Genomic DNA, 288,358 nt, shown 5'->3' on the forward strand with positions numbered 1-288,358 from the left:
AAGAAGGTCAGAGGCAGAGGGAGGAAGAGATGAAGAAATCACTGCAACCACAGACACTTGCCGTACCATATGCAAAATCAAGACAGGTGAGATTTACTAGAAGTGAAAAAGAGGGCAAATAAGCACATGAGATGAAAGAATCGAACGTAGCAAAAAGGTGAAAATGAATAATAGGGCCTACATGTAATGGTACCTACTTGGTGATACAAAAGGCAACACAAAATAAAAGGCATTTAAAACTATTACAAGAAGTAAAGGATTGATATCTCTTCTGAGTGGCATATTGAGAAAATTTGTCCCTTATACCGGGGATTCTCAGGAGATTCTAATGCCAGTATCAATGCTTCTGTACAGCTAGAATTGTTTCTTCCTCTGCAAAAACCCAACTTTCAGCAATCAATATCTTCTTGAATTTATAAATTATATTTAAAAACTATCATTTTAAATAGATAGGAAATAAATTTCTATAAAAATGCACTGAAAATTGTATATTAGTTATTTTTAAAACTTAGCTTGCTTTTTGCATTTTGGGAAGAAATGTAGTGGCGACAGGCTTTAACTTCCACTGTCATAAACCTAAGTCAATAGGAGTTCCATTTGACCCGGGCCTCATTTATGTAATAACACCTCTGCAGGCTAATTTAAGCCATCACTAATGTGCACAGCCCTATGGATTTCAGCCAGTCTGTCCTGATGGGGTTGTTTTGGAAGAAATAAGTAGTGCTGATGCTCAGAATGTAGAACGGACTTTGCAGTTCTGATCTGATGACTGATACACTTAATTCACACAGGGGTTTTGCAGAACCGGGAACTTAACATTACAAGCCCTGTAAGGGCAAGAGAGGTAAAAGCCAGTCAATACTTACTTTTGTCAATAAAAAAATGTTTAGTTTTTCTATTGAGACTGTTGATATAGAATAGAAACATATTTCTTTCTTTACTGAATTTCACTTTACCTGTCTCTTTGGTTTGCCTATCCTTCATGTTCTAATAGTTAAAAAGATAGATACAGTGCACCTTCAGATCTCTTCAGCATACCCAAAATGTGGTCAGAATCATACATACAGCACTACAGAAAAGCCTAGAAAATAATTTTTTAGTTACAACACAAAACAACCTCTAATTGACAGAAGCAAGATTGAGATTGAAAAGGAATTGAATATACAAATCTATCTGGAATGGATGAGTAATTAGATGCTTTTATCTTTTTTTTTAAGGTAGGTTTTTGCAAAAGGCTAGGACTTTCACAAAAATGAGTGCCTATGTCAATAGAGTAATAATGCATGAGAGTCTTAGGTGAGTAACTACAGAAAGATTTTTACTACAAAATCAATGTACTTTTATATGTACATACTAATTCATTTTAGTAGCAAGCTAATTATTGATATTGATACTAAATATTATTGATTAGTAATACTTCATATATAAATGCATACATTTATTCTGCCATACAATTGCTTAGAGTTGAAATATAGGAAACAGCTAAACTAAACAGCAATGTCAAATATTAAGAACTTCCCTCTCAGGAGAACTTTTTTTAAGCAACATCTTGCTCCCCTAGATCTCTGGGGCTTGTTTGATATGTGGGCTGTAGCTGACCTTCTTCATTTTGGTGAGTATCGATACAAAATAAGACTGGAATCTTCTTCGGCATGTAAGTTCTTCAGATTTAACCCTCAAATGAACGTGAATAAGTCTCCTGTAGTATTACTGGCAGTTATAGCCACAGGCCTAATAGCAGACTGTGCAGGACTAAATTGCCTCTCATCTGCTCTCTCCGAGGCACTGGTCTTCCCCTTCCCTAGGGGTTGCACCTTGTCTTTGCTGGGATGGGCTGTGATGTATCGGGTGTTTCAGACTTTTCTGTTCTGAATCTTTGGGGCCTTGCTAACTGTGCTAATGGAAATCAATATCAGTCTGTCTATTGACTTAAGTGATTGCTAGGTGTCAGCATTCCCTGACCTTCACAATGGCAGAGTCCCATCTTACATCAGGGGGTTTGGTTTTTTACATATCCTGGTTGTTTTTCTAAATATCCTGCACGTATATTTTGTAAACCTAATCTTGAAAGACATGTCACCTCCAGATAGCGTTTTGATCCCACTGAATGTAAAATTTTGATTGCTTTTATATTCAAGACTCACTTTAATGAATAAAAACAAAAGATGTAATAAACTTTTATTCCAAATAAGGAAATACAAAACTGCCAGTGCAGAATTACAATTGCCTAGCCTCTAACATAAAATGAGGTAATTATCAAAGAAACTAAATTTCTGAATTGCAAAACATTTAATATTAACTTCTTAGTGAGCCAAAAGGTGCAATAAATTGTCTGTAAAACAGACTGGGGACCATATTATTCACCTGATGAGATCTGTTACTGCGCAGGCAATCTTAATAAAACCCCGCCTACCGCAAAGGTCTATCTCGCGATAGCAGCAGAGGTGAGGGCAGAAGTCTTTGGGGTCTGTGCAGTGTCTGCCCCCTGCCTCTGCCCCCTCCCAGGGTGCTGCCACACCAGACTTGGGCTGATAAAACGCTTCCTCTGCTTTAGGGTTCCCGCCCCGATGAAGTTTGACTGTGTCCGTAGGGACACACGGTGAAGACGAACTTCCACAGGAGTAATGGAAGCAGCATAGTTTTAATTGGCCAGAAATTAAGCTAATTTTCCCCAATTCAAGTCTGGTCTGCCCATGAAGGTATTTGGTAAGTGATTTCCCTGTCTTCATCTCTACCCACGAGCTTTCTCATTCCTGTTCTTCCCATCTTCTCGTCTTCTCCCCCGCCCTGTCCCATTGCAGGGGGAGTGAGTGGCCGGGAGAGAGTTTGGCTGTTAGCCAAGGCTCCACACACTCCTTTACACCAACCGTCAAGAAATAAAGGCATTCCTTCAAGAAAAAAAAAAAATAATGTCAGGGAAGTAATTGAAATTATAAGGAATATTAGCAAGTAATAGAGCAGCCAAAAATTATCACTAATTTTTAAACTTCTAAAATGGTAATAAATCTGAAGGGGATTTCCCAAAGCTTTGAATTAATCTGACAGGATCTTCTCTGTCTCATAGGAGTTTATGCTAATGCTGGTTTGTAGTTGGATTAAACAGGAACTAGCTTTAAGAGAAAAGTCGATTTCATGAAATTCAATCACAGCTTTCCTTCATAACTCTTGAGCTAAAAAATCCTGATTTAATATAAATGAAGAAACCTTTTGTGATATTCTTTTAAAAAAACCCCAAAACTAGAAAATATTTAGAAAATAATTGAAAGAGTAACTCTTCATGCAGCTCTTAATAACTTGTTTTTCACCAAACTTAGAAATGCTTCTTTTATGCCATCTCCAAAATTCTATATTTTTGCTTTGAAATAATAAGCCAAATTCTGGGGGGTTTGTCTGCATGTAAAACCTCATGGAAATCAAGGAAAGTTTTGCAGAGCTACAAAGGAAGCAGCAATTCAAAGACCATGTCCTTGTTTCAGACTTACAGATAACTCAGTGCATTGAAGAAGAAATTTTTTGGTTTTTTGTTCAGATATAGGATAATCTGGGGCTAGGATCTATGTTTAAAAGTGCTTCTTGTTCATACTTGTGAATAATTGCGTTTTCTTCATCCATGTGAGAGGAACAAATTCTACATTTTTTTTTTTTTTTCCTGATGTTGTCTCAAGAACAAGAAGGCATATGTAATTCTGTAGAAGTTTTTACTTTCTCCAGCAAGAATTCCAGCTCTATAAATGCAGTCCAGCTCCCCTGACCGGAAGCACAGAAATCCAGCGGACTTTGCTAGGAGATGAGCTCTGTCCTAACTGTCTAAGGTTCGAATTTAATAAGAGGGTCTCTGCTTCGTGTTGTAAATATACGGAAGCTTATTGACTATTATTATGAACCAATGCTCTTGGCTGTGGGGGCACAGGGAAAGGCTGTATGATTTTATTGAATGTAAAAGAAAATCAAAATATATTTCTTTGCAGTTTTATTACAGCTTTTTAGGTTTGTGTTAGTCCCAGGAAACTGATATTAAGCAAAGGAGAAATTCCTGAGTACCCTTCCTATTGAAACCTTTATGTTCCTTTCAGCTATAATACTGAAAATGTTCTTTCAACGTCACAAAGGGAGATGAAAGAATATTTTAATAAAATGATGACCCTCTCAGTAAAAATATCTATTTACCCCATGTGCAGCACGTAACACCTGCTGTATCCCTATAAAACAAATGATTGATTCTGAATCACTTTGTAGGGGAGAGTTACCTTGGGAACAAGATCTTGTACCAGCTGTGTCACAGCCATCACTCAACAATTAGCTGAACTGGTCCTCAAGCAGAAACAACATCACTTTATCTCACAGGTCAGAGATTTTAGGTCAAAAGAACATAGCTCTGGATTTAATTTTGTAATTCTAAATCAGTCCACAAAAAGCTGCAAAGGGACTTCTGGCAGAAATGAAGAGGAACTCTTGTTTTGTGGCATACATATTTAATAAACTGAAACTGACAAATATTAAATACTGTCCTTGTTCACTGAAAAGCATATTTTACTTTCAATACTAATGAAACAGACCTTCCTATAAAATGTTACCCAGCTACTAGATGGATCATGTAATAAAGCACAGTTTTATTCTTAAAACATAATAAGATAAAGGCAAGATGCTTGCTTAGGTCTTGAGTATTCTGTATTTTGAAAAATATATTTTAATTAATTAAAATGCTAATTAAATTAATTTGGGATCTTTTCTTAGTGAAACTAGACAGCTCAAGTGGTGACTTTCAACGTGGCATTTGCTGTATTGACCTCAAACTTGTGAAAGCACTGAGGTTTTGCTAATTTACTCATTAAAAGAGACAGAATGGTGAGACCCCAGTTCACTAGTAGGGACTTTTCTGAAGACCTATAGATCTAGAGTAATTCTTTGAAATTACACCTTCCTTTATGAACCTTGATGCCCTGGCATGTCTACGAAATAGGGGTGCAGGGGGTGCAGTTGCAATGACTTTTTTCCAACCCTACCCATTAGTTCTCACTCTTTCACACAACAGGACAGGAGTCATGGGAGCAACCACTTGAAATTTTCAAGATTGAAAAAAAAAAAGCAGCATCATGACAGCCCTAATGGTAATATCACCCATCCAATTATGAGTAACGAATTGCAGCAAGTTCAGTCTGGAGTCCTGGCCTGAGTTTATACTTTGAAATAGTATTCTACACTTTCATGACATTGTAGGAAGAGTTATGCTAGAAGGGACCTCAGGAAGTCTCATACAGTCTCCTGATCCAAGCAGACCTCAGTTTCTAGCTCTCATTCTTAACCACTTTTGTAACATATGCCCCCCACTGCTACTTTTCTTTTTTCAAATGACAAAATGGATCAATAAAGATGATGCAGAGCAAAGGGGAGATGGGTACAGACATAGGAGTGTGAATAAGAAAATAGGTAGCAGGCAAGTTTTGCTCATTCAACAACTCCAGTGATAGAAGAATGAAATGTATGAAAACCTCCTAATTTGTTGGCCTTACAGCAATCTTCTGACAGATACATGACATGGGGAGCAGGACTTTCTTTCCTCTCTAGTTGCAGTTTTCTATGATTTTTTATGAAATTGTAGATTATCTCAAATGAGGAAACTAGTCGCCTTAGATATTTTATACTACTCTATAGTTCTGGAGGGGTAGGAAATATCAAGAGACTTTTCCAGGTGGAAAATAAGCAATCATTTGTTGTTCCTTTAAAATGAGGGTACTATGAAAAAGGTGATAATTTTTTAAATTGTGACCTACAAAGCAGAACTGCAGTGATCTTTATCAGATCTAATTGTTAATACTATCCTTTGTCTTCCTATATATCTCTCGATTTGTATGTTTGGGTGCTTAAGAAACATTCACACGTAAGATGATATCACAGTCTGTTGATTGATAGAAAATATTGCATATTATTTATAGTGAATGAAGCAAATAATATATTACTAGAGAGATAATTTGCTACTAAAAAGCTACAACAAAGCTAAGGAGTAGTCAAGGCTATAAGGGATGGGCTAGTTACTGTGTGACTCACAGTGGCAAATAGAGTGACGTATTCCTCTTAATGAAGGCTTTTTCTGTTTTTCCTGCAAAGGAAAAGACTCCAATTAAGATAAAGACACGATTTGTGTGTTATTCTACCCTGAAAGAGTTAATAATGCTTTAAAAATCCTGGACATTTTGAAATATCTGACAGAGATGAAAGAAGTAACACATAGAGGTAAATTTTTATCTTTGATGACCTGTCATGAAGTGTGTTGAGTACCAGCTGCTGTGAATTTAATTTCAAAGTTGTTTTTGACAGCATGTTCCAATTATATCCTTATTGAAAGGCTAGATTTTTGGTAGATTGACAAGTTTCCTTTTTATTTTTACCTTCTAATGAGCAAAACAATCTGTTACAGTATATTGATCCAGCTTATTTATTTCTGGATATTTAAAATATGGTCTCCTGTCCTTCTCTTCAGATACTTTTACCACCTGCAATACAGCAATAAATATACTTGCATTTGCAAGAACAGGGGGGAAAGGTTGCTTTTAAGGAACTACTGTTTTTTCTGTGAAAGTATTTTATATAAGAGCTATGGGCTTATTTTAGTTAGAGGGAGGATTATTGTGTTTGAGTATGTGTTGACCAGACACTTTACCTAGGCACACTAAGGGTCATCAACACCGTCAGGAAAGACAATAGACTGCATAGTCTACTTAAATGTCATGGACTATGACTAATATTTAGATACCGGCCTGGTTCTGAGCAGCGCACGAGGACCTGATTCAGAATATTACTATTGACGAGTCATCCTACAACAGTGATCATAACATATGCAGAGTGTGGGAGCAACAAAGAAATCCACTGAATCCATTCAGTTTCAAGAGGAATGCCGTCAACAGAAGAGAACTTTTCAGAGTGCAGCAAAAGGGCGGGAGACAACAGCACAGGTAGTAGCGGGGGAAATTTTGATTGGACATGGGGAGAGAAGCCTTCACAAAAAGCAGATTTAAGCACTGCCCGGAGAAGTGGTAGAATCATCATCCTTGAAGCTTTTAAAACTGTCCAGGACATGGCCTTGGCCAACCTGATTTAATTTTGTAGTTAGCTCTGCTTGGAGCAGGTTACTCTACAAGAGGAGCTTCCAACCTAAATCCTTCTCTGAGTCTATGATTTAAAAAAAAAAGGCTAATAATGAAATAAGCTACCCTCCCGGGCAGCATGGAGAGCATTCTGAATATCACATTGGAAATCCAGAATGCATGCCACTTACTTGGAAGAACTTCAGAAAGGCCAGAAAGGAGCTAGCATGGCTGAACAGTGTAAAAGAGACAGGTAAAAGCAAGGAGCAGTATGATCCTTCTGAAATGAGGAAAATACAAAGGATGATCAATACTGGTAGATTAAATCTAAGACTGTGCACACAGTGTATGAGTATTAATTTTTAAAAGGCACCAAAACTAACAATAAATCTTTTTGGAATGCTTCAGGAGATGAAAGGCAGAGAGAGAATAAGCAGAAGCAAAAACTGATGAGGATACAGAAGACGCAGACTAAAAATAACACAACTGTAGAAAAACTACTTATCACCAATTTATTATTTCTGTGCCATTTCCATCTTAGCACAGGGAGTATCAAGAAATTGTAACATGAATCCAACTCAAGGATATAAAGTTATTCTAAAATTTAAGATAGGGAACCAGCAGAAAAATTTCAGAGTAAAAATTCATGAGATTAAAAAGATGTAGTCCTGAGATAACAAAATAAAAATGTGCCAGACTGTGATTAATGGTTATAGTCGGTGGAGTACAGCTGATCTGGATAATTCAGCAATGGGGGTTGGGTCTCAACTGTGTTTATGTTAATTACGTTATATTTTCATTTAGCTTGCTTTTTGTGTTAATTTAATAGTGGCACAGGATATTAATGCTATTACAGCTAAAGCAGTATCCTAATCAGCTGAATTAGATTATGACCATAATATGAATTTCCACTCATGTGAGCATTTGAACTTCCATTCTGTGAAACACTCAAAAGCAAATTTCAAAAATACACCAGTGGCTTTTCGTATCAGACATGAATACATGCACATGCACACCGAACATTATTAATACCCCAAGTCTGCATTACTTAACATTCGTGTCAGGAAATGTTTCTACACTAATTGTGTCCTTCCTTGCTTATATTTTAGTCTGTATATTAAAAAGGGAATCACTCAACCTTTTTTTCTTGTAAACTTGTTAATAGAATATTTACTTCACTTTTTCAAAGATCCAAAGATGGACATAATAATGCAATCACTCTGTTAAGGTAGCAAGACTCTCAGGGAGCCAGGAAGACTAAAACCTTTGAAAAAAAATAAGAAACAAATTCTGTATGTGTTGTAAAAACACTCTTGTTTATTCCAATGGGATATTATTACCAGTTAATATCAGAGTAGGATAATGAGGAAAAATACCTAAATCTTAAAACACCTTCCCCCCACCCCTCCCTTCCTCCAGGCTCAACTTCACTCCTGATTCTCTACCTCCTCCCCCAAAACAGCACAGGAGGTTGGGAAATGGGGATTGCAGTCAGTTCATCACACGATGTCTCTGCTGCTCCTTGCTCCTCAGGGGGAGGACTTCTCACACTCTTCCCCTGCCCCAGCGTGGTGTTCTTCTCATGGGAGACAGTCCTCCATGAACTTCTCCAACATTAGCTCTTCCCACAGGCTTCAGTTCTTCATGAACTGCTCCAGTGTGGGTACCCCACGAGGTCACAAGTCCTGTCAGCAAACCTGCCCCAGTGTGGGCTCCTCTCTCCATGGGTCCACAGGTCCTGCCAGGAGCCTGCTCCAGCATGGGCTTCTCCTGGAGTCACAGACTTCTCCGGGCATCCACCTGCTCTGGTGTGGGGTCCTCCACGGGCTGCAGGTGGATTGCTGCTCCATTGTGGACCTTCATGGGCTGCAGGGAGACATCCTGCCTCACCATGGTCTTTACCATGGGCTGCAGGGGAATCTCTGCTCTGGCACCTGGAACACCTCCTCCCCCTCCTTCTTCACTGGCCTTGGGGTCTGCAGAGTTGCTGCTCTCACATCTTCTCACTCCTCTCTTCGGCTGTTGCCATGCTTTATTCCCCCCCCCGCCCCCAACACCTTCTTAAATACATTATCCCAGAGGTGCCACCACCGTCGCTGATGGGCTTGGCCTTGGCCAGCGACGGTCCCTGTTGGAGCTGGCTGGCATTGGCTCTGTTGGATACGGGGGAAGCTTCTAGCAGCTTCTCACAGCAGCCATCCCTTTAGCCCCCACACTACCAAAACCTTGCCACACAAACCCAATACACATTATTATATTATAAATGTCTTTATTTTGCTTTTTGAGAAAAAAAAAATTATTAGTGTTATTAAGCTCAGGCATTTTTTTTCCCTAAAAATTAATTCTGTTATTTTTGAAGAAGCAGAAGAGTGCACACAGACCTCTACAAAAGGAGATGGTATATTGAGTATTATGCAATTCATTGCTTGAATGGAGCACACTAAAAATTAATTTGACTAACTGAATCTAATGCTGTAGAGTAGTTAAATGATTCTAGGCCTCTTCCAACAAAAAAGCAGCTTTACTTATATACTTATTCAAATTCTGCCAGAGTTAAAGCAAAATATGTCAGCCAATACTATATCTCATTGCTAGAAAGCTTTCCTGCACTGTAATCTAAATTTCTCTTCTTTTATTTTAATTACATCTACTTTATCTGTATTAATACTTCTCTTTTTTGGTGTTGATGTGTTTCATCTACTTGCATAATAAAGTCATGGCTTTTAAATAAGGTGTATGGGCTGTTCTTGAATTATTTTGTCATGTATCTTTTCAGAAGTGAGATCATTTTAACTTCTCCACTTCCAAATCTCTCCAGGATGTCAATACTTGGTAACAAGAACAGCCAAACGAAATAGCACATAGAGTATTGTGTTGCTTAAGAATCATTTAAACAGTGCCTATTCTTTTCCTGGTATGCAATGTAATTCCTCTTCATGTGCCACACAACACTTGGTACATCACACTGTACGCTTTCCAATTTGTTATCATTCCCTAGTCTCTTTCAGACTTTGTATTGCTGAAAGGAGAGGGTACCTGTGCAAATTCAATTTAACCCTCTCTTCTTGTTGTATTGAATAATGTTGCACAGGATTGCACAAAAGTTTGGATGGGAAGGGATCTTCAAGCAAGGCTAACTTCAAAGTTAAATTGGGTTGTTCAGCTTGTGCTGGTGAGTTTGGAACATATCCAAGGATGAAGATAGTATCACCTTTACGGACAATCTCATCCCAGGCTGTGCTGGACTCCCTCTGAAGATTTTCTTCCTTACATCCAACCAAAATGGTCCCTGTTGCAATTTGTGATTGAAGGCCTTTCTGTGGGGACTCAGAAGAGCCTAGCTCCATACTCCATGCCACCCTCTTAGGTAGGGGAAGACTTTACAAAGGCTCCCGCCTTCAGGTCTTCAGTTTAGAATAACTTTGCAATCATGTAAATGATAAAACAGTTTTTCCCTTTCAGACTGTTAGAAGAGCACTCTGGTAGCTGCCAACACAGAGGCACACAATGAGAAACAAAATGTAGGAATGCAAGATGTAATTCAAATGTATTTTTCATTATTTTTTTTTATATTTGGGAAAGTATATAAATAGTTGTCATTTGCATTTATTTATGATATATTCACTATTAGAATCAGCACATTTATGTAAGATTCAAGAGACTACCACTTCAACAGCTTTACTTATTGTATTATTACTATGCATTGCAAACCACCGTTGCTGCACTGCTGTGAAAGCTTCCTGTCCCTTTTCTTTAGTTCTCACCACTTTTCCACTCTACCAACCCCTCCTCTGTTTCATGAATATTTGGATATATGCCTTAAAATAACATAGCTGAGCAGGTCTTTATCCTATGAATAAAGTAATGCCCAGTGAAATACTTTTTTAGAAAAAAATTTCTAGAAAAAACTTGTTCTAAAGCCCAGTACTATCCTGAGACCGGACTGTAGTAGCTCTGATTGATTACCTTCTTTTTCCATGAGAAAAAGTGTTAGTGTTCTCCACTCGTGGGAGTAGGAAATCTCTGCTAAATCAGGGCTGACCTTTGTGAAAGACTGATTTTTTCCACACAAAACTAGTATTAGCACCAGCCAAAAATCATGGGACCCTGAGAGGACTACAGGAGCTGGCAGTATTTCAGCTTTCCTTTTATACTTTGCGTCGCTCTGTTTTATGAACACCTTGAAACAGACTTTGTTTATAGCTCGCCCATACGACCAAGCAAAGATCCTGCTAGAGATCTTATACGCTACAGGATGTCAGTGGCACTCTTGATGGTATATACCAAACGTTTATATTGCTATACACCAGTTTAAAAATGAAAGTTCAGGTGACCAGACCCTATTACTGTCAGCATTTCGTGCCAATGAAAATGTATCCTTAAGTATATATAGTACACCAGACCAGAAATTGCTTGTAGTGACAAGATTGGTAAGAGCAATTTATAGGGTAAAGCAGTTCATGAGGCTGTATTTCAACTCACACTGTAGCAGAAGAGAGGCAGAATAGCCAAAACAATTCAGTTTTCTTTAATACGCTTCTCTCCTCTGTGTATTTCTGGCATAGCTCAGGAGAAAATAACTATCTGCAAGGGCAACTTGGAAAGGACTCCTGGGGTACCAAAACGTGAATAGCAGTTGTTTGTGACCAGTCACAGCGCCTCTATATAATTTTTGTTCACCACTCAGTTAGTCAGGTAGCATGCTTTAGAAGATTTTTTTAAATAGACAACTCTCATTTGAGGACAGAGTATGACTATTCTTTAAGCATCTACTATCTGCCACTGTCCTTACTGGCTCTTTCCCTTATTTGTAACACCAAGTAGCATCCTCCTCTAGTCTTCCAAAAGGGAAAATATGCAAAGGAAAAAGAGCCTAAGAAGAAAAAACCAACAAACTAGCATAGGTGATAGAAAATGAAAGCCAAAATAAGGAAGAGAGTCAAAAAAGTAAAGCTGGAGAAAGGGCAGGGGAGTGGAACACCCTTTCCTAAAAATCATGCATTCTCTAGAGTTGGCTTTAATATTATTTATTGAGCTTGCCATCTGTTCATAGATACCGATGAGTGATTCTGCCAGTTCTAGGGCAACACTACTAAAGATGTTTCTTCCTTGTTCCCGCTAAATTTTAATATTAATGGATCAAAGATAAGTTGTCGACTTCACAGATTCAAAGCACTGCACAAACTAGTTAATACATTTTCAAAACATCCATATGAATCACGTACTCGTTAACTGTACCAGCTTCTGAAATGAGATGTGCTGATATTTTTCTAGGTCGCAGGTAAAGCGAGAAGAGGCAGAGAGTCCGTTGTTCCTGATAGGTGTTTTACTTGTCCAGAGTAAAACTCTGCATGGGTGCTCACTGTGGGGTCAGTCCCCATTCATTATCTCGCTTTCAGTGGTGCCGGTGTCTTGCCCACGCAGCCATTCTTCTAGCCCTCTCAATCTCTTCTGAATTGCCCCATTCTCTTTAATGTTGATTTGTTGCAACAACTTTGGGGATGGATAGTAGGTACAGCAATGGAGAGTAGGGAGATTAACTGTTCTGATTCACTGAGCTGCCACAGCAGGAGATAAGCATTTACCTAGTTCTGCCGTGCTACAGATAGGAACATGTTTCACGCAAGTGATTTCAGTAATTAAATTGAACTTCTTATCTCTCTGAAAACAATACCCAAAGGGTTTCCCTATGAAAAACCTAATAATGGTTTTACTATTTTCCTTCTGGCAGCAGCTCGCTGTGTGTCAGTAATTCCCTTTTGTGGCAATATATTGCAAGACAGAAGACTTCACCAAATGCACCGGAACAATGCACAGTGGTGTCCCATAGACATGAAGAGTGCGTTGGTCCTTGGCAGTGCTATGGACAACTAAGGAGTGCATTCTGCTGAGCACTGACATAGTGTTACTTTGGGGAGAATCTACGTCTGCATCCAGAGATCTCATTTTTCCTAATATAGAATAACTCTGTGGACCTGTCAAGTGCAAGAATTTAATTACACTGAGACAAACTGCAATTATGAAGTTCTCTATTGGGGAGCAGACACCAAATCCTGTCTGATTCAGGTAAATCTATGCATCACTGTAGAAGGCAGAGTCTGAAGTTACTTGTTTGCCCGTCTTTTCTGCTAACACCTTCTAAAATAGACTAAGGTATTCCCCTCCTTGACACTAGCAATATTGAATTTGTTTAGGTATGTGATCAAGTTTTATTAAAATTTTTAAATTACTGTTTGTCTGATCCTTTTCACTAAAGCTTCTATGGCAGACAATGGATTTTTCATCAAGACAAAAAACATTCATGGAAAATACCCAGTGGACAATGATAAACCTTGTTGTTTTAGCTGGTTTATGTTGTAATGTGCTGTTGATTTTGTAATAGGAAAGCCCGAGAAATGTTGAGGAGAGAGCTTCATTCTCCAACATAAAACATTTTATTCATAAAGTTAGGGCTTTTCTCTCTGATGGGAAATAACAAAATTTTTCCGCTTCCCATCTGTATTTGGTTTATCTATTGGATAGTGCTCCTCAACTTCCAAATTTTTTCATAGTTCAAGGAAAGGAGATATGCAATAAAGGTCCATTTCAATGGTAATAAAAATAGCATCTAATATGGAACAACATATTACAAGTCAAGACATCTGTTCACATTATTATGAGAGTCTCAGTCCAATTACATTCACTATAAATTATGGAAGAACAATTGCAATAAAAATGTGCACATTATTGTTTCTGAGCTCGAGGCTAAATCGAAGATTAGGTTTCTGTGCATTCTGAATTCTGAAAGAATTTTCTGAGATATCACAATCCAGACTTACTGCAATAACATGCATAAGAAATTACATTCAAAAGCAGATTAAACACAACTTTGCCAATATATTTAAACCTTGGTTCACCAAATAAACCCAGTAAATACATATAGGGTTTAAATATTATCTTTAAACAAGGAACTGTGACCCAGCACACCATCCTAGACAGATATTTTTCCAGCATAATATTTATCCACTTATAAAATTGGTACGTGATGTGCATAGAATTCAGGAACATTCAATGCAATCCCGTTCTTTTATGCAGCTGTATCACCAGAGAATTTAACCGACTGCTTTAAAAAAAATTGATTTCTAAATAGTCTGTCCTCATTATGGTGAGGAAGTATTTTATTTTTTCTGCAGGCATCAGCTAGCAGGGCCATAGAATTATAGACTTTCATAGGTTGGAAGGGACCCGTGAGGATCATCTGCTCCAAACTCCACCTCAAAGCAGGGCCAACTTAGATCACATTATTCAGGGCCTCGATCAGTTGTGTTTTAAATATTTCCGAAGATTGCACTTCAGTGAAGTCTCTCAGCAGTCTCATTAATTGCAATTTTTTTTCCCTAAAAATTAATTACAATTTCACATGTTGCAACTTTTGGCCATTGCCTCTCATCCTATCATTTTTACCCTTAAGAAGCGTCTGTCTCCATCTTTTCTAAACCTTCCCTCTAAGTAGTTGAAAAAAAGCAACAAGATCCTTCTTTTATCCTTGCCTTCTGAGGGCAGCACAAGTAGTTGGCTCAGCTGTTCCTTGCATCACTCTCTGATCCAGTGTATGTTGAATCATGACTGTCTAGATAATCCCAAATATTTTCTGGGAACATCTGTCCAGTCAAATAACTTAAGGGTTTGCTCCATGCTAATTCCCTGACCATTCAAAATGCATACACACATATAGACTCATTTTTTTCTAAGCACTGTCTCAGAGTAAGCCCAACTAGTTTTCTCTGAGAAAAACATACTAATTACTAATGGTAAAGTGTTTCCTCCTTCTTTAAACGTTTTCATTCTTGCTTCCTCTTTTTTACACTTTAAACATGGCTTGAAAAATGCAAGATGTGTATATACTTTCAGGCTGCACCTACACTGGTTTCAAAGGCAAGTTCTGAATGTGCATGCCTGTTCCTGGGCAAATAGCATGTCATAATCCTGTCCGGAAAGCAAAGCACCCAGCTCTCCTTGAGGCTCACGATTACAGAGAAAACATTTGCTTGAGAGGTGGGCCTGTGCAAACCTCCTGAAATTCAACAAGGTTGTGCAAGTTCCTGCACCTGAGCGACAGCAATCCCAGCCACAAATACAGGTTGGGCGGAGAATGGCTGGAGAGCAGCCCTGAGGAGAAGAACTTGGAGGTGTTGGTGGATGAGAAGCTCAACATGAGCCAGCAATGTGCGCTGGCAGCCCAGAAAGCCAACCGCATCCTGGGCTGCATCAAAAGAAGTGTGGCCAGCAGGTCAAGGGAGGTGATTCTGTCCCTCACTCTGCTCTGGTGAGACCCCACCTGGAATACTGTGTCCAGCTCTGGAGGCCCCAACATAAGAAGGACATGGACCTGTTGGAGTGAGGATGATCAGAGGGCTGGAGCACCTCTCCTATGAGGACAGGCTGAGAGAGTTGGGGTTGTTCAGCCTGGAGAAGGCTCCTGGGAGACCTTATAGCAACCTTCCAGTACCTGAAGGGGGCCTTTAAGCAATGCCCCTTCTGCAGCCTGCTTTAGTCATTGAACATTCCTAACAAGTTCTAGGTACCATAAGGAAGAGTATTTTTCATATAAGGGCTGTAAACAGCATGTGATGTGGACATTTTCACAGCAACACTTCTCAAGAAGATATTTTATCTGACAGCTAAATTTATTTTACATTTTCAGCTCTTAATGGTAGCAGTTGTAAATTGGTATATTATCCATTTTTGTAGCATACAAAGCAGTCAACATATCAATTTGGCAAAAGCAGTCTCATATGCAGAATATGCATATACTTTGGTGATTATTACTAAGGAAGCCCCCTGCTCATGAACAGGTTTTTTTCTTATTATCATTATTATTGTAATGGTAAAATTAATTTGTGCAGAACTCTATTTTACTGTTGCATTTCTCTTGAGTACTCCTAATGATACAATCAGATGTGTGAAGTTCAGCCACTGAATTTTTTTATGTGACACTTGTTACAATGAGAAGTAGAATCATGACAAATTTTTGGAGATTAATTGCTATCCTCATTGAAAAAGTTGTGGAATGAATGCAAGAAAAGACTAGTTCACACAGGGGCAGCTTGACCTGCAGAGCTTTCCATGCACATTCCATTCCTGAGTTACAGAAACTAATTTAACAGTGTATTAGCACACAAGAGAAAAATGCAGTCTGTTTAAGCTAGTTAGAGCTTTCTGCACTAATCTGGGCAACGGATGCTTAAAAGTAGACTCAAATGGCTTTGTCCTTTTTCGGTGTGTTTGCAGCATTTCCAGGAAATACTTATGTATCCACGTTAGCTGTAAGTAAGCTACAAAGTCAAGCCAGATAGCTGGATAAATTAGTGCAAGAGAACTCCTGAAATTGGTGGAGGGACCTGCTGCTGACATCTGATTCAGCGGGTTTGCGTTCCCACTTGGTCTGAGTGCAGACAAGTGCCGGGGGAAGGGGAGGCATGTTTATATTGGGTTACAAACATTTGGACAGATTCGACATGGTTCTGACTCAACGCATCCTAATATAGAAAAAGTCATATTTTTTACTCTTGTCCTGAGATCAAAAACCTGTGTTGCACCCTGTTCAGAGAGGTAGCTTCAGGACAGACAACCCCCTACGTGTCACACGTCTGCGTGGGGCTCAGCTCTTTTTTGGTTTTTGCTGAACTCTATCTATTGTTCCTTTAAAATCTTCATGTTCATTATTTTATTTCTCCAAGTTATCATAAGTCTCCTAAGTTCTTTTCCCTGCCTAAGGGATAGTGTAGATTTGCTTTGGCACTTGCTAGTGTTGGTATAGTCTTCAGGTTTCATTTTGACTTTATTACTAAATAGTAGTCTGATCCCACCAACAGATCAGTTTATGAGAATGACTGTAGCAGCTAGCAGTTCTTTCTGCTCTCAAGATTAGTGAGACATTTCCATACAGAAAACATCTTTTCAGCTGCTGATATTAAAATAATAGGGTTTTTTTTTGGTTTTGGTTTAACGTGCTGTGCTTCTCTGTAAATGTACCAGGGTCCCTTCTGTGAAAATAAACCAAGAAAAAAATCCTGGAAGACTATACAAAAATGTTATACAGTATCAGCCTTAGCTGAATTATTATAGGTATGCTATAAATCCTTGAAATCACACAGATTATAATGAAGATGCTGTCTCATCCCCAGCAATATGGACAGCAGTGCAATATTGTGTCCTTTTCTGACTTTTATCTGGTACAGTGATGCCCTTTATTTCACACATGTTGATCAAAATCTAGCACACAGAGATCCTTCATTTCACTTTGTTGTTCCAGGATACCTGTCTTCAACTGCATCCTTATGCAAAATAATGTATGAAAAAAAAATAAATGGATTGTGATCTAAATATTGCTTCAAGTCGCAAAATCTATGTTATTCTCTTTGTCTGAAGAAACTCACTGTGTATTGGGTGGTTACCTTTTTCCTTATGCTTTAGTTGACTGCTTAATTAAGGTGCTGTTTTACAATACTGAATAATGCATATTGATTAATAGCTTTCACAAAAACTGCAAGAGTAAGATTGGCATCTGGTGGACTTGACAGATGCACAAGCCACTCACAATGCTTTTCTGTCAAGCAATTCAGTCCCCAAAAAAGGAGACTGCATGACTAATGAGTTTTGCACCTCCTCTTCATGTGCTCATCTGCCTTCCCATTGATGTAATTTATTAGGCACTTATGTGAGTCATGGTTAGCACACTGAAGTGGGAGTGGTTGGTGGCAGCTATTACAATAAACGTAAAGCAAATAAAACAGAAATCAGGAAAACAGGAAATGATGTCTAAGAAGCAGAGAACACCTGCTTTCCCTTTGTGCCTGCAATAAATTTTTTCAATAAATTAAAAAGTTACAATCAGAGTTTGATAATGTATTTACACTCACAACTATTTTTACAAACCAGCATTCTTGCATAATTGCTGGACTTCTGAAGAGCAAGGTTAGTGCATCTCTACTAAATGAAAACCTTCATAACACTTCACTCTGATGAACTGATTAGTTTATGTGACAACTTCATTTTCATAAAGCTTTTGACACTCACACAACCATCTGATAAACAGAACAGAGAAAATATTTCTAGGTTGTCATAGGGAGTCACTTCTGTGGCCTCTACATATACATATAACCAAGTAGCAGATGGGGCTCAAAATAAACTTAATGTGTTTGAAATGTAGTTGAGCCACAAAGAAACACTTTGAATGGAGGACAGAAAGTCTTTGGGAACCATCAGAAAACCAGTGCTGTCCACAGGGGTCAATAGAAAGCTGTTTAGTTGGTTCTTTGGAAGTGTATCAGTACAGGTGCAGTACATCACAGTTTTTTCTGCTTAGTCCATTGGTATTTGAGATGAACAGAACATTGTGTTTCATGTGAATAAAATAGACTAGGGAAGAGACGCTTCAGTGAGGAACACAGATTTGCACTAGCTCAAGGCAAATAGTAGTGATGCAATTGTACATAGGATTTATTCTGACAGAATACAGAAGTAAGGATCTCTGGGGTTTTTTAGGTGCGAGCCAATAGGACAAGTCATGACTTTCTATTAGCATCCCAAAAACCCAGAAAGCCAAAGAATGCTTGTATGCGTGTTATAAAAGAGGGCATAATAAAGTGAATGTGTTCAGCCAGTTGTTAGATATTTTTATGAAAGGAGATTTTTGCTGACTGTGACAAATGTCTAGCAGTTCAACACTGCACTAATCATTAGGGAGTACAGAAACATGAACTTCTATAAGGAGAAGTGCAAAATGCTGAGTCAGCATTGAAACTGACTGCATGAGCAGCAGTCCTGCTGAAAATGACCTGGAGGCAACAGGGAATGGCAGGTTGAATAGAAGGCAACAGTGCGGTCTCATTGGAAATAAGACAGGTTATGTGCTGTGCCACATTAAGATCATGGTGAGGAGACTGAGGGAAGTTATTAGCTTCTTCTACTTGGCATTATTGATGAATCTCCATCTCTGTGCAGACATGAGTCCCTAAAGGCCATGGAGAAACTGGACATGGTCCAGCAGGGAACAGCTAAGACAGTCTGGGACCCAGAGCATAAGTGAGAAGCTGGGCTTCATTGGTCTTGTTAAGAGGTGATCTAACGTCAGCCTACAGATATATACATGGTAGTTAAAAGCTGATGGGCCACACTCTTCTTTGCAGAAGAGCGGGATGGACTTGAGGTGTAGCTTGGGAGGCTCAAGGTGAACATTAGAAAAATATATATTCTCCAGGAGGGTAGTGCAGCACTGAAACAGGTTATTCATAAAGTGTCTGGAACCTCTGGTTTCGGAGGCTTTCAATACTTCATTACACAAAACCACAGCTGACCTAATCTGGCACAGCCACAGTCCTGCTTCAAGCAGGAGGTTGGAGTAGAGACCCCAAGAGATCCCTTCTAAACAACATTTTTACAGTTTTTGGATGGTTTTCCTACCCAGGCTGCCCCATGTTATCTGGCTGGAAGCATTCTGACAGCAGGTGGGAAGACTGAAGCTGTATCAGAAGCACACAAAAGGCTGTCTTAGAACTGGAGTCAAGGATTTGTAGAGGCTGCTTGCAAAGGCATCAAATAAGAGCATAGAAGATAATTTAAAGCTCTGAGGCAAGGCAATCTGACACCAACTGAGCACAAGCTGAAAAGAAGTGTTGAGAGATAAGGACACTCTAAGGTGCTTTTTGAAGGTTAAGAAAGTGAGCTGGTGTATAGCAGTACTAAAGTAAAAAGTTACATTTCTAACACCATTTGCACAGAGGCATCACTACAGTATGAGGATAAACAATGGCACTTAGAAGAAACAAAGATCCTGCAGAAGAAAAGTAGCTTTCTTTCTCTTCCTCAAAGACCTATAAAGCGCCAAGCCTTTCCCTGCTTGTGAAAGTCTGGCAAAGAAAGATGAGATGAAAGACTTGAGTTATTGGAGAGACTCACTTCAACAATCAGAAGCTCAACAAGGCAGACCGCATTGTTTCTCCTACAACCTGTGGTGAAGTGCTTTCCACTTGTTGAAGGTAAAAAATTAGAAGTAGAGGAATGGCATATAATTCATCAATTTTCTAAAGGTAAATTTGGTGTTTATAAAGTCAATGTAGCCATCGATTCGAAAGCAGTTTTGCTTGAAAGTTGTTTCAGTACGTTATGCCTACGTTATGTGTGCAGAAACTGTGTGTAGACCATCATGCCGATAGTACGTGTGCCGAAACTAATCGTTTCTTGGAGATCAGTGCTTAAATCCTATACCTAGCATGATTTCAGAAGTGGAGGAAAGTGACAGTAGCACAGCTGATATAAATCAACCAGGACACTGAGCCTAGGTACTGAAAGAAATCTATCTGCAGTTATCCAAGACAAGACTGACACAACGCAGTCTCTGTGGTTCACTGGTTGAGTGAAATGTTTGCTGCATTTGTATGGTGTTTGATTAACTGAAACCACTGATTTCTTGATTATATTTAATTTTTTTTCCCTGAATTCAGTTATTGTGCTTATTAATGCATTGCCATTTTAGTAAAATCATAGTAACTTCGTTTAATGTATGCTCAGTTAAGTAAATACTGATATGTTCGATATAGGTGAGTTGCATGGAATAAACATTGAGACCTTAAGTAACCTTAGACAAGAAACTTGCAAGTCAGTTGTCTCTCTGCAGGTTCATTTCCTCTCAGCAGCAATTCAAAAAGAATTAATCCACTGTAGAATAAGCTCTTTACAGAAATGCAAATCTTCTTCAGCGGAAGAGCATTATTGTACAGAATAAGCAGTTTTATTGGTCAGGCAATCAAGGGTGACCTCTTCTTGGAAGAGCTTACAGAATTTTTAAAGTATAAAAGTTATAGCAACTTGCAACCACAGTACAGAAAGAGATGCAAGAAAACAGGAACCTGAACTGTATGGGAAGAAGCCAATTTTATACTTTATGATTTCTATCATCATGATTTTAGGTATAACCTTCTCAGCTGCTGCCTCTGTTCCACTTCTGTTATTACAGTTTGAAGCTGGTAATATTCTTTGCATTTACATTTTCTCCATACTTCTGAATCATTACATTCTCTTGAAATACAAGGTTAAAGATGATGTTTTATAGCCCAATACCCTGCTCTGTTGCAGACAATCTTGTGGCATAATCTTTTGAAAACTTAGTTAAAACCCCTTTAAAAAAAAGTTGTTTTCTTGCCTTGCAAAGTAGTAAAACATAAATTGTAAAGACAAGGACTTTTCTGATGCAGCAGCAAAACAGCTTCTTCAGCAGCTATATATATACCACAAAAAAACCACTAACCTGATTTTAACAAAGGCATATATAGATTTGTTCCATTCACCTCCTTCAAGATTAGAGAGCAAATTCAGTTAGAAGCTGAATTATTGTGGGGGTGGGACAGGGGGAGGAAGGAATAGGGAAATAGGAAAAGGAAGAGAAATCACTACAGTAGCATGATGCGACCTTTTTCTAGTTGCTAGACAAGAATTACCTGAATTTTACAGGCCAAAGAGTGATTCCCTGATTGTCTAGTCTGCTATTCAAAACATAACTGTAACATTTGAGTTCCTCACAGCCTTGAATATTTTCATGCAATGAGTCTTCCCAAAGAGTGCACAATTACTGTCAGTCTGCTTTCAGAAAACAAAGGCATGGATAAATTCCCTGAAGTAGTTGTGCAAGTCTAATAAAAGTATCTCATTTCTAATGTGGAGCCCAGGAGCATGTTTTGAGTTGTCTGGGCAGAGAACATGCAGGGAGTGAAGGTGCATCCAAATGGGACTCTGAACAGCTAGCTCAGACAAAGAACCTGTTGCGAATATTTCCTTCAAACTAACATGAATCAATCTCTCCATTGGTTAGAAATGGAACCTGAAGTGGTTAGCTCAGTTGTAAATATGTATGTTGTAAACAACTTCTTTTAATCAAATTAATCCTACACGGAATAGCTAAAGTCTTCCTAGAGTGAGCTTACAGAGAATATTTAGTACACATATGACTCTTGTCTGAGTCTTCTCAGATATTTCTCTTGGGGCTTCAAGGGGAGATCTCCACCTACATAAGATCCTCATGATGGATTGTTGAAGATGATCCTAAATCCTCCCTTTAAAAAACACAGAGTTCATTCAAAAAAAAAAAAAAACAAAAAAAAAAAAACAAAAAAAAAAAAAAAACAAACCAAAACCAAAACCAAAAGCCACTGAAAGGTGTTCCATCATTCCTCTGGAACAGTGGGTAGAAAATTTCCCTCGTAATTCAGCACTCAGGCTCATTCCTTCTTCTGCCTAAAGGTATAAGAATCAGGACTGCAGCTTCTTGTCTCTTCAAAGAGTTTCCTAATCATTATGCCACAGGCTGCTTCGGACAAAGCAGCTAGGAGACAGGGACAAGGAGGAAAGGTTTGGACTAGAAGTGCCACCTCCCATCTTTGCCTTTTGGAAATGTGTGCTGTTTAAAGTGGAATTGCAGGTGGCTTGGAAGGCAGCTGGAAGAGAGCATGCCGACATGTGCTCTGGTTGTTGCACCATGGACACAGGTGCCCCTGTGACCCATGGCCATACCCCAGCTGCTGCACGCAGACCCCCATGAACACACACACACACACAGAGAACAGGGAGCCTTGCACCTGGGAAAAGGCTTACGAAATGGAGTTTAATGAGAAGACAGGACAGACTGCACTGGTCAGGCACCAGGCATGGCTTTAGCACAGAACCTAACACACTGTAAACATTGATTTTTATCTGAGGTCTCTTGCAAAAATAGTAATTATAATGCTATACACTGCATCTGTAGATTGCCAGTGTACAGCCATTAACAGAACTGGATGTGGCTGCTGCTCATGGGGCATGACCGCATCAGCCCCGTTTCCTCAATAAAAAAACATTGTGGGGAAAGGACTGTTCTGGGGTTTGTACACTTTGTTTTCACTATCAGGCATTAATTACGTTTAAGGGCCATAAATCTGTTCTTGTGGTTTTAAAAATAATAAAACACGCTGTATAAGCTCTGTGGCATTTTGTTGTTGTTGTTGTTCATGTGGTACAACAAAATGGGAAGATAAGACTTACGTAACAAGCAGGGAAATTTCAAGAACAAATCTACTTGCCATAAGTTTCTATCATGTTTATCCAGATTCAAAAAATTTTCTTGCAAGACTTATTCATGCCCATTCATTAAAGTCTTCCTGACTTACTCATTTAGAGAAGAGCACAAATGTGTGAAAAGCCCCTAAACCCATGTATGACCCATAAAACAAATACAGTAGTCCCCAAATATTTAATTGTGGAAAATTTATTATGCAGTTAGTTTATAACAATTAAGTTAGAAGCAAGTAAACAATAAAAATAATCCCCAAACTTCACAATCTGATTTTAATGCAAAAGTACAGTTGCAAGAGCAACCAGATTCAAAGCATGCTATGCAGTGTCTTTAGTATTTCTGGTTTACCAGCCTTTAAGGTGATTCCTTGCACTCTGACAAGCATTCAGAGCCTTCTTACTACATGAGAGAACAAACCGTCAGGTTTAGACCCTGTATTGTCCAGAATAATCTTTTTCCTACTCCACAATTCTAATGCTGGAGACAGCAAAACATTCAGCTATTAAAGGATTTGCATGTATTTTTGGAAACTATAGGCTGACTTTCCTGTCATTATTTGACTGAAGAATCAAGACTGGCCACAAAGTAGCTGTGTAGCATAAATGCATGAGTTTATTCTTTGCAATATGAAACATCAAAGGGAAAGACAATTAAGAAAGAATCTTTACTGAATTATATTTAATTGACTCGCTTAACCTGACTTCTGGCACACAGAAGATGGCTCCTCTCCACCTGCAGATCTACAATTGCAGAACAAGTTCAGTGCCCTAGTAGCATGTGAGAAGCAGAGCGTCATACCTCAGGAAGCATCAGAGTTGTCCAAGCATAAACTACATATTAGTGACAGGAGGAAATGGCAAGGGATAGTAGTGGTAGCTTTCCACTTGTGGAGGACAGAAGTCCCCATCTGCCTACTTGGCTTGCTATCTAGAATGATGTGTTGCTTGCCAGGGGCTCAGATCCAAGATGTTGTGGATCAGCAACTGGCTAGATGGCCACCCAAGGGGCTGCGGTCAACGGTTCAATGTCCAAGTGGATGCCAGCGACGAGTGGTGTTCCTCAGGGGTCAGTACTGGGACCAGTGCTGTTCAACATCTTTGTTGATGACATTGAGTTTGCAAGGGCTCAGGACTGAGGCTTGTCAGGTCTGCTCTGTCTTAATTTCTTTTGATCTGCCTGCACCTGTATTTTACTTGGTTTGGGTGTGTCAGCAGTTTTTCTAACTACCCAGGTATAGATATCTGATTTGTTGTGTTTATCTTTGTGTGATAAAACCACAGTTTGCTATAAGTGGCAGCAGCAAGCAGCTGTTCCAGGTAGACTGAGACTTTTACAACTCTAATACAACGATATTGAGTAGAGGAAGTACAGGTAGCAGAGACTTACATGTGGAGACAGAAGATGTGGCACAGAGGATTACAGGTATGGGATGAGAAGAGATGGGGCACATGGTTGGCACTGGAGACCTCATGCTATGAACAATTCAATAATGGTCAATTAAACTGCAGACTTGGATACAACTGGGTTTAGGGCTCAGGAGAAGAGCAAAGAAATAGTATATAACATACAGAAATCCAAACTTAGTATATATGGTGCTATGTAACCTGGAGCTGCAGACCAAAGAAGAAATAGAAAGGTGTACAGGCATGTTAGCAAACATGCAACATATATATATATACACTATTATGTATATTATACACACACATATAGATGTGTGTATTAAAACAAAAAAAAAAAACGAACAAAAAAAAACCAAAACAAAACAACAAAAAACCAACAAAAAAACTAAGAAAGGATAGGAGAAAGAAGAAAAAAGGAACAAAAAAACCTGTCAACATGAACATCATGTTTCTCCTGGTAAAGGACTCCAAATGTTCACTTGTTGTAATATTCCCTCCCCTGCCAATACCAGCACGAAACCACTGACCTTCAGACCCAGAAGAGCAGTGGAAGGGTGAGGATAACACCAGGAAAAAGGCAGAAACTAAAATGTGTGTGCTTTAGAATTAAAGTTGTGTTACTGCTATTACTATGGCTTTTTATCTGTACATAAGTATTTTACCTGCATTATTATTCTTTTTTCTGTACTCACTAGAGCTAGACTAATGGTGATTTCTGAATCAGACTGTTAAGATTTCAGCTTTACTAACAATAACTTCTTGGTCTTTATATACAAGGTGTGCTGCTTCTTTGCACATAGACGAGATCTTGATTGTAACATCTCATGAGGGGGTCTAAGTCCTCCTGCCTGCACTGCACCATCTCTCCTTGAAAAGCCCTGCACAGGATGCTTATTTATCCCTTCTCATTGGTTTAGAAAAGAAAAATTCTGAGCAATTCTGCTCCTGGCATTCAAGGTAACCATACAGCTTGAAGATGAAATTGTCCTCCTTGCTACCAAAAGTATTAGGGAGACATCAGAAAGCAAGAGGACTTCTACAAGAGAAGTTTTCTTTTAGTTTAGGAGACACTCCTTTAGGACTGAGCAAGAGAGCAGCCTCTAGCATATCTGTGACTATATGGGGCACAGGATTAGATCCTATTTGAGAGGGCTATCACAATATGATGGCTTCTGGACGTGTTTTCAGGGAGGAAATTCCTACCTTGGGGACTACCAGAGTTTACATCTATTGAGGGAGGTGGGTAAGCCCAAGGGATAAAGTCCTCTCAAGGCATTTCTAGAGCTAACAGACAGGAAGCTCTCTCCCTCCCTCTTAGCCTTTCCTCTATGAAGACCAACACCAGGCACACTGCAGATGAAACCGAAGCTTACCAGCCCTAAACAGCAGGAACCCTTTTTCCCTATGCTCATGAAGAGATGGACAAGGCAGACCTTAAAACTCTCTCCATGATGGTCTTCACTTGGAGGCCTCCATGGTGTCCCTCTCTCTTCCTGGGACCCAGTGTGTAGGTGGTATCCTAAGCCTTAAATCCCCCATTTAAATCTGATTTCTCCTGGTCAAGGTGTGTTAGGAAGGTGCAGACTAGGCTAGTGATAACCAGCTGGCCATATTCCAGATGTTACAGTCTTAGAGTTTACCCAGACCAGATAATAAAACTCTTAATCCATTCCGTTAAACAGGGAAACTGCTTACACAGTCTGTGTAAGCAAAGATGAGGATCTCCATAGACAGCTTTTGATCTGGGATCTCTACTCAGTTTCCAGTAGAATTTTTGATATTTGTCCGTGTTTTTGCATGTTTACTTTCTTGTTTGTGTATTTGCTTGTCTGTAGGTAATATTACTTGCTTGGATTGTTCTACTGTTTCTGTACACATTGAATTAAATTGCTTATGACTGTAATCCATACTTGGTTTCTATCACAAAGCAGAGACATGCTCCCAGTAAAATTATTCTTTACAACAAAACTAGTGACTGTTGCAAGGTGAGTTAGGGATTCATAAAATTATAAATATTTAGTAGTGGAATAAGTTACTGTTTTCCATTCATTGATTTCTATAGCTACAGCCTCCAGTGCTCCCTTTGCATGTTTACTTACACAGTGAAAGTATAATGAAATAGCTAACCATTGGAACCAGAGTTGCTGTTTAAACTTCTTTCTGTTCAAGTAAAAGTAAAAATGAGTTATTCTATTAAAAGGAGGAAATTAAACAGTTTCCATCTGTATTCTGAATTACAGGGTTAGTAGTACTGCATTTGTTAAGCATGAATGTATGTATATATCACCTTGTTGATCTCTTCTTGTTTCTTAAGTGAAAAATAGTCTGGGAATAACCAGATGACCACCTGAGAAGGTCAACGTACAGGAAGAAAGAAGCGGTATAGATAGTTTTAGTAGGGCAAGATTTACAAGAGTTATGCATTTAAGTGTTGCCCAATCATCCCTGGTGCCTAGGTTGAAATTTAAGATTCTCAGAACTCCTATTTACTTGATGCCTAAGTCCTAAAAATTTTGGCTAAAAGGGCCAGCATTTATATGTTAGCACTTCACATCTGTAAATACCTGTAGAAGATGGTCTCATCTAGTACATAGACTGGAGCTGAGCAGGCAGAACACACTGGAGAAAGCACTCCATCACTTTTATAGAAGAACCCTGAGGTTGACATCAGTGACAGTGCTGCAGTGATGGTGTTTCTCTGCCTGTGGAAATCTGGATCTAAAATGCTTTTTGAACATTGTCACCATCAAACTATATGCCAGATTCTCAAGTGGCAGCTCGTGAGTTAATTTGGACTGCAAGCAACCAGCTAGTATCCTGCTGATAGTAGAAGACTTTCTCTGCACCAAGCACTTCACAGGACACAATAAATGCATGTGAACGAGGGAAGGATCACAGATAATTTTAAACTTTTGCAGCAATAGTAGAAATAGAACTGGAGTACCAATGCTCATTCCTTGCTCCCTCAGTCCAACTCTTTGCACGTGCATATTCACCTTCCTTTAGTTTGCCAGATCTCATGCCCACTAAAACAGTTTTGACTGCACAAGGTACTCTGGGGTGAAAAGCCCATAGCTTCTCAACCTGTCTTAATTTGTGTGAAATAATTACTGGTTCTTGAGTCAGAGACTTACAGCAACTATAGCTTAATTTTTAGAGCACTCGCCTAGAAGCTGCTGAATACCTAATGTGACAGTGATATATTCACAAAACAAGGACTGAAACCATTTCACATTAAGGTAATGAAAATCAATACAAGACCTCACGAGAAGGGAAGGTGATATTTATTTTAAACAAAATTTACTCTCCACTCTTGCAATCATTCTTTCCTCAGTTTTACTCATATAAACATAAAGACGTGTGTATTAGTAGTTTGGGATGGGTCACTTGTGCACAACATGAAGAACAAGAGGTGCCAGCTCTTGAGTCCTCACTAAGTCTTCTGAATTTCTTTGCTAGTGACAATTAACTGCTTTCAGGCAGTTATTTTGTACCCTTCAGGAGTCACCAGTAATTGAAGCATAATCTTTTGCTTAGGACCTTGCTTACAATAGCCTCCAAAAAATATTAGGCAAGGTGGCTGCCCATTTTCCTTTATTTCCTCATTTTAGGTGTCTTGTGGCTGCAGTCTGTCTTCCTGTTGGAACACCAGGATGAGGAAAGACACAATCCGCATGCTGTAACTGTGCTGCCATCCTCCTGCTGTCAGAGTGCAGGTCTTTTGCGGATGAGTCAATTGTACCCCTGTCTTGGGGCAAGCAGCACCTCCCTTAGCTGCTAAGGATTTTATTGCTGTTATTTATGTCACTGGCTATTGATGTGTGCCATTCTTCCAACCTGTGCTCTAGCGCTTCTTGCAGTGCTTTCACATATATCTGTTTCTGTTCATGCCATCATCTCAATGTGTATATTTCTGCTACAAACCATTGTGTCCCTTTTACCACAGGAGAGTGCTTTAACTGCAACACTGGCCAAACTCGGTGTCTTTCTCAACTGATGAATGTTCAGTTCAGCAGTTCATCAGCTTCTACTTCAGTGTGTAGTGGAGCACTGCTGTCAGAAGGGGCTGTAAACTAACTTTCCCCTGCTCTCAGAGTAGCTGGTATCCTGATAGTATGGCAGGGTGTTCAGATTTTCCCAAGAAGACATGGGAAGCTAGGGTAGGTCTTATGCACCCTGGAGGTAGTCTCATATTTCCTAAGCAAAACTGTCCAGAAGTGAGTCAAAGTTATGAATCTTAACTGCACGTTAGATATTATTCTCCAACCTGAGTGAAGTTGTAACAGACTTTATGGGAGAAGGGCTTAAAGCACATGCTTCTCCCCAACATTTGTTATGAGCTGGAGAGGCTCTTAAGGTACTGGGCTTTCTGCACTCTTATCTGTAGGGAGCAGAAGGCATGCAGGGAGCAAGGGGGCCTGTGGTTTTATGAAGCCATGCTAGGTCCAGTCTCCAAAATAAGCATATTCCTGTTAACCCTTTTGGAGGTGCTAATTCAAACAAGAACAGTAGTCTGCACATGCAGATATATTCTTCCCAGCTGTAGAACCAGACCAGAGTTGTCAAGCGTAGATATGCTCCTCCTGGAAGAGTTCCCTGCAGAAAGAAGAATCAAAGTGTTATTAATTTACCACTGCCTTCCCTTTTTTGCTCAGCTGCTTAAACCTTACTGAAATACAATAGAATAAAATATAATATCATGGTAGTATGCAGACACGTTTCCTGTTCTCCAAGCTTCATTTCAAAACCTCAAATATAGACAGACAGCCCTTGGTCTCAAGTCTTGTGCTTTTTGAACTTTTCTTTTTCTCTTGAAAGGCAATACAGTTTGCAGATCTGAGGTTCAGAATTCCTAAATTCAATCTCTTTATTTTTAAAGCTTAATAAATGTTCACAGTGATATAGAATGGCATGTGTGGGAATAACAGTAGTACCTCTTGGTATCTGTGCTATGCTTATCTCCATGGTAGCTAAGCAATTTAGAGAAGAATAAGCAAACAATTTATTGCTGCATAATTCTTTCCCTCAGCCCTTTTCCTGGTTTTCTGTTGTTTGCTAGCAATACGTACTATGATGTCTGGATCAGAAAATGTCAAGGCTGAAAGAGTCACGTTGTCTAACAGCGCTAAACACTTCATCTCCAGCCCTTGGAAGTCCTGCTGCAGGTAGTTTATTCAGCCTGATTCTGTCTGATCTCGAATGAGGATGGACAAATGAGTGAGAATTGGAACTCCCAGGTATGACGTATTAGCTGAACAGCTTGTCCCAGAAGCAGGTCTGCCAGGTCTTCCACTTCACACTTGCAGCCCCAGCCCTAGTCTTGTTTCCCTCATCACAGACCTAGTGACTCCTGTTTGCCCGTGTAGGGGTGGGCTTCCCTCCAAAACCTGGGACTCCCTCATGCTGGATGAGCCAACTGAGCCAAAAAGCAGCTATGTCAAGGAGATGGGCTCCATCAGAGGTGGAAGGTGCGTGCCTCTCTAGAGCCACAGCCCTGAACACCAGCCTCACTTTTACCTTAATTTATGGGTATTACCTGACCCAAAATAGGGACTTCTAAGGGAGTTTGTTATGGTTTGAGGAACCCACAACAATTTATTGTCATTCAGACAATTATTCTATCACCTGATGAGCCCTCTCCACCAGGGAACGGGAATCAGGAGGAAAAACAAGGAAACCCAGGAGCTGAAATATAAACAGATTTTATAGAATAAGGCTAGAAAATTAACATTAATAACACCACAGAACCAATATTGATCCCAATACCAATAGAAAATATACAAGGATTATACTCAGCCAATTATACCAGCAGGAAGCTGTGCATCCCAGCAGTGGACAGCAAACATCAGACACTGCAAGTGCTACGGCTTCAGGAGGAAAGGAAGGGCTCAGGGCTCCAGCACTGGGGCAAGAAGTAACCTCCCTAAATGTTTTAAACATGAGTTTAGATGCATATGTATAGTTAGGAGTGGTGAATGAATCATTATTAACCAATCAGCTGTATCTCATTGTTAGAAATATTGGGCAGTTTGAAACATGAGGTGTGCTGGCTGTTATTAAATGCCTAGCACCTGATTCTGCAGAACTGAAAAAAAGACAAATATCTCGACTCAGTGTGTTGACTGGCGCTCACAGACCAGGTGAAGACCCCTTGTTTAGCGACAACACTGTCAGTCTCTAGGCTCAGAAGCACAGCACATTCAGAAATCCTGCAGATGTAAGGGATTTACCTTTCCCAGTCATTGGCTCAGGCCTTATGTCTTTCTATAGGTGGGTTGTCTCCTTGTCAGCTAGTCCCCCTTGAATCAAATTACACATACATTAGGTACACGCATATACACACAGGGCTGAAATTAGCTCGACAGCATCTGTGTGCCACGCTGGCCAGCTGTTGGCACTATGGGCCCTTTTGACCCACTGCCCCTTCTCCAGTTGCTGGCAATTAGACCTCTCCACACAAGCACGGGCTGCAGAGTGAGATCACACAAGAAACAAATAGTTAGGAATAGGATTTAGTAAGAACATAAGAGAGACTGCAGTTGGTGCAGGGCTCGATCAGACAACTGTATTGACCAGCAGCTTGCTTATACTTGGCCGTCCTCCTTTATCCCCACTTCTCTCCATTTTCCCATGCTTACAGTTCCTCCCACCCACCTTGATCACTCACTTTTTCCACCTGTGTCTTCTCCCAAATTAACAACCCACTCTAGTTACTTTCCCCCCATTGCTCCCGGTTGTGTCATATCCGTAACCACATTTGATGTTTCTGATACTGTTACCTGTAACATCTAGGCCTTGCAGGGTGTTATTGATATGGTAACCTGGACACTGTTTTCCTTCCAAGATTGCACTCACCAAAAGGTCCTCAGTATTCCCTTCCAGTTACCTGTAGAGCTTGTCCTTCTCTCACATAGTTCCCCATGACAAACTCTGAAATCCAGCCATTTCTCACGGTATTACAACGTAACGTTTGTCAGCTGCTTGCTCTGCTGTTTGTTATGTTCAGCACTTTCTCTTGTTATGTCCAGTGTTTTCTTGTGGTCTCTTCGGTTATCCAAGCCTTGGGATGGGGCCTAGTCATCTCCCTACATATTTCAGTGGGGAACGTAACCCATACTGTGTCCCAGTGCAGGAATCACAGAAAAATACAAATAATGTGTCCCTTGCACGAAATCACAAAAAACCTGGCTGGAAAGGACTTCTGGAGGTCATCCAGATGAGTCTTGAGAATTGCCAAGGAAAGAAACTCACTATTTCTTTGGGCAACCTGTTTCAGTGCTTAACTACTCTCAGCATGGAAGAATTGCTTCCTTACATGTCACTGGCATTTCTCTTGTTGCACTTTGTTGCTGGTAAAATTTCCTCTTGGCATTTCACTGCACACATCCAATCAGTGCAATGTTCTCTATAACACAGTTTTAGTTACTCTAAGACAGCAGTTGGAATCCTTCTTAGCCTTTTCTCCTTCAGGATAAGCCAGACCCATCCCTCTGGCCAGCCCCAGCCATATGACCATCTCAGTGGCCCTCCACCAGGCTCACTCCAGGTGGCTTCAATGTCTTCCTGGAACACAACATGAAAGGAAAGTTTGCTCCTGTAACATATGAAGTCCTCTTTCCCTCTCCCATTCAAAACAGCAATGTGTCTGGTTCAGAACAGAGGCCAGGTAAAAAAGTCAATGAAAATGAACCAAATTAATTAATAAAAACAGGATTCAGCTGCATTTCCCCATAAACAGTTCTAAGAGACTATAGAGACATAGAGGTATATCAAATACATGAGAGCTTTCAATTCTATGGAATCACTTCCCCTAAATCAAGTCTATTTCTTGTGCAGGGAAACGAAAGGGGACAGTCTTGGATTTAAAGCATAAGAGGCAGGGAAGCTATTACAGAGCTTTAAACGAATGGAAAGATACTGTCAGAAATTCAGAAAAGGAACTCGGTAACACCTGGCCAAGGATGTTAGTATTGTCTGAGTTGCTAAGCAACTATATAATAGTTGCTCATTTCAAGATAAAGTAAATTTTGTCATTTAAAGAATCAATTACAGTCTACTCCGTATTATTTAGAGGAAACCAAAATTTACTTTGTAGTGATATAGTAATTCTCACTCCTTTTTTGCTTTACAGTAGCCTGACACTAACACTTTCCTACACTGATTAAGAAATATAAAGTCCTTAATCCAAATTTGTATGGTCAGATAGAAGCAGATTGCTTTCTTCAGTTTTTCCCCTCTCCTTGAGTTGTAATGTCACCAAACCTGAAGCTGATTTCTATCACTCCAGTCCTCCTTCTTTTGTATCTGCATCTTTGTCAGTATATGACAGAAAGATATATTACAGTAATCAGTGCTCTGCTGAAGGCACAGCATCTTGTTTGATGCTTATGAGATTTATGAGCTAAAATAAGTCCTGGTCAGCATAGATGTTAACTGTTTCAAAAAATGCTGTTGGAACCATCCCAGAACACTATTTTAAATGATGACATATTAAAATCATACAATTCCCAGTTTGTAGCGCTGGAATAGATGACAAAGTGTGTTCAGATATTTTGCAGTTTGTTCTACCACCTCAAGATACACAAAAGAATTTAGTGACACGAAGAAAGATGTCATCGAGAAAGCCACACAAGGTAAGAGGGGAAACTATTTAAAAGATCAACAGCTTAATACACTTTTAGATGTATCTATTTATGTCCTTTTGCAATTTATATCGTATAATATGTCTGTACCACATACTTAATAGTAATACATAAACAATTACATAACTTCTCATCAGCTAAAATCATTTTGCTTTTGATTGTACCATCAGCACAGTGGGCCAAATGATAATTGTTAACTAGTAAAGGCTGGAGAGGTTTTACAGATCTCAACAGACTGATTTACACTGGTCAAGCACCTAATCAGTTTTTCTTTGTACAGCAATCTCCTCACTTGGCACTTCCCAATTGCTATTTGAGGAAGGAAGGTGATTTAACATTGGCAGTCTACCCGAGGATTTGTTTATTTTTTACTATGAAAAAGTTTCTTCTGGGTGTTATTTGAGGGTGAGCAATCACCCTAGAACTTACCCAAAGAAAGAGCGGCTCTGAAGCACACAGTTGCATCATGAATATTTATCCGGCCGCATGCAAAAGCTCTGAGCATCTTGGCGATGCTTTTCTCCTTCTGCAAGATATCCTCCTTTGTTGGGAGAGCGCTGCCATGGCAACCGAGGGCAGCAGAAGGCAAGGGGGCTGACAGGCATGTATATAAAGCAGGTTGGATTTTCAGGCTAATTAAAGGGTTTTGTGTTCTGGGTCACCTTGTAAATGAGATAGGGTGCTCAGAAAGCTGCGGCCAAAGCTGCTCAGCAGAAAGTGGAGAAAATGCACAAAGGTTCTTCTGGTGTTTACCCTTTCTTGAACACAACCTGTAATTTTCGTGGTAAGCAATTGCAATGGCTCCAGAAAATTGGTTGCTGGGTCATCTTGCTAAATAGACAAAAGTTGTTGTTATGAGCCAGACTGTAAAACCGTTCACTCTGTGTCTGGTGAGTGATTTGTATCAGTGGACTTTTACCCCCAGAATTCTTTTTACACTCTTGCTACAATACATTACAATTAATTTTAACACAGCCTGAATGAAATGGGTTTGAGCAGCTCTGCAAGCTAATGCTACTTCAAAATATTTTGTCATCTTGATCAGTTCAGCACTGTTTCAGCTTAAGATTGGCATGGTTTTTGATTATTTGTGCTGTATACGTAAAGCATTTCTAGGCTACCTGAGGAACAGGTATGGAGGCAGCTGGAGCCTGGTTCCTGCATTTCCTCCACCTGTGGCCTATGAGTATTTTTTTGATTCATTTTATAAATCCGCAACTTAAACCACACTTGCCACAGGAATATTGTGAAAATTAGTATTTGCACTCCTCTTTGGAGATGCTCCACCCTCACTCCTGTTATTCTCTCGACGACAGTGGGGTGGTGGTTTCTTTATGCAGTAGGATTCAGTTTTAAAATGCTGCTTCACATAAATGAGCACCAAGGAGACTTTTACCCTTAAAAAACTGTACAGGGTGTATATCTGGTAGACTCAGACCACACTGGGGCCTCTTCCTGATAGAGGGTAGGGATGTTGTGGGAACACGTACCTGCAGACAGGACCTTAAGAGCACAACGGGACCCCTCAGTGACCGTGCCGCCCTGAAGTACCTGCACACAGCACCTTGCCTTTACATCTGCATATCTGCAAGTAGAATATTTTGCAGATGATAGTGTTTACCCGGGATGTTGACATCAGGATAGACTTCTGTCTCTCTCAGGTTATTCCCAGCATGCCATTGACAAGACTTTTTCTCTTGCGGTTTTGGCTTTGTTCCTGTCTTATTTTAGCAATGTGGATCAGCCGCTTGCAGAGAGAAAATATTGGGTATGGTGAATCACTGCTTTGGTAGCTCAGATCAGGTACGCAACCTGTACAGCTTGTTCATAAATCTGGGAGTCGTAAGCTTTCGTTTTCAAGTTACACCAGAACCACTGGGTCTAACACCGACTTCTGGACTTTGCCTGATTTTTAGTGAAATGTTTTAACCTAGCTCAAGTTTTATAACTTAGTCTGAGACTGCCCGAGTGACACCTTATGGTTTCCAATATTAAGAATTTCACAGGAATATAGTAAGGCTGGTAAGATGATCTAGTCTCTTCTGGCCTTATATATAAGCATTTTTTAAAGGCTTCTTTATCTTCTTTCTAATTCTTTTGATTTAATGTTTGTAGTTACTCTGGTTTTGTTATTTTTTGTCTTAGTTACAATAAAACTAATTGCTGGTGTTGCATAAGAGCTACCACTGTATAAAAAAATCCAATCAATTTGCATATTCTCTCTGCAGTGATGGGGCAGCATCTTCCTTTAAGGCACATTGGTCCTTTGAAATTAGCAAGCAATTTGCTGGTCAGTGCGCCTAAATGAGAAACAGGCAGTAAATCAATGCCTGCACTCAGGTCCCTTGGCTCTACAGTTATTGCAAAAGCTGCAAAATTAAATGAGATTTTTATTCTACTGTACAGAGTCACTTCAGATGGATGGAAGAATGGGAGAATACTGTCAGTTCTTCAGGCAAATCCAAATCCTTCATCCCACCCTTTCTGGTGCTGCCCTGAAATGTTGCAAAGATGACTACTATAAAAATGGATCAGAGCCACCTTTTTCCCTGTCCTTCAAATTAATATCGCCTCTCCCAAAATGCTGCTGCCTGTGCAAAACTTTTTTCTGTAGCTATACTCAGAAGATAAATCAACTCCAGTAATTTGCAGCAATTTATAATTATTGATGAGTCTTGAGGATGCCTTCTTTGAAGGGAATACATATCCAATTAACTATGCACTTGATTATTAGGACTGTCTTCAACCCCCTCTTACTCTACTGATAACTGGACAAAATGGTATGGAAAGTGATCTGCAGTTTTCTAGCTCTTTGTTGTACCAGATCACTTGCAGAAAACGGAGTAGTAAAATTGTTATCATTCACTTCAATTTTTAATAGCTCTGTTGTGCTGTGGCTTTAATCTGCATGCAATTACTAAAGTGCTGAGTAAAGAAAGCAGCTGTTATAGCTAGTGGAGTTACAATATGACCAGAGCTTTCTGATGAATGTGCAGTACTACTCCACAAAGTATATATATTCACTTATAAAAATATAAATTATTATAAAATACAGAATTATAGTTCAAAAGAAGGTTCCTATGTTCTTACATGAGAAAATTTCAGCACAGTATAGTATGTACAGTACGGTATGGTGGTTATTTCATCAAAATCTGAAAGATGTACAGTTTCTGGTTGTGTGCAGCTGGATGATTGCATACCTGTGTATTTAAATACCCTTTTTATATGTGTTTACATATAATTGCTAACATGCATCTGAGGTTTTTCAAATGATTGTTTGCACAACCACATGCCATGACAATTTAAATTTTTACATATTCATTTAAACGTGTCTGTGTTTACATGAACAGCCCCAGAGTGCAGTATAGATAAGAAAAGGAAATGCCAAAGCTGTGAGATAGACATTCCTTTTTCTGTCCTTTTCAAAATGCAATTGATCTAGTTCCCAGGTGGTTTACAGGGGTGAGTTCACATCATAAAAACTTAGTCTATGGATCTGTTTTCAAAGTAAGCTTAATTTTATACCAGTGGTAAGAGGACTTAGACAAAGCAAGGGGAGTTTATGCTGGAGGACTCCTGACAAAGGAGAATGTCTGTATGTCACTCAAGTTTATTATTTACTCTTAAAAAGTACATGTACCTGATGCAGAAAAAAAGAAGAAAACACTCCTTGTTTTCCTCTGACATCACTTACAAAAGACGATTTTAAAACGTTCTATCGATGTTGACAAAAGATAATTTCATCCTCAGAAAAAATATTGGATGATTTTATATATGAACTCTGAACTGGCATATACATTATGCAAATGTTTATTTAAAAGCTGTGTAGGCTGTCTTTTCCTTAAATGGCACAGTTCTGGATAAATAAAGCGTGTCATTTTTGGTCCTGAAATGATAAAGAAGAACTTTTCAATCATCCAGGAATAGCAAAAGCAAGATTACAAATCAGGGAAAGTGCCTATTAGAGAAAAGCTAACATAGCTTTTGGTACAGGGAAGCCTTTACGTATATACAGGAGAAGGCTGATGGAGTTCTCTAAAGGTGTATGTGAGTTTTTGGACATCAAGGATGCACGGATGAACTCTGGTTGGGTTCCCTGATGGCCTTCAACAAGACCCCTTCCTAAAGAGTATTAAGGAATCTCAGGTTTTAAAAAGACAGAAATTAAAATTGTGAACAGTTCAGAGAAGGGTGGCAAGTATGATCTGAGTACAGAACGGCTTCTGTATGAGGAGCAGCTGAACAAAGTAGCCTTCAGTCTGGAAAAAAGATGGTTGGAAGGGGCATATTATAGTAGTCTATATAACCACAGGTGACATGAAGAGGAGAGACAGGAGCTGCCTGCTCCTCATGCCTTCCAGTACAAGAACTAAGAATTAAATTAGTGGATGGCTGATTCAAAACAAATGGAAGCAGATGCTTCTTCACATAATGCAAATAGGAGTTGTGGAACTCCTCAACGTGAGATTTTGTAGATATTAGGGTTTAAAGGGGCTCAAAGGGTAGCCCAACAAATTCATGGAGGGGAAAAAAAAATCCATTGAGACTTACAAAGCTGAGGATGTCCCTGTGTGCAAAATCAGTGGAGACGAGGGGAGCACACAGAGAGTCACGTGTGTAACTGCTACATTGTTCTGAGCCACAATTTCCTCTGCCTGGGAATCCTCTCTTCACACATGCTTATTGTGTTTCTTCAGGCTGCTTGTGTTCCTCAAATAATAATAAAGGCAACAGCAACAGCAATATCCCCATGATAAGCTTTGTAACTGATTGGTTTGTAAAATTTGTAGCCCAATAAACGAGAGAACTAAATGTTTTTACTAATTGCTTCCTTTCTTTTGCTTTCACCATAATCTCAGTGAGTATGTAATCATAACGGTTCTTTCCCCTCCGCTTCATCAAAATAGAGCATCATTGCTGGGCCGCAAATTAGATTTTTCTTGCGATCTTCCTTCTCTGCAACCATGAGTATCAACGTCTAGAGATGACAGAGCTTACACATAATGCTGAGCAACCTCAGGAAGTTCATTTACATAAAAAGCAGAATGTCTGTCCAAGGAAAAAAATGCATCTATGAAGATATGCGTCTTTTGCAATATGTCGTGTATGAGGAGAAATTCCCAATCTGAGTAAAAAGCAATAAAAAAGATGTCATGTAATTTATGCTTCTTGTACTCCGAAAACATGTCTTGATTTGAAAGTTTTTTGAGTTTCTTAATTTGAAAGAAGAAATTGTGTTGATTGTTTTAAACACACTTCTCTTAAATAAGTTTGGAGTATCACTGAATCCTTCTTTCGTTTTATGGAGTACCAGATGCCTATTCAATTATTCATGTAAGTATCATAACCTAATATGTGATGACCAGAAATTATATTAAATAGTCTTAGACCAAGTAACACCTCATGTTTGATGAAAGATTTATTCAAAGCCATTTTTGTCTGCTGAAGCTTCTTGGGTCTTGAGCTTTGACCATATAAGAGAGTCTCTCGAAAATGTATTGGTCAAATGTAATAAAATAATAGATAATAGCCTATTAATTAAAAGGTAATAATACTTTGAAACAAACAATAATCTTGAAGAGGGAATTTCTTATAGCCTCTTACTTCAGCAGTGTGTTTCTAAGATGCCTATGATTAAAACATTTTCCCTACAAAAAGGGCACCTACCAGCGATTTCGGTGACAGACAATTATAAGCTTCTTGTTTACTGATGAGGATTGAAAATTCCCATCACAGTATAGAAGTGGCTTGTTATATATCATTACATCTATATAATCACAGGAATTTTGAATCTTTAGCAACATTCCAAATAAAAGCTTATGAATGTCAGCAATTAACATGAAGAGTAAACACTATTTTTGCAGCAGAAGTGATATAAATATGGCCCAGATTCCCACAAAGTAACTTGCTAAATAATACAGTATTACAATAATTTCAGATCGCCTTTTCCCAGATGATATATATGTAGTTTCATCTTCCTTTGAGGATTATGTGGAGAAGTTTCTTTAATATAATGACCAAATTACAAATACTAAGTAAATTAGATTCAAGACAGATCTTTAGGAATGGGAATATTATGTGCTATTTCTTAGCACATAAAGGGACTTTTCTTTCAGGCGGAGAGAAGGAATTGTTTTGAAAATTTTCTTATTGTGCAGAAAGATGTTTATTTTTTACTGTCTGCATTATGTCTTGTTGAGACTAAATACAATGTAGTTCTCAGTATGAAATACGTCACAATACAGAAAATACAGATTCCTGACTTGAATTAAGAGTATTAAAAGAGCTGTTGCAGAAGTATCTTGCAGTGTGTGCTCCTCCATTATTTTAATTAAGAAAACATACAGAAGGAGCTTAAGCATATGGAAGTAATTGAAGTACATGCAGTAAACACAGCATTCTCAGAGCAGGGCAGATACTCGTGTCACCTTGACTCTGTGCTCTGCGGAGCTGGAAGGACATCTGGCAACTGCCCAGAAATGCTGCAGCTATTAATCATAGTAAAGTATGAAATGACTTTGTGTTGAAACATGATAATCCAGAAATATTCTTGGCAGCGATATTTCTCTTTTATTAACTTGCTGTTAAGCTCACTATTTGGAACACTTGCACATTTTTTAAGTCTCTGTTTATATAATTTACCTTTTAAATACATTGATTTAGAGAGGTTTCAGCAAAACTGCAAGTTTAGTTAGTAGTTTCTAACTGGTCTAGTTAAAATCTCAAAGATCACTCAGGGCAAAAGGAAGTAGATTGGATGGTTTACCTTCTCTATTTCTATGATCCTAGGAGAGTCAAAAATGAGATTATGGAATACCTGGGATAACTTTATTGAAATCATACAATAACCACTTTAAATCATCTGGGAACTGCATTCATCAAATAAAGAAATTTATAAAATAGAATCACAGAATCATAGAATCATTTTGGTTGGAAGAGACCTTTCAGATCATCAAGTCCAACCATTAACCTAGCACTGCCAAGTTACCATCACAACATAAAATATTTGGGAAATATCAAACCATTATCACCACTTAGCATTACTTTATCAACCAACCAAATTAGGTGACTCAATGAAAACCAAACTGCTCTGCCTAGAATGATTTTTTTTTTGCACCAAGAAACTCTTTTCTGAATGAGATGAGTGACAGATTGCTTCAGGTGCACTGGTGCTTCATCTTATTCTGAGAACTGGCTAACAACCAAAGTGCCTTGATCAGCATGAAAAAAACCTAGCCAGAGGTGTGGGTTGGATACCAAACAGCTGGTCAGCTGCTGTGTGCAACTCCTGGAACAGGTATGTCTTTACCTGTCTATCAGCCAGATGCAGGTAATCGTCAACTGCCTACTCAGGGATTCACCCAGCAGTTGTTCAGCAGTTACAATACCCTGGCTCTCACCGACAGCCTCTGACTGTCACTCCCTGTATGGACCAGCAGGACCAGAACCCTGCTCCAGCACCCTGATGATTTATTCACCACTTCAGAGCTGGTTTGGGGGTGCCACAATTGCTCAGCTGTGGCGGAGGCTGCTGTTGGAGCCCCGGCGGTGGCTCAGCTGGCTGCTGACAGGCACCACAGTTTCTGAACCAGGCTGCAGAAACTGCATGGGAAAAAGCCAACCCTTACTGTCCACCAAAGGCTAGGGTTGACCAAGGCCATCAAAGAGGAGGTGGCCAGGGCTGACCTGCCCCAGAGCCAGCCTGTCAGACCTGGGTGTCATTCTGAAGAGACCCCCACCGCGTGCCGCAGAGAACATACCCGTGTGCTTGCAGGAACCCAGCTACATTTTCCTCCATCTCCTTTGTTCACCCTACCCCACAGGAGAGGACCTTGTGGAGGAAGGTCTCCTAACCCATGGAGAAGCCAGAAACAGATATGCTTCGGCAGCTAAAAGCGGTTAAAGATGCACGGGACAAAACAATTTTTTTAAAAGGCCCTCTCATTCATCACAAAATGTGGAAAGGAAAGGGTACTTTACATTGTTTAGGCAAAATTCTTCGTTAATGCCCACTAAATATGTTCAGGTAACAATTCTTATGGGATGGAGAAGAAAAGCGAGACACAAAGGGAAATGCACAAACTGTGGAAAATATTACCCTTTATACCATAAAAATAATTGTTAAATAGTGGAATCCAGAACAGAAAAATCTTTGTTAATTGGAATAACAATAGAGTAAAATTTAAAAATAAAAATTCCTATTGCATTTTTATGAAATAGACCCTAGAGGCTTATGGGATTTTGGTTTTGGAAGTGTGAGAGTTGTTATTTGTTAGAATCCTCTGCCGCTCCTGTTTATTCTGCAAAAAGCAACTTACTCCACTGCTTTAAGAATGCTGCAGCAACAGCACTAAAAACAGCGAGAAGCGAGAGGGCCCGAGGCCTGGCCGGGGCGTCACGTAGCTGGGACAATCGAATTCGTAATGTGGTGCCAGTATCAGCAAAACATGGGCACAATCAAACAACGCTTCACAAACCAACCAAATGCGTAGATTTAGTCCGAGTCCTTGGTACAGCATTTATAGAAGGCTGATGGGGTTGTAACCGTAGCAAAACGAACAGCCTTTTCCAGACGGTACAGGAGACTCCCTAAGGCAAAAGCACGCTGCTCTTCCTGCGGGGCGATGGGAAGGCGGCAGCTGAGACACAAAGGATGCTTACTGGACAATCCAACTCATTTCAGGGGCTTCCCACAGTAAGACCACCAACCCACAGAAAATGCAGAGGTTCTATGAACAGAGTTCCTCTTTCCTCTGCCAAAAAAAACAAAACCAATAAATCTCATCTTGCCCTACCCTGCTGGTGCTCCAAAGAGGTGGGAAGTGGCAGGGTTGCGGGGAAAGGATGCAGCTGCTTAGCAGGCAGAAGGCAGCTACGATGTATTAAAACACACAAACTTGGGGTGGTTTTTTTCTGTTAAGGAAAGAAAATTTTCAGCACATACAAAAATATTTAGTAATCAGAAAGTTAAATTCTGAATTCTGTTCAGTGGTTTTATATTCAAAGAATAAATCCTCTTTCCAGCAAATCTGTAAGAGTATCCCTCTCCTTCTCACGCCTTCTTTCCCTATCAGCAGTAGGAGTAAATCCATACATTATAAACTCGACTAATCCATTATTAGTTTCTATGGAACATATAGCATGGACTATAGATATAGAAAAAACACGTTACAAAATCCATACCATATTAAGCTCATTAGCTCTGAGCTGATCCACAGAGAGCTGGTCAGCATATAAACTGATGGAGACACGTAACGCTAAGCTCCACGTAACACCTAGAAAGTAAATCCTGTGATGGTATTTTCACAGTAACAGCTGACTGTTGTGTGATACTGTTATAAATTAATACACTGGGCCCAAAATTCAGAGTAACCGTACATGTAAAAAGTAATTTGAAAATGAGGAGTACATTTTAGAATATGGTTTTTAAGCCAAAATTTATAAGCTAAATGTTTTTTGAATGCCATCACAGCAAAGGAGTTGAATCAAAGGAACAAGCAGAATGTAAAAACTTTAAGCATTTCATTTTTTAATTAAAGAATCAAAAAGGTAAGGTCTCTCCTGGTTGCAAACCTTACTCTATGTAAAAACATTAACGCCTCTGGCAATCCAGGCAGAGCAAAACACAGATGCGATGCGCTTTTCCTGTATCGCCGTTTCCTGCCCAGTGCAGTAACACTGAGAAGGGAAAAGTGTGATTAGTGTTGGGGCTAATAGAAGGAAAAGCACTTGTGCAGACTAGGGCAGGGCAGGATATTATCAGGCAGCAATCGGATTAATTTAGGCTGCCAGTTAACAAGACTTAAATAACTAATGCAAAGGAACACCTAGTTTTCTGTCATTTTGCTGGTTTTTTTTCCCTTTCGTTATGCCAGAGCTTGGTCAGGCAGTTGCTTGGCGTCATGGATGGGCTTTGCTTCAGGCAGGTACCTGAGATCTGACAGTACTTCAGGTGCGGGAACTACAGCATCAACAACTTGAGCATACCTAAATCCCCATTAAGGTCTTTAATGGACTAGGAGGGTCTGCTATAAAGCACGTGCATACAGTGCTGTTTCGGAGCTCCTGCCCAAACCCACCAAGATTAGCAGCTAAAGGAAAGTTCACAAAATTCTTTTGCTGGTGCAAGAAAAAGGCAAGTTACATGTGGAAGGACAGATGTAGCCACACACGGTTCAAGTTTCACAAATCCCCAAGACTAACAGAGGTCCTCTTGCTTCCCCTGTAAGACCATTCTGCTGCACACACGCTACGGCCCCGGGCAGTGAACCCGGCACGCTGCTGGATGGTGGGATCTCCTTACGTATGAGCAGTCACAGAGTTCACAGGTGAGTTCGCAGCTGATCAGAAATGCTTCAGCTGACAATCACTGATCCCCAAAATATCCTGCCTCAGGTAATAAGAGAAGTTTTCCCCACAAGAAACAAAATACAAAGTTGACGTTATCTTCAGATATAAGCTTTTGACAGCTAAGTTTTGATATATGTTTCATTTCTATTGCTGAGATTGAGGAATATGCTATTTTTCACAGCTTTCAGTTTATTCTCTTTCAAAGAGTAGCACACAATAGAAAACTGTTAGAATTTGTATTTTTGTTTCAAATTTTTATTCAACAACCTGCTTACAGAAAATGAATAGAATTAAACAAAAGCTTATATTAAATACTATACAAAACATTAACATTGTTGAGGAGCTAGTCCCGGAATATGTTCACTTTCTATATCCTCAGCCATCTGCACTGCAGCGCACAGAACAAAACAAGAACATCTGAAGGTTTTCTTGGCTGCAATTCATTATGACACATAAGAACTGCAGCCCTTGACAGGCTCCTGTTCAGTAGAATTTGGCAAGATGAAAGCAGTCAACTGTTTGTATTGTAATACAAAAAAAAAAAAAAAAAAAAAAAGCAGTTTACAAATGAAAAATAGTATAATAAATACATTTGTCTTAAGAACAGATGAGCCTGGAATCATTCCTCAGAAGACAAAACCTGTGATTTTCTCCTCTGGAAATGCACTTTGCAGGAAATGCTATGTATTGATAACCTGTAGGTAATTTTATCTCCAAAACCTTTCAAGAAAGAAGAATGGATTACCACAGGAAGTCTCAATTGCAATCTTTTGAGTAAAAGTCCTCAAGGATTCAGTAGCTTCAGACCAGAACCATCAGCAACCAACAAGCTCCTTTACAGTCCATCACTGCCATTTTTAGTACAGTTCTTATGAAGGCTTGGATTCTCCCTCTCTCCAATCAATGTTTTTATAGAGAAGTGTCAGTTTATGGAATTGACATTTTTAGAGCTGTTGAAGGCCAACTTAAGGAGGAGGATCTTCTCCTCGAATAGCTTTGTATTTTGCCATGTCTTCTGGGAACACCTTTGTCAGTTCTTGAATTAACAGACTTTTAAATTTCTGGAAAGAGAAAAAAAATGTGTATACATCATCTGCATCATTTATTTAGACGTCATCAAGCAATCTTACCTGAGGAACAGAATTGTTCGTCTACAACACAGTTCTACATTTCAGTGACCTACCAGAACAGTGTCCAAAAAACCTCCAAAACAAAACACAACACCCAAAGAAATTTATGTTCACACAATACACAGAATATGCTAAAGTGAAATGTGCTAGGAAAGCACTAGGCAAACTAAAATGCTTTTAATTTCCCATAAATGAACTAGCAATGTCACCTAAGAAATAAAAAAATAGTTGTCTAAGTCTCCAGTAAACTCTGGTGCATCAATAACTGTCTGACCTTATTAAGCAAAGCTAATAAAGGACTCTTGATTTCATATGGAATTCTCTCCAATAAGGAACTCATACCTGGCTTAGAAATACATAAGTCTTCCTACAACTTTTACAAGCACAGAGCATGTCTAAAGTAAGAGAAGCTTAAAACATATGGACACATGTTTACATTCCGTAGCACAAATTGGCATCTTCCACATTGAGTTCAGGCAAAGCACGTTCCTTTCTCACAGTCTCGCAAAGTCCTTTCTCCAATCTCACTAAACTTCCTTTTCTGATTTTATTTTTCAGCAACAATTCCAGCAGTTAAACAGTACAGCAGAATGCTTAGGTTCATACTACATGAAAGTACAAGTTCAGAAAACCCTAAACACTGGCATACATTTTAAGTCATTTTACAAAGATTAATTCATGCTTATATAGCACATTTGACATTTTTAATACTCTAAGATCCATTCAAGCCTGGAAAAATACTTTTTGTTTTACTTATCTCTAAACTTACACACATCACAGTTATGGATCTGTACTGGTGTGAGGCATTCATTAGTATTCAAAACGAAAACAAGTGTAGTGCTACATACACCTTTAGCCAAAATAAAATCATAGCAACACCTGCATCTCCAATCGTGGGGTGAATTACAAGTTTCCTTTCCAGAACAGGCTTTATTAGCATCAGTTAAGATACAGGGATGCAGAGCAATCCCTAATGCAAATCACCTAATACGGGAATTCAATAACTGCACAAGTGAAAAACCCCCACATATTTACAGAAAAGTAAAAACTTATCAAATACATTATTACATTAGTACTTCAATTATTACTGGTTTACCTTCATTGTGTCAATTTTTCCTTTTACTTGCTCATTTTTGGCCAAAGCTCGCTCTAGACATTCTTTAGTGTAAAGCTGAGGATTGCGGCCTTGATCTATGTATCTGAAAATAGAAAATATACTACCTCAATCATCATATTCCAACTAGGATGTTCTCTAAGGTACAAAATTATTCACCTTAATGTCTTTTTGTAACTACTATTATCCGAAACATTCGTTTTAAAAAACACAGTTCAACTCAGCCATCTTCAAAATACAGCTCAAGAAGGACTAGGTCATGGCCAGCAAACAGTTGTCTTGGTACACTGTTTTAAATCTTTGTTTCAAAAAAGCCTGAAGCTTTGAAAAAGGTATTAAAATCAAACAAAAATACAACTATCCAGCTCCTCACAGGCAATAAGCACACATGAATGAAAAAAATTAGTCCTTTTCCAAGCAACTAAAAGAGCACTAACCATAAAGTAGTTTAGTTAGTACACAGCGAGCCATAATCCCATAGGAATCAGGCACCCGGCAATTCAAGGACAAGGAGGGAGTGTACGTACCATAGTAAAGAATAAAAAGTAACTCACTTGTATTGGCAAACATATAAGTGTATTTTTGCTTTGCAATGTAAGTGCCAGACAAAGGGAAATTCTATCAATGAATAACGAAAAAACATTTAAGATTGTAAGCTCAGATTTACGGATAGAGTGAAAGCCCAGCTGAAAAAAAGTCCTGTATAGGCAGTAATACCCTATAGGAAACCAGTGACATTTGGACTTACAAGAAATGCTAGGCAGTTAACTTCTCAGCTATACTGTAAATCATGGAATAATGTAAAAGCTGTCTTGTACAGCTCTCTCTCTCTACATTCACGATTTTGATTGTCATGTTGTAATTCTCTGCCACCAAGAAGGTTGCCAGTACTGAAACTAAACACCCAAGTCCTGGCCTAATTTGTTTTTACCTGAAACTTCACATCCTGATTCTAACCTAGCAGAAAAGTATGTTTCCACAATGAAAGTTTGCTTACTGAATAACTAGATTTGTCAAAATCTGTATTACTGCCTACATATGTGAAGTTAATATAAATTGAAGATAAAAAATAAAGAGATCTGAAAGCAGATGTATAATTTATCACTTCTCTCACCCTTCCTCCTTCTCACAGGCTAAAGGTACTTGTCACCTTCTTCTGCCTGCTCACATTCTCGTGAGGCATTCAGAAGGTGTTTAAGAAACCAGCAGCCCTCCGTGAAAATATCCACCCTGCAAAGACACGCTACCTCCAGTCACACCCACCACAGCACCCTCTCCCCCTGCGACACAGTTACTTACTCAAAAACTTCCAAGGGCACGCTGATATCGTGAAGCTGCTGCCGGCACTTGTCGATATCCTGCAAACCCGTCACCATGAAATTCCTGCAAGGAAAAAGAGAGTCGGTTTTAGCCAAAAAAAGGGGCGTTCCGCGCTAAACCTAACCGCGGCTGCCAGGCAGCGACACGAAACCCAGCGAAGAAGACTTCTTATCTCCCTGCCGCTGCTTCAACGTTTGGCTACGGGGGAAGGGAGACAGATCCGCCGGCCAGGGCCTCCCTGAGGCACCAGGGCTGGGGATAAGAGGGGGGCGGCGGCAAGGGCCCCGCGGCCTGCCCTGGCCTGGCGAGGAAGAGGGGCAGCGAGCGCAGCGGCGAAACCCCTCCTCACAATTTCTGGTTGAGCCCAGCCTGGCTGCTGGGCTGGAAGTCGCTGACGATAATGCCGAGCTGCCGGATGTTCTCCACGAACTTCTCCAGGTGCTCCTCCAGGGAGTCGAACTTCTCCGCCATGGCCATGGCTCCCCGCTTCCTCCCCCACCAACTTCCGGCCAGCCGCGCATGCGCAGGAGCAGGGAGGAGGGACGGCTGGGCTGGGCCCGCGTCATACCACGCCTCCAGCCTTAAGCCACGCCCCTCGACCGCAGACCACGCCCTCCCGTGATGCAAGCCACGCCCCCTCCGCATCCTCCCTCCCGCGGCGGGAGCGGGATCGGTGCGAGGCGGGAGGGCAGCGTGAGTCCGGTGTCTGAGAGCCCTTTTGGAATTCGGGGCAAAAATAAGATCCATGAGCCCTCATCCGCGTGTGCTTTGGGCACGTGATGGCAACTAACGAGGAGTATTTTTCTTACCCTGAAGGAGATCAATGCTAAATTATAATTAGCATCTTTTGTAAAGGCCAGATAATTGGGGTTTGACAATACAGATCATTCAGTAGCCCTCGGCACTGCTTTCCTTTCTTTTGTTGCCATATAACATCTCCAGGAATTTTTCCAGTAGATCCCGGTGGAGCAGGAAGCACACAATGTGATTAATAACACCGTGTTTGAAACGGTGACATTTGAAAACTCACTACTAATTGCTATGGCCTGCCAGATACGGACTGCTGCATCATAAAGTGCCTCTCTGATTGAATTCTCAAAGGTAGCGGCTTTCCTGCCAGTCCACTCCTACAAAACCACTATAATTGACTCTTTTTTTTTTTTTTGTCAATTATCTTTTTCACCATCCTCAACAAATATTGGCACATTGCTTATATTTTTAGACCATCATTTGGAATTTCTCTGCTTTTGAGCGGTTCCCCTTCCTGTGTTGCATAGACGTAAAATCGTTCCTCATTTTCAGACCTGTTCAAAACTTGCGTCTGGCTCCAATTTTCTTACCACCCCCACCCCGGCACCAGGGCTTGAACTCAAGTCCTGATCCATTCGCAGCGCAGGGCCCACTCCCTTCTTGGAAGCTTTTCAAAAATGTGGCTTCATACTTTTTCCCCTGCTGCCCTTTACTGTTAGGTGGAGCTGCGAGTATCCTATCACTTCACTGCATCCCGTCAAATTCCTCATTAAATTACTCGCCTCGCTATCCGCAGCTGCAAGCTGCTGCCTGCTGGTACAGGCTCTGGGTTAGGGATCATCTCTGTGAAGTCCTGAGCACAAAAGGACCTCACTCGTGGGTCAAGGTCACGCATGCAACTGCACAGATCTAAAGAGCAGATATATTTCTGCCTGTCTCGCTCCCTGTGTCTGATCAGTAGATGTGCTCAGCCCATGCCTGATCCCACTCACAAAGGGAGCCCTCAGACTTCCCTTTTATCTGGTAACAAAAATGCACATCCAGAGTTCAGGATACTTGGATTTCAATCTGTCTTTTTCTTATCCACAAGGATTAGAGCCTACAAAAAGCCTTGTCCTCAGAGGCTAAGATATATTTGGCAGTGGGGTCCATTAAGTATTGCCTGAGCAATAGGAAGGCAGGGTTTGGCATACCACACAAAAAGAGATGGAGAAACCAGTGACTGATTATCTGATAAGGGCTCATTCCCACCTGTCTTATATCTGCTAATTATGAGTGTTTTTCTAAACTGTGTAAGAAATAGATGCCATAACACACAGAGGTTCATTTGATAAAAACCACAATAGAATTATCTGGGGAATGACAAAATATGAGTCTATATTAAATAATACGGCTATCATTTTCCCTGTAGGAAGATTATCTGACATGCTTAAATTCCCGTGGCACATCACAATAACTGTATGTTTTATAAATAGCTTATTTCTAGTATGTCTGTTTTCAGCTATATCTGAGAAGATCAGTCCAGTAATGTCAGCAGATAAGAATCTGATGTTTTGATTCAAAATGAAGGATTTGAATGGATGTTTGAAATAAGAACTAAACTAAAATACATGATATTCAAAATATTCAATCAACATATTTAATGTATTTTATGCATTTGTAGCTATAACTTCCGACTGTTTCTGTTCCACAATGAGAACTATCAAAATCAGCAATTCTTAATTTCTTGGATGCATCTTTTTATTAGGGTTTTTTTTTTCCATTTATGATATCAATGACAACAACAAAAATGTAAAAAACTGTCTAATGGTCAGTTCCTGTTCTGGGTTACCATGCTACTTCAGTAGCAGAAAGTTGGATCTTTGCTAAATATAAAGCACTTTTCAGGAGTTTATAAGATTAAGTATGCTAACCCAAAATTACAAAGCAAGTGACTGTAAAAAACACTAATTATTAAGGAAAATATAGTACTGTGCAAATGTGAAATTGTAAAAACAATCCTAGGCTGCAAAACGCTATTAATCAGTTCTAGGTCTTGGCAAGTGTTGTCATCCTATGATAAAATAAATCCATTGTCTACTGATCAGCAGTTGCTGACCAACCTGTTTCCACAGTTGGCAGAACATTCTCTGGACAGTCCCTGGAAGTGCCAGGATGATGAGATTTTAAGACAAGTACTTTGCACTGATCACATGAGAGATGTTGGTGTGAGGAACAGAATAGCTTTTTCTAATATTTGGGAAGGAAGAATGTAGAGCACGGTGCATTTACCAGCTTAGATCTGAATATGAGGAACAGGGCGGTGAATTTTGCAAAAACAGTCTAAATACATGTGATTGTGTCAGACGTGGCTCTGCAGGCACAAGAGGTTGGGATTCGAACAAAAGAGTTACTGTATATCCATCTTTGCTTATGGGAAACACATTCAGCAGAAGTATGGAGGAGAATAACTTGCTTTAAATTCAGGAACAAAAATGGGCTTTGAGGTACTGTTAAAACTTCCTCTCCTTCCGCTTTGTGGGAAAGCCTTTGGCTGTTGGAACTGAGCAAACATGACTTCTAGCTTGCTTGTGATGACTGAAATCTGATAGATGTCCACTACCACATCTAACTCAGGTGAAGTATCTGACAGAAAAAAATAATGGAAGTTGAACATCAAATGTAGAGATATCCAGCTCGTCTTAAATCTATGTTTACTAGGCTGGTTAGGTTAGATTAATGAATTTTGTTAGATAAATGTGTACAGTGCTTTTAAGACTACATTACCAGTTGTAAAATTTTTCTGATGATCACCAACTTGGGCACTGTTTTCCTGCTCAGGGAAAAAAAAAATGCAAAACAGAGAAAATTGTGTTCTAATGAAAGAGAAAGAGAAAAAGAGAAAGAGAAAGAGAGTCTGACAAATAACTCAATCGATCAGTAGGTACATAGAGACAGAAAAATTTAGAAAGAAAATTTCATGGTTCATGATGTAAGTAACCATATTGCACTTCTACCCTGATTTCCATGCAGAGAATGGGCAATTACTGGTTTGTAAGCTGGACATCTGCACTGGGCAATTAAGTAGGGTTTGTAATACAGGATGGAATGAGAGGCCATGTGGATCAATATGACCCATTTTTGAAGAGTAGCACAGATTACGTAAAAGAAAATCCCATTTTGCAAACCTCTAATGAATTTTGCAAGGCGTCAGCAAGCATGTAGAAAAGAGGGATCTAGTTGATACAATCTGCTTGAATTTCCCATCAGCTTTTGGTAAAATCCTGAAATCCTTAACCAAAAGCATTTTAAGGAACTAAAGTGATGGAATAAGGGGAGAAATCCCAGACTGAATAAATAACTGATTGCCAGACAGGAAATGCAAGGCAGGGGCAAATATTTAATTCTTGCAGGGAAAAATCGTTCCCAGAGGAGTTCTACAGGGAACTGGGCTGAAAATTGTGCCCTTCAATATGTTTATAGACGACCCAGAGAAGAGATCAGATGGTGCAATGAGAAAATTGACTTATGAGAAAGTTATTTGGCAGAGTTAAGATGAATATATGTTGTAGGAAAGTGTAGAAGGACCTGAAAAGCTTGGTGGCTGGGCAACAAAGTGTCAGAAGAAATTCAGACAGATAATATGAAGCAATGCACATAGCAAGCAAAAAATTCCTAGTTTTACAGGAAAACTCATGGCCTTATGAGCATTACCATATAAGAGCAAGACTCAAGAATCGCAACAGAAAGTTCCATTAAAACATCAGCTCAGTGCTCAGCAGTGGTCAGAAGTCATATGGAGAGTTTGGAATTGTTAGGAAAGGAATTTGAGAACAAAATAGAAAATGTCACTGTGCTATTGCATAAATCCACCCCAACCTTGAATCCTGTGTGCAGTTCTGGTTCCCCAGAGTAGACCTGGAAAAGAGTCAGATGCCAAGATGACTGTAGATGTGAAACGGCTTCTGTACTACGGAAATATAAATAGGGACTTTTTAGCTTGAGAGAGAGCCCTCTGACGAAACCTACAACTGATACTTTACTGTATCTGCAGAGCCATGAATGGTCTGGAGCCTAGACTGTCTTCCAGCACAAAAACTAGGGGCCATCAAATTAAAGCCAAAACACAGAGACAGCTTCAAAACATGCAAAAAGAGGTGATTTTTGTCATGCAAGGTTTAGCAGGCTTATAAAATTACTTGCCAATGGATGCTATGGACAGCAAAAGCTTAGCTGGGCTGAAGGGGAAATGGGACAGCTGTTTGGTAGAGGGAGTTAGAGAGAGGTAGGTAAACCACACCTGGCTCAGGAAATCCCGTCAACCGAAGGTAGTCCAAGCACAGGAGAGTAGTCAGGAGTGGTCTCATAGACATTTTTCTTGACCTAACCCTTTAGCATTTCCTTCTGGTTACTGCTGAGCACAGAATAATGGCCCAGATGGAGTTTTTATCTGAATCCGTGTGGTTACTGTTTGACATCCTGCCTGCCTGAATTGCCAAAGAATGGCCTGCACCATGTAGGATGTAGACAGATTGTGTAGTGGTTTCTTACCAAGCAGAGCATAAAAGGGTTGATTTGAGACTGTTAAGCTGGCCTTCCGGTCTGAAAAAGCTCAGCTCTTTTTTTATTTGGTGGTATATATACTCTGGATAAATGGCTTTTCCAGTATAATATGACACAATGTGGGGTGTTTAATTACTGAAAGCGCTGGTATAGTCACTTTTTCTTCTCAGGAATATAAGAAGCGACAAATAATTCATCTGTTTGTCCATCTCTGGAACTGTGGTTCTCCTCCCAGCTCCTGTTTTCTGCTGCTGGCCAATAAAGTGGAAGAAGTGAATAAAGAAAACAAAACATACTGAGTTCCAATGATGTATGTTTTCTCTCCTTCTGTATTTTGCACTTTATGTCTTTGACTTTGTTACTGTTTCCTTCTGCGTGATTGTATCTAATGCACCCATCACTTCTTCCTCATTATGCAGACCCAGAAATGGAGGTTGAAATTTCAGGTCATTAACTGGGAGCATCACCTGACTAAGAATTCAATTTTACAAGCCAGCTACCTTTCTTTGTTTTAATTACAACAGGTGATAAGCAAAGAGAAACAGGGAAGGTAGATGTGAGCAGCACAGAAAATAGCATTTACCTGCTCTTGATACATCAGGCTGATAGTGTTTATGTTTAAGATGCTTTTCGACTGACTCAAAAGCATGCTGTGTTTTCACATTTTACTGCATAAATATAATGTGATACAATAAAATAAACAATTTTTTTAAAATTCCATTATTCAGATGAATAAGAGGTATAATCATAGTTTCCATACAGATTTGGTATTTAGCAACTTGCTTTTTAATGACTTGAAATAATACATGTCTTACCACAAATTAGCAGGATGATGCATTTATACATCATGGCTGGATCACAGTCTTACTGAAATCATCCAAATTTATTTATCTAAGAAGCAGCAGGATCAGGATTGTGTTCATACAATAATTTTTGCTCTTCCAAGTCCTGTAGATTTTGAGATGTTCTGGGACCTGATCCAAAGATAGCTGAGCCCCATGAGACTCTTTCTATTGACGGTAAAGGATATTGGATGACAGAGTCTGTTCTCACAACGCTGGCTCCAAGGAGGTCAGCAAGACACAGCAAAGGACTTACATAAATGTTTCAGGACAGGAATATTATTTCCATAGTGTTGTGACAATTGATCTAGATCCGTAACACTGAAAACTTTTGTTTCATAGTTCCCTTAATATCCTATAAAGAATTCATTCTTAATTTCGTTTTTTAAAAATATGCTGAGAAATCAATAGAATTATCTGGTTTTTTCCCCTGGAGTGTTAATCTTATTTATCAGACTCAGTATATATTGCATCCATATTGCTGCCATATGTCATTTAAAGCAAAATTATGATCTATTCTTCTGAAATGCAGAGTTGCTTTCAATATTTATCAAGTACCTTAATGTAATTTTTTTTCCACAGGTATGAGAAATACATATATATATTGTGCTTTTAGAAAAATAATCTTTTCACTATATAATACCAAGAGGTAAGACTATTTTGTCTATTTCTGCCTTTTTTTTTTTTTTTTTGCTTTTATTTTTTGTTCTGTAACTCGGAAGAACTATTGCATTGTATTTAAAGCTGATACTTTTTTCATTACCAGAGATGCAGGAAAGAAGGCATAGGAATACCCCAGGCCATAAGATTTACTGAGACTCCCAGACCACATGTATGCTAGCAAATGAAATGGACCTGGGACCATTCTCCAGCACTGAGTCCAGCTGGCATGGAGCAGCCCTTGTTTGCATTCCAACTCCTGAAATGGACCTAAAAGAATGACGGTGGACCAGACGAAAAGCTGGCTGGGTACCTTTGTAACAGTTTCACGGCGTGGATGCCTGTGTCCCTGCATTTGTGGCCCTTCCCTGGCACTTTTAGTTTTTCTAAGGTAGACAGATTATTCATGGTTGTCACGGTCCTTCAGAAAATCAGAAAAGTTACATAGCATTCACAATTATGCTTTCACAATTATATAGTGAAAAGTGTTTGAACAACCAAGCTGCATGGAGCCATGGTTACAGCCAGTATGGAGCTATTGGCACAGTTACGCTGGGGCTGGGAGTAGTCCTGGGGCTTGTATGGATATCATGCAGGAGAGGCTGGAACTAGCAAGCTCTCCAGGGTTCAGCCTGATCAACGTGAAGGGTCTCATGTTTACTAGAACGGCCTGCAAGCTGCCTCCAGTTCAAACTGGGACTACCAGGTCTTCCAAGCTACTTCTGAACTGCTCAGATTCCAATCTGGCACAGTATATGAGGGCGCGGGCAGCTGTAGGCTGTGGGGGACTTCAGAACACAGCAGGGCAAACCTTCAGAATGCAGCAAGGCAAAAAAGGCTTGAACGTGTTAGTTCCCTTAGTCCATCCTGTCATGTGGACACTTTGGACGCAATTATAGCCAGTGGGCTCTCTAAGATACCTTATCATGGAGGTAGGCATTCCTGCCTGAAAGGCACTATGAAACAGGCAGGCATTGACCTAAAAACTCTCTTTCTACTATTCTTTGGTGGGGTTCAAGTAACTCTTCCATTTTAAACTCATTCTTCACACTATTCTGTGTTCATATCCCACCCTCTTTACAATCTGCCTGCATTGCTGGGAAAGATACCTTACTGTTCATGTCCAGCATCCAGTCTTCAAATAGGTTTTACTTACAGAAGACTCTAATTTATAGCTATCGATTCTTCCCACACCTCTGTCTAACTGATGAAGAAATGCTTTATTGTCCAGTTAGTTTAGTTCTGAAATATCTATTCTGTGCTTTAATCAAATAATTGAATCATCTCTCAGACTTCTATATGATAAATTAAACACACTGAACTTTTTACATCACTTTCTTTAATTACTTTCAGCTTTTTCAGTGTTTCTATTTTTTTCAGTATCATCAGAAAAGGGAAGATGACCTGTACATCGAAATGTGGTATGGGTCTCTGCAGAGGTATTGATCCCTGTTCTCCCACGTCTTGCACTGCTCATGTATCCCTTCCTGTTGATGCATTGCAGGACTGCAACACTCCGCCACAAGATTCAACGGGAATCTTGTGCTGATCCAGTACAGTATGACCCCTAATTTCCTTTAAATTTTACTGCTATAGGGAATATAGTCTCCAGTTACATGAACTTGCATGATTTTCTCCAGGTAAGATGACTTTGCAAATTGCTTTTATTAAAATGCGTTTATTTTACAAACACAACTGTTCAGTTTACTCCCTCCACACTATTTATCACTCCACTGGCCTTTCTGTACACTCTTTCATTTGCAATTTTATATTTACCTCCAGATCATCAATACAAATATTAAATCATGCCAGTAGCAATCCCCCGAGGAATTCTGATGTTAATATTGCCAAATAAAATCTTTCTCAGGAGCAGCCCCTGGAGATGATCATCTAGTCTGCCACACTGCTCCCAAAAGTGATTTCAGAGCGATTGGACCAGCCTGATGTGAGATGAATTCTAGGTAAAGTCTGGCATAAAGGATTGCTCCGGGGTCTTCTTTTTACAAACTATATATGGATGAGGTTGTGTCAGATTTGCCTTTCTCAGCATACTAGTTCAAAACTATCCCAACAGGCCTCATGTCCCTTGTGTCTCCACAAGCCCCGCCTCAGGCCATACCACATACAACCTTATCATCTGCTTATGAAAACATAATTTTCAGGGGAATTCAGCGTCCTTCACTTTCCAAGAGGGCAGCTGTAGTAGCACAGGCTCTCAGAGTGCTTTCTGTACTATGAAGGCTGAAAAGATAGATAGAGCAGGAAATGCCCTCTCTTCTGATGACCATCTGACAGACCACATAGCTTGGCTTCTCTCTGTGTCTACTGCTTCCTTTCTGATCCCCAGCACAGGTCTTTAGACAAAACCTCAGGGCGCTGCCACGTCCACTCCTCTGGGGAATGCCTGGTGGCCCTCCTGCCTCATCATTTCTTCTGTGATGTGGTTTCGGTAAGTTCAAGCAAAACACCTCTGAAGCAAACCATGGTCTAGAGATGGAGGTGTTGGAATGAGTCTCGTGGCAAGATTTGTAAGGATGGGTGCAGGTAGATTAAGACCCAGTTTAAACCACTACCTGTCTCTGGGGCTATGGCTATATGCCATCAAAGTGAAGTAAACATGTTGCACTTGGCAGTCCTCCTCCCCACTAGAAAATGCCTGTACATGTTTGGCAGTGGGTGCGAGGAGACCAAGCTGGGAAGCTGGTAGAGTGGTCCGGCCTTGGAGAAGGAAAGAAGTTATTTTCAGGGTGCAGGCTCTGTCTTCTACTTCCCCTGATCTTCTGTAGTCACAGTGAGAATGACATGAGTTCACCCATGCAGTCACAATGGTGCTGGGCTTGCCATGTTCCTCCCAGCCTGGGCCTCCTTGTGAGCCAAGCCCCACACTAGGCATTAGCTCCCAGATCCTGCTATGTGGGTCAATGGGTGGATGCCTCTCAGAGGCTGGCATGGGAAGCTGAGGCAAAAAGTTGTTTGGCCCAAGGGAAAGCAGGCAAAAGCCAGAAATTACAGTAACAGTTTTCAAGAGACTATCTGTCTTACATAAGAGGGGTACTGGTTTTATGAGGGTTCATGGAAGATTGTGCATCTTGTATGTGATTGGTGTCATAGAGGTACAGAGACAGAGTCTAGGAGTAGAGAAAAGGGAAAGGAAGCCTCTCTTATGCTGGATTATTGCTGCTATGCTGTTGAGCATTGGTTTGGCATCAGATGTGTTCATGTGGCCTCTCTGGCTCTGGCAGCCCAAGAAATGGTAGTACCAGGCTTGGCATTACAAGCGGCAGAAGCACACCTAGCAACAACAACAAAAAAACCCCATCTGAAATGGCCAACCAGCATTTTTGCGTAAGGGGCAATGGAATATAAAGACCACATTGGGGGCTTGCTGGGTGTCACCACCTCATGAATGGCTGGGCAAATGAATGTGCTACAGAGATTGCAGATGTTCAGAGTTCAGTCTACCCATGTATCTGAAAATGGAAGCAACGCCTGGTACAGCATAGATACACTCAGAGATCATGAAGGCTAATGTCAATGGGTGAGAAAAAGAGCTTGGCCTCACTGGAAAAGAAAGACTGAGGCATCATAAATCAGGCAAACTGTGAAGGCAGTAGCATTGCATGTGATTCTGCTGTGATAGCCAGCTATGACTCAGTGGTTGTATTTAGAACAAGCACTATTCATCACCACTGTTGTATTTGTGGTTTAGGTCTACAACAGACCTAATTTAATCTGCTATGAAGGCATGTCTTAAACCCAAGAAGATTCTCTGTTTCTATTTCCCATGTCTTAGTCTGGAAACTAGGATGTCCAGGGTCATCCATCCTGTCTCGGACATCCAGATGAAGCAGAATTCTTTAGAAAACACAGTTACTGATTTCTTCTAATATAGTTAATTGCAACATATTAACTTTTACAGGAACAACCAAGTATGAACCAGCCAGGTGAGATCTGCTGTACAGCTGTCCCAATCCTGGCGAACACCTTCTAAAGAGCACAGCAGCCCAGTGACTGTGGTACTGTTGTCCCAAAGTACCTCCTGGTGCTTCCAGGACTCAGGCACAGGTTTACTCCTACTGTCCTTTTGTAGACGACGTTGCAGGAGAAAGTGCGTGTTGTTGCTAAACCTAATAGAGAGAAGCCTCCATCTTTTGGCTTGCTAACAACAGACCTAGCAGCTGATCTACAGCTACGTACACAGTTTCTGATAATCCAGGATCTCTGGGGGCATCTTCATGTGTACAGAGAGGGTAAGAAAGGACCACTGGCCTGCACTGGTCCCATAGGAGGAGCAAAAGCCCTTCTCTTACAACATCTATGACCGCAGCCACAGAGCGACAGAAGAACCTTCATCAGACCACCAAACCATTTGTTCTCTGCATGGTATGTGACAGCGCTCACTACATTCCTCCTTACATTGGCCCTACAGAAGGAGCAGAGAAGCACGTAAGGAACTGCCATTTCTACTTCTGAAATACAAAGGAGCTGCCACCCCAAAATGTATTTCTGGAACCTAAGTGGTGAAGCACATGAATGTCATCTAAACATAAAAAGGACAGGGTTGTGCGTCTGATGCTATGAATTCAGTATGCTTGCTGTTCTAGCTAGCATTTAGCAAGCCATGCCCATGCTGACTGTGAATGCTGCCATTAATTGGTCCTGTTAACATAATACAGATCTTATCTTTTGTCAAATTCCAAAATGTACTTTGGGCTGGAGCAGTGTATCTGTCACTTTCTGTAGATGTGACCTCCTTCAGGGCCTACTTGTCTTCCTGGGACTTCTTTGAGTAAGCTACGTATTCATCTCTCCAGCCAAGGACCAGTGAACTACCAGCTGGTGGCAGCAGCAGCTTCTCCAAGATCAGGCTGTGAGGACTTGATCACAGTTCCGGGCGACAGTGTATGACAGTGTATGTTAATACACACTCCTCACTTTTAAGGAATTGAGCCATTGCCAGTAATTGTGCAACTAATCTAACTATTTTTAAATATTTTACCTTTTCTACCTTTGTGACCCCCTTTTAACATTTTCCATAGTGGCTTAGGATTTATAATTGGCATTGAGAAACACAAAGCTAAAGCATGTCTCATTTCTCAGGATTACTGACCATATCTTCCATTTGTGTATGAGTGCAAGAATTTTAAAATATCCATGTGTATATGTGATTCTTCTGACACAGAATTCCATGATTCAGAATTCCGGGATGCAAATCTATTTTAGTCAGTAATCAGCAATACATGAAGGTGAATACCATGAACATAAAAAGCCTCTCCTGAACATCTCCAGCGCTGTGCAGGCTTAAAAAGCAGACAACTGTATTCTCCAGGGATATTGTTTACCTCGCTCATTCTCAAAAGCTGTTGCTGTGATATAATGGCTATTGATTTACATCATTTATTCATTTACTCAGGTATCCTTTGCATTTACCTGGGCTTATCATCATCCATGGAGAGCAGGTTACCTCAAGCCTTTTGTTTATCTAACTTGGTGAAAGAGATTAGAAATGCCAGATGGACATCCAATACTGAGAGGAAGGTAACTTTGGAGGATGTGTCAACAGTAACGTAGGGACCGCGCATGCACCTCTACAGGCTTTTACATTCCAGGAGTGAACATTTTTGTGTTTTTCTTCCTCCATGATATTTGCTGATGGAAATGCCTTTCCTCTGAATATCCTTTTAAAAATAAGTGATGCTGTCACTTTGGAGGATGAAAGGAGGCAGGCAAATAATGAATAGTCAAAGGTGCCCAGAGATACTAGTAAGCATTGGGACAACCCAGTCAGATAAAGGAGGGAGAGAGGAATAAATAGCTTGCTTGCTGAAAGTGTCTGTTTGCAGGTTTACAAAGAATTTGCTAATTAAAACTCCATTTGATTCTAGGAGAGAGTCTATGTCCCATGCTATAAAGGAAATCAATGGTGCCTAAAAAGCTGATCTAGATAAATGGCCCTTTTAGAATTCCAGGTCCAGAGGCTGGACACATAAACCCTAAGCTTTCAATGTCACCTATAACAATCTATCTATCTGCAGACCTGCAGAGAAAGGCAAAAAAGACCAGCAGAGGACAAATTATGCATCAAGAGGAATAAAATAAAATCTTCCCTAACTCCAGTGGAAGCCCTGAGGCATGGAATTATTATAAGTATAATGCAAATTGACAGTGATCTAATCTATTTTCTCACACATTTGGGGATACTGACACATCAGATGCCCAGGGACTCATAATATAAGCTTAATTTTCTATCTTCAGGCATTTTCCTGTTCTATTGTGTTGTACAATTATGTCCATAAGCTTCTCAGGCTCCATTCTACAAGACTGAAAGCTACTGCTTCCAGTCCTCAGAAGAGTATTTGAGCCCTTCATTCATCAGATAGTTGGAAGCCTTTAGATTTCCAGTCCAAATGTATTCAGGATTACTCACTGCACAGCCATTTGATCATGTGATGAAGTCAATATCCCTCTCTGACATTTACTTCTCAAATATATTTATACAGTGTTACCACACCCACATTCAGTCTTTGCTGGGCTATACTAAACAGGACAAGATCTTCTAGTTCTCCTTAGAAGATGTGCATTTTGTTCCCCTGATCATCCTAGAAAGGCTCCTTTGCACTTTTTCAATTTAAGCAACGTTTTCTAACATGCTCAGGTCTTAGAATTCTGCTGCACTTAAATGCAAGCAAACAATATGCCTCTGAGCTTTTTGCTGAGCCCCAAGTAACTCCTTTTTTTTGCAAACTCAGTAAAAATGAGAAAATCACCAGCCAATATTATCCTGTTAGGAAAAAAAAAACTCATACCACCTTCCTGGTAGCCCCAAACAACACCAAATTGGTATTGCAACAGGAGTTCAGAGCTGTGAATCTCCAATCTAGGGGCAGGTGCCTCTCTACTGCAGAAGAGTCTGAGATGCCCTTCATCTGCTGCAGTCTGCTCTGTGTGAAGCTGAGGATTGTTGCTGGACCTGAACTTTGAACACTGTCCTGTTCCACTCATCAGTGTGCAATGGCTAAGCCTGAAAGCAGCTCTCCAGCTAAATATGTAGGAGAAATATCTGCCAGAGGTCAGTCTGTTTTTCATACCCAGATGCCCTTTTACCTCCCTGATTCTGGAATCATTGCATCACTCTAAGATGTCTTTACTACTGTAAGCGGATCAACCTGTCCTGCTCCATAGGAGGGCTGTGTCTGGGAAATTGCAGACTAGTTCAGTTTGACTCCTGCACCTGGCAAACTGGTGAGAACATATAATAATGAGTAGAGTTAATAGATAGGTTTCTACTATGTAAGATACTACGGAAGAAGAATTGATGAGGAATCTGTAAAGAGAAATCACGGGCCAAACTTTTCAGCCTTTTTTGTCAGTCAATGAATATGTGGACAAGGACAGTCTAGATGATACAGGAGGAGTCTCCCCTGCAAGCTGTTCTATTCCCTGTTTTGCTTCAAGGCCCTAGACTTGCAGCCATCCACAGTCCATCCTGGACTAACCAACTAATTCCCTTCCTGAGGAAGCCTGGGTATGAAAAAGAGGAGTTCATTACAGCTTTTTAAGCCTGCAGACAGTACAGACACAGACTGTACCAGATTTCACGACTTGCAGCACAACCAGAGCAATCCCCTGTCACAGCAGAACACCATTTGTCCAGGCACACCTATTGCACCTTCCGTGTTACTGAAACAGCTTTCTCATCACTTCCATCTTTAATCTCGTACTGTTTTACAAAACAATGTCACAAAGCCACCAAGGGGCTGCTTGGCTCTGGTCTCCCTTTGCAGAGACCTTGCTCTTTTTTATGGCTCCACCGCTGGGTAGATACCTCAGCAGTTATGTGAGACAGGTAAATAACTTTCATCATGTTAAATTTATGATAGCGGCTGCTGTTACCAACTGTCACAGGAGCACCATGCAGAGACCTTTCAGTTTAAAACATTAATGTAGCCAACACAAAGGTTCAAGTTGCTAATTGGCATTCTAGTTCGGTTCAGCACATGTGCCCCCTCCATCCTATCTTGCACTAGATATTCAACCAGGGACAGCCACCGAACGCCTTGCTCTGCATGACCGCCCGCCAGGACTGAAGCTGCAGGTGAAGTTTCTGTGGAAGCGAGTCGGTTACCCCGTTTTTGATGAAAATACAATGCATCCTGCAGATAGCTTTCAAGAAACCCTACCGGTTTTCTCTGGGGCTGTTTACAGAAGCGCAACAGTCCTTTTCCAGCACAGGCCACTCTTCAAAACCACAGAAGAGAGTGTTTTAGGCCACTGCTGGTGAAAGGGGTGTGTTTGCTTGGGGAAGGTTTTATGGAACATAATGCTGCTATATGCACATGCCACCCATTGCTTTACATCCTCTGCACAACAGATGTGATCATGCTTTGGGTCTTGCCTTCACTACTACCCAATTCAAAGCACTTATTGCATTTATTCTCTTTTCCAGTCTCTGAAGGTAAAAAGGGCTGTGGGGACAGAGATTTGGGAATCAGCTTTTCTTTCCTGTCCCAGGAGGATGGACCTATGGGGTCTGGAGGGGAGCAGGGACAGGACAGATTTATCTGCTGTGCTGAAGAAACAAAGATTGTCACATCATTCACAACACAAAAAATACAGAAATGCACACACGTATACAAATATATGCATATGCATGTACTCATATCTATTTCTCAACCATGTTTACATATCATGTATTTACTCTGAGGGTGGTGAGGCATTGGAACAGGTTGCCCAGAGAAGCTGTGGATGCCCCATCCCTGGAGGTGTTCAAGGCCAGGCTGGATGGGGCTTTGAGCAACCTGCTCTAGTGGGAGGTGTCCCTGCCCATGGCAGGGGGGTTGGAACTCGATGATCTTTAAGGTCCCTTCCAACCTGAACCATTCTATGATTCTATGATCCGGTTTTATAGGTATATGCTTTATACGTGTTTAGGTGGGTAGATGTATGCACAGTGAACACATATACGCAGATGCAGTTAAACGCACTTATGTCCTTACACACGACCATACAGTTTTTATGTACCTGCATCGCACACGTTCTATATACTTGTGCACTAACCTCGAGGTATGACGGTGTATCATTTTCCGGCCGGGCGAGCCATGACACACACACGCACACACACCTGTCCGCGCGCAATCCCGACCCACGCACCCGCGGGTCTTTCCCGGGCTGGAGGCCACCAGCCCCCCCCTCCGAGGTCCGCCCGCTCGCCCCTCCCCGCTGTCGGTCACCGCCCCCGCGCTGCCGCAGCGCGGAGCAGGGCGGAGCGGAGCGGGCCGGCCGGGCGGCGGCGCTGCGGGACGGGACCCCCCCCCCCGCCCCCCAGCCTCGGCCGCCCGCCCGCCCCCGCCGAGGCCCGCAGCGGCGGTGCCGCCGGGCGCGTAGGCAGCGCGGAGCGGTGGGGGCTGCGGCGGGGCTGCCCCGGGCGGCCCCTCTCCCCTCGCCGCAGCCGAACAAAGGGCCGGAGCGCTTCTCCGCCGCCGCTGCGGGAGAACGCGGGGGTAGGGGCTGCCGCTGCCGGCCTCTCCCCCCACACCCCCCCCCCCCGCCTCCCCGGGGGGAGGCGCCCGGCGCGGCGTGGGGACCGGCCCGCCGGGGAGCCGCCGGGGATTGGCTCGGCCGCCTGCGAGCCGAAGGTGCTGGGGGAAGCCATCTGCAGCGCAGGCGATTTCGCCCGCTCTGCGTGGTGGGAAGGGAGAGGGGGGGCTCTCCCTCGCGGGTGTGTTTAGGTTTTGAGGGGTTTTTTCCTTTTTTTTTTTTTTCTCTTTCCCATTTTCACGGGATCATGGCCACGGCAGCGGGGCCGTGATGTCGCCGGGAGCAGCCCCCGTGCTGCAATGCTGCCCGCAGCAGCCCTAGCGAGGGGAGGCGTTTGAGCGGCGGCCGGCGGCCGCACATCCTCCCCGCGGCGCCGCCGCCTTTCTCTTCCCGCCGCCCGCACCGGCGGGAGAGGGGCCTCGCCGAGCGCCCAGCGCCGTCCCCTCCTCCTACCCCCGAACAGCAAACCCGCCGCGCCGGGCTTTAAATTAATAATAATAATTATTATTATTAAAAAAAAAAAAAAACCCAAACAAAAAACAAACAACCCACCGACCCATAAAGGCGAGAGGGAGAGCGGAGCCGCGCACAACATGGCCACTCTGCTGCGGAAAATCGGGCTGATCCGGCTGCACAACCGGGACACGGAGGACCCCAAGCACCACCACCACCACCGCAGCAGCAGCAGCCAGCAGGGCTCCTCGCTCAGGGGCAGGGGCAACCAGAAGAACAGCAGCAACAAGCCGCAGCCGCAGGGCCCCCCCGGGGGCGGCGGCGGCGGCTGCAGCAGCAGCAGCAGCGAGAGCAGCCCCGGGGGCCACAAGAACAAGAAGGCGCCGGAGCTCGCCAAGCAGCCCCCGCAGCCGCGCTCGGGAGGCGGCAGGGAGAAGCCGCGGGAGGCGGCTAGGGAGCCCGCCGCCGGTAAGGAGGCGGCGCAGCGGCCCGGTCCCGGCCCCGGCTCCGGTTGCGGGTCGGGGCCGGCGCCGCTAGTGCCGCTGCCGTCGGGGTCGGGTCCGCTGGCTCCCGCCGGCCGGCAGCAGCACTGCACGCAGGTGCGGACCCGGCGGCTGATGAAGGAGCTGCAGGACATCGCCCGGCTCAGCGACCGCTTCATCTCGGTGGAGCTGGTGGACGAGAGCCTTTTCGACTGGAACGTGAAGCTGCACCAGGTGGACAAGGACTCGGTGCTGTGGCAGGACATGAAGGAGACCAACACGGAGTACATCCTGCTCAACCTCACCTTCCCCGACAACTTCCCCTTCTCGCCACCCTTCATGAGGGTGCTCAGCCCCCGCCTGGAGAACGGCTATGTCCTCGACGGCGGAGCCATCTGCATGGAGCTGCTCACCCCCCGCGGCTGGTCCAGCGCCTACACCGTGGAGGCTGTCATGAGGCAGTTTGCGGCCAGCCTGGTCAAGGGGCAGGTAGGGCGTCCGTGGGCTCTCACTCTGTGTTTGTGTGGCTGGGGGAGGGTGTGTGTTTGGATGGGAACCCTGAAGGGCAGCGGGTCAAGCCCTGCCTGTGGCTGACCTTGGCCAGGCCAGGGTGGCAGGTCTGCCCCAAGGACCTGGTGTTGCTGGTGGGAAGGAGGCAGGGGCACACGTGTTCTGTTCTGGTGTCTCTTCTCGGGCAGGTGCAACGGAGGTACGGGGCAGCTTGGAGGAATAAGGAGCACGTGCATCCATCGTGTCCTCATGCGTGTCTTTTGTCCCTGTGCTTGGCTCTGCTGCATGTGGCACTGTGATGTTGTGCCTGTTGCCTCCGAGGGGCACCTACTGCACCCCAAAACCAAAGGGGCTCTTCAGGCTCCAGTGGGGTTTGGGATTTGAGCCTTCCGCCTCCTGCCCTTCACCTTCACTCGTCGGCCATACTTGCTGGTCTCTGTGTGAAGTGCTGCTGCTGGCGTAGGGCGCGATGCTGGAGCCGCTGCCCCCAGGTCTTTGTCTGGCACTGTCCTGCGTAGCGTCCCTCGGGAGGACAAGAGGCGACCCCAGGTTTGGGGCTTGGCACGCAGGGCAGTGGTGTGGCGTGGGGTCACACCTGGAACTGCTGTCTGAGCTGCCGGCAAAGTTGGGCTGGTTTAAAAATCTCACTGCCTGAGAGGAACACGTAATTTTGGGTACGTACTGCAGTTTTGCAGCAGCTAAAAGGTTGCTGCCAGCTCTCTTCTCCGGAGGAGGTGCCTGGTTCCCCCGGCAGAGGATTTCGTCTGAGCTGAATCAATGCTTTTTTTTTTTTTTTTCCTTTCTCTCTCTCCAGCAGAATATCCTTACAAGTATTTCATAAGCTGTTTTTAATAAATGGTTAAATACTGCTGGTGAAACTCATAGCCACCCCTTTATGGTTATTGTAGTGGGCAATATACACATGGCTGTGACAGGGTGATTTTCATGTTCGCTTCCTGAATGCCCTTGAACCCAGGGGACATGCACAGGTCCACATCTGTCAGTAAATGATGCTAAATAACTTCTCAAATTCATATATTGGCAAAGAGGGGAGGGGAAGAGTAAATAATAACATATTTTTCATTTGCTTAAAAATGAGGTTACTCCTGTTTGCTTCTATGGAACTGCTTGCTTGAGTAGAAGTAAAGGCTTGGTTTCTCTTAAGACTGAAAATTATTTTTGATTATTTAATGGACTCTTGTAAGTGACTTTATTTCTGTTTGATTTAGGCCTGCTGCTCCCTTTTTAATCAGATGTTTTTTTTCTCTGCACTTCATTTGAAGAGGTCAAGTTTCCTAGGTCACCTTGGGATATAAAAAACATCTACCAGAAAAAAACAGAGCCTTAATTTACATTCAGCCTGGGATATGTTGAAGTTTTTTTGCTACTCCTACTTCATCTCACTGTCTGTTAACCCATCTCTTTTTATAGAGATCATAGTTCTCATTTTAAACAAGGATTTAGAAGGACAATGCTGAATTCTCTCAATTTTTTTAATAATTCAGTATCTTTTTTCAGTATTGAATGTTGAATGTAAAAGGGTTAAATTAAGATTTATTTGGATCATAAAATGGCTCAGTGAAGAAAAGCACTAAATTGTTTTATTAGTTAAATATTAAGCTATATAATCTGACAATTTTCTTCCCTAAACCACTTAAGAGATTTCCAGAAAGTAGTAGTGATTTCTGATAACAGAGGTTATTTATGTGTGCATCATTGGTAAACACATTTAAAATGCGGGAGTTTCAGTAACATTCTTCCAGAAGTTTACAAAGTTAATTATAAAAAAAAAAAAAAAAAAAAAGAGAATGCATATGGGATAAAAAAAAAAAAGCAGAAATAAATTGCTGCCAGTAACTTAGTAGTTAAGTAGGTGTAACCTGCACATTTCAATCTCTCGGTTCGTTCATTCCGAGTGGGAAGGTTAATAGGTAATACTGAAAATAAATTTAATGGCTGGGTTGCAGAGGTGCAGCCCGTGATGGGTTGCCAGCCGGTCATCGTAGCCGGGCTCCTCGTCACAGGAGCCACGTTTCTGTCATCGCTCTCCCCTCCTTATGTAACCTCAGCTCCATTGCATAATAGGGCTCAAAATACGACATCCATCCCTCTTTGGTTTTTCATTTTACAGGCAATCTACTTTTCACCCTAGTACTTTTTTTTTCCCAAATGGAAATAGAGCCTCCGAGGCGCTGCGTTTCCCGGCGGTGCGGGGCTGGTTTCGGGTGACTCCTGCCGTGCTGTGGGGTGGCCTCGGTGCCCGCGAGGAGCCATCCTGAACAAATAGCCATGGCTTACACCAGGTTAATTGTGTAATCTTGGTAAGCAGCCTGCACCTTGCAATAGCATGGAATATTCAGCACGCTTGCTGTTACTCAGGGAGGCTGGATGGGTGAGGTCTGTTCTTCACCGCCTCAAAACGAGCCTGTGGGAGCAAATGGCGGCAGCCACGAGGCCGGGCGGGAGATGGGACCTTCCAGAGAAATGTCACCCCTTCTCAGCGCCATCGTTTAGCGTGAAATCCTTGTGAATACTCGAGCCTGTGACGCATCCGAAAGCGCAGCTCGTCGGCGCGGGTGCCGGTGTGAGTAGGCAGGACTGAAATTCCCGCCAGCCTACGTTCCTCCTTTTGGCAATCTGCGTGATAAACCCGAGGTGGCTGATTTCATTCAACGTTTCTCATCAGTCCCGTTTTGCCGAGCTAACTGTAACCCTGCTGTTCTCTGCCGGTTCTTTGGAGAGAACTGCAGCGCTTCTTGGGTCCGCTGTTTGGCAGAGCTACTAGTAACCTATGACATATACCACGTCCTTATTTTTTGATGAAGTGATCAAAAAGTAGACAAAACTAGCACTGAAAATACATCTTGGGCAGTCAAGATTCTTGATAAATTCAGATTATTTTTTTAATTAATTTCACAGACCTTTTAGCAGAGTAAAAGAAAAATCGAGAGAAGTCATTCTGACATCTCACAGGTGAAACATTTCACTCGGGAGTTATGTCCATAAGGAGACAAAAGTGTGCAACACAGAAATTAAGAGATAGCACTTTTCCGCTACTTTTCAGTATTGCCCTTGTATGTGGGGAAACCTGGGTCCAGGTTCCCAAACCTGAGCATGTCTCCCAGGGGCTGGATTTTAAAGTAGGGTGGCTGTTCGTCCATATTGTACCAAGCAGGAACCATACGCCTCAGGTGACCTCGCTTGAGAGATGTTCTGCTTTACGGGATGCATAGCCTTGCTTCCTATCACAAATCTAGTATTGCATTTTTAGATATTTTTTTTCTGGAAAAAAAAAAAAGTTTTAAATGGAAGATAGACATTTTTTGTTTGAATGAAACAATTCAACAGTACTAAACTATGCTTTTTTTTTCTTTCCAGTTTTCAAGGGGAAAAAAAAAAGTTAATTAACAAACAAGTTGGGGTTTGTTTGGTTGGTTGCTTCAGCTATTCAGCTGAGAAAATCAATTATTCACACAGCTCTAGTCAGTATCTTGAGGGGAATTCTCAGTACATCAAAGACATAAGACTGTTTATCTGTCTGGGATCCAGAATCTTATTTTAAAAAACTTGGTGTTGTCCTTAACTCAACTGTAGCCTTGGTTTTAAGGGGATGACTTTGTACTTGCTTCCTGCAGAGTCAGCTGCTCGCTGGCTCCCATTGTCATGGGTGAAAGCTTGGCCCTGCCGAGCGGGTGAAATGGTAGCCCACTGGGGAGCTGGGGTGTCAGCCAAGGAGGTGGAGTCATGCTAACAAAATAATTTAAATACCAGTTGTTTGTTGTCCTTGAGGCAACTGTTCAACATGCCTGTCTAGGCAGAGCCTCCTATGGCTGACTGTCTGTTCAGGCTGTGGAAGTTGCCCATTGAGCGTTATGCCTTCCTAGCAGCACCCTTTAGGATGGTTTATTGATAATTTAAGAGAGATATTTAAAAAACACAGAATCACGGAATGGTAGGGATTGGAAGGGACCTCTAGAGATTTTTTTAGTCCAACCCCCCTGCCAAAGCAGGTTCACTTCGAGCAGGTTGCACAGCGTCATATCCAGGTGGCTTTTGAATATCTCTAGCAAAGGAGAGCCCACAACCTCTCTGGGCAGCCTGTTCCAGTGCTCTGCCACCCTCAAAGTGAAGAAGTTTTTCCTCATGTTCAGATGGAATTTCCTGTGTTCCAGGAGTTTGTGCCTGTTGCCTCTTGTCCTGTCGCTGGGCACCCCTGAGAAGAGCCTGACCCCATCCTCTTGACACCTGCCTTTTAGACATTTAACAGCATTGATGAAGTCCTCTCTCAGTCTTCTCTTCTCCAGGCTAAACAGACCCAGGTCTCTCAGCCTTTCCTCATAAGAGACATGCTCCAGTCCCTTGATCATCTTCACAGCCCTCTGCTGGACTCTCTTCAGTAGTTCCTTGTCTTTCTTGAACTGGGGAGCCCAGAACTGGACACAGTACTCCAGATGTGGCCTCACCAGGGTAGAGTGGAGGGGGAGGATGACCTCCCTCGACCTGCTGGCCACGCTCTTTTTAATGCATTCCAGGAGACCATTGGCCTTCTTGGCCACAAGGACACATTGCTGCCTCATGGTCAACTTGTCCACCAAAAATTGAGACTGTTGCTGTCTGCTTCCTGATAACAGTGCCATTGTCACAATAATATTCATAACTAGAGGAAAGAAGGGGGAACAGTGTTGGTCATAGGAGAGTGGTGCAACAGCAGGAGGTTCACCATGACTCTCCATGAATAACACACAGAGCTGAGGCAGCACCCATGTTTCAGGGAGGAGTCATCTTCTCTCTCATTTGAAAACATGGCGGATGATATGGTCTCAAATGAAAAGGAGCAGACTTTGTCCAAAAGTGGAAGAGGATAACCAGGATGTTTCTCACTGGAAAGGAATGTTTTGATGCTGGTTTGATGGAAGTTTGAGAGAGGACAAAACTATGCATGCCAGTGTCCAAATAATGCATCAGGATTTTTTGTTTGTTTGTTTTAAGAACAAGTAATACAGCTGCACCTGATGCCTTGAAGACTTTGGGCTTAAGCTTGTAGTAGTGCTGACCAGTAGCAGCTTTGTCCTCCTTTTTATGAGCTCCTTGTTCTCTGGAGGCTGGGGACAGGACTGCCAGCCAAAGGCAGCTTTCAGGTAACTAGTGACTCTGCAGATCATGTCTTGGAAAAGTTCTTTGTTTTGAGGAAAATACTCCCTTATTCTTCCAGTGAATAGGAGGAGCATAAAAGTTTTGTCAGGACATACTAAAATAGAAACGGGGAACCTGTAGTTACAAGTACTCTTGCTGTGGTAGACTTCTGTATAATGATTTAAGTCAAAAATGAATATTATTTGTAATTAAGACTTCATTTTCTATAGGAAAATTTCCTGAATTCAAATAAAAGTTGATGGTATATAGTACTTTCATCCCTTGCATTGTAACATTAGAAATACCTCAGTGGAATCCCGTTAGTTTGCTTCAAGAGGTACGTGCCTTGCATGACCATTGGACTGCTGTATCTTTCCATTTTAAAAATACAAGTATCCCAGCTGACTTGAAACAGGAGAAACAGGCTTATTTTATGAAAAACAGATACAGAAGGTGGCAGTTAATCATAGTCTAAATTACTCCCTCTTCATCCTTTCAAGCAAAAGTATGAGTGAGCAGATAGCAGATGGGACTTATATGGTGTCCAGGAGGTCAGCAGGCTCCAGGTCTTTCAAATATGTATAGCATAAATTAATTGCAAATCCATGGATTTTCATACTCCAGATGCTGGGTTTGAGGACTGCAGCCATGAATAAATCAGCTAATCTCAAAGGCTGCAGAAACGTATAGAGAACACAGTGGTCTCTGAATTATTTGGAGCCGTTGTACTCTATTAGGGCCTTACAACATAAAACCAGCTCGCTTTTTGCTTTCGATTAGTTGCCTACGCAAATGATGCCAGTTATCATCAAGGGAAGAAATGTTGCTTTAGGGCCATGGTTGAATAACACATCGACTCATGTACAAAGATTGCAGAGGAGACAAAGAATGTATTACGGGCCTTGTTCCCTGTGAAAAGGTATAAATGCTGGGCCAAAGAGGTAATAAAGAATATTGTTTAGCAACAGAGGAAAATCAGATATATTGGCCTGCTAAGGTTTCTCTTTTATTGCATTTCAGATTTTCAAGCTGGAGTTTAAGTGGGAGCATATATATTTGCTATGTTGAGATGCTGGGACTGATGAATGGGCTGGAAAAAATATTGCTCGTGTGTACTCTGATATATTGCTGTTCTGACTATCCACTATTATTATGCAAATATATTCTACTGAGAGGAATGAAGACACAGGGATTCCAACTCATTGAAGTAGGAGGCTGTTTTAATTCTTTTAAAAAGCAGGGAGAACATAATCCCCATTTTACCCCTTCAAAGCATAAGAAGGAAAATTTTAAAATATTTTCAACTATCATCTTTATTGTTAAAATAGCCATCAAATAAGTTAAATCACTAAATTGAAACAAATCGCTTATTTTAAAACATGCTTTTATGGTAGGTAGAACTAATTCTTCCTGGCAATACTTGGCTGATCTCTTAAATAAGAATTTAAAAATTGCCGCTTTGGACCCTTAAAAAATTGAATTTTCTCAAAAGAGTAAGATTCTTCCTCCCTGAATTGTAAAAAAAGACCTCATTTTCCTCAGTGAAAGTGTTCAAATAGATAGAGAGAACTGTGTAGCATTTGGGTGTTTTGTCAGATACTTTGTTGAAGAATTGTATTTTTTCAAATAACCCATTTTCTATTGTGAGGAAGATTTACTCTTCCTTATACGGGCTAGCCTTGAAAATATGCAGGTGCCCAGGGATTTCCATGCATGACTGGAGACTTCTAGATTGAAGATTTCTAACTCCACAGTAATTCTTGTCCTCGTATTGCGGGAGTCTTATTGCCAGGCGTGATGCGAGGCATGTCCCCCGAGTGGGCGTCTGCTCTCACAAAGTGGGATGTTGGTTAAGTAACGTAATATTGGCTGCGTTTCTTTTTCCCGTCTCAGCTCCCTAAGCTGCTGAGAGTCAGTGAAGATCTCTTCCTTTCCTTGATGTATTCAGTCCTTCACGTGCAGTTTCCAGTTTACAAATTATCTTCTCCTGTTACTGTCAAGAAAGGTAACGTTGACATTAGGCGTGAAAGGAGATGGGAGGATTGCCAGGTGCAATTACTCCATGGCTAAACAGGGAGAACTTCAGGGGCTGTGGTGGTTATGCTGTCTGAATGGCTCAAAATATATGTTAAATTTAATGTGCGTGGTTGTCTCGCTTGTAAATGGAATACCGGGGTTTCTGTTGAATATCATGGTATTTTTGGAAAGCATGTGGCTTGGGGCTGGTCTGAGTCATACTCCACAGAGTCATTTCTCGAGGGTGCTGAGCACTCCGCGGTGTTGGTCTTAATTACCGCTGTTTCCAACCAGAGTTAGAGTCGATCCTGGAAGTTGCAGGACAAGCTGCACGGGAAGGACATGGTACTGTTACCAGTGAAACCAGCACTGTGCTGGAAATGGAAAGGGCATAAGCTAGGGAGAAGCATAGGTGTGCTTTGATGAAAATGAATTTGCAGTCCCTCTTGGTCTGCATGAAACAGGTAAGTGGGCACCACACTTAAGACATTCAGGTGATTCCCCTTCTGAAACAGGATCAGGGTGCCAGTCTGATTCGCCCCATTCCAGTTAAAAGTCAAACTGGGGAGCGGTACATTAAGTGTGCCCATCCTCAGCCATGTGTGGCAGATACATGCCTGCCTTGTGCAGGGTCTGTCCTTGGGAAACGTCTTTTTATCTGCTTCATGATTTCGTGCACGTTGTTAAAATCAATGATCCTCATTGATTTAATCCTCGTCTGCACAGGCTCGCCAAAACCCCTGGAACTTCTGCAGTGACTCCTTGATAGAGTTACAAGTCAGTCACAATCCCAAATCTGCATTCAAAGACAATTTATAAATAAACCTGAGGAAGGAAGACTAAGCCTGCGTTATGAAATGGCCTGGAGCTCAGATGCTTCTCATAGCCAGGCTTTATGAGCTGTGGAATGGCTGGATATTCCTTCTGTTTCTAGGTTTGTGTTGCAAATGGCAACAAACCCCCAGCTGCAGTAAGAAGTTTAACGCTTATTTCCATAATACATGCCCATAAAAGAACCTAAAGCAGAGGAAACTGATGTTAGTACTTTTTCAAATTTTCTGTGAATTTCTGTAAATGTCAAATTTTCTGTACATTTGACAAGATTATTTCTATTAAAATATACTGCGTATTGAAGTGTTTTATAATATTGGGGGGGGAAGGGGGGGCGGGGAGGAGGACAGAGGACATTTCACAGTTAGAGCACTTAGGCTGAGGAAAGATTATCTTATCTGAGTTTGTCTTCCAGGTCTTCAGGTGCAGTAATGGGCAAGTCATATCACTTCACTATGTTCCTCTTTTCCACCTGTGAAGTGCAGATAATCCTCTTTCCAAAGGTCATTTGAGGATACGTACTTGGGACAGTCAGAAGCGGGGGCTCTATGAGTAGATGTCCATGTGCATCAGTATGAAACTTATCATAGCACAGCGATTGACACGTTTGTATAAATAGCAGGGGAAAAGGCACATCGCCTTGTGACTCTAATCTTATCGAATTGTGTCTTAACTCAATTAAACATTCCCAGATATGGTCTACTTTTTACTCCTGTGGTTTTTTTAGCAATTTTGGGAAATGTGGAGATAGACATTGTTGTCTGGGCTGTAGCTCCTTTGTCTTTACAACCTGTCATAAAGGATGCTTTGCTTTGCTTTGGTGGGTTTTATATCTGTGGCAGTCTTTAACTTGGGTAACTTCAGTTTCCTGATGTGGAGGACCTGTGGGCTGATGCAAAGAGGGGCTGTCATGCTCCCAGCCTTTTCACCGGGACTTGCCCTCAGTAACTCTCCTGGTACCCTGATTCCACAGAGAGGTGGTCCAAGGAGCTCACCAACAGAGAAAACAACCCTTTGTCATTTGGACTAGCAGGTGTCCATTTGACAGAAGGGGACAGGGACCGTCTCTTTTGATGGAAGCCCACCATGTGGTGGATGAGAAGCTGAACATAAGCCAGCAATGCGTGCTGGCAGCCCAGAAAGCCAACCACATCCTGGGCTGCATCAAAAGAAGCGTGGCCAGCAGGTCAAGGGAGGTAATTCTGCCTCTCTACTCCGCTCTGGTGAGACCCCACCTGGAGTACTGGATCCAACTCTGGCGTCCTCAACACAGGAAAGACATAGACCTGTTGGAACGAGTCCAGTGGAGGGCCACGAAGATGATCAGAGGGCTGGAGCACCTCTCCTATGAGGACAGGCTGAGAGAGTTGGGGTTGTTCAGCTTCGAGAAGGAAGGCTCCAGGGAGACCTTATAGCAGCCTTCCAGTACCTGAAGGGGGCCCACGAGAGAGATGGGGAAGGGACTCTATCAGGGATTAGGGCGATAGGGCGAGGGGTAGTGGTTATAAACTGAAAGAGGGTAGATTTAGATTAGATATCAGGAAGAAATTTTTCACTATGAGGGTAGTAAGACACTGGCCCAGGTTGCCCAGAGAAGCTGTGGATGCCCCATCCCTGGAGGTGTTCAAGGCCAGGCTGGATGGGGCTTTGAGCAACCTGGTCTAGTGGGAGGCATCCCTGCCCATGGCAGGGGATTGGAACTCGATGATCTTTAAGGTCCTTTCCAACCCGAATCATTCTATGATTCTATATTCATTTTGTAAGATGGCACCTTTGGCCCTGGAAGTGCAAGAGGCACCTTCGAAGAATGTGGTCGGCTGTCAAAATTTTCTCGGTCTTTTGCCAACACAGAGTTTGTCCCACCTATAAAATGCAAGAAGGGAGTTTCTTTCCTTAGGGAAAGGCAAGGAAAAGCAGTGCAGTGCTCTGGAGCTGTCAAACAGGGATGGGGGCTGTAAGTGTTTGTATCGATTAGGAGCTACTTGCACCAGGCTGCACACAGACGAGTGAGTGTTAATAATTACTCAGCTGGAGCTCAGATTTCTTTTTCCTGGACAAAGAACAGTCCCAGACACTCCCAGAAGGAGCAATTTATAGGATGCTTTAAAACTGGAGCTTGCCGAGTCCAAAGCTTACTTCTTTGTATGGATTATTCTTAAAAAGGAGACAAAACAGGTGTGGAAATACTGCTTTGGAAATTACACATTTGCAGGAAAACATCCCATTTTTAATTTACGTTTACTGCAACGTTAACAGAATTTGTCTGCGTCATTTTCTATACTGCTTTATTTTAGCTATGGCTAATAATTATATATAGTGCAATGTAAACTGTGTGCAGTTTTTGAGACATGATTAACTGTGCCTCATCAGTACATGAAGGAAAAAAATTATAAACCATGTAATTGGGAGAAGAGACTGTGTATATTGCACTCCAGTGATGATGTTGTGACACATGGCACTCATTGCACAGAGAGCAAGACAGTAGCTCACTTTAGCATTGCTCCACTTCTGAATGCTTCTCTAAAGCCAGGGGAAATATTTTGCTCTAAAAACTTGTTTAAATATTCTAGAATAGGACTGGTTCAGGCTTAAGCACTGTATTCCTCTGTTACTTATCAGAAAAGATTGGAGTATGTTTGCATAGTTTGAACAGTTGAGGCCCAAAGCCTTCAGTCGCTGGCACGTTAGTGGAACGTGTCACGTACTAGAGGCTCATAGTGTGCTCCAGCTCTTACAAGAATTCCAGGTTTTGTATGATCCGAGGAGAAGCCTGGGACAACAGATTTGGAAAATGAGCATATCCTTGTGGGTCTACTTCCTTGTCCTTGGAGGGATCACCACAGATGCAGTCTGTGGCATGGTGACTACCTGCAGTCACCATGTACCTCTCTAAACCTTTGCTTGTTTTCTGTCTCGACATTTACCTAGAAGTGGGTCACTAGAGCCTGTTATAGAGATCTCTTAGGAGATGAAGGAAGAAAATGAAGCTGTACCCATGCACCCTTATGCTGCTTTAAATGACGGGCCACCTTTAGCCCCATGTGCAGAAGGCAGGTATGGTTTGCCCTCGGAAGACCAACCTTGAGTTCTTTGCATCTCCAGGAATGCAGGGCTGAGGAGTCTGTGTTAAGACCAGCGCTAACGACGTGAAGGCTTGCCTGCTTCTCAGTCTATTAGCTGTGTGCTGTTCGCAATGAATGCAACTTGTTGTTAACCGGTCCAGGAGAGAAAGTCTGGATGGGCCTGAAGGGTTTGCTGTGGCATCTCTGAGACCCCGTAGCACAGGGGCTTGCGCTGTTTCCAGAATAACCTCAGTCCTGTGAGGGCCGGTGACTGCGTACAATAAATCTCTGAAAAGAATGGGACCTATTAACACAGGGACTTGTGTCAGGAGAGGACTGAGCCCAGCCTTGAAGGATTCAGGACCTGGCTACGCAGTGCCACAGCTGACCTGTGTTGGCAGTTCAGCTCCAAGTGTCTAAGTTGAACTTAGAGACCTCCATAGGTCCCTTCCGTCCAGCACTTCAGTGATTATATGATCCTGTGAAAGGCTGGCCACCGTTATGTAGTCCTGTCCTTCCATGTAGTGCCAAAATTGGTATGACATGAAAGCACACCTGATGCTGTGTGCTATGCCAAAACTGATGGGTTTTGGTCTGGGACCTACTATAGCTGATTTGATGAGAGAGAGAAATCCCTTCATTGCTTCCAAAGAAATCCCTCAAGGCCATCCTGATTCGGGAAATACCAGAAGAAATGTCAGGACTGTTTTTCATGATACACAGGCCAGACGTGGGCAGATACATGGTTGTCGTGGGATTACAGGGTTAAAGAGCCTCAGGCTTCATATTTGATATCTCTGTGCAGGACTTAACTCTGTCTTCGGAGCACTTCATGACATGGTGGTGTTAGGGAAGAAAAGATATGGCACATTGCTGATAGTGATACTGAAGGACTTTAAAACGCTATTAGATGTTGAGTTGAATATTTTTGAGGATGTGCTTCAGTGTCACACAGCCTTCTCAAGGGAGGGACATGCTGATGCGTTGATGATTGTGGAAGAACGTGGAAGCCTACTGCAGCATCACTGAGAAGCAGAAAAGCTCCCAGATTTCCCACAGTGGTCTGTAAATGTGGGTGCCAAATCACATGTGAGATAGACACGTGATCTTTTGCTGAAGATGGTGGGAGGAAGATGGTCTTTTGCTGAAGATGGTGGGAGGGAGCGGTCCCTTGGTACGGCCAGGATCCTGAGAAGGCTGCCCACAGCAGACTCTGCTCCAGGAGGTCTTTCTCCTAACAGTTACCAGGGTTATAGACTGGATCCTTACCAGCTGGTTGTTCAAACTCATTAGTTTGGGCCAAGAGTAGATGAATGGCTTGCAATTGCTCACCATGCTATGCAAACCGGCGCAGTAGGAGCACAAGTGGGTGAGGAGGCTGAATGCAGCACATGTGCCCGTGCATTTCAGCATGGCTGGGTAAACCAGTTGGATGCTGTGGCATTACTTTCACCTTTCATATGTTTCTAAGCTTGTTAAAATTATATCTTGATAAGTACATGAAGTCACAGCAGATGGCAAAATCTGAAATGTTCTCTCCAACTCCTTATTTTAATTAGGTTTTCAGTTATCCCTTTATGAAAAGCGCTCTGTGAGTGTCTGAAAGTATTGCAACTATTTAAATAAGCTCCTGGTGCGACTTCTCAGAGCTAAAGTCGACATTAATGTCGTTAAGAAAGGCTTTATTGGGTTTTATCTGTGGTTTTTAGTCTTTTGTGTAATGTTTTGATCTTGGTCAGGTACCAGCTTGATATATTTTCTTGATTTGGTGCTGGACACATGGAAACATTGGCTGTGCAGATGATCTGTATTCCTTACCACGGCAGCAGTGACGTGCGCGGTTTAGAGATTAGTCAAAATGCAGTTGTGTGTGGTTGAGCTGTGGCCAGCGCTGTATTTGCGTACTGTATTTATCATATTTACGGAATGCAGCAGCTCATAGTCTTCTGAGCAGAGTTAAAAAGGCTGCATGTTTAAGTAGCAGTCTGAAAATAAACTGTAGTCAGAGCTGGTAATGGTGCCTGTTAAAATGTTTGTTTGACACTTTCGTTTATAATTGTGTGCAAAATGCCATTTTTAGTTAAACTTGGAAGAGTTTTGTGGGAATAGCAAAAAGCTAAAAATCAAGACAGCAGATACTGCTCAGTATGCATCTGAACTGTTTACTAAAATTCCACCCCTCTTTCTTTTTACCTTAGGTTTACAGGAGGCACCAAAAAGGGAAACTTTCAGTCCACAAGGTTAAATTTTATCCAAATTATAAACACCTGGCAGGATATTTGTTAATAAGAGACAGTGCTAACCATGCCACCCTTAGTTTCTGTATAAACACAGAAATACATGGGCTACAGTCGGGTGGCATTAGCTGGTCTTTGATGATGCAGTTTACATACAACCTGCATATGGCACCAGAATGCGTTTTAGGAGTAGATTTAATGAACCGTTACATTCATAACAAAGAAGTATGAGAATAAACTCATGGAGCGATGTTCATTTTGTCTGCTGCGGCTCCAGCAAAATTTTAGAAGATGTGATGGTATTCACTGCGTTAATGCAACACCAAAGGATTCTTAGTTTCCCTGTTTGAAAGCAGTAAGTAGCTGGCAGTGCATATGAGCGATCACTGATCTCAGTGCAAAGATCCTATTGCTAGGTACAGATTAATATTAATAGTTTGATGAAGCTGGAGAAGACACGGATCATATTGTGCGAGGTGCTGTGCATGCAATTCAGAGAGGTATCAAAGCCTTAAATGATAAAAAATCAGGCGTGCGAGACAAGAGGTGGCAAATGGACCTAATCCAGAAGTTAAGCAGTAGGGTAGGTTTATATTTACTTTCAAAAATATTTAATTGATGAGATTTTAAGGACAGCATTTCCTGTGCTGGTTTCAACTTCTGTTGCACTTTGCTTTATCTTTTCCTATACTTCTCTAAGTATGCTTCCAACAAAAGCTCAGATTAGGAAGAAAATACAAAACATGTTTTGTAACAACAAAAATACTCCTGCAGGATCTGTAAGGCAATTAGTCAATGAGAATATGTTATGTTCCAGCACCCAACTGGCATAGCAATTCTTGAGAGAAGAGCAATATTAGACCTGGCAATCATGAGATTTTAAAAATATGTTACCTGGTTTTATTTAATTATTCCCTTTGTCAGAAGTAAAAAGGAACATTTCCTAAGAAAATTTATTACCAAGGTTAAATTAAGTACTATTGAGATCATCCTTATTTGGGAAATATTAATTGCCAGATTAGTATGGGGATAGAGAAAGTGTCTTGCTGTTTAGTCTATCAAAAGGTATTTAAAGAGGAAATAGGTTGCTAGTCTGGAAATGGCAACTAGGGAGAAAGGCGAGTAAAAGCATCAAAAGATAAAATAGCTATTTTTGTGAAAACCAAATGGGTATAAATTGGCTGTGAATAAATGGAGATGGGAATTAGAGGCTGTTCCTAATCTTTAGTTAAGGTAGGCTCTGAAAGAGAAGTCAAACTGCACAGAAAAATGACTTATTAAAATACAAAACACACTTTTGTGACAGCTTTCTAGAATTAAATTATTTGTCCATGCTACAGAGTAATCTTACTTATTTTAATCTGTAAAAGTAACTTCGATACTCTGAGGACAGAGTTTTTTTCTTCCCCCTCCTTTTTTTTTTCCCTTTTTTTCCCCTCCATATACCGAATTATTTTCTCAGTATTATTTGTTACATGTGATTATGAATTACAGTTTTTTAGGTTAAAATTCCAAATTGATGGTAAGATGTGAGGAAAAAGAGGAAACCTGATGCATCATTTTGAGCAAAGGAATGGAAAAAATTAGAACATACTAACTTGGTTCTTAATAATTGTAACACTGTAAATGGTATCTGCTCATAAATACCACTTATTCTAAAAAGGGTTTCAGTGTAGTCTATCAAACAGTTATAAAAATTACTAAACTTCTGTTTTGTGACAAATCCAATAGGCGTAAATACTTTAAAGGGTATTATTGCTGGAGAGTGGAATAAATCTGCAGCTAGATTTCTTTCTTGTGTCTCAGTTGGTAATTGACATGGACCAATGTGCAAAATAAGGTAAGCTATTAATAACTCAGTAGATGTCTTATGTTGCCAAACAAGGACTTGAAATTATATACTGCTGTGCATGTAGAGGTAATATTTAATTGCAAAGTAATAAGGATGGAGTATGTTTAATTGTCATTTATGATCAAACTTGTCATGAAGGAGTAATAAACAAATTAGAATTTCTTTTTATGTAGGTTGGAAGCAAGTTGGTTTTAATGTGATCCTGCCTTTAAGAAATGCCAGGGCTATTTGTTTCTCACGGGTCAGATGAGAAGAAGAACAGAGTGTGTTTCGTGGGATGGATGTAATTTTTAGTGACGTTCTGCGTTGGCAGCGGGGTGTCAGGGCTGAGATACAGTAGCTCTGAGACATATCGCACAGAAACACTCCACTTTTAGGATGGTTCTTCAGAATCGCCAACTCTGTGATATTCACACCTCGGACTATATTATAAGCGTGGCATCAAAATTGGCTTGAAACCTCTTTCTGTCTCCCCAGCCCCAAGCTGGTCCCTCGGCACTGGTACCAGCAGCCTGTCTCCTCCTCCAGCCATGGCCTCTGGCCCTCGGGGAGACCCTTCCTCTCCTGTGGCTGAAAGAAGGGGGATGCTCCCAAAACCCACCTGCCCCCATGAGCTGGTGGAAAGTGGCACCCTGCCATGCCGAGGTGCCATTTCTGTGGCATCCTTGCGGTCCCTGCCTGCCCAGGGCTGCACCCCTGACCCCACAGGGCAGGCATGAGGGTCTGCCCGCCAAATGCTTTATGGTGGAGGTCCCTTCATTAGCTTGCAGGGGTCCCTGCGCAGCAGAGAGGGAGGCGAGCCCTGCGGCACGGCCACAGCAGCAGCCGCCGCTGGTTGCTGCATGCAAGGCAGCGTGCCAGCACAGGGGCTCACTGGGAAGAAATAGCCTGGCAGATGTCTTTTTTTTTTTTTTTTTTCCCCTTTACTGCATGTAATTTTTAATCATCTCTAATAGTGTATTTGTCTGCCCCAGTTTGGGAACTCTGCTTTCTGGTACCCGTAAGTGAATGTCTTTTGGCTTGACGCATTGAAAAGTTAAGCTGCGGTTCCCAGCTGCGTGTTCACGTGTTTAATGAAGGTTTTCTTTTTTCATTTGGTGCAGGGCCGTATCTGCAGAAAAGCTGGCAAGTCAAAAAAGTCATTCAGTCGAAAGGAAGCTGAAGCAACGTTTAAGAGTTTGGTGAAGACCCATGAAAAATATGGGTGGGTGACCCCGCCTGTCTCTGATGGCTGATGTTACCAACCTGCACTTGACAAAAATGCCGAACATAAGTACTGTGACATCTCCTCAGTGCTGTACACCACCCATCCTTTTCTACTTCAGCTTCAGTTACATACCATGAATGTCAAGGAGACACCTAAGTTATTTATGAACAGATGTGTTTACAGAGGGAGAGGGAAAAAAAAATGCTGTGTAGGATTATATTTCAAGACTGGAGAATGGTCATCATTGAAGTCACCTGAGCGGATGCTGAGATTGCGTCATTTGCCCCCATACAGCCCACATTGTCTTCAGCTTCTTTCCATGACAGCAGCACCAAACAGCAGTACTGGAAAGTCTATCCATTACTGCTCAGTTCATTTAAATGTAAATGAAACAGTTAATATTTAATAGGGAAGCAGTGCATTGCAGGTACATGTTTGCTGTGCTGTTTATCTTTGTCTCCTAGCAGGTCAACATAACTTGAAGATTTGTCTTTATGTGGAACTGTGGTCTGCTGTGACTAAATTTAGACCTCATTTGTGCTCTATATATGACCTTTAATTCATAAATGAAACCGGAATTAAAATGCTGAAAGGTCCTAGTGTTGAAAAATTATTAAGTGGAATCACCCAACCGGTTACAATGTGCTATCTATGCTGATATTGTGATGTGCTGTTCAGAAATAAACCAGTGCAGTTAGCTGAAGGTTAGGTGGTTTTTTTAAACACATCCACACCTGGGCTTGGAGTGGTTGGTGGTAGCAGAACCATTATTACCCTGCCGGTACCTTCTGCAGTAGCATGTGGCCTGTCACTTCTTCAAAATGGCAAAACAAACAAATGGAAATGGACAAAGCAACCTTAAAAAAATACCTGCTTAATTTTAAAATGGTATGCCAGTAACAGAGTAAAAATTTTCAAGGCAAATGGAACAGTTTGTAAGATGATGTGCATGACTGGAATTTTCTTTTTTATTTTCACTCAATAGACATTGTATGTACTTAGAGCCCAGTATCTGAGAAAACCCACTGGTGTATATAAATGTCCTATTATTTAATCATTAAGATTTAAGTTTTCTGGTAAACATTGAAAAAAAAAAACAAACTTTCTAAGGGACTCCATAAAAGCTGAAGGTAATGTTTAGAATGGTATAAGAAAAGCATTAAAGATGTGGACTCCAAATGGAAAATCGTATTGAACACATGCTGAATAAAATCACCAGTATCGTTTCTGTTGCCTCAGGAATTCAATCATTTTGGCCAACTTTTGTTGTTTGTATTCAAAGTAATAGGTTTTCTACTGTGAAATTCTAGGCACTTTGTACATATAGCTGTTGTGGCGATATTTTGATTGAAAGCAGGACAGTATCAATTGTAAAGCTAATTTGAGGGGAGGGGGTGTTTTTGAAAACACTTTCCACTCTGTGGCTAATGCAAGAGCAAATCAAAATGGTTGACCAGTTTCTGTTTGTATTACAGCAACGGTGGACACTGTACAGAGAGTTTGGAGTTTGATTTAAAACTGCACACAGTGGAGGAGAACAAGAGAGGAAGGAAGAGAAGCAGCACAGCAGATACTTGTGCAAAAACTCTGCTCAGTTTATCCGTAGATGTTTTGCCAGTGTAGCTGTTTGTCAGCTAGAGAGGGAGAAAAATAATCAAAGCCTTCACCAAAATGGTTAGGCAGGTCAGAGCCACTCGGTTTTGTGGACATGGCTGGTTTCTTACACTTCTCATCTCCGCCAGCTGCCTCTTCTCTTTCTTCTCTGACCATTTGTGGTACCCACGTGGTGTGTCTTATCTCAGTTATAAATGGAAGTGTTTCATACCACAAATCTGCACAGACCTTACTGTGATTTATCTCACCCTGCTTTATATTTTGAGGCGATGCTGTAATCAATGTGTGTATATACTTTTCCCCTCAAACTGTGTATCAATTCTGTGCTTCCAGCAGCAGAATCTGTCTTTTGAGTGAGGAATAACATTTCGGGTGATTTATTTACTCAGTTTTATAAACATTTTTTTGCTGTCCTTTATGAAAGAGGAAACTAGTATGTTTAGTTAGGCATCAAATAATTGCTGATCCCTAGTGGGACTCCTTGAGAACATATAGGGGGATCTAGCACTGGAAAGCATAAGGTTTTTTATTTCCCTTCAGAAAAGCTCAGAAAAGCACTCATCAGCACAGTAAAATTATGTTAAAAGCCGTATGAAGGTATGGTAAGTCTTTGTGGGGGGATTATTTCTTTCTCTGCTGTTTTTTAACCTGCCTCTTTTTTTTCTGTCAGTGGGTTATTTTAAATCTTCCTGAGAACCGTATCTTTAATATTTAATTAAAGGGTTAGCTAAAAGGAACGTAGTGGGTGGATTGCTACCACTTCCCTCAAACCTACTTATTATGTGTCTTCTTAAGTGTGCTTTAAATAGTTATAGCAAACATCATTGCTAAAAATCACAGTTGCTTTCTGGCTGTAGGAGGTTCTCTGTATCACTCAGAGTCTTGGAGCAGTAGGAGAGGCAAATCAAAAAACCTGGAGTGCTTTGAAGCTGTAGCAGAAGGGGAGCAGAGCGCATGTGATAAGCTGCAGCAACCAATCGTGCAGGGAAGAAAGAAGGAAAAGTACACCGCATGAACTAGGGCAGGATGAAGTTGCTGCCGCACCAAAAATAAGACTGCTGCTATTAAAAAGAGAGTTTATAGCAGGAGCAGCCTGTGCTGGGGGAGATGCAGGAAAAAGGGGACAGCAGGGAGCACAGAAGCATTGTGCTTCTGACCAGGGAGGAAGGGAGATAGCTAGGAATGTAGTTAATTAAGAGAGTTAGAAAGAGGGTTGATTTATTTTAGGGAAAATTAGTTCATGGGGTTTGGCTAGCTGTATGCTAGACAGGTTCTACTTTCTCTGCAGCAAACAAGCCTAAAAAAAGTGAATGAGAAAATTAGGAAAGGAAAGGTGAGTGAGAGGAAGGAAGAGAGCAAGACCTGAGAGAGAAGTATGGGCTGGGGAGGATATAACTGGGCAGCTAAAACACAGGATGAAAAAAGTGAGGGATCAAAGGAGAACAGCACAGCACCAGAAAAAGCAACAAGGAGGGCTGGAGGACAGCAGTTTAGACAGGACCTACTGCAGGAGCTGATTGCAGACCTGCTCCAGGTGCTTTTCTGTTGAAGGAGCTTCAGTGAAAAAGATCCTGTAATGTTCTTTTTGTTTGTATCCTAGAAAGTGGTATGTGCTTCCTCCTTGCTCTGTCCTCCTTCTGGCAGCTGAGATCGATGTTAAGATTTGGAGCTGTGGTGTGGAACTCAAATCAGGCCATCGCCTCACTTCTGTGAGTGAGAACTGTCATTCCCAGATCCTAAACTTGATGAGGCCAAAATCAAAATAGGTTGTGCAGTCATCTGCTTTGTCAAACTTCCTCAATATCAAGTAAGTGGGAGGATTATTTTTTTTTTGCAGACACTAAACATCAATATTGCCCCTATATCCAGTCAAAAATCTCCTTAGGCCTTCTTGTAAAATGTAGCAGTCAGCAGAGGTGCTCCAGCTCTTATTAGACCCATTTTATCAGGAATATTATTTTCCACCTGCTGTCCCCAGAACAGATGATTAATTTGAAACTAACATCTGGGGAGGTGTGAAGTTGTATTAGGAAGTTACTTCCTGGCTTTTTTAGAATGTGTCCTTTTGGAGGACCTGCTTTGAGTCTGAAAAAGCTGCTTGACTGAATACAGGCATTGAACGAAGAAGGCTGTCTCTGAATACCTATACACTGAAAGATCTCCGCAAATAACAGAGATGATTATTTCTATGGGAATGTATTTCTGTGTCATAGAAATTAGTCCTAAAAGTTCAACAATCAGAAACTCAGCAAAGACCTCTTGAACTTGCCTTATTTTCTCTCCCAAAGGCAGCCTAAACTTCAGTCCCAAGTGCAAAGATAATAGGTAGGCTCGGTTTATTTGGTGCTATGACACTGTATTCTATAAAAAACGACTCTATTCTCCTTGTCCCAAGCAACACATAAGATCCTAAAATGGAGCTTCTTGCATAAATAGCAGGGCTGGGACAAAGCCTTTCTATTATAACAAATACATGTGATATGACTGTGTAATATATATACTTTTAGAAGACTCACTTAGAAAGAGATTCAGAGTTAGAGCTGCCAAGCAGTGATTGCTGCGATGGCCAGTGCTCTGATGTCTATGTATTTGCCATTCCACAGGAACTTGCAATAGAAAGAAATCTATTCTTGATAGACTGACTGTACAAAGAAAATACAGAGAACTAGCTGGCATTTGGGATTTAAGTCTCAGGGTTTTCTTTGCCACATTTTACTCTTTCGTTTGGTTTTTTTTTTTTTTTTTTCCCTAGATTTTCAGGCACAGACATGGAGCCACAGTGTCTTCGTTTTACACTAGCATTATGGCCAGTGTGGTTATTTACATGATTCCAATGAAGTAGTCTATTGTGAACACACTTCTTGTTGATGAATTTTTCTGGCAGTTTTTAGAACTGTCTTCCAGCTGAATGCCTGGGTGTGTAGCTCGGCTGATGTACTGAGGATTTACTTTTTAGGATTACATGGGCAGATGCGATACATTCTTAGGCATCTGAAAGCTTAGCTGAAATTATGTGGGGAGGCATATGCATAGAGTCAGTGTGAAAGATTGGTCTCTTCCATGCAGTAGGTAACTTCTGGTGAAGAAGTTTCCTGAAAGGAACTGTACTACAACCTGTACAAACAGAATTAAGCAGGCCAACCTGCTGCTACAATATAATTTTCCAGTTACACATCCCCTCCCTGACAAGCACCAACCAATATTAAATAGCCCACTACAGCTGTCACCTTTTGGAAGATGACAGTCAGTAGAGATGCCGAAGAAAAACTTCTGGGTATGTATCTCCTCCAGCCTTCCTGGGGCATTCCTGAGGGGAAGATGGAGCCCTGATTGAAGTGAAGGAGAGAGACTGAGAGGGCTGTGCACGTGTACTAACAGCACACATTGCCCTGAAAAATGCCAGCTGTAGGAAGCTGGGGGCAACAAGCCTCTGAGCCTACCTTGGCAATGTGTATCCTGTCTTGTATTCGTATAACGATCTCGCAAATACTTTAAAAACGCCCAGATTACTTGGATTGAGTGAAAGTGTTCAGTCCAGCTCCGACCCAAGTTGAGATTTGTGGAGCAGATGGGTTACTAAATACACACTGGAGGTTTTCCTGTTAAGTTAGTGACACATTTAAAGTTTTGCTTTGCTCGCTCTGAAGAATAAATTGTCTGCCAAACTAGGTCTGAAGACAAATAGGTTGAAAGTGAGTCACCTGCTATTATCAGCACAGCTGCACTGGAGAGGTGGTTTTATTTGTCTACATCAAAAGGTAGAGGTGAGGTACTGCAGCGAGAGCCACCAGTAGGACATTGTAAGAAGCTATAAAGACAGAGAGTTTGCCTCTCTGTTCCCCCAACCCTGTATTATCAACTACTTAATTGCATCCTCTTAAATGGACATTGTTCTGCTTTGTAAATTTTACCCTCCCTTTACATCCCTTCAAATTTTTACTCATATGCCAAGAAACCTTAAAACAAGACATGTAAACGTACATGCATTTCAATCTAGAAGCATGGAAATGCCATGCTGACACCTGTCAAATTTCACCACCGTCTTCCTCACATGAGTAAGTCTTGGACAAATCAGCGATGACGGTAGTTAACACAGAAATAGAAACTGTGTAATTTGGATGTTTGACTTAGTCCCTGATTGCTTTGTCTTTCAGTTTGATTGACTTCAGATGAGAACATCAAGCTAACAGCAGTGAAACTGTCATACTGTTGTTTATTTATAACAGTTCCTTTTGTTCATGCTGCTAAATAAGGTGGCAATAAATATTCATTTGCAGTTGTGTTTCACCAAGTGGGAATTCAGAGATAACTCCTCACACTCTGAAAACTTTGCATTTTGTACTTAGTGTTTGCCACCACACTTAGCATTCATTATCTTTTGCTGTCAAATATTCTTGTGTTTTCTTATTCAGTGACCTCACGCATTTTAAATTATTTGCGGTTTGCTATCAGAAGTATTGGAAGTATGTTACAGGTTCTCTTGGCAAAACTAGTGAAATGTAACTAAACCAAATCTAATTGTCTGTGTGATTTAGAGTAGTTCTTCACTTGCCATTTGCATTAACAAGATCCATACACTTTTACTAAAGATTTCCCTTCTGCAGTTGCTGAACAAAACCAAGACTTCAAATTCAGCACAAAAATCCATGCTGACATGGATTAGCATCAAACCATTTCTTCATTTATGCCAGCATTGTTTAGTTCTGAGAGTGTATGATAACGCTACAAACACAGGTAATGCCTTATACTAGATGAGATTGCTTTTATTATTTAATTATTACATAAATATAATTTTATAATGTATTAATAGAATTTATGATAATCCCACTAAATTGGGAGGGGCGAGATATCCTTGCAGGCAGGGCTCAGATTCAGAGGGGCTTGGACAAGCTGAAGGAATAGGCCAACGGGAACTTCGTGCAGTTTGACAATGACAGATGCTAAGCCCTCTGCTTTGAATGGAGCCACCCCATTCACCCGTGCAGGCTGGGGCTGTCTGGCCAGCTCACAGCTCTGCAGAAAAGAATTTGGAGGCCCAAGCGGACAGCAGATTTACAAAGGATCAACAGCGTGCCCTTGCCTTAATGAAGACTAGCCACATACTGGGCTGCAGTGGCAAAAGCATATCCAACTGGTGAAGGAAAGTGATTCTTTTCCTCTATTCACCACTTGTGAGTTGACATCTGGAGTACTGTGTCCAGTTTTGGCCCCCAAGAACACAGCACTTTTTGACAAATTGGAGGGAATCCAGCAGAGGGGCACCAAGATGGTTAGGGGTATGGAGCCTGTGTTGTGTGGGAAGAGGCTGAGAGAGCAGGTTCTCCTCAGCCTGGAAAAAGAAGGCTGAGATTCAGATGACTCCAGTCTTCCACTACCTAGAAAGGGATTACAGAGAAGATGGAGCCATACTTTTCTCTGAGATGAAGAGCCAAAGAGCAAGAGGCAGCAGACGCAAGTTGCAGCAAGCAAGGTCCCAGCTGGATGGGGGGGAAGAACCTCTTTACCACACAAGCAGGCGAGCACTAGAGTAAGTTTCCCAGAAATAATGGAATCTCCCTCATGGGAGATTTTTGGGACTCAACTTGGTAACGCCCCGAGTAACCTGATCCAGCTTTGAAGTTAGCCTTGTTTCAAACAGGAGTTTGGACTAGAGATCTCCATAGGTCTCTTCCAAAATAAATGTTTCTATGGTTCTATTATATTATTTATATTATAAATTTTGTTATTCAGAATTACAGGGGAAACCAACTTCATAGACAAAAATATGCCTGTAAAGCTCAACCTGATTCATAAAGCTGCCAACCTCCAGGAAGGGCCAGCTGGTCATGACTCCATACTTAGTGTAAAGTACCCCATTGAAAGCACCCTATGCTCTAACTTAACTGCATGGATGTAGGTGTATAAAGTTGTGCAAACACCTGTTGAAGGTTTCACTAATTAGCATATCCACACTAAAATTTTTGCATACATACACCAGCTACCAGTCCACTGTTATAAATATTTTCCATGTAAATAGCTGTTTTGAGAGAACTTTTAATTCTGTTTTCCCTGAAGAATTTTAAGCTTAACAGCTTTTTCATGTTGTCTGTTTCCCTGCAATGCAAGATTGAAAAATACTTCCCGCAGTAGAGAGAATAGGAAGGAAACCAGGAAAGCAAGCCTGGAGCTTACAGATGGGATCTTCTGCACGAAAAGTCTCTAAATTCTGGAAAGCACATTACTGTAGTTGACATTGTCTCACATTGCAAAGCTTTCATGATTGCAAAGGTAAGCTATTCTTGAATTCCTAGGGCCAGAGCCCCTGTTCTCAGTCTTGCCCTGGTTTTACCTGCATCCTCTAAACATTCTGCAAATTAATATCCGAGTTGAAAAGGATTTTGGTGGCATTTCTGACAAGGACTTTCATCTGGAATATATCACAGTATAGCTCATCTGCTTGTGTTTGATGTCCCCATTCTGCTGCACAACAGATCCCAGTCTGGTCAATGCACATATTTTCCCTGTCCACCATGTAGAGTCAAAGGACAGTGTGAAGACCTGGATTTGTCTTCCCTTCCCTGCTTCCTGGTATGCTTTACATCACTTTTCCTGCCTAGGAAAGCCTTCTCTGATTGCACTTATTTTGACCCTATTTCTGAGAGAAAGTTGTGTTTGTCGAGTACCCCTCCCTCACAAGCACAGTCAGAGCACTTGGAAAAACAAAGGGATGGAACAAAGGACTAATGTGTTCAAAGTGACTAGCCCTAGAGCCCAGCTGTTAACGTTGCAGCAGTGAACAGTGGTGTGATTCAGCTCGTTTATCCTCTGCACGTCGCAAAATGGAGTAATACTGGAAGTGCCGTTGGTTTGAATGTTAAGCATCGCAAGAGCAGTTTTGCTGCTTTCACTGAGCACAAGTGGTGCCCAGCCTTGACGGGGTCTCTTGCAAACAAGGTGTATCTGTTTTGAGTTGTTTGTCATCTCTCTTCCATCACCAAGCAGAAAAGAATCTGACTCTTGGCCTGACCTTCTGGACAGTTATTCTACGGGAACTCAATTATTCTTGATGTACTTTTTATTTTTATATGTATTTTTATTTTATATGTACATATATATGGGGGAAACTTGGACCCAAACCAAGACCAAAGCTGAAACAGACTGTTCTGGTATTCTTTCCACCATAACACCCAAAAGGCTTTCAAACCTGGAGCATAACTACATCTTCTGCAGCACTTGCAGTATAAATGACAACTTTATCTCAAGGCCATTTCTGCTTGTTCTTTCTGTACCAGCAGTAATAAATTCAAAGGTTCCTGCCCATCGGAAGTGACCTGAAGGGAGAATGTATTTCTTGACATGAATTTCACTGACAGATGACATGATCCACTTGCTAGTTGGAGCTAGCTACTCTAAAATTCATGCACCGGCTCTCAGAGACAGGTAGCTGAATGTTGCCCTTAATATCCATGGTAAATTATTTGTAAGAAAAACATAAATGTAACTAGGTGAACTGAGAGGATCCACCATGGTGAAGGTGGCAAAGGAGGAGTCAGAAACAATCTCCATCAGTACACCTGCTGACCATATATTATTGTAGGTAACTGTGTTCCTGGAAGAACTGACAAATTCTTTGGAAGGAAAAGAAGCAGAAGTTATTGCAACCTCCTGAAGGAGAAGCTTCAGTTTATGTTGTTGATTTCTCTTGAAATCTTTTGACAGAGAAGAACGTAAATTCCTCTTGGTAAAGAAAGCCAAACTGGGAAGGATGAGAAGTCAGAGGGTGCCTAGAAATTTCAAAGACTACCAGAAAATTCTTCTTTATACCTCTTTCTCCTACATTACTTCACATGCCTGGAGCAGCCATTCAGTTAAATATACCTTTCCACCTTCCCAGTGTTTTCCCAACATGTGGATGACATCCAAGGGGCCTTGTCACTGACACCATTGCTGGCCAAGGTGAAGCACTAACAGGAGGGGAAACACAAATATTTGGCTATTCCCTCCATCCTCAGCTAGCAGGCATCTGTAACTTGTATGACTCATACCTGCTTTGCAGAGCTATATCTGATTTGATATGTTTTTAGGTAAATTTTTTGCAACGTACCAGCTGGGAAGAAAGTGGGAAGCTGCCAGTGCAACAAGAAAATTGAAGCGTGTGCGTAGCTTAATGAGCACAAATAAACATTGCTGCTGCCTTTGTGTGGTTAAAGTTATGATCTGCTGGATCAGGGCAATAGTGACCGCTCTCTCCTGTTAGAGCTAATGTATGAATCCAAGAGTAGCTGGCCTTGGTTTATAACATGGTTATGCTATCTCTGTCATTCAAATTAATTTCAAGAAATAAATTCCCTCTTCAGGACACTTTTTCAAGTAATCTTAGATTTTGCCACATGACATATATACACGAATACTGTGTCCAGCTTTGGAGTCCTCAACACAGGAAGGACACGGACCTGTTGGAGCAAGTCCAGAGGAGGGCCATGAAGATGATCAGAGGGCTGGAGCACCTCTGCTATGAAGACAGGCTGAGAGAGCTGGGGTTGTTCAGCCTGGAGAAGAGAAGGCTCTGGGGAGACCTCATAGCAGCCTTCCAGTATCTGAAGGGAGCCTACAGGAGAACCAGAGAGGGACTCTTTGTCAGGAGATGTAGTGACAGGACAAGGGGTAATGGTTTTAAATTGGAAGAGGGGAGATTTAGATTAGATATTAGGAGGAAATTCTTTACTGTGAGGGTAGTGAAGCACTGGAACAGGTTGCCCAGGGAAGTTGTGGATGCCCCATCTGTGGAAGTGTTTAAGGCCAGGCTGGATGGGGCTTTGAGCAACCTGCTCTAGTGAAGGTGTCCCTGCCCGTGGCAGGGGGGTTGGAACTCAATGATCTTTAAGGTCCCTTCCAACTCTAACCATTCTATGATTCTATGGCATGTAACAATAGGTCTAATGTAATAGAAAAATTGAAGCAGCATTTTATATCCCAATGCCTACATCCCTTTGTCCTCTAATACTGATGCTGTAAAACAAATGATGAAATCTTACATATACTCATGAAGTTAAATGGCTGGCATATCCAGCTGCAACTGAGCAGGGCAAAGCAACAAAGGTTTTTTAAACATTCAGCCAGATTTTACTCTGTATAAGAAAAAGCTAGTAAAAAGGTAGGACCTCCATGTTTCCAATTGAAAAATGTCTTCAAAGGATCCTTAGGAACGTCCTTAACTTCTTACAGAGGCTAGGTTTACACTAAGGGCAAATTGTCTTTATTTAACAGAAGACCCTGCCGCTATGCATTGCTTCCAGCTCTCACAAACTTATCCTGCCCCTTGTTCCCTGACAGGCTCAGCCAAACCAGGAATACCATTGCTCAGTGGATGACAACACTGGTAAAGTTTAGTCAACGTCAGTAACATAAGAGATCATACTCTTTGATTCAAGCAACTAGTCAAAATGTAATCCCTTGTAGATGTTATTTTAATTAAACTAATTTTTTTCAATCTCAAAGAGAAGATTTTAGGTATCTTTGATGGAATCCACCCACTTGTAAGAAAATACAAAGTCTTACCTTTTTGACCTCAGGAAGGAATAAGCAATAGGAGACTTCTTTTTATTTCACAGCTCCTTGACCAAAGAGATCTTTGTCTACAGCCTACATATTGAAAAGACTGATTTTTTTTCTTCCCAGTTTTTCCCTTAACTTCTCCAACTGAATCATCTGTTGCTGCCTAATGGAAAAACCTATGGGATTCCTTGTAGTGGGGTAGAAATGGAGGGAGAAGAGGAGGGCAGGGTAAGGGGAGAGGAGAGGAAAGCAAAGTTAATACCGAGCAACCAGCAAAGGTGTTACCAATCTAGCCAAAGGGAGCAAATTCAGAAGATCAGCTGACAAGAAAATGAACTCAGCTGAGACAGACAACCACCTTCATGTCACTCCTTCTGCACTCACACTGTTTGCCACTATCTCTCAGTGAGGCAAAAATCCATAAAAGGGACTCACACAGTCTTGGCTCATAGGAAGCACCTCACCCTGCCTTCATACATCGGCCTCTTCCTTCTTGAGCAATGTAACACTTTGGATTGAACCCGAGAAATTGTTTAAAAGCAAGCTTCACCTTGTCGTCCATTTTCAGAGACAAAAGTAAAATAAAATAAATAAATAAATAAACAAACAGCAAAAAGCAGCACTTGTCAGAAGCATGCTTGTTACTGAAACAAAACCAACCTTTTACTTAGTGTAAAGGGACCCAACTATTTCAGAAAGTGGCCTTGTGGAAGAATTAACTTCAATATGCTCAAAGCTGATCAAAAAGGAACCTTAGTTTTCATATTGTTATGTGTGGGCAGCTTTGGCTAGTCTGTAACTTTATTGCCAGGGCATTTGAAGACTCTGAACATGTTGCACAAACTTACAGGCTTTTCCTAAAGAATGCCTGACCATATTTATATATTATATCTCATAATCTTTCAATATTACTTGCAAATTCCATTCTGTGTACATGATGAACAATAAAAACAACTGGCTTATCTTGTGCTAGGCAAGATTTGAAACAGGCATCTGGTTTTTATTTTTGATATAATATAGAAATGTGGAGATCAGTACCAATGAATTGTCCAGCTGCATAAGACAGTCATCTAATTCTGTATCCTGATGGCTCAGGTGGGAGCATTAGACTCTTGCCCTGGGCATCAGAATGATTCAGGCTGGAATGGAGATGATCTCATTCAAGCCCTTGCTCCAAGAAAGGCCAACCTTGAGGTTAGGTCAGATTGCTTAGTGCACTGTCTGTCTGAGCCCTGGATATCTCATGAGGTGGACATCCTAATACCTCTCGGCATCCTGTTCCAGTTCTTAGCCACCCTCTGGGTGATTCAACTTTTCCTCCTGTCCAACTAGTATCATGGCTGTTGGCTCTTTTCTTCTTTCATGACCATGTCTCAGAGCAGCCTGCTTTTGGGAGAAGTGAATAAAACCAGTTCAAAAGGACACAACAGAATTGTTACATTTTCCCTGTTTGTGTCGCAATGTGACATCTCGGTGTTTTATCCACCCGGAATTACCCATCAAGCAGAGGTCTCCCCTGAGCTGCATACAGTGGCACCCAGGTCTTGCAACCATGTTGGTGTTCACCATCTAAAATTTTAAAAAGTATTTGCAGAGGTTTATCTTTTCCCTCCAGCCCTCTTTCCTTTGGAGCATCGTAACAGTGTCCTCCATTTACTTGCCCTTCATTAGGTTCTTCTTCAGTTGAGTCACCTTGTAATATTCTCAGGTTTTAACTAAAACAAATGCCCTCCACAGATTTTGCTAATTCACTGTTCATATCCTCTTTCCAAATTTCCAAGTATTTAATGTTATGCAGATCAACTGTTGAAGCTTAATGTTTTTAAACATTTTGACATTTCTAATCTTTTGCCATCCTGAAAATTGATCTCTTAGTCCTACTTGGCTTTCTGTATCATGGCCAGATTTGTAGCCATAAGAAGATTCTGCATTTTTATAGCTGTTAAGGAAGGACTTCCTCTAAGGTTTTTGAATTATTAATTACATTATGTTGTCCTTTTTATCTGTTCTTTCTTGAATTTTAAACCTATTTGCCAGCTACAGGCACAAGGTTTACTGGCTATTGATTCTCTGGATCACCCAGAAAACTTATTTTTTTAGTCTGAAAAAAAAAAAAAAACAGAACAAAACAAACACTCAGAATTTTGCATATCTTTAACCCTCTAGCACAAAATTAGGTTTCAGTGAGAAATTAAGTTTTTTTAACATGTAATATATATTATTTTATACATTATGTTATACGTATTTATATAGATAGAATGTATAATGCAATATATGTAAATGTGTCTAGGTAAACTGTTTACATTATATTATATAATATATAAAACATAGTAATATTTAATAATGTATTATGTCACTATGTAATTTAATAGTATATAATCTATTAATAGATAATTATATTAACATATGCATATATTATATGCTATGCGTTATATAAATATATAATAATATACATATAGAGTATGTAATATTATTTATAATACATATATTTTATACATAATTATATAAGTAACATATTAAAATAATAGATTTAATGTATGAAAGAAACAAAAACATTTAATAGACATTCAAATTGACAAAATTAATTTTAGTATATCTATTTAATAAACATTGAATATAGAGTATGCATTAATATTTATGATGTGTTATATACTATAATGTAAGTTCATTTGCAGCTCTTCAGTGTCAGGCTTATGTCCTATCCAAGCTCTTGAATGCACCCCAACTGGGCCTATTGGAACAGCTGCTCTTTTATGTGCCATTTTGGTTTGGTACCCGTTATTTTGTTCACCAGTCTGTTCTGGTACTTCCCGTCCTCATAACACTTCATCATTACTCCCAAGCCCAGAACTGGCTCGTCTTCAACATTGTCTGCGGAGACAGTTGCCATTAGGAAATCATGTAGCTTGCTAGCAATGCCCTTAATTGCTCCCTTTAAGCACCCAAGAGATCAGCTCTTGCCTGGACACATTTCCCCCAGGAGCTGGAACCAGTAAGTGCATCAGCGCTTAAATGTGTTGTTCACTCCTGGAAACCCACTGTTCTAGCACTATCCATACACACAATGCCCCAGGTGCATCTTTTCCTTTTAACATTGGACATTTGATCTTCAAAATGTGTCTAACATTCCTCTCATCCACAGCCAGCTGCAATTTCTTCATTTGCTTATTATTCCAAATGTTACAGGATTCCTTGTTCTCCCAGCAATCTTCCCCAGCTTCCCATGTTTCTCCTAGTGCTTATCCTTTGCCCTCCCACCTGCCATCCAGTTCATGACTTCTCCCCGAAGCTTTCTCTCCCTCACAGCCTCCCTGGGGACTCGCAGCTCATTTCACTTTCCGGCTAGGAAGCAAAGAGTGGTTTTTGAATGGAAACATCCACATGAGAAGAAGCACGCACAGCATTTAAAAGCATATTTATCGTCCGGCCAAACAAGCTTTTATCCTAAGCTAGGAGAGCTCTGCAGGAGTGCCTGTCAGAGGAAAGGGCTTTTATTCGCTGTTCGCAATGGTTCTGCTCGCCCACCTCTGAGGAAGCATCGCTCATACACACTGCTCCACTCTGCAGTGCTTCTTCAGCACCCTGGGATCCTGCAGACCCATCCTATGTCCTTCAGGGGTGCAGGGAGACAGTGGCTTTGAACAGTTTGTTGAACAAGGTCACCCCCCCCCCCGAAGAACATTTATATAATGCGAGTGTGTGGAGCTGTTATCACAGGCTGAATATGCTTCAGCTTCTTTTGACAGGTTGTTTCTGGGTCGTCTCTTACATGTGCCATATGTGAGAGCAATTTGTTGCTGCTAGCACACATCTTCCACACATAAGGAGGTTCGCGGCTCTAGAGCTAGAGCCAACGTTTCTATCTGTGACCTTAGAGCTCAGTCAGGGGTCTGGAGACAATTGCTTTGAAACAACCGTTGACATCTTTGCTTGGTGCTACCAGCCATAAATTCAAGTGTTGTCCTTACCAGCTATTTGAGACTTTTAACTTCTTTTTATGATTAGCATCTGTTGTTCGTTTTTGCACAGTAAGGCCTCTCCATTGGCAGTTTTAGCAGTTAGCCTGACAAAAGGTACCATTCATATAAATCTCTCTACATTCTCCCTGTAAATCAGCGGTAATTTGTTGGTAACCACTCATTCCCTACCGAGACCTCTTTGTTCTCCCATGTTCTGTCTGGGATTTTTTGGTGTTAAACACGTATACTGTATTTCAGGAAAATACAGTATTTCAATACAGCTGCGTAAGGGACCAGCTGGCTTGTGTTTAGCTAGATTTTGCTGAATGCCTTCCCTGTAGATGTGGGTAAGCACTGGAGCAGTTGCCCAGAGAGGTGATGGACCATCTGCCGTGGGACATTCCCAAGACCCACCTGGAGCCTGAGCAACCAGCTCCAGCCTTGAAGCTGGCCCTTTGTGGTGCAGGGGGCTGCACTGCACAGCTACACCACTCTAAATCCCTTCCAACCTAACTTGTTCTATTGTTTCCATGATCCTGTGTTCTCTGTTCTCTGTGGACAGAGTCGATTTGAAACACAGCCCTGTTTGACTCAGAACATAGCCTGGAAATTAATCTAGAGATGGAAAATTACATCAGCTTTTCGTAGACAGTTGGCATGCTACAAAGAATATATCAGGGAAAATACCCTGTTTCATGATGTTTACCTTTTCAGATCAAATCTGATTTAATGTGCTTTTCTATGAACTTCAGGAAAGAATTGGGCTGAGTTTGGCTCTCCTTTCAATGTAGTTCACAGAGGTCAACAGCATTACCCTGTTATTGCAGCGCTCTACCAAGACAGACTGGAGTACAAAATGTTAATGTTCTGCCCTGTGCTCAGAGTCCTCAGAAAAATATATTTTTCACCATTAGTGTTACATTATCCCTCCTATGTCTCCTCAGAGGGAATAGCACAATCTCTGTAATAGCATGATCAGAGATTTCATATTATTTTAACCCTGCTAACCCTTTTGTATGACATCAATTCTTAATAAAGCATGTCACTTACATGACCTGTTGCAATTTGTCAAAGGAAACATTAAAGAGTTAGTTCTTATTTGAGGGGTTTGAGTGAGGTATTATGAGAGTTTTCCTGAACACTGGATGTGGATTCAAATCCTATTTGGATGTGAAAAGCAGAAAAAACAGATTCTCCATAGGAAGCAAATAAATTGTCAGTTGTGATGACTGCTTTTGTTATTTGACATGCTTTTTTCTACGATTTTCTTTAGCTTACCATTTTTTTCCAGTGCAAGGCATACCAGCTTTGCTTGAAAAGGTTTTGCTAAAAAAAACACCAAACGATCTTTTTTTTAGAAAGAAAACCTAGATTAACTGAATTGCTTCTGATATTAGCCAAACACTGAAGTTCCACCCACAGGGAAGTAATGTTCAGTTGCCTTAACGTCATCTCTGACTGTCTTTAAGATGTTCTATAATGTCGTCTCTGACTGTCTTTAAGATGTTCTAGAGCATCAGAAACATCCCCACAGGACTGGCTGACATCACATGGGACCTCCTGGAGGCCCATCAGCACACTCATCTATTACTTTCTCCACCGACCATTTTTGAGATGGTCTCACGAGCCATCTGGAACAAAGCAAATTGCTCAGATCTGCCCTTTCTATCTTAAATTCATAGTCATCATGTACAACTCATCCTTTGCCTCTAGAGACAATGTAACATTTACAGTGGAATATATGACTTAATAAAAACAGGAACAATTCAGATCTGTAGATGCCTCACATTACTCATGTACCGCAGCCTCCTTCAACTAGGAATGCAGCATTTTGAAACACAGGACACAATTCACCAGCTTTGTACCTTCTATAGGGTTATTGAAGTAATGGTATGGTGCATTGGGACAAAAAGCCAAAGTGGAGGCTCGTTCCTACGAGAGCAATCTAACATTAACAATTTCATCAACAGTTTCAACTCAGTCCTCTTTTATCCTCTGATTTATGATATAGTTGAACTAACAATAAAGTTATTCCCACTCCATTTTGGCAGATTCCACTGAATGAACTTGAATTACAGTAAATGAAAAGCACTGGCAATACTAAGCTACTGCACATAGTCACTAGAGGATCCAGTGACTGTGTTGTTAAACCATTGCACTCTGGTTTAACTTGAGTTAAACATGTGCACATGCTTTCCTAATCTCTAAATGTAATACTTTGATGTCTGAATAGCCAGAGGGTGTCTGAAGGTGTATCGAGCAGAAGAGTCTCAGAGGGCTGTGATTGTCCATACATTCGCCCGGGGAGCGATCCTAGAATCAGAAAAAGACTAAGGTTTGAATCAGGTCTGGAGGTTAGCTGGTCCAACCCCCTGCTCAAAGCAGGACTAGCTTTCCGGCTAGATCCTGCTCAGGGACAAGTTTTGAAGATCTCCAAGGACAGAGATCCACCACCTCTCTGGACAACCTGTCCCAGTGCTCGACTCCTCTTGCGGGGAATCATTTTTTCCTCATGTCTAACTGGAGTCTCCCTTGCTGCATCTTGTATCCTTTGTTGTGAGTCCCGTCACTTTGCCTTGAGAAGTGGCTTTGTTTTTTCTGTAGCCACCTGTTATTTACTGGAAGACAGCAATTAGATCTCACCTATTATTTCTTCTCCAGGCTGAACAAACCCATTTCTCCCAACCTCTCCTCACAGCATGGGCTCCAGTCTCCTAACCACATTGGTGGTCCTTCACCGGTGGACTTCTAAGCAGAAAAAGGACTCATTAAAAGAGTGGAAACTTTTTCTGTTTGCTAAAGTGAATGTAAAAGAATGCATGCATATAAGGAAGAAATATGTGCAAAATGAAATTCAATTTAGCCAGAGAATTACAGGATAACAAGAAACCATTCTCTGCGGTTTGTTCTCACCTTAGTGAATGGCCCAAAGAAAACACTGATAAATACATTCAAGGGAAAGGAATCAGCAGATGATTTCAAGCTGGATTGCCTATTACTTCTTTTGAATCTGTCCTCTCAAAATAGTAATTAATTTATCTAAAAAGATAAACTAACCCTTTAAAAAGATGAGGCTGTTCATACACATAATATCACTGAAAAGCTCTTGAGGACCAGAGAAAGAACAAGATAGAGAATAATGAAATAAGTTAGACCTAATGAAATAAATTAGATATCTTCAAATTAGACAAGCCTGATAAACATCATCTAAGGATACCTAGAGAAGTGGCTCTCACTGTCTCAGAAGCCTTAGCAGTCATCTGAAAAACTGAGTTATGGGAGATTAGAGAAGAGCAGTTGTCTTTGAAAAACTGAACGAGGGGAGCTGGGAAATAATGGAACAATCAGCTTAATTTTTAGGCTGTCAATATGGCACCTCTCACAAGCTCTAAATTACTTTTACCATAACAATAAAAAATATAAATCCAGATAACCTAAACTGATTTCGCAACAATGGATTTAAACTTTGCCCTCCCTCACCCATGAAAATGTATTACTAAGGTGTAAAAGAACACACATTTCTAAGCTGTAGACCACTTCAGACCAACTGAGTGCACTTATCCCCCTACACTTTAAAAGCTAGGAAATTATAGGATATAGAAACATATATAAAAAAATCAGTTTGTTATAACCACCATAAGGTCTGTGCCTATGCAAAGGACCGGTTTAAAAATGGAGAACAGACTGACTGAGACTGCAAAACTAGAGGTGGTGTTAAAATGTCCGTAGGAGCAATTAAATTTGCACAAGAGAAGCAGCAATATTCAACCATGTTGGAAAGTGGGGGGTTGCTTTCTCTTTCTCCTTGTAAATAGCCATTCAGGAAGAAGGTGTCAACTCATCATTTCTGTGGATTCATGCTTAAGACCCTATAGGCACTAAGAAATTACATTACAGAAGACAGAGGGAGGTTTCTTCAGAAAAGATGGGTATCTGATTATGGGCCACCAACACCCAGCCCCGCCTGCAATCTGTGGGAGAAGCTAAAAGCTCAAAGAAGTCAGATCTCCTCTTTCTCCGCAGTTTAGAGAGTTTTTTTGTCAGTGTGACAGGTAACTTGTTGCAAACAGAGGGGCCTGTTATCATTGTGAGGGCCTTACACCAAACGGTGCACATACTCTGCCACCCTGGCTATCAAGAGGCCTCTTAGCAACAGACCAAACCTAACAAAACACATTATCTTCCATCCATCCTTCTATCATAGCTATCCTTTCAGTTAATTTTTTTTTTCTAAGAGAGAGAAGTTGGTTGGATTCAACCCTCCTTGGGATCAGAAACTCACCTAAAATCCTAACCTTCAGGTTTAAGAGGATTTCAAGCGAAGGCAGAGAGACCCCCTCAGAAATCCAGATAGGACCTCAGAGGAGGGGACGAGCAGCAGTTTGCATTGCTGTTTCACTAGTACAGTCAGATCGTCCCCAAGACCTGTTACACATCGACCCAGACAGCAAGACTCAGAGCACTGAAACACTCTTTGCCTGTAGGACATATGTGCGTAGGCAGTGGATGAAGCTGGGAGCTTCTGGCTGTTCCTTTTTTTTTTACCGTGATGTAGTCATGCCCTTTGGCTCCATTCTGTACCGCAGGCAGAGCTGAGAAACATATTTTCTGCCTCCATAGCCTATATTTCTACAACAATTTATTGGTCCACTGAGTGGAGATCATGAGGCATTCCCACAAGTTCCAGCCCCTTTCTGCATTGAGGTATGTATTTTGAATCAAAAAAGAAGGTATGTATCTTTGCATTAAAGATGATCCACACATTAAATATGACATTTTTTTAAATCATCATTCAAAATAATTTACATTATTTATCATCATGAGTTTGTCACCACATAAAAAGCCCTTAAGCAATGACTACTGAAGAATCTTTGCATTTCATTTTATTTTCTTTTTGTATTGAAGAGAACTTTGCACAAAGCTAGTTATATCTCCTTGTTGTTCAGTAAATTGGCAGATTTTTGCACAGATTTTTTCTGTCATCAAAAGTAATTTGAAAAATCAGAATATGAAAATGAAGTTACAAGGCACGGAAACCCACCAAGAATATTCTAGAATAATTGCAGCATCATAAACTTCTTGAAATTTAAAACAGTCATGAAGTGGCCAGAGGTTTAAGGGTAGTGATTATTCCCCTCTTGTTTGTGAGGCTGTATCTACAGTACTGCGTCCAGCATATGTCCCCCATTAGGAGATTTTCCAACATACTGGAGAGGCCCACCAAGATGGTTAAGAGGCTCCCTGGCCAGGGAGACATTCAGACCTACAAAGGCAAGAAATCCCGGTAACACAATGTTCAAGGTATCACCTTGTTGCACAGTAAGTTAGTTGGTGAATTTGAAGCCTAAGAAGCCACAGGAAACGGGAGTTTAGAGGGTGGTTCTCAAGAGCCTTCCAGATAGATTTCTAGATTGAGGAGAACTGGAAAAGATTCTGGGGAGGCTCACAGAAGTCTTACTGCTGTGCTCCTAAGGACAATTATTTTCCTCCATTAAGCTGGTATTTTCCAGAAGAAAAGCATTCAGTGAGAGAATTTTGTGGACGGATTTTTTAAATTTTTTTAAAAATATTAGAAAGAAAATACTATACTCTCTCTTTGGTGCTCGATCATCCTGCTTATCAGCATTTTGATGTGAAATTCCTCTTCTGTGATCTTGTTGTAATGAAACAGCTAGCTCAGGATCCCTTCAGAGCTGCCAAGGATCTGCAGACTTACACAAAAAGACTTGGATACAATTCAATCAGGAGCTATTGGTTTAGGTCCAGCTACAAAGAATTGCGGCAGGACCTTACAAGACTGAGTAACTAGGTGATAAAACAGCAAATGAAACTTAATATAGATAAAAGTGATTTATATGGGGAAAAACAATGCTAACATCACATGTAAAACAACAGGTTGTCAATTGCTGCTCAGAACATAATAATGAGGTTGTGATAGACAATTCCACTGAAACATCAGCTTGATATTTAGCAGCGTTAAAAAACACCAACTAGACAACTGGAGAACAGGGTAGAGAGCACACTTGCACAAACGCCACATCCTAAGCATCATGTGCAGTTCTAGTTCCCCCACCTGGAAAAGGACATAAAAAACTGAAAAAAGTTCAGAAACGTTTGATAAAGATGATGAAAGTTCTGGAGTAGTCTCCATACAGGGAACAAACAAGTGAGCTACGACTCTTCAGCTTGGAAAAAAGACCACTGATAAGAGATTATGACAAGAAGACAATAAAATCACAAGTGTCCTGAAGAAACTAGTCAGTGACTGTTTGCGTGTTGTCTCTTCCAATACAAGAAGTGGGGATCATTGAATAAAATTATTAGGACCCAAAATAACCAAAAGGAGGTAATGCTTCACGCAACAGGTAGGATCTGAGGACTCCCTGCCGCAGGACGTTATGAGCACTTTAAGTTCACATGGCCTCAGGCAACAATTGACAAATTAATGGAGGAGAAATACACAAAGCACCATTAAACCCAAAGACAACACCTCTGGTCCAAGAAATCCCTGGATTCTGGGAGAATACTCTGGCCAAGGATGATTGTATGCTTGCCCTGTTCTTAAAAAAAATGTAAGAATTGTTTTGGCCACTGTTCATATTGGTTTCCCCTTTAGGAACAGGCAAATGTCCATTGCTAACACACCTGAAAGCCTTTGAGCTATACAAAAAGAAGACTGGGGAGGAGTCAATAACTTCAAGGGATGACAAACAGAAAATGGGATTGAAAGATGCAAAGCATCAGAAATACAAAGAGGTACACAGGAGTGTACGGGCACGTTCCCGAGGGATGGTTTGGTGACAGAGTGCCTGGAGTTACCCATCCTGCCAGAGCCACGTGTGGGTCACTCATTTAAAGAAAAAAGCAGGTTTATAGGCAGATACATATGTAGCCAACAGCCTGCTTAAGTGTAACTGTGTAGGAATACCAAGTGCAGAATTGAGAAACTTAATTTAAATTTGTAACACAAGCAGCCTCACTATAAGAAGTAAACCAGGTTTTATTCAAAAAACAATGCTCAAGGTTTATTTAAGAAACGCAGAGCAACAAACTCAATAATTAAATATAACCGTGTGTTTGGTATGAGGATCAGTGGGAGGTGTGGAAAATCCATCTGCAGTGACAGAGGTGCGGGCACCCCACGGGCCACACCGCACCTTGAAGGTCGGGGCAGCCCTTGGTCCCTCTGTTACGTGCCCTTGCCGGTGCCCGGCGCGGTGCCTCACACCCCTCTAGGGGATACAGGTCCCCCTACAATTTTCCCCAATGCCAGCTGCAAAAGCTGAGCGGTAAAAACCATGTGGCACCACCAGCCCACCAGCTGACTTTACGGGGACGTTTGTTGGGAATAACAGAAATGCTGTTGTAGCCGCTCCGCTTTGCCGGGGGTTGTTTACAAGGTTTGTCCTGGAGAGGCGGCAGGGCAAGACGGCGTGCCCAGCTCAGCTCTGGCACCAACGCGGCACGAGCACACCGCCCCTTGTATTCCAGGCTGGAATTTTTCCCACTGGAAGACAGACACGCACAGATTGCCCTTTTCTGCAGCCTCAGATAGGGGTTGTTACAGGAGCTAAATGGCTTTCTTTTACTCCCGAGACTAAATTTGAAGTTTATAGGCAGGAATTTTTGAAGGAGGGTCCGTATACTTTGAGAAGTCTCATTGACTTTTAAGAGGATTCAGAGATTTAAGAAAAAAATTAATCACCCTGGTGGCTCTAGATTATGGTATATTCATTCTGCAGCAATCTAAAGTATGAAAATTCTAATGAAGTTCCAAAGTAATGACTAACATTAGGTAAATACTGAAGAAAAATCTACAAAGGAGCATCCCATGTGGTATTTTCCCTCTTTTTCTTTCTAGGTTTTTCAATCAACAGACTATTTTCTGAAGGCTCCAGCAGCTTCTCCAGAGGGCATCTCTACGCAGAATATAAACAGACTATTCATCTAGATGCAGGAAATCTTTGTTTCCCCAGCATATAAACCTCCCTGCCATCAGTGCAAACAACTACAGTCCTGTTTCTAAGTAACAGCAACGTTAACTAGAGAAATCTCACATTTAATAGGGATTGCTTACAAGGATGGACCTTAATTTGTGAACTTCAAACCTAGTGATTTTTAAGACACATTTTCAAACTCCACGCGATCGCCTAGAGCTTCTCTTTCACCTTCCTTTTAAGTTATTTGTGGCAACCCACGATTCAAAACCACCCAAGCCACCTGACCACCAGAGCCGCAGCGGCACATAGCTCAGTAGAGACAGACAAACAGAACGCATCCTGTCCCATCGGGCTCCCAGACTGGGAAGCCAGGACAGCGTCTTCAGCCACTACCTAGGGTTTTGGGCATCTTCCCAGAGTAACTGGGACAGAGCAACTGGTGCAAGCAAACTCACAGTATTTTAAAAAATAAATCAGCAGTCTCTGAGGGTTTTTTTTTTTTTGAGATACGGAATAAAACTGCTGATCAGCACAAGAAAATTAGACTCCCAGTTTCTTGGCTGAAATCTCCCATTTGCACTTGACAGGAAAAAAAGAACTCAAAAAAGCCAAGAGCAAAGCAAAATTTCATAGATAATGCAGGAAAATGGAACTACTCAAAGGATTTAAAATGATGCAGATGTGAGCTTATTCTATTACAAGTCTAAGTTATACCCAATTTCAGTCAGTTTATGATCCAAGAACCTACTTTTCTTTAGCTCCCAGATAAAAGCTTTCTACTCTGTTTTTAGTCTGCCAGTGGTGAGCTCAGTCAAAAAAAAAAAAATCTGGACCATTCATTTTCTATTCAGTTAGCTTTTCACTGATTTAATTGTCTGGATTGTCTGTACCAACAAGTATTCATATCAGCTTAACTTGTCATAAAATTGTATCCTTAGCAGAGCCACTGACTGAATAGAAGCTTAAACTGCTGCTCAGGGACATCAGCAGATACATTAACAGCAGGCATAATTCAAAACAAATTCTGGTTTCTTCACATAAGTTTTAACACTTGACCTTCTGATAATTTATGGAGATCATTAGAGCATAAAAAGATGAGAAGGATTAAAATCAGTCATCCTCAGGGTTGAGTATTTCAGACTGTGATGGTGATGAGGCCTTAAAAACGACACTGGTCTTCCACCTTTTTCCATTTCAAATGCTCAATATCTCAGAAAAATAGAAAGATATGAAAATCAATTCTCAGTTTCATGCTTGAAGTTTCAAGTTGCTGTAATTTTTTCCTCATATGCTTTAAGAATTAAAAATTATACTTTGCATACACCTCCAATTCAAAAGAAAATTCTGCTATGCTGCTCTTCAGCCTAAGGAGCTGCCAAAAAGAACCTGTCCAATTGCAGCTCCTGATTCAAAGAACAAATTCAAACCTTAGCAAAATACAAGGGCAAGAACTGATTTTTTATTAACCTATTTTACAGACTCTCAAGAGGAAAATGAGTCCTGTCAATGGTTCTTCACTGCATGAGACTAATTTCTTATCAGAGGACATGGCATTATTTCACTTTTACTTCTCTCCCTCAAGAATACTCCCTTTGATGAAGTAGTTCAAGGGCAGGCATCAGAAAGTCCGTTGTAGCAAGGTAGAGCAAATGGGTCCAAGCTCCATTAGGACTCCATCAGTAAAAATATACATGGTAAAATTTAGTTTCACAAGAAACGCAAATATTTGCATCATGGTCCTACGGAGGACAATACCTTGTACCGCTGGTCAGTCTCCTTTCAGGTCAACTTGATACAAGTACAAAGAGTATTGCTGAAACAGCCACAAAAGATGGAATTGACAAGTTTCTGAGGTAGCCAACGAATTCATTTTTTTTTAAGTCAGATTAAGTAAATTACTTTTTTGGACCTATATAACCTCTTTTAAAGATCTACTATACAACAATATACATACCACCAGACTTTTTTTTAATGATTATTTCAGCTATAAGCAAGCATCTTGCAAAAATCAGAGAGGACTCCCACTTGAAGAAATGACAGAGAAACAGATGACTGCAGTAGATTTGAGGGACAATCACAGACTCTTAAACAGGGACATTTCAAGATAAAAGCTCGAGGCATGCTCAACATACCTGAAGATCTAGTTAAGGGCATTTATTAGCTGTGCCTGTCAAGCAAGTCACCACTCCGGAGAAGAGTCTCAGACGTCAGTCTCTGGCAAAATGCGTTCTGTATTTTTTTTTTTTTTCAGGATGCTGTGCATGGTTTTCTTTGGAATAAATATTAATCAGGTTGCTAGTTAGATAACCTATATGTGCATTTGTATGCATACTCATACTGATTCCCTTATCCATTAAAGGACCTGCATAAGTAGTAATCAGATTGAGTGGGAGGTGTGGTACGCAATCTTAAGAGAAAAATATTTTCAAGAACTCGCGTGCTTTGAATGAAACCCCATTTTTTTCTTCTGAAGGAATTCTTAACCAGTTACACAGGCAGCTCATTTGTACATGTCATCATTCCGTTTCAAATACGAGTTTTAGATTTTACTGGTGCGTGGTCCATTGCCAGCAACAGACACACAAACTCACCAGTAGTATGGTACAAAGAAGACACACGTGAAGAGAAATCTCTTTATAGCTTTCATTTAAAAAATAAAACAGACGAAACTTTAAAACAGGAATATCCTATTCCAACTGAAATTTTAAAATACACTTCCATGCTAAAAGCAAAAATCTGGATGTGAGCCTCATGGAAGCTGCCAAGTAATAAGAGAAAGAAACTTAATCTTTCACATTACTTGTATCCGTGTCTTTGCTTTCCTGGCTTACATGACTGTTGGCATTTTTACTAGATTGATCTAAATCCTCAATTTTATTTTCTACTTTCATAGCGCTGCCTTCCACAGGACTGCGGGAAGATTCTTCACCTATTTCTGCTTCCATTTTTGTGACTAAATCATGTTCTTTGTCTTCCACATCCATTCCTTCCTCTGTTTGCGCCAGCCTATGTTGAACTTCTTCCTCCGTTTTACTTTCCGATTCCTCCTCTTTCCTCTTTGCTTTAAACACTTCAACTCCCATCATCCTCAGGTAATGCAGTCTCTCATTCTTGGGCACAAAGGCACGGAGCGATGTCTTTCCTTGCCAACCACATAGCACGATAGGGCACTGAAGATCATCAGGTTTTCTACAAACAAGAAGTTACATTCAGTCATCTTTGAGAAAGGCAATCTTCAAAACTTAATTTTATAGCCATACCCTGGTAAATAAGAGCACAATCTTTAACACTAAATGCATTTTATAACTATTTGTAGAAGATGCAAGTACACTGGTCTTAGCTTCAGTATGTAAACAGGTAACGGTACCTGCCATCTAAAAGCAAGCAAGAAAAAAAAAAAAAAAAAAGCTCAATGCTATTAAATTTCTGCAACAGGCAAACTAATTTTCTGGCTCTGCTTTCAAAACTAATATAAGCAACAGTAAGATGAAAGTTTAGATTTAAAAAGTTCTCAAGAACTTCTGATACTACCTAATCAACAAAAATGAACAATGAAAAAGTTAAACTTTTTCTATTTCAAATGCTGGACTTCGCAGGGAAACAAATCACGTGTAGTGATACTGTGGACCCCTGGCAGAACTACCACCTCTCCTTTATAAAGCTAAATCCTACAATTGTTTTAAGAACACACAGGCAAGATAGGTTCTTTCCCCATTATATTCTTTGTATGCTGCCAGGCTTTACCGTTGACTTCACTGCATCTCTATGCCTCCACTTCTGTTTCTGCTGAGTGAAAATAAAATTCTTATTCAAGTTTTAAAACAGTGTAAATGGAAAGCAACACATCTACTTACTCAGGGTCTGGGTCGTACTTCAGAACTATACTTCCCATCGCTGCAGGGAAGGGAAGTGGGGGGAACAAAAAAAAAACCCAAAAGAGATGTGTTACTTGATAAAGTGCTAAAATGATTGTAATTTGAAAACGTTCAAGAAAACAAGTTTTTAGACAGCCATACAACATGAGCTGGTTAGCAGTTATCTACATCAGTACTGTAAACTATAGACAATACCAGATTTTATTCCTTTTTTTTTTTTTCAGACTGAACTACCTATATAGTTACAAAAGTAACTGCCAATCCTGCCTCCTCCCAAATGCCAAATAAACAAATTAAAATACAAAACCACTTAGTGGATTAATTTACTCAGTGAATCTATCCAGGAACTTTTACTTAAGTAAAATGAACATCAGAGTATGCCAGTCCAAACTTTAGAAAAATTGTTCTTCCCATTTTGTCTCAAACACTGAAGTACAAGAAAATAAAACAACATAAACAAAAGACGGAAAAGCAGTCTTCATTTCTTCAAGCACCCAGCGTAGCAGGAATAAAAATTTAATATGAGTAGACATTGTTCCCCATATTTAAGAAAATCAAATCTGAATAACTGTATTTGATACATAAAATCATGACCAACAATTGCAGATGACAAACAGCTTCAGCTGGAGCACTAACAGGTGTAAAGATCAGTAGTATATATGAAATTCTTATTCATGAGACATTTTAAATGCTGCCTCACAGCACCGCTTCACAGAAGTCACAAGTTTGGTTACTCTTCTGTTCTCTGGAGTTCATAAACCTTAAAGGCTGTGATCAGAAAAGACTACAGTTTCTAGTAGCACACTGGGTTTCAGTAATGCTTACTTACCTAATTAACAAGTATATTTAAGATAAATTTAGTCAAAATTTTTAGCAAACAGTTTATGTGATAGTATTTTGATCATCTGCCATGTACTGTACAATAATAATTTTGTCATAGTACAAATTAGAAGGCTTACTCATGTCTTTGACCTTCTTCTGTGTTTCACTGCTGAATTTACTTAAGAATGGATTTTCCTGGGTTAGCAGAATTTTAACATCTTCTATGCAGACATTTATAATCCTTGCATGAATGAATGGGTACAGAGTATAAATTCCCTGTTTAATAAATAAAAATAATTATTTCAAAATGCAATCTCTGTTTTCTGAAGGAAAAATGTTAAAAACAGTATGTCCTTTAGCTAATATCAGAAAAAAAATTCACATTTTAAAACCATACTGGAAATGCAAATTGTCATTAATCTGACAAAGTTAATGCCAGCTGTGCTATAGGCTCTAGAGGAAATCAAAGTTATCTCCTTCAAAAAATACAATGCTATGTAATTACCTCTTGTGCTAATCGGAATGCACATCCAAACTGTTCACCATCACTGTTGCGAGACCAGACTTTTATCCCTGTGTTAATAACCTGCAAACGGCAAAGCCCATAAGCATCATTCAGCAGTATAAATTCTAAATAACCACTCTGAATTTTGCTTTTCCTCAACTGTTTGACTAAAAGGAGGAAGAAAGGATAATTCTGCCATAAAGTTTGTTCATTTGTGCTGGACACTGAATTAAATTCATGTGAAAATTCATTCAAGGGAAAAAGGAATTCCCACGATCAAAACATAGCTCTCTTTCTCAATATAAACACCTTTTACTCCTTCCATGTTGAAAACTGAACACTGTGAGGAAGCGTTAGTCTTAAAATAAGGGCAATGAACTATTAAGACCTGATTTTAATTTTAGTTTCAGTAGGAATTTTCTGGGTGCTTCTGGGAAAGTCAACCAAGGACGGGATTTTAAAAATGCACAAGTGTTTAATATGCTTTGTGGTATTCAAAGTGTCATTGCCTAATATAAGGCACCAGTTTCTTAAAATTTTGTCAATTATGTAGTCATTTCCTGCATGTGGGATAAAAGGATAATTATTTATCCATCTCAAAGATCTGTTGCAAAGGTGTAATGAATATCCTTGGAAATTTTCACCATTTGAGTGGGTGAGGCCCCCGAACCATATCTGATGTAGCTTTCAAGTTAGCCCTACTTGGGGCAGGAAGGAAGCTGGAATAGATGACCTTATTCTAACTTAAATTATTCAAAAACTTTCAAGCAAAATCTTTAGCATTTGCAAGGCATTTTCCATGGGGAGTCGTATAAAACAAATTATCATTTTTCCCTCTAATTCACAAAACCAATTCTTATCCCATTATTATTCAGCTTAACAACTTCTCAAAATATTCAGATGTTGAAATTACTTTGAAACAATGTCCCCATGTAACACAGACAGCTAATAATGCAGCTGAAGTTACCTGTTATTTTTGGTAGGCTTTCAAAGCTCTTAATTTCATAATTAAGGGGCTCATAAACACAATAGCGTCAATGCAAACTTGTGAAGGTACCTGAAGACCAGATAACAGTGCTGGTACACACACAGCAGTTACATAGCCCCTTCCTCTACTTTTAAGTTCCCTCACATCTGACAAAAAACAAAATTATTTTAATCTTGGAAACTTATTTACCTCTCAGAGACAACTCTTCATTTCTTTAACAGAAGAGGGTTGGAGAGGAAAACGTTCATTCAGACCAAAAAAAAAAAAAAGACCTATCAGATGGCTAATTTTCTATATAACCAATAAGCTTGGCAATGAGTTCAAGGAGACATCCACTGATGCTTATGATCTCTGTTGTGAAAACCTTAAGAGATGAACCATACCTTCATCTTCTCACTGTTGTTCAGAAGCACGTTCCTTAGCTCCTTAGAAACCATGTACAGCTGTCTCTTCTTCCCTTCTTGAGTTCGAGTTAGTAAATTCATCTTGGGAAATGATGGGTCCAATGCATAAAACTTCCTGTGGCCACAATACTTGTTTTGATTAACTGAACGATGAAATTATATACTCAAAATGCATGGGTTAGCCCATTTCCTCAAGCTATCTCTGCAAACACTTAACACTTTGGCTACAGAACACAAAGATTAGACTTTCTAAGATGCAACTCTATCTGAAAACACAAGCTGTCACAGACACTAAGATATACTCAAAAATTTCCAGTGCAAACTACAGTGGTCTATTTTCATTTAAGAACAGTTTAAGTATTGAGGAGAGCGGGATCTGGTGCAAAGTTAGGGAAAAAGTTTTATGTAAGACCAACTAGACCCATCTTCTGTGATGAACCAAAACACTAATATTCCTAAACTACTAGAAATCTTACTGCCAAAACAGAAACTTTTTTCTTACTGTATAGGAAGGAACAATGGATCATCTTCAGGGAGAAACACAAAAGGGTCTTCTTTAAAACCAAACAACTTCATTTTCTTAGATGGTGGTGGTCTAAAAAAGAAAATACCATTGCATTGCCAATTTTAGTAAAAGTACGTGGTTTAAAATCAGTATATTCAGTTCACTTAGTCAACACTTGCCTTATGGTAACGACAGTATGCCAGACAGAACACTGACATTTTCCCATGCTTCACTAAGAGAACACTACCCACAATTTAACTTCTTAAAATGAGGAAGTGAAAGCAGTGCTTGAAAACAGAAACCACAAAAACAAGTAAACAGAGATTTCTGAGGCAGTAATTCTGGAGACAGTAAAGATCTTCCAAAGGTTAACTTCTAAAAGTATGGTTTTTTTTAACAGAGGAGAAAGGACTATCAGACTTTGCAAATGCTAATAAGAAAAGTTATTTTCCTAACTTGCCAATATACAAGACAGAAAATGTGGTAATGTAGGACAACTGAGCAAGTTCATTAATTCTTCTTGATTGACTTCTAAATGAGTCCAGTAACAAAAGAACTACAGAGTGCTCAGCAATTACAAAGCTGTCACAGGACAAATACTTAGAAATGGTCTCTTACCCACAGACTCCTTCCTTTTTGCTTTGTTCAGTGTCTGAATTCTGCGGTTCTTGCATTTTCTTCGACTCTTCATTTTCAGCAAGTGTTGGTTCTTCAGCAATAGATTCAGAACCATTATCTGCATTAGCTGCTGTCACTTCAGTATCTCCTGTTCTTTGTGGTAATTTCTGATGAACCTATTTCAAATTATAGTATTTTCAACAAAGCAGAAAGCAGTATCTAACTTGTAACAAAATGTACCTATGTTGTCTCTGCACGTGCTTGATTCTTATCAATTGTATGTGGTTAAACTGATCAATTTAGGGAGCTAATCTGATTACTAAATCAAGATACCACTGTAAATTGCATTTACCTCTAGTACTGATCTGGACAATTTCTTACCAACTGTCCAAGAAAGCTATTTTTTATACTATTTACAAATTCACGTTCAAGCACTCAAAGAGAAGACTATTTTAAGTCAGGATCTGCTGCTTTCCTTCTGGCACTCAAAGTGACACACACATCCTGCTGCTGCACACTTTCTGTAAGAGTGCCACAACAATAAACTTAGAATAGCATCAACTATTTGGATGGTGCTTGCTTCTGAATAAATGCTCTTTCCTTACTGCCACATACATTTTACCCATAAGGTGTTCTAATGAAGCTAATCAAATAAATAGAAACAGCTAAAAGGGATTCACACAGTAAGTTTCTCTCAAATATATGAACAGTCTAAGAGATCAAATAAATCATGTCAACCTAAAATCCGGTTGACAGGATTTTAAAGACAATTGACAACAAATGGATTAAAGTCAGATGGCTGAAGCTGCTGCCGCTGCTCCTAACAGTTTTACATCCATTCCCTCTGCTGCTGATCTGTTCGACTAATCTGCTAGTGAATCACTCCTGAGCAACCAGCCACAGAGTAAGATAAACTGGAATCAGAATTAGCTTACAACACAGCAGAAAAAGCCTTCGGCAGAGGGACCACACACAGCTGAAGAAAGTGACAACTTTAGCGCCCCAATCTAATCTGCTTCTGTAATTCTTTCAAAGCCTTAATTTTAGGTTCAAATTTTATCTTACTATTTTACTATGATTACAAAATTTCCTCCCTCTTTTTCTTTTTTCCTATTTTAAGAAATTAACTTCAAAAAAGATGTAAGTCCTTAAGGGATTTAGGAGTTTATTTTTAATTGATACACTGAACTATAACTGAAGGGCAGAGATAAACCAGTTATAGTATGTTTTCTATTACATAAGCTTTCAAAAAATGCCAGAAACATTATTAAAAGTTAACATTTTAGCTCTTTTAAAAGAAGTTACCTTAGGCTGGCGTTTATTCCATGGCATTGGAGATTTTTTTATTAACACAGCCACAAAGAAACCTCCCGTGTTCTGGTGATGTGGCAATATCCTAAGACTAGGGAAAAAAAAAAAATGTTGTTATGTATTCATCACCAGTATTCAGGCTCTCACAAAGTACTAGAAAGGTCACATTATATTTACTTTCAGGGTAGACTAAGTATTCCTAGTAGGACTGTGCAGATTTAATTTACCAGGCTAGAAACAGGATCTAAAATAGAGCATTCTGGCAAAATAACTTGCATCAGTGCAACGCATTTGTTTCACCATTCACATCTAAGCTTTAATGACTCATTTCTAAACACTATTTTTAGAATAGCTATGAAAAGTCTTTCATAGAAAATAAGTCACACTGTTAAAATGTTAAAGTTTCACATACTTTTCCAGTACTTTTGGCTAGGCATCTCTATTGGATGCAAAGAATTTGACCTGTTTGTGTGAGTATTTATTCCTTGTAAGAAACTTTCAATAATTAGTCTCAGTTCACTGGAATTTAAGTATTGTGTACTGCCATTACACATGAAGCAATCAAAATATACTCAGACCTATACAAGCAAAGGTCTACATTACAACACATTCCTAATCTGACTGAATTATAATTTGCCCACCACCATTCAAGGTAACCACCAAAAAAACTCAAAAAATCTATTCTTGGGAAACTTACCAACGGTCTAGATTCATTGCCTTTAGCTTCTCTTCATCTTTAATTGGAAACATGGTGGGACGTATTTGTGTTTGTCTATTTGAAGGCACATCTTTCCACTCTTCAAACCACTGTCCATCTTTCAGCATTACCTTCAAAGGAGTAAATATAAATACTGTGAAGAATATGGGTCACCATTTTACAAGTTTTAATTAAAATACTTTCAAACCAAGGCTCAGGTGCCAAAAAGAGAAGTTACTTTCTGGTATAGTAAATTAAGTTCTTTAAAGTGTATTGTTCCTATGTACATTTTATGTGTGCATTTATGCACACGAGATGCTTTTCAGCTGTACCTCCTTTCTCCAGTTTCTATGCTTCAAAAAGTGTGCAGTAAAGTAAAGACTGGTGGAGAATCAACTGCAGTGATCTCTGTTAACCTTTCAGAACATATAGAACACCAAAATCCAAAGGAAGGACAGTGGTAGAATACACAAGATTATCATCAGATTTAGGATACATTACTTCTTTTTCTCTGGCTTTGAGACACTCTGCTATAGGCAGCTTCCCAGCAGTATACAAAGGAAAAGGGCTACTGCAGCCTAGTAGAAATTAGAAACGAGGAATCCCAATTTCATTACGTAAGAAAGATGCAAGAGCACAACACAACAGCTTGGTAAGCACACAGCCCCATGACACAACCCTACACAGGTCACAGAAAGAGATGTTTTCAAGGAAAGTTACTGACAAACCATGTCCCTATGAATTTTCTAATGCCTGTATCTTTATCCAGGACTCAGAACACACCTATGAATCCACTCTAAGGTACTGTGTGGGCATAACATCACCTCATTCCATCTAAAGGTCAAAGCTTTTGAAGGACTCTTAAGATACAAGCAGAAGGTTAGAGCCACAACTCTTGTAGCAAGGCATTTTGAATGCTCTTTAAGCAAGAATACCAAACTGGAAAGAAAAACAGGGAAAATTTGACTTCAGAACTCTAGACACCTGATTCTGTACTGGACTCTAGGGCTGTAAGAAAGGTCACATTCAGGAATGTGTGGGCAAATGTAAAAAATTAATGACTGAAATGAAGGCTCATTTTTGTTGTTAAGGCAACAAAATAGATAAGTAACAGTGATGGTGACTTCAGGAAAGAAAATTACGATGAACTGTTTTCATACACATTGCTGTGATTGACTTGGAGGTTTAATTAAGTGTTCTACTGGAAACTGAAATGTTAGATTTATCTAGATTAGAATTTCACTATGAACGTCAGAACACAGACTTCAGTGTCATGAAGTCTGGCATTTCTCAGCCACTGATCAGATCACACCTAAAGTATTGTGCCTTTGCATGTTCCTGAAATAGAAATGACTGTACTTGCAGAATTATTATTTCAAGTCCAAATATGCTACATGTCATACTGCTACATGGAGACGAAGACAGACTGTGATTCTGAACTACCTTTCCTTGGAAGTCATGAGTGCAGCTTGAGAGAAACAACCAGTGGGACTGATAAATAACTGAAGTGCAAACAAGTCTACAACTATTTTGGATGTGCTAGAATAACTAGCCCTGCTCTGTCCAGTGTTGGTTTGCCAGCCTAACCACAGACTGTAACTGGTAGGATGACAAAGCATCAAAGAGAATCACAGAATCATCTAGGTTGGAAAAGACCCTTGGGATCATCGAGTCCAACCATCTACCCTACTCTACAAAGTTCTTCCCTACACCATATCCCCCAACACCACATCTAAGTGACTCTTAAACTCATCCAAGGATGGTGACTCAACCACCTCCCTGGGCAGCCCGTTCCAGTGTCTGATCAAGAGCATGCTGAACTCTTCTCTATTGCATATTTCACTAGCCTCTTGTTAGGGTAGAATGAAGATTCAAAGTGTTGCAGAAGTAGGTTATCAGATCTGGAGTTAAAAAGGTGTTTTCCTTCAACTCTCGAGTTCACTCATCATCTGGCTTAAGGAGAGAGTACTGAATGCTATTTTCAAGCAGTTAAGTGTCCGTTGAACAAAACCTTATTTTTAATTTGCTGGTTCCAGAGATTTACAGTCAACTGATGTTCAGGAATATTCAACGTAATCACTAAGTCACGGAGCTCCCACTGAACAGACGTTTCACCAAGAAACAAAAGACAAAACCAAGTAAAAACAGCACCAAAACAAGCAAATACATTCACTGACAAGCTAGCCAATGAGGCTTTAAAAAATGCAGTCACAGCAAGTAAAGGCTGAAGAAAGTCTTGCGAACTTTCAACACATTTTATTAGCCGACTTTTTAAAATACCCATCAGGGAGGTTTATATTCAAACTGCAAACACAGTAATAAATGTTACAGGGAATATAATATGCTCTTAGTGATCTTTCTATATATGTTTTGTAGCTTTGTACAGTAAAAAAAAAAAAAAAGTAAAATTAACATTACAGAGTTATGCATTTTACATTTATCCTTCAGGTACAAGCAAGCCATTTAAATTTTTGGAGCGGTAAGAAGAAAGAAATCAGCTAGTTTCTAAGCTCTATTTCCAATGGCAGAACATAAGCAAATCTTTATTCCATGCATCTTGTTCATTAGCCTAGATACAGGCATAAACCTGCAGACTGCCATTGCAAGAGACCAGAGAAATGGTGAGAGAACAACCAATGGTGTTGCAAAGGCACACACTCATTATTAAAATTTTATCAGAGCTTCTTTCCCTACTACCAGGACGGCCTTCAGCTCTTCTTGATTATACTCTTAACAAGAAGCTGAAGAAGCTTTGGGTTTTTTTGCCTGTCCCTACTAGTCTGTTTCCAGAAATGAAATCACATAAGGCCTGGAACAAAATACAGAATTCTATTAATATTCTAGGATTACTGACATCACTGCAGGTTTTATAGCTTATTTCCTGAAAGGGTTTAACGGCTTTTACTTCCAAATGATTCAAGTGGACCAGCTCAAGAACTGTAGTATCTAACGCTCACAGACTGCAAAGACGGAGAAGGAGGAATAACTTTAAAAGTGGCTGAAATTATGTTGCCATCTACAGGCCACATGCATACAACGGAAAAGGGAATTATAGTAAGAAAATATAGGAGACAGAGCAAAGAAAGCTGGAGGAAAATAGGAGAACAGATGAGGCAAGAACTTACCATTAGAAAGATTTTTAGCCTTCTCCCCTACAATGCTATCTTGTCTAAAACTCTAAACAGCAAATCACTACCAATACTTAAGCTTAATCTGTTTTGAAATATTACACTTCAAAATTTCCCTAATTTAACACTCTACCACAGACCACGAACTTCACAGAAATGTCAGGTAAGTACCTTCCATTTTGTAATTCCTGGCATCCTCTTCAAACCTGGTAACTCAGAAGAGACATCAGCAAGTTCTAAGGCACCTGAAATCCCAAGAATATAAACATTCTTGAAAACAGAATTTGAGAGTTGTGTTCTTAACTAAGGTTCATAAAAATAGTTTTTCTTCAAATTTTAAGACCATTACTTTTTAAGCATTTCAAGGAATAAGAAGTTATACAATTACCACCATGTAAATTAACAAGAAAGATGGTAAGAATGGCTAACTACAGAACTTTGCAACCTGTAAGTTAACCAAAATACAATAGTTAAGTACTTTTTGTAGCAGCTGCATAGAGTAATACTCTACAACCTGTATCATTAAACATCAGTGTTCCAGGCAATACAGTCACAGAAGTTTTTATTCTCACTTACTTTGTATTTGGTTTTACTACACTGATTAAGTATTTTCCGGAGAAGTACTCTTTTGGGGATGACTGAGCCTTTTAAAATGTTTGATATATTCTCATTTTATGAACTTACAATCTTAATATATTCCAGTGTAAGAGGAAAAAGAATTTATTATTTTTTAAATGGAAAATTCAAAACTGTTTAACTGTAAGGTAAGTGCTATCAACTTAACAGGACAAAAGGCTATGTGCCTAAAATATGTCAGATTACTAAAAGAAACATCAACAGAGTGTAATTTTTTGAATTTATTATTGAATAAAAACTTTAAGCTGCCCCAAATCCAGAAAGAATTATATGAAAACTTACTGTTTAAATAGCTGATCTCTCTAGAGAAGAGTAACCTTAAAACTTCTTTTTCTGATTCTGAAGAGTTAGTTATTTAACAATTAGGTAGGCTTTTCCTCATGTTGTACACAATTTATCAACCTGTTCTACATGACTAACCGTTTACTCTTACAGTAACATTTTAAGCAAGTCTTTTAAATAAATGAAAAAGTGACATATGAATTCATAGACAAATTCCAAAATGACATTTCAAATCTGATTAAACTTGATGGTTGCATCTGTCCTTTGAATATTCCTGCCTACCCACAGCATGACTTCAACCGATGCCTCAAGACTACATCAGACTGATCAGGCACTAAATAGTCTGTCAGAAGTACAATTCCCAGCAGAGAAACATGGTACAAAAGTGCTTTTTCCTTACTCCTGCTGCCCCAAGGGGAAAGCACCCTGATCTGCTCCACAAGTAGCAGTGTAACACAGTGGTAGGAATTACGTTAACACCGAGGAACCACCAAATCTTCTGGACTGACCTGAGCAAATCCTTGAGATCCAATGCCCGATGCAGATCACTGCACTACCTCATCCTTCTTTAGCTACACCTATGCTCAGGCCCCAAGGATAATGTTTGCATGCTGGGACACATCATAGCCTCCAAATAAGCCTCAAAATACCTCCACTGGGCAGAGACAAGATCCAAATGCCACAGCCAGTCAAGATCCTTACTTCCAAGTACTGAATTTGCCCCAGATGCTGCAATTGTTGGCTTCTGTTAACATCCATACAGCTTTGTGCTCCTGTCTAAACTAGTCCTTACTGCTTTCCAATCCTGTCATTGTTAAACTTATCTCTGGTGTACTCCAACCTTCAATAAGCCAAGCATACTATAATTTAATGGAAACATGTCTATGTTGTTCTTTCACTCAGTCTGCCAAAGAAACTAGCTCTAAATAAAAATGTCCTTTGAATGGAAATTAAATAGTCAATTCCTAATTATTTGGAGGCATTTTAGCTAAACTGCTGTTTCAGGGACAATGAAATTTCACATATAATTTGAGGCCAGAATAATGACTGGCACAAAGAAAACATTACACAAAACAGGCTACTCCCAGAACCAGCTCAGCTCCAGGAGCAATAGAGCTGCTTCTGCTCTGTACAAGGCTCACTTTAACAAAGTCTGTGGAACTTTGCATGCAAAATCCAATTAAATGTCTCCAAACTTCAGGTTACTGACTCAGAACAAAACAGTGTCCATCAGCTCAAGACCAGAAATTTGGTCTACTAAGCCCTACTATCACAAACCGATGCACTACAGCTTCCCAGCTCATCTCAATTTTTCCATCTCTTGTTACTTCAGATGATGGAGATCAACCAAGCCTTCATGGGCAAGTTGAAAGTGTAAAAAAATCCAGGAGCTTAAAGACATTGGAATTCCAAGCATGTCAAAATGCACATCAAAGGATGCTAAAGGTATCAGTGATTCCCACCTACTGGTGCACAGTAACATTCCTCTAACTGCTTAAGGACACTCTGGGCTTTTTACTCCTACAGCATACAGCAGGGAAGATCCATGCCCTGTTTTCCAAAGGAAATACGAATGTCAGACATGAACTCCAACCAGTGGAATCAGTTAGCAGAAGCCAGATAACACAGACTGAATTCTACTGGTCAGTAGAAGTCTTTTATGTATCATTAACACACTCCTTCAGGTTTTATATTTGCACTCCATTTAGGCTTATTTAAGAAAACTGCTCATATTGACACCAATGAAATCCTACCAGTATAAAAAAAATAGCTGCAGTTTTGCATACTAGGAGCATGTTACCTACACTAAGCTTATTAAAAGTACTATCATACACATACCCTTTTTTGGGCTGAGAAAAAAGATCTTCCCACTCCGTCCAAGCTCGCGTTCTCACCTTGACTCTTTTCCAGCAGAGATGCGATCACAGCTTCATTTTCGATAGGATTCAACGAACATGTAGAATATACCATTCTCCCGCCTTCTGCCAGCTGTTCAACACCACGGGTTGCTATTCTTAACTGCAATCTAACAGAACACTCTTGGTCTAGCCAGGTATCATTTAGGAACCAGAAAGATTTGCCATCAAATTTCTTACAGGTGAAGTTATATTGCAGACATGTAACTCTCCATGGACTACACCAGCACTTACTGAGTTCCACAGCTGCCACCAGCACACAAATTAAAGTCAGTTTTAAACTAAGTCAGCTTAATGCAGTCTATGCTGCAGAAACACCCAAATTACACCTATTAAAACAGCAATTAAGTCAAACATTAACACTACTGCATGATAACTTTTAACATAACATTCTGTATTTTGTTCTTTCTAGTGCCCTATCAAGTTTATAATAAAGTACTCAACACTACAAAAATAACCCCTCAAAACCTAACTCTTCTTCTCAGAAATCTAGAGTTAAAATGAGGAACAATCTGATTATTATAAATATTACGGACAACACAGCTTAACTAGCAGTGGCCTTCTGAGAAAAGTATCACTGAGCTGGATCACAAGCTTATACCTTACCTGCATACTTACAACTAAAATAAAACCTGTAATTATGAATGAGTTGTCAAGCTGTAACAAGTCATCATAGGTCAGCAGAGTCACAGTAACTGACAGCATTCCCAGCTTGTTATAAACGCACAGTAAAATGTTCAAAGCTTTTTCATCTGTGTTTATGTTACTGCTTTTTACCACGTGCCTGCACTAGGCTAAGTACTCACTCAGCAACAGTTAACATAAATCAGTCCCAGGTAACTAAAACTGTTTATGTATGATCTCTAATATTCTAAATACTTTAAAACATTACTATTAAATTTTCCAAGTTTCTGCACTTTCCAACAGTATTTTACCTGCCTAAATGCTAAGAATGCCAACCAAATGATTAGTTCCCTGTTTTATTAGCTACCTTGTCTAAATCATTTCAATGAGAATTAATATGTCAGATATTCATAAGAATACAAGCAACTTAAAATTCACACACTCCACTCCTCACATCTGAAATACTGCACTTTCTGTGAATACCACAATAAGCTCTTGATTTGCGAGAAAAACAACTCTTCATAGTCTCTGCTTTGTCATATATTAACATGTGAATGCATGCAGATGTTAAAGATATGGGAAAAGGAGGAGACAGAAATGAAAGAAGTGCAAATGTGTAATAAGCATTTTTACCCATGGAGCTGCAAACTGTTTTGTGTTGTCCACTTCTTCCATACATCAATGTTTTTCCTCATGGTTCCATCTCCACTATAACAGAGGTTGAATTGATTTGTATTATTCGTGGGTAAAACTCATTTCATATCCAAGTCATTTACAGCAGCAAAAAATTAACAGTCCTTCTCCCATGTTAACTAGTTCTCCTATGCTGTACTGTTTGTTTCCACACTATCTTTGTATTTCAGTATCCTGAGTGTAAGTTTGAAATTTGAGGCACTTCAACTGACCAAATTTAAGTACCACTTGGAATCAAAAAAGTTCACCTTGATTTGGTATCCCCTTACCCAAGGCAGTTTAAGGCATTCACCTGTTCTGGAAATTACTATAAATCATAACTCCCATAGCAACTCAACAAGCGTAACTTAATAACACAAAAATTCTAGCACTGCAGTTAGTATAAAAAAATCTGTGTACTGAAGATTACATGCAAGATACCTGCAAGGGACATCACATAAAATCCTGTCGTAGAAAAGGACCTCTTTTCTTCCATCAACATCTATTTGTAGATTAGGAATGCTGGAGGCATCATGATTTACCACCATGATGCACGGACTGTTTAATCTCTTAGCCTGATGAACCAGCAAATAGCAGCGCTTGTTGTCGACATCATTAGCAATTACAAAACCCTCTGGGAACATAAAATAGTGGGAAGATGCTTTACTATTCAACAGCTAAATACTTTTACTTAGTTTAGTGCCTTACCGTCAAAGTTGTGTAAACCTTTCACTAGAGATTTTTACTTAAAAGACTGCTTAGGAATAGAGGACCCCTTACTGAACATAAAATAAAGTATGCATCAAATACAGTCTCTAGAGTTCTAGCTTCCATGCAGTGACAATAAGACACAACAAAAGGCCCTTCAACTTTTCACTCTAAAGTAACAGAGAAAACCTCCACTGCCACCAAAGACAATCTCTGTACATCAGCAGATTTTCAGCAGAACACAGAAAGAATCCACTCCCCCAACTTCACCATTTCTATAGACAGTATTTTCTGTGAGCATCTAAACAGAAAGATTCTGAAGCTTAAAAAAAAAAGATAAATATCATGACCATTTTGAAGCTAAAGCAGCTTAATCCAGTTTTTGCAGCATACCACTAAAACACAGGGGCTCATGGGCCACATCTACTAAGTAAACCTGATTTATATACAAAGATTAAGCTCTAATTACATCTACTGTAGTCTGAACATGGAAGATATATATATCTGTCGCATCCATCTCTCTCATTAAAGCCAAGGAAGCCCACAAAGTTTCAAGGAAAAGGTACTTCCCATCTCATATCACTCAATCACTTTGGGAATTCAATACGTAGTTAAATGCAGCTACTTATCTATGATATTAAAAATACTCTTCTACAAGAAAAAGCGAAAGTTCAAAGTCACAAAAGCTATTGGTAGTTTTTCCACACTTACTGGGAAAAGGAACATTCATGTCCGCGTGCAACATTTCAATGAGTTGTGCAGTCTTAGATCCAGGTGCAGCACACATATCTAGAATCTACAAATACCAGAAAGTTAAAAAAGAAGTCCTGGCTTGTATTTTTAAGTACTTGAGAAATTTACTATATGTTCTTGTTTAAATTAAATATTTTTGCATACAACTCCATATATTTTGCAAACAAATGTTAGTGTATGAAAACTTTACTAAGGTTAGAACAGGAATTTTGCAACCAGATATCCCCATTCCTACAATCTGCCATTCAGCAATATCACGGGCATTCCTTAAGCACCTCAGTTAACATTTGTAATCTATACTCTTTAGCTACCGTCAACAGCATGTTTCAGCTCACCCAAATTATTTTGCCTAACAGACTTATAGAGCAGAAGTTTGCAACTTCTACAAAAGGCAGAGAGGGGTGAAAATACCTGGTAAAGAACATTATCATTCAGATCTGGAAAAGTTCTCGGTGTGACGGGTAGCAGGACGTTAAAAACAGTCATCTTACTTTAAAAGGGGCTTGAAACATGAATATGTACTTAGATGCAGCTAAATACATTTACACATTATATATGTTGGTATGGAACTACTTTAAAACAGGTTTTTTCCAGGGTATTACATAAAGGTGAAAAAGCAGATATTCCCCTGGCCGTCTATTTGTAATCTGAACACTAGCTGATGCTGTGGTTTACATGCAGAAAGCATAAAACATACCAACACAAAACATGATTTTGTGCATCAGCATTGATACTGCTGTTGTAATTTGTAATCAGACTAACTTCCAGGAAAAAACTCTAATAGATAGTATATTCTAGAGTTACCTTATGATGAGGGTTTACATTAAGCAGCAGAGGTGGGATCATACTAACAGCCTCCTGACGACTGATATTTCCCTGGAAAGGAAAAAACAAAATCAAAACAAACTCCATTTTATTCAATTCCAAATGAATGCATTTCTTTTGCAAAAAAAAAATAAAATTTAAATGTCTATGTAGCAAAGCAATAAAGTAAACAAAAGCACACTATCATAAACTTAGGATTAAATTTTGTTCATGTTTAACAAACAAAATCACAGTATTTCACCCAATTGAAATTTCTGAAAATGGCAGATTTACTCCAATTTTATTCATTCCACACATGTAGTTTCTGCTCAAGAGATGAGAAACTGGCTTCAATTAAGTGAGAAACATCCATCATTAAAAGTAAGTCTCGGTATGTATACATGTGCACTTCTTACGAGACTTAAACATCTGTTTTCTAACAGCACCTAATTATTTTACAGGGACCCATTTTCATGTTCTCAAAGAAATAAAAAAAAAATGCAATTAGTTTAGGAGAAATATTTGTAACTGCGGTTATGTGCCAGCGTCATGGGATGAATCACTGTCAACAGCGACATACAATCCAGATACTTCTGAGCTACTCAATTTCTAAGAGAAAAGGTACAGTCTCAATTTCTCATAAGACATTTAAATAAACCACTGCTCAGGATGCGAGAGAAAAAAAAAAAAAGTCAAGATCTATTTAAAACTTACGCATTCTGTCTCGCTAACCAGGAACTGATGAAACTTTTCCAGCTGGGGTGATTTGCGTAAGATTTTTCTGCTCAAGTTAGTGTGCCACGCCAACTCTTCTGGATACCTGGGGGGAAAGAAAAGGGGGAAACGGGCAAAAGAATGAAACCAACCGATTCATGGGGCTGGATGTCAGGAACGCACAGGGTTCCTTACTTCACTTCCCCCCTCGCTTACCAGCTCAGCGACTGTGGCACCTCGACTTTTTGGCCGTCGACCTCCAGGTCCTGCAGCTCTCTGAAGTACTTTTCCTTCAGGCAGTGGAGGATCTCTTTGGCGTGGCTGCAAGGGAGAAGAGACCCCCCAGAAGAAGACCGTGTGGAGGCACACACACAGCCCTGCTCCAGACGTCGGGCCTCCTCCGCGGCAATTACGGCGGCTACTTGCCAGCCGGGCCACTGCTCGCCCCCCGGGGCCCCGCGACGCCCCTGCCCGTCCTCCAGGTCCCCCTACCTCCGGTAGCCGGTGATGCGCAGGGTGGCGGGCAGCGGCTCCCTCAGCGCCGCCATGAAGTCGTCCCACTCGCCGGCGGGGACGATGCCCAGCTCCCGGTAGTACCGCTCGAACAGCTCGTTCTCCTTCACGATCTCCGGGTAGCCGCCGGCCCAGCCCTGAAACGCGCCACCGACACCGTCAAGCTCGGCGGCCCTGCCGCTTCGCCCCCCCGCCCCGGCCCGGTCTCTCACCGCTTGGTCGCCGCCGCCGCCACTGCCACTGCCGCCCCGCTCCTGCCGCTGCTGCTGCTGCTGCTGCTGCCGGCGGCGGTCGCGCGCCCGGCGGCCCATGGCGGCCAGCCGCCGTCCGAGCCCCACCACCCGTCCCGCCGTCGGTGCAGCCGCTCCCGCCCCAGGGGACCGCGGGACCGCACGGCACCGGTGCCGCGTGCTGCCACCTCGCCACTAACACGCATGCGCGCGCACGCAGACACGCCCACCCTCCTTCCGGGCGGCCGCACGTCGCGCCGCCGCCGCCGCCCCGGCGGAACTTCCGTCCCGGAGCGCCTCTTCCCACCCGCGGCGGCTCCACCAACAGGCGGGCGGAAGCGGGGGACGGAGGCAGGCACGGACCCCGTCGCCGATTGGTCCGCGGCGGCGGTGGGCGTGTCGCCGGCCGGCTAATGAATGGAGGCGGCGGGGCGCGTGTCCGCAGCGCGCGATGGGGGTCGACGGCGTGTGCGCGTTCTGGCGGCGGGTGTCGGGCCCGGAGGAGCAGCGGCTGCTGGAGCTGCTCTCCTGGGGGCTGGTGGCGCTGGGCGTTACCTCCGGCCTGCTCCTCCGCTTCATCCCCATGCCCTATGGCCGGTACTCCTCCCGGCGCTTCGGCTGGCTGCTGCCTGTCCGCCTCGCCTGGGCGCTGCAGGAGCTGCCCTCCCTCCTCGTCCCGATCGGGCTGGCCGCCTGCGGAGGGGCCACCTCCGCCGCCTGGCCCAACCGCCTGCTGCTGGGCTGCTTCGTCCTGCACTACGCGCACAGGTGCGGCCCTTCGTGGGGCTGGGTGGGGGGAAGAGGGCACCGGCGGGGTTCTGGGGTAGGGGCGGGGTGTCCTCCTTTCGGGGCTCCTGCTCCCGAGAGTGGGGGGGGGAGAGGGGTGGTCGATGGCAGGAGAAGCGCGGTTCTGCGGCTGGTCGGGGCCAGTCTTGATAGAAACGCCTTAATATTGTTTTCTGATTGCAGGGATCGATATTCTGCTGTTAATTAACGTGTATTATTTAATATAATAATTACTAAAGCCTTTCCTGCTTCTGTATGTTAAGGTATTCTATGACTTTACGTGAGCTGAGCAAGTAACTGCTGCTTTATTTTGCTGCTGTGTGGTGGAGTGCTACGGTGCCCTTTGGAAATGGTATAAAAACAGAGTGTTTTGTGCTCTCTCAGCACGCGGCATCCCCTGTACCCAACAGCTCTACCTCTTCTAATGCCCACCCTCCAAGCGCTGACTTGGCCGGGTAGCCTTAAGAACACAATGTTCAAACAAGGAAAGATCAGTGCTGATGCTGGTATCAGCAGGATGCTGATATGATATAAATTAAATATTGTGAAACAGTAGCTCTTTGCCAGTTATGTCTTTCAAGTTGAGCTTGATTATCCTTGTGGATCCCTTCCAGCTCGGGATATTCAGCGATCCATTGCAATACTGGCAAAGCTGAGGTGGAGTGTCCCATGCTGCCGTGTAGTCCATGGGTTATCTGGGTATTTGGTGGAACTACTTGGGAGAAGGCAGCTTAGGTGGGGCTCAGATAAGATTTTGCTGTTCTTGTCAAGCCATTGACAATGGTTACCGGTAATACTCCACAAGTCGTTTTGCTACCATGCTAATACAGCAGAGGTAGATTTTCCAGGCTAATTTTAAGTGAAGTGTGTGGCTGATAGATGGCTGTTCTCTAGTGCTTATAGCAAGAGGCTGTTGCTTTTGACCAAAAGTATTGCACATCCTTGCAGTCGAGAGGGATGCAACGTACGGTTGGGCTGGTGGCTGGCTGGCTCTGCAAACCCAGGAGTGTGTCTTTACTTCTACCTTTACCATTCTTGAGAAGATAGAGATGACTATCTTTGGCATGGGATCTTAACTCGTCCTCACTATCTGGGAACAGCTAGAAACACAAGGCAGAAAGGTGAGCTGTACCGCAGTTTCTCTTTTCCCGTTGCTTATTCCTGTTGCCAGGCTGAGGGACTGTTCTGTAGGTGAATATAGACTGGAAGAGACCTCTGTTATCCAATTCCATTTGATGCAATGTGGCAGGCTTTAAATAATCATATTAATCAACTTATTACGCTTTCTGGAAAGCTGTTCTGGTTTTGCTTCCTCTGAAAAGGCTCTTCTGAAGCAGCAGTCCTTGGTCAGCTGGAGAACAAGTGAAGAACGCTCAGGCTTCAGTAATCCTGCTCCTATGTCATTCTAGATTGTCATTAAATCGATAGGTGATTGGGAGTTGGCTAGTTATGAGGCAGGGCACAAAAACATTCACCTGCTGAGCTTGTTTGTTTACTCACATAATCCTCTGGGAGAAGCAATCAAGAAGCCTTTCCCAACTGGGGTGGCAATTGTGGATTTGCCATGTCTTTAACAGGTGTGATAGGACAGACTAAGATGGTAAAGGCAATGCAATTAATGTTTTTAAGTGACTTGTAGGGCAAGGAGGAAACTGAGCTCAATTAGGTTAACTTCAAGGGGATTGACTTTCCCCCTGGAAGTGCTGGTGGATTTAGTGTAGGGATTGTGAGACCTGGCTTGTTCCAGAAAGCTTGATGACACCACTGAGGATTTAGGAACAAAGGAGGAAAAAAAAGCTGCTGTTGCCTTTACTGCTCTTGTCAAACTAATTGTCTTGGATACAAAGTTCAAAATTTCTCTTATAAAGGGTGAGAGGACAGGTCTTGTAATTCCAATCAGGCAACAAAATTAATATTTAGCTGTTAAAGCAAGTAACTAATCTTCTGAACTGGGAGGATCGAAGTCTCCACTAGGAATTTGGAAAGCAAACTTGGACTATGAATTGCAGTTTTGGACCCCAAAAGTGTCTCTTCTATTTGTTAATACAACAATTGTTCTTCCTTTGTTCACTATAGGTCGCTTATATTTCCTCTTCTCATCCGGGCAGGAAAACCAACGCCATTTTTCACTTTTGTGCTAGCACTTCTGTTCTGTGCTTATAATGGATACTTACAAGGCCGAAGCCTAACCAACTATGCAAAATACCCTTCAGGCTGGTTAAAAGATCCACTTTTCATTACAGGTGAGTTAAAACACATTATGAGAACATTAAAAGTAGTCTTATTTTGTCTTCACAGCTTCTAATTTTTTTATTATAACTTTATAGTATCTTCAATCCTGTTTTATAATATTTCTCATAGTTAATTCTCTTGTTTGTTGTAGCTGGAAGCCTTTTAACTTTTATTTTACAACTGTGAACACAATGGCATTTCTCACAATGTCAGTGCTAGGTGAGCTGATGGCCATCTTTATTCTTTAACACCAAAGTGAATATGGGTCATGTATTTTTTTTCAGTATAGGAACTTGAAGCCTTAAATGGAACCAGCAGTGTACAGGTTTAGAACAAAGCAGATTTCTATGTAACATGTACGGCAAACTGAAATCCTTTGTTTCTTGATGTTGTAAGTAGGTTTATTTTATTTGCTAAATGCCAACATACCACTTCTAATGCCAAAAGTCCTTGGTGTTAGGATATTTATACATGCATGAACACACATGCACCTACCCACCTATCTTTGTAATAGGAGTGGGCTTTGTCAAGGAAGGAGGTGAAGGGGTTGTCATTCACTCCTATCAGGAAGTCAGATTATGTTTATACTTGAAGCCATCCGTATGATTGAAAGGCTAAGATGTTTAGTGACATAGTCTTTGCCCTATTTTTTGTTTCCTAGGCATCTACTTTTCCCTACTGTCAAAACCATAGTATCATTTTCCAAGGAAATCTTTACAGAAGGATTTTTTTGATCTGAAGATAAACCAGAATGTTTTGCCTTGTCAGTAAAAGGCAGAATGCTGGGCTGTGTGGATCCTTGATCTGACCCAGTGTTGTTCTTGTTATTCTGAAGCCAGAGCAAGTTAGTGTTTCTCCCAGATTTCTCAAGTCTTTTGTAGCAAGAATAAGAAGACTTTCTTTATTACAGTGTTGTTGTGGATGACAGTAGAGGACCACAGAGCTTAATGCTGTCATGACTATAAAACTGAAGAAATTTAAATCAAAATAGATTCTCTTGCCAAGGTTAGGAGGCAGTACTGCTTGTCCTCTAAAAATGCAGAAGTTGAGGTACAAGGGAGTGACTTCAGTGAGCACTAGGCACTTGAATATACTTGAAATTCTCTTGGTATTCTTGAAATTCCAGTGTCCTTAAACTTGGATCCAACAAGAAAAAAAAAAAAATTGGTTAAAAGATCTGTTGACCAAAACTGTTGAAGTCTCTGATGCAAGGCAGACTTTATTTCCAGTGTCCTACTTTAATACCTCAAACAAAAGATATCTCAATACAGCACTGTAAACAAATCATGAGTTGGGAGCCATAAACCAAAAAAAACAAGGTAGCAAGACTGTTGCTCAGGCTTCCTTTTTGGAAGTTTTTTGACTTTCAAGGGTTTCTGAAAGATGTAAATGTATAAATGGATAATAGTTAAGTTTATCTGCCTTCTGTGTATGGGTGAGTTTGGTTTGGGTTTGGTTTTTGTTTTGAGTTTTTGGTTTTGTGGTTTGTTTTTTTTTTTTTCAAATAATACCAATTTGGAATATATTCTTATATATTTTCATTTCCCTTACTGCCAATCAAATAGCGATAGAACAAGAGGGAATGGCTTCAAGTTGCAACAGGGTAGGTTTGGACTAGACATTAGGAAGAAGTTCTTCACAGTAAGAGTGATCAGACACTGGAACGGGCTGCCCAGGGAGGTGGTTGAGTCACCATCCCTGGATGTGTTTAAGAGACATTTAGATGTGGTGTTGGGGAATATGGTGTAGGGAAGAACTTTGTAGAGTAGGATAGATGGTTGGACTCGATGATCCCAAGGGTCTTTTCCAACCTAGATGATTCTATGATCATCAGCCAAGTGTTGCTTTCATGACTATTGCCAGGCAAAATACTGCTTTAAAAAGTTAGCCTGAAAACTAAGAAAGTGAAGATTCCTGGTATACGTAGCAACCATATTAATATTGTCACTTGCTGGCATTTTTGAGACTGTTATTGCAATAAATCTTTATCTGAAGTTTGGCATGGCTATGAAACAGCCAAACCTGATACTTCTTGTTTCTTTCATTCCTGTAACTAGAATATCTTTTGGGCTTTTTTTGGTTTTGTTTTGTGGTACACATTAACATAATTGGAACATAGGGGATGTTTATAATTCCTACTTGGTATTCATCCCAGCTAGGTACCATTCCAAATATCTGCCATTTGTGTTTGGAGCTTTGGTCAACTCAAATGCAAAAGAGCTGTATTGTACTCTGCATACTCCCTGAACAGCTGGACTATTATGTTCTAGTTCTCAAAAACATCTGGCAGTGTCTTTAAGCCTCTGTTTAAAATGAATTAAAAAAAAAAAATTAGTAGAAGATTAGAAAACAACAATAGCAAGAAAGCATATTTGCTGAGAGCTAACAAAATATTTCTTCAGTTTATATAATAAAATTACATGTGGAAGAGAAATGGGAGTGTGTTTTCTAGTAGCAGCCAAACAAGGTTCAGTAGTTGGAAGCTGAAATGAGATAAATTTGCAGTGAAGACAGGAATTTGGAGAAGTGAGGCTGATTAACCACCATAGCGGGAGGCTTCAAACAACTGATATGTTCTCTGTGGAGCCTTAGCGTACAGATTGACTGTCTGTTTTCAAATGTTTAGGACTTAAATGTGGGAAAGCACTAGCTTTTTATCTACACCAGCAATTGATTTCAAGCAGCAATACAGTTTTGATGTGGTTCCCTCATGGTTTCTCGGGACTGTGTGCTAGTTTAGTTCAGAGCAGTGAACTCATCTGTTTTCAGGGGAAATGGAAATGCTCTGTTGATTAAACCATGAGCTTGCAAACCAATGTGGGGACAAGTTCATAATCTTTCAGCAGGTACCTTATGCATGTGTGCCAATAAAAAGCTTGTGAACTTACCAGGAGTACCCGTGATACCCTGAAGCAGGCAATGCTACAAACAGGGGTAATATGTACCTGCATGTTTCTCCCTTGTGTTCTTTCCTAATTTGCCTGCGCTTCTAGTTGGAAACTCCTTCCTTCCTTTGCTTGCTTTAGCTTCATCGAACCCTTTGCAGTATGTCATACGTCTTTTCTTACTCCTTTAAATCCCCATTCAACTACGTCCTTCTAAAGTTGATGGCTAACCCTTCTGCATATTGAAACACTTTTCTTTGCAGCACCTCTGCAAAACAGAGCAGTACCTATAACTCAAAAGGTGCAGGTGACATAACATCAGCACCTAGTCTGTTGCATGAGGCTTTTTATCTGGCAACCAAGCATACATGCCACCTCTGCTCTTTACACAGAACGGACATGAAGAGAGCATGGACATTGTCCATACTTGGGTGTGGTCTCATGACCCAGGGATGGTGGTTAGTCGGTATGTCTTCTGATATCCATAGGCATCTGGATGCTCCAGATGATCTTGTGCCTTCTTGGAAAGGCTAACCACACAATCTGAGATGAAGCACTGGTTCACCTGAAGTGTTTACTAGGCACTTTGAGTGAAGCTGTAGAAGCTGACCTTCTGCTGTTTCTATATGATATCTTCCGCTCCATATTCTTGAAACCCAGAGTGGGAAGGTGAGCCAGACAGCAGTTACCATACTGTCACTCTGAAATAGCCTGCAGAGCAGGAGTTGGTCTTTTTCCGTGAGAGTCTACGTGGGTGAGGGTGAAGACACTGGCGCAACAGCACACACACACTCTTCTGTTTCACTAGGTGGTTGGGCAATATAGAACTAGTTATTGTCCTTGTGCAAGTATTTTCCCAGTATGAACCCAGCCCTTAACCCCTAGGTTTATCCTGATGAAGGTAAAAAGCCTCTTGACTTTAATAGTCTTATGAGGTCATCTATGTTGCATAGGGCATCCTGTGGGTCTGAGAATCCACTGGAGTATGCTGTGGTTCCCTTCCTGTTTACATATCTGCATTTGCCTTAGGTGGAAGCCAAGCCATGCAGATCGTGGTGCATACCCATGTGCTCTTGACTTTGTAGAGTGCAGTCCTGGGGCTCAGTCATGGTGAGAATCTGAGGGTGAGGACAGTGAAGTACCATTCCCACAGAGGGTAGACACAGGGAATGTGGTTATGCAGTACTTCAGGGGAAAGTGGCCTTTCAGATTGGAGAGGGGTGCTGTGAAAATAGCCTACATTCATTGGCTTCTTGTCATCCACGAAGAGAGACTTGTTTCCTTCTGATGTGGTAGTTTTCAAATAGGAGGGGTAAAAAAAAAAATGCACAGAATCAAACTAGTCTTCTATAGTAATTGGACACTCTTACAAGTTCCAGTCTTTTTGCACTGTCTGACAAGTTCTTAGTAGTTCATATACTAATTTACAGATACCAGTATGGAATAGACAGGTAACATTCTCCAAAATTACTGTGGCATTTCAGAGGAATCAAAGGGTCTCTCATTTCCTCTTCTGAGAAAGTATCAGTTCTAGGAAGAATAGTAAATTTCTAACTTTCGGTATAGGTTTTTCCTCATGCTAATACTGAAGCAAGCTAGCAGAAATAGTTTACATTTAAATGCAGTTAATTTCTGTGCATGTTAAGAAATTTCCTCTCAGTTTATTGTATGGATAGAGATAATGATGTGCTTATTTAGTTGTATGAATAACATCCCTTGTTTTCCAAGGTAGTCTCAATCTTCTGCAGCAATTAGCAAATTGATACATAACTACCAATGCTAAGAGAAGCAAACTATTTTTATTGCTGGATGCAGTTGGAGTTCAATAATGTGTTTGGATAGAGATCTGTTTTGAAGAAAAACATTAAAATGGTTTTCTTGAAAGTAGAATTCAACAGTATTTGAATTATTCACTCTGTTTTCAAATGTTGTCATTATATGAATTACTCTGTAAATTGCTCATCACATCGATCTAATCTGTTTTATGATGGTGTAATTACATTGAATATATAGTTGAAAGAATTATGATTAAAATTTTACTGTAAAAGACACCGTGGATATGGCATCTGCAGATACTGATTGCTAGTGGAAACATACTGCCCTGTGCTGTATGAACAAAAGGTTAAGAAACATGCTTGTTCACAGGACTAAATTTTCCTATGAGTCTTGAATTTTAGGCAAACTGTAACAAGCTATTCAAACAAAATTTTTTATTTAGATAGGTAAATATGGAAAGAGCTTTCACACAAAAACCTCAATTTCTCTGTGGAGTAGTCATTTCCTTCTAATCCATGTGGAAGCAGACAGCTATGTCCTTTAGGTAAATGTAGACCACAAGGGATTGAGGAAAGAAAGATGTCTGTCTAACAACTTGCTTGAGAGTCAAAGTCCACTTAAATCTGTAGCTTCACTTCAAAATAAGCTTAAGTCTTAGTAAACTATACTCTGACAGCCTACTAGTCCTGTAACATGGCCTTATACCTCTCGTTATCCACTTGGTCTCTTTGCTGATGGTCATACTACTGGGCTTCTCTGTATTGAAGAGAATCATCTGAAAGACTCAGGTTATGGGTGCAAAAAGGCAAAGCTTTCTGTATCTGGAGTGTGAAGTGACTTTGTTCTAGAAGCACTTCACTAGCATTTACTTGGTAATTTAAATAAAATGTGATGGCTTTAGATGGTATTGCTTTGAATCCATCTCCACCATCAGACCCCAGCGTTGTCTACTGCTAGCAACAAGGAATGCTGCCTTCAAAGGAAGATAGCATGTAGCCAGAGACTCAAAATTTCAGTCCTGAATTCCTTTTGATTTAACCTACATGGTTATGCCAACAAGGCCAGGTTGGATGGAGCTTTGAGCAACCTGATCTAGTGGAAGTGTCTCTGCCCATGGCAGGGAGTTGGAATTAGATGATTTTTAAGGTCCCTTACAACCTAAACCATTCTATATAGGATCCTACTATATAGTATCCTATACTATAGTATATATATATATCCTATATAGGATACTACTATAATCTCAGTTTCTATAAAAACCTGGTATAAATGGTTAAGCTATCTTGCCAAATGACACAAGAACAGTAAACAGTGCACAATTCCTTCACAATTTTATTATGTCTTTTATTGCAGAGAAATCTGCTGTGGAACTGCTGGTATATTGTCAGTATAAAAGAATAGGGGAGGACAACACCAAGATGTGTCCATTTGATAAATCTGAATAGCTGATTCTTTCAGTGCTTAGAATCTTTATGTATTTGATTTTTCTATATGGAAGTTAAGGAAATACACACATTATATCTGTATATGTGCACATGCATACTTATATAAAAGTCTAGCAACAAAAGAATAAACTTTATACTTAGAGTACTGTTCCTTTCTAGAGACATGTTGATTACTGTGAGCTTTACTGACTGAAGAGCTCAGTGTGGGATTGGAATTGCGCAGGATGCTACTAGAATTGCTTATCCTGTGTACATTATTACTGCTTTGAGATAATATGCCTAATGTGTGATATGACTGTAGTTTGTTTTTTCTGATCAAACACTTCAGTGTATTAAAGATACTAATTTAAATCAAAAATTACTAATTTTAATTTCTCTTCAGGCTTTATCGGGTGGTTAGTTGGCATGGCAATCAATATTCATTCTGATCATATTCTCAGAAATCTGAGAAAACCAGGGGAAACTGGTTACAAGATACCAAGAGGTGAGTAAAAATGTTACAAAACTTGTGTATCAAAAGAAGCATGTCTCATATCAGGAGAGGCTGAGAGAGCTAGGACTCTTCAGCCTGAAGAAAAGGCTCAGAGGGAATCTTATTGATGTATACACCTACCTAATGGGCAGGAATGAAGAAGAGGGAACCAGGCTCTTCTTTGACAGGACCAGAGGCACTGGGCACAAATTAAAACACATGAAGTTCCCTCGGAACATGCTGTCAGAGTGGTCAAACACTGGAACAGGTTGCTCAGATGTTGAGTCTCCATCTGTAGAGATACTCAAAACCTGACTGGTCATGGTCCTGGGCAACCTGCTCTAGCTGACTGCTTGAGCTGGGGGTAGTTGGATTAGATGATTTCAAGAGGTCCTGTCCAACCTCAAATGATTCTGTGTAAAGACAGCCTTCTAAAGCTTGGTGTATTTTAGGGGAAATAGTCATTTATGATAGAGAGGATACTGCAAATAGCCACCTGTCTACCTTAAGAAGTGATTTCATAGTGTGGGAAACTTTTTTTTTTTTCCCCTCTAAGCCAAGTATTCTAAGTGATCTATTTCATCACATATTGTGAGAGTCTTTGAATTTTTGACCAACTTTGATTGTATTTTTTAAAAATGGTAAAAATATAACATGGAATTCCACAACTTCTATGAGAATCAGCATATGGGTGGAGAAGGAAGACTTAAATTATCCCAGTAGGGGGGGCAGGCAGAAAGCACCCAGCTACTTATGCAACTGTGTGTGACTGGCCCATCTTGTGTTCTTCAGTGTATGAAGAGGGAGGTAATCAGGTGATCAGAGAGCAATAACTGCTGTGATAAGAGAGATACAGGGAAGAGAGGACAGAAATCCAAAGGAAGTTAGGCATTATAAGTTCTGGCCTTCATGGGAAAGTGGAGGAAATGAAAGTACTTCTTACATAACACTGAAGTGTTAATACTTATTGACATTTTTGGAAGCATTAGACTCTTCCAGGTACATTAAACTCAGTGAGAGCAGAGGAATAATAGTTACCTCTGAATTCTGCTGTTTCTCTGAGCTTTTTCCTTTAGTTGTTATGCTCTCTTGGATTTTAGTGAGATTTTTTTTAATAAAACCAGGAAAAATAGATATAGAAGACAGTAGATTGTTACTTTTCACCAATAAGATAATTTCATATCTTTAATAGATGTAAATCCAAGTGCCCATATAAAAAATGAATATTAACATACTGTGCCATGTTCAGTATGCAAAAAAGTTCTGAAGGAAATAAGATGTTATTTGCTATACAATTAGGAGTTGGTCTTTTTGATATTGCTTATCCAATTGAAGTGCTAGAATTCTGCCTCTCTTTTGTCATTAAAACAAGGTCAAAACATGTCCTTCATTACACTTGGCAAATATGTGTTTGTTTAGTCCCGCTGGTAAAGCACATACTGAGATGTTATCAATTTGTACACTGACTTTGGAATCAGGGTGAAAGTTCTTCTTTTATAAAATTTCCAGCAGGTGAGTACTGACTGTTTATGCATAATTGGCTGTAAACCACATGTAATGCAGACTGCCAATTACTTATTTCATTGAGTGTCAGGGCTGAAGTAGTAGACCTGATGGGGGACAGGAACAAAAGGGCAACGCGTTATAAAATAGAGGATGAATTTGGAATATTAATCCATAATAATATTTTTCATAATTAACATAGTATCTAAAGTACTTAGCATACAATGTTTAATTTCTTTGATATAACTAACCCTAGGAGTATTTTCTGTGACTCTTAAAGGGGAGCATATTTTCTACTTTTACGTATTTTTAAAAAGGTTTAGTTTATGATCAAAGAACCAGCTTGATGTCATTGTTAATTATTTACAGAGGCATGAAATCACTTCTAATATTGGTAAATCTGCTTTCTTCCATGATTTAAAGAGGAAAAATGGAGCTGGAGAAGGTCTGTCTTAGAATGAGGTCTGAAGTGATCCTTCATAGTAGAGCTTGAACTGAAAAACACTGCCTCTATTGCCTTTAAAATTATATAAATAGAGATTGGTGATACAATTCTTATTGGACTTACACTAAAAGATTGCATTGGACATCTCTTTGGGTTACGGTGCTCTTGAAATAACTCTGTCCTGCTTTTAGGAGGAATGTTTGAGTATGTCAGTGGAGCCAACTTCTTTGGAGAGATCCTGGAATGGTTTGGATTTGCCCTTGCCTGCTGCACCATTGAAAGCCTTGCATTTGCATTGTGTACGCTTTTCATCTTGAGTTCAAGGGCGAAACAGCACCACCAGTAAGTGTTTGTGTCTTATAATTTCTGTTGTCTCTATGCCACACTTCATTTCCAGCTTACAAAATATGCCTCATCCCATAGGGATGTTGCAGAGCAAGTCTTGTGAAAGACTTTGCTACTGCAGTAGAGAATATGATAGAGAATACTTGGAGTAGTGTTAAGCACTGCAGAATTTCAAAGGGATAGTACTAGCTGTAAGGAGCGTAAACACACAGTGTGTACAATGAGATGGTCAAAATAATGGCTTTTAGATTAACATTTCATCCAGAACCCGTAAAGATTATAGACACATCTAGGAAAATTCTTTACTAGATCATATACTATACTTTGCAGCTCAAACTTGTTTCTATAATACTAAAATTTTGAAAATCGCTCTCATGACTTCTGTTACAGGCATCCTTTATAGTTCTGTCTATATCATGTTGTCTATAACCAAATGTGTAGACAATATGAAAACAATTTTGGTAGATGATATTTAATAAAGTCTCTGCTCTGTAATTAAACAGTCTGACTGAATGTACTGTGTTCATAATGTGACTCCTGCTAACAGAGGATCATAGTTTGAGAAGACTTCTTTCTTGAAAGAAATAGCATGTTTAAAAGAATTTGAACACCTTAGTCTTATTTTGGTTATTTTCAGCTTCTTGCTTCGTTTCTCATGCTGAAACTTAGTGGTACAAGAGGAAATAAACTTGAATTTATGGAGGAAATAGGCTGGAAAAAAAAGCCATTGCTAATAGTGTCGGGGCAGCCATAGCTATGTCTACTGGAGTTTTAAAAACCTCCAGAAATAGTGTTTTTCATGCACTTTGTGGGTGGTCAAGTTTTGTATTACTCTCCCAGTGAACAAGTTTTGCCTACTATCCAGCCTCAAACTTCAAGCCTGTTGCCTGTGACCATCTTTCCTTGTTTTACCACTTTCTGTTACTGAGCGGAGTCATAGAATAGCTTAGATTGGGAGAAGCATCTGAAGGATTTCCAATCCAGTCATCTGGTGTGACCTGCTCCCACCAGGACTAACAGCAAGGCTATACCAAGTCGCTCAGGGCCTCATCCAGTTGAACTCTCTTTAGCCTGGAGAAGAGAAGGCTGAGGGGAGACCTTATCAATGCTTATAAGTATCTGAAGGGTGGTTTGAGGGAGGAGGGAGCCAGACTCTTTTCAGTGGTTCCCAGTGACAGGACGAGGGGCAATGGGCACAAGCTGGTACACAGGAAGTTCCATTCAAATATGAGGAAAAACTTCTTTACGGTGAGGGTGACAGCACTGGAACAGGCTGCCCAGGGAGGTCATGGAGTCCCCTACTCTGGAGATTTTCAAGACCCACCTGGATGCAGTCATGAGTAATGTGCTCTAGGCAATCCTGCTTTGGCAGGGGAGTTGGACTAGATGATCTCTAGAAGGTCCCTTCCAACTCCAACAATTCTATGATTCCGTCTCCAAGGGCAGAGCTTTCAGCATGACTCTGGCAAAGCATTGGAACAGGATTTCTCTTACTCTTGTGGGGAAGAGGGTTTTTTCTTACATCCAGTAGGAATTTTCCATGTTGCAACTTTTATCCCCTGTCACTCACTTGTTCACTTGCTGTGCAGCTCCAAGAAGGATATGTCTCTCTTCTCCCCAACGTCACTGTAGGTAGTGGAAGACTGCAATTAGACCTGCCTCTTAACTTTTCCAAGCTGAACAAGCCTAGTACCCTTAACCTTTCCTCTTATATCATACGTTTGAGCTATACAGTCATCTTAATGATCATCTTCTGGATTCTTCTCGAGTTTCTGAACATCTCTATTGCACTGGAAGCTGAAAACTGGAGGCTGTAATGTAGATGTAGGCTCTCAACTGCTGAATAGTGGAGAATAAGTACTTCCCTGGACTTCGTGGCTCTATACTTGTTTAAGCAGGCCGGTATGCAGTTAGCCTTCACCATTGCAGGGATTCATTACTGACTCATGTTCTACTTGTCCACCAGGATGTCCATGTCCTTTAGTGCAGAGCTGCTCTCTAGCCAGTCCATCTCTGGCCTTTTATTTTGTGGGGCCACTGCATTCCAGCTGCAAGAATTTGCATTTCATTCATAGTTTTGCTTTATTGTCTTAATTCCCCTTCCAGTACCTGTAGGCAGCAATAACAGGGCCTCTTAGTCTCTTCCTCACCAGACTAAGCAATGCCAGGTTCCTCAGCCTCTATGTTCTTCAGGCTCAAATTCCATGGTTGGTTTCTGTCTGTCTTAAGCCTTGACAGAACTCTTACAGGGCATTATGAAAAGCAAAGCATTGTTGAAGGAAGTAATTTCCATTAAAGGAAAATCTGTAAAAATGGAAGAGGGGTACAGGAAAAAAAAAAAAAAACTAAACATAGCAAATCCATACAAGTGAAGACATATTTTGGTGTAGCCTGGTTAGTCTGGAAAACCTAGAATAAATGACTGGAAAGGATAAATAGCGTAATGCTGGTAGCCCACAGTTGCAGGTAATCATGCATTGCATGTTTTGTTCTTTGCTTATTCCAGCTTTGATCTTGCAATTAGCTATTGATAATATGAATACTGGCATCTTTGAGGAGCAAAGTTAGTTTCCTCTTTATTTTGGAGAAGCAGAATAAATACTTGACAATGGGAGTAAATTTATTTATTATATAAGGCTGACCAGACAAATAATAACATTTGGTAGCACTATGCATTTAGTCTTTTAAAATTGTCTGGATTTGAAAATAGTGATGGTCTTTGAGAAGGATTAGCAGTAAGGCTAGTGTGATGTTTGTCACACAGTTTGATTATCCACATCCTGACTGGAACTGAAGATGTTCAGGACAGGACTGTCTGTCACTCCAGTATGTGAGGTATCCCTTGCTTCCACATAAAGTCATTATACAATTCAACATGTTAACCCCTAGAATGTTTCTCTCCCCCCCGCACCCCCCCTACTTCTAAAATACAAATACTCAGAATGGATAACAATCTACATCTTAACAACAGGCTGTTGTTTCCCTGGCTGCGCTTGCCACATCTGTTCAGTTTGATTTCCTATGGCTGGAAGCAGTAACTTTGTTTCGTTGTAGTTGATTAGAAGTCATTAGGATGAGTGTGGTAAGTAGCAGTTTTCTATCCAGAGTAGGTTCTTAAGGCATTTTTCTGGTTTGTTGCCAGAAAATACATGGATTAAATTGACTGCAATATAAAATTACTTAATTTCCTGGACAGCATTTTGAAGATTCAGTGCTCATCAGATTTCTGTCTTTGTTTTTCAGATGGTACCTTGAGAAATTTGAGGACTACCCAAAGTGCAGAAAAATTGTGATCCCCTTTTTGTACTGAGCTGTGCTTTTAACACTTTTTGGTGAATGCTTCTTGTAACAGCTAATGCTTTGCAAGTGTTGGCTGGTTAACAACATATTTTGATCATCACTGTGACAAAGCCTTTATATCAGTGCTGCTATTAGTTGCTGCTTTTCCTCTTAATGAAAACCCAGAATCTGATGGACATGGCGAATAGGAACAGAAAGGCTTTTCCAACAGCAGAGCTCCATCACAAATACATTAGGCAATGCATCTGAATTCACATCATGGAAAGTACTGCACAGGACTTCTGATGCTTCCTTGTCTGCCTACATAGGCTTCTGCTGTTTCCACTCTTACATAGATATGGACACTGTATAGATAATACTTAATGCCATTTACATAAACAGCTGTAGTGCTAAATTTCTCAAATCGATTAAGACTGTCATTTATCTTTCAAACTTCATAACAAGCTCAATATTCAATATGCATTTTCTCACTCAACACTGTTTTTAGGCCAGTCTAGCACTGTTAACAATTGTGTAATGTTTTCTAATTTACTTTATAAAAAAACTTAAGATTTTTATAAAATTCCCTTGCTATGCTTTTCAAAAAAAAAATATCAAGGGTCTTCCTTCTCCTGTTGATAGTGGTCTAGATGATTTTATATTCCAAAAATGTGGAATCTTTTAGTGCTGCTTGCTTTATTAATGTCAGTCCTCACCCCCCCTACATTTTTCTCCTGAAGGACTCCAGAAGGGTTTCAAAAACATGGGATCTCAAGCATACTGACTTTAAAAAAAAAAAAAAAACCAAAACAAAACAAAAAAAAAACACAAGAGCCCAAAATGCTGCTCCTAATATACTTTGGAAATTTATGGAAATAAAACTTTTGCTGAGTGTTCTCTGAGCTGTTTACACTGTGTATGTTGAGTTACGTTCTTCAAAACAGATTGGTAATATAATTTTACCAGATGCTGAGTTTTAAAGTATAGTATTGCAGTAAGCTTTGTCTAAAGTTCTAAAATTCTGTCTTTGCTGGTGTGCTACACTGCTGTAGTAATCAAAGTAACATCTGATGGACTTTATATTAAAATTGTATTTATTAGTTTAAAAAAAAAGTACATTCAGGAACACTTGTGATGCTTAACAGTTGTTTCTTCTTCCTTTCCTTCCTGCCATGTTTATTACAGTAATTACTGCACTGAAGTCTTGGCTGTTACTGAGGATTTATTCAGTGGTATAAATAAGTGTTAAAAAAAAAAAATAATCTGCTGTTATTGACTGAAATAGTCAAAGGAAGGAGGGGAGAGAAACTGCTAGTCCTGCTGTGATGATAACTTAGCTGTAGGTAAGCCTTTGGGCTGATAGTCACTCCTCAGAATGTTGACTGGGATGACTGATCCTGCTCTCAGCCAATATCCGAAAAGTCCAGCTTTGGGAGAACATAGGAATACTTATTCCTTTGCCAGTGTTATTACTCTATTCTCAAATTGTTTAATAATTTCCTTAGTGTTTACATCTTTCCTTAGTGTTTTACTTCAGTGGTTTTTATTGTCACATTTGAATTTGACACTTGATCCTAGCAGTCTTGATGAACACTCTGTTATGAAGCTCTCTGGGGAGAAGATGGTGGGGAGAATGATTTATTCCTCAGTGCTAAAGTGGAGTTAGTGGACAATAAAAGTTCAATAGGATCACTTAAAATTGTCTTTAGAATATGCTTTAGAAACCTTGTCTAACATATTTAGATATTTCTATGCCATATCCTATCCCTGTGGCAGTTCTTAAAATCTGGTTGGCTACATCATTGAGCTATCAAAATCTGTTTTAAGGGTGGGGTGAGGGGAAAATACAAGGTTCAGAGAGCACTATCTAGTCTGTGTTTAAATAATGCTTACATAGTTTATGGTGAATTATTATCTTGTATCTTTAGGGATATTTGTTTTAAAAAAAATCACTAGTGGGACAACCAACCAGTAAAAAAGATATGGCTGCAGCACTTGAGCCTCTAATCTGCCAACTTCCGTTATTTGTTTTTGTGGGTTTTTTTTGTCTTCTATGAAAATACAAGGATTCCATTAAATAGTGGGAGAAGCTGCTTAGTGTTCAATGTTTCTCCTTATATTCAAGAGCTGTAGCTCTCTGCTGCAGTCTTTGTCATTGTTTACAGAAAACATACTGATGACTTGGTTTTGCTCTGGTGGTATGCTACTAAATAATTATCTTGACTAAAAGTTTAGCTGGTTTGCTTATGTAACATCAATTCATGGTTTATACAAGGATGGGAATCTGAAAAGTGATGCTCTGACAGCTTATCTGTGTTCTTTCTCCTTTTACAGAAAAGGAAAAGCTAAGGTCTATGGGATGTGAATGTCAGTGTGTTTAGAAATTCTAGTTAATTGGACTATAAAAAAAAGGTTTTGTTCTTTGTGTGTTTATATTTAGGTTGTCATTTTACTGCTGGAACCTTCCTTAAGTGAAGTACAAAATTTATTGGGAGCAGTTCCTTAAAGAATGAGTCTTGTGAGAAGCAGCTGAAGGAACTGGGGTTGTTCAGCCTGGAGAAGAGGAGGCTGAGGGGAGACCTTATCGCTCTCTACAACTACCTAAAAGGAGGCTGTAGCAAGGTGGGGGTCGGTCTGTTCTCCCTAATAACAGGCAATAGGACAAGAGGAAATGGCCTGAAGTTGCGCTGGGGAGGTTTAGACTGGATATTAGGAAAAACTTCTTCACTGGAAGGGTTATTAAGCATTGGAACAGGCTGCCCAGGGAAGGGGTTAAGTCGCCATTCCTGGAGGTATTTAAAAGACGTGCAGATGTGGCACTTTGGAATGTGGTTTAGTGGTGGACTTGGCAGTGTTAGATTAATGGTTGTACTCTATCTCAAGTGTCTTATCCAACCTAAATGATTATATGATTCTTGCATTTCAAACCCAAGGTACATTGGTGAAAAGCATACGATCAACTCGGTCAAATGCTAGAACTGCCTTTTGTTTGAACAATATCCTATCTATTTGTCGTGCTTCACTCTTGCTCCCTTCGCCTTTCAGCAGCTCTGACAGAATTTTTCTGTTAGAAAATATCTGGTACTGAAACATTTTTCTTGAAATTACATAGTGTGAACATGAACTCTGTTCCGCCCATTCCGGAAGAAAACACATATGCTTGCTATTGGGTATAATATCTGTAAGAAATTTGAACAGAGACACTTCTATTCATACTGCCTACATCTGTTTCCAAAAATCTCCTACTAATAAAATGTTTTGCAGTGTCTTGCTTGAATACTTTTTTTTTGTGTTGGTCAACCTCTGCAAGTTATAGCAAGGATTACTAAGGCTTTTGTACCATTAATTTCATTATGCCAAATGAGGTCTTGAGGACTGTAATAGGCTGTTTTAGAGTAGCCTAGATGCCATGTGAGCTAGGCGATGCACTCAAAGTAACTAAAAGTGACAAGATCAACTTGTCTAGTGATACATGCTTAATTATGGAAAACAAAGTACATAGTTGAGATGTTCTACGCTTGGGGTTAGAACAAAGATTAACAGAAGCAGAGGCTACTCATTGGGTTCCTCTTCTGCTGCTAGGTCATGGTGAACTTTTAATTTGGAGCAACTGTAGCACCTGCTGTTTCAACTATTTTAATTGTTGTTCAGCAGCGTATTGTTTTTCTGAGGAATGAAGATAGCGTACAAATGACTTGTCATACAAATTTACATTCTTTCAGCAGGCAAGAAATCCTGAATGCCTACCAGAGTTTTTACGGCTTATTTGGGAAAAACACCTCTAGCAAACACCTGTTTGTTAATTGAAATAAGTTAGTAATTTTAGTGTGAGGATGTCCCAGCCTGTTCTATGCTACTTAGTTTTACCAATAACAGTTGCACTTGTCGGGGCAGCCTTTCACACATACCTCAGTCAGTTTTTGTGAGGAAGACAGGCCTCTGGGTAAAATTGCACCACTCCTTGTGGTGATGCAATGTATCTGTCAGCATGTATGTGCCCACACACATGCTGTGGAAATTCCTCATGCAAGACAACTGAAGGGATAAGCCTAAACCAAAGTTTGCATCTGAGAGTTGCACAACTGCTTAGCTGCTTAAAAAAAAAAAAATAAAATTGTAGATCCATTGCCTGATTTATCATAGAATGCCAGCTGGAGACACCTTGAGGATCATCTGGATCAACTTTCTTGGCAAAAGCATGGTCTAGACAAGATGGCCTAGCACCCTGTCTAGCTGAATCTTAAAAAGTGTCCAATGCTGGGGAATCCACCACTGCCCTGGGGAGATTATTCAAATGGCTGGCTGTTCTCATTGTGAAAAATTTCCCTCCTATGTCCAATCCGACTCTCCCGAGGAGGAACTTGTACTCCTTACCCCTCATCTTTTCCATGTGGGTCCTTGTAAAAAGAGAGTCTCCGTCTTCTTTGTAGCCACCCTTTAAATACTGGCAGATGGGAATAAGGTTTCTCCTAAGCCTTCTTGATTTGCTGTCCTTTAAACTCTTGGTTAAAAGTATCTATTTTTTCCTTTAACCTGTCCAGTCTCTTTGCTATTATGCTGTAAATTCCTCTAATATATAAGCTTTTTATAAAACGTGTCATTCCTATTGCTATCAATTTTTCTCATTGTTATTTGCTCCTGATTAGGCAAATGTTAAGAAAGTTTGTTGTGGGTTGACCTTGGCTGGATGCCAGGTGCCCACCAAAGCCACTCTATCACTCCCCCTCTTCAGCTGGACACAGGGAGGAAAAATACAATGAAGGGCTCATGGGTCGAGATAAGGACAGGGAGATCACTCACCAATTACTGTCATGGGCAAAACAGACTTGACTTGGGGATATTATATTTATTGCTAATCAAAAGTCAGAGTAGGGTAATGAGAAATAAGAACCAATCTTAAAACACCTTCCCCCACCCCTCCCTTCTTCCCGGGCTCAACTTCACTTCCTCCTCACCAGAAGTGGTGCAGGAGGACAGGGAATGGGGGTTGTGGTCAGTTCATCACACGTTATCTCTGCTACTTCTTCCTTCTCAGGGGGAGGACTCCTCACACTCTTCCCCTGCTCCAGTGTGGGGTTCCTCCCACAGGAAACAGTCCTCCATGAACTTCTCCAATGTGAGTCCTTCCCACAGGTTGCAGTTCTTCGTGAACTGCTCCAGCATAGGTCCTTTCCACGGGGTGCAGTCCTTCAGGAACAGACTGCTCCAGTGTGGGTCTCTCATGGGGTCACAAGTCCTGCCTGCAAACCTGCAGGGTGGGCTCTTCTCTCCACGGGGCTGCAGATCCTGCCAGGAGCCTTCTTCACTGTGGGCTTCACACAGGGTCACAGCCTCCTTCAGGCATCCACCTGCTCCAGCATGCAGTTCTCCATGGGCTGCAGGTGGATACCTGCTCCATTGTGGACCTCCATGGTCTGTGGGGGGACAGCCTGTTTCACCATGATCTTCCCCACAAGCTGCAGGGGAATCTCTGCTCCGATGCCTGGAGCACCTCCTCCCTCTCTTTCTTCACTGACCTTGGTGTCTGCAAAGTTGTTTCTTTCACATATTCTCAGTCCTCTCCCTGGTTGCCGTTGTGCAGCAGGTTTTTTTCCCCTTCTTAAATATATTATCACGGAGGTGCTACCACCATCACTGATGGACTCAGCCTTGGCCAGTGGCAGGTCTGTCTTGGAGCTGTCTCGCATTGGCTCTATCACACAAGGGGGAAGTTTTTGCCATCTCTTCACAGAAGCCACCCCTGTAGCCCCCCACCTACTGAAACCTTGCCATGCAAACCCGATGCAAAGTTTTATTTTATAAAATTGCAAAATAAAGCAATTACATGGCACTTGTAGGCAAAAGTCTTTTGTCAATTGCTTTAAGCTCTTTTCTTAAACCGAAACTGTCATGCAATGTTTTGTAAGGTAGACATTTCAAGCCTCAATGGATAATATGCTATAATTGCTACTTTTTAAAGGGTTGTTAACAAAAGTCCATAAAAGTGAAGTAATTGCACTTTGTTTCCTAATCCTTCATACTAGATTAATTGCCACCACAACACTTCTTAATTTCAATTCAAAGTAGACAAAACAGGCAACTCCTTTGCAAATGTGACCCCATCTCCTACTGTGGCTAAATCTCAGGGATTTTCTTGAATATTTCCATTTCTGATACATATCCAAGAAGGTAAATTACAAGTAACATTGCAGATAACAAACCATGCTTTACTTTTCATCAAGTAATAATGTCATCTTCTAGCACTTGTTGTCTGCATTAACACTAGGCTAACTAGAAACATGAAATGATTATTGAACTTACTTTGTTACATGTAAAATCCAGTCAAACGCTGCTCTCAATTGTCTTATTGTGGCACTGCACAGATGTGGGCTTACTGGGTACCTATTGCATCATAGCTTCCAGTCCCCAGTAAGCACTGCCTAGAGCAGAAATCACTAGTCACAATAGCAATTTCAAGAACAGTCACCTCCTCTAGTTCAGGCTATGCTTCTCCCAGATGTGGACCACAGAAGCAGGCAAGAATACACCCACAAACAAGCACCCATATGTCAGCAGAAGTCTTCACTAGTCATCTCTGTCTATGTTGCACGTGTAAAACAACAAGGGGTGCTAACCTTCCTGCTCATGATCCTCTGTCTCCTCCAGCCCCCAGTATGGTAGCCCTCAGTAAGGTGCACCAGACCAGTTCCTTGCCAGCACCTGGGGTATAGACCCTGACCTGCTATCATGGTGCTCAGTCATGCAGGCCAGGAAAGATGGAAACTCACACAGACAATTTTTAAATTCAGCCTTTCGGAAGCTTGCAATTTTTGTTCGAGTTTGGAAGTTTTTTGGTGGTTATTTTGGTTTTGTTTTGGCTGGTTGGTTTGGTTTTGTTTTCTTTTCTTTTCTTTTCTTTTTTTTTTTTTGGGGGGGGGGGGGGAGGTGCAGGGGGAGAGGGAGAATGAGCTGTCCTACCCAGAGGGGACTTCATTTTTTGCCATACTGTGCATGGGACAGAAGTGCTGGGAGCAGAAGATGTGTTTGGCATTTGACATCCAGGTGAACAGGCGTGAAGGCTCACGAGATAGGTAGGAGATGGGGGATCTCTCCAAATGTTGCATGACGTACATACAGTTGGAGCTCTCTAAAAGCACTTAGCTTTGAGGCAATGAGGTTTGATGTGGCTTGCTGATCAGAGATTGCTTTTTGGTGTTGAAGACTTGGCAGAGCAGAGGAAGACTGAGTTTTCCTGGACAGGATTTGGAGGGAGAGAGACTTTTGTCTGCTGCAGCAGGTGAAAATAACGACAGCGTATCAGATGGAGCAAACAAGAAACTAACAAGAATAAAACATGCGCAACCTTATTTCACCCAGTAGTGGGTAAGTCTAGCAACTACCCTGAGGGTTAAGCTTTAGACACTCTGCTGTAGCTGTTGTAACATAAATGTTACAAATATGAGGGACTAAGTTTCTTCCTAAATGTCCACAGGTGTATGGTGAAGTATAAACACAGCAGACTTGTAACTTTTAGGTATTGGGCGCTGCCAAATCCAGCAGCCTGAGAGAGGCGAAGCTCCCACAGCTCCATGACCCCAGGTCCAACCAGCAGTGAGGCTGAGCGTGCATTCCCAGTGGGCGCACATACAAATGCCCACCTACAACACATACATACATATATACATGTCTGGCCACACAGATCAGCACAGGCAGACACACTCAGCACACACACAAACACAACTGGCACCAGCAGCCTCATCCTCTTCCCCTCTCTGGGTGACCAGGATAAAGGTCCGTTGATGGGAAATAGGTCAATACAAATCTAAGAGCTGGATCCTTCCAGCAGCTGGGCTCAGGCATCCAGTCTGCCCAGTAGCTGCCCTTGGACTTCAGTTTCCCCGGTCACTGACACCTAGACATACCAGACCCTGAGGCTGCAGCGCTACTGCAGTTCCCGCTGGAAACCCCGCTTGCTCACAGCCATGCACACACACACACCCACGCGCATGGAGGAGTATGGGTCCACCATTAACTGTGTTTAGACATAGAGGGCATCCACCAAGTGGCCCTGGATCCTCACTCTCCACAGCTGACAGCACCTGGGCATGCAAAGCTCTGAGGCCTGCAGCTCTACCCCAGCTGCTGGTAGGATATATTTAGTCTATTCTCCGCTCAGATTTTCTCTAAACACCTTCAATTTAAAAAAAAAAAAACAAAAACAAACCAGCAACTATTCAATGTTTTATTTCTGTGACATTGTTTTGCACATAGTGAGTTTATGGACTTTCTCATGAACTGATCACAAGAGGGGTTACTTGATACCAGATACTTGAAAATCATTCATTGTGCTTGGTCATTTCTAATGCTCCTTCTGTTTCATGACTAAAAAGATCTAACTTTTATAACACATTTTTGCCCTGAATTAATTTCCTGTCAGCAAAATATTTTTCCCTCAGTGATTTGAATTGGTGATACAAACACAAAATCTACTCTACAACCATTTGCATAAACAGAATTACTGTCTGATGTTCACACAAGGAATTTAACCTCTCTATTCACTTCCCAGAAGTGAAGTACTGATACGTAAAAATAACTATGAGGCAGATTGGTCCTTATATGTGCAGGCTGAGCAGAAGGGCCTTCCAAGCATCAACAGAAAGCCAAGCAAGTGAGACTGTGGCCAGCTAGGAAAAGCAAGCTTCTGTAAGTCACTCACATGACTTTGTATTAGTATGTCATTACTATTCTCATTAGTATGACAGTATTAGTCCCTATTTGGAAAATAACTACAGAAAAAAAGATTGCTTACTGAAGTGAAGTTTCACTCTGTTGTTTTCGTCTTTGTTGTGCTTTTAAAAAAAATAATATCAAGACTTCTTAACATAGAATTGTTTGTGTTTGTGCTGGTGAATTTTAGACGCAGCACTGTTTACAGGAGGAGCAGAAAGGGAAATGCTAGTACTGACCAGAAGCAGAGTTTGGTCCTACATTTGTTAGTGATTTGCAACTTAAATATGTTCTAAAGTACATGACTGTAGCATAAGATGTAGGGGAAAAGTACAAAGTACAAAGCACAGCTCCATTTTTTATAGAGGTTGTTTTCCATAACACCATATTTTTCAGCCTAGGGAACTATGCCTCCACGGGCATTTTGAATGGCAGCCTTTGAATGGGCTTTAATTTTAAGTAAATCAGTTTTCTTAAAGGCTCTCCAGCAAGCATTTGGAATGGATATTAGTGAAGTCTCCAGGCAACTTTGATCTGCGGGAACAAGGTCTCTTACCTCTGTTAACCTCTGTACAGATTTCTCCAGGGAAATGTACTTCCTTTTTCTTCTTTCTGCTCCAAAAGCAAGGCCAGCTGTTTGGCAGCAAGGCTGAGCACTCAGTCAGAGCTCTATTTGATCTAGAAAAGGTTTTATCTTTCCTCATGTATACTGTAAATATTTTGTTCTAGCAGATTTGTTTTGAAACTTTCCTGGGTGATTGATGAGATCTGTCCTGAGACATCACAGACCATTTCTTCTTTCTTGTGGGTAACTACAGATGTAATTTCTGTGAGACCAAAACATTTTGTCCATAATTCTTGCTGGCTTCCATGTGGTCCAAATGAGAGGGTTCAGAATGAACAAGAGAGTTTTAATCAGGCCCAGCAAAGAATTACGCCATTCTTGACAAATGTCAAGAAATGGTTCTCAGCAGCTGTGCAGAAAGCTGAGGCAGAGCTGTCTATATCATAAACAGCACAATCAAGGTCAAGTCACTTCCACCCTATCACCTAGCCCTATGCCAGAGCCATTGCTAGTAACGACAGTTCATTCCCAGGCCAGCACCAAGCAATAGCATCTTTACAGCCAGGCTAAGTAGTGCCTTATGCACCGTGACCTGTCCTTAACGAGAAACATATTACATTCAGGGCAGGGGAAGGATTTCCCTTGTCGCAAGGATGCAGAAAGTAGAAAACAGCAGGAAGAAATACAGGGCAAAAGGTGAAAGAGGCAGCTTCCACATCCTCAGGACAGCAATTATAGACAGGTTCTCGAACATTTTCCTCTCCACTCCTAACAGATACAGTCCAAGGGAAGACTCTGAAGTGGTCTGCACTTCACAGCCAAGAGTCAGCCATAGATTTATGCAATGGTGCTCTTGAAGCATCCCACGGGGTACTATGGGGTATAGACTGGTACTATGTATTGTTCTCATAGGTAAGTTAAGGAAGAAAATGATCAAGAGGGAGTCGCCACCAAAGGTGCAGAGGGACTGGTCAATCTATACAAACAAGGAGCTAGAGGAGGATGACTGTATCATGAAGGAACTGGCTGAGACCCTGACACAGCATCCCACAAGAACACTACTGTCAGAAAGGATCACCTCTGGACAGCATGACCTAGACCATCAACAAGGGAAAGGAATCAACAGAAACATTTAAAAAAAATGGCAACAAAGTTGTCAGAGAAGCACTTTTCAACCAGTAAGTGATATATGTGTGGAGTTGGAAAGGGCAGTAGCCTGGCTTTGTGCTCTGAATCACTTCTATGGAGTTGTCTGCATGGCCAGTATGACTGAATTCCTCCGAACTCATGGTAGATGAACTGAGCAAGTAAGAGGCAGAGACTGCACAAGAGTTGCTCATTCAATTCATTTTGTTCTACAGCTGTCTCCCACTCCGTAAAACTCATTGGCAGCATGGATCTTAACCCTCTGCACTGGTAGCCACATGGTTTATCCAAGTTCTGAGAATTTTGCACAATCCTAAAAAGCTCGAGTTTTACATCATGTTAATGTCTCTCACCTTCTGAGTACATGCTCAAGAGATCATTTCCATCCAACAAAAATAGGTTTCATGAACCACATCTGTCACCACCTCATGAGGAACCACGTGGGATAAACTTCATAGATATCACCAGGCAACTGTGAAGGAAAAAACAGCTACAGCCTGGTGGTGAAAAGAGGCTCTCCAGGTCGCACTAAGCAGCCCTAGAGCCACAAACACATCTGTCTTGTGTCCAAATTAACGTGTTTCCAATGAGGAGGTCCACGCATCCTTGCCACCACACCACAAAGAAAAAGACAGCTGGGCAAGTTTTGTCTTTCTGTGAGCAGAATGAGTGCTCCATCTATCTGCTCCATGGCATCAGTCAATATCACACCATGAGCTCTGCCAAAGACTCTGCAAGACAAGAGTAGCCCATTGCGAGCTTCATCTGGCAGCAACTATGACGAGCAAACAAACAGCTTCTAGTTGGAGTTGTGGTACTGGAGGCCAGACTGTGCAAAGGCAGGTTCCTGGCTGCAGGGCAGCCAGACCTCTCACTCAGCTGGGAAGCACAAGAATCACCAGTGAACTCTCTGGACACCAGGGCTCTGCAGAGAGGCCTGTGAGGCCTCCTTGTGGGTTCACTGTAGGAATCTGGAGCTGTTTCCAGCCTTCTGGATGCTTTAAGCCAATGGTGGTTTTGAGGCATGGGAAAGAAATTAACCTGCCCCTGCAAGAAGTTACATGGGTGCACAGGCACAAGGAGTGGCAGCCTCTCCTTGCTCCGGCCCATGACCTGCCTGGATGGGCAATAGCTATTCTAGCTCAAGCTAAGCACAGTCGCTGCAGGCAAGCAGAAATCCTGATCTATTTCAATGCTGACATTTCACTCCTCCTTCCTCATGTCTTTTCTGCTGTCACAACAGTAAATGAATGGTGTTTCTTTAATGTTACTTACATGTCCATAGAGCACTCAACAGCCCAGGAGCTCAGAAGCATAGACTTACTGTTGAGCCGATGGTGGCTGAGATCGGACACTAATATTGTGAACAGACACGTTAACTCAGTTCTCATGGCTGTAGAGTGGAGACTGCCATTGCAGGTAACTATCATGTTCACCGCTGATACCCACAGACAGGAGATACAGGTATTGCTATCACAAGGGGGATTTCGGATATTCAAGTATGTCCTGTTCATCTACAGTCTTCAAGATCCCAAAGGCACATCTGTTCCACTGCATATGCATAAGGTCCCAAGATGAAATGGTACCGATAAACTGAAGAAGTACTGGAGAAGTCACAGCTGATCTCTGGCCACAATCTGTCTGTGCACTGGAAAGAACTGATGGTGAAGCTGTTTATCATGCCTCAAGGGAGGCAGAGGATTTTGAAAGTGCTATATGGTTCCAGTATTGAGCTCAGGAGGATTTGGTGCAAGAAAGTTGGAGTGCTGATAGAAAGTCTGGGGGAGACGCGTCTGAGTACTGCTCTGCTGGTACCTGGCCTTGACTTTAGCTTGTTCAAAGAGCAAAGGGCAAATGCGTGTGCTGACAGATGGGTCAATACTCTGCCAGTTTTCCTGCCCCCCAGCCAACAACCACATCTGTCCACTCCAGCTCTGTCGTCCTTATTCCTAATCCAGGTATTTCTCTGCATCAGATTAAATGTTCAGCCATGCTCTCTTACTGACTCATCCTTGTTCCTATTCTCGTTCTAAAGGACCTGCTAAACTGTATTATCCTTTCCTATCAGTCTTTATCTAATCTATTCTACTGCTGCTGCACATTAGTAGTAACTAAAATCCTGCCAAAAAATATTGCTCTCCTTTGATCTTCTGTACTCCTCTGCTCACTTTTCCATGGGCCAATGCGAATATGGCTCGGGTCAGCACTTTTATACTGGCATCAAGCTGCTTCTCTTCTGGAAATCTCCTTCCTGAGATGTCCAAGTGATTTAGTTGTGGCCCAAGAACAGTTAAAAATAATAGCTTTGAAGGTGGAGATGCAGGACATAGACATACTTAAGGAGAGGGAGGTGCATTGCAACAGAGTGCAGTTTCTATTTAAAGAGTGAATGCGCACAGGTATGTGCATGTGCTGCTATAGATGAGACCTGTGGGCAGGATGAACCAATGAAATATACTTAGGCAGCTGACCAGGCAAGATAAATTAGCTTCCAGAAATCTGCACAAGATCAAATATGGCTTTGATCTAGCTTGGAAGCTAATAAAAGTGAGCTACATCTTTCACCATGATAGTCTTTGCTGACACCTGGTGTAACTTTTCTTTAATTCTATTCACAGCCATTCTGCTATGCATAAATGATTCTTCCAGGTTTAGTTTAGAAGCTGCTGGTGCTCTATCTGATGCCATGTTAGCATGACAGATGAGGGATTCAGGGTACATCCTCACTAAGCGAATTTTACATTGGCTCTCTCACAGCTTGTCCCGTATATCCTAGCACTCTTTAATCCTGTTGTTGTGGGTTTTTTTTTTTCCAATACTATCTTGCTCTCCTCAGCAGAAAGCTTACATTCAACAGTTCTGAAGGAAAGCATTTTTATTGTAATATTGCTCCTAGGAAGAACAATGCATTACTTACAGATTCTTTTCCTAGCAGAAGGTCTAGCCAGATCTACTTTTTCCTCCATTTTAGAGCATGTGCAACCACACTGTGAGCTGGGATCCATCCCCCTTGCCAGGATTCACAGAGCAGGTTCCTCTACACAATAGCTTGGAGAATGACAAAGATGATCCTGGGACCTCCTAGGTTGCAGACATGAGTAAGGGAGGAATCCTGACCAGTTCATTTCCATGAACTTCCATGAAAGTCTCCTTAATGTGTTCTCTCTACCCATCATTCAAAGGCGATTCTTCTTATAAAAGCATCTCTCCACAGGGTTCTGCATTAACCAGGACAGGAAGACAAACCACTTGATTTCATACAACTCTTCAGATCCCACTTAAAAAATACTTTCAAGAGCTTTATAGATATTTAACATAAACTTCACTTGCTTATGATTTCTCTCACAGATTATTTTCTACACCTAAAATTATTCTTAAAACCCTCTCTGTGCTTGTTATCACAATTCAATTTCCATGTCTAAATAAGCCTTTGAAGAAAGCAAGCCTGTAAAATTTAATTATCTTCAATTAGGAGTTAGTGCTGGCAGCATTTTCTCTCTAGAAAACCGACAAGTCTTAAAGGCATAAATTCCTAATCTCTGAGTTAAAAACCAAACCTTTGAAAATCTATATCCTTCCAAACTTTCTATAGATGAGGAAGAGAAGCAAAATAGAACACAAGACCAATTTAAAATTTTGCATAGACCATCCTTCAAATAGAACAATAATATATTATTTGTTTTATGTCACAGAAAACTGTAAAAAAAAGCTGTGTTAAGTATTTAATTGGTGTGTAATAAACCAAGGTAAATATTCATATTAAAGCAGCATTTTGAAAGTAATCCCTATCAGATCCCCAAATATATCAATGGAAATAGAGCGTGGGTATACCAAGGTGACACATTTCTCTTGCTTCTGTTGTAGTACTGCACAACTACACAGTGACAAAAGGTCTCCAAGACCTGGTTCCCACACAAAGTGTTGACACACATCCAGCAGCGTGAGGCAAGAATGACACCTGGCTGTCCATGCAGCCTCTCTCCCCCAAGCTGCCACCCTGACCGCAAGCGTAATTGCACGGCTTGTGAACCACCTCCCACGCTTTCTCCATTTACCACCCAGCTATTTCATGTAGGCAGCTAGAAGAGGATTTTCATGTGTATGAACATGCCTGCCTGGAAGCTGCAGCTGTTCAGCTGTTGATTTATCATCTGTTCAGTTTCTCCAACACAGGGCTGGCAACCCTTGTAAGAGTAGAAGTGGGAAGAGGAGAGGCTGGTGGTTGACAGCTGTTTCAGCCTCTGCACTTCAATTGGGTCTGAATGCGCCTCAACACCCTAAATTTGGCTGACACTCAGTGTTCATCAGCAGAGGACGTAAAGCCGCAAAGAGAGGAAGGATTGAGCAAAATGGAAGATTTAAGGAGGAAAAGATAACATGATTTTAGCCGGTTCAGGGTTACTCGTGCCAGGCCTTCCTTAACAGGAGATGGAAGCCATTTTGAAGAAGGTAAAAGCCCATGTTTCCAGAGGACAGATTACAAACGTGCCCTAAATCATACCTTGTAAGAATCAGAAGCTCCTGTTCTGCCTTTCCATTTGTCTCCCCCTTGCGATCAGATTTTCTTGAGAAAGGAAAACACTATCTCAGCTCTCCTGTCCAGTACATGCGTTTACTGGACGAAAAAAAAAAGTGACAAAATGCAGCTAAGGAAACTGTCTCCCCTTTAGCTCCTCACCAACATTGTCTTGGTGACTACCATGGTCTGAAAGTCACTTGTTAGAGACACACCCCTTTAGCTGGACAGCCTTTCTCTCATGCCCTCATCCAACTCAAGACAGTGTTTTTTATCTGCCTTCAGCAGATACATGACTGACCAAAAATGCTGCTGAACCCTACTCTCTGTGCTTTCTCCATCCATCCTGTGGGCCACAAAGGCTATGAAGAAGGAGATCAGAGCTGGTGAGGGTGAAGGAGGTTATGTGTCAGAGGCTTCCAGCAAGATTGTGGGTGACCAGAATGAAGGTCATAAAGGACAAAATCCTGGAGATGTCCTGGAGAATGTGAACTGTTGGAGAACCTGTTGGTCGCCTCTCAGCCACTGTGGCGCCCTGGTGGAATCACACCCATGGCAATTCCCAGCTTCAGAGAACAGAACTAAGGTTGCATCATCTGGGTATGTTGTATTTGCATCTCATAATTTCCGGGGGTGTAAACCGAGCCACATTAAAGGTATGACAGACTATCTGCCTTTCCCTGCCTTAATGAGTTCAGAGGGTTTGTTAAAAAAAGAGAAAAGATTAATAGCAAGAATTGGGCAACACTGCCCTGTATATATCCCACTTTGGTATTCAACTCGATTGCCATTATTTACCAAAAGATATGAACTATTCACAGATTTGGAACTGCAGTCATCAGGACATCAAAGTCATCAGCTACCTCAGCTACAAGGTTAGCAAAGACTTCAGTGCTGCCACTATTGCCAAACAAAAAATGTATTTGGCTGAAGCTGAAACTGAAATATAATCTTCATCCAAGAGGGAGCTGTGGGTTGTGTTTTCTGTGACAAGCAGCCAGATTAAAATGCTTTATAACAGATTAATTAAATGACCTCAGAAGTAATGAGACTATATTTTAGTCATTAGTTCACTTCAAAGTTAAATACTACCTCAAAGAAACTGAAGTCACAAAAAAGAGCAGATATAAGGATATTGTGTTACTGGCATAAGACAGGCAATGTTACTATGAAGCATTTTAATAGGACATTAATAATCTGGATCAAGTGTTTGAGTTTCACCACAGAAAACAAGGCATTGTGTCTCCTGAGAGTAGGATCTTGTCAGTATCTGGTCCTCACAAGTTCACCAGCGGGAAGGAAGCTCTTCTGAAAATAAAGCAAATTTTTCTAACAATGAAAATTATATTTGACTTCAAAACTTTCTGAGTTTTAAAGGCACTCACTTGCCTTCAGTGAGTAGTTTCATTCAGGACAACTGAATTAAAATCAACCAGTCATTTTAAAAAATCAATCCTTGCAAAGGAAATTCTCACTTTAAGGAGACAAGATTAGAAACACGCTTTATTCAGATTTCTCAATGGAGATGCTAGAAACAGAGAAGAATAAAAGCCGATGTTAGAAGATGATATTTTTTCTTGTCCTTGTGCCACAACAGGCCATTGGGTGTTATTTCTTCATATTACACACACTTACAAGGGAACATGTAATATCTCCTTTTCTGCAGAGAAATTTCAGTGACTTGCCGCAAGCTTCAAAGAATCATTGTGGGATACATGAGTGAACTGGCATGTTAACAAACCATTGCTTATAGATTTCTCAGAGACTTCTTTCTCCATGTTTTTAAAATGCATGATCCCTGAGTAGGTTTGTGCCCAAAACTTCCATCCCATGCCCACTATTGCACTCACATGGTATTTGCTGCCTCGACCCCATAGGAACTGACAAAGCAGCATTTTAGCTTCAGAAATTCTGTCCACAGGAACACAGTTTAAGTCAGCAAGAGGCAACCCCTTCTGAGAAGACTGTAGCTACTTCAGGAAACAGCCTGGCTCCTTCCAAGACAGTGTTGGGATTGGTGAGAGTCTCAGGAATGCTGCGTCTCCCCTCAATCAAAAGCTGCTTTTGAGTTACTGCCTCTTACAGGGCAACGGTCTCTACCAGCTAGACCTCAAAATGGAGTTGGAGATAATTTTAGCAAAGTGGGCAATCAGGCCCTCTTGACTGACTTTTAAAAGATGGAAGCAGGGCAGGGAAGGTGTCCTGTTTTCAGCTGGAAAAGAGTTAATTTTCTTTCTGGTGATTGCTATGAAAGGAATGTCGATAATACCTGTTGTTTTTAGTTGTTGCTAAGTGATGTTTGTAGTATTCAAGGACTTTTTTCAGTTTCCCATAGAAGCATAGACAGAATGATGGAATGGCCAATGGAATATTCTGTACCATAGATGTCATGCTCAGTATACAAGCGGGGGTTGGCCGAGAGGCAGGAATCCGCGATCACTGCTCTAAACAGTGCCAATTCACCTGGCGGTGAGAGTGACCTGCCATCATTATTGTTATTTTTCATTTTTTGCTATTGTTTCTATTAAACTGCCTTTATCTCAACCCATGAGGGTTTTTTTCCTCCTTTCCTTCCCTCCCCCCAGCTTTTTTTTCCTCCTCCCCCACCCTTCTGGGGGGGTAGAAAGAGGGGGCAAGCGAGCGGACGACAGAAGGAAATAAACAGGTCATGAAATTTCAGAGCTTGGAATTGCCTCCATAAGATCGGTCCTTGTGTCTTGATATTTGTTGTTTTGGTTTTTTTTTACATTTATTTTCAAAACACCGATCAGTACTTCTTTATTTTTAGCTCAGTAGCTTGAAGATGTGATCTTCACCTGTTGTGTGAAAAGTCAGAATGTGGAACTGAAAAGGTTGAGATCTGGGCTCTTATGGCATCCTCAGCACTTCAAAGTGGATCTACAAAGTAACCATCCTAACCACCAGCACACCACACCGGCGAGGCTTGCGGAAACACTGCCGATCCTCACCTCTGCTTGCTGAACCTGGGCCACCATAGAGGCAAGAATGCAAACTATTCAGGGCTAAAAGAGGAAAGAGACAGTATAATTCTGTGGTTTACTTCCTATGGTATGATGTAAGAATAGAGTTGAGGGACCTGTTTATTTGTCTCCATTCAAGTTCAATTAAAAACAAACAAAAAAATATCCAAAATCCTTTGGGAAGGTGAATTGTAAAACCAAAGACTGCTATCAGTAACTCAAGTGGATGAAATCTGTGCTGAAGATCTGTATACCTAGTTGACCACGCAAGTCAGAAGGACACTTTCGTTTCATTGGATGGAAGTTCTGGTGAGCATGTTTTTCTGAGACAAGCTTAATGGCTCTTTTATGTGGTTTGGTTTTGGTTAGTTTATTGTGTACTTTTATGTGTAGTTTGGCTGTTATTCCTGAAAATAATCTGTTTCTTAACAAAAAGAAATGAATGACTCGCTCTTTCTAAATGACTTCCAACAATAAACATTAGGCTGCCACCCTCAAATCAGTTTCTCTCACTCTGAAGTCTAAGGATATAGTTAGAGAATACAGCTGCATCAAATACAACTGCCTTCTGCTAACAAATGACAGTCCTGTTCTCCCATCCTCTCTCCACCCCCTCCTTAGCCCCAGCTCTGACCACAAAATAAGCTCATTTAAAATGAACTGCTGAAAACTATTACTTTTCTTCCTAGTGCAGTTTTCTGCTGAATTAACAAGCTAAATTGGCTCACTGATCAATATCAGGGCTTGCGCAAGAGAGCGCGGAAAGCAAGTAGCAGGACTGTTGAGAGTCAGACCTCTCCTTTTCTCTTCTTCTGTGGCAGTAAGTTGTTAGATCACCTACGATATCCCACACAACTGCATCGGAAGGCTGTTGTAACTAGGATTCCCCTAATAGTATTTGTCATTATGCATGTAAACCTCTCCTCTCTGTTGTTCTCTACCTGACTCGCAGTCAGGAAAGAGCTGTATCCAACTGACTGGTAATTCCTGGACCACTGGAGGTTCTGGGGGTACCCGGGGGAGAGGACACTTGATCCGTGCTCATGCTGAAGCTGGTCAAGGAAAAGGCCAAATCACTGGATTAGAAAGAGAACAGTTATGAACATCATTCTGGAAGGCTGGCTATTAAAGCCTATCCTTAGACCAGAGAATAAACACAGTCTATCTGCATTTGATCCCACTCCAACAGCCATATGCAGTTTAACTAGCAATCACTGCACATGAAACCCATCCATTACAGACACCCACTGAAACAAGCACTGACCCCCTGAGATTCAAGCCCAGTAAAAACCTAAGTATCTAGCGGATATAAGGCACTTCACGGTGCTTTCTTGGTGCCAGAAAGACAAGCAGGAGGGGCTACCCTTGCTTAAGGAACTGTGTGCTTCTGCCTGCGCGCACGGCCTGCCCTGTCCACCCGGGGGTCAGCACGGCCCCACTCAGCCCCCGCCCTCCCGGACATCCAGCCCCTCTCGAAGAAGCTCTGCCTGCACTCGCCTCTCATCTCAATCACTCCTCAAAAACTACCCCTTTTAGTTCTGTAGGAACAGGGCTACACCTTTCCACAGGGTACGAGCCCCGGCACGCGGAGAGAGAGGCGACGCGGGACCTTGGGGACAAACCGACACTGGGCTGCGGCTGCTCCCGCAGTTAATGGCCGCGGCCTGGCACAGGCTGCCGCCAGACGGGGCCGAACCGGCAGCGCCCGCCAGCACCGCTCCATCCCCTCTCTCCCTTACCGCGCGAGGGCCTCTCTGCGCAGGCGCGGCGGACGCTAAACCCCCTTCTCCCACCCGAGCGTTACGGAATCTTTCCGAACTCTTCCGAAGCTTTACGAACCCTTCCGACACCCCCCGACCGCGCATGCGCAAGAGGGTGAGCCCGCCGGAAGAGGGGAAGCCTTGCCAACGTCCTTCTCCCTCCCGCCGGTCCCGGCGGGGCCTAGCCCCGCCTACTCCGGGGGCGACAAGCACGCATGCGCGGTTGCCAGGGCGGCCGTCTTCCCGTGCAGGTTTAAAATCTGCGGCGCATGCGCAGTGCCGGTTCTGGCCCTGGCGAGGGGGACGCCACATTGGAACGGCGAGGGGGAGCGCTTCGGGCAGTCGCCGGGCCGGGTACAGTTTGCGCTGCCTCTGTTCCTCCCGGACCGCGCTCGCCTCGCCTCGCCCGGCCCGGCCCGGCTCGGCTCGGCCTTCCTTCTCTCTCTCCCTCCCTCCCCGCGACACATGCCGCTGCTGCCGGCCCGTGTCTAGCGCCGCTGCCGGGCCCGGCGCGCTGAGGCGAGGGGGTACGCGGCGAGCGGGCGGCGTCGTCGTCGTCGTCGCTCTGGCCGGGCCGTGAGGGTCGGAGGCCGGGCGGGCGGGCGTGGATGGATCCCCGCGTGGCCTGGATCCAGCCCGAGCAGAAAGGCCCCGCGAATGCGCTGTGGATGCAGATCTGGGAGACCTCGCAGGGCGTGGGGGGCCGGGGCGGCGCCAGCTTCCCGCACTACCTCTGCCTTAACTCCCCGGCGCTGGACTCAGCCGCCGCCTCCTCCCCGCCCCGCGGCCACAGCTGCGTGCGGCTCGGGGCGCCCGGCGGCGGCGGCGCCTGCTGCTCCTCTTCCTCGCCTCCTTCGCCTTCGCCTTCCCCTCCGGCCCTGCTGACCGGACTGGTTCCCGCTGCCACCCCCGGCCCTGCGGCGGTGAACGGCGGCGGCGAGGGAGGGCGGCGGCTGCAGAAGTCGCCTTCCGTGTCTTCCTCTTCCTCCTCCTGCTCGTCGGTGGAGTCCGGCACCGAGAGCCCCGGTTTCTCCTCCTCGGGATCGTGCAGCGGCGGCGGAGGCGGCGGCTCCTCCTCTTCCTCCTGCGGCCCCCGGGCGGCGGCGGTGGCTCCTCCCGGGCTGCTGGGCAGCGGGGCCGGACCCGGGGAGTTTTTTAACTTCCACGAGAACAAAGTGAACGGTGTGAACGGGCACCACCAGCCCCCGCACTTGGCGCGCAGCCCCCACCCACCACCACCGGCCTCTCCCCAGCAGCACCAGTACCACCCGGGCCGTAGGAAACGAGAGAATAAAGCCAGCACCTATGGGATGAATTACCTGCTCTCCGGCAGCCGTGGTGTCGCCATCAGCTCCCCTCACCAGCAGCGGCAGCTGCCTCAGCCAGCACTGCAGAGCCCTGGCACACCCTGGAAGACCAGAAAATACAGCCCGGGCGTGCAGGGGTGAGCAGCTGGGGCCCCTTGGGGCTGCTGCAGCCCGAGAGGAAAGGGGGACCTCGGCAGCCTCTCCTGCGGCCTCCTCTGGGCACAGGGGATGGGTGGGTTGGGGTCACACAAATGCCTCTGGAACCAGCTGTGGCAGCGAGGGTAATGATGGGGGATGGTGGGGCACAAAACCATGTTCTTTTGTAACTCACCTTGGACTGTGCTGGCTGGGTGCTGGGTGGCTCCTGGCTGGAGCAGTGAGCTGGGCAGGGCCTGGGAACCCATAGATACAGTGGGTTAGGCCTTGCCTACCTTGTAGGTTGAGAGGTGAAGATGTCAGGCACCTAGAATAGTTAAAGCAAAGATGGGTGGGGGATGGTTGTTGACCTCCTAGGGGTCAATTCAGATTGTAAGGGAGAAGTGGAAGCCTTCAGTTCAGAAGAGCTCAAGTAAGACCCTTGTAATTTTTAAATGCCTTCTTGCTTAGGCTGTAGCAGACTGGTTACTTTGGGGAGTGTCAGGAACATCACTTGAAAGGGAAGTGCCCAATTCTGGCTGAAATAAACATGAAAGTTAATGTGGACTTAGAATATTTTTGAGGGAAATGTTTTATCTCTAGAACAGATTGAGCCAGCCAATATCTGAACTGATATCTTAGCTTTCTAAAGAGAACGCTTTTATGAAGCTTATACTATTTTGTGGCCGTAACTTTCTCATATAAATGGATAGTTAGTAAGGCTGAGTATTCAGTTTGATCTGATCAGCGTGTAGATGGGACTAAACTCGAACAAAGCACCTCTGGGGTACTCCATGAGGTTTCTGTATTTCAGCTGTCAAATTTCAGTCAGTCAAGGGGAAGCGTTGCTTTCTAATGTTAAGGTTATTTTATTCATGGAAAAAGTGCTAGCTGCATTGATTGACCATAGCAGATTTCTGATGTCATTTCAAAAATAGTTTCTTGGCACTCCTAAAATCCAAGACCCTTGGATATCTGTGGGGTAAGGCACTGCATATTTGTAGAGGGAAATAAATAAAGACAGCAGGGTACACTTTCAGAGCTGGAGAAATTTAAGTGAGGTATTTAACTAAAGGACAGTGTCTTCCTTTTCTCTTTTGGGTGGTACTGTCAGGCATTGAGTGTGTTAAAGTTATCCAGAAGTATTAAAAGACATTTTTAAAGTTCTGTTTTTGCAAACCATAGCCTCTCCTGGGGAGGACAAGACTTGTGATTGCTGTGTTTTAATTCCAAACTGACACTGACAAAGAAAATTGCTTACAGGAAGCTAAGATTTGGTTGTTTAAGAGGTGTCATATGCTAGGCGCTTTGGGTCCTGTACTAAGATGTGTGTCTAAAATTCCAAAATTATCTTAAAAATAGTCTGCATTTCTTTGTTTTATTTCCATAAAGATGTGGTAGGACACTGAGTTAATATTTTAGTTTATCTGTGTAAGACAAGTCAGTGTCACTGAGGTGGATCTCCAGGCAGGTGGATGAGGGAGTTGCCTGAGGTCACCCAGGTCCCAGGCAAACCTGGGAATTGAATCCAGGCACTGCAGGTTCTGTCCTTTCGTTGCTAGGCAGCACCACCTATGCCAATCACATTTCCTTATCTTTCACCTTCTGCCCTTTTGTTTTCTGTTTGCTTTCCTTTAATAAAGGTTATGCCACTTTTCAAGTATAAGTTTATAGAGAATCCATACACAAGAAAATTGTTTAGCCAAGCTTCAGTTGCACTATTCAGTTCAATAATACAGGTTATTCCTTTGCTGATGAGTTAATGACAAGTTCTTGGCTAAATATCTTTGAAAGTGGAAGTTGTGTTTCCTGATCTTCTGTCAAGGACCTCTATTACTACAGTGAGACCTGATGCTAGGGGTGGGACACCGGTAACTACAGCATGTGTGATTCCATAGTTCCAGACTGTCTCATGATTAATTTGTCAAATCACTAAGCTTTACAAAACTGTACTAATGTTACAGCTTTCCTTAGAGGAGATAATTAGTGCTGAAGGAGAGCATGGAAGTTAAGAGTGTAGACTTAAATATGAGAAGCAGTTTCTGTCTAAAACTTTGAGTTCTGTTACCCAAGCTGAATCTTGGACAAGTGTGTATTGTAAAACAATTTTGTTTGGTGTTAGAAAAAATTTTATGAAGTGCTCACACAATTGAAATAACAAAAATATTGTCAATGATGGGAGTGGCTTTAGGTGTCTGTCTTCTGCAGTAATTCCTGACTTCTGATGAGTTTAACTTCATTTTCCTGAAGCCAGGTTGTTTTATTATTTGGCTCTTCAAATCAAAATGCACTGAAAAGACTGGGGTGGGAACAGATCCCTACAGAAGTTTCTTCTGGATCCTTTATGTTCCTGATTTGTTGCCTGGTGTTATTTGGAATTGTCAGCCCAGTCCTGAAGCATCACTTCTGTAGCTGTGATAGTCAATTGACAGAGTATCTTCAGTGGTGTCAGACTGGTGTATGCAACTGTCAAAAAATGTGATCCTTACAATCTTCAGTTGCAGTCTGCTTTGGACATAGATTATAGGAAGAAGGACTTGATCATTGGTGCTCTTGTGCTCTTATTATACATGAATGTTAAAGCTTACTCTGCCATGATGTTTTTCTACAACATACTGAAATTTCCAACTGTTATTTAGTTGCTCACAGTGTTACTGTAGTGTCTTTTGGTAACAGACTAAGAAGAGCAATCTCTGTTTGCCCTCTCCCAGGCTGCAGTATTACTTTTGATGAAATGCCTACATGCTTTGAAATAGTACTGTGTTCCCTACACTTTCTCTTTCAGAGCTGGAGGTTGTCTGTGGCAGATCACGTTGAGTGGCTTTGTGATGGTAGGTGTGGTGATGCTTAGGAATTCTTTATGTTGTAAAGGCTGAGTTTTGCTTTCTTTTGTGTACAGCATTCCTTTCTTTCCCAGTGGACTCACACCTATTTCTTTTACTGCCTTCTGATAGTAGCATGCTGATTTTTGTGTTGTAAAGGAAATTTTCTCTGTCATAAGTGAGTAGCCATGCTTGATTAGATTTCATCCTAAAGCTGTGCTTTAAGTTGCCCTAGATTGACCTGTGTCATCTTTTTCCAGATTTTTGGAAGGTTAGGAGTGAGGAGAATGAAGTCATATTTATTCCAATGCTTCAACAGAGTGATTAATCTAGCAACAGTGTAAATTCTTAAATGCCTGGGTTTAGGTCAGGAGTATAGATGACAAAATGATTGGTTTCAGATGTGATGCAGAGAAGTGTCCTTTAATATTATGAGGTTACCTCAAACTGTTATGACTGATGTTCAGAACTACATGTGGTTTCTTGGTACTGTAAAGTATCCTCTTGAGAGGTTTTAAACTACATGTAGTGTCTTAGGGTCTGCCTTCTTTGTACATCAAAGTAATACCTTCTGTTTCTGTAAAGTCAGTATTTTAAAGATATCTGACTAATTTAGACATCCAGAGAGTTTAAAAGTGCATTGCAAAACATGGAATGAAGCTCTTCTGAACTTTTTACTAAGGATTCTACTGCTAGGTTTGCATTGCTTGGGTATGAAGCTAATAGGGCACTTTCTCTTAAGATATAGCTAATAGCTTCTGAGTAGTATAAAATTGTAGCTGATTTAATTCCGCTTCTTAATATGACGTTAACAAAGTAAAGAATTAAGGCATGTTTAACAATATGAGCCTGTTCTGCTTAATACTTTCAACTAAGTTTTCAGACTGTAGATTTTGAATGAGATTAGTGCTGAAATACCTGGCATATCTGCCTGGTACGTTACAGTGCTGTGCAGAAACAACAGAACTTCCTTGTTGAGGATTAGTGTGGATACCAGAAGTGTTATGATACCTTGGAATGCTGCTCTGCCTGGATTCATTAGTGTTGCATAGCATCTGATTTACTTTATTCTTTTTTCCCCGTCCATACCTGTTGTCTTTAACCATCTCTTGATAATGATGCTAAAGTTCTGTTGTAGAGGTCAAGAGTGCAAACACCTTCACATTTGGTTAGGCTGAAGGAGGATTCAGGCCAGCATTGTCTGGTGACCATAGCAAATACCTGGGAGAGTTCTCGTAAGCAAGGTAAGCTTATGACGATGCTTCCCCAGATGACGTGCTTCAGTGTTCACCAGTTTGCAGCTGAAGGATACTGTGTACCAAAAGTGATATCTGGAGACTCATTTCTGTAGCTAATCAGATGTGGTGGTGTTACTATATACACTAAGTTTATTTCTTCACCTGTATGCTGAAGTGTTTCTAATTCTAATTCTTACTGGGTTTTTTGCTTTTATGATATATAGCTGAACTTTGACCAAGATAAATTCAATTACTTGGTTTTGTGCAATGGAACTATTAAAAATGCATTGCATTCAGGACCTTCCATAGCTCTAGTTCCATGTTTGTCAACCCTTGTTTCTTATTATGCTGCTGTCAGAGCTGGACAAAGCAAATAAACATGTAGGGATGCCATGTTGTTAGCCCCTTTTGCAAATTTTATTTTCTTGTACTTTGAGTTGAAAAAATGATCTGCAGTGTTAGGTGGATACCTGTAGTGAAGGTCTTAATGTAAGAGGCAGGCAGTGCTGGCAATGTACGCTCAATTCTTGTGTTATCTGGCTTTAGGATCAGGGCAGAACTAGGCAGTATATAGTGTAGCATGCAAGAAGGAGAGTTGGAGTAGTTGCCTGTTAGTCATAGTAAATGTCTGGAGAGAGGCTTGAGAGCATTGGGCTGTGGTTGAAAGGACTGTTTTCATGCCTAAAGGTTGGTACAGCAGAGTTCAAGGGTAACTGCTGGATGAATTGTCAAAAGAACAGAACATTTCTTTTTTGCGGTTGGCTAAGTTGACTAGGGAAAACTCGAAGTCTCCTTGTAAAGTGGATGCCTAGTGTAGAGTTAGAGACTGATGCTTTTGGTAATGGAATGAAAAGAATATTTTGGCAGCAGTAGACTTGAGAGAGAACATACTACTAGAGGTCAGAAAAGCTGAGCTACAGTAGTAAAACATGAGAAGGCTTTTCATGACAGGTGCTCACATCTGTGTGTAAAGGAGAATGGGACATGTTTGGAGCAGTTTAATCCTGGTGTCAGCTTCATGATGCTTTTCACAGTTGTTAGGTTTTGGCAGTAGAGATAATTGGCACTAAGAACATAAACAGCTGTACTGGGTGAGACCATTAGAGGCCAGTGCCAAATGTTGGGAGGAGAATATATCAACACGAGCCTGTGGTGATATTTCCTGAAATAATCTCTCGGATTTCAGTGATCTGTGGTTCTCAGGCTACCTGGGCTACAGGCAGTGCATTGTTAAGCTTATTGTGGATTTTATGTATGAATTTGTCTCATCTCATCTTGAGCTGATATGAGCTTCTGGGATCAGCAGTGTCCTGTGGGAAGGTGTTTCTCAGTTGAGTTACGCATTATGTAAAGATCCAGGTTTTTTTTGTCCTGAGGCTGTCACTAAGGTTGTAGTTGCTGCCAGCTACAGGTCTGTGCATTAATGAAGCAATCTGTGAGTGCTCTTTGCAGCTGACTTGAAAGAGGGGAGGGAAAAGTTGAATCACCTGACAGTTGCCTGTTTTCTAGTCGATTTAATCATTGCTTCTGTTGAAGCTGTTCCCTGCCTCTAGATGTTTATCACCTCTGTATGCTTTACAGTTCTCTTGTATATTTGGGATTCAGACAAACCAGACCTGTGTGTGACAGTGTCACAGTATTCCTACATCTTGGTCTATCTTGTTCTATCTTTTACTTTGTTTCCTGAATACTAACCCTATATTGAACAGACCTTTTAAGAATTCTTATTTCAAGATCTTGATCCTCAGTGTTTAGGGCTGATGCAGAGCCCCAAAGATGCAATCATCTTTGTAAAGATAGAATCTTCTCATATGCCTGTTGTGCTTATATTTATCCTATCTCAAATTCTGCCTGCTACTTTATTGTGCAGTCTGTGTTTTAATGTCCACCTGCAATTCTTATTCTGGCTTATTCTACATGACCTTGCCACCTCAGACTTCTCTGTTTTACTGTTTGTCCTCTTGGCCAGATCACTTAAGAGGATGTTGATTAGCATAGGGCACTTTGGGGCTTCACTGGTGTCCTTCCTTTAATATGGAGACGAAGAGTTCCAGTTCCTTGTTTTCTGTTTAAAACAGTTCTTTATCTATGTGAAGGTCTTACCTCTCATCCCATGGTGGCTTAGTTTCTTTGTAAATCTTCATAAAGACATGTGGGACCGTTATCAAATGCTATTTGGAAATCCGAGTAAATAACAGGGTTTCCTTTGTGATTGACTTATTCTTATGAATCATTCCTAATGGTTTTCTTGAAGACACTACCTCAATTTACAAAAGCTATGTTGGCATCTTGATATAGTCATAACTATTCATATGTTGCATTGATTCTACTTTTGACTAGTTTGACTATTATGAATGTCAAAACTAATGCTTTTAAATTAAGAAAAGAAAGATTGCTGCTTATTGTTCTTTTGACACAAATGCAGTATCAAGTGAGTGCTGCTTTTGGTGAACACCAAATAACCAGGAAAAGATTTTGCTGTGAAATATTTTCTACTAAAAAGTTGGTTTGGGCCAAGTTCTCCCTGTAGCGTTAGGGATCAGGGAAACCTCTGAGGGATTGAAAAAAGAAAAATACTCACTTCTGTACTTGTCGTGCATTGTGATCACTTAACTTTCTCTGTTCTGATCACTTAATTCACTTAACAGAAGCAGATTTTTGGACTCCTGAGCTGGTTTATCCTTTCTCAAGCACAGGTTTGCATCTCATTAGGTTGTTCCTCATAATCCTTTTTGATATCCTTAATCTTCCAATCCTCTTTTACTGCTTTGTACATGACTTCAGGGTTTCTGAAGCTGCCTTCTGATGGAATCCTGTGACAAGGTAGTAGAAACTCTTTTTTCCCTGAAATCTGATTAGTGATGCAAGTTTTTGCTAAACAACCAGTATGGTGTCTTTAATAGTCTCCGAAACATCTTATTCTTTTGGTTGAGATTCTTAAGTTAAGAAGCTTCCTCTTTTCTATGGTGAACTGCAGCAGTACTTAAATCTAGAAAATGCTTTTCTAGTTTTTGTTGCCTTGCAGAGATACTGATGTTGAAAGTACAGCGTTTGCTGCTAGTGGTGCTTTGATGGATGCTTTTTGAGTTAGACTCTGCTGCTTGAGATTACGTCAAGAGTTGCTTCTGCACTTAAATGTTTCAGTGGCTAACCTGCTGTAGGGCATACCTGATCTACGGGCACAATTAGTCTTTCATCACTAATGTGTTTCTGCTGTTGCAACCTTTCTAACTTGTCTGTGATTTTAATCACTGGGGCATTTGGAAAAGAATAGTATTAAGACAGGAATTTCAGTGTTTAGCTGTTTTATTTACTGGCATAGCGAGCTTGCTGATTCAGTTCCAAGGTTTAAGGTATGGTATGCTCCTCACTGATGCAACAAAATAATTATGTGATATTTTCTTGGTGGTGTGGTGAAGTCCTGCTGGACTTCACGAGTAATGTACAGCTGTTCAGAAGCTTGCGTAGCGGATCTATTTTGCCATGTATTAACTTGGAGATTTATATCAGTTTCTTTTCTAGATTTGTATTATGCAGCTTTCTCAAAGTAGATCCAGGCATTAATCAGGTAATTGGTTGAGCTGACATACTTTGCAAGAATAGATTCGTTTCAGATTCTTTTTCTCTTAAAAAATGCAAGCAAATTCTGTTACTTAAATCTGGAAATTTGCAGTGTAATTCAATCCATGAAGCTTAGTTTCTTGAGTGTGTGAACTGTCAAGCGCTGCTGAGGTAGAATTTAATTGGCAAGAAACTCAAGCTAAAATTAGGACTGGCTCTGACTTGCAAGAGTGTGGGTTAAAGAGAAAGCTTAGAGAGGAAATATGAACAATATGATCTCTTGTGGAACAGATACAGTATACTTTATAAACTACCCTCTTTGTTCTGTGGATGAGGAAAAAAGTACTTTTTGTCTTCCATTCTCTCCTTAGCTAATTGTAAAGTAAGCTTGATTCTTATTTGAGTTTACTATTTAGCGTACCTACTTGTAAAACATTTCACAGCTCTGATTCATACATTCTATATAATTGAGATTTTTTTTTTTTTATTCTGCCAGCCTTTGAGTTTGCTGCCTTCCATACCATTACAGTGACAAAGATAATTGCCGTCTGAATTGCATAGTAATATGAGACTGATTTGGTGTGGTGGTACAGTTTGTGAACACAGCATTATGTTTTCATAGTTTTCTCTCATCTGTAAGCCTAGAACATTGCATAGGACATGGACTGCTATTACCTGAGTGCTACTGGTAGTGAGGAGGACTGGTATACAAAAGTGAAGGCACCTGGTAGGTGTTGTGAGTGGGATGAGAAGAGAAGAATTATAAGTTCATCTCCTTCTTGGCCGTAGTTCTATTTTTTCTACATTTGCAGATGTCTTAATCTTAGAACATATTGGAAAAATTCTGTGTCTCAGAATATACTATTACTTTTAATCATACCTATATATTCTCCCATATTTCACTAAACTGTGTTCCCAAGTTTTAAACTGCAACACTGTTTTCAACTATTGAATGCATTTGATTGTTGTAGTGTAAGATTTTGCCTGCAGTTCCACAGTAATGCAGGTGTGTTTTGTAGTAGTTGTAGGTGAAGATACAGTTCAACAGGTATCTGAAATATACACAGTGGCTGCTGGGCCTTTCACCGTTTAATCTTGAGAAAGCAAAGTTGTCAGTCTTGTTTCAGAGTTCATGTTTCGCTGCAAGTACGTATCCTATTATTTGTAACCTTTATTTCAACAAAGCTTCTGTTGAAATGCTGCCTATGCCTTCCCCTTCCGTTACCTTCCTACTCCCCCTAGTGTTTCACCCACGTGCTTTAACTGTGGCATCTATTCTTTCCTTTTAAAAAGGATTCTTGGCTGATGTGTTAGGCTTTTCAGTTAGAAAAATACTCTTTACTTACTAGAATTAGTATATTTTTAAAAAGAATCAGTTCCATGTAAATGATGCAGTCCTGTTTCTATCTGTTCCTTTAGAATAAATTATTGTGTTTAGTAATGTAGACATGGTGTTGAAAAGAAACAGGATGCTTACTTGAGGGAACGAGGTCTCTGTAGCTTTTCATTCACCTTCTAGTTTGTTGATGCCATTTGAGAATTTCATTTTGTTGCATTGAAGTTAGCCCTTGAGGTAACAAGTCAATGTTATATCTAATAATAGTTGTAGGTAGAGTAAACGATGAGTAGAGTAAACGATGAGTAGAGTAAACGATGAGTAGAGTAAACGATGAGTAGAGTAAACGATGTCCTTTCTTAGAAACCTGCCTTTAAGGAAAAACATTAGAGAAGTCTGAGACTGTCTCCTGAATATTATTTTAACCTGAAGACTAGAAGTGTGTCTGCCTTTCCTAAAAGAGTAAAAGGGGTAACTTTTTGGTAAACAAAAGGTATCAGTTCTGTTGCATAGTCCAGCCTGTAAGCAACAGCTGTTTAGTGTGGTTAGCAGTAATAGCATTAGTGAATGGTAGGTTCCTCCAGGCTGTTAAAAGCAGCAAACTGAGTAGTGCAGCAAGTACAGCTCTCCTCTCTTCTGCATCCCTGCATTCTGGTCTTCTCCACCTTGCATTGAGAGTACAGTTATATCTCACCAACAAGTTTTGTTCCCAGTGTTTCTATAAATATAGTAAAACTGCCTTGTGAAAAAGTAAAGTAAAATGCCTGTCTTTGCTAGGAAAGTAGTATAATAGGCATCTTGAAATATGATAGAAGATAGGTGCTGGGATGCTGCTGGAGCCAGAATTCTTTGAGAAGCCAGGAGATTGAGAAAATTGTCTTGTGCTATATGTTGAAGGAAGTTCTCTTAAAAAAAAAAAAAAAAAAAAAAAACAGAACCAAACTGGAATTAAGATATTACTTATATCTGCGTGTACATCATGTGCTACAAATTGAAATTCTGTTCCTAATGATTAAAATACTGTCACAGTCTTGACTTAAGAGGTTACAAGTGCTTCTGAAGATCATAGAGGCTAACTGGGCAAAATACTTAACTGAAAACTGTGCCTGTGTTGGCTGGGTGAATATCCTGTTGTGATCTGGTTTTCAGACAAGTTATTTCCTCAGAGAGAAGTTACTCTGAGATTAGTCCCAAGCAGCATACAGGGTCTTATTTTATGTGTATCAGAGCTGCTTTTTTGTGACTGTTGCAGTAACCTTGTCTGAGCAAAGATGTTTAGAAAAGTGTAAACTAAAGTAATATTAATTTTTAAAAAAGCATCTCAGTCTTGAGAAGCTTCTTCAGTTGGAAGCCAAAAGGGTAAAATGCTTGAAAATGCAGTATTAAGATATTTGTATTGTCATATGCTGACTGTGAAGATAGCAGTGGCTCTTATCCATAAAGACGTAGACGAGGAAGATGGTGTTCTCTGAGAAGTAGAAGCTGTTTAAGGAAAACTGGAAAGAGCAAACAAAGTTTAAGACAGAGTTTGAGAACTGGTTTGCTTAAGTGAATTAAAACCTCAAAACCTTGCACATCAAAAGCAAGAAACTTACCAGTCACTAGGACTTGTAGAAAGAGACATCAAAGGGCACCCAGGAGAAGTCAGATTGTGTAGTAAAAATGAACTAATTGCATTGCTTTTTGTCAGAGAAGGCTGTAAGAGACTTCTCTCCAGAACTTTCTTTGACTCCAGGCAACTGTCATTTTAGATTTCAGTAAGGAGTGTTTAAATCCATCAGCAGAATGCTACTATTGTACAGCCATGTCTGGTGGTATATGCTGAAGAATTCTGGAGGAACTTAACCATGAAACCATGGCGTATGGTTTAAACTTTAAATGAGTTTTGATTATCTAGCTCTTGCTGTTGTCCCATGCAAACTGAAGCATTAAATGAAGTGCTGCCTTGTCAGTGCAAGGTAGAAAATGTGAAGCTAACTTCCTGAAAAGTAGATTAGGGAAATGTAGGGAAGGAAATGTAGACTAGTGATGGATGGTATTCTTTTGAGTCTTTCATGATATGATTAAGAATTGCAACAGTGTTAATGATCTGAACAGAAGCTTAGTGGGGCATTGAAGTGACAGAGCGTTTGTGTGCTTGGTGTTTTTCTGACCTTGCTGACACACTAGTGGCTGCTTTTGAAAGACTGTGCTGTGTATGGTAGAGGCTGCAGTGCTGGGGAACTGAGACCCCTTTATTCCACTACTTCTCTAATATGGGATGGCTACTATAAACATGGGGTTTTTTTTCAGGAATGTCTGGATCTCCTGGAGCAGTTGTATGGGGTTGATACCATAATAAAACGGAATTTTTACATGACTAAACATAAAGAAAGGGGTTAGTGCATGCTTTGATAAAGGTAGTTGTGTCTCACAGGTATCATTTCCTTATTTATGTAGTCAGTCTGATAACACAAAAGTGGTATTTTTTCAGAAGAATGTTTCTGAGATTCATTTTGAAGACTTTGTAAAAGCTGAACAGTCACAGGTTTGCTGGGCTTATGGGTTAACTGCTTAGAAGTAACCAAAGGAAGGAATAAACTATTTGTTTTATAATAAGGGAAGGTTAGCAGTGGAATTACTCAAGACTTTGTTGCTCAATATATTCATAAATACCTCGAGGGAAGAAATGAGTGAGAAAAGGATAGAAAGGATAATAGAAAGCTAGAGCTGACTGCAGACAGTCACAGTGGGAGTTCATTGTTCATTAGGTTATAAAATTGCTGATAAAATTAAATTTTAGTAAATATAAAATCAAGAATCTGAAGAAAAATAATTCAGGCTGAATATACATATTGGGTAGGCTTTATATTGGTGGTTATTGTTCAGAAAACACCTTGAAACTCCTTCATAATGGTTTCTTTTAAAGAGCAGCTGTATGCTCAGATATCCTCAAATAGCATTTAGCAGCAATCTTTGTAAAGACATGGACAATAGAATGAAAACAGGTGTGTGTCATGGATGAATGGTGTAATTATGTATTGACTGCATTTCTGGCCACCTGTCAGAAAAGATGGTGCAACTGAAGAGAAGTTGAAGGTTAGTCGTGATCAAGCTTTGGACCTGCTCCTGTGTAATGAAAAACAGATGAGGATTGCTAGCTTGAAAAAGAGCTGGTGGATAGAGACAAGTGGCTATGAATTGAGAGCCTGAGAACCGCGATGTTTGGAAATGAAATGCCAGTAATAACCTTTTTCCCCCAAGAAATAGCATCAAATAAAATCATTAACAGGCAGCACTTTAAAAGAAAGCACTCTTTATTCTGATGCATACTTAAATTCTCATAGAATGCTATGAATGACGAAAGCATAAATGGACTAAAGACCTGGAAAAATCAGTGGAAGAAAAGTCCTTTGAGCTAAAACACATTATGATTGGGATACACCCCAAAAGTATGCTTCATGAAATTACTGGAGGCTTGGAAGGATTGCTGCAAGGGAATTGGATAATTTCTTTGTCTTTTTTTTGCTTTCACATAGTATCTATCTACTGCTGATTATTTTTTTTTATAAGCAGGACAATGGGAAGTCTTTAGTTTGGCTCCAATGCTGTTAGGTGTATTCAAGTATTTTCTTCATTGGTCTTGTCGTCTTGGAGAGGGGGAAAAAAAGCATGCTTTCTAGAAACAAAATAATGTTAATTTGTACCTTCTGTCTTGCTTTGAAGTTTTGAAATCAAGTAGATTCATCAACAAATTGAAGTTTAGTTGGTAAGTCAACTATGTAGTTAAATGTTCAATTGTGTATCCAGGCCCAGTTTAAGATAAAAGGCAAACAGTAATTGTAAATAGGTATCCTTTTTAGAATTATCTTAGTGCTTTGCTGCTAAAATTTTCTTTGCGTATGGAACAGAATCCCGATACTTAAAAATTTGGCATATGGTCAGTTGGAGGCTGTTAGAGTGGGAATTGTCTAGTTAAATGAGTTGCAAAAGTCTCAGAGGAAGAACTACGTGTTCTACTAGAGATGTATAAATTTTTTCTTTTGAAAGCCTAAGTATGTTAACTAAGGATTGAACCTGATTTTTTTTTTTTTAAGACAGTATTTGGATTTCACTATGATGTTGAATTGATATGTTTCTTGAATTAGAAATCTTAGAAATATGTCAACATCAAAAAATGTTTTTGTAAAATATTATAGCAGTAGTTAATTACTCTTCTGTTTCAGAAATTGTGGGGGTGTTTTTTGTTTGTCATGGCTTGATGCTTTTCCATTGAATGCAAACACAACATTCACCTTAAAACTCAAATTGATCTTTCAGATTTGGCAGTGAGTGTTCCATAGTATTGGGAGATGGGAAGCAAATGGACTTAAGAGGTGTATAAAGATCCAGTGTCAGAACTCCTCATGTAGCACACTGGTATTAATGTACTTTACACTTGAGAATAAATTTAACACCTTCTCACCTTAAGTTGTTTAGTTGAAAGGTCACTTCCTATATGAATGAATGGCTAATAAAGACCTTGAGTGGTCAAAGTTTGTCAAAGTGGACATTTTCACATCAAGGCATACTCAAATATCCCTTTTATTGCCTTCTACAAAAACTAATTAATGCTAGTGGTCTGTTTCCAAGCCTGTGTAAACTTCCACATACACAGAAGTAAAAACCCTGGAAGAATAAACCTACTTGAAGATTTTAATTGTTCTTGTGCTGCTTCATATTTGGATCATTGCATAGTTTTTAAGCCTATGCATTGCTTTTTTAAGGAAAATAATCTTTGGGAATCAGGAGTTGAATTTGACCTTCACTGTTGAGCCAGTAAGAATGTTAGTAAAGATCTACTAGTTTTTGCATCCTGTGTCTTTTGACATCTTTAGCATTCTGGTAATGTGTTGAGGGCTGATGAGGTATTGTTGAGATTACTGAGAGGTGCTACCATGAAAATCAAGTACGAATATATCTGCCCCAAACCCTCCAGTTTCTCATCTGAAAGCCTTACTGTTGTGGCATTCACCTGTCTTGAAAGTACTGCTGGTTTGGGTTAAATGATGATATTAAATAAAAACTACGTCCTGTTTTGGTTGAAATTTACTTTAATAGTTAATCATAACTGATGCTACTTTGTCCTTTAGACTACATGAAGAAATAATTGACTTCTATGACTTCATGTCCCCTCGTCCTGAAGAAGCAGCTATGAGAAGAGAAGTGGTGAAAAGGATAGAAACAGTCATCAAAGATCTTTGGCCTACAGCTGATGTGAGTGTAACTTGTGTTGATTTGCTTCTCTAGTAAATTGTTGAGCTTGGTTCACTTAATGTCGCTGTTGTCTTTCTGTGCTTTAGAAATGAACAAATAAGACTTCAGTCTTAAGGCAATTGATTTAATATTACAGCTCTTGCAGTACTTGGCAATTTATTTTAAAAAGTGGAGGAAATTTAAACCCTAAATTTCAGATTAATGAAGGCTACTGATAATTCTCTTCATTTTGAGAACTGGGTATGTGAAAAACTGTCCACTTAAGTGCATTTCTTAAGGTAAAAGCTTATGAAATTGATTGTCTCTGCATAACTTCATTAAAGTTTATAAATAAACTTTATTAAAGTTTGGTGGACTACCTATGTATCCATTTCTGCAAGGACTCCTGACTGTTGATATTTGTAAATGCAAGTATTATACAGAAGAACAGTTAAAAAGCCCAGAATTCTTTTGGACTCTTCACAAATTTGACATTCAGGGAATTACTTTAGCCCTGCTTTAGTAGGAAAATTGGACTTGACTTCCTGAGTTGTCTTGCAATCAAAGTTGTGGTATTTTTAAACCCTTTATTACCCAAAGAGTACATTTCCTTCAAACCAAAATTATTCAGAAGGAATTTAATGTAAACTGTATATCTAGCATCACCTTTCTGATTACCAGATAGTAGTGTTGTCAACAAGCAGAAAAACATCTCAGAACAAAGTGATTTCATAGCCTTCCATAACAGTGAGGGCTGTGGCCACAGAACTGAGCTAAAGATACTGTAAAGATCATCTACTCCATCCTCACCTGCAATTCTCCTTGGTAATAACGTTTTTCTAGCTTGTGAGAACAGGTATAAACACTGAAATGGCCCAGTGTTGCCCAGCATTTTCATAGGTCACTTCTGGGAAGAGAACTTGTAAATTTTGCTCTGCTGTAGCGGGGGGCGTAGAATGTCTCAATTCTTTAGATTGGAAGCATGCTAAAAGTATTTGATGTGGACTGTGAATGTCTCTGTCTCTTCAACATTCTTTTCTACACACAAACACCTACCACAATTTCATATTCATCCTTACAGTAAAATTCATGTTTCTCTGAATTATATGTTTTGGTGTGCTTGCTGGTTTTTAAACAAAAAAAGTTTGGAAAAATATTTCCCTTAAACTCTTCCAATTTCAGTAAAGCTGTCCTATGAGGAAAGAAGGGAGCAGGAAGGAAGGAAACTTACAACAGCTTACATTTCTGTCACCCTGGAAATTAATAGTGTAAATGACTTGTTTCAAAAGTTTATGCTCTGCTGCTAGCAGGATTCCTAGTCATTTCATGTTTAAAAAAAATACAGTTTCCTCTAAAGTTGCACCTGTAAGACAGTGTATTTGTAGAGACGTAACAGACTATGTAGTAAAGTAAGTTCAATAACTTCTGTACTGGGCTATATCCTTAACAGGTCAAGAAAAATCTTAAGTCTTGTGAAAGTGAAATGAAGTGAGCATTTGTAATTACAAGATATTTCATTGATCTGGGTTTCTTTCAGGTGCAGATATTTGGCAGCTTTAGTACAGGGCTTTATCTTCCAACTAGGTAAGTAATAATTCACTTTTATATAAAGCTTGTCTGCTTTTAGAGTAATGGTAAATTTTAAAGGGGAATTTAGACTGTAATGTGTAAACCTATCAAACTTCCAGTAAAATTCTTGCCTAATGTCCCATGTGACAAAGGGAATAGCTTTTGAACTTACAGGTTTGGGGTAAGTATTTGATATTTGATGTGTCACCGTACTGCTGTAGATACTTACTGACCCCTTGGTGAATTCCATTTTCTTCTGTGTATCTGGGGTTAGTCTTTGGCTCTTTGTTTTCAAGACATGGTGAAATTTAGTATTTCCTGTGTAACGACTTTGTTAAATAAGGTGAATTACTGAGAGTGTGTCACATCACAGAGTTACTGTGTGAAGTCAGAGGTGTCATCACAGCTATGTTTTCCCATTTTTTGGAGAGAAAAATGTCTTATTTAACTCAGTGTATTATATTGCCTAATGGTTCAATAGATGGATGTGTAGCTGTGTCTTAAAGACTATGTTGTCTTTATATCAACTAAATTTTCAGTAGGAAAGCACTGGAAATTTAATTTCTATGAATAGCAATCACGATAAAAATTGTTTGGACTATTAACATGCCTGTCAACATGGGTTGATGAGGGATGGAATTGGGCTCTGGAAGTCAGAGGGGAGGGAGCAGGAAAGGTAAAAGGGAGAGAAGCTCAAAGAACTCATCAGAGAACTGGAAGCAAGAAGCTAGAGTAGTATTTTGGGTCCTAAAGTGCACTAGACCATCTCTTACTTAACATTGCTAAAGGAAGCTTATTGGGAACCTAGATTAAAAGTTGCAGAATGGTCACCCTGGAGGATTTACAATATGTAGAGTGCTAATTTTACCTTTTTTTTGGTGGAGTATTATGCTTTAGTGTTAATGGATCTCATGCTGTGTTCTTTTTGTCTAGTGATATTGATCTAGTTGTTTTTGGGAAATGGGAACGGCCCCCTTTACAGCTGCTGGAGCAAGCACTAAGAAAACACAATGTGGCTGAGCCATATTCCATTAAAGTACTTGATAAAGCTACGGTAAGTAATAGTCTTTGGAATACTGAACTGAAAAGCTTTCAGACTCAAGATGTTAGTGATAAATAGTGTTCTCAGTTCATCAAGCAAATGATGTTAAGCACGATGTTTTGCTCTGTGCAATATTTTAGTAGAATGTGTATATGCTTAGCAATAGCACAAGTTTTTTTAAATGAACAACGGTAATTCTGTGTACTGTATTTGCTGGAAGGCCATACTTCATGCTTATGTTGTCAATAAAGATCTGAAAGTCAATATTTGCAAAATATCTAGTAAAATAAGTGAACTACTTGTATAATGTTTTTCCACTGACCTTTGAGAGGACTTTATTTAGCCAGAGGCCAGTAACTAGAGCTATCTAGCCTGAAACCCCACTTTTTCATGTTGTCTTGTTTCTGATGACATAATGAAGTGTTCCAAACCTAACATTTGGTTTTTTCCCTTCCAAAATATGCTACTTAAGAGCTTTATTTCATTTGTGAAACTGATATGTAGTATCTCTTGCATCTGTCTTGTCAGCCTAATGGATCACATTGAATATGCTAAAAAATTAAAATATGAGAATTTTATGTTACTGAGCAAGTGGTGTTTTCTCCAGGAGCAGAGTATTCCAAACTTCTATTAGCAAGCTGTTGCTTTTTCTGCTCTCTGAAAAAGGGTGACTCTTTTAGGTCCAGAAGATTCTGATGGCTTCTGTTGGAGTAGCAGTACATAACAGTAACTCTGGTAATCTTTGGTTTATGTGAGAATGAGTGGAATTTTCAGAATCAGTTAGTGATGTAAAATGGCACTAGGCTAGGCTTATCGATTTTACTAACCTTTCTTATTTTATTCCTTCTGCTGTTGGTATAAAATGTTGCTCTTTTTTGTATTCTATTCCAGATTAAAAATACAAGAAGTTCAATTTAAAATAAATGTCATAAGCTGAAGTTTTAAGTTACTATTTTAAGACCATTTTGTAGGATACTGCCTTCAAGGTGGTGGTGTGAGACTGAACTACATATTCAGTAGTTCTGTAATAAATTATTGCTGCCAGAAAAGGAAAGACTGCTACTCCTGCTTTGCTTTGATCCATTCTGGCTTTCATTTGACTCTGCAGTGAACCAGTTCAGACAGTGCTTTATTTTTTCTGCTGGGCTAGCCTTCTGTCAGTTTAGCAAGTGAATGGTGCAGTGCTGGATCAGAGGAATGCAATTTCCACAGGTTATGAGAGTAAAATGTCTCCTATTAACAGCAGTGAGTCATTAAATTAAGTAAATTTAGTTATCTTACAAAACACTGATATTGTAGCTATGAAGCCAGATATCCAATAGCTGTGGGACAGTACATGAATGACCGTATATTAATGTGGTCATACATGCCTGTGTTTTTAATCACCTCACTAAAAAGCGTTTGCTTGTCAGTCAAGTCTCAAACACATTTTCTCAAAACATCTTTTCTCAAAAACACGTTTTCTTGCCTTGATAGTTGCATTAATTTGGACTGATGGTACCTGTGTGTCTTAAGTCAATAAGCTGGAAAATAGCACCAGTGTTGCATTTTTGGATGTTCTTAAAACCTTGTTTTAATCTTTACAGGTACCAATAATAAAACTTACTGACCAGGAGACAGAAGTGAAAGTTGACATCAGTTTTAACGTAGAAACTGGTGTGAAGGCAGCTCGATTTATCAAGGAATACATGAAGGTATCAATCATATAATGAATGTTATACTACTTACCAAGGATGTGCTAGACGCTTAGCTAATATTTTTTGGTATGGCTTAAGACTTTTGAAGATTTACTGCTGAAGACTATTTTCATTGGTTAAACATGGATATTTTAGTTTATTTTCTGTTGGTATCTATTCAGTGTTGCCTGTGAGTACTAGGGGTTTGTGTGGATAAACCTGTACAGTGAAAGGACTTCTATAGTCATATCTAGACCTGCAGTACTAAACTGTTTCTAAAGCAAGTGTGTTCAAGTATTGCTTACCTTGAATTTAAGTGGTGCTTGATTATGAATACTATCTTGCTAAACGATGTCTAAAAAGAATTCTTCTGTAGCTACATACTTAAAATCAAGTTTACTTCTATCTCTGCAGTAAAAGTACTGTTTAAATGGAAAGCTTTGACTGAGTGACACTGGCATTCAAAAATGATACGAAAATCTTCCTGTTTGGGGGGGGAAATAAATTTGATATGTAAACTGCTTGATCAAATAAGTATTAATCTGTTTCTAGAATAAAAAAAGCACGTTTCTGTTCTTCCTGTGGAAACACTTTATGGCACATGATGGAACAATGTTTTTGTATTAGAAGATGAATCTTCTTGCATTGAGATTGTGTAGTTCTTTCTTTGTTTTGGAATGTTGACATTGTCATTGATAAGACTTATTTTGCTTTGCAGAAATATTCTTTGCTGCCATACTTGATTTTAGTATTAAAACAGTTCCTCCTTCAGAGGGACTTGAATGAAGTTTTTACTGGTGGAATTAGCTCTTACAGCCTAATTTTAATGGCAATTAGTTTCCTGCAGGTAAGTCTGTTCCTTATTTGTTTCTGTGTTCTTTAAAGTATTTTGGTTTCTGTACTCATGCTCTGTTACGGTGCTGTTTCTTTAGTCCACTAGCAATGCAAAGCTTTATGGTTATGGCTGTAGGTGTTTGATCATTGGCAGCTCCTACAGACTACCTCTCAAAGCTCTAGGAACTTCTGTTCACTGTGTGAACTGAAACAGCAGCAGGAGCCTTGTGAACAGCATAGAGGCTGTGTGTTGCTTTCTATACCAGGGCCTGTGATGTGGATTATGCTACCTCCCTGGGCAGCCTATTCTAGTACCTGAATCATCTTACTAGTGTTTTGAAAGTCTGCCAGGATGCAGTTTAAGTCTGTTGCTTCCTAGACTACTGATACTAAATGTACAGAGTAGTTGATTTCAGTGTTTATTAAAGTTACAAAAGCAAACAGTCAACTTGTTTTTTAATTATATGTTGGTTAGGTTTTGACATATGTAAAACTGGCAGATATTGTAGGTAACTAATGAAATAGTTAATGAGTTATAACTTTTTCCAATACATTTTTGTGACAGTAAGCTTTGTATGAGTATGATGAGGTACAATGTTAGGCACCTCTCAGCAGCTGTGATACTGGGAAAGCCTACACATCCTGCTGCTGTTAATGTTGAAATATTTCTATAGATGATGCATACTGCATATAATATTGGGGTATTGATAGAAGAACTGTATTCCAATTGGGGTAAATAGATTCCCTTCAACTTCTGAAAAGAATAAGACTGGGTTTTCTGTGAAGAATCAGGTATTACTGCATTACTAACTAAGCTGTAATGTAGTATGCAGTACTTCTTTATTGCCTTTGGCTTAGGAAAAAGAATTTACTAATCTTCAAATAGCTGGAAGAGGAGGATGAAGGGAATTCTTTGGCTTCCAGATACTGCTTAAGTGCTGCCCCCTCTTGGTTACGTGAAAGTGGTTTAAGTACATGAAGAAATGACTCAATTCAGACTTGTATAAAGAGATCATACTCATCTGTTTAAACGAAGGCTTTTTGTTCCACTTTGTTATGGTCTGGAAAGAAATAATTTCTAATAATTAACAACTCTTCTGTGTCACAGCTGCATCCAAGAATTGATGCCAGAAGAGCTGATGAAAACCTTGGAATGCTTCTGATAGAATTTTTTGAACTCTATGGAAGGAATTTTAACTACTTGAAAACTGGTATTAGAATAAAAAATGGAGGTGCCTATATTGCCAAAGAAGAAATCATGAAAGTCATGACTAATGGATACAGACCATCCATGCTATGTATTGAAGATCCTCTCCTGCCTGGTAAGATTGTATACTTCTTGCAATATTCTAGAGCTCTGGCTCTACTTGTGCTCTTTCACAGCTTATGTTAGTCTCTAAAGTCCATCAAATGAGTTAAGAAGCTACACTGAGAAGAGACTTTGCTGGTGTCAAGGTACAGTTGTGGTGATGTGCTAAGGGATAAGGACTTGAAGTGTCCCGAGATTCATAGCCTGAGTAAATTGGATTGCACACAAACAGCATGGATATAGACTGCATTGGAGATTTAGGACTGTTGAGTCCTGAGACTGTTGAGATTCTCTGCCAGTGCTGAGGGGCAGCGAAAGAACGAGGTCCAGGAGATTGTGGAAGGGGCTTTGTTAGTAGGAGCAGCTCTCCGTTTTTCATTATGAGAGAATGAGAATAGAAGGTGTGTCTTTTTCTCACCACATCCTGTGGTGCTATACTTCAGATAAATAATACCACATGGGAAGGAAATGCACCAGATGAGGTACCTGTCCTGTAAGGTGGTGCACTAGAGACTGCACAGAAACATGGGTGTATATCCATGAATGCGTAGCAAGGGAGCAGCTATATTATGGTGTTGGTGTGAAGTCTGGTTTGCATAACTGGCTTCTGTGCTGCACAGGGACCTTTGGAGAATGCCATTCTAGTTGCATGTACTTTTGAAAGTAACTAACTTAATTTTTTTTTTTTCCTTTAAGATTTGGTTTTGATTCAGTAACCTTCAAAGTAATGAAGATTAATTTTGGCTGAACTCCTGAAAAAAACTTCCAGCTTTATAGTACTCAGTTTGGATTCTATTTAGACTGTCACAAATAGCTGAAATTCCAAAGCAGCTTCTTAACTAAGTCAATTTTCAGTTAATTTGAACTTAAACATTAGTATTTCTAGAATGTAATTGGCACTCAAACTCCATACTGTCACGTCTTGTGGGTAGACTGCTTATGTAGAGCACTTCTAAAGCAAATACCATGGATCAGGAGCTGAAGTCTGGCACCTTTCTAAATACTTAGTATGCTGAATGTTCATCGTTCTTTGGAAGAGGTTGCAAGCTAAGATACTCATTTGTCTAACCACATCTCTGATACATTTGTAGCTCTGAGTTTGTGTCCATCATGACTCTTGTACTTGGCCAGGCATAAGGTGTGATTTTGCAGAGCTTTCATTGTGGTGTTGAGATTTACTTCAGTAGATGTGTATTTACTTGCTTAAAGACTCATTTGGGTAGCAGCATGAGCCACATTTCTTTAGAGTCAAAAACCTTTACTGTGCTCCAGTTCTGTTCGTTCCTATCTGTTGAGGACTGAAAAAGAAGAAATTGTGCAGCATACACAGTGTTTCAATCACTGCTAATGGTTAATCTTTGCAATTTTTTCTTCTCTGACATGACTTTTCAGGGAAGAAAAAAAAATAATTTGCAAGTCTAGTAGGGGCTCTGAACTGTTCCTCCTAGTATAAATCTTGCAGAAGCAAAGAACTGTAATTTAGAAGAAAGATATCTAGTTATATACTATCAAAGAGTTGATAAGAACTACATTTTAGATGAGATTCTATGGGCTGAGAATGCAATTCTTACAAGAGAGAAAGTATTTTAGCAAGGGAAGTGAACGCTGACAATAATTTGAAGTTATCTGACCACTATGTCCCATCAGAATATTTTCTGGTAGCTACCACAGAGCTTCAGAACTTGCTTGATTGAACTAGGTGGAAAATTATGTAGAATGTATAGGATGGTTCTTTGAATTGGATCTCACAAATACAGTCTCCTTAGATCTAGACTCAATCAGATATTCCTACAGGATCTAAAAGCACCTGTCAAGTGTATGTAGATAATGTCTAGAATTCTGTTAATTAGTTTAGTTGTGTTATTGCTTGTGTCCCAGTACAAAAAACTTTTCAAGGGTTCAGGTCCTTGCCCAGTTGACAAGTCATCTCTGCTTGATTAGTTTGTGGTCAGATCCACTCAGTGTCTAAGTCTGTGAGGGTCAGTATGGAGGAGATGGGAACAAGTATTTTGGTAAAGAGTGGATGTATATGTTTTCTGACTTAAGTTAGCATAAGCTGCTCTAGAGTTTTTTCCCTCAAACCAGTTCATGCAATATATGCACAAATTTTTGATTTTTTTTGCAATCCTTTTTTAGCCTGATCACAGCTTTCTCTAAAGTTCTGGTTAAGCCTTGGAAGAAGACTTCAAAAGATGACTTCTTAATCCAGAAATCAGACAAAAAATACAGGGATGAAAAAAAACCCTTTCAATTTCTCAAGATTATCCAAGTAGTGTAAGGTCCCTCCTATAAGTGTATGCACTATTTCAGCCTTAGGATGTTGAAAGGTACAACTCCTAAGAATAGCTTTAGACAGTCTTCTAGGACGCAGGATTAAGTTCATTGGGATTAGTTCCTTTAAATTGGAGGAACTGTTTTTTCTTCAGTATGAAATGGTGATGTCTGGCTATCAGAAGGATAGGATACATCAGTTTTACCTGCTCAGTACCTTCTGTTAGTTCCTAGATTTGGAGAGAACAGGCATCAACCTGTTGTCTTGCTGTTTTGGTTGTAGTGGGTTTTGCAGATTCTTTTGGGTGCGGTAGGGTTTCCTCTGAGATTCTCAAAGACCTATTATTGGGCACTAGGGGATTATAATTTCTGTGACTTGAGATTCCAACAGAGGTGTCAGGAGTCTACACTTGAACTGGGAAGTGTGTTGAAATCTAGATTTGAGATGTCAGACTAATCTAGCTGGTGATGCATTTTAAAGTGGTAGTTTATACTTGCTCTTCGTACATAGACTAAGGTTCTTCATCTTGAGCTAGTGTCCTAGGACAGGGTAAGAAGATGAAAAATCTTTCCCTTAGCATCATCCAAAGAAGGGAGTTTCTATAAACATCTTGTAGCTGCCACCATTTCAGTTTCTCAAAGCAGTTGGCCTTTCTTTGATGCATAAAAAGTTAAAATACTCGTTTAGGAGAACTGCAAAGCCAGACACTCAGAAGTCTGTTCACAGGAACATGTTGGAGCAGGGTACATGATACCATCCTAGAAGAGGTTTGTGTGGAGTTGGTCTGACAGTATCCTGTCTTGGAAGACATGACTCTGGTTGCAGGGAATTGCTATGGGAACAAACAGAAGTTCTAAATGTTAAATTTAGTGTGTTTTCTTTGAAAAGAGACTCTGTAACGTGCAGGACTAACTATGCTTCATGTTGCTTGCTTCTGCATCTTGATATGTCACAAATCCAGGAAGTAATTAGATTTGAGATTGGGCAGCCACTAAGGCTAGAATAGATAATCTCAATAGTTGTTGCTGAAGTTATTCATTGCGGTTTTTCAATATCTGATGTTTGTCATTAGAACCTGCAAATGTGTGTGTATATAAAATATATGCATTTATAAAAATACACAAATACATTGACGGTAGCATCTGAAAGAACCCCTTTAATACTGAATGTTGCAAAAAGATACTTACTAGATAATAGTTTAACATAAATGGATCTGCTTCAGTCCTAGCTCATGGTCTTACCTTTACCTTTCCAGGCCACTTTCTTAAAACTGCTTTAGGTAATGGAAGGCCACCTGTTGGAGTGGTAATACTGATCGTGAGTGATGGAAATCTTGGATATGCTCCTTTAGGGGTGAAGGCTTTGTAAGAAAGAATGAGAATTGAATTATACATGAAATCACACACCATTGTTATCTACTAATGTACATCTGAGGCTTGAAGTCTGTATGATTTTTTTAAAGAGAGAGCATTGAGGTTACATGCTTTAACTGATCAGTCCATAGATTGTGACAAAAGAAGGATGCTTAGGTATGTAAGACGTGATCTGCTGGTGAGAATGACCTCTCAGAAGAAAATTTATTCAGGACAGCAAGTGCAAACGTGATCTTCTGGCTTCTTTTATATGTTGCTTTCTGGATTGAGTAGGGCCACTTCTATATAGACTTGACTGGTACAGTTCACAGTAGCTTGCATAGTAGCTTTGGCTTCCATACCTGCTTTTCAGCTGCAGTGCAAGTCAGAAGCTCTGCAGACTCTATAATTGAATAAGACTGTTTATTCAGACATTTTTATGAACTAATTACAGGTGCAGAATGAGGCAATCCAGGAACCTAGGCATGCTATGGCATGAGCTATCCTGCCTCTGTTCTCAAATCTGCTTCAATCAAGACTCATACACAACTTCGTTGGTGGTTTAGACTAAACTGCCTGAGTTTGCCGTAAGTGGATTAGGGAAGGCTTATGATTTCTTTTGCTGGCACAACAGTGGAGGTGGCAACATCTTACAAAAAGACTAACCAACAGTTTGTAGCAGTAGTGTCTTCATTTTAGTGTAACTCCATGCAGGATGCCTGTCAAATGTAGCTGTTTTAGCACCAGATCAGATTAATGCAATTTGATTGTGTATTCTTAATTCCTGTTATGTGAATTTATAGAATCATAGAATTATTTAGGTTGGAAAAAAACCTAAAGATCATCAAGTCCCACCATAGATGAACTGTAATTTAGTGGTAGGTTCAATTGTGTTTAGCCACTTGTATATATTCCATTTCTGTATTGCTTCTCAATTTAATTTTGCAATTATGTTTAGCATATCATTATGTGGAAGGTGGCATTGTTGCAGGACACAACAATGTGTCATGTACTGAATTAATTTTTTTTCCTAGTAGAACTAACGTTTTCATGATCTGATTTCTTGACCATTGAAGTATCTTGGTCTCTGTTTAGCTGCCTTTGGACTAAGTCCTTTATGAAGTTCTCTGCTACTTTGTAGTGCAGCTCTGAACTTGATTACAATATGTTTCTTCCTACATTCTCTGTTCTAGGCCCACATTGGCCTCTGCTTCTACCTCAGGATAGAGTCCAATTGCAAATATGCCATTTAGAGAGGCTTTTGTAATTTTGAGCATAGTAGCTTCTGAATGCATCATTGCAGTATCCAGAACAAGATACTCAGTTACTTCAGTAAATTCGAAGTATTTCTTGGTCAGCTTTTATTTGACCATATAAATTACTGAAGAAATTCTGTGTTCCCAAAATGCTCTTATGTTCCCAGTCTGTTTTCATTGATTATGCTTTCCTGTTAAAGTAGCATTATGATTGGAGAATCTTGGAGGACTAAAACGTGTTGTCAAGTGGTAAAGCCAAGGCTGTTCTTTTTTCCCTGGATGGCAAAACTCAGCATGTTTTTCTACAATGACTTGCTGAACTAAATACTTCAGTGAGTGAAGGGTTCCTCTAAAGTAAAATTAAGCCTCATTGGATTCAGTCCTCCAGAGGATAGGTTTGATCCTATACCTATCAATTTTCAAAGCAGATTTTTCATTAAAACCTGTTCATGGGCCCTGATCTGATTTTCAAGCTTAATGTAAACATGTTTGGTGGTTCATCGCTTTCTGGTGTTCTCGCAGCATTTCAAGCATCATTCTGAAGGAAGGGAAGGGAACCTTTTACTGTAAGCAGCTTTCTACCCACTCAAAATCTAGTCTGTATTTTAAACATGCAATTTGAAGGAACTTTTCCTTGTGTTTTATAAATTGAGTGGTGACAATGAACCTTTGGTGTCTGGTGCCAAACATATCTACAAAAAAAAACCCCAAATGTTTCTTCTTGTTAGTACTAGCAAGACCTTTCTAGGTTTCAAATGGGAGACCAATGCTTATATGTTGTCATTGATATACAGAAGCATTAGTACGTTAACTTCTGCAGTTCCTCACACTGGATTTGGAAGGAGTTCTGCTATAAATGTCACTCATGCTTAAAGAGGGGCAGTCGAGAAGTACCACTAAGTTGATCAAAAAACAATGCTGTACAGGCTTTTGGAATCCTCTATGACAGATTTTGACAAAGTGATTTATCCTGTGGAGATAAATAATCTGTATGAGCTGGTTTATTATCTGTAATTTTGATAAGGTTAAGTAGGGATTGATGTAAGTGTACCTGGCCCCATGGAGATAATGTGGTTGCACAAGTGGAATTTTAAACTGAATTTGGCTTGCAGAAACTCTACTGGTAAGTGAGACATGATGCTTTAAGCTTGATAGGTTCCCTCTTAAAAGACAGCTGTAAGAGCTTTAAGCTTATCTCTGTTCTGTTTCTTTCAGGCACTGGTACATCGATATCTTATAAGTGGTGAATTGAATGCATAATATTAAGTGTCATTCCTAAGGTTAGCTTCTTTTATTGAGATAGGTGCACTTGGTTGTTCCTGATATGAGTCGGATGGGCTAATCAGTTCAAACAGAGTTAAGCTGTATTGTTAAGGCTTCTGAGCTTTAAGTATGAATAATTTTCTGGTTACTGATATTAAAAAAAAATGATCTGATGACTGTCACATTATTTCAGGAAACGACGTTGGCAGAAGTTCTTACGGTGCCATGCAAGTGAAACAAGTTTTTGATTATGCCTACATTGTTCTTAGCCATGCAGTATCACCACTTGCAAGATCATATCCAAATAGAGATTCTGAGAGGTAATTAGTCCGCTTTTTGAATATCCATTTGTCTGTGTAATCAATTAGGAATGTTTTGGTCTAAATCAATAAAAGGAATATTGTTATTTATTGTTTAACTGTGGCTGTATTGAAATTTGCCCAGAAATTTAGGCTGCCTAGTGCTGTTGAGAGTGTGATACCTCAGTGTGTAGCATTGAAATGAAGACAGCATGACAAAACCCAGGATGAGTCCAATGTGAGATTCTCTTACTGTGGGAGGGAGCCAGAAGATAATTGGTCTTTTCTCAAACATTCTGCTTAAAGTACTTCAAAGGAAGGTCTGCTGGTTTAATGTTTGGTGTGATGTGTGACTGTACGATGGTAGAAGGAAATGTGTGATCAAACTGCTTATTTAGACACAAAACTAGACAAGGCTAGAAATTTCCCTAGTTCTTTCATACATTGCTTCCATAAGCTGCTTTAAAAGGCTTTATATCTAATTAAGCTATTAAAAGAATCAGTTCAGTTTGGCCGTAATGTCAGAACTGCCTTTAAAAGTAGCATATTTCTGGACGTGCCATTTTAATGCAGTTCTTATTGTCTTTCATGGAAACACTTTACAGCAAGTATTTTTTCAGCTCTCACCTTTGCAAGTTTTCTTTTTTTTGAAAGGGGGAAGAGAAACAAAATGGCTGACAAGCCTTTATTTTCTATTTTTATTCATGTATCTTCTCTAGCATCTGTTATGCTAACCCTCAGTACAAATTGGGGCTAGATCAGAGGACTTACGTTCCTGAGACTTCCCTAGAATCCCAATGGTCTTTGACTTCCCCAGCTATTCGCAGGGAGGGATGGCTGTAACAAGTCACACAACCCATCTAGATACAATTCCAAACTCTAAACAAGTTAACAGCTTGACAACTTCCAGCATTAATGTCACTGCAAGGTGAAATAGTTCTCCTTAAAACTGACAGTATTTTAATAGTGCCCATGAATCTCTAGGTTTTCTGTGGCCTTAAATTCACAAGGGTTGAGACTGCCTGTGATGGCCATACAGGAAGAGTGATACATAGTGTTAACACACTGACATTTGAGACTGCTGTTTCAAGATAGGTTAAAGGTGTATCTGTTAAATGGGTACTGGCTGACAATTCTTGTTACGGAATGAAACTTCATTCTTACCTAAGTATAGATAGAACACTCAGGCATTCCTGAAGTTTTGCTTGTGTCTTGGGTCCTGGCCTTCATTAACTTCTCTGTGGTTCTCCAAAGGATATAGTAATTCTCTAATAAGGTACCTGTATTTATTACAGACATTAAAAAGTATATCTGTAAATGCATTTAATGGAAGCCTCAGATGTCATCGATGTGTGCACTTGAGATGTACATTTCTTAGTGTATTTGGGAAAAATGTTTGGATTTTGTTACAACTTCAAACCTGGGGAGAAGCTCAAACAGCAGTGTTCAGGTGTCATACATCTGACCTGTCTTTCTGCTGCTTCTGGGCTCTCTGTGCCAGTGTTGTCTGAGTCTCAGAACTCATCCTGCCAGTGGCTTGCCATTCTGTCAAAGAGACTGGTGTCGCAAGAGGAACAGCATTCAACAAAGTCCTGTATGCAAGTAGCTCCCCCAGCACCTGTCTTGTCAATGCCAAAGGCCCTGTAGGTGGATGATGAGTTGTTTGGTAACAAGTTTGTTGTAGAACCTCGACACCAGTCCACGTTCAGTCTCAGATTTTAGCTGAACTCTTGGCGTTCCAGGTGTATTTCAGATTCTTCTTCTACCTGTTAGGCAGGGTGGTCCAGACTCTGTATAAAGACTTTTCAGTGGCCTGACCTGAAGCTTTAGCCATCCAGGAGCCCTTTGTCTTGATCCATTTTTTCCCCTTTTCTAGACTTGTTAGTGGTAGGTTAAGCTGTAAACAGTGGGCTTCCTTTAAGAACAGTGACTATCTATAGGACTTCCTACTAGATGGATTGATAGAGAATAAAAGAAGAGCACTTGAAAGTGTAGGAATTTGCAGGAGGCTGAATTCCCCAGGCTGACCTGAGTTTAATTTTGTCATAATTGGGGCTAGCGTTCCTCTAAGTGGAACTGTTTTGAATTTGTATCAGCTCTTTCCAGGGAGAATTTCTGTGTAGAGAGTCCTATTTTGTAGATGACAGTGTCAGCAGATTTCAAATCTTTCTGGGTGATCATCGTTACTGCTCTTTCTCAGGGTCAGTCCCACTCAAAGGAGCACAAGCCCAAGTCAATTTAAGGCTTTGTAGCCAGCTGCTGCTTCTGATATTCCCAGTGTGAAAGAGACGCAGATTTTGGTCCTTCAGCATAGGCCTTTTTCTTCTCCATGTTCTCCAGTTACAAGTTGCACAGAATAATAAGGGGTAGATTCATAGCACTCTTAATAGCCTCTTCATTCAAGCTTCCAAATATAACATTTGGAGTGTAGTGGGAGTTGAAAGCTGTCTTCTGTCTGAATGGAAACAGTAATCAGCTGAATTCTGATGGTGACTCTTACAGCCACAGAAATTACCTTAACGCTGTTTTGTCCTCAGTCTATCTCACCCATCCTCTTTCAAGAACAGCTCAGGAGAGGTTGATAGACAGTTCAATAGATTTTGTTAGAGCAAACGGATTCCCATCATCTTGGAAGGAGGAGGGGTTTTCTTGGTAGGAAAATGAGGATCCATTTTGAATCTGTACAACTTGTATGCAAGATCAAGTTTGGTGTTGAGAATTCAACCAAGGTGATTGAAAATCATGATTGATTTCTTACTGTTCGGGGCTATGGGGGTATGAGTCTACCTGTAAAGTTATGAACAGGGTGGCTCCTGCATAAGACTCAGTGTCAATATGTGCTTTGAACAGCTTTAATATGGTGTTTGGCCATAGCCTTTCTCTGGAGAAGTGTGTGTCATCTTAAGTGAGATGACACTAACTAGAGAAGTCTTTTAAGAAGTGATATTTTCATAGAATCACTTAGGTTGGAAAAGACCTTTAAGATCATTGAGTCCAGTCATTAATCTAGTACTGCCAAATCCACCACGAAACCATGTCCTTCAGTGCTACATCTATACCTCTTTTAAATACCTCCAGGGATGGAGGTATCTAAACCACTTCCCTGGGCAACCTGTTCCAATGCTTGACAACTCTTTTGGTGAAGAAATTTTTCCTAATATCCAATCTAAACCTCCTCTTGTGCAACTTGAGGGTATTTCCTATTGCTTGTTACCTGGGAGAAGAGACTGACTCCCACCTCTCTACAACCCCTTTCCAGGTAGTTTTAGAGAGCCATAAGATATCTCCTCATCCTCTTTTTCTCCAAACTGAACAATCCCAGTTCTCTCAGATGCTGTGTCCAAGGGCCTGTTCTCTAGACTGTTCACCAGCTTCTTTGCTTTTCTTTGGACACAAAGTTTCAAGTTAGTCACCATTTTCCTAGTTTTAATCTGTTTCTTGGTAAACCACAGGAAACCTTAGCAGATGTTTGACAACAAGCTCTTGCTCATTGATTTATGTTGTTTGAAGTAGTGGACTGTTCATTAATACCCTGTCCATGTTCTCTATATTAAGGTGCGATTTCACTTTCTACTAATTATCTGTGGGCTGTCAGCTGCCCTTTTTCTTCCTTCTCAATGTGTATGTCCCTGACTCTTGCCTTGGATCAGATCTAGCAATCCTTTGGTCAGAGGTCAGAGATAAACTCTCTGGTCTGACTGAACAAATACATCAACACTTACGTCATGTCAAGAAATTGATCCAGCTTGTGGCTGTGGGATGAGTAGATCAGAAGCAAGAGAAGCAGCAGGAGTTCATGTTTAGGGGAAGATGGAGAGAGTAGTATTGTACCATTTGACAGCAATAAGTTGTGCTGATCTGGATGTGACAACGATGCATTCTTAGTGTTATCCTTAAGGTTAATATGTATGTCTGTAGGTCAGCATGTTGGCTTACATGTTGGCCTGTGGCATGTTTCAGATACAAATGTGTGCTCAGACTGCATCTCTAAACAGCAGTGTAGCCACATTTGGGAGGCAGACAACGTCATATGAAATGAGGAATGGAAGGGTGGTTCTACTGTGAATGCCTGTTATGCCCTTCCAGCATAACTAAGACTTCTGAAACCTTTCCTCAGTTCCTAGAGTTGCAGATTGGTAACAAGTTCCTCCTTTTTGGCGCCAGATATGTGGGGCAGGTGGATGAGGGAAAGGGACTGTCATGCCAACAGGCCAGAGTTCAGAGTTTGAGGAAGCCTTGGCAGGATTTTGCTAATGGAGTTGTCATTTACAGGTGATATTCTACAAAAACAACAATAGTCTGGGCCATACATTAAGTAATTTTTCCATCTCTGTGCTTGAAAGCTGTTTGGTTTCTTCCTAGTGTATAGTTCAACTGATCTAGCTGCTGACAGGTGTATATGTTAGGTTTGGGTTGCCCCTGCTTGGTCAAGATAGTCCTGGGAGCTTTGGGAGCTGTCAAAGGGAATGTTAAATTTGCCTGCTAAATCTGCTGACATAGAAAGAAACGTGCTGTCTGAAATGGTCCTTCCTTTGCTTCACATCCTGAGTGGTTGGTGGCTGTCACTAGAATGCATGCTGTCTTTTAAGATATATCAGCTTTTCCTACAAGAGAATATCTCTCCGGGTAAAGGTTTTAGATCTTTTTTTTTTTTTTTTAATCCTCATACTCAAGCAGATCCTTCTCAAGTGCTCCTTAGTCTGCTTTTAGTTTATATTGACCTTTTAGTACCAGGGGGAAATTTTGTAAGTTCAGTTAAGCCCTACTGAACAGTTATTTTTTCTGTACTTTCACAGACTATATTTTTTTCTTTCCCTGGTACTCATTTGTTCATGTGGAGCTTGGCTGGAGCTTTAGATATTTGATTTTACTGAGTCTTATGTCAGCATTCTGAGCATTTTAAGAGTCATCCTAAGATTTATTTGCACCATAGTAGTGCTGTAATGACAGCTAGAAAGTGCCCCTGTGAACTGAGGGCTTGCAGTATGCAAAAAGAGGAGCTTCTAAACTCTTATCATAAACTAGGTATGCAAATAGCTTATTCCTGGTTTTACTATATGATAATATTAAGAGAAAAGCCATAGAGGGGCATCTTTCATAGGAGAGCTGTGTAATTTTATTAAGCAGTTAACTGTTTTTTCTACGTCTTCCAAACAAGTATCTTTGAAGAATTGTGGGAGTGTCTCATATCTGGAGAAATTCTCGCTTCAGCCAAAAAAAGAAACCCAAGAGCATGGACTTTTCTCATACTAAAGGCGGGGCAGATTAATAGGTTTTTTGTTCCTAAGCATTTTCGGTGTTATACATGTTTATTTTAAAAAAATTCTCTGATGCTGTAGATGTGCTTGAGTCCCATACGTGGGAAATGGTGTTCTTTGAGAGCAGTGTCTAGTTTGATCATACTTGCTTTCTCTCTCTTTGCTACTATATTAAGTGTATGGCAGTGTAGCCTTAATCACCTTTCAGTTTCTGATGTCTCATAATGAATGTTTTTAACTTTGGTGTATGAGCAATGTAGCATGGATATGCCTTTTGACTCCTGACCTGATAACTTAGTGAATTTCTTTTTTTTTTTTTTTTTTCTACCTTTCTAGCAAAAATGAGAGTTTGGGGCTTTCACCTCTGTTCTCTGTGAAAGGAGCTAGTGAGAGAAGAGGTTCCTATGTTCTGTATGTGCAACTCTGCCATAATTGTTGGTGTAGCAGGAGTTTCATCCTTTACATCTCTTTTATAGCAGGCATTTCTGGTATATCGATCATCCAAGCTGATAAAAATACCATCTTATATTATTACCATTTCATATTATCTCATACCTACAATTTTCCTTCTGGATATGAAGACACAACTATTGATTTGCTTCTGGGGAAAGTACTCCAAGAAGCTTCAGACTTGACAAACTCATCCATAAGAACTTATGTTATTCAGTCCATGTTTCACTGAATTTCACTGAATTTTTAGAGTTGGAAGGGACCATAGAGATCATCTAGTCCAACTCCCCTGCTGAAGCAGGATTGCCTAGAGCATGTCAGAGCATGTTACTCAGGACTGCATCCAGACAGGTCTTGAAAATCTCCAAAGAAGGGGACTCCACATCCTCCCCGGCCAGCCTGTTCCAGGGCTCTGTCACCCTCACCGTAAAGAAGTTTCTTCTCATATTTGAGTGGAACCTCCTATGTTCCAGCTTGTGCCCGTTGCCCCTCGTCCTCTCACTGGCAACCACTGAAAAGAGTCTGGCTCCCTCCTCCTTCAACCCACCCTTCAGATACTTATAAGCATTGATAAGGTCTCCCCTCAGCCTTCTCTTCTCCAGGCTAAAGAGTCCCAGCTCTCTCAGCCTTTCTTCATAAGGGAGATGCTCCAATCCTTGAATCATGTTCATTTTCTGGTTCTAAGACCACAGCTGGTAGTAGTTGTGAAATTTATAGGTCATCCTGGAGTGAAAACTCAAGTCTTTCTGAAGGTATTCTCAGATGAAACTTTTTATCTGCAAGATTTCCTTCTCTGTCCCAGTGGTGAAGACATCCAGCATGTGTATGTTTGAGTCCCATACTGGCATTGCTGTCTTGGGATCTGCAACTTCAGGGTCACAGTTCATTCTCTGAAGTATTGGTCATCCCTTTCTTTATTCTGTCTCCTCTGGTTTAACTTCTTTTTTGAGACTGAGAAACCACAACTGCATGAGTATTTAAAATGCAGTTATGTCACGGGAGTGTACATTGACAAAATACTATCCTCTGTTTTATTTGTTCCTTTCTTAATGTGCTCTCCTTAGCTATAGAGCTGTGGTTTCCAAAGAATTGCCTATTATAACCCAGATCTTTAGTTGCTGAGTGGTGACAATCATGCCTTTAATTCTGCATGTAAAATTCAATAGTTTTTCTGACATGCATCACTTTATCTACATTACATAAATAGAATGGTGGATGACATTCATTCTGTGTGTGAGGCCCTTCTGCAGCTATTGGACTTGTAACTTCGATGATATTATTTGGTTCAGTGTTTGCTTAAATTGCTGGGCTGCCTTTTTCAGTACTAACACACTGATATGTCTTTAGACTTGGAAGACTAAACATGGAATGTGGTATTTGGTCTTGCATGATATAGTAATCCCTAAGCCAGTAGGAGAATTATTGCTTCTTTTTAAAATGTTACTAAAAAAATGACCTAATAAAGGTAGTTTAAATGCATTTAGGCTATGTATGTCCTCCCTTCCCATTATACACCTAATCCAAAAGAAAATTCCACTACAGGTACAATGTACCTTTATGCTGTGAAATACAAAATAATGTTTATTGTAACCATTGAAGATTTTTCAAAACTAAAATAACATTATCTTCTCCAAGACGGTAACTTTTCACAGCCCATTTTTATACAATAGTCTGTCCTTCACGTATCTTGAGTGTGGAGTTTATAGTTAGTGTTTCAGCCACTAGTCCCTGATAAAAGGAAAGCTTGGAAGTTTAGCTTTCAAACAAGGACACAACTCCTGCTCAAGAAGAAGTACAAATAGCTGAATTTTGGGAAGGTATATTGGAAAAATATTACTTGTACTTGTTGATAACTGGTCACTGTTCAGCAGGACCAGGTAGGCTTTTTCTCTGAACCAGTTACTATTATGAATTTTCTTAAATTCTAACTTACTCTGGTTTTGGAGCCAGTCTGTTTCGTGTTTCCACTACCTCATGATCCATGGTACTTCCTTTATAGTTGTGGGAATCTTACACTTTTAAGTTGTATTGTAGATCTGTAAGGAAGGACTAGTGAAGGTCTCTGTCTTCAGTGTGAAGGTCAGCTAGGGGGCCTGGGGATATTAATGTCTTCAGTGCATCCCATAACTTTTCTAATCCAGATTCTGGGGAAAAAATATCTTCTGTATGGAGAAATGTAAGAACCTGTAAATTGCTTTTATTAAGTACGTTGGTATCTGTATGTACATTCTTGATAATTAAGATGCACTTCATTTAGAAATGTAGAGTAAAAATCTTACGTATATGTCAGTGTTTGCATATTAGTATGATAGAAGATACTAGTTTAAAAATTATGATGCTTTAGTGAATTAAATGGTGCGCTAAGGAAATGAAAAATTTAAAAGGATTCTTTGGGAAGGGATATCTTGAACTGACTTTCAGCATAATTTGATCGGTTGTTGAAATGCTTGCAAATATGTAATCAACAGTCTTTGTTTAATACTTAATTGAATATTTTTTTTGTTTTAGCACATTAGGTAGAATCATCAAAGTGACACAAGAAGTGATTGACTACAGGGCCTGGATTAAAAAAAAGTGGGGGAGCAAAATTAACCTATCACCTGAACTTGGTAGGTATAGCAGAAATCCTTGAAACCAACTTACATCAAATTCAAGAAAAAAAAAATTAATTCAAAATACTCATGCCTTGAAATAAATCACCTTCAGATATGTAGGAAAAAATAAAAGGAATTTGTAACTTTCTAATGCAAGACTATTTTTTTTTCCTGAGTGTGTTCTTCAGTTAACTTGTTAAACTGCGGCTCTTCCTAGACTTCAAGGCCCATGTGTTTGTATTCTGTGCTCTTAAATGATACTTATGTTTTCTGTTAACAGATAATAGGTTGAAAATAAGAGACCAGATAGCTCCGTGTAATGGAGAACAGCAACAGAACAGAGACTCTGAACCATCTTACAACCAACGCTTGACTTTGTCATTGACTAGTACACAGCAGTTATCCTCTGGCTCTTCTGCTTCTTCTGTATCATCACTCTCCGGCAGTGACATTGTAAGCTTTTTCTTTTAACGGGGTAAAGTAATAAGAAGCAGAGTTTATGATACTCTTCATAGCCCCAACTGATACAGCAGCAGCTAATGTGGTACTATCCCTAAGCTGCTATAGCAAATTAATAGCTTCCTCTACTCAGAAAAATTACTGAAATCAAATATTTTTTCATTAAATTGAACGGGTCTTAATTCTATCCTAAATCTTCAGTACTCTTTGTGATAGTAGTTAGATGTAATAAAATATAAAACCCAAAGTAGAAGAATAGAAATACATCTTCATAAATCTTCCCATCAAGCAAAATCTGCCATTGTCGAATTCTGGTCCTTTTTCCCTGTGCCCCAAATTGAACATGAACATCACATTGTGCTGTGAAGGTGAATAACATTATTTATGATTTTCAGCCCAGCAGTCAGTTCACATTTTAATGGTAATGGGGCTCTCATATGCAAAGTCTTGCTGTCAGCTTCCTTGTTTGAAACTGCAATTAGAAAGTAATTGCTGGGCTTTATTGTAACTTCCTGGAAGTTAAAGACTATAGTCTCTTAGGGTATGTTCTCAGACTCTTAAGATTGTGTAAGGTGGTTTTGTTTTGATATGGAGTTAAATCAACATGGAGTTGGGCAGTGCAGATTATGAAGCACAAAATTGCATTGCATTGCATGGTATGAGGTGCTTGTTATAAATCTACTGAAGCATTCTGTGCTAGTTAGAGGAATTAAGTGGAACTAGATGTAGGATCCAGTTAACTACAATAGTGAATAACTGGATGATGCCGAGAGAGGTCTGAGTGCCTGTTTCTTGACTGCTTTCAAAAACTAGTCAAATATGGAATTAAAAGTTGGGAATTGTATTCAATAAAAATTTAATAACTTTTGAGGGACAGATGCATTCTTTATACATTCTGGTTACTTTCTGTAATTTCTTTACTGAATTTTCTGTGTTGAATTGTTTTTTTTCATTGCATCTCCAGTAAATATGGTAAATGCTTTAGTTGCACCATCTGGCTAATGGAAAAAGAACAGCATGATGCTTGCCAGTGATACTACTAGCCATGCTTCTGGTTTGAGTACGTCAGTGAGAAAGATATTGCTGTAATAAGTTTTATGAGGAAAAGCAAATATTTGCTTAATATTGTGCACTCTCAAAGTAATGGGTGATGAGTGGTTATGATCTCCCCTTAGTCCCTTTTTGCCTGACGTTGAAGATGGAACATCCTTGCTTGATGCCAGAGAAATGAATGAAAAGCAAAAAGGAAGCTCTCAAAAAGAACGACCTGCAATCAGTTTTGGCATCCACACAGTAAATGGGAATGCCACCCTTTTTAACAAAATGCCTTAAGCCTGTGTGCTTGTAACAAACCATGGTTTAAGACCTGGGCATTTATTGGTATTATGTCCTTAGTAGACTGCCGGCATATCTTAATTTGAAATTGAATGGAAGGTTTCTGACAAATAACTGATGAGTTCATCCTACTCACACTTGAATATGTGAGGGTAATCAAGTTCTGGTTAAGCAGTCCTGAGCTGCAGCTGATTCAGGAGGAGAAGGCTATTCTGCCAGAGTCGAAGAGGCTATATGTGGCGTGGTCTGGCATAATACTGTGCCCAGGTTCCAGCAAAGGAACATGTAGCATGTGTGACAACTGGTGGTGCACTGCAAATAGGTATGATGCAGTGAACTTTGATAACCAGCTTCAGAACAAGGGAACATGAATATGGTGCATTTCATCACTGTAGAGTTAGTGGTAGCTCTGAGCTTGCGGAAGGATTGTTCTTCAGGAAAGATTCCATATTCATTTAAAGTTAAATCTTCTGAACTTTTCTGATACTGGAGACTGAAAGCAAGATACAGATTATAGAGAAAATGTGGAAGATGGGGGGACCCTAGATTGACAGTTCGGTCTCTTCCCAAGAATTGTAGTTTTCTTAGCAAAATATTCATCCCTGTGATGCCACTGTTGACTTTAAGCACAAGGTCTGTATCAAGACACTGTTTCTGGAGATGTATTTTGCATGACTGCAGAATATCAACTGAAGTGTATTAACTACAAGATCCTAGCTGTCAAATTAGAGGGACTTGATAGTGTATTTGCTTTCCAATTTACTGCTAAAGCTTCACTGATAATAGTGATCAGCTGCACCTTGACCTTTCTGAGATCTGCTTACCAATATGATAGAAGTCAACTTATGTAAGTTGAGGAAGAAGTAGGGTTGGCGACTTGTGACTTGACTTGGTCATATTGCCCCTCCCTGAACTTCAGCTTCTACTGAAGGTCAAGTATTGCAGCTGTCCACTCTAGCACAGAGATGGCTGTATTCTGACATCATCACATCACTGTACACTGGCCATAAGTCTGGAGGCCTTGCATGTATTTGTCAATATGTCCTGGAAGCAATATTGGCAATATATAAGTACACAAGCATTATCAAAGCAGTGCAGTATTGCTTATAAAGATCCTAGAATTTTTATTAAACTCTGCAGTTTTACAGCTGGTTGTAACAATAGTTAAGTTTAGTTGGTTGTAATATAGCATGCTGTATGGTTTTTAGAGATTTGCTTCCTTAAAGTTCGGCAGCATTACAGATTTTTTGACTTGTCTTCCATAAACATGGCTCAGCAGCTGAATAGACAAGGCTCCTGGTGTCTTGGAGTTACAGGCACTTCAGAGGTAGCAAGGGTTATAGATTTGTTCCAGCAGCAGGAGAACAGGTGTCAGAATAGAACAATAAAAAGGGGCAGGTTTTTCTGGAGACTGGATTGGCATAAACCAGAGCTAACATTTAGAAGTCAGCCTCTCAACTTTTGTACATACTCAGAAAAATGGAAGTGTAGGGATATAAGAGCTTAAAGTTACTACTCTGAGTTCTTTGCATTCCTGCCACTGCTTTCCTTCAGAGAGCATACTGATGGTAACCTTTTGAAAATGAGCACTCGTGTACCACTGAGGAAGGAGAGAACTGCCTCCTTCAAGGACAGCCTTCTCTTTCCCCATGTATTTCAGATGTATATACTTTTCTTCAGTACACTGCCTCAAATTCAGGAGGATGATTGCTTTCATCTCTGCAGATCCATGACTAGCTTGCAGGGCAGCACACTTCTGGGCCATAGTCTACACAGCCCAAAACTAAGAATAGGATCTAATGAGACTAAGTCATAATTTGTACCAAAAGTATCCTTTTATGGATTGTCCCAAGGCAGCAAAAGCAATTTACAAAATGCCTTATGCTAGCATTATGTGGCTGACGAAATTCTAGTTGTGCTGTCTTTTGTAAGTGTCCTAGGAAGCTTCAAAATCTTAGTCATAAAAGAAAGCTTTCATAAGGACCAGTAATTTTCAGATCAAAGACTATGTAGAAGAGTAACCTGTCTTCTGGTATCACTATTAGCGAGATACCAGTTCAATTTATGGGTTTGTCTTACTGTACCTATCAATACAGAGCTCTGACTCTCACTGGCACTTCTAATGTAGTTCCTTGCATATTATTGAGTATTAAAATTCCTGCCCTGTTACCTCCGCTCTATGAAGAATATAAATATTAGTGATCAGGAGCAAACCGAGGAACACATGGAAATAAACCTATGGATACAAGGAATCTGTTCATCAAAACATACTCAGCTGTGCATACATTTTTATGGATTCTGTTAATTATCAAACTGATCTGTGTAGTAATTGAAGTATTCTGCTGTGCAGGTATTTAAAATACCATATGCTGCCCTGACAAAGAGGCAGTATGTATTCTTCACTTACTCGTGCAAACAGGTAAGTTGCAAAATACTACACATTCCCACATGATCCAACAAATGTTGAAATGAATAATGGAAGATGCTTTGTAAATATCTTTGCTATAAAGGACAATGCAAAGTGTGTGAGTTTTTACCCTTTTGGAGCAAGACTCAAGACTGTTCCACAGTAGAAAATAAGCTGGCATAAGGAAATCGCACTTTAACCTTCCTACTGAGTTAAATGATTGTTAGGAGAATCTGAAGCCAGATGAAACTATGCTCACCCCCATCTCTCTACTTGTTCTGGCTAGTTGCAGATGTCAGTCTGAGAACCTAAGCAGTGACCTCTTGAAAATGCCTTTTTTTTTTCCTGGGTGTTTTTTCATTCTGGACCTGCACTCTGTAACTGGTGACCTAGATTTCTTATTGCTTAAGCATTGTGGAAAGCTCCTTTTTATTAGCTCAGGAAGTCCTAGAGTAGTGCTGGAGAATATCTGCTGATCAACAGTCTGCCAAGTAAAAAATAATCCTAGGTATGTTTTTGCAGTCTCATTTTGGTCTGGTGTAATTCCTGGTGCTAAGTATGCTCTGGAGTTTTGATGCTGTTTTGCCAAGTAAAGCAAAGCATTTTATGTGACAGTGATACCTGCATATCAATAACAGAAGTAATGGCTCATGGGAAAGCTTTAAAGCTCTTTTCTGTTACCTAATGGATATATAATCTCATATCCAGTCTGGCACACAAGCTCAAAGTTGTCTGTTAAAAGTTTGGATCTAAGACATTTCATATACCTTATCTCAGTGTTTCTGATGATAATGTTCTTTGGGCTTCTATGACAAGATTATTTTGTGAAGAGTTGTCAAGACCATGCAGTCGTGTCAAGGTGGTTGGACTTTCAGTGAACAAGGTACCTGTGTAGTCTAGTTTGGGGAAGAACACAATCCTTGCCTCTATTTAACTTTTTAGCATTTACAGTATGTTCTTTCAGACTCTTCTTGACATTTTAGCCATAGGCATTGCTGTTCAGCCTTAATAACAACCTTTCATCAGAATGCCCATCATCAGATCTGCCAACGTTCTGCCCCCATCAGGTAGGGGATATGCCAAGGAGTACTTTAAGTGTTTAATAGAACGTCTTTTCACTGTCTGCAGGCATTAAGTATTCAGTACTCTGATCAGACGCATACATTGTGAGAGCAGTATATAAATATGACTGATAAGACTAATACTCCTTATTGCCATCATTCTACTGAATGCATACAAGATCCACACTGACTTTGGAATTGTTACTGACTCGGTGGTAATTGTGCCTTAGGGCTTGAACTCAACATACTTAATGAAGTTATCACCATCTCCCCTTCCTTCCTATTAGTCAAAGACTGTGAATTTCAGATTAATAGCAGGAACTGTTGTACTTCCCTATTCAGAGATAGAGGTGATAGAGGACATGATTTATCTTGTCTTGGTAAATGTTGCTTTCTTTTAAAGCAATTAAATTTGCAGGTGTAAGGCATGTGCTTATCTGCAGTAGAGATACTTCTGAAGTAGGACACTTCAGAATACTTACTGTAACAGCTCTTGTAGGTCCTGTTAAACCTGTCTTAATGACTATGATTAATTTGTAGAATTCCAATTGAAAGTATGTGTGTAGGAGAGGGCGCAGAAGAGGGTGGCCCAACAAAATTCTTAGTCTGAGAGCAACTGCTGCACAGATTTTCTCCCTTCCTACATGCCTGAATATTCTTATGTCCTAACCAAAGTAACAATTCAAATATGTGTATGGACAGTTGATTGTCTTCTTGTAGAAGAGTGCAGATTCTTTCTTGCTCTTTTCCCCTTCCTGAAAAAGTAGAGACAGGTGCTCTAAAAAGTAGGCCTTTTAATCTTTAGTCTTTAAAAAAAAAAGTAAGTGCTTGCAGCCAACCTGTCTCCAGAGAGAGCAGTGGGGAACCCTGAGCGTGCAGACACAGACAACCTGGTATTACCAGGGGACAGCATTTGATTGACATTTGATTTGGGGCATTTAAGAGTTTAAGCCCCATATCCTTTAAAACTCTACTCTTTTCTCCTATTCTTGCTGTACAAATTACTGACAGTTTCTGTGGACCAGAGGGGAACATTTTTACAGTGCTGCTTTTGCCTTTTTTTCTCTTTCACAGTATAGTGCCACATTTGTTTTTGGATTTTTTAACCCTCATCTCTGACAATGTCCTGTTTTATACTGTCTTGTGCTCTTCTTCAGTTCTTCTGTCTCAGTTGCTTAAGCAGTCTTTTATCTATATCCACTTGAAGAATAAATTTCTGCAAAGGTGTAGGAGGCACAATTTTGAACACAATTATAAAGTAATTTTATTTAATAACAAGTTATACATTCCCTCTCTATCCTTTGCTGTTTAGAATAAGTCAGCAAGTAAAATTGGATTTTACTGCTGTGATGTCAGTGAAGTAAGGAGAAGCAGACAATTTCATAAAAGTCAAACTCGGACTACTTTCTGATGCCAAATGCTAGTCGTGTTCTTGCCATTATCTTAACTCCCTCCCCTGAAAAAAAAAAAAGAGGTATCTAAGCCTTTTTAGGATCAAAGAAAACCGAAACTCAATATTTATATGCTAGTATGGTATATATTCAGCTTGCATAACGAGTTCTATAATTCAGTGCTTAACGTTAAAAAAAAAACCAAACTTGAGGTATTACTGTACTCTTAACAATACAGACCAATTGAAAGCCTGTGAAAGGAAAATATTAGAGATAACAAAGGAAATTTGAAATGACACATTTCTAGGACCTTTTTTTATTTAAGATGGCTGATCTGAAATACAGTGAGTATTGATAAAACATGGAATAAGCCTATAGCTAGGCATGCAGGATATAATGAGGTTGAAGGAGTACTGTGCTTGTGTTTAATCTTGGTAGATGCTAATTAGATTACACTTTTAGTTTTCTTTCTGTAAAACAAAAACTAATGCTTTTGGAGGATACATATTTTTCAGTTTGCTTGTGTATTATATATATCTTCTTCCACTTTTCCCCTCCTGCAAGCACAATGACCAAGACATTTTCCTTTTGTAATGCAGCTGACTTAAAGGGAGAAAAATCAACCAATTGCATCTTATTCAAGACTGTTTTGTGTTGTTTATAGGCTGGCACATGGAGATGTTGCAACCATATTGGTGCAAATTCTCTACCCTTTGACCTCCCATAGAAATTTTGTTCATCTCAATTCTACTTTATTTACGATAGTTTAATAAACTATATGTTTAAGTTACGGCTCTACCTACCAAAAAGGGAAATGGCACAAGCTGATGTGGAAGAAAGGAGGTAGAGGGGTGTAATCTATGAAATCACCTTAGAAGCATGTTGCTTTATCAAGCAGAGTTAAATATGCTGAGGCTAAAACCATTCAAGCAAGAGCATGCCTAGAAGTTCTGCTGTGGCACGTGGCCCAGAATTATGAAATATCAGAAGTTTTCGAGTGTTGCTTTATGTTCCAAGGAGTGTGGTTGTACAGTTTTACTAAGCCAATCCAGTAGTCGAATGTTCTTGCTAGGGATGTTTCTGTTCACTAGCTACTCCTGTTTTTCTGTACTGGTGTTCATCTGATCCTGTGGTGAGCTGATTCAGAAGGTGAAGATAGTAAACAGTGGATTACTGTTTCTGTGGTTTGCCTCTGTGAATTGGCTCATAATAACGTCAAATCCTAATGTAGGTGTAATGCAGGACAGAATGGGAAAGGAGGCAAAAGGAGTAAGACTGGCAGCACTTACCTGTTAAATCACTTTAACTGTAAGAAAGGAACACATGAAAAAAGCCTGAATAGTTTGAAATGTTAAATATAAACACCAATTTTATCACTGTTTTCAGTTCTTTGCTTTCAGAGATGGAACACAATTTTTACTGAAGAGGTCATTGTTCTCTCAGGGCTTCCAGCTCCTGAATGCTGTGGGAAAGAGGAAAAAGAAAAAAGTTAAATTAGTGGGAGAAGATTGGAGAATAAAAACAGTAAGAACCTTTTTGCCAAGACCTCTGTAGTTAATTCTTGGCAGGTAGGGAGTAGAGTGTAAGAACCCAAATCTGTCACATTAGCAGGGGTCTTGCATTCTGTTGTTTAAATTTTGATTTCTGAATACTGATTTCTAAGATAGTTAGACTCTTCTACCACTGGACCAAACCTTAAATGGACTGGGATCGTGAATTAAACTTCTTAGGCCACTCCAGCTTTTTTCAAAAATATGTCTTGGAAACTGAAAGCTCTAAAATGAGCTTGTCAGTCAACTGAAGCTTCTCAACTCACTACATCATGAAACAAAGAAGGCAGTGCCACTTTTTCATGCATTTAGAATCATGGAAAGGAAGCTTATGAGTATAATTGAGTACCCTTGAAATTCTTGGAAACTCAACTATTGTTTTGATGGATAAATGCACCAGTACAGTTCACCTTGTATCTTAAGCCTTGAGTTATTCATGGAATTGAAATAAGCTCTTACAGCCAGATGTAGTTAATAAGGAGCTTCTGGCAAGTCAATATTCTCTTGCTGCTGAAGTTGTGGGGGGACTTATAATGGGAGATGCATTTTGCAGAGCAGTAAAGGACTTTTTGTTCTCTTCTGATGTTAGGAACAGAAGTTTGGATTGTAAGATTGCTTCGGCTCTTCATCTTTCATATGACTGCAGTGTTTCATTGTTTCTGACTAGACAGAAAGTCAGGGGATCCCATTTCTAAAGCAAAATTTGGAGTTAGATGAGAGTTCATCAGTAACAGTTGAGTTTCTAGGTCTCTTCCATACTTTGTCTTCTTTCCAACATTAAGATAAATTAAATAGTCTTCAGTAATCGAGGCTATGAATAGTAGAATTTGTCCTTCTAGGTACTAAGTTCTTACGCAGGAAGTTGAAACTGGTTTAAAGAGTATGAGTATGTTTTAAAATAGAAACTTCCCAGACTGTATCTGGCAGTCTCTCTTTGTTTCCAAAAGCATCTCTTTAGAAAACATTTTCCTTGCAGGATGAGGGACTCTGTATGATTGGCATTCATAGTAGTAGTATTCAAGATATCAGGAGCTTACCTTGACTCTCAGTGCAGTCATTGTAGCTTTATCTCTAAATTATTGCTGAAATCAATTGAGGGACCTTACCCCTTTATTTTACATTCATCTTTTTACAATGTGACCTCTGTAGCCCTTATCCCAGTAAGGGTCAGAGCTTTTGTCTTCCAGACATGGACCTAAAGTGTCAGAGTATATTACCTGTATGTTTTCTTACTTGTAGGTCTTCTGAGCTTCTGTAATGCTTCAAGTTTGCACATTACACTTGAGAATGCTGTCCAGAAGACCAAGTAAGACTTAATCCCTCAGTGTAGGCAGTGCTTGTGGAAAATCAGTTTTGTTCACATTAGCCTGAGCTTTTTGATCGCTGAGGTTAACCTTTCAGTTTGAGGAAGAAAGGTGATACTCTCCTTCACAACAGGAGTTTGGTGCTGGTGAGAAGTCAGTGTATCAACTCCATACAGCAGTCCTGTTAGCAATCCAGGATTGTCTCAGAAGAGGAATACAGTCTACTCTTATGAGACCTGTTTCTAAAGAAACTTCAGCTTAGAAATCCAAATTCTTGCCGCTGTACCTGACTCTACCACCTACTTAGTTAAGAATATATCAGCTTCATCTTTGTAGAGACCTTAACCTGTTCCCTTGGCTAATGTAGGATTGGGCAAAGGAGAAAAATGCCATGTCATCCAGGCAGTCAGCTTTTCACGTGCATACAACTAAGCTTAATTTTTTGATCACTGCTGCAGCATGTGGTTGCCCACTGTGAACATACTTCTTAAATGGTAAACGTCTGATCTCATCAATAAGACTTAAATTTCCGCACAGGTTCTTGTTACCAGTATGGTCTGTCTCTAGTGAATTCACGATGCAAGTATCTGAAACTGCTTCACAAAGGCATGCTGTAACTTTTACCACTAGTTGAACTAGTAGAAGAGCAGCTCCTTTCTTTCTAGAACTTACTTTTTAGTAAGCACAGCTTCATATGGACCAATAAAGGAGTGATTGTTCTAACAGCTGACAGTTTTATTGAGGGCTGTTTCTACTGTGGAATTCACTTCAGCTGGGATGCAAGCTTTGTTTTCTAGTGATTCATTGCTTATGTTTCTCAGTATTCACAAGTGTCAGTCTCTCTCAAATGACCTTCACCTTTCCCCAAGAAAAGCTTTAAAATATTTTCTTGTTTCTGTTCTTGAACATGTTTTCTTAGCCAGCCTATTTCCTAACTGAAGAATCCAATTTGGAAAGCAAGGCCATATGAGGGCAAGTAGTAGTGCTGGAAGTTTATTTGAAGTTTGCTTGGTTTAAGTGAAGAGTTTTTGCTTCCAGGCAGTTAATCTTTAGAGAAAGAGCAATAGAATATTTCATTCATTACTTTAACAGTAAGGATCCTTGATGATCTGAGCCAATACTGTCTTTTAATTTAGTAACTCCTAAACTACTAATTGGCCAATACCCATCTCTTCCTATACTTTGAGCCAAATGGATGGGAATGGAAAAAACACTAGTGGTTTGGGACGAAGAATAGGTTTTTTTTCTCATTGTTTTCAAGTTCAGAATACTTTGGAGTTAAGAGTGAGGTAAAAAAGCAGCAGATTTCTGATGGAAAGCGAGGGGAGCAGTGCTCCTGTCAGTGAAATGGATGGCTGGTGCACATATACTAGTCCTGACTGGCAGACTGTCTCCTTGTTTCTTGGTAGGTGGAGCCCTAACTTTGCTGTTGGGTAGAATGGGAGAAGACTATAAACATTATAGTGAGTAACTTTGCTATTCAGATAAGTACAATCCAGAACACAGTTCAGAGGACTGATTCTTTCATGGCACCTAAAATTCTAGCACATGTATCACTTACAGTGTCGCTGTTCTTGTTCCATTTTTTTTTTCCCCAACCGTAGTTCCCATCTTTTAATTCGAATTTGGTAGAGCTACAAGTTTGGCTTTAGGGTGTGCTGACTGGAACTGACCTGTGATAGACCTGTTGACATTATCTCCTTGGTGCAGGTTCAATTAAACTTTTGCTCGATATGTAAAATAAACGCAGTGATGGCTTGTATTTTATTTTTTTTACTATTGAAAAAAATCATTAAATTTTACAGTATTCACGAGTTGATATTTGGGTGCATTTTCACATGCATAGCCTGTATATACTGTACTTTCTGTAAAGTTGCTTTTCTTTTCCCCTTTTTCTCTGCCAAAAGGATTCTGATACACCACCTTGCACAGCTCCTAATGTTTACCAGTTCAGTCTGCAAGCACCGACTCAGCTTATGGCCAGTTTACCACCAGCATTGCCTATGCCAAGTGGTAAACCCCAATCTACGCCTACGAGAACCTTGATAATGGCCGCCAGTAATCAGGTATGAGCCAACTAAATGGAGCAAGTTTTTCATGAGAAAGTGATCAAATCGGAAGTGTAGATCATTTGCGCTGTGCTGTCAGTCTAAAAACCTCTGAAGATAAGCTTCATATAGCATGTGCTAAACTTCTTGTAATCATAAAAGTATTTATCAGAAGTGTGGGGAAAAGAATGGGTGGGAAAGGGTTCGCTGATTGAGACACGTCTCTGAAAATAAGAGCCCTTCCACAGCACACTGACACCTAGGAATAAGTTGAAGGGAGGGTATCAGATGTTTGACTCCTTAAGTTGTATTTGAGACTCCTGGTGCCTAACCAGTGGGATATTTGCAGATCTTTAGGCTATTTAACTTCCTGTTCTTAAAATAGAAACTTCATGTAGGTGGTGCATCTGTAAGCTAGTTTTTGAATCTGAAGAAATAGTACTGTCCTGTCTAGGCTCGTTTAGTTGTCTTGATTTTGAATTATTAGAACAGATCTGACTACACTTGTAACTTTCTGTAACACGTTTTAAAGATGGAGAACAGAAAATTAATTCTGGGCATGTGTCAAAACTTTTAACCAAAATATTGTGTGCTTAAATGTGCTGGGAGGTGAATGTGCAGGGAGACTGTATGTTACCCAACTAACCTGAAGTGTTTTAGCTAATGTATCCATTATAGTGTAAGGGGAAGAAAAATGCTCAGTGTGTCTATCTGTAGGTAAATACTCCTCATTCTTGATTATTAAAACTATTAGTCAAAAGAGCTGCCTCGCATGAGCTTTAATGCAAGTTGTGGGTTGTAGGTTGTCTGTGATGACCAAAACGAGGTTTCAAAGAAACCAGCTCATTATTTTGTTAAGTTCTTACAATGTTTTCATCCCTGTGTAACAGTTCTTGGGAGTCTAGGGCTAGGATATTTTTTAATTTAATAACCTTGTCTTTTTTGTTTGATTCAGCACTTCCTTGGTACTTTGGGCATGACGCAAGATGTATTTGCTTCAGTTTCTGCTTTGAGATTGTTCAAGCATTTTGCAGAATCACAGAATAGTTGAGGTTGGAGGGGGCCTCTGGAAGTCACCTAGTCCTACCCTCCTGCCCAAAACAGGGTCAGCTACAGCAGGTTGCTCAAGGCTTTGTCCTGTCAGGGTTTGAGTGTCTCCAAGGATGGAGACTCTGCTACGACTCTGGGCAACTTGTTCCAGTAAAAAAGATTGTTTTCTTAAATTAAATTGTGTTTTCTGTATTTCAGCTTATGCCTTTTACTTCTTGTCCTTTTACTGGGCACCAATGAGAAGAGTCTGGCTTCATCTTCTTTCCACCCTCTCATTAGTTAGACCCGTCAATAGCATCCTTTATGGGCTTTCTCTTCTTGAGATTAAGCAGTTTGAGTTCTGTCATAATTTTATTGTATGACAAATGTTTCAGTTCCTTATTGATCTTCATGGACCTGTATTGGACTCACTCCTGTATGTCCATGTCTTTCTGTTACTGGGGACCCCGGACCTGGTCCCAGCACTCCGTGGGTGGCCTCACCAGTGCTGAGTAGAAGGGAGATGATCACTTCCCTTGATCTGCTAGAGATATTCTTCGTAATGTAGCCTGGGATGCTGTTGGCCTTCCTTAATGCAAGTGCATGTTGCTGGCTCATGTTCCATTTGTTCACCAGGAATCCCTGGTCACTTCATGCTGCTTTCCATCTGGTCAGTGCCCAGTATGTACCGGTGTGTGGGATTATTCCTTCCCAAGGGCAGAGTTTAGCATTTCCCTTTTGCAAACTTCATGAGATTTCTGTCAGCCCATTTTTTCCAGCCTGATGAGGTCCTTCTTTATGGCAGCACAACCATTTTATGTATCAGCCACTCCTTCCAATTTTGTATAATCTGCAACCTTGCTGAGGGTTGCTGTCTCCCGTAATCCAGGTCATTAATGGAGGTGTTAACTAGTATTGACCCTAGTATCAGCTTTTGGGATGTACCACTAGCTGCTGACCTCCAGCTGGACTTTGTGCTGCTCATCAAAACACTTTGAGGCTGGTATGTCAGAGAATACTTTTCATTCAGCCTGTGAGTTGATTTATATGTCTAGAGATGGTAACTGCCACTTAATACAGAATAAAAAAAATAATCAGATGGCGCTTTAAACATTGAAACTTTGATGAATAATGAGGAATTTTCATCTGGACAGTAATGTCAGCATTGAGTTAGGGAAAGTTACAGCTTGATGCTCAAATTCTTTGTAGTTACTACACAAGTGCTTGTTTTAGGCACTTCACTGAAATATTTTTCACCCTTTTTCATTTAGACCAGTCTGCTTTCCCTTTGTGTACCACAGGTGTTCCACTGTTTCCTTGCAGGCACATTAACACCGATGGGGCACCATCTTTGAAAGCTGTTATCACATGATCTTCCCAGCTACCTCTGCAATCCTCAGCCATCTACTGAGCCCCACTTGTCTCTCGAAGTGTGCCTTTTGTTTTAGTCTAAGTGATTACACAAATTCCTCCCCACCTTTAACTGTCCTCCCCTACTGCTGAATCTTACCTAGGCAAAAACAGCTTATCTGCACAGGAAATGTTTTCTATTAGTGAGAAGCTAATAGAATATATTGCTATTTTAGTGTCTGCAATTGAATATTCACATGCTAGTGTACAGTCTGAAACTTTTGAAGCTTGTTTAAAATAAAACTGGAGAGCTAATTTAAGCTAAACTTCATCTAAAATGCAAAGTTGCTGTAGTTTATTCTTTTCCTTAACAACTCTGCTTTTCTGAAGAGCTACCCTGGAGTTTAACTTCATCAAAATTGCACAAAAAAAGATTCCAGTTTTGAGGCACGCGGTTGTTAGTACAAAACAAGTTGGCAGGCAGAGTTTTGGGCTCAGTTGTGAAAAGGCAATGTTTTGCATGAATTTTGGATCTCTGATGGAATTTTGAATCTTGGAAAACCAACTGCTTTGTAGCACTTTTTCTGGCTTTCTGTTACTTGGCTGTCCTTTCCAATACTTGTTAACTGTTTTCTTAGTAGTTTGTGCAGTTTCTAAGTAGTTTGTACTTAAATGTTTAACATTGGGGATTTTTCTGTGGCTTTAGCTTGACAAAGATGTGCCTTTGGGATTCACTTTAAATCAGAGGAATTTCTTGCTATCTACAGTTTAGAAATGGGATGATGCTTTTACTGCATTGAATTTACCAAAAGCTTATGTATTGTTAGGTAGAAACATTGGCTTTTGCTAAGGATTATGACCAAGTCAGAAGTAGGAAATGAAATCATTCTACCCAGAAATGAAGTCATTCTACTTTTCATTTGCAACTTTCTGGAGCATGACTGAACTAATTAGGTAGGTGGCTTTCTTTTTGCAGTTAGTATAACTTAAGGTAACTATTAGTGGCCATGTTTTACTAGCTCAGAGGACTCTTACCCTGATAGACTTGAAAATGTGCAAGCCTTTTTTTTTTAACAGCAAGTGTTCTTTCATTTTCAAAAAGTCTTTGAAAGGGATTCATTTGTCTGCATGTTGTGTTCAGCCTTTTCCCTGGCAACTCTCTCTGCCTCAGTGCAGCTTGGAAGCTGTACCTTGGTGTCCAGTACTACTCGCAAAAGCAGGAGGTGCCAATGTCAAGAGCACTAACTGTATTTGCAACAACTTGCAGCCTTCTAGGCAAATTCTCTGCTATTAGAGCTGCCTAATATTTTTTTTTTTTTGAAACAGCTTTGGTGTGATTATCAATTTTATTTATATACTACATAATTAATTGGAGAATTTCCAGATAGTTCAGGGACTAATTATGCTTCTGATATAGGTCTGTGCTTTTTTGGATCATCATCATCATTTTTCCAAGGTAATTATTCTTCTGCTTTGCTGACAAGCAGTCTGAAATATCACTTGGGAGATCAGAACAGTTTGTGAACCAGTGCTGCCCACTGAAATAAGCAGAAAAACAGATATTGGCATGCTGTCCAGATGAATGGAGGGGGCAGAAATTGTTTGGTGACTTCCCATAGAGAAGAAAGGACTACTTTCCTTGTTATTCTGGGTTTGAAATGAGTTCAGTTTGTTCTTCCTTCAATTGCTGGTTACTTCGTCACCAATGAAAACAGAAGAAACTTCATGTTGCTTAGGTCAGAAGAACTCTCTTACTTTGTGGGTTTTTTTTTTTTTTTTTTAGTTTGTGGTGTTTTCTTCCTCCCCATCCCACCCCCAAAGACTGTTCTTTTGATTCAAATGTATATAAAGCCAGTAAGCACCAGTCCTTCTGTTGTGTTGGCTTCCCATGTGTCAAAGTAAACCTTCACTGAAGACCCTTCAGATGAGTGATGTCTGATCATGAGTATGTTCATTGAAAATTTCATAGTAGCATTCACTGGCTCAGTTGTGAAGCACAGAAGACAGCTGGTAAATGACACCTTAATGTCAGCACTGAAATACCACAGTCTAAATAAGTCTAGAGAAACTTGTAGAAGTAGTTTGTTTTTCAGATTTTCAGATTCTTCTGTGTTTGGCCATATAAGGCCAGACACTTAAACTTATAAACTGCTTGTTTATATTGCTTTACAGGCACTTCACTGGCTGAAATGCTTTGTTTGAGTTTGGTCTTACCCAGAACCATTGTTAATGGTGTTGCTTTGTCTCACTGGTAATGCTGATGCTGTTAGTATGGCTGGAATGATTCCTCAAAAGTTAGTAGCGTTGGCAACTAAAATAACATGGGTCAGTGGCTTGAGTGAAAAATGTATTTTTTACATGAGTGCAAGCAGTTAAGTGTAGTTTACTTCCATGAAAGATACATTTGTAAAGATACATTTTAACATGTCAAGGCTGAACTCTAGTCCACTTTACCAAATATTTCTGAGAATGCAGGTGTCATTAACTACTGAAATGTACAAATATGCTAAATTTCCTTAGTGTATAGTGTGATTCTTCAGAGTTTCAAGTATGTTAACTTCAATTTAGAAGTGACCTGATTTGTTTCTTCAGTGGCGTTATTAAGCTGCTTAGGTGCTAAAGGTTTCTTCAGTCAACCAAATGGCATCTTTCTTATCTTTTTAGAGCGCTTTCATTTAGGGTGGAGTACTTTTTTGTTGTCCGTGCGTTTTCTTAGGCAAAGGAAGGAGGATGCTAGTGTCAACTTCAGAAACAGTTTTGATTCTAAATGTCAGACTCCCATCTTCTGTGTATGACAGAGCATTGTTTTGTTTTGATTTAATACATGCAAAATTAGGAAAAGATGATGATTAGTGAATGGAGAAAAGAAAACTGCATCTGAGTTTTGGAGGCTATTCAGCTGAAAACAGTACTCAAGATATTTTTCATCTTAGATTGTCATATATTTATATGGACAGTCTCTATGTGGTGATAACCTTCTGTATATGGAAACTGAACTCAGCTTGACTAGACCCTGGATAACCTGATCTGACTCTGCTTACAACAGAAGGTCCCCAGAGGTCCTTCTATGGAGACCTCCAGAGATTTCCATATAAAAGCATCCAGACTAGATGTTTATATGACTGTATGAAAGTCTTTGGCCACCTTGGTGGTTGCTTCCTGAGTGCTTTTTGAGTTGCAGGAAAGACACAAAATCTAAATAGGAGTTTCTAGGAACATAAATAAACGCACCATAAATAAAAGATAGACTTATGGAAATGTAGCAGTTATACCTGTTTTTTTTGTTTGCGTAACATACCTTTATCTTCCAGTGTGACTGTAATCAGATTGTTGTTCCCTGAGATTGATTTGAATACTCACATATGTATTTCCTCTACTGATTTTTCACATGCACTATATTGATACCAGCTCATCATTTGGAAAATGTTTTAGGTCTACTCACTGTAATAACACTTTTTTTTGTTCCAAAATCTCAGTGGGGTAAGATTTCTCTTTAAGGTCTGAAATTGTCGGCTTTATGCTAGAGAAGCTATTATCTCTTGTTCTCCTTAATGACAAGTATGCAGATAACACTTCATGGCCCATGTCACAACAGTAGCAAGGTTTCAGTATGAGTTCTGTCTTCTGGTAGTGTTGTTTTGACTCTTGCCCCTCATTTTTGAAACTTGACTGATGACAAGATCAACAAGGGTACTTGTTTTGTGTGTCAGATTCGACTCTCTTTACCATAAGGTAGTTCAAAATATGCTCAGATTGATGGTGGTCTCTACTTGTCAGCCACTCATTCTGGGGACTAGGCTCTCTGATCTCTCAAATACTACTTTATTTTTGAACTGATGAGTCTAATGGTTGCCTAACCTGTTGTTAAAGGTGAAGAGAACCGAAAGCTTCCCTTTGTTACAGGCTAATGGCAGAGCTACTGCAAAAAGTAAGATAAGATATGAAGGACTGATATAACCTGCTCCCTTGTTGCTTTGAGTCTTTCAGTTCTCTAGTGTTAGTAGATGAGAAATATCTAAAACTTTTCTTGCTTTTTGAGCTCTTTCTAGTCTCCATGTTGTTTTTCCTTTGCTGCTCTCACAACTGGTTGCATGGGTGCTGTTTTTTGATTTTAATGGGAGCAGAAATGAGTTTTGGCCCATTTTATAAAATCTATTCAGGACTCAAGATTGTGCCAGTTGTAGCTGAAAGTAGCCAGTAGATCCAAACAAGGGGCCCAAAAGGAGGGGAAGTGTCTTTGATATTTGTGGTGTTTTGGGCCTTATTTCCCCAGATTGCCAGTTCTATACAACTTGAGTAAAAACTTATTTTGGTTTTACTATACTTCAGCTTAGAAATCTAAACCACTTATAAATATTAGCAGGTCAGAAGTATGCCCAGGTAGCAGGTGCAAATATCTTGTAGAATCCTCTTAGCTAATTTGAAGTAATGAGGCCAGGTTGAACCATTGCTTGTGCAGGAATGACTAAAATGTTGGTTAGGTTGTTGCCCGTTGTTTCTCTACAAAACAGTGAATTTATTTCATAGAGAACAAGAAGTTAAATTTTACTTACATGCAAGATGCATTTTTTAGTGTATTTCCAGATGTTATGCTCAGAAAGTGGGAAAGTGAACACAAATCCTTTGAAAAGGAGTTCTTTATAACTTTTTTTTTTTGCTACAAGCTTAAAATAGGGAATTTGGAAATATGGTGATAAATTGAAACGAACTTTGTGAAATATTTTGAGGATGTATATTAAGTTATCTAGGGGGATACTTAAAATGTTAATGGTACATTAAAGTTCTTCTGAGTACTACTCTGTAATATTGCACATGGAATGATTTTGAGGTGTACAAATTTGATTACGGTTTCAGTCAACTACAGACTAGATTGAATCATGGCCATTAATCCTATAGTCTTAACAACAAAATAGTAAATATGTGTTCTTTCTAAACTGTCTTATGCCATTTCTAAAGTTTTTCTTTAGCTCTGTAGCTTCTTACCAGTTTTTGAGCACTGTATGTATAATCTCCTTCCTTTTAAAGTTGAGTACTGATACTTCATTTTCATTGCTAATGTTTCTCTGCTTTTTTCTCCTTACTTTAGAGATGCTAACAGGCAAAAAAATCAAACATTAAAAAAGTTCAGAAACCCTGTTTGTGTTTAGACTTAAGCTCTGTTATGTTACTTGTGTTATTTCAAAGTGTAGGTGACTTGGGTTTGGCTATAAATTTTGAATAATGACAGTCTTTGAGTGTCAGCAGTTTTGTATAGTCAATTTGCCAGTATTTAAGAATAAAGGTTTGGTTTCCTTAGCAAACAATTACTTGGTATTTCGATTTCCACCAGATTTCTGTTGTTTGGGGTAAAGACCAGGAACATCCTTTTCTTAAATTTCTGTTAAAATACCTGGAAACTGTTTTAACTTGGTATATGATACAGAATTCCGCCCCACCCACTGCCAGCTGGCTTGTTTTAAATGCAATTTTTTAATTTTCCCTCCAGAATCTAGCAGCTTTAATTTGCAGAGGATCAAATTCAACAGACTTGTCAAAAAAACACCCCAACAACCCAAATCAAACCAGTTCTATCAATCAGTTGTTGAATCAATAGCTCTATGATGGCAGAGGAGATTAGATCTAATTTCTCTTGATAGAATAAAGAAGTCAAAACATCTAAACCAAAGATTTATCTATCGTGTCATAGATGAAGGGCTTTCTTTTTTGATTATCTGATGTCACTCCAGCCGTCATCTGTTACAGACATGTGCCACTTCTCAGTGATTATGGGAGTCCTGACCACATGAATATCCAGAAGTGTGTGGACAAGAGAAAGCTGTTTGATACAGCCTCTTGAAGTAAATTTCTTTTACCAAAGATTCTGAAAGGAATGAAGGGAAAAATGTGTGTTCTCTTATAAACAATTAACTAGTTAGAACATTCCATTTTTGTAGCACGTGGAGTTCACCAGGAAAGCGCTTCAGGAATTTGTGCTGAGCCATGTGCTGCCTGATGTCTGAAAGGCAATGAATGAAGTGTGGCGAAGTTTACTTGTGGTGTTAAGTTCCTCGAGGGCCAACTGAGAAAAGGGGTACAGAAGGACCTTTCAAGGCAATGCATCAGGATGGGGAGAACGACTTTAAACTTTGTAGAGAGTGGTAGGCCCTGGGCTGACAGTTTCTTGTAAAGATGAGATTTTGATGTTTTTGCAGAAAACTGCTTAATAAAGCTTTCTTGATTTTTCTACTAAGAATTGAGTGTCAAACCAAATTTCAGACCTTATTAGCAATAAAGAGCAGAAATGAAAACATAATGTAAAAATCCATGTACATCCCCCATTGTGAACAGTGAGTACAATTTTGCCTCTTACATCAGAAGAAAGTTATGTATGGAAGAAGAACAGGGAAGGATGATAAAGAGTGGTCAAACATATGGAATTGCTTCTGTGTGAAGAATGAATGATACTTTAACCTGGAGAAGAAAATGAGGCAGTATATGATCTGGGGCTGTGTTGTCATGAGCAGTACATGGAGAAGTCAGATACCAGAATGACAAGAAATTAATTACTCTGAGAACTGAAAAATCATCACATAGTATGTTCAAATCAAACATGATGCTCATTTAAGCTCTGAAATGCCACTGCACAGGATGCAGGACGCTAAAAGCTTATGGTCTCAAATATCTAAACAAACTAGCGAACAATATTTAATTGAGAACTAGTAAATATAAAAGCATCATCTCTGACTTACAAGGTCCCTGAGTCAACTTCCTTATGGACCTGCTCTCAGCTGAGAGTTGTAAGAGAGATGGATTCAGATTCTGCTCTGATAGTTTGACAGTCTTTATGTTGATGGCCTAAAGAAATGTGAAATGCTTCATGGCAAGCTAGAGATCACTTTCTAGTTAGCTTATTAATCATTCTTTGGAAGTTTGATTGCCTTTTGAACAAACCAGAGATACGACTCCTTTTAGGATATGGGTAAATAGGCTTAACTGTTATACTTGCTGTGGCGCTTGTCTGATCTTGTGGTGACCTGCCTTCCTGCCCCCAGTATTTTTTTTTTCCTGAATCCTCAAATTGAGGATGAAGTTGCCAGATTTTTCACATTTCCAGCTGAAAGAGAATAGACTTGCTGACACTTTATATGCTCATTGCTCAGAGTTGTGTTCTGGTTCTACAGCAGTAAAACTAAAGATTTTCTCTGTCTCCATTTTCAACATATAGTTGAGGGTACCTGTAATGACTGGCTGGTTTTAGTGTTTTGACTGTTGAAGGATCACTCTTAGTATTTTGACCTCATTTAATGTAGAAGCTTAATTGTCTGCGTATATAATTGAGAGTCAGATGTATACTTATTGAACTAGAAAACTTTGCTGCACAAGAATGTGACAAGATGGTATATTTGCTTGAAGGACCACTTGCCCAAAAGATAAATCTATTCTACTTTATTTTTTTTTTTAAGTTTCACGGTGTTGACTTTCATAAATAGCTTCTGGTAGATGCTTTAGTAACATATGTCAAAAAAGTTTGGGCAGTTGTGTCTCTTAAGAATGAGAACTTCTCAGCTTGCATTCTCTTTTCCTGTTTGTTCTTGAATATTTTACCATCGGTAGTCTGAGGATAGCACTTGGCACATCTGTCTTGAGAGTCTAGAAGCTGCATGTTGAAGGTTGATTAGGTTGCTGTAAGACACACTTCACAAAGAAAAAACAGTTTAAGGGTTTTCTACCACCTTGCAGTTAACCTTAATTATTCCTCAATACTAGTCTTCACCAGTTTGTTTTTCCTGTATGCTCGCTGTCTCTTTTAATTATTATTTGATAGTGGAATGTTGCTTATGGAACTTACTAAAAGGCTGAGGGGAGATCTGATCAATGCTTATAAATACTTAAAGGGTGGGTGTCAAGAGGATGGGGCCAGTCTTTTTCCAGCAGTGCCCAGTAACAGGACAAGAGGTAACAGGCACAAACTTGAACATAGGAAGTTCCATCTAAACGTGAGGAGGAACTTCTTTACTTTGAGAGAGGCAGAGCACTGGAACAGGCTGCCCAGAGAGGTGGTGGAGTCTCCATCTCTGGAGACATTCAAAACCCACCTGGACATGTTCCCGTGCAACCTGCTCTAGGTGGACCTGCTTTGGCAGGGGGGTTGGGCTAGATGATCTCCAGAGGTCCCTGCCAACCCCATATCATTCTGTGATTCTGTGAATTATGCCTTCAAAATAACTGTTTTGGTTGTGTGCACACAATTATAACGATGGCTTGGTGTTCTGATATTTCTTTCTACTCCAAACTTGTTTGGAAATATAGGTTAGTAAAGTAGCTGCAGATATTTCATATTCTAAGCAGTTGCCTCAAATGTTAGCTTTGAGCTGTTCCTGTTTAACCACTTACAGTAGACAAAATGATGTGTTAGCTTTTGTTAAAGGCAGTCAGTTGTCTGTCTTTAAGCTATTGCTGTCAGACATCAGAAAAGGTTGCTTGCATTGAAGTTATAAGTATTTGAGAAGTCTGTTTAAATTTCATCTTTTGAAACTCCTGTAGCTATTTTAAGTACATACCTATTTTAAGCACATACACATTAAACCAACATACTGTATGCTGTTGAGTGATAGGGATGCTTGTACTAGCTTATGGTGCGGTAGGTTTTCTTAGGCTGCCACTAAACCTTTTTGGCAGTTTCTCTTCCAAGTTATTGGAGATTCCCTCCAAAGAAAGTGTCATGCTTATGTTCCTGATCATTTAATTGTTTTGCCTTGGTCTGGATGTGAGGTATGGTTTAGGAGCCGTGTAGCTCTACAGACTAGTAGGATTTGCAGGCTCCATATAAACTATAGCTAATTTACTTGTAGCTGAGTGAGATTATGAGCAGAGCGGACTTGTGCTTTGTATGTATTGGCTCATGTTATCACAGCCTTACACTTCTCCATGATGTTTCTGAAAGTCTTATTGAGACCTCACCCAGTCACGCTCTTGCTAAGATTCTCCAAAATAGACTCAACTGTCATAATCAGTATATAATGTGGAAGGTCTCTGTTTTTATAAGGGTGACGCATCGTGAGTGTATTTCATACTGAGATCCAAGGGTTTTAAGGATGCTTTGAAATCTACACCATTTCATTTGCAGGACATTTACTTCAGAAAACACTTATTAAGCTGTTAGTGCCATTGGACTTGCACAGCTAAAATTAGACAAGCGTGAAAAAACCAGCTGCTTCAAGCAGCATTCTGTGGGCATGACTTTTATGTTGAGGAAATACCGCTGTTAATATATGCTTTGTTTCAGTTGTTTGTATGCCTAAACTGAGTGCTTATCTTGTGTTTTTTAGCAGCACAGTGGAATGAAGTTTTCCATGAAAGGAACTCATAACCAAGGCAACGGCTACAGCCCCGTCAGCAGTGGAGGCATGAGGCAACCGGTTGGTAACCGAGGACACCACCAGTACAATCGTAATATGTGGAGAAGAAAAAAACACAGAGACAGTTTGCCTATTAGTCTGAGCAGATAATGGCAGATGCCAAAATGACCTTCCCTGTTCAGACAAACTGAGTGAGTGCCACTCGACTTGAGGGATGGAGACCAGCGTCCAGCACATCGTTTTATTGGTGTTGCCAAATATCTGCAGCTGACTTCTTTGCATGTTTCTTTGTGTGGTGGTTCAGTCCATCTTCAAGAAGTAGTTGTGCTTATCTGTGAAGCCTTATTAAATGTGGAAATTTGTTTTCTGCCTTCCCACAATGGTTCATACAGTGCCGAAGCAGCTCTGACAATAGAACTGCAAGGACATTTATGAATGCTGTGGCTTTTTTGCTGTGGCTACATCGGTTCCTTTGTGGGTTCTGTTTTCTTTTATTTCAGAAGTGAAGGAAACTTCAGCCCCTTGGAATTTTTTTCTTTGCAGCAAATCAAGTTGGGAATTCATAAAAGTAAATTTGCTGCTCTCCTGTTTTTGTTTCAAAGTTCAGATTTTTTTTCTCTGTAAATATTGGAAGTATAATTTGTGCAATAACTTGGAATTTTTAATTTAATTTCATATTGTCACATAAGTTATATTTAAGGGGAAGAGGTTTTTTTAATTTACAGATCCTTTCCCAGGTTGCATTATCTAAGTTGGGTTCATAGTTTTGGCAGGTTGTCTGAGCAGTGTTACAAACATGACATTTGGTAATATTTGAGGCTTCTTGATTCACAATGAAAGTGCGATTTGGCTTACGGTTTTAAGAAGGTATTAAGCTCCAAAGCATTTTGACCCTGTGTTTTTTAGCTCATTGTCTGGCCTCTATCAGTCGTCTTGCTCTGACCAATGAGTTTTAATTTTATTCCTTTAACTAGACAACAAATCCAGCGTTTGTAGTACCAGAAGTAAAACTTTTGAAAGGGAGGGGAAAAAGGTTGGTTCAAGTCCTGATGTGAAATTAAAAAGCTGTGAGCTACACGTTTTGATGCATTTTAGTAACGTAACCTGTTAATGTTTGGGTTCAAACAATGTTATTGAACAGAGGTACCCGGCTTAAGGAATGTGGAGAAAGGAAATATGTTGATTCCATTAAGGAATCTGTATAGCAGTATGCATTAGTTCTGTTAAGAGCAAATATATAAAAAGTACTTCAGCTGCTCTAAGCATTACGAGAGGTATCTTTTAATGTATTGCAGGAGAGCACAGCCCAGTGTTGTACACAGTATGAGTGGCTGGCACTTAATTTACAGATGCATACAGGTATACTATGCAAGTGTGTATTGCCATGACAAACACTGTCTTTAACTTTTTGAAAAATGTACATCCTGCCTAACCCTGAGTTTTTAAAGCACCACAGTTGTCCTGGGAGTAGGTCACATCTCATGCCCTCTGACTTCCCATTTTTTTTTTTTTTGTTTTTTTTTTAATGAGAGTTCTAAAGCTATACAGAAAACTACAGATCAGTTATATAAGTCCATTAGCAGAGGAAGCTGAAGAATCCTGTTAACAGGACGTTTATACTGTGTACAGATATAGAAGGTTTTAAAACTGATATCTGAATATTAAAATGAGGTGTCAAGCATGAAGCTTTTTAATACACTGTATGCCTTTGGAGCAGAAGTAGTTCATGTTATTACTGAATCTGTCAAACACAAACAGGTCCTTGAGGGGAGAGAGGGCAACATTCCAAAGTAGAGTAGTGCATATCTGTTTGCAAAAAGTTTGTCTTAATGCTCAAGACTCATCACAATTAAAAAAAAAAAAAAGTTTTAAAAATTGTGAGCTGATTCATAAATAATATCTAAGGGCTGTTACATGAGCCTGTACTGCTTAGTCTTCACACACTAGCAATATTGAGCATAACTACATTAAAGAGCCTTCAAAGGCTTTAGTTGGTGTCTTATACTAGCGTCCATTTTAAAGCAAAATTCATTTGAAAAGTGGTATCATGTAACACTTCAGTCATGGTGAACCAAATAAATTGGCCTGGCTATCACTGTGGTTATGTGCTACAGGTTTAAAAAAATCACGTTTAAATTTTTTGTGTGGACAACTATGTGGAAGCTAAAATTGACATATTTTTATGTAAAGTTTTCTATTCTTTGATTTTTAATAAACTTTGGAGACCAGTCACTCTTCTGTACCTCTTTACGGGAAACTTAATGGATGAAGTAATACTTGACCTTATCCCCTTGTTTGATGTACACTTTGAACACCTGCTTTGAATTGTTCATGCTAAACATCTTCAGAATGAGCTTCGAAAGTGGATGGACGCCCTCTGCAAACGTTTGTAAAAGGAGTAATGAACACGGCTGTTGGGTTCGTAGTTGTGGATTTGATCCCTTGATAATATGAGAGAGCAAAGGAGTGGGAGGTAGTTCCCAACAATATTCTTAAAAGAGGAGACTGAGTAATTGATCCCATGGGATACCTTAACTTTCTATATAATTTTTTAGTCCCTCCCTGTAGTTTCTAACTTCCTTTCAAAATCTTTGTCTAGTTTTCATCCTTCTCAAGGATTGGACATACCTTGTCTTTTTCTATTGATTTCTCTTAACCCTCTGAGAGGATTCTGAAATGCCAATAACTGACTCAAATTCAAAATTTCAGAAATTGAGCCTTTGGAAGGAACTTCTAAAACCAAAGTTACGTCCTGAATTCTCTAATTAAGAAATGTATGGCAGAGACGCCGATTAGGTGCTGATTGTGCCTTGTACTTATGCATGTAGACTATTTTGGAAGGTAGTTGTAGTGCCAAAAGGATTTTGGAAGCGGCCTTAGGATGAGGGGAGAAGTCAAGATTCTGCCTGGAGGAAAGATCCTGGAGACAAGGAAGATGAGCGGAGAGAAACACCAAGGGCTGGCCAGGGATCTTGGCAGATGCTGCCCTCGCACTGGTAACTGTGAGAAGCTGTACAGCATGAAGGGACGTGGTTTTCTGCCTGACCGTCACACCCCAGCTGCAAGCCTCCCTGCTGGGAAGGGAGTTGGGATCCTTACAAATGTGATGCTTTGAGAGGGGTGAGTGGATGCCTGTGTGAAATGATCAACCAGAACAAAAATTCTAACTTGTAAATAAACCCTAGCATTCGGACCCAGTACAGGTTGTTTACTTGAATTCAGGTGCAACAGAAAATGATGTCAGAATCACAATACCGACCATTTACTGAACCTCAGGTTCACAACCAGAAGACTGTTGCAGCTGACCTTTCCCAAAACCATCTTCAGATGGTATTATGCCTTCTTTTCATTTTAACTTACTGTATCAAATTTGGTTTGGTTTTTTTATTTCCAACAGATCGCATAAGTTTCAGTCCTGTAGATGCCTGTTTTGGATGACAGAAGTCCTTCATTTGTTCTTGGCAGTAGGAGATCACTTAAGGAAACCTATGGAGAGCTTGGTGTCTGGAAGAGATCTAGCGGGCAAAATGTTTTTAACTTTTTAACCAAGGATTTGGTTAAACCTTTTTAACCAAGGATTAACCTAGGAGATCAGCCATATATTACTGTTATAATTGGTTAAAGTAATGGGCTACAGTTGTGTTTCAGTGAAAGGATCGTGGGGATGCATCTTGTAGAACATCTTTGTACCTGAAACATGCAAAATTGCTGCCTAAAGCTCTGGTCACATTTCTCAGTGTTTTCTGTGATGCTCTTGCTTATGGCCTTTGTGCCGCTGCCTCTCGTGCAAGATTGTGGGTGCAGAGGGCATCTCGTCCAACCCCAGCTACTCTCCCCTTACCCCTGGATGTGACACGTTTCTCTGCTGTGAACTCTTAGCTGTGCAGCAAGCTGTTTCCTGCTTGAGTAACTTACGAGAGCTGAACAGTAGGTTGATTTACTGTCTTACTAAAAAATGGGTTCCAGATAAATGCTTCACTGACTCATTTTTACACCTAATCCAAGCAGGATTTAGGAGCTCCTATTACAGAATTTTCTGTGTGAGAGGCTGAAAGTGGTGTTTAAACTGGAAGTCCTTAACCTCTCTGCTAAAATTACCACTTTCTATCAGTGATAACTTTGGCACTGATCCGCTTGGGGATGTTCTGTTGAGAAAAATCTTTGCAAGAAGATTCCTTGCTTCTTGCTCCTCTTTTTCAGAGATGAAAAGCTGAATCTTCTGATGAGCTACATCCATCCTTTCAGGATTACTCTTGGATGCATCTGTATAATTTGAAGAGCCGAATAGATGATAACAGACAACTTGAGTACCACTTACTGTATAATCATGGGCGAGATCATCAAATCATCTCTCTTCTCTTGGGGAAATTTCTTAGGAGACTGAGGAACAGAGAATTAGGTTAATCTATTAGTCATTCATATATGTGCGTGCTCTGTTAGGCAGATGAACAGAGCGGAGTTGCAGTTCTCGGCTGAAGTGCAAGGTTTGTTCTGCTGTCCTTATGAGGACCTCAGGGGGGACAGAGTCAGCCCAGCAGGTCTGTTTGCCCCTCAGATTAAGAGAAAATGCTGCCACTTCTGCTCAAGAGCAGGTCTGTGCAGCAAATTTTCTGACTAGTTGCTGATACCAGAGTTGAACAAAATGACGTGCCGTTTCCTCCTGCTCCTCTGTTAAAAAGGAGTGGTCAAGAAATGTAATGTTATGTGAGTTACGTGTGTGGTGTGGATGTGAGGGTTAGAAATCATGAGTGGTTAAGCACTGAATACAAATGCTCTCGAGTGGTTGTGAAATTTCCATCTTTTGAAATATTCAAACCCTGCCTGGACAAGGCCCCAGCCAAGTAACCCAATCTAACTTCTAAGTTAGTCCTGCTGGACCAGAACGTTGCACCTTTCGACCTCTGTAGGGCTCCTCCTAATCTAAATTTTTCTATGATATCACAAAAAAAAGAATAACTTTTTAATTTTATCTCTGTTGGGTTTATGAAGTGTTTTAATGGGGGCAGGAAATGTTAATTTTTTTGCTTTGTCTTGCACTTGATAAAATATATCTGCAAATTCTAGGACCAACAGGTTGAAACAGGTAAGAACGCATTGACTTCTGAAGTTAATCCTGGAAATGCATAGTCCCCAAACATATATTACTAATCAAGAAGTAAATCAGTAAATCTTCCTGACTAAAATGCATTTTTGTTTGTATTTTCTCTGTATTATTATCATTGATAAACATATTTTGTCTCCTCTGATTTCAATCAACTTGCATTTGCGATAGTAACACAGTGCAGATGTGTGGGAGTAGCGGTTCATGTAGGACATCAGCAAAATACTCCAAAATGCCGAGTCCTTTATCTTTTCTTCCTGATGAGAGCTGTATAGATTCATTGTGGAAACTTTTGATAATTAAAACTTGCTTATAGAATTATTTATTCTGCATTACAGGAGTAAGTAGGTTACCTACACTGATACTGCCTGAAAGGTAGTAAAATAGCACTGCTGGACCTGAAAGCATCATGGAAAGGCTTTTTTAGAGGTAAGATTTGGAAGCTGCTATTAGCTCAAATTTTACATAAATAACTCTATATCATACCTGTCTAGATCTGAGCCGTCCCTTACTTTGCATCATAGAAACAAGAGAGAGAATAATGTTGATCAGGAGTGGGTATATAGAAAAGGAAATTTCCACAAAGCACAAGGAAACAAAATCTAAGAGCTTGATGATCTTAACCATTAAAAATAACCATTCCACCAGAATGGGAATTGTGACATGCCAAGCCACAAATCTACTAATAAGGGCTTAAAACCACCAGCAAAAAGCTCCTTAGTGCTAGTATGATGTGTAGAGAAGAGCTCCAGGATCATCTAAGATACCAGTATCGCTAAGAGATTACAAAAGTCGTTATGTAGACATCTCATAGTAGATTTACATTTTTGTTTCTGTGGGAAAGCAGAATAGGGCTAATTAGAAACTGAGGCAAAATTTAACACTAATTTATCAAATGTTTTGTAAAGTCTAACCCAGTGTTACTCCTATTAAAAAAAAATAAATGTATATTTTCTTTAACTTGTTCAGTAAAGTATATGATATGATTTGGTGCCATGTGGTGAATGAACCAGGGTATTACCTTCTACTTAACCAGAATGGAATCAATAGATGGCGCTGAGTGCATATTTTTGGGCCAAGGTAGTGCAGTTAAATTGAAGATTAACTTTGGAAGCAGCTTATTTTGACTGTGTTTGCTAACGATCGTGACACAAGAACTGCCATGCACTGGCTGGATTTGCTGATGTGAAAAATGTGGGAAGTGTGGCCCACACACAGTGTTAAGAGTTTTGTTGTACCAAGTATTAGAGATGGGATGAAATACAAAGCTGGAAATTAAGAATTTATAACTACTTCCAATCAGTGAAAGCTTACGGGTTAGAAATGACGAAGAGGAAAGAGACCTGGGCATATTTTTTGACAGTAAGACTGAATTCACCTAATAAAGATGTGTGAACCTAAGATGTACCAGATAAAATATTGCCAGTAGGTTTTTATTTTATTACAAGTCCAGAGTTTTACTGGTTAAATTACTTGTGGCTTTCCTCATTTCAGGGGGGGGGGGGGAAAGACAAAAGGAAAAATAGAGCTACAGACATAGGTTTAAAGAATCTTCTGACACCTGAGGTTCTACTTCCATCTGGAGATTCATCAAAGCTCAAGTTGCCTTTTATGATGTCATGTCAAAATGATATGAAGTACTAGGGATGACAGATACCATGACCCAGCTTTTTGCATCAGTTTGCACTATTCTTTTATTGACAAACTTTTGATCTTTGGCTTTGATGTAGGAGTGATTTGCCTCCTGGGGATGCTGAACATACTGTCTGTCTGTCATTTCAGATCTATGGATGACAAATAGAAGATCTGACTGGACATAATTGATCTAGGGAATCTGGTATGACTGAGGTAGCCAGCCCTCCTTCAGTTTTGGTGGAGAAACGCATGTGGTTTTATTCTGGGTTTCCTGTCAGTTGCTTTTCTGGTAGTTGGAAGAAAAAGGCATGCAACATCTAAGACCCCTCCAATAGCCTGGAGCACTTCAGTGGATAAAACGGGATTGGAATTTCATGACACCCTTTGACCTAGCCTGGCATCCAAACCTAGCTCAGTCCCTGATAGCTCTTGCTTCTCATTCCTGTTCATTGACCTGCTGATACAGATAGGTCCAAATTCAAATGTGTGGCAGAGGAGAGGTGGGGAGGCATCTGAGATTGTGAAGAATGTAATCCTGTAGGCATGAAAGCTATTTAAATTCTTGTTGCATGGCTCCTGGCTGTCTGCGACTACTTGAAAAGAGGCTAGTTCTTCATCAAAGAGAAGGGCCCTCCCATGTGGAATGAGAGATCTACCATAGAATTGTTGTGTCTAAATGGAATAAATTTCTGTCCTCTCCCTAAGTCCCTCTCCCATCTACTTGTACAGTCAGGTCTTAGTGATCTGAAAGAATTTTCTTCTCTGCTATTTTAGTGTACTTGCTTTAACTTGATACAGATAGTCTAGACTGTCCCAAAGGGGAGAAATAGCTCCATTAAGCTGATTTTACCTGTTACTTGCTGTACAATGTTCTTAATACCAATGTGCTCAAATTTATGCAGAATATAGTTGTGTTTTCCTCTGCAAACTTCCTGCAGCTCTAAATTTGATGCTGTACCTACAGCAGAGAGAATGTTGAGACAGACCCTGATTATGTAGTTGGCATTCAAGCTGATGGGGCACATTAGATCATGTTAAGAGTCTGCTACATGATCATGTGGTAATCACAAGATGCACCTTAGTGATCAGAGCACGTTCCACCATGGCATAAGCCACACGTGGAGCTTTGCTCAGAAATGTCTCTGATGTGTTCAGAATGGCTAGATGGGATCTCCATCTGTACCTTCATCAAACATTATGGAACTGTTGAGACATCCAAGTGTATAGCTGCACTTCGTAGAACAGCGCTAAGATCGTCAATTGCTTGGAAGACTCAGAAATGCCTGTAGAGATGCTAAGATGTAGGATGCTGCCTGCCATATCCAAGAGTATAAGCAGTCATGTCAACTAACCCCCAAAGAAAGAAACGGCTAATGAACACTTCCCAGAATGATTCACCTATTCTTTCATCTCACAGGTATTTTCTCTTTTTCCCTATAGCCCTTTATCTTTTGTAGGAATGAAAACCTGTGGTTTCTGGCTCTCAAGAACTCCTGAGAGGAGAGAGGACCCTGGGGGAGGAGGGGCAGGGAGGCATCTGAGATTGTGAGGACTGTAATCTTCTAGGCATGAACGCTATTTAAATTACCAAGGCAAAACGCTATTCCGTATGCATTTACATTTCTGAGACCCTTCTGATGCACGTGAGGTAGAAAGAGCTCAGCAGGATCTTTCTAAAGATGCTTTATGAAAAGGATTGCAGTGAACATGAATTCATTTTTTCAGCATTTTTTAAAGCAGATTGTTGTCACTAATTACTTCACAATTAGCTTGTCCTTATTTCTTTGTAGGTAAACACTGAATCTGGGGAAAACAGGATTTTTTTCTGGTGTGTTTTGCAGAGGGTTTTTTTGTTTTGTTTTATTTTAAGTGAATGTCCCCATGGGATCCTGGAACTCAATGCTGCTCATCTAGCAATCAGACTTTAAATTGACTCAAATATAGGTTTGAGTTGTGGTTTTTTTTTTTTTTTTACTTGTCTCCTCACAGGATATTAGAGGGTTTTCTGCCGCTAATAAGGTAAATGGAATTTGCTAAATTCAATTTGCCCTGACTGCAGAGAGGGTGCGCTCTTGCACCGCTCTTGTGTCTCATGGCAAAATAAACAGCACACCCGCTTCTGGTGTGGAGGTGGTGCTACCTTGATTGAAAAACCTTTCCTGAGGCACGGGGTAGCTTTAAACGTAATTTCATTTTGTTTCATGCGAATAATGCTCAGTACACTTTATTTGTAATAAGTAATGGATCACTGACCAAAGTAATTGTTTTTCTATCAAAATTGTACCTCAGAAACCCTACATTTGATTTGGGCTGTGCTGCTATACCACTAGCATAACATTTCATACTTCCAGATGTTAAATTGTTGTTTCCTTCTTAGGGATCTCTCAGTCCCTTAACTACGCAGATCCAGCTCAGGTGCATGGGCTCCTAATTGTTTTAGCATGCAGAAGAGATTTTTTTTTTTTTTTTTTTGTTCCTAAATACTCCTGCGAAAGGAACGGGGACACTGACAGATTTTCTCTAGCTCGCCTGAAATGGCTGTTCTTCTCCCTTCAAGTTTAAGATGCCAGCTGAAAATAGAGTAATACTCAGCATGGATGTAAAAGACACTCTTGAAAATAGCTCCAGGCATCACACAGGTTGGGGATTCTTTGCTTGTGCAAACAGGTACTAATATTCCTTGTGTTATCCGGCTTTAGTTCAGTGGTCAATTTGCCATTAATACCATTTTCTGAAGGTTAAAGAGTTGATAGAGTGAAATCTTTAGTCAGTAACATAATACCAGCAATCAGTGGCAAATGAGTTTGCATTCACTAAAAGTACATGGTGAAGAATAAAGAGGAATAGGACTTCTAACATAAAGCACATACATGTGCAAGCCTTCAGTTCTGTGCAGCCCAGGCTGTTTGCAGGGAGTCTGTGTTACCCGTAGTTCAAGAGTTAATTTTGTGCTTTTAAAGGCGGATTGGAATTGCAAGTGAAACAGGGTGAATCGGTAAACCTTGTATTTAAATAGGCTCTTACGTTTAATTAAAGAACTTCTAAACACAACTATATTTGTTCCCAAGGTTATCTGTTCTTGTCCCAGAACTAGAGTTATTTCACTCTGGGTTTGGGTGTTGGTTTTATGTTGTGCTTCCCCACCCTCCCAAAGCTTTTCTTTCCTATCTTCCTCCCCACTTCTTCCTGGAAGTTACTAGAGATAAAGGTATTAACATCCGTTTCTCACCTTGTACCTTTTTGCCAGGGTGCTGCCTCCATTTAGACTCACATTCAGTAAGAGCATCTAAGACTTTTGTTATCTTGTGTTTCTATTGACGGTGCAAGAAATGTGTGGTTTTACAGAGCTTTCACTGTCAGAAGAAAACATTTTCTGTACTGTACAGAAGGGTCTTGAATTTTCTTCCAAAAGGAGATCTTTCCTGAAACCTGTTTCTCTCTTCAGCCTCTACCCGTTGCTTCCTAGGCTGTAAAATGAGTAGTCTTTCAGAAAAAAAATCATGGTTTGTCACTACTGTGTATCAAACCTTTTGTGTTTTGCCAAACCTTTGTCTGCTGGAGGTTCATCAAGTATTTTAGATTTCTGGTTTAGTATTGTATTTCTTACCATGAATTCAATATAAGTTTTAAAAACAGCTTTTAGAAATGCAGCCTAGCCCATATGCCTTTTTTTCCTGTGTAAGTTGTTTCCACATCGCTGTCAGTCATTACACGCATGCCTCGATTCAGATTAATTTAAGAATCTGAGACATCTATTCAAAGTATGGGCAGATTCAGACATGTTGAGAGCAATGTCCTGTACAGTTTCCATAAAAGACTATATAGGATACACAGATTAGGACTTTTCACCTTTGACAAAAGATAAGTGAAGATGGATATGACAAAGGTCTAAAATAGACAAGGGAAAAGTTGCCAATCTCTTCTAATAACAGTTGAACAGCATCAAATCATGTAGGTACAGGTTGAAAGCGAGCAAAGGGAATGATTTTCATAACTCCTGGTTAAACTGCAGAATTTCTTCCTGGAAGATTTTGTTATGTGAAATCTGACTTGAGTTTGAAAAGCAGTTGGACAAATCCCAGGAACAGAAACCCGTTTGGGGCTATTAAATGCAAGATAACACCTCTGGATGCAACAACTAGAGCTGCAAAGGGGTTTGTTTGGAAAGGGGAGCTGTGTGCTCCAGATGGAGGCATCTCTCTCCCACTACATCTCTCTTCACCCCCCTCAGAGGCAGGCAGCAGTTTCCAGAGCTTTGGCTGGCTTCAGGGTGAGGTAAGCCGTCTCCAGATAAGCTGAGTGGTTTGTGTGGAGGAGGAAAGGGACAGAAGAGAAAAGAAGTTTCTGCAATGAAAAGGATCTGGGAAAAGGCATAATAAGATGAAATTAAAGAAAATTGCATTAAAAAGCACTGGTGATGCTGGCTTCTCCAACTACACAGGAGAGTGGTAAAGGGCTTTAGAGTGAGGAGAAAATTAAGAGTAAGCTAATTGCACACAGGTACCAGAGAGGGGGAGTGGAGGGAGAGATCAGTGGGACTCATGGTGGATGAGGGGAAAAAAAGAAGAATCAAACAGGAAAGCAAGCCATTTACAGGGCCTTAATACTTTTTTTGTCCATTGTGCCCTGTTGCACCACTTACCCACCTACAACGTAATAATGTAAGTACTAGAGCCTCCAGTTGTTGCTATCTTTTCTGCCATTCGCCATTTCTCTGATCTATCTCAGCCTGTCACCACTCTGTTGTGCGGCCAATGCCCCTTCTATTATGGCTCTGCTGCTACCCACACGTGGGATTCAGGCCAGTGGAGTCTGTAGTAAACATTAGTAAGGTTAATGTACTTATTAGAGAAAGCCATAGTTCATGTATATGTGTAGAAGTTTCTTTTGTATATAATTTGTACCTTATTTCAATGGTCTATTGTTTATTTTAATTGCACCGCATTTCTGAGTGTTGCCTACCAGATCTGTCCTCTAGTTTGGATTATTGACAGTTCTGGTTGGGTACAGGCTCAGGCAGCCTGAGAGCTGCTGTAACATTTGTGGGAATCCCTTGGCAATGCTTTTAAAGAGGTTTTTTAAACTAAATATGTCTTCTCTATATATGTATTTAATTCATACTATACAGTGTTTACTAGAGGTAAGGAGTACTCTTAATCCCTGTATTTAACAATGTCTAACACTTTCCTTCCTGAAAATCCAATGATTTCACATGGAGGGAATTACTCCTTTTTACTCCATAATTACTCCATTTATACATGAAATTTGGGAGATGAAATCTAGATGACTTTTATTACTTCATTATGAAAACATTTAGTATGCCCCCATATGGAAAGAAAAATAGGTGAGGCAAACTGTATAATGCATCATCTTGGTATTTCTTTTCTCCTTAGCTGCAATCCAGAATTACTTTATTTTCTGTGGGGAAGTTTCCTCTGTTGGTGCATGTCAGAATAACACTGTGGAATTAACTGATTTACAGCAGCTAAGAAAGTGTGCTTGAGAATTTTAATATAATGCAGGATTTAATATTTGTAAAATGTCTCAAGAAGTGTAAAATACTGAAATAATTAACAAGCGCTTATAAAAATCTGAGAGGGTGATATTAAGATTCAAATGTCAGCATCTTCAGTGGTTGATAAATAGAGTAAGGAGAAGCTGAAGTCTGCATCTTTCCCTCCTCAAGTACACTGCTGTGATTCAGTGTCCTCTACCAAGCTGCTAGCATTCATGTGACTTAGAGTAACCCAGTCATCTCCCTGATATTCGTTCCTTTCAAGCCTGATTGAAGCTGGCCAACAGAATCAAATCTTCTAATAGAAGACATGTAGATGGGACAGCTAGAAAATAGAATTGCCTAAGCTTTTTTCCTAGGAATCCTGCCTAAAAATATGGACTCCTAGACCTGTTCATCAGTCTTGCATCCCACTGAACTACAATTTTTCATGTGTGACAGATATCAAGATTTGGAAGCAGAGAACATTTTGATTAAATTTATCTCCTTTGTTGCCGCAGGTACATTCTGTGTATTCTTAGAATGTAAATCCTGCTGCTAATGAAGTTGTTCACTATTTGAGATGATAGTCTTAAAAAAATATAGCTCACCTCAGGGAGTCCCAGAAAGTAAAATGTCCATGCATAGAATTGTAATTTACCAGGAATAACTACTGTATATCCATTCAGTGGAAACAATTGAAGCTATTTTCATTGTTTTATAAGTTCTTTTCAGCTTGCAAAAGTTACTTTTGTTCTCAAAAACTGGAAAGCAGTTATCATTCTGAAAAAGTCACATATTGATGATTTGAATTGAGTTGAACAATGCAGAATAAAATTGTTGAAGCTGATCTGTTTGCTTCATACTCCATCTTTAACTATAAAGAGGAGAACAATAAATAGATATAATCATAATATCTATGCAGAAGCAACATGCTCAAAGGACTACAGCAAATACAAACCTTATGTAATCAGTTTGATTGAATTTTGTATACAAAGAAAACAAAACCTGATAGAAGCAGGCTGTTTTATGAGCATCAGAACTAATGAATTTCAGTCTGTTCTGGTTTTATTGTTTCTGTCTCCTTCCCTCGTTCCCAGTGCCTCACATCTGTCTTGTGATATCGCCACTGGGCAGAAGCCTGTAACTAACCTGGAGCTGTAGTGTTCCTGCTGACCATTGCCATATGGACAGTATATCCTCTCAGTTTTGACTGGAGCTAGATGTTAGTACGCTTATGTACTCGTGCTTCCCCTTCACCTACCTGTAGATCTTTGGGGAAGGTGTAGAAAGTGAGTTACCGCAGGGATTGTGCAGCATGTGCTCTGCAAGGGGCAGCTGAGGGACTGGGGCTGGCTCAGAAGGGAGAACAGAGGCGTTCAGGGGGACCTGACAGCAGCTGCCAGGACCCACAAGGAGGTTATCAAGAAGGTAGAGCCAGGTTCTTCACAGTGGTGCCTGGTGGGACGCTAAGAGCCGACGGAGAAACTTCTTAAACATGATGACAGTCAAAGGGTGGACCAGGGTGCCCAGAGCGGTTGTGTAGTCTCTAACATTAAAATTTCTCAAGACCAGGTTGGATAAGACCCTGAGTAATATTTTTCTGATCCTGCTTTGAGCAGAAGGCTGTATCAGATGACCTTCTGAGGCTGAAGTCCCTTCCAGTCTGAGCTATTCTATGGTCCTATTTTTCAGTCCAATTTGGTTGATCTCATTAAATAGCTGCATGAAATATACGGAGAATTGCCTAAACAGGAGATTGCTTTTACGTTTTTGTCCCTCCTGCTCCCTTAAAAAGAAAACTTTCATTTTGCTTACAATAAAAATAGGTACAATTTTTGTTCCTCTCCATCACAGCAAGGTAGTAATACTTGGGGAGAAAGCCTTTCCTACACCCATAGCAGATCAAGAGAAGTGAGGAAAACCCTTCTGTTAAAACAGGACCACTGTGCAATATGAACCGAAGCAAGTTGCTTATGCTTTGGTATTTCAAGGGGTTTCAAAGGTCTTAAGCATCTCTGTTCCCACCTATTTAACAGTTCTAATGTGTTTTAACATAATTTGTCTTTAGTCTCTTAATCCTACTATTTATAAAATAGCAATTGGTTTGAAGTTTAATTCTCTTATAATAATTCATTCTCTTATTAGGAGTGTTTACTGTCTTGTAGACTGACATCCTACAGTGCCATTTTTTTCCTCTACAGGCATTCTTCACAATGTTTCCCAAGCCACGAAAGGAAGGAATCAGCCTAGTTAATCAGGAATACCCCCTTTATGTCTTGCCAGTTTGCTTCACATAAATGTGGAAAAAGCCTGGGAGGCTGACTTTGGTTTACTCTTTGAAATTATCTTTTTGTATATGAATCTGCTACACCTGTCTTAAGCATTCTGAGATGTGCGACTGCTGTATCCCCTTTCTATCCACAACTGTGAATTTTTTATATCCTGATATAGTTATTCTGAATGCAGAAGAGTTGATGGATCTTTATTTTTAAAAATCAGGGCTGTTTCTGAAGGCAGCTTGTTACATCTGTGATATGATTGAAATATTTCTTTGGCATCATTAATTGGTAGAATTATTTTCCTTTGAGCCACGATATGAAGTCAAGAGCTTAAACAGGTTCAGAAAATGACCGGCGCTCCACTATTGATAAAAACCTGTACTGCAACGTTAGATAAGACTGAGAGGAAAAGCAGCCAAACAAGGAAGATTATTACTTTGGACACTCTGTGGGCATCAAAAGATTTTCAGGGAAAAGAGGTGGGGGAGGGAACCAGCCCATTACATTTTTGAGGTTTAGGCTAGACAAAAGATTTTTCATGTTATAAGTGGAAAATTCATGTTTTAAGTTTGACTTAGCTGAGAGAATATAAAGTTGAAAGATCAGCTTTAATTGCTTACAATATAATTAAATAACCAGAATATTTACAGAATGTATTGAATGGTTGAAAAATACACTTTCTGAAAGGAACAATAATTGATAAACAAGAAGCTAATTAAATATTATCAATACCATTCAGAGTTGGCTTTTTAAAGGCTAATATGAAAAGAGAGGCAAAAAAGACTATGGTAATTATTTCAGGTAATAATAGCAAGTATGATTTCATTTCTTTTCCCCACTTTGTCTATTAGTTATTAGTTTACTGTGTGTGATAAATTGTTACTGCTCATACCTCTGCCCTAGAATTTAAATCACTGCAGACATGTATTTTCCTGGCGAGGGCATAGTTTTTGCTAATCCCAGAACTAGACAGTAACTTTATGCCATAGGGTACTGTCCCTCTCAGCATGGACTGGAGCAAATGCCCTGGCAGCACCAGAGGCCTCTGCTCAGACGCAGCTCCAGAGGAGGCCACCACTCTCCAGATCTGGAGCTGCAGGGAGTGCCTGGTGCCACTGGCTAAGGCTGAGGCAGAGGGAGATGATGTCCATACCTACAGGAGATGTGCAGTGGTTGAGGAGGTGTGCCATCAAGTTAAGGAGCCTGGGAGGAGGGCGGCACATAGCACAGAGTTAGGGATGAATGAGAAACAGATTGGCTGGATCCAGACAGGACCCAGTCACTGCAGAAACAGGAGCCTGAACTCTTGGCTGAACGCAAGAACAGCCAGACCCTGTGCTTATCAGGGTAGCAAATGGAGGCTTTCATGATTGTGAAGGCTGGAGGCTTGTGACTTCAGGCAGCAGGAGGGTGGTTCCTTCTCCAGCTGCAGATCTGCAGCTACAGAATAGGTTCAGTGTCCAGGTAGCAGGCGAGGACCTGGACACCAGGTATCGGAGCTGGCCAAGCCTGAACCATGCGACAGCACCAAGAGGAAGTGACCTGTAGTAATAGTGGGAGACTCCCTCCTGCAGGAAAGAGAAACCCCCACTTGTGACCTGACTTGCTGTCTGGGGACATTTGCTGCTTGCTGGGGGCTTGGATTCAGGTTACTGTGGAAAGGCTGACAAGGAAGAGCCTTCACACTACTGCCCCCCTACTGCTTTTCTATGTGGTCATCAGTGATACTGCTGGGGAGACCTCGAGTGTATCAAGAGTGAATGCATGTCTCTGGTGTTCAGGGTCAAGTGCATGGAGACCCAGCTGGTTTTCTCCCCAGTCCAGCTCAGAGAAGGGCTTGAGAGAGGATTGTATGGATCCTGCTCTTCCCCTTGTTGAACTTCATGAGAGGTTTCTGTCAGCCTGTTTCTCCAGCCTGTCAATGTCCTTCTGGATGGCAGCATGACTCTGGCCACTCATTCCAGCTTTATGTCATCTGCAAACTTGCTGAAGGGCACGCTGCCCCATCATCCAGATCATTAATTACTGTTTCCTGGGTAGTTCACCCTTTCCCTTCTCCTCTGGATCCCACTGTCTGTGATTTGATTGTGGTGGAGATGGATGTTATGGTGAGTTGTCAGCACTTCGTGTCCTTTGCCAGGACATTCATATTGATATTGATAATTTTGTTTCCATCCTTATAGGATCCACTTAGGGTCATTTCTGTATGTTTCCTAACACGCTTTTACATGTTTGCTTTTCACTCATCTCCAGCTCTGTGTTACATCAAAATTTATTATATCTGATGTCTTCTATATTACTGTTAATAAATATATTTTCTTACCAGGTCTATATTTCTCTATACTTTGTCATCATGTTAGAGGCATAAACATATCATTCTACATAGAATAACTTACTACTACTGCTATCTATCTAAAGCTATAGTTTACAAAGGAAAGCGCTAGTAAAAGAAATTAGCCATAGACAAGTGGTAACCAAGTTCTAATTTAGAACAACCAAGTAAAGCAAACCTGCAGACAGGTCAAGGAAAGTGGAGACAGAACAGGTCTGAGAAGCTTCAGGTCAGGTGCCTTTTAAACTCAGTACAAAGCTTATGGCCTGTCACTAGCTGTGGCAAATCTGGATTACAGGGCTACATGGTCAAACTATTAATAATTTGATTCCAGATTTTCTGGATTTGTATCAGTTAGTAAGTTGGGACTTGGTTAATTGTCTTCAGATCTGTTGTTTCTCCCATATGGATTATGCACACGAAACAGGAGTTCCTAAGTATAGTAACTTTTTGGCTTCATCACACATTAGATGCTGCACTATTTCTATGGCAATGAACTAGCCTCTTTGGTTTAATGGCCATGATGTCAGGCTCCAGGAAATGCCATATATAGCACGAGCTCTGTAAGAAGCAAATGATATAGTTCTTGGGCTGTAGCAGTGCTTTCTGTACTTAGACTGTATGAACACCCTGAAGTAGTTTTAGCTCACCCTATTCTTCTGTATAGGCTGAAGAACATCTCACCTATATATATTGAGAGAAGTTTCTTGCCTTGCTACTTTTGAGACCAAGGGTTCATAGTGCTCCTAGTGTCAATAGTTTCAAACTGCTTGTGGTCTCTCTCTCTTCTGTCTTTTTGCCCTTGTTGTACACCAAGTTAAGATGACTGCAGGTGAGCTATCTGGTGTTTGCATTTTCATTGCCTTTCAGATTATCTACTTTTTAGCCATTGTGTATTTACTCTTCATTTTGTCTACAGGAAGGACTATTCCCATGGACGTTCTTCAATAGACTTTGAATGTTTCAATATCATGTCAGTCAATTAATTTTCATTAAAAACCTAACCTTCAGGAGGCTCTGCTGGGAAGGTCTGAGACTGCCTGCTGCACCTAGTTGTGGACCTGAATAAAAATCTGTCAGTTAAGAGCAAGGACGGGGCTGGCTAGGAATGGAAAATTGTCACTAGCAGTTTTGAATATGAATTTAGATGCAGGTGCCTATAAATAGAATAAAACTTTGAATATAAAGGTAGTTAAATAGGGCTTTTTAAAATACAAATAGAAGACTCAATTTTCTGAGAGTTTTCTTTAGTATGGCTCTTTCATTTATTGCTTCACAAAGGTAACTCTCATGTGTTTAAATGATTTAATTTTCAGCTTCACAGTAATTTACAGGTAGGGAAACAGCCGTGTAATACGCTTATGGTACTATCCAAACTGTGATTGCCATTGTTCAATGGAACTTGCGAACAGCTCATGGGTGGCCAAATCAGTCCATATGTATTGCGAGCATGAACTTCTGAAGACCCATTTTTAAAATATTTGAGGTTTTTGATGCTACTCTTCTTCTCAAAATCTCATTTCAGACCATGATTGCGTCAATGGCCTAGATATCCTCTTCTCATTTCAAATAGATATTTATTCATGGCTCATTAAGAGTCATTTGTTCTCATGCATAATAGTTCATTTTCTTCCCTGATGTTAACTCAGATACCTGCTATTATGTATATAGGTATTCATGCTCAAATAATTTTTTGCCTTTTAGAGGAGGATTGCTTTGAATCAAACAACAAATACTTTCTCACAGTTTCTCTTAAAACAGGATCCCCGCTTCTTTCATCTCTCAGGCCTTCTCCATGTGCCTTTTAAGATCCATTTTATTGAGTGTAGCTCCACTATTGAGATGACAGCTCACAAGAGCAGTTTTCCATCTACTTGGAATACCTCTGCTGACGTATTTTATGATTTTATTCTTGTTATTTTTTAGTATCATATCACACTAGCAACTTACGTAGGTATATCTGGGCAAAGTGTCCCAGCACTCTCTACAGAAAGAAAAGTTAACACAACACTGGCTCTCTGGTTATAAAACCAGAATAGTTCTCCCTGACTTAGTGTACTGTGATGTGGATTGATCATGTTGAAAGCAAAGCTTAACCTACTGCTTCTTCACAGTGTTGGTAACGACAACAAAGCTCTTCCAAAATCTCCTGCCGTTCGTAAGAGAAAGATAAATGGAAAGTCTTACATAAAGCATTTTTCGAGTAAAAGATCTTCTTTCACAATAATACATTGAGAACAAAGGCCCAATTTCTGAAATTTTAAATATTTTCCATATCTGCATCCAAAGAGATTCTTGGTTCGGTATTTATGACTATGGTATTTCCCTTTCACATATTCTCAGGGACCTATTTTAAATCTTGCTTGGTACGTTTCTGCACAGCATCTGTCAGTCCTATGCCATTCCATACAGTCTATTGCTGTACTCTAGGAAAGTAGAACTGAAATGTAGTCTGCAAAATGCTAGAGGAAAATTTGCCTCCAAACTCTTATTTACAAAAAACATGAGTCTTGAACTGCACTCTTAAACCAGTTTCTTTCAATGCATTTTTTTCCTTTCAACAAGTCTGATTATAAAATATGTGAGGACCTGGGTAATCCTCCACATTTTCTGGTTCTTTCATCCCATCTGTCACAGTGGTATCTGTGGTTGCTCTGAATTCCAAAATCCAGGACCTTTAAGGCACTTGAATTTAGAAGAGTAGCAACAGAAATGAACCTCTTAGGTTTTCTAGATTCAGTTGTATCTGAAAAGCAGCTGTCTGGTTGTAAATTTTCTTCCTGCATAGGCACCTGTAATATTCATATGATATTGGGAATCTTGATAGTTCTTGTAAGGGGTGAAAATTAGACATGAAAGGGTGTGGAGGTTCCTGCAGAGAAACTTTTAAATTATTTTAAAAAATGAATAATTTAAAAAGAAATATGTAAACATGTATTAATAGTCATTACTTATCAAGAAATTAATAGCTAATGCTTGAATTAATAAATAACAATGTAATATTATTCAATAACTGAATATTAAAAGAAACATTTAAAATGTATATTGGGTTTATCTGCATATGGTTATCATTTCATATATATGTATGTCTGCACATATATGTACAAATATACATATAGTCAGTCATTGTGTCACACTCTAGAGTGATCCCTGACCCTTTGCTAGAGGCTGACTTATGTCAAAATGATTTGGATCTATCTCCAGTACTCCCCACAATTAATGACTGGCCTTGTTCATAGAGCGTAGTGTGTAGAGAGACCCTTGCCTCAGTATGTGCCCTACTGATTTTGTGCATACTTATTCACATACCACACTAACATGCAACACATATTATCCTCTCTCGCTTTGCAACAGCCTGCAGTTCATGACTGTATCTGTTGCATCATCTGTCACTGCTCTTGGCATTTCTTAAATGCTGAGTTTGTTGCTAGTGTATGAGTGGTTTTTTCATTACCAGAGGCCTATTAGTGGGCCAGCCTCATCAGCAGATTGGTTTATGTCCTGGAGGACCTAGTCCATCAGAGCTTCTAGAGTACGGAAGGATAAGTAGAACAGATCAGCATCATTGGATCAAGTCCTTCACCAAACCTTTCAAGCTTCCTTCAAGGAAGCTAGCTATGACATAGGACAGAAGGCCCATGCACCAATATATAATGCGTTAAAAAGGTAAGTAATAGAGACTAAATGGTTAGGTCCTGCTAAAGAAAGGGATCACCAGTGTGACCTTGTGCCGCTCACCAGAAAAAGAGATGAGGAATGGGCTTAGGAAATTCTCAATAGTGCAAAGTTATTCATAGTAGCAAGGTTTAGAGCAGGCTTTGAAGAGTTGAAGGATGTTTCCAAATCACTTAGTCTTGTAATAAACTTACCCAGATGAAATTCAACAGAGATAGGTGTAAAGAGATGCACTTTGGGGGAAGATATGCATAGATTCAGTTGTAAATGGTAGGGTTATGCTCAATGATTCCATGAAGATCTTGGCTCAGCACTCAGTAATGGTCCAAAAAGCAGACCAGACGTGATTTTTTGGGGGGCAAAAAACCCCTACCCATTGTTCCATTGTATAAATCCATTCACCTACCATGTAACTTTTACAGCTCAGCAAAGACAGAGGGGATGTAACAGGGGTCTACAAATCTGTTCACTGCTCTACAATACAAAACCTAGAGGCCTAAACTACTAAAGCTAGCAGGAAACTAGTTCAAAAGAAACCAAAGGAAGGTTGTTCTCTGTGCAACAATTACGTTTACGGTTTTATGGTCAAGTCTTGAAGACCTGCTGTAGAGTTTGTGCTGTGAGCAGCTTCTGCTGTGTTTTTGCTGCTGTTTTCCTTCACTGCTTGGTCTTCAAGCCGCACCCTTCCTCTGCTCACAGCTCTAGCTGATACTGCAGTTTTTCTAACAGTTTCTTGTTAGTTCAGCTCTTAATTGGAGGGCCTGCAGTACTGCAAAAAGGAGACGCTTAATCATATATTATTTTTTCTCCAAATCATAAAAGAGGTCTAACTTAGTCTTCACGACTGTGAACTGTAGCCTGCACAACAATCTGTGACTGCTTTACAGCAGATTTCTAAACTCATCTGCTGCCCTTTTGTCAGGCTGTAACTTCTGTAACCTCGAGTCGGAAAGCATTGCCCTAGGATGGCTGCTGCTCCTGGCACACTTAAGTGGAACCATTTATTTCCTGTTTTGTTACTGATCTCTTACAGACCATGTCCGAAGAAGACTACTTGCAGGAGAACTCCAGGTGGGGTGGCTTACAAAATGCTGGTGAGTGCTCTCCGACGTAGGGGATGAGAGCGGTGCCGCAGTGATCACCTGTAGCAAGCAGACTGCAGGAGGAAGTGAGGTGTGTGGCTGTTCTCTGCTGTGTTTATATATACATATTTCTATACATATATACATATGTGGGGAAGTGAGCTGTGTTCCTCACATCCCAAGGTGAGTTCAGCAACTTCTTCTGTCCCCTGCCTGAGGTTACTGCTGACACCCCAGTGACCCGCTCACAGACTGGGTCGTTACTGGAGAGCAACGTAATTTTCTAGAGTTGGGTCGGGAGTCGGAGCAGAAGGGATAGGGAAAAGAGCACCAGATTTCTGTATCACCTCTGTCACCTCTGTATACACAGATGTCCATCTGAAATAGTGCTGTGCACTCTGTTCACTTTTGTGCATGCGGCCATCACCTTGTACCAGGCTGATGATGATTTGGCATTAAAAATCTCTCTCTTCTGAGGCTTGGGAGAGCTTCAGACAGACAGCTACAGGGATCCATATTTACTTTCTTTGAGTAACGATGCTGCTATCTCTGAGCTTGCTTCCACAGGATGATGGCCAGGGTGCAAGCTCCGTGGGGCAGGGGGAGAGGAGGTATGGCGGGGGGGAGACAGGCCTACTGAAAGAGTGTTGGAAAGGATGGCTGCTGCCTTTGTGTTGCCTGGGCAGAGCAGACCATGGGGTAGACTTTGAGGCAGAGGCACTGTCTTCCCATGCATATACAGTGTCCTGCAAACCCCTGGTGTCAAATGGTACCTCTAGGTGATGCACCATGAGTAACAAACAACAATACACAAACAGGCAAAGAGGACCCTGGAGGCAGACGACATGTACAGCAGAGAGGTTCTAACGATGGTTTGTGCATGCGTCACTAGTTCTGGCAATTTATTTCTGGGATAAGTTATTACTAAATGCTTGTCTATTTAGGAATTATCTACTTGACAAATGATGGTTATAAAATGAAGACTCTTAAATTGCTGACCTTAGGAAGCCCAAATAGCAGGTAGCTTTAGTAACTGTCAAGACTGAAGACACATTAAAACAGGCACAAATCATATTTGACATCATGAAGGTTATCCATCAGGAAGCGAAATAGCAATCACCTTTTTTTATTCTTGCTAAAATTCAATACATATGGAGAATTTGCAGTTATATTTAGGGAAATAGGAAATTACAACATCATTACTATTTCCCTATGGATTGTCTGTCAAAAGACTGCAAAGCTGGTAAAAATACCTGTACTGAATTGGAACCAGACCACAGACCAAACCTGAAGTTTTATGTGCATGTGAAATAGAAATGAACTTGTTGCTTGTTTACCACAGTTCAGGAGAAATCAAAGCGGAGGAGTTCAAATTTAGATTATGTTTCCATTACTGTTCCATTTGTTGTTTTGTGTATCTTTCAAATCATTTATTACATTTGGTATGACTTTATTAAACTGTGTCTTTATTAGGTTGAAGTGGTCCAACTGTTCAGCTCACAAACAGAAAATTCTCAGAAATTGACTTAGCCTATCTTTCTTTCTTATTTATCCACAAGGGAAAAATTACTCCTTACGTCTGCTGAAAAAGCTACAGTTCATTTTGAGGATGTTTAACAGTGTCTACACTGACACTGTCTCCCTAAATTTCCTAAGGGATTCCAAATGTACGTTATTAGTTATGAAGATGACATAGATGGAAGAGATTACATATAATAAACTGGCAAGACTTTAGTCAGCTGAGAGATTGTACTTTTAAATTCAGATGGAGATGAAAAATTGTGCAGTAATAAACATTTAAAACAGCAGGGAAATGAGAAACTGTACTATTCCATTTTAAAACAAAATGTTCCACTTCTTATTAAGGACCACAAGAACCTTTTCTTTTCACTCTTCGGTGAAGGAAGATGACTAGGAACAACATGAAAAGGAATGATTCATTTACTTCAGTCACTCTCCAGCGTACATGCCAGGCATCCATGTACCCACAAATAATTTTCATGACTATGAAATTTCACTTGCCATGACAAGCTGGAGACTAATATTAACTAGAGTTAAGCTTAGAATTTTGTAACTATTTATTACCAAGTTAACAAGAGATTTGTCTAATTTCATGCTGTAATGTCTTGTTCCTGTATACATTCTAACACAAAGCTTTTTACAAACTGAAAATCTACAGAACTGGCAACATATAAAACTTTGGGATTTAGCAGTTTATCCTGGGATTTCTAATTATGCACCCTGAAGGACTTCTAACAAGCCAGAACTCAGTAGTATGAGGCATTTTTGCATGTTTGAGTAAGTGTCCTACTGCTGAATTCTAAATTTATTGCACACAGGAAAGTCAAGTGTTGCCAGAATCAAACATGACAAATTCTTAACATTATAGTCACTTCCTATAAAAGACTATGCCCTCAAGAATGAACTCCAGTGATCACATCCTCCTCACTGGGGGAAAAAGAAGAAAATCTGGCAATGAACTATAATGAGCTCACAAGTGTTAAAATTCTAGTGGTCCTTCCAGCTGGCACAAGTAACAAGAAAGGTTGAGTTCAATTATTGAGGAGTTATCCTCCTTAAAAATAATGAGAAAAGCTGCAAACCAGGAGAATTAAACTCCATCATCTAGGCTCCCATCATGACTAACACCCCTGGCAAAACCAAGGGAACTTCACCAAGAGGGCAATGCAAATTCACCAGAAGATAATTCACCTGGGGAAGCCAGCAGTGAGTAAATGGACAATATCAAGTCAATCATGATGGCCTCCTTGCCTTGCCTCATTACACTTTTAGAACTTCATCTCTGCTCACTGTGGATTCAAAATACAGTGCATGTGCATCTCTCTCTCGCCTGTTTGGCTCTGAATAAAGAAGTCATACCAAAGCCCCTCAGCTAGACCAGGGGTCTGTACAACAGCAGCCTATCATTAGATAACCAGTTCCACCCTGGCATGCTACCATAGCACTGCTAGTATACCATCTTGGCTTTCTACATTGTGGCTGTCACTCCACTGTTTTTACCTTCAAATGGGAATCTGAGATATATGGGATCCACTAAATAAAAGCTCGTCCCAAACCAGAAAACCTTGGGTAGCTTTGTCAAGGTCCTCTGGACCTAGATGGGAAAATGAGAGTCCAGAAGGCCCTTTGCTCCAGACAGACCTCTTGTCTGCTTGCTGCTCAAAAGGGTTATTAGCAGCTTTTGCAAAGTCAAAACTCATATTTTAACAAAAAAAGAAAATACCTCAACCCTGAACTGTGGTTAATTTTAAATTTAAGTAAGGCTTGACTCACTCATTCCACTTGCTGACCAGAAGCCCTCTCTCACTCAGAGATGCCTGTTTACCCAGAGTCCTCAGGAAGCCCTGAGCTGCTCCTCTCCCTCACCAACAGTGTCTGCAGTGAACTCCTCACTGTTTGTGGCTCCACCTACAGCTGGATGTTAGCGGAGAAAACGTTTTACAAGCAGAGAATTATGAGGGAACAGGATATTTTGTTCTAATAACATCCCCAACCAGCACGGGGGTTGCTGTTGTGTGCTGTGCCGACAGTTGTCCGGTCCATCCTACCGAGGGGGTTGCACTGCCTTCTGGAGGGGTGGGTTGAGGTGGGGTGGGTGCTGAGTGCTCATGTGGTCTTCAGCTTGGGTCTGTACAAAGGCAACGTTGTCATTCTGTTAGAGCCAAACACCATTTTTAACTAATTTGAGTATAACCAATCTAACAGCCTGAAATTTCTGTCTGTCAGGTACACCTACAAGCAGAAGTTTGACTGGTTATCTGTCTTTACAGTGTAGCTGGTACCCCTTTCTGAATGTCTTATTAAAATACGAGGAGTTTAAAGTGACAGCAGTTGCACGCTAGTGCAACTAAAATGCTCTGTAACACAACGAACCATAACTTATAGCAATACAAAGATTCTACTATTTGAGTACAAGATGTTCACAAATGCACACGTGCTCTCATTGCTCCCACCTGCAAGCTAAAAAGAATTGTGAAATTGTATTAAACCCGACTCCTATTTTTATGAACACAAGACATAGGCTGACACTCATATTTAGCCCCTGTTGTGACAGAATTTAAACTCTTGCTAGTCTTTGGATGGTGCAGGCTCCCATGGTGTGCGATACAGTCGCATAGGTGCTGTGGAGCACCTGTATTTGGATCAGCAGAGTATCTGCTCTGGTTTAAAATTGATTCACTCGCACTGTAACCAGTGACTGGGGAGGAGGTGAGTGGGAGTGATATTTACCCCACCCAGAAAGGAGGGAGAACTCTCTTCTCCTTTAACTGTGGGGACTAGGGGAATTGCTATGGTCCACAAAATCCAGCCAGCCAATTGGGAATTCGGAGATTTAGAACTTTTGAGTCTCAAGTCTCTGGTGTCCTTAAGAGCATTCAGAGCTTCACATGGCAAAAATCATCACTTCAGGTACAGGAAGGTCTAAAACAGATGAAAAATTTGTTATGCATTTTGTAATTTGGTGCCTAGATTTTGCATGAGTGTCTTGGTTTTCAAGCTTTATTCTGCAATTCCTTGTTCCTAGTCTGGATGTCTGATTTACATCATCTGGAAATCTTCTCTCTTGTCATTTGTAACAAGAGTGCAACCAGAAAAAGACTTAAGCTCACAGATGGGCTCAGAGAATTTGGGAGCGTGGAGTCTGGTATTAGAAGGCAGAGGTAATATAGGTGGAAGAAGAAATAAAAGGGATCAAAGACAATAACTCTGATACTTCCAAGCTCAGATGGCTCTTTCCACCAGCATGGCAAAAAACATCCAGTTTCTGTAGTCAGCGTCTACATAACTTTACATGTAGCCTTACCTCTTGTGGCCTCTGTTGCCACCTAAAGAATTTGTGCGTGGCTGGGTTGACTGGAGCAGCCCTTGGAGCAAGAATTAACTTCACAGCTCTACATTCTTGAGTGCTTTTGCTTCTCTGTTTCCACTTTCTCATGGAAAAGATTAGGAAGAGGCTTTATTTGGTAAACATGTCGGCTAGAGTGTTCTAGAAAAGGAAAAATAGATGTTTAAAAGGATAAAATTCATCAAATTTACTTGGCAAAGAATTAGGCTGTATTCCAAAGGCAATTGCACATTGTAATGATTTTAGATATAGGCAGGTGGGAAAGATGAAGAAACAAATAAGCCATAAAAATTATTTTCCAATTTAAATTAATGATACAAACTCATAGATGCCTAGATTAAAAGCACCGTCCAGGGCTTGCAGATTCTTCAAAGCATACATTTACAGCAGAAAGAGAAGAGGATAATAGAGAGGAAGGATGTGAACAGACGTGAAATACCTGAAGGAAGTACTCACAGTATATTGACAGTGATGAACTAGGAAAGAAATTGTTCAATGTCATCTTGCTAGCAAACTGTTTTGAAAAAGTAAACCTTTTTTAGCTAAGAACAGAATTGGTCAACAGAACAGAATCTAATTAAAAGTGTAAATTATAATAATGAAGATAAAGACTAATTTTTGTGTATTTTTCTCTGCAAATGTATCTGTGAAAAAAGGAATGAAAAGATTTGGATTTTTAAAACTATACTGAATAACAAATTGCCTTTACATCTTGCAGTCTATCTTGATAGATCATTTTTATTATTCACACATTGGTGCATTGCTCCTGCACTTGTTAGTACCTCATGAATGGATATTCCCTATCTATTTCATTTAGTTTGTCAGTAGTAATAAATCACAGTGGGTTTGTTTATTTGTCCCTGAAGTACGACAAATAGTTTAGCCTTACTGCACTTCGCCCCAAGCTTCCTTGTGGGTGATATGTATGCGTGGAAAATTAAATCAGAAGCAATAGTTGTTTTTTCATGATTCAGTTGCTGCCTGTGCAGCTCTAGAGAATGGAAAATTAATATTTCACTTTTCAAGCAGTTGGGACTGAGCTGCAAAAAATGACCACCAACCTCCAATCTGGGGCCTCATTGAAAAGATTTCACAAACAAGTATATATAACCTCTTCTAAAAAGAGACAAGCTTGAAGTACAAGGGAAGCAGAACCACTTGCTAACAGCTTTCAGCTTCTAGAGAGTTGTGGTGAAAATTAATTGAATTAAACCAAGGTAATTTTGTGATAACTCTAGCATTGTAAAAAGGTTCAGTCTGTATTTAGGGCAGAACTGAGTAGTTTTGAAGATTATTTGAAATAGCTCAGTTGCTAAAACATGCATGGTTGAGAGGCTTAAACATAACCCAGAACGTAGACCCAGTGTAGAATGGTTTTGTCTGAAAATGTTCCTTAAAACAGAAGAGTAGATGGAGATTTCCTTGCTACAAGAAGATTTAACCTTTTAGATGTTCAAGGTCCCGAGAGCATCAGCAAGCTTTAATGACCCTCAGCAGCCTCTCATGGAGACTCCGCTCGCCAATGGGCCCAGGGTCTCATTTAAACTGAAGCTTGTGTCTTTAGTCCTTGCATGAGCTGTATTGTGGGCTTCTCTTCTTCCCTGGGACAGACCTTGGACCTATGCAGTAGGTAACATTATTTCCACTCCTGTGTCTGTCCCTGTCTCCTGTCAGGCCTAAGCGGACCCTCAAACCCTACTGACAGCTTTGCTTTGTCTGAGGCTGTCAATAGAGCCTGTTACCAGAAGCCTGCCCTGCCCATTGTGTCCAGACCCTGCGGGACTGTGTCTCATCGGTGAGGACGCTGCCTGGGCTGCAGTCATCTTCAGTTCCTGGCTTGTCACCTCTTACTGAGCAGCCCCACTCTTGCTCCTCCCTGACACTGCTTTGGACTAACCAAAACAGAAATTATTCTTTGTCTGTTTCAGAGATGGACCCTCATAAAGCCCTCCCATTTTCCAGGATGAGTTCCTGTCTTGCAGGCTCATGGCATGATGCCAAGAGGATGACAATACGGGATGATGCTCTGGGATGCAGTGTTTTGAGCATTTTCTCTAAAAGATATTCCACTGTGCCAATCCTAATGTGGTTACAGATGGAAAGAGCAGTCATTCTCCCCATACCTCATTAAGTGGTTATTTAATTGGTTTAATTGGTAGTTCATACGTTATGTGGAACCGTGTTCTCTCTCCCTCAGTAAAGGCAATTCAGTACATTTAAATGCCGTTTGGAACAGAGTTGGATTCCTCCCCTTATGTGCATTGTATTCACGAGGTTACAGAGAACTTCTTACCCCCTTCTTTGTCCTGGAGAGCAGGAACAGGGCCAGGACCAGCACTGCAGTGCTGGCCACCCCAGAATACCCTCCATCATGCTGGTTAGTTGGCCTTTTGGCAAGGCAAACACTTAAAACAGGGTGCTCTGTCAGGGAGATAAACTGCTCTGGTGGATAAAGATGAGATACAGCACTCCGTCCTCACTGTCTCTCTGAATGTTAGCTAAAACTTAGCACTACCCTGCTGATTTGCTTTCAGAATCATTTCTTTATGTCTCTATAGGGGATAAATGGAGTATGAGATACCCATACAGATGGAAACAAAGTTGCCACAGGTTTGGAGGAAAGGTCCTCTTAAGGTTTGAAAGCTGCTTAAAGAACAGGAAACAAAAAGCAGGATTCATGGTCATTTTCCAGGATAGAGAAGTATCGGTAGTGGCATCCCAGGGATTGGTACTAGACAGAGGTTTATCCAGCATCTTCATCACTAATTTGGAAATGGCAGTGCACAGTGAAGTTGCCAAGTTTGCAAATGATACATTTGGATGTTCAAAGGCTGTTCAGATGGCAAGGAACTCCAGAATGACCTCATAAACTGGAGTGAATGGATATTTGTGCCATTTTTTTCCGGGAAATAGGGAGAGGGAAGGGCCTCGTGGACAGCCCTATCTCCCTTTAGGAGACATGGAGTTCCATCAGCTGTATCAGTCTGTGGTTGCCCTTGGTGATGCTGGCCTTGTGGAGGAGGAATCTTGGTCCAAGGAGTCCTGTCCCTACAGTGGCACAAGACAGTAGTGTGAGCTTGGTAAGAACAGCGGTGAGTGCAGAGCTTTTGGATGTAACATGCCTCCCTTCAAAGCTTTCTGCAGGGAACTGGAGTCTGCTACCCAGTTCCAGCAGACCACCCCCAGTAGCCCCTTTTCTGCCAGAGACAGCTGCCATTCCTCTAGAGCCTCACTGACTTGTCCAGCTAGTGGGGAAGCAGTTTAAGGTAAGCAAGATAATGGGGGACTGGATTGCAGTGCTCAGGGGCTGTATGAAGACTGGAGGACAGGCTATAAATGATTTTCCACCTGGTGCTGGGGCAAACTAGAAAATTAGCATGCTAGCAGGCCTGGGCCACAGCTGATGTCATGGTATGTCACTACATGGAGTTTCAGATGATTTGACAGCAGAATGAAGTGTATCTGGCTTTGGTATATGCTACTTAGGCACCCCAGGTCTGCAATTCAAGCAGTCCCCCTCCTTAGAAGCATGTTCCAGATACAGTATCCCAGACGACAAAAGTCTTAGGGAAGATGATGCTGGAGAGATCAGCTGTTGTTGCTGCCCCAGCCATCAGTGGGTTACAGGCCAGAATAGCCTGTGAGCATTAGGAGGGTTTCTATACGTGCTTTTGGGGTGAAACATGGATCCCTTCTAACATGAAATGCTTGGTGATATTGGGTAACCTATGCAGAAACACAGCACATGCCTTTGGGGGTGGTGGTGAGCTACCATCTCCTCAAATGAGTCTCCCATGGCAAACATAGGAGACAAAGCTGCAGCTGCCAGGGATTATTGCTGAATAGTAACCAGCTACTTTACAGACCAGAGTGCTGCCTCCTGAAAAATTATAATGCAACAGCTGTAAAGATGCTTTCAGGCACTTGTCTTCCTTTCCAGACTGACATGACTGCCCATGCCCATGGACTCCAGCCAGCTCTTTCCTCACTAGAGAGCATAAAACACTGCTAAAACACCAAAAGTCATGTTTTGTATCTTGGCCATGCAACAAAAGTTCACCATCACGCTCCTGGAAGCAACTTCTGTGGCTGATCTATAGACGTACTCCAACTCAATGGAGAAACTACGATGGCCAATAACCTCCTTCTCTGTCTTCTCACACCCAGAAGGGACCCGACTTGCGGTTTCAGCATGGTCCTAAGGCAGCCTTGGGCAGCAGCCTCAGCTGCTTTCACCTGCTTTCACCTGCTTCTTCATGCAGGTTCCCCAAATTCCTGCTGCCCTCCACTGTCCTTGCTCTATTTTTCAGCCAACCCTTTCTGGGCTCAGAGGTGTCTGTGTATGACTGTCATGTTGTGTGTGGAGGTTTGCATCAGCAGTGTGAGATGGACACTTCTCAGTTCCTCATGCAGGGGAGGGCTCAGGATCTGCATAATGAAACAGGGAGGTACAGCAGCCTTGTCAGATGCTTGATCCAGCCCCTTCCCCTTAGACAAGGCAGAGAATCGCCCTTCTCCCAGCGACCCTCTCACAGCACAGGTTGTCTGGCTCCTTCCCACCTCTTGCTGTTCCGCTTGAGGTATTGTTAGAGACAAAAAGGAACTCACCTTCTAAGATGATTGGCAAGAAGTGGTGCTATGTAATCTAAGTAACAGGGACAGCAGTATCAGTTTCAATGGTAGTCTCACAGCAGTGACAGATCTGACGGACTCAGAACTGAGTGGTGCAAAAGTTTTACATGACCAGCAGGGGTGTTCTGTGAATTGGAAAGGCACGCTAAGTGATACTGCACTGTTTGAAGATCTGCTGCATGTTAATATATGTCATCATCTTGTGTGGGAGGAAAAATGGCAGTGGGCTCTCATCATTGTCAGGTGACAATCTCTAATATCCCTCCTTTTGCACAATGAGCGTTAGAGTTAGGGTGTCAGGAGGGTGTTTGGGTAAAGAAATTTTGTGAGGTTTGTCATTCATTGCACAGATGTGTTTAAGGCTGTCAATATTACTGCTAGCTCTACCTGCCATGTGGCTGTGAGGATAACATGGGCACAAGAATAAGATGCCCTAACTCATGAGCATGGAAGTCCCCCACCTCAGCATCCATTTTCTAGAATCTTTAGATATTTTTAACTCATGAAACTAAGCAGCCTTTCCCAAGAACTGCAATCTTAGGCCTACGAGTGTTATTCCCCCTTCCCTCCTGTTTTTAACACTGTTGAAAATCAAAATTATATAAGTCATTCCTCAGCATGAGTATTATGTGTGTCAGGGAACAGCGATAGCTGCTTCCTGAGGGAGGATAAGCTGAGCAAGATAACAGAGTGAGCAGAGCTACTGCCTCCCAGTCCAGATCACAGTCCTGCACTACCCGAGCAAGACAAGCAGGGCAGTGCTGGAGATGGCAGCCAGGTTGAACTGAGAGTCCAGGTCATAAGGCAAGTCTGGTCCAGGGTTCTAGTTGAATGAGTCAGGTCAGGGGTCAAACCAGGAAGCCAATCTGCAGATCAGGGACATGTTTGATGAGGGTAATCAGGATCAGCTTTTGCGCAGTGATAGTTGTCTGAGGAGAACAAGCTGTTCTTGGAATGGCACAAAGCAATGAAGGAGAAAATTTTTGACCTGCAAGAATTGACTTATTGCCAACAAGACATTAAACTTTTGAGAGGCTGCAAGAGCGAGACTATGGTGGTGATCATCTCCCATGCTATGAGAAAGATGGTGATGAAAATGTGTGAGTGAACTGCAGTATGGAAAGTGACACTGACCTCTGTGTGTGCATGTTCCTCTTTCTGTTCCTCAAGTCTAAGACCTTAGTTCTGACGGGCTAAGTACACAGGGAGATTTCAAAATAAAATTGGAGGAGAAAGGTGTTCAGTGAGGTTACTGTGGTCTTTCTCATTTCAAGTGACTACTGTCTACATTGCTACCAAAGAGCCTGTAAAAAAAAATGAACTTGGTGCTCAAGCTTTGCATGAGACGATGTTAGCTCTTTTTGTACCCAATATGATTTATATCTTATCAGTTAATAGGCTCCCACATTCTCACAGTCTTTTCCTAAATTACTATCCCAAACTCATTTAATGCAAATTATGACAGCTTCTGCCCTTGCCTCTCAGCTTGTTTTTTATGGGCATTGACCATCACACCGCTGCAGGTCAGCATGAAGTTACATCTTGGTTTGATTTTAATGGAAATCCCCTGTGAACACAATGTTCCAACAACCATAAACCGTACTTGCTCCACAGGCCATTTCGTTGCGGAGTGGCTAAAAATACTAATGCGCTCTTTTGTGCTTTGTGCTTGCTGTCTCCAAACAACTCCACCTCCAAGCTACAACCAGCATATGCAGATACCATAAGAAGCGGAGCTTGGTTTTGGTTGGTAATTAACCTTAACAGTTTTTATTTTTCTTTCATGATTTGTACACAGTTTAGGGTAACTATAGTGCATCTAACCAGACTATAGTCCATTGAGATGGTAGTGATCCACGGAATAGTTGACCTGAGCCAGTACAAGCCTGAGTGGTGACCAACAGACATAGGCAAGGTTAACAAGACAGGTCCAAGGGCAAGCCAGGAAAGCCAAACACCACCCGAGGAACAGGGCTAGGGCTAGGTCCACCTAATACATAGCTCAGGCAAGGACTAAAGGCCCGGGACTGAGCTTAAATGGAGCCCTGGGGCCATGGGCATGTGTGAGGCCACAGGTGAGGCTGGTCATGATTAGGCTGGGTGATGGACTATTAGCACTCTCAGGTCCCTGACAAATGCTTGGTTATGGCATAGGGCTAATCAGGAGGAGATGTTTGACCTGCAAAAAGGCTGTAAAGAAGATGGGGCTAGACTCTTCTTGGTGTTATCCCATGGATGAAGATGAGACAAAAGGCACATGGTGAAATACATGAAAAGTGCTGCACCTTCGCCCTTGACTCAAAATACATGGTGCTGTTTAAGAACCCCTTAGATAATCTCCAGGTTGTGTCCTTAGCCAGGCAGATGTAAGCCGGTGAGGTCCATTTGTTTTTAGAAGTATTTGAAGTTGTTATGTAGGCACTATATGGGTACCTGCTTGTCAGTTTAAATGCTTCTGGAGGCTTTTAGGCTAAGAAATGAATTCTTTCTGCCAGTGCAGCTGGCCATTTACGTATTGAAAACAGCTACCAGGATTCAGTGCTAGATAGGAAGGAGCCAGACCAACATCCTGCCTTGCTATCAGGGCAGGCTTAGGATCACTATGTCCCACTGTCTGACAATTGACCTGTATCTTCTGAAGCTGTTGATCTGTTAATGCGTTCAGGGCTATGCCATCAGTCACTGGGGTATGTGCCTAGAAGTGATTCTCTGGCATAGGGATTTGCTGTAAAAAAAAGGAGAGCTGTTTGGTGTCTGTCTTCACATTTAGTCAAAAGGCACATACTGGTTTATTTCTATCACATTGCCAAATATACTGCCCACAATCATACTAATAGTGGTGGCCAAAGCCCTGCAAAATGTATTCCTGCTCTCATATTTTCTGTTTTAATCAAAGAATAGTGACCAGCACGTTGCTAATCTGGAGACAGGTTAAAGTCAAAAAGGGTATAGCCAGGGGTGAACTCTTCCCCGTTGGCTGACTGCATACGCAGTCTTTCGTGTGGCTGCCAATCCTCCGTATGAGCTGCAGGTATTCTCTCACACAACAGCCATTCCTGAAATCAAGCTGCAGTGGTTTTTCTAGGTTCAGTTCACCATCCACATATAGAGCCACAAAATTTCTATCTTAGTGTTTAAAGTTGAAAGGGTTCTAAGCATAATTGCTGCTAAAAGCATCGTTATCTGTCAACACAATAACAACAAGTTTGGGCAGCTTTCCCAGAAACAAATTTTCCTGGTTGCTGACATGGCTGCCTGCCTGTTATGTTGAATGCTTTCATGCCTACCCGGTCAACCAGGTATTTAGCACTGGCCATGTGTAAAGAACCCAGTGTGTCCCAAATGCACCCTGTGTGCCACCCACACTCTCTTCACAAGCAGCAAGCCATAGGTATTAACTGGCTCGCAGGCCCCTGTTGCCAGAGAGCTCATCAAACAAATGCTGTCTTTGCTGCTCATCAGCCTAATTTTTACATCCTCTCAGCTCTACAAAAGCTTGTCTTGAAAGAACAGATTGTGGCAGAGTGGTCCCAAGTGCTCAATCCTCCTACTTTAGGTCGTCAGAGCTGAGCGTTGCCTTGACTGCTTTCCATTTTCTGCTTTCTGCCGCCCAGCTGTGTCTTTGCAGAACAGCCCCATGGAGAAATGTGTGGTCATTGTCACTACTGTAGCTGGGGAGTGACACAATTATGGTGCAGGAGGGGTAGCAGTTGTTGCTCTGGTCTGTAAGTCGGTCTCCCAGGGTAACTGATAGAAAACAGAGACCGGCAAGGCCCACAGCTTCACTGGTACTGAGGTTGGACCCCCCAGCTTTCATGGTTTTGCAGCAAAGGTACAGACAACTGTTGTTCGGATCTCTCTAATCTTCCCCATTCATGGCTAAGAAAAAGTCCAGAGGTGCCGACTGCCATGGTGGAAAGTGGAAGCACCTCCACAAATAGGCTTTTCTCAATGTTAGTCTGCGCTGGGGACACTTCAAACAAATCTAGCTTTGATTTGCTATATTATTTTGAGCAGCCTTAAATGTAAGCCATCCTTTTAAAAATATATCTCCTTTTCTAGTGGTATAACAGGCCCTTTTTTTTCCTAGGCTTTCAATTTCTTTTGCACCATTTTGCCTGGGTTGTTCTTTTTTTTCCTTCCCAGCTAGACTGCTGTCTGGTGCCTCCTGTCCTCATCTTTTTAAAGGGCAGGCACAGGCCATCCCTGTGCCAGGAGGCATGACAAGTCTGTCTTTCTTGTAAAGTTTTTTTTTTTGAATGTAAATAAGCCACAAGCCCTCCTTGATTTGCTTATGTTTCCAACTTGCCCAACATGGCCTTGGAAATGTGTCCAAAGATATTTTTTTCAATATTGTGAGTGATACTTCCAACATGTGACTTAACAATTTCCAAATCCCTTTTCAAAAGTTGTCTGGCCTTTCTACAGCTGAAGTACGTGGAATGTACCTCCTACATACAGTGAATATATGGGAGGCTACAGAGTATACTACCTATGTCTGCAGCATACATAGCAGGAATGCCTGGAAAACCAGGGAGACCACTTCTAGCCTGGACTTTGTAATGAATTTACAAGGCTGGGTCCCTGGAACAATTTACTTCTATCATGTTGGTGGGGTTTATTAAAATATCAGAGACTTCCAGGGCTGCAGATGCTATTTTACAATCAACTTTCGAAAGCAAAATAAGATGTGCTTGTTCTGGTCAGTCTTTATTTCAACCCTGATTGTGTCAGTGTGCGGGCAGTATACTAGCAGAGGGTGCAGCTTACCACCCATCACGGAAATGATCTCATTGTTATTACTGCTGGTTGGAACACAGAGCAATAATGCAACCAGAAAGTAGTTCCCAACAAGCTGGTACTCCACAAGATGTGTGTAGAGGTAGAGCAAGCTAAACCCTCTGGTGATGCATGCCACAAAATGAATTTTTTTTGAAGGAACACCTGGCAAAGCTCCCCCAAATACGTGCTAAAATCCCAGTTTCAGAGAAAGTGGAAGGATTTTCATCTGATTTAAGCTTTGTTTTCCAGATGACAGGATTGCAGACCAGGCTTACGGCTGGAGACTGGATGCCTGAAACTTTGTTGTGAGGGTTAATAAGAGTTCGCACATTCCACCAAAATGGACCACCTTTCCGCAAGATATAGTGCCGTGTCTACTGCCCAGCAGTAATATTTCCAAGGTGACATTTTCACTGATGTTATTCTGGCTGTTGGGGTATTGTACTTCTGTTAGCCTCATCTCCTACTCGAATGAGAACTATGGACCTCACCAGCTGTAAGGTGGAGTCTGAGACTGTGGCCTGAGGGAAATTTCTGGTCCTGGCATTTCTGGGTATGGAGAGGCATAAGCCACTGTCCACCATCCTTTTTTTTTTGTCCTTGCTCCAATCCAATCACTAGATGTCCTGGTCTTGGGAGACTTGTGTCTGGGGTGAGCCATGCTACATCACATTTGCAGAGATCACCTTCTCAATTTAGTAGAGTGTGACCTTATTTCAATTCAATTTTTCAAGTTCTTACATGTAAAATGTCCCCTCAGTTACTTTGTGACTGTGATCTATTGACTGGTACATGGGTACCTCTTTTCACAATTTTAGCTACTTTGAAAATTTCATCCATGAATTCTTTTAACTCTTCTCAAATCTCTCTTTTCTTTCAGACACCCTTATATGGTTTCCCTTTTTGATGAACGGTACAGATTCTTTAATTTAAAGTTAATTTAAATTTTTAAATTCAAACTCCTACAAGGTTTAAAGATTTCACTTCCACAGGCTCTGTGGCTGTGATAGTTCTGTGACAGCTATGGTTATAGCTCCTTATAAAATAGCAATGTAGCAAAAAGTGTTGTGCACTATAAAATATCTCCACATCTTAGTTTTGAGTGCCCTGTTAAAGTGCTCTATGGTGGAGGCTTTATTTCATTCATAGTAACAAAGCGGTGAATGTTATACAGCTTTAAGAGCTTTTTTGACGACTGGCTTAAAACATTTTTTCCCAGTCAGTCTGTAACTTCTGAGGTGGTGTGCCCTTGGTAAAAATGGTTCTAAAATACCCCTGGCTATAATGGAGTGGCCTGCATAATATACCTGTCATCATGAGGATGCACTTAACACCATGTTTGTGTTTGGAAAACTGTTACACATGCAGCAAGGCTGCCATTGTGCCTTCACCTTTGCCACAATCACCTTGTTTATTTTAAAGCGCTTTCTTGCTGCCTTACACAAGCTGTAAGCACCTTGATTTGCAAGCTGCACTTAGTTTTTGTTTGGAAAGAGGATTTGCCCTTTAGCTACTTTAAATGGGTGGTTTATAACCCCAAAGCTTCCCATTTCCCCAGGGGCACAGTGTCTTCTAACAGGAGCTGTGGCATAGACGTGTCTACCAACACACCACTACTACACACATGTAGAAATGAAACACTGGACAATCATTAACTCGTACATAGAGAAATTTTATTAATTGGGTATGAGGAGTAATGGTTGCTGGTCAGGCTTCTCCAGCTCCAGCACAGTTGAAGTCTCTTCTGTAACTCCCTCATCATATTTTCCTATTAGATATCTTACATTAGGGTTTATAATGAGTATGACTAGGGGACAGCGGAGTTCCTCACATTTCTGGAATCTGATTTACAAAGAAGCAGCTGTAGTAAGATGGACTTTTCTTCTCTCCCTTTGTTGTTTGGGATGAGTATTCTTCCTTCTGTGTCTGACAAGCTACCTTCACAGGGGTCACTACGCAGCTTTGTGATAGCTATGATACACAGGAAAAGTAGCTGTTGATTTTGGGGGAAGAAAGAAGTGAAGTATTCCCAAATTACAAACCACAGCAGGAAAAGCGGTTTCTAAGTGGTGTACTCAGGAGGGAAGTTAAACACAAAAGAGCATTAATTTTGCAAAAAGAACAAGAGCTGGGGCATGTAGATTTTAGGAACAGAGAATGATTTATTACCACAGGGGGTAAGAAGGCACTTCAAAAGTATATCTTTCCATGATGATCTCAGAAAGCGCTGTAGACAAGTGGTTAGAAAGTCACTGTGGGACCACCTGATCCTTTCTGGAAATGTGGTTCCTTGAGAGCTGTTCCCCAGCCTGCACGGTTGCAGGGGTGAATTGTCTGATATCTTTGGAAAGCTTTGATTCCTTTGATCGTGGCACTTCATTTGATGAAGATGACAGTCTTCTAGGAGAAGATAATATCCACCTGATAATAAGGAGAACATCCCTGTGAATAAAGTTATTAATGCAAAAGAAGAGGATCTTCAGCTATGCTCAAGAACAGGGACCTCAACACAGAGGCAAGTGAGGAAGTGGTGCATATGGAGAAAGTAGCACATGGGAGAAGGTTACAAGGAGGACTTTTCACTTTCATATTCAAAAGGAAGGACATTCAAAACTGTATCTCATGTCTGGACACATTAATGCACAGAGTTTGAGCTACAAACAAGAAGCATTGGAGGTGCATCCACCATCACAGAGCTCCTTCAACATCTGAGCATGGAGCTGATAACAAGACTTTTTCATTCTATACAAAGTGAACTCCTTCATGAGGGAAACCAGCAGATATAAATACATTCTGCATGTATTACAGTTGTTACTTCTGTAATAATTTTCTCCATAATTATTTTGTTGGGTGAGCGTAACTACCACATAGGGAAGAGGAGACGTCTTTCTCCAGCTGAGAATTCACACAAGGTCTTTGTGTGGAAAAACACATGAAAGGTGACACCCCGCAACCCGTCCCCCTCAATTTCTCTCCTGTTTTCCAGTTGTTTTTTTTTTTTTTTTTTTCCCTCCACATCTCTCTCCCAAACTTTCATTTGCTTCAGCAAATCCCTGGAATGTATTCCACATTTTTTGTCAGCGGGATCATCTTTACCACTGTGGGGGGGGCAGGGGGGAAAGAGCTGTTATTAACATTTAGTAGACCTCGCTGAATTATCTCCCTTTTACTTGATTATATCATGCTCTAAACCTTTATTTCTTTTCAACTGTGCACATATTTTCCTCTGGGAAGATAGACATTTTGTTGCAGCAGAAGTCTGTGTGCCTTCTAAAAGAGCAGCCATGTACCGATGAAAAGCAAAACTGTGTTGACAAATGCACATATTTATTTTCACAGCTGAATGCAATTGTTGCTTATTTTTTTGTAACCTGGTCAAATTCTAGTAAAATAAAAATTGAAACCAAGTTTTAATGTCAGAAATCTGAATGACTAAAATAACATGCAAAAAATTTTCGCTTTCCAATAAATCTGCTCTTCTTCTATAGCTTATTTATCCAGGATGAAAGAAAATTGTGGTGTACTTGAATGTCAATTAATGAATTTTTAACAGGAAATTAAGCTTTTTAAAACTAAAGAATGTGAGTCACTACAGTACATTTAATAACGAACCAGCTCAATCATCTTCAGTAGTCATTTTTGCTTGATTAATGTTTGTAGGGCATGGTTGTTTATGTGATGTATGGCGTTCTTCTATGTAGGGCTTTATGTCATTATGAACTAACATAATGTTGAGATGTTACTGACACCGTTCACCTCCTATTCACAACAATTACAACTCAATACTTTCTCCTTGCCTAGCTGAGACTTTAGAGTGGCAGAAACAAGACTGATTAAGGTCCATCTTGGATGAAGTGAAAATGTTTCTTACTATAAAATATCAGTAGTAAATGAAAGCAATCAGAGACTATTCCATACAAAAGCATATTAATTGTCTCAAATGTTTTTGGATGCCTTAAACTGCAGTAGTAGCTGCAGCACAGAAGGCAGTCATGGGTCCCTTAGTTCTCTCTCTGAGAGATACCCAGAATATTCAGTGTATGCAGATGTTTTCTAATGTTAAAATGACTAGACACGAGTCAAAGACAATTTGACAGAAATGTAAATGTACTTTAGATCAGACTTTTGGCTTCAGGTATGCCTGAAGATAAAGTGAGCGAGAATTTTGAGTCCACAATCAGTATCAATTATCTGTCTGCATTTTTTATGTGCTTCTTTCCATTAATAGCTTCCTTTTTCTTCAATAAAATCCACCAAGAGCCGTGGCTGCGTGGGTGATTTTCCACTATTAATACTGCCTCTTGAAACGATAAAATCTAAAGTCTTCGCACAATTTCATTTCAAATATGCAACACTTCCCAGAATTTTTGATCCCAACAGTTCTACTAGGAATAAGTGGCATGTGTGCCCTTTAATAGTTACATTTTAATCCCAGCCTTGCAGCTTGTGGACCTGAGGGGATGGAGCTGCAACAACCTCACATATTTAACTAATTTGGTCCTTCCTTCAAAACTTTTAAGGCTTTGGTTCTAGATTCACACTTGGATCTCTTACCTTGATGAGTTTGAGTTGTCTAGAACAGGCCAGTGAACAAAATATTTGCTTCAGGTGCAGATACCATGGATTAATACACTTTTATTTCCATGTAAGAAAAACAAGCTTAGCATCTGAGCCAGTCAATGATAGAACATATTTCTTTTACTGGTTGTAGCAAGGATGTTGTGGTATGAACAACATTTTTAAGACCTAAAGTCGCCAACTTCCAATATTTGACAGTAAAAACTTTCATTAGATTTTTATGTGAATTTTCTAGGTAATTCCTTCAGATGTTTCTGCCCTCCTCATCAGTATTGCCACAAATTATTCTCTATTTGCTGTGATATTATGGGTAATTTAGTGACTAAACTGATTTCATCTTTTTCCTTTAAGGTATTCTGTTTACTACAACATTTTACCATCTTTTACCATCTCCCCATTCCTCAGCAGTATCTTACCTCATTTAAATGAATAAGAATAGGAAATTAGCACATGGAGAACTGAAAGACAGCTGCCTATGGTATCTTCTATCCATATAGATCTGCATGGAGTACCTGCTGCCTCGTGGTGGTGATGATTGCTTCCAAGAATACAGTTGTAGCTGTGTGATCCCACCAATAGACTCAAAGATCCTATGACAAGAAGTGCTGACTGTGTGTCAAACCCAAGCAATATTTTAGGGATTTTTAGAGAAAATTAACCTTTTAAGAGTATGAGTCCCTCCCTAAAATGATATGAAGGATCTTTGTGTCACAGAATATATAGGACAGGAATCATCCCAATGTTGGTAAGAAATCTGTTCACTTCTGAAAATGTGTTGGGAGTTTCATCTCCATTCCTCTCAGAAAAGGAGAGTTCATCATTGTTGCATTTTTCTAGTCACTATACACCCAGCAGCGGTGTTCTTTCATTTACACAGGCTTGTGTGTACAGCTGTGTATGGATGATGTTTGGTTGATCTGTATGTCATAAGAATTGTTTGTGACAACAGTGCTTTTTCTTAAACAAATGCGTCCTTATTTCAGAAATATTCAGCAATTCTCTGGCTATATTTGGAGTTCAGCTGTTTGTGAAGTTATTTATGAACTGAATTGCTTCTATTTTATGTTTAGAAATGTTGCCTTCTGTTAATAGAGCAATAATTTTAAGAGCAAAGCCTTTAACATAGTGGCTTTATTGTCCCTTAATGCTTTTCTTTACGTTGTTATCAGCCTAAGGAACACATTAGTACAGCTACACGGCAAACCATACACAATTTTAAAATAGATATTGGGGACACCAAGATAAGTTCAAGTGAGCAAACCAGTGTGAGTTCACAAAATAGTAATGTCATTTTAATTATTGCCTAAAAGATTGTTCTAGTAACTAGTGTTCTATTTGTTGGTCTGAAAACAGATAGGAACCTTTACACCTGGTTTCAAACCTTGCCCTACACTGCTTATGAGCATGCCATCTGTCTAGCTACAACCTGCTCACACTGATAGCACAAGTGAAAGCAAAGGCCATCACAGTGGAATGGTCTTCTTAAGTGCCTTATCTGTTCCAGTGCTCTTCCACCAAAGGAGGCTGGTTCCTCCCCAAGAGCTGAATCCTTCTGAATTGCCTTCCACGCCTGCTATCTCCATGTGGTTGCAACTGACAGAAGGGCAATGGAGAATCAAAATGTTATTTTAGGGGATGCAGTGAACAAATACTGAACATTTTAGTTATGAATTAAAGACAATACATCTGTACAAAATTTTTTTACATATCTTCATGCTGCACCATAAAATGTGTGGAGTGTTGCCATAGACATTTTTCCTCCAATGAACAGGTAACTGAGTCATATGAGAAGTTTGAGGAGAACTTTTTTTGAAATGACAAGGTTTAAAACAAGTCTTTAAATATTTCACCAGTGCTTCAGAAATTTGCTGTATGTGAAAATGGAATAAATCTATGGAGTCCTGCTGTTTCCACAGTGTTCAATTATCAGTGGTTTTCTCCTGAACTTAGTATTCAGGGGAGACCTATGGAGCAAATGAAAATATGAGGAGGCATGTCGGCACTAATTCTCACTTACCTAATGCAAGAAATGAGAGTAGTGAAGACATGCTAGGTTGTAGCTTGGATGCCCTAGTGCAAACCCACCTTCATGAGCAATCCAAGCTGATACTAGACTACGACCTGAAACAGCTACAACATAGCATATTCTGTTTGCTACGTGGTCGGGAGAAGAAAAATCAGGCTGAAAAGTTGGGATACAGAGTCAGGACAATAATCTCTTAAACTACTGAAGTAAAATCTTGTTTGTCAGAATAAAATTTCTATCACTACGTATCACTCTTACTCAAGCTAGGAAGAATGATTCTACTTTATGTACACCTATCCACACTACAAATGTACATTTTTTGATAGTCTTGTCACATCTACCAGTTGCATGCTGGGATTAAAATTTAACTGTTAAGGGGTATCAATGTAGAACAATAAGTTGTTTCCTACTAAGCCACTAGGTTGCTTTTCATAATTTATTCTGAGTAGAAGTTGGTGGGGTCACAGCAGTTGCTGGATGAATTTAATATGCTTCTGGCTTCCTTGCTGTCCTAAAAAACATGTTCTTTGGTTAAATAATTTACAGTTCACTAGGCAGAAATGGAAAAGAAAGCACCAGAAAAGTCCATGTTCTGAAAAGTACTGTTCTCCTGTATACCTTAGTATGTTTATATTTTCTTTTCTAGCATGTAATGTTAGAAATGTCAGTTACCTTGAAACTGAAGTCTATTGTGAAAGATATTACAGTAAAGTTTTATTGTTTCCAGTTTTTTTCATAGTATAATATGAGGTTAAGAAAATTCCGTTTTTCAACATCAATTATATCTTATTCATATTTGAGTCACATATTGGAAGGGAGCTTTGATGTTATACTTCAAGGACAAAATCACAATAATTATTCCTTGGGGATGATGACAACCCAAAGGTAATGTCATAACTACATTGTACCGTTCTAGAAATAAGTCACATCTTCAACAGTGCTACTGAAGAAACAAAAGGTGAGACAGGAAAAAATATTCCTTCCCATTTTCAGTTTTCAGACATGTTTTAGGAACAGACAGCAGTGGGTATATTGAAAAATGCATACTTATGGATAATGTTTTATACCAAGGACAATGCTTTCTCCACTTGTACAAACAAATGAATGTCTTTCACTGAGCCATGGATAACTGGTCCTTCAGGTGCCTTTATTGTATCACTTCTGAACCCCAAATGTACACCTTGAAAATTTCAGAAGACTATTTCTTCCCCCAGCCACTGTTTGCTTTACTCTGGATTGGATGCAGAGGATGACCTACTGCTCACACAGCAAGCCTCCGGTCCCTTTAGGACTCATAGAAGGAATTTCAACCTCTATGGAGTCAGGTAGCAGGGCTCTGATTAGTACAGGGGCCTTTGGGAAGGACAAAACTTACAAATTTCAGCCGTACTGCTGTTAGATGTGGAGGCCTGGAGCCGTGGCTGCCATGCTTCTCTTGGGCTACCAGATCTTTCAGCTCCTGCCAGTGCCCATGCACTGCTCCTGCCACAGCTCCTCTGGGACTCACCAGAATTCCCCTGTGCTCCCGGTGCCACCGTGCTGTCAGTTCACCTGCTCGGGGTGGTCCAGAGATCTGGTCCCCTCCTTATCCTTACCGTGTGTGCAGTAGGTCATCCTCTGCATCCAATCCAGAGTAAAGCAAACAGTGGCTGGGGGAAGAAAGCCAAGTATACAGAAAAGAATAATTTAACTGAGTCTATACACGGCATTGTAGACATGGCTTTCCTTTATCTAAGCCAACTGCTCTACAGGAAGACCTCTTATAAGCTGAGAAACCTTTGCAACAAATCCCAGCACATCTGCCATGGGAGCACAGCTCTGTAGAGCTGCAGAGCAAACCTCTTACTATTCTACCTTCTGTCCTATTGGCTACAAAATAATGAAGGAGCAGGATCAGAGAGGGTTAACATGGAGACCTGAAGAGACTTGGTCTCCAGCTGTGAAAAATCTTGTTGACTGGCAGTCTCAATGAGAGCTCAAGTGCACAGATGACAGCAAACAGTGTGATAGCAGGAAGAGAGGCAGCTGGAAGATAAGGATGCAGGAGCAGGACTGACAGCTTCCTTAGGGGTTGTTCAGACCCCATTTCTACCTGAGCTTCTCACTGCAGCCGTCATGGGAACTGTCTCCTGGCCAAGAGACCAGGGCTTCCTCATTGGTGCAAATCACAAGAAAAATAGATATATAATTCTGATACTCAGGTACCTATGTGATAAGCACTGAGATAGAGTTCGCAATACCTACAGACCATATCTTCTCCTGCAGTTAGGAAAGGCATACAGACCATCTTTTTCTGCCTGATACTGTCAACAGAAGGGTCAGTGAGGAGGGGGCTGACTGAGTGTAGCTAATGTTCCTTTGAGATTTTTAAATAAAATTTACAGTGGACCCTCTGCTCAGACATCCCCCCCTCCCCCCAGAAAACCGAGTAGAACTCTCTAGATTCAGTCCTGGTGATGCTCACATCTGTAAGCAGTGAGGGTAGAAGCTCTTTTAGTCTCTAAATCATATTCTAAAGATGCAGCCATGATGCTTGTTTTTCCTTTTCCCTGCTGTGAAATTACATTAAAAGAAACTAAAAATATGCTTTCTATTACTGCTTTTTCATGCAATCAGATGCTGTACTTACTACAGGGATGTTATTTACCTGTCAAGATAAAGACAAGATAAAGTTTGTAGTCCTGGAGACATTCCCTCTACTTCTCTGAACTCTGTGTGACGGTGTTTAGGGGCTCCTGACTTCAGTGTGACAATGTTGCATAATTGGGATTGACAAACTGAAACTTAAAATTGTGATTATTTTTGTTTTAAAGTTTGTCATCTAATTGCTAAATAACAGAAAGAAGGTGCTGAAAATCTCACTGGTTATTTGTGTTTAGAACTAGAATAGAAAACATAATAAAAAGGAGTACTGGGAGAAGCCGTCCTGTCCTCTCATAGTTTCTTCAGATGTCAGCAGTCTAAAAAAAGCCTCTTTTCCCCCAGTTATATAATTAGAGGAATTCGTACATTTGCATTTAGGGAAGCAGTCACTTTCAAATGTGTTCTACAAAGCCATTTTATGAAAAGAGCCATTTCCAAATCATGCTGTTCTTCTAAGTGTGCTAAAGCATAAAGTGTAATTAGACTTCTTGCCTCAGAATTTAGTGGAAAATGCTTAAAAAGAATTCAGCCCTCCTTACAGCATGAGTCACCGGCTGGCTGGGGGCCTAAAGAGCCACAGCACAGTCCTCTATTGCTTTGTTGAAAGGGATGCTTGTCTATGAACTTGCCATTACAAAAAAAAGAGACATATGTTTTGCTGGTGGCATTCCCATATGTTTGCAGAGAGATGCTGAGAATCTGTTCCCGTCTCTATAGGACTCCTGTTCCCACTACAAGAAGGACCAGCAGAGGAAGAGCCTCCTTCTTTTTGTGCTCTTTGCTGTCAGAGGAAGCACTGGGAAACTCAAACAGGGACTTTCTCTTTTGTCAGTGGGGAGGAGGATCAGCAGGCTAAGTCTTTCCAGCCCAGCGCAGCGCTGAAGTGAGATACATGTGGATCTGCTCTCTGGGTCATTGGGCACCTGTTGTTTGCTTGATATGTGAAAGAGCAAAGGCATGGACCATAGTCAGTGAAGGCCACGTCTGTAGGTAATTTTGTAGCCTTTGAATGTATGTGAACTTGTGATTTCTCATTTCCAAAAGATTATCATTTCAATATAATTGGGCAGCCTCAAGAGCCAAAAAAGCTGCCTCGTTACATATGTAGATACTATAGCAACTCCTTCATCTGCAGAAGTACTAAAGCTTTTCAAAGAAACACTTGAGAAGGGATTTTTCCTTTGGCTTTTCAAAAAATATTATTATTATTATTATTATTATTATTATTATTATTATTTTCAGACAGAGGGAAATTTTGTTTTGGCATAGCTGTCTTGGAAATGGCTGTATTACATGACCTAAAAATTAAAAAGATAACAGTCAATTGCAGCAAGCACATAGGTGAGAGAATTCAAGCCCAAACAACTTAAGATTCACAAAACTTTAATTAATGTAAAACAAGTTTTATAAAAAAAAAAGGTTAGTCAATCTTAACTATAGGCTAAATATCGAATTTGTTACTTATTTATGAGCATGAAAAATTTAAGTCAGCCTGCCCTCACTTCCAATAAAATGTTAGTGGAAGCATTCAATGTGCAATGTGGGAGTCATGACTTCTACAGGAACTCTAATTTTTAATTGTGCTGTTCAGTGTGGCCTCTAGAGACCCCCTCGTACACATTTTAAATTGGATTCAAAGTGGTCTTTGACAGCAAGTCTAAAGTCATTTGGAGCACTGCTAGCTTATGTATCAGAGAATGAGCTGTTTAATACCAGCCTCCTCTCATCCACATCCTTGATTCATGGTAACACGACAATTTAAAATACGGAAAAAGGCAAGAAAATATTCCATATGTTTCAGTCAGGATTACCCAGGCAAAGACTCCAGATTTCTTTGAAGAATTTTCTAACCTCAGTGCAACTTTCTGTACAGCTTTCAATTGATTGCAGTACTGCAATGTATCACCCAAGCAGTGTCCTAGAGGAAAGCCACAAAAGCATCATCCGAAAGAAAAACAATATGGTGAGCTAAAGAGGAGTTACAAAGTTTATTGTAACGGTCCCTTAAAATTTTGGAGGTTTAGGTGAGGTGTGCACGTGCCTTTCCAAGATTTGGGCCTGGTTTATTTACGAGAGGAATAACGTGGGCCCAGAGAATGCATAAAGATGGCTTACATTTGTATTTGTTTTAACTAAAACAAGAAGGCTATTTTGGAATGACATTTTGGTTTTCTCAAAAAAGAGAAGTTATTCAACATTTTCATGAAGCAGAACACTCACTAACCAACTGTATTGTATATTTTGTGTCAAAGACATACAATCCTCATGTTGCTCTTTAGCTCTGACAAAACGCTTCTTGCAACATTAAAGATGGGTTCTGCTGAATGCTTATTTACTTAAAATAATCTGTGAGCTTTTTCTGTAGCTGACTGAGCATGGTTTTAATAGTCTTTTACTAGACAGTATAAATGGAAGCTGCAGGATATATAGAAGGCAAGCATGCTGTGGAAAGATAATGGAGTCTATACAGGTATTCAGTATTTCTATCCTACTCAGCTGTTAGTTTTATTATCTTTACTATGAGAGTCTGTATTTTTTGTGTTATTTCTCATCCAAAATATTACCCATTTTTTAAAGTGTTCTGCCATTCAGTGAGTAATTTGGATTGACTCTAAAGCATAAGACAAGTTACCAGCTGCTTCTGGCAACCGATTGTATTCTTATTCATTACAGTCTTAATGCATGCAGTATACACAAATCACAGTATTACTTTTGCTTTTGAATCAGTCTAATAAGCTTAATGCCATTGAGGTTTTTACCTCTTGTCAGATCTAATTTTACAGTTTATTGTGCTAGAAGGATTAGAGTTTCTGAAGCAGAGTTATTGGTGAAATCCTGATTTTATTGCAGTCAGCTGGAGTTTTCCCTGAAACTTAGCTGATAGCCAGCTTTCTATGAGGAGTTTCTCATTTTTAGGGGATGGGTCTAAGAGGAAAGGGCTCGGACATTTAAAATCCTGTGTTGATCCTTTCCAGAAATCAGGGGTCTGGTTGAACTTGTGTGAGCACTAAGAAAAGGAGAAGCATGAGGAGTGAGGAGATAGAAGCCTCTCCCTATTAAAAAACTCTCTTCAGCCATCCCTTCCAAAGAAACTTCTGAACCACTTGTGCCAAAACATTTGACACTAACCATTGCAAAACTCCACCAAGAAGGCCACTTTACATTCTTCTTTCATGTTAGCCTACAAGCCAAGACTGAATATTGTCCTGACCTTACAGCACAAGGCATCTCTAGAGGGAATGCTGTGTAAGGTGAAGGCGCTCAGACACACTGCCATCCCTCAGCTACCACTTCTAGAACTCAAGCAGCCTCTTATCCTGTTTTTGGACTGGAGATGAGGCAGAGCTGCCTCTGGAAAATGGTCGAAGGCAGGACTGCAAAGGCCTTTTCTCTGATCTATGTTTGTCATGGTTACAATAAACAACTACCTCAGTTATACTCTGCTCCTCTGACCTCAAGTGGCTGCAAGGAAGAAAGGTGTGACATTTATTTGCAACCCTGTCAGCAACCTTAGATACAGTATTTAGCATAAGATATAGTAGCTAGCTGCATATGATAACACTTAGACATAAGGGTGATCAGAGGTCTGCAACATATGACTTGGGGAAGCACATGATGTTGAGGGGCTGTGATAAAGATAAGACTGATGAATGATCAAATTGCTCCCAACACCTTAGTGAGCAGCTACAAAGATGATGGAGGACTTATTGTTAGTGCCAGATACTAAAACAAGGAAATACCCTACAGGAACCATGCGAGGACTTTGCAGTCTTCTCTGCCCAGCAGCTGGGACCCTGCTCTAGCACCACCAGCATGCCAGGCTGATTCCATGTACGGTCAGAATTGATGGCTTGGCTGGTTTATACCATGATATTTTACAATGGACAAGGTTATTTCTCAAAGAGAGATCAGTTCCACTGCTCTCTTCTATAGCCAGGTACCTGGAAGAGTTTGAGACCTTTTCTCCAAAAAGCTACTCCAAACAGAAAGAATGGTGGCAGCCTCGATGCTGGGTCTTTCCTGAGCAGTGGCTTTTTCATGGCATGTGGCAGAGACGACAGGGAACAGAGGTATGGCAGCATCTGTTCAGTGCGGTGACCCCTTCTGAGCAGGCCTCCTGACCAGGGGTGACTTAGAACCAGCCTGTGAGGTGCTTGGCTTAGGGGTAGGATGGCCTTGTATGTGTCAGCTGGCATTACTGCTTCTGCATCCCATGTTTATGGGATCCCTTCTGCTCATCATCGTTGAGGTGAAGCATGGTTCCAACCTGCCTATGGCTGTGTAGCCTCCCTGATGCAGCTCTTGCATGATCCAAATCTTCCTCCTCTCTGTGATTCAGAGGTTTCCCTCTTTTCAGGCACTCTCTGCAGGGGTGATGATCCTCCTGTATGAGCAGTATCTGCAATCTGCCTGTGCTAGAGTCTTTGCAAAAAAGAGTTACCTGTGAGATGGAAATATCCTGGGGGCATGAGACAATGCCAATGTCACATTGTCTTTGGGGTACGTACTGGAGAACAGGGATGCTTTAGCACTAAATGGTGGCAAGTGAAAGTCAAGGTCACAGCCCAATGGCTGGAGACACCCCAGAAGGCATTGTCAGGGCCAGGTAGACTCAGAATTCCAAGAGAGCACTCTCACAAGGCTTGCAAGTGTGCTTCAAGGCCAAAAATGATGTTGCTGCTTGGGGAATTTAGCGTTATATACGTTGCCTGGTATAACTAAAGCATGAGTTAGTAAAAATGTAGTGCAATTATTTGCCTTCCTTTTTAAGCACTTAAGCTCATTGTTTATATACACTATTAACATGCTCAAAATCACTGTGTACCTGTTGTCTGATTCTTTGTAGACCTGTACCTGACCAAGTAATCCACATTTCTGCTGGAGGGCCTGAGCACAAATGCCTTAGGGCTGAAACTGTGCCACAATTAATAAGCTGCTTGGTGGCCTTGACATGCCTGAGGGAGAATTCCCAAAGGCTATTTTTTCTATATAATCTGCCAATGGAGGCTATTGCAATGCTGTGATGAGAGATGATGCCACACAAAATAAAGCTGGCACATTACAATATTGTATTACTGGATGTCAAGAACTGGTGCGTGAACGGAGAGTAAGATCCTTTCTGTATCTGACTTGGGGCAAGTGGAGCAAACCCAAAGGAAAAAAAGGGTAAAATAAGGCCACAACAGCCAGTGACTTAGTAATTAACCACATTGTTCAAATATTTGAATAAAATTCATGCTCTGAACATCTTGCATGTTTTAGTTCTGACAATTCAACAGCTATAATGTTCCATTTTCATGCTGCTTTATGTGCTTCAGTCTTTAGAAGTCAAAACGGTTTGCTATGCATGTTTTATTATGAACATTTCCTGTGTTGGTACATGTTTTCTTTTTCACAGTTCATTATATATTTCTGTTTCCATTTTCCATTATGCATCTCGGCTATTGTATCTCCTTTGGCATTTCACATGCCATGATGCATTAGCATTTCAATTCTTGTTTTTGCTTGTCACTATGAATGATCGTCATCACAAATAATTTTATTTCTGATTTCACATCTCATTAGTCATTTTCCAGACCCTCACTGTGGATTTCAGTGTTCATGTTACACCATACACTGGGGGGTTTGTTTCCTGTCAAACACTGATTTTTCACAACCTGTTACAGATTTTTCTTTCTGCATTTCAACATGCATTTAATCTTTCATAATTCATTCTGCATTTTCCCTACTGCATCACATGATTCACTACCTAACTTTGCATCATTTTCCTCTTTAATCTTAAAGGTGCATTTTGGGTTTTGCTTATCGTTACTCTTTCAGATTTTGTATTTCATGGCTGATTACAATTTTTCAACTTACTATGCATTTCTGATGTCAAATCCTATTATGAGTTCTCCTTTTCATATCTCATTACCCACTTTTTTGATTCTGCATCTCAACATGAATGCTTTTTTACATCTCATTTTCACTCAGTTTCTAGTTTCAGATTTTGCTGTGCGTGTTCATTTTTATTTTACTGCTTGGTTTTGCTTCAGTGTCTCATTATGTACTTTTAGATCTAATTAGGAATTTCATGTATCATTGCTTATTAGTCAATTTCCTTTTTGTTGCCCATTACAGACTATGCATAGCAGCCTGAGCATGAGCTTTCAGATTTCCCCATGCGTTTTCCTTTTCTCGTGTTCTTCACTTATCTTCTTACATCTTATGATAAATTTAATAAACTCCTACTAGCATCTTACTATAATTTTTCAAATCTTTCTTTTTACACCTGAGTAAATTGTCTTTCTTTTGCACCTCGATAAATATATTCTTTCAGTATCTCACTAATCATTTAAATGGTATCATATTGCAAATTTCATTTTTGTATCTCATACTAGGTTTTCATTTACAGAATGCATAATGAACTTCTGGTTTTGTATTTTTTGAAACTTGGGGATGGTAGTGCCTCTTAGCATGCATTTTCATACCTACAAATCCTCACACATTTCCTTTTCAGATTGTGCATCTTTTTCCGTGGGGTTTTTTTGTTTTGTTTTGTTTTGTTTTGTTTTGTTTTTTTTTAGTAATTTCTACACTTTCCCTAATACATGCAATTATGCAGCTTGATATATTTCTAATGACATGTTTCGGATTTTGTAGCTCATGACACATTTCCGGTTTTGAATACTTCATGCTTTTCCTCTTTATCTATTTATGCATTTTTATTTACGCATTTTCATTTACGCATTTTCTTAAGGATTTCCCCTTTCAGAATGAATTTTCCTTTTTACTTTTTTTTTCCTCCTCAAACTTAAATTTTTCTTAGAAGCTTTCCTGAGTGAATGACCTGGTTTGATTTTTTTTAACTTACACACTACCTCCTTTGGTGTATAACATTACCCATTATAGGTTTTTGCATCTCTTCTTTCAATGTTTATATCTGTTCTGCATTTCATTATTCAGCTCTTCCCCATCTTTTTCCCCATTTCTCTTTAAAATGCAATTACACGTTTCCATTTTACAAGTCCTTATGCATTTCTTTTGTTGCGTTTTTCCACTTACGAGAAGTTTTTGTATTTTTGAGCAGCTTCATATGCACCAGATGTGATCTTTGTTCATCTCATCACCCGTTTCTCTATCATATCATTATATTTTTTTCAAGTTTTCCTTTTGTTATATATGTTTTTAATGCAGGTTGTTTTTTTACAATTGATTAGGTCTTAAATTCCACGTCACTATGTTTTTCTTTTTACCTATCATTGAAGCATTTCACTTTTTTAAATCAGTATGCATTTTCATCTCTAACACATGCTCTTTTCCCTGCAGCTCAGCATCTATTTTAACTTTCCTATCACATGCACTCACATCCCCTTGCATGTATTCTTGGGTCCCTTATTTCCCACTTGCCACTATGTTGCACTATTTCATTTTTACTTTCAAAGCACATGTGCTTTATTTTGTATCACACTACAGCTTTTCATTTTTACCTCTTATTAAATCTTTTACTTCTGTCTCCTTACTTTGAATATTCTTTCCCCCAGGCTGTTATGTTTCCTTTTTTATAGAATATTCTGTATCTTTTTATTTGCATTTCCTCCTGTTTACCTATTTTTCTTTATTACACATCAGTCTATGATGCTGTCTGCATTTCTTTCACTTTTTGCTCTTCTTACATACTTGCATTTCATTATGATTTTTCATTTCATCATGCCTACTTCTACTCACTTATGACCTTTAAAGGTTTTACGTTTCACTTCTACACACATTCATTTTTATATATCACCTCTCATTCTGTACCTCCTCAGAAAATATTTTTTTCTCTTTTGTATCTCACTGCTTTTTTTTTGCTTCTCATTGAATGTGTTCCTTTCTGCAGCACAGTAGGTTTTGTTGGTATATCTCATACACATCTCCCTTTTCACATAGTGCTGAACTTGCCTGCCTCTCATCATGTGTCCCTTTCCACAGTATGCAAGTATGCAAGTTTTTTCACACACCACTACAGATCTGGCTTTCACAGCTCAGAATTCATTTTCATTTCCCTCTCTATCACAATAATTTTGAGTGGCTGATCACTCAGAGGTATTTATTTTGCCTTTGTGTATACCATCTTAATGCTAAACCAAAGTGTGCTTCCTCACATGGTTACTTGCTCCTTTTTTTTTCTAGTTGGTCCTTGTGTATGCAAAAAAAATTAAATTGGTACTTCTTTCTTTTCTCCCTACTGGATGACCAAGTGCTTTTGGTTCACAGAAAAGAACAAGAAGGAATACAACTGAAAATACATATGTCAGGACAGAAAATGCATTGCAGACACTATGGGAATATAGAAAGTTGAAGATGAGTGTAAGCTTAAAAGCATAATTAGGAACCTTTTGTCAGGTTTCTTCATTAAAATCATACATATTTTGAAATGCTGATTGCATTAGCAAGCACTCTACATTTTTGTAATCAGATTTACTTTATGAAAATCAGATTAGGCAGGTTCTCTGCTCTTCCCAGTTTACCCTGGGGGAGGGGAAAAAGTATAAGAGAAATTCGGTTCTCTGGCTTGTTCCATGGCTCCAGTAATACAGAACAGGAAAACAGTGATGGAGGTTATGCAGCTGCTACCCTTGATTATCTGAGCACCATCTGAAGAACCATAAAAATGCTGTTTGGAAGAGCCCTCTGGAGGGTTCCAGCTCAGCATCCCACCAGAGCTCTGAGGGCACTGCCTAGCCTCCTGGCCCTGACTAGACCCACCTGGGGCCTCCCCCTACCCTGCCCATGGTCCTGGATCCCCTTTTCAAGTTGAGCCTGGGGCCTTCAACCCCTGCCTGAGCTGTGCTGTAGGAGTGCTGGTCTCCAGCCATGTCCCTGCCCATCTGGGCCCTGACCTACAGACTGTCTTCCTAGCTTGGCCTTGGATCTGCCTCACCACCACAGACCTTCCTGGACTCTTGGCTGAGCCTGGTTGTCCCCTCCAGCCTGCCCTGCTTGCCCTGCTGGGACACTGTGGGACCGGGAGCTGGTGGGCTGGTGAGCCTCTGCCCTGACAGCTGCAGGGCAGCTCTTGGCTCGTTGCTCCTTGACCTCCTCCTCTCAAGTGGGACAACATTGTATTGTGTCAACCTGGGTTTTGCCAACAGCACGTACTCCACCTCTCCCTAGGCAACCTGTTCTGGTGCTGCATTGCCCTCCTGGTGAAGCCCCCAGGCTGCTGAATGCAGCTACTGCTATTTGTTATGTTGCCTGGCACTACAGTGAAATGGTTTTTTCCCCTTGACTTTGTAATTCCTTCTTCAAGCAATGTAGGCAGTGATCATGTAGTCCCCCCAGTCCTCCCCAGTCAGAGAGTGGAGCAGAACAAGGCCATTGGTGCTGCCTGTGTTTGCATGTGGGCTGAGTTGTGCCTCTGTGTGTTGACCTGTGTGGCTGGATGTGTGTATGTGTCTGTGTATGTATATATGTGTTGTTCACACGTGCACGTGTGTATGTGCCTGTGGCCAGTACACACTGAGCCTTGCTACTGATTAGTCTTGGAGGCATGGAGCTGCAGCAGCATTTCTCTCCTGGGCTACTGGATTTGGCAAATCCTAACAGTCATAACCACACCCCTAGGTCAGTGTCCTCTGGAGATCTGCTGAAAGTGGACATCCAGGCCACTGATGAAAAAACAGAACCACAGGGGCACAAGTATGAATATCCAATTCACTCATTGCCATCTTCCAACTGGATGTTGATCATGACCTTATAAGCGTGTTAGTCCAGACAATTTTAAGCCCATCTAATAGTTGTCTTGTCCATTATACTCATTCTCAGTTTTCAAATGAGGACGCTGTGGGAGGAGATATCTAAAGTCAAGGTATATCATGTCCACCTTTCTCCTAAGGTGTCCTTTTCCACTCCCTTTTTCTTCTATCTCCATGAGGCATCTAAGGAAAGAAAGAAAAGCTCTCTGATCCCTAGGTATTTCCTATGCTGGGAATTCCAGACATGTTACTATTAAATGTTCATCAAAGTAATTATTATTTCCATGTCTGATATGAGCTACTACAAGCTGTAACTGGTGAGAGACATATATGGTCTGTCTCCCTGTATCTACTACATGGGACCAGAAAGTTGGAAAGGAGTTGCAGCTCTGCTTTGGCACCAAGGGACTTGGCAGTGTTGTAGGAGAAACAGGCTAATGGGGAATTTGTTCTCTTGAATCCAAACCAGCTTGATCCCACCCCAGTGAAATTGTTTCCATCAGTTTGATCAAGGACTGTGGCTTTTTACAATTTTCTGTGTTATCAACATTACCAATGCTATTAGTTGTCTAAATATTGTGTTAAAGTGCACTTAACTGTAAAATTATTTTTACAGGAGAGGAAACAAAAGATGTCATTCACAAATAAACTTGCCTGTTGAAGATAAATGGTATTTGAAGCTGAAAAGTGAAACAACTAGGAAACAACTGAACTGTTACTCTAATCTCTGAGTGCCAGGAAAATGAAGATCTTGTATCGTTTTCAGTTGTGAGAGAAGTATCTCAGCATGTTGTCCCAAAGCTACTGATTTTCTAGCTTTATTTCATTGGTGTGTAGAGTAAATAAGTCCACTGAAGGAGCAAACAAGTATAAAACAACATACATGAAGACTTTTAGCTCACGATAAAAGTGGGTCCAGTACCCACCCATCATTATCCTTTTGCATCATTCTTGAAATTCTGCTTAGAAAGGATGCTAGATCTTTGAATATCCTTTTGTATCTGTCTTGAGTTTCTGCATTTCTGAATGTTTAAGAGCAACGTGTTACTTGCTTACATGTCACTGTTAAAATTAAAACTTAAAATTCCCAAACATCATAGCAATTTAAAGGGATATGAATAAATGAGATTATGAGGGAAATTTTTGTGCACAAAACCTTCCTATATCAATATTATCTTCCCTAATGACAGTTCATTTATTTTCAGACTGTGCTAGGAAATTTGTATTTGCCTGGACAGCAGTTTCCTGTCAATTTGGAAGGCACTTGCTTTGCTGCTGTACATAATTTAGTTCCTGACTAGCATTTGTAGCACTGATGTGTAACCTGAATATGGCTGTGGCTGCTTATTGCATTCACATTTGTTCTGAGTGAAGGTAGGCAAGAATAAGTGCAGTAACTTTGTTCAGCCTCTGACCTCTTTTGAAAGGACATGCAAGGGCAGCATCCTTTGTCATATGTTCCTTTTGCAGTTCCTTGTAAGCCATTAAAGAAATGAACTGCATAAAAAATAAATGGAACTTGCAGTTCCATAGTGCCTTGCAATATATCAAATAAGAGTATTATTTTCCATTTTCATTCATTGTCTGTGAGAAACAGGATGCCTGCACTTGTTATCTGACAGATTTTCATGAGTATGAAAGATAATCAAGGGATTCTTCTGCTGAAGATTCATATTTCGGATACCTGGCAGACTGGGTTCTGGTGTTGAGTGTTGGCCTAATGGCCAAAGGTTTAAGCCAGCTGATGACTCTTACACATGTACGCAAGACAGCTAGAAGTATTCAGAACTTCAAGGTCAGACTGAGCTGGCATAGCTGGGGAGCAGTGCCTGAAATCATGCACTGCATAGGGCTATTGCCCAGTGTAAACGTATTTGGGAAATATTAGGGCAGTATTCAAGCCTGGAGATCTGTCAATCCAGCTACATACCCTGTGGGTGTAAAAAACCAGCAGGAAACAAGGAAAACTAAAACAAAGTATTGCATTTTGTTATAAACACAGTGGTCTAAAGATATCATCAGCATAAGGTTGTAATATCTTATTAGACTAAGTGGTATAATGAGGAGAAAAATAGACAATTTTTGAGCAGGCAATTCCTTCTCCAGGAGCAGCAGACATCAGACATAATTAGGGATTCAGATTATGTCCTCTGAGGTGAAGTACTTATCTGACTAACTTTGAAAAGAAAGGTGTCTGGAGTCTTAGAGTAGGTAGCATATTAGTGCAAGGGGGAAAAGAAAGCGGGAGAGAGAGGTTTTGTATTCTATGGAGCACAAAAAGATTGGAGGGGGAAGAAGGAGACTCCAATGTGCCATAAAATGTGTCTCTATTAAATCCACGGGTTTTGATGTCCTAGTGTTATGCATTTAATTCCCAGGTGCATCTGCGCACAGCCTCCCTTGAGGATCAGGGCTGCTTGTTCTGTGCAAAGCATTTCCTTGCTGGCTGGGTGTTTCATCCTTTACACATTACCTCAGGATTTAAGTCTGGCTCATAGTGGCTGCTTACTTTCACCTCCACAGCTCCTGAGAGCTTTTGGTCTGCTGGGTGAAGTGTGCAGAGGTCAGGTCTGAGAGTGGTGTAAGGTCATAAACTTTCTGGAGCACAGTTTGAGTGCAAAACTTGCTTTTTATGTTCTCTATGCTGACAAAGATTTTGCAGACTAAAATACCATGTAGAACAAAATGAATTGAATCCATGCACCAAGAAAAAGAGATGGGTGTTTTTTATGTAAATGCAATCAAAAAATCCAAAGTACTAGTTAACAAATCTAGTAGAGTATAACAGCTGTAGAGAGCTGTCTCCTGTCTCCTGTCAAATTAGAACTAGAAATTAATCTGTTTAATGGGTGGGCTTTCTTAAGGTGTGCAGGCAGATGACTGGGTCACAGCCTGAGATTTAGCTAAGTGGACAGACTGTGAGAAACTACAGGACATGACATGAGAAATTCTTGAACATAATAAATAACACAGTATGAAGCTGACAAAAGTTACAGGTAGTTCCCTGAAGAATGGCCAGATTTCACAAATGGTTATGAGGCCCTTAAGTGAAAGACGGCCAAACTTCACTGACAATTGGAGAGGGCTATTTAGGCTCTTTAGGGGAGCACAATCCTGCAAGACCCCCAATGTCTGGGTAACCATAACAATAAAATCATGTAAGGTTTAAGTGATCTAAATAACAACATCAGAAATACCATATTTGGGTACATATGTGCCAAGACAGGGAACAACAAGAAAAACAAATTAGAGAGGTGGTGTTTTTTTGGGAAGGGGATAAAGGTGAAGAAACAAAAGGCACGATGAATGGGGAGAGAAAAAGTATGGGGAAACAAAGGGAAGGTGGGGATGAAAAGATGTGTCTTAAGAAAGCTTACAAAGTGTAATCAGCTTTCCTATCTAGAAAGGGGAAAAACCCAGTTAATCATTTCATGTGAGATTCCTGTAGGAACAGACTATGCCCCAAGAGTGAATCTAAATTCTGCCCACAGCAGTACTTAAGCCCTAGACCTGCCCCCGGAGGAGGAACTTCTGGTTATTCTCAGTTACTTTTCTTCCTCTCAAGTCACATGTGGTAGTTCATCACTTCCATACCAAAAATGAGAGAGACACCCCCGCACATATACTTCTCCCAGTGATATAACTATCACATCTTCAATTCTGTTTTCAGTAGGTTTGGAAAAATACCACAATTTGCAGTCTAGTTCAGACAGGATTAAAGAGTCTTTCTTTACTTTATCCTATTGAATCTGTTCTGTATGGCACAAAATAAATCTCATTATGCTAAGGAGAGAGCAAACAAAATGGGCTTGAGCAGGGGAGTAAGGGCTCTTAGCTAGGATATAAAATAGCAGGGTTTGGGGTGTCCTTTTGGAAGAGATACCCTTTTTATTGTGTCACTCCACAGGCATTTGTGCTGACACAGTCGAGGCAGTGAGGCAGGGATGCAAATGAGAGGCCTGGGTTGGAGTGAAAGTTCAGGGAAAACAGACTGGTATAGAGCTTAAGTGGCAGGTTAGTGGATATTTTTAGGAACATCCTGTGGATTCTAAATGTTGGATTTGAGTAGCTACATATTCTTTTATCTCCATTTTAAAAAAAGTTTTTTTAGAGTTCTTTCCTGCATCCAGTCAGTCAGTTGCTCTTGTCTTTACAGGTAATATTCTTCGAGGTACAGAACAAAACCAGAATAATTTAACTAGAAGGACCTTGGGATACCATCTAGGCTGACCTCCTGCTCCAAGCAGGGCTGACTTCAAAGCTAGATATGGGATACTCCATAAAGTACCTTCTGCAATTTTCTAAGACATTAAGAGCAGCTCAGTTTAATTTCTTACTTCTAGGCACTCTGAGCTATTTGAATGCAAAGTGGTATTTTAGTATTAAATTCTGTATCCATATGTAATAAAAAAAATTAAAAATTGCTGTCTTGCTTGCTCTTTATCAGTTTGTGACAGCTGTTTGGCTGTGGTTTTCTGTGCATCCAGAGGCCCGCCTTTCAACTGCTGTTGTGCTGAAGGGCTTCCTAGTCAATCCAAACATGCATTGGGAGATGACCATTCAGGCTCGAGTGACATGTAGCCACCCTAGATTGCCATTGCTTACAAAGCTGAGCTGTCTCACTGAGGAAGATGGTTAGGAGGCTGGAGCATGTAATGTATGTGGAGAGGCTGAGGGATCTGGGTATATAAGTAAGTCTGAGGAAAAGAAGGTTTGAGGCGCAGGGGGAAACCTCTCTCCAGTCTTCTTTTTCCTAAGGGAATGGCAGAGAAGATGGAGCCAGACTCCTCTTGGGAAATACCCATCCTTGGAGATTTCTGAAATGTGGTGAAACAAGGCCTGATACAACACAGAAGGTAGTCCTGTTTGGAGGAGGAGACCTGACTAGAAGAGCTTTCGGGGTCTGTTCCAAACGAAAGTATTCTCTAATTCTTTGGATAGTATCCTGTCAACTGAAGATATCTGGTAACTTCTTTTCTAAGCTTTTTAGAAAATCATCACATAGTATCTCACAGACCTACTTAAGAATTTTCTGTTGTATTGGCCAAAGAAGGTTGGCAGAAACTGTTGATAAATATTATATAAGTGCCAGATAAATATTACTTACTGCTATTTTTACTTTGAACAAAAGGATACATCATCCTAAACAGAAATCACTGTCAACATAGAGTTCTCTTTAAAGAATCCTATGGACTATTCTGCCTGTGACTATTGCCTTCACAGACTGCATAGATAGAAACTACCTTGTTTTCTTTAGCAAAATTTATAATATTTTTGCTATTGTTATTTTTTTCTAAAACCAAAAGATTAGAATAACAGAATAACTAGATTATTTTCTTCCTCAGTTTGAAGAATCTATTCTTTGTAAGGAAGGACTGCGTAAAGAAAAGACAAAAATATTTCAGCTCTGGGCTATGGAAGTTGTCTTTTGCCTTCTGTTGTTATCACAGACGAGTTTCTTCAAGGAGTAATAAATTCTTAATGGTCCACTGTTCAAGTTATCTGATAAGAGCAAGGTTACCTGTCAAAGAGTGAAAGAAATACACATTCTATGCTGGCCGAAGTCCGGACTGCCTGTTGACTAGATCTGCAGCTGTTGTGAATTGTGAAAAATTGCATAGAATAAGTGCTCATATAAATTTAGGAAGATGAGAATCCCATCCATTAATTTTAACTAATTAGATCATGTAAGAATTGAGGCATAAGAGACTGTGTGATTGAATAATATCAAAGTGTGGATTGGAGCCTTTTTTATGCCTGAAACACGGTCCGGTTTCATACAGCACATTTTCATATGGAGTTCAAAATCTCTTTCAAAGCCACAAAAGTAAATGATCCCCTTCCCTGACCTCTGGTTATCTTCAAAAGTCTAATCTGGATTTCTTGACTGCTGCAAGATTTGATGTGACTGATGCATCTCTCAAGGAAGAATATTTGCCCTCCAGCTCACTAAAGAGTACTGTGATTCAAAGAGGACTTGATTGCAAGTCATTTTTGAGACCTAATGTTGTTTTAATACATAGCTCTTTCCCAAGTCCCTAGAAGACTATGCTTTCCTCAGACTTGAAAATTAAAGTGAAAATCCATGACCACATGTGAAGCAAGACAAGGAGTCATCTGTGAATATAAGTCAAGTCATTTAATGCTACTTCCTGTCAGATCCAGTCCAGCAGTTTCAAGGCAGGTGACCAGACCAGTCTGAGGTCAAACCAGGTAGTCAGTCCACAGCTTAGGCACAGCAATCGGGTCCATGACCAGGCATAGGCATGCTATGATACAGAATCACAGAATCACATGGGATTGGAAGGGACCTCCGGAGATCATCTAGTCCAACCCCCCTGCCAAAGCAGGTCCACCTAGAGCAGGTTGCACAGGAACTTGTCCAGGCGGGTTTTGAATGTCTCCAGAGAAGGAGACTCCACCACCCCCCTCTACAGCTAGAGACAAGCAAACCTACAGCATAGATCAGACTAACAGGGACTAACAGCCGGGACAGAGCTTAAATGGGCCTGGACTCATAAGCAGAAGGGGTGGATGGAGTCCATGGGTAAAGTTGACCAAGGCTTCTTAGTGCCCTCAGGGCTCTGACACTTCTTGGAACTGTCAATAACTGTCACTAACATTACTTACACAGAAGATAATAAGATTTTGGACTCTGAAGTTGTCTATCTTGGAGTCCACTGTGAGCCTTAGAACGTCATTAGATGTCTCCCATGGTCATCTTACCTATTTCAGTGCACAGCCTAGCTGGAGATAACTTAAGCAAGTGTCTCTTCATTACCTGTTTTTTTTTTTTCCTCCTTTTTTTCAAAGAGACCTTGTTTACTACACACCATTCAGAGCTCACTCTAATGAAAAAAACAAAAATTTTCTTCACAAACTATTGTCTGGAACTCATCACAATATTATAAGCATGCATGATACATTGCTATTGTATCTTCACAGTACCCCTATGGGGAAGGAAACTGTTAGATTCAGAGAAATGGCACTATTCATTACAATTCAAGCTGCAAGTACTTGGTACAGTTAAAAATCAGAAAAACAAATTTAAATCAAGCAATACAGCCTCAGTTAAGGAATCCAAGAATAGAGGAACATAAATGAGTTATTACCTTCAGGTAACTTCATTTACTAATTTAACAAGCATCCTTATAGCAACACTGAAGAGGCAAGGCTGTATAATAAGTCTACTAATTAGCATTAAATTTCCTTGATCAGGAGACCAATGCGGTCTCACAGGGCTCCCTGCCTTAATCACATCGTACCTTCAAACTCTGGTAGTTCTACTCTCTCTGTTATTATACTGTCCTGTTTCACCCACAAGGCACATACATCTAGTGTGCTGAATTAGATATCTAAGAGAAAAAAAGATGACTTTTGCAGTGAATATTAATGTTAATGCTTCTGAACTTTTTGTACTTGATTCTACTTGTAACATTTCATTTGTATGACATTTGTATGTCTGTCTTCTCTTTTACAAGAGCATGGATCCCATCACAGAAGGGATGGTCAAATAGTCCATCATAAGTAGATCTCTTGCACATCTGTTTGTCACTAAAGATAATGGAAAGACTAACATCAACAGCTGGTATTTTCTTCTATTTAAATCAGCCCTCATTACACAGATGTTTGTTGACAGCAGAGGAATGATAAAACTTGAGAATTGTAGGCACCATTAGACTTTCCAGAGTGGAAAGACATACTAATTGTCACAGGCTGTCATAACATCACAGTCTCTTTTCCAGTCTGTGCTCCTCTTTCGTGTATACCTTTTTCTGTCTTAGTTCTCCAAGGGAAGCAAGCAAGAAATACTGGGAGTTGCACAGGGAGTCTTCGAGGACTCAGTGATCTTGAGCAAGACCTGACAGCCATACTGGGTATTGTCCTTGATAGATCCATATGTTTGCATGAGCGACTGTTGCATAACCCCAGGTAAATAGCAATAAAGGGAAACATGCTGGAAGGCTCTGGATATGTGCTGCTCCTGGATACAGTTCCTAGACATGTTTAGCTAGGCATGCTCTGATGGGCATAAAGAGACCTTTCATAACAGGAGGTATAGCTCTGTTTGCTATACGAGATGTAAGGAGACACAACACTGAGAGGGACTGAAGCTTGCCGTGGATGGAATCTGCGCAGCGTGCTGTAGCTATGTGTCTGAGTCCTGTCCAATGCTGCAGGACAGCAGGGTTCCCAGCACCTGAAGAGATGTAGGATTTACTCACTATCTATATTTCTCTTCCTATTTCTATTGTGCTGCTGTTGTTGTTATTAATATTATTATTAAAGCAATTTTGTTACACCATTTGCTGCTGTGCCTTTCCTACCGAGATCCCCTCCCAGTGCAAAACAACTGTGCAACTGGATGAAGAGGAGGAGAGTTAGCAGTTCCTTTATGAAATATATAAATAGTTCATATTGTTTACATTAGGAACTATGATGCGATGTGAAATTTAAGGCTTTGAGGGGTAGAGTTCCTCCTGTGATATCTAGTGTTAAACTGTTCAGTGAAGGAATGGTGAGAAACATATGTGCTGACATACCACTCCCTCATGACACTTCCCATCTTTTTTTGCATACTGAAGGGGAATAGCTCCAAGACTTTGTGGGGAGGTTGTATCATACATAACTTTGTGGAGAAACCATTTCAGCATTTGCATCTAAGCTGAGCATAGTGTATAGCTCCTTTATAAAAAAAATAATAAAATCAACATAACAGTGAAACATTTTTGCTGCACTGCGCACCTGTCTGTTTTACTCTTCTTATTACTTACAAAGCACATTCAGGTTCACAGAATCACAGAATCACAGAATATTTTTGGTTGGATGGGACCTTTGAGATCATCAAGTCCAACCAACAAAAAAAAACCCCAAAAAACCAAAAAAACCCCAACACCAAAACCAAAACCAAACCAAAACAAACACCCACAACCACACCCCACCCCACCCACAAACAGACACAAACCAACAATCTCGGGCACTAGAGCATGCCCTGAAGTGCTGTGTCTCCACGTTTCTTAAATACCTCCAGGGATGGCGACTCCACCACCTCCCTGGGCAGGCTGTTCCAGTGCCTGACCACTCTCTCAGTAAAGTAATTCTTCCTAATATCTAATCTAAACCTCCCCTGCCGCAACTTCAGACCATTTCCTCTGGTCCTGCCATCATTCCCTTGGGAGAAGAGGCCAACACCCACCTCTCTACAACCTCCTTTCAGGTAGCTGTAGAGGGCAATGAGGTCTCCCCTCAGCCTCCTCCAAACTAAACATGCCCAGTTCCCTCAGCCTCTCCTCATAAGACTTGTTCTCTAGACCCCTCACCAGCTTGGTGGCTCTCCTCTGGACGCGTTCCAGCAGCTCAATGTCCTTCCTGTAGTGAGTGGTCCAGAACTGAACACAGTACTCGAGGTGAGGCCTCACCGGTGCCCAGTACAGAGGCACCATCACTTCCCTACTCCTGCTGGCCACGCTATTCCTGATACAGGCCAGGATGCCGTTGGCCTTCTTGGCCACCTGGGCACACTGCTGGCTCATGTTAAGCCGGCTGTCCACCAGCACCCCCAGGTCCTTTTCTGTTGGATAACCTGATTTTCTACGAGTAGAACATTTAAGTTCTACCATATTTTTAAGCTGAACTCCTGTGAATCCAAAGCAAGTAAGGCATTTCACTGCAATCCACCATTCTATTACCAGGGATATCATCAACAGAGTTCATTAAACACCTCTTTCAATTCTAGTTAAGTCTATCTTCACCTTTTCATCTGGAGAGAACAGCATATTTCTCAGCCTGCTAGATCAAACAAACAGAAAAAAAGCCCAGGGAGACTGAATTATCACTGAAAGCAACTTTCTTGCTCTGTGGCTCTCTTTTTTGTCTTGCTCTCCCCTTTTTCCCCCCTCCTAAGACAACACTTACTTTTGATTCAATAATAGTTTCTTCTCATGTTGAACTTTCATCAGTGAGAATATATGCTGATACAATATTTTGCCATCTCCAAATCTTAACTAATAGTTCTCAGTCTTTGTGCATTCAGACTATGCTTTCAGCTTATCTAAGGAAAAAGAAAACTATCTTAGGAATTTAGCTTTTCTTATAGTTCCTCTCCAATGAAGAAGACAATTAAATCAGGGAGTTCAAAACTTTTAGATAAACCTCTTCCTAGGTGAAGATGAGCTTGAGTTCCCCTGTGAAGTCATGTGTCTTGTTCTGCAAATTCCTAACTGAACTGAGTTCAGTGGAGTTGAAGACTCTTCCACCAGGGCCAGCAGAATATATGGTGTCTCCATGGAAATGGCGTACATTTCATACTTGCTTTCTGAGAGCAGACTGTGGTTAAGTGTTCTGCAGAGTAGTCTTGAGATTAACAGTCCCAAAAAGCAAGCCTCTAGCACCTTGTATCCAAAGAATCATAAAGCCTTTTAGAAAATAAATGTTAGGACTTGGAAAGTACAATGTAATTTCTTTAGAGAAGTTGGATATGGTTTTGTTTGGACAAGCTCACACATTTTCATGACAAATTTCTTTCAGACATTTGAATAGTCAAATACTGTGCATATAAACGTAGATTCTGAATTATTTTATCCCCTTGAGAAAATACTATCAGAATGCAAAGCAGAAGAATTAATTTTGCCCGCATCCTATTTGGTAGACCTTGGTGCAACAATGAATCTGGATGAGAGACTCACTGAGGGATTTGCGAGATCTGCAGAAAGGTACAGTGAGACGAGATTTTAATGTAAAAGCGAAAGAAACAGGGGTTATTTTAATAATTGCATTAAAATTATTTCCTAAGCAAAAATATCTCTAGCAGAACAACTCTTACCTGTGAAATCAGAATTAGTGACACTTACAGTGACTCCTATTGTCAAGAATAGTATATTTTTCTATATTTGTTTTCACCCTACATGAATGATCCAGTCTTATAACACCTAAAGGGGGATAACAGAGAATAGGGGGCATGACTTCTCACAAGCACAACAGAGAAGAGGGAAGAGGCAGCACTTAAAAGGAAAACTCTGAATAGATGTAAGGAAAAAATTATTCACCACAAGAGCATTTAAATGCTGGAATGGGTTGCTAAGGAAGGTTGTGGAATCAGCATCCTTGGAGATGTTCAAAACTCATGTGGACAAGGCCCTGAGCAATCTGAATTAGCTTTGAAGACAGTCTTGCTTGCAATTGTGCTTGAGTCAGAAGACTCCTTCCAGTTTAAGTGCTTCTGTTATCCGGTGATCTCAGTTACACCACTGAGTGATAAGTAACAAAACCCAAAAGGACTAATAATCAACTTTGCTGAGAAAAGTTATGGTACTGCACAACTACATGAGGAGCAAACAGCAAAATATGTTGCATCCAGTCCTGAAAAGGAGTAGAAGAGGGGGCATGCTGTGACAGCGACGGCTGCTGAGTTCAGAAATACATGGAAGTACTTCACATGCTGCAGGTCAATGTGTGGAATTTCCTGCGTTGCGAAGTCATGATGTGAATTATTGAGGTAAAGCAATATTGAGTTAGATGTATAGAAAAATAATGACATTTGCATGTCCATAATGCAAAGCAAGGTGCAATCCAGTATTTTGAGATATAATTTGATTACTTGCAGTGCCTTTTGCATTTATGACACTAAACATCAGACCAGATGTTTTTAGATATAAAGTTACTTAAATATTTCAGTTTTGCAGACCTCTATAGTAGAGGTAAGCATGAAAAGCAGAACACTAAGACAAGTCAGTGGTAAGATCCTATCAAATATTATTGCTATCTATCTCTTTCCCTTTGCTTGTCAGTGCAGATTAGATGCCTGCAGGCAAGTGGATTTTGAGAATCTGAGCTCTTCTCATTCTGTGTGATGAAAGTCAGTCTTGCTGGTATTCAAAATTAGAAAGGAGGAGTACACGCTCCTTTTTCTTCTACACTTGCAGTACAGTCAGTGCAGCAAGAAGTATTGTTAAAAGAGAAGCTGTAAGCAATAGTCTTGAAATTGCAAAGGCATCCCTGCCTGCGACATCCTGTACACTAGTACATATCATTTTTCTGAGCGTATCATGCAGCTGTTATAACTTGCTGCAGCACAATCAGTCTCTTGGGATAGCAAAGCCTGCAGGTTTCACATTCTTCTTCTAAGGGAATGTCTTGTTTGCTTTTAGATTTAGAGGAATATAGTAAAATGTGAGTTAAAATGACTGTAATTTTATAATAGACATCAATGATTCATGGCATGAGAATGCAGCCTCAAACGGATCACAACATTGATCAAAGATAATAAAAGCATAAGCATAAGCATTGATAAGAACTTTTCAACTTTTCAACTTGTTTCAAATGACAGAAATGGAAATGTATGCTGAGGAAGACTTCAGTAAGTTTCTTTTTATGTTCATATCATATATTCTTTATCTCCTCATTTCTTATAACAATTTTCATTATCAATAAGATTGGATCACATTTGAAACAGAGCTATTAGAAGTGGATCTTCTGAAAGTCTTTTGACAAAGTATTCCAAACATTACAAAAACTAATTATGACAACTGAGCCTACTGCATTTCTGAATGTATTAGGTTCATTTCTAAAGGTTCATTCTAAAGGTGAATCTTAAGAGCCAATAAATTTAGTGAAAAGTTTAGTCTAGATTGTATTTTGAAGAATTAATGTATTTGTGACAGTATATTTTATTCTAGAATAGTATCCACAGTTTTAGATATGAAAAGACTATGCATCTCTCCAGTTATTTTCCAAAACAGTGTTCTTACCTATGAGAAATTCAGTCCACATTTGGAGACTTGGTGTTGGGAGATTAAAGTTTACTTCTGAACTGTAAGTGCTAATGATACAGAAACTCTCTTAAAATGAGTTTTTCTGAGGTTATAGCATTTTGTCAGAAGTCAGTGGGCACAATATTCTCTCTTTTTTCCTTCAACTTTTTCAGAACTGTCACATTTGAGAGTGATGTCTGAAAATGCTCTTATGGTGCCAGGAGACGTTTTTTATTTCCAATTCTGTGATAACATTTCTGGAAATAAATTCTGCCAAAGGCAGTAATTAAAGAGACCTTCCAACTGTGCCTTAGGCTGCCCTTTTGTGTTTGTTTTCTGCACAGCCAACAAAACTGGTCATGGCAATAAAATATTCTGCTGGCATATCTTGGAGCCATATGTTCACCAAAAAGCCTTGATCAATTTCTAGATTCCCAGCTCAAATAATTAACAGTATTTGCTGTGAAGCTAGAAAGAGCTGAAACCTGTAATTCCACTTCAGATCTTTAAGAGTGTATGTTATACAAGGGCATGCCATACATCCAAGCTTACTGCAACACTTTCCCAGGATACATCTTTTATACTTTGTCTCTGCCAGATCAGTGTGGCTGTCTTCACTGGCTAAGATGACATTTTAAAGAAGTTTCTAAGCTTCAAAAGCGGGAGCCAAGTGCCATGCCTTTTCTCTGCTCTCTCAGGAAACCGAGATCTTCTGCTTCCTACTGAACTCCCTTGAAAGTTTCCCAAACTATAATCACCCTTACGCTTTCCACCTCATATCTTCTCATTGATACCCCCCTTTCTAACAGCTTCCCTTGATTCTCTTAAAGCTGCCTGCTAGTGATTCTAAACCCAACCAGAACAAAAGAGAGTAT

At 40.4% G+C, this 288,358-nt stretch overlaps 5 protein-coding genes across 7 annotated transcripts; 3 read left to right on the plus strand and 2 right to left on the minus strand.

The window, feature by feature from the left end:
- Window positions 1–43,734: 43,734 nt before the first annotated feature.
- MED10 (mediator complex subunit 10) lies at window positions 43,735–47,628 on the minus strand. Its single transcript, XM_074146646.1, has 4 exons — window positions 47,472–47,628; window positions 47,102–47,185; window positions 45,785–45,887; window positions 43,735–44,619 (listed from the first exon to the last, which is right to left on the minus strand). Exons 1-4 carry the CDS (start codon window positions 47,597–47,599, stop codon window positions 44,524–44,526), a joined length of 411 nt encoding a protein of 136 aa, XP_074002747.1. The 5' UTR covers window positions 47,600–47,628; the 3' UTR covers window positions 43,735–44,523.
- A 16,418-nt stretch (window positions 47,629–64,046) lies between these two features.
- UBE2QL1 (ubiquitin conjugating enzyme E2 QL1) lies at window positions 64,047–82,458 on the plus strand. Of its 2 annotated transcripts, XM_074146565.1 has the most exons (3): window positions 64,047–64,318; window positions 64,361–64,877; window positions 81,133–82,458. In XM_074146565.1, the coding sequence occupies exons 1-3, from the start codon at window positions 64,047–64,049 to the stop codon at window positions 81,262–81,264; spliced, it is 921 nt and encodes a 306-aa protein (XP_074002666.1). In that variant the 3' UTR covers window positions 81,265–82,458. The 2 variants fall into 2 exon arrangements, with proteins under 2 accessions (XP_074002666.1, XP_074002665.1); XM_074146564.1 differs by having other exon boundaries at window positions 64,047–64,877.
- Window positions 82,459–106,531: 24,073 nt separating this feature from the next.
- NSUN2 (NOP2/Sun RNA methyltransferase 2) lies at window positions 106,532–125,198 on the minus strand. Its single transcript, XM_074146282.1, has 19 exons — window positions 124,971–125,198; window positions 124,738–124,895; window positions 124,462–124,566; window positions 124,246–124,351; window positions 123,532–123,603; window positions 122,686–122,770; window positions 121,708–121,900; window positions 121,228–121,302; window positions 119,950–120,080; window positions 117,308–117,381; window positions 114,009–114,139; window positions 113,306–113,402; window positions 112,001–112,176; window positions 111,380–111,472; window positions 110,857–110,992; window positions 109,486–109,566; window positions 109,118–109,256; window positions 108,138–108,177; window positions 106,532–107,472 (listed from the first exon to the last, which is right to left on the minus strand). The coding sequence occupies exons 1-19, from the start codon at window positions 125,067–125,069 to the stop codon at window positions 107,067–107,069; spliced, it is 2,397 nt and encodes a 798-aa protein (XP_074002383.1). The 5' UTR covers window positions 125,070–125,198; the 3' UTR covers window positions 106,532–107,066.
- A 61-nt stretch (window positions 125,199–125,259) lies between these two features.
- Window positions 125,260–140,944, plus strand: SRD5A1 (steroid 5 alpha-reductase 1). Its single transcript, XM_074146283.1, has 5 exons — window positions 125,260–125,756; window positions 127,851–128,017; window positions 134,495–134,596; window positions 136,724–136,874; window positions 140,121–140,944. The coding sequence occupies exons 1-5, from the start codon at window positions 125,440–125,442 to the stop codon at window positions 140,185–140,187; spliced, it is 804 nt and encodes a 267-aa protein (XP_074002384.1). The 5' UTR covers window positions 125,260–125,439; the 3' UTR covers window positions 140,188–140,944.
- A 19,494-nt stretch (window positions 140,945–160,438) lies between these two features.
- On the plus strand, window positions 160,439–222,114 carry TENT4A (terminal nucleotidyltransferase 4A). Of its 2 annotated transcripts, XM_074146400.1 has the most exons (12): window positions 160,439–161,274; window positions 175,341–175,464; window positions 176,981–177,027; window positions 177,946–178,066; window positions 179,641–179,748; window positions 180,449–180,577; window positions 181,673–181,886; window positions 188,210–188,336; window positions 196,532–196,632; window positions 196,898–197,070; window positions 208,032–208,190; window positions 219,860–220,039. In XM_074146400.1, the coding sequence occupies exons 1-12, from the start codon at window positions 160,439–160,441 to the stop codon at window positions 220,037–220,039; spliced, it is 2,319 nt and encodes a 772-aa protein (XP_074002501.1). The 2 variants fall into 2 exon arrangements, with proteins under 2 accessions (XP_074002501.1, XP_074002502.1); XM_074146401.1 differs by lacking the exon at window positions 208,032–208,190 and having other exon boundaries at window positions 219,860–222,114.
- Window positions 222,115–288,358: the final 66,244 nt, after the last annotated feature.

The sequence above is a fragment of the Numenius arquata genome, chromosome 4 (assembly GCF_964106895.1).
Source record: "Numenius arquata chromosome 4, bNumArq3.hap1.1, whole genome shotgun sequence".
NCBI lineage: Eukaryota > Metazoa > Chordata > Aves > Charadriiformes > Scolopacidae > Numenius > Numenius arquata.

Coding starts and splice junctions, on each gene's coding strand:
- MED10 (XM_074146646.1), bottom strand. CDS start 47,599: ATGGCCATGGCGGAGAAGTTCGACTCCCTGGAGGAGCACCTGGAGAAG. Junction 45,888..47,101: donor GTGCCCTTGGAAGTTTTTGA/GTAAGTAACTGT, acceptor TTCTATTTTCAG/ATACATAGATCAAGGCCGCA. Junction 44,620..45,784: donor GAAAAATTGACACAATGAAG/GTAAACCAGTAA, acceptor TTCTCTTTCCAG/AAATTTAAAAGTCTGTTAAT.
- UBE2QL1 (XM_074146564.1), top strand. CDS start 64,047: ATGGCCACTCTGCTGCGGAAAATCGGGCTGATCCGGCTGCACAACCGG. Junction 64,878..81,132: donor CCAGCCTGGTCAAGGGGCAG/GTAGGGCGTCCG, acceptor CATTTGGTGCAG/GGCCGTATCTGCAGAAAAGC.
- NSUN2 (XM_074146282.1), bottom strand. CDS start 125,069: ATGGGCCGCCGGGCGCGCGACCGCCGCCGGCAGCAGCAGCAGCAGCAG. Junction 111,473..112,000: donor AAAAAGGAAGGAGTCTGTGG/GTAAGAGACCAT, acceptor TTTCTTTTTTAG/ACCACCACCATCTAAGAAAA. Junction 109,567..110,856: donor ACAACAGTGAGAAGATGAAG/GTATGGTTCATC, acceptor TGCCGTTTGCAG/GTTATTAACACAGGGATAAA.
- SRD5A1 (XM_074146283.1), top strand. CDS start 125,440: ATGGGGGTCGACGGCGTGTGCGCGTTCTGGCGGCGGGTGTCGGGCCCG. Junction 128,018..134,494: donor AGATCCACTTTTCATTACAG/GTGAGTTAAAAC, acceptor ATTTCTCTTCAG/GCTTTATCGGGTGGTTAGTT. Junction 134,597..136,723: donor TGGTTACAAGATACCAAGAG/GTGAGTAAAAAT, acceptor TCCTGCTTTTAG/GAGGAATGTTTGAGTATGTC.
- TENT4A (XM_074146400.1), top strand. CDS start 160,439: ATGGATCCCCGCGTGGCCTGGATCCAGCCCGAGCAGAAAGGCCCCGCG. Junction 179,749..180,448: donor TTATCAAGGAATACATGAAG/GTATCAATCATA, acceptor TTTGCTTTGCAG/AAATATTCTTTGCTGCCATA. Junction 180,578..181,672: donor TGGCAATTAGTTTCCTGCAG/GTAAGTCTGTTC, acceptor TCTGTGTCACAG/CTGCATCCAAGAATTGATGC.